Consider the following 288,358-nt stretch of genomic DNA (forward strand, 5'->3'; position numbering starts at 1 on the left):
GTGGTAGTGTAACATATTCTAGATGTTTTAAAATTCGTATAAAAGACTCAAAGCCTCTCGCAGACAAATGAGCTGTACATTCACCTCTTTAAAACTATTACCCCTATTACGAAACAACTTGTACATTTTCCGAATGTTATCTAACATACTAATATAAGTCAGTCAACCACGAAAATATTAAAAAAAATGTTTTAGTGACTTTCTTGAAAAAAATGTTGATTTGTATTTTATTATGGCTTACTTGTGAGCAATGGTGGTTACCATTCCTCTGTAGAAACTTGAGACCGTAGGTCGCAGGTTCGATCCTATATATATATATATATATACATATATATATATATATATATATATATATATATATATATATATACATATATATATATATATATATATATATATATATATATATATAAATATATATATATCACACACACATATATATATGTAGATTGTAGATTCAACGCGTTATCAATTTCCTTAACTAGAAATGATTCTCAGCAATCATTAATTTTTGTTTCTAGAGTCGGGTATACACGTCGAAAAGTTACAAAACGTTACGAACTTAGTTCGAATACTTCGGAACGTAATTATTTAATATTTATAATTAATTTTTAATCAGTGTATTCGAAATATCAATGTAATAGTGTATAAACCAACAGTATTACATTGCATACCTTCACTAGTACTCAAAACACTATTAGCTATTTTTATTTTGTTTATCCAGAATTCGCATTCGAAAATTTTTATCCGTGAAAATAAAGTTCTAAAACTTTTTTAAATAAATATAATAGTTAATTAAATATAATAGTTTAACAGGAGCCGTTGAAAAACTAACTTTTCTCATCTGTTTTATTATATAAGTTAAAAGAAAGTTACATAATTATTTATTATTAATTCGATATAAATATTTTTCTATAGAAATATATGTTAATGACATTGATAGCTTCCAAATGCTTGTAATTAAAATTCTTTAATTGATTGTTACCGCTAAGTCATAATTTGAACTTTAATACGTAAGGTTTAATTGTGCAATTGATTACGCTTAATCGACTAATTATTATAAAAATAATTATTAACAAAGAAAATGATTTTACACTCTAACGTGTATGATTCACAAATTATAGAATTATACAGAAAATTTGAAATGTCTAACTTTATAGGTATCCAGCTTTGGTGATATGTAAATGAGTGTAATTAAATAAAATTACATTGCAACCTTGTAGTTAATGTGAATGTGGGCTATAGGCACTCGTCGTTATATATTTATTTACAAAAAGCTCAAAAGCTTTTACACTGAATTCCAATAAGGCTATATAAAGTGATCACTCTGAAATATATTCAAACAACTTCTGAAAGTAGTAGTCTGCAGACTGTTCGTGTAATTCAGATGTTTGAATACTAGATATATAGTTATCGATGCAAAAGCTTTAAAGAAGTAAATATTTAGCTCATTTGTTAGAAAAAAGTTTATGATTTTATATCTATTTCCAATCATCCTGTATAGAGTAATCACTCTAAAATTCTTCTGGAATGTGACTAGTCAATAATATCTAGAAGTGTAAAATCTGCAGAAACAGATAAAAATAATTATTTTTTATATTCAAAATGTGTAATCCGCATTTATCGATCGCTTTTTTTACTATATCAATACACTATTTCATTTTTCTGACACCAACTGTATCTGGATATAGTGTTCCATATATTAACTGAAAGCATATGGCTATGCATTCATCATTTTACCGCTTTTATAATTATAACCAATCACCCTGTATTGGGGTTGGAGAGTACGAAGTTATAGAAATGTAATAAGTAAGTAGATCTTTGTTAATTCATTATAGGAGCGAATCATCGGTTGTCTAAGCCACCGGCAATGCCGGGCCGTGGCGGTCGGAAACGCAAGCCCGCGGCGAAATCTCGCGGACCATAAATCATAGAGCGGCGGAAACGTCCCCGCGTCTGTGCAACTCAAGGGGTTCATTTCACTGTTGCGATCTATTATTTTTTTACATCGTGCGTGTTTGAATTAACTGCCAGTAACATTTATATCATAACTATAAATCTTTTCATACAAATATTTACATTAACTAAATAATAATAATTATGATTTTTATTTTCGTAATATCAGAATTATAAAATATTACCTATTTTAAAAAAACAATTAAAAAAAGCATCTTTTCTCTTGGAGTTAATATTATAGTAATATTTTTAATCGTTTTGATTAAATAAACTACAATTAAATAAACATATGATGATTAATTATGAATATTTATAGCCCTTTACCTTTATTTGTTCCTATTAAACAGTTTTCAGGAATCCTTAGGCTTAGAAATACAAATATACAAATTTATGAATGACTTAATTATTGTTGTCTGTTACTTTTATAAAGTTATAATAAATATAGATTGACTGTAACGGTGAGCTATGAAGCTATTGCTTTTATGCCACAATTTTATCTCCGGTATATAACAACGAGTTCTTATTACACTTTTTTGGACAGTAAAGACAAAATTAACTTAAATTAAATAAAAAAATATACATTAATTATTTAGTTTAAAACAGTAAAACGCACTTAATGCACTATACATTAAAGTTATTAAATGTATTTTATATGACACTTGTATTTAAATATAATAACTACAATCTTCATTTACATAAACATTTAATGTTAGTTAACATTTCAAACGACATAATCATTTTTTCGGTGTAAATAACGATTTCTTAACAATAGATATATAGAACTTCTGTTCTTATTGGCCATAGTTATTTTTATGAGAGAGTAGTGGACAATGTTATTTACTGGGAATCTGTTTTTTTGTTCTGATAGTAAAAATATTTTATTTTTACTAATACTTTTTTATTACATTAGAAAGATAACATGTTTAAAAAAAAAAGATTTTTTTTGGTTTTCTTTTTGTCAAAAAAGGAAGTTATGTTAAATATATATGTTACGCTGTTCGCTATTCGGTACAATTTTGTGTATTGTGCATTTATTATCAACATTTTCAAATTTTATTCAGATGACAGTAACTGCTCACAGTAAAGTTATCCTTCTTCTCAATTGGCGGAAGATTCAGATAAACATCGCTTGGAGAAAGATTAACTGTAACATCAACGAAACATAATTTAGATAGAAATAAATCAAAAACAAATCGGAATTTTAAATAGTGAGGAAGGTTATATGAAGGATTTTGAATTTAAAAACATAATTGTTTTATGTTAGAAGAACGTCTTTCTGGTCCCATAAATTTGATGAAATAAATTTCCTTGATCAAAATTAAAATTAAATTATAATGACTATGTTACTTTTATTTATTTGTTAGTACAAATTTCCTTACGTCGAATCAAGGATTAGGAGATCCTTAGATGAACGAAAGTAACCGACATAACCCAAGAGATTAGCAAGTTGTAGTGGCAGTGGCAACGCCACATTACGCGCAGAACAGATGGCCGCCCAGGCTTTAAAGCTCTGGAGTGGAAACCATAGACCAACGAGAGCGGCGTAGGACGTGAGCTCTCCAGGTGTACAGACGACTTACGGCTAAAATTATGGTAAATATTATCAACATTATCGGACTTAGTAGTGTTGCTACACTACTACTACTATATATTAAGTGCTTTGTATAAAATGCGTCTACTGCATTTCGTTTAAAAATGAAAATAAATCAGTACTAACAGAAATAAAACAACATTTGTGTAACTTTATTGGTGTTATCATCTCTGTAGAGTTCCCGTATCGATGATTAGTATCCTTGTAAAACGTCGGGCGAAGAGAGCTCGTGATAAATAGTCGAACGCTGGCGATAGGCCAACCTCGCGGAATAATCAAATTTTGTACTCGACGGTGGCTCCAAGTTTCATGCAGCCACTGCCGTGTCTTTTATGGATTTTATTCCCCCCTAACAAGATGCACGAGGCCCTCCTCGCGGTTGAATTAAATTGTCGTTGATAAACTCCTCCGACGGTTTTGCTATTTCCTGTTTGAGCTTGAAAGATAACAAATGTTGAAAGCATATTTTCTATTATATTACATCTTATCAGATTTACGTAATGTAAAAATAGAACAGACATAAATATTGCACATTATGCTCGTAGTTTCGTGTAAAAATTATGGCTATAAAACAGTTATGGCAGTGCGTCGATGAAAGTTTATTTAAACAGTTTACTGCGCCAATGTTCGGCTAACAATCTTTATAAATACAGCAAGCCCATTGCCTATTCATGACCGGGCAGAATTTAACCCCCCCTGCCCGCCGTCTCGCCCCCGTATCAAACAAGCCCCTTCATGTCAAATACTCCGCGCCCCGCGTCTGTCAAACTCTTCGCCAGCGTTTGACAGGGATCCTCCCTAGCTCGCGGGGAGGTGGAGTGCCACCTTAAGTGGTGCCTGTTGATTGATTTTGTGCGTTATTCTGTAAGTAATAAAGATTAGTTTAGAAAGTATGAAAGGTGTACACCCCCGCGGGCCGCGCGGCTGTCACGAGTCTAGGTGCAGGCGCCATGTCGAATGATGGATGACGTCAGGGAAGGTCGGCAGCATCACGCGTCATTCATGTGAATACAGGCGTAAGGGATACGTTTTTCGCGCGACGATATAATATCGGTGATATGCAAATTTGCTGTCGGGCGCGTGTCGATCTGACGCGCGTATAGACAATGCCCGATAGGGAGTCGAATTATGGAGAACGGATTATTTCATTTACTTTACGGATGACCATTATCAATCTATAAACACAGCCGTATCTATTCTGTATTGGTCATAAATATATTTATGAAAGAAACGTACCCTTAATTTAATATTGCAAAGTTTTCAATTGTTTTTTTTTTTACCTAACACTTTCGTCTGTGTAAATTACTGTTAAATTCAGTTCTTAAAAAAAAAAGTAGTGAACCTTGATGACCTGTTAATAGATATTCTATTAACAGGTCATCAAGGTTCACTATTTATACAAGTTACAGACGAACTATATCGAATAATATCTAAAAAAAGTTTGCGACTATAAATAATATTTACCTTACTTCTCCATTAAAAAAATTAACATTTCAATTAAGCCATACGTTCATTAATCTTAAATTTGCGTCTGATATTAATAGTTGTAAGGGGTCCCCGGCATATAGACGTTACGAAAAACGTTTGTACAGTGGCTTAACTCCGCACTCCCCAGCCGCCGCGGCTTGTTCCTCTAATGTAAACTTTATGAAAATTAAATATTTCACTCGGAGCGGCTTCGAGATGTTCGCCGAGTGGGGATTACAACAAATTTGCATTATTTAATGGATACCGCGCGTGAGGATTTGTCACGAACTTCACTTGTTCAGTTCTCCGTTCTGTTCTCTAGATTTTGATTGATCGTTCGTCTTACATCCAATGTTTCGATCGAATTACTTCGACTCATGTTAATAATATTAAGTTTTTGTTTATTCAAACAAAAACTTACGAGATTTGCAAGTAGAATGTTACAACTTTAAAAGCGCACGTTTCGGCATACTTTATTTTCCCTTCTTTATATTTTTTTTTTCATGAATAAAACAGCAGAGTTTTGCTTCGGTCGGATAACTTCTCCCACCCACCTTCGATTTATTCGTCGGATAAAGGAAACTTTCTATAAAATGTAACTAAAGTTTTTATATTTTTGTCTGCTAGCTCGCGGCTCATGCGATTATTGCAAACGTTCAATTTATGTTTCTATTTTTTTCTGCGGTATAAAAATTGCTTTAGGAGAGGAACAGGCACACATCCTTTCTTATTATAAAAATAAATGTAATTACACAGTGAGAAGCATTCTAGACGGCCGGCCGTTCATATTGCATCTTATTCAATTTCCTTTCAAAGTATGTTTTTATAAGTATTTTACATTTCACCATACCAAAATTCGTAAATTATTAAAGAAATTAAATTTACGACATTAAAATAAAGCAATGCTCCTAATTTATTACAAAAATGCCATAGCTTGTAGCTAATAGTCAGTGATTACCGAAAACCAACTCGTAACCATTTTATAACAAAGTAATCAAATTGTCCGTTTGGTACTAAAGAGACTTTCTTAAGATCTGAATTCAGGCTCATTGGTTATAGGTGTAAAAGCTTCAAAAGGAGTGAATTTATAGCCCATTTGAATGCAAGAAGTTTTAAAGCATGCACCTATTTCAATCATTCTGTATAAATTGATCACTGTGAAGTATGTTACATTAATTTATTATTTCTATTCAAATGCGACAGGCAGAGTGAGGTGAGTTGACTTCGTTCGTAATCAATTTCGGGAGATTTAAAATAATTTACTTTTTTTATATGCTACCGGAGACATCCATAAGTTCATAATCAGTTGTCTCATTCGAACATGACGAAAAAAAGAAAATAGTTCAAATTGCAGCAAAAAACTTCTATTTTACGAAACGATATGGAAACGTTGATTCTTTACTGGGGTACTTTATATAATTTTCATTTTATTTTATATTAGTTAAGAAATCAGAACAATATACCCAAAATGATATAATTATACCGTAGCCTAACTCAATAAAATTCTCTTGACTTCTCTTAGTCTTTCTTTTTCTAATTCTATAAAAAGAAATTTTATCTCTTTAATGGCTTTTATATCAACTGGTCTTGTCGTTTTTTTTTTTTTATTTAAGGAAACGAACAGTTACCATTTTGATGCCGGTTTTTAATTTTAAATCATGTATATGATATTAATATGCTTTATTCAAATTGATTTATTTCTTCTTTATTTTTTCGTATGATTAATAAAATTAAGAACTTTCTCTGGCGTTAGCAACACTTCCTGGCACTTAATCCAACAATTTATTACAATAATCTTTACCTTGGTTAAATTTACTTCACTTACCCAGTACCATAAACAATCTCCTTACTTAGAGCGAAACTGATAAAGCGACTATTCAAAGGTGGATATAAAGATCAGAAATATTTGTAAAGCGAACATTCGATGACTGTTACATGGAAAGTTTAGACTATAACATTGATGAGTCCACTGCTGAAACTACCAGTCAAATATCAAATAAAAATTGAAAATACGTATATAAAGAGCGCCTAAGAATCATTGCATAGCAAGCTCGTTAAAATAAACTGTAAGAAAACTCAAAAAGTAACAGCAGACTACGACGAGATGAAAACTAAAATTGTGAAATTAAAAAAAATCCAAAAATCATAATTATTTTCCTCCAATGATATTTGCATAGCAAGTTCGATAAAAAGAACTCAAAAATTAGCCAAAGAATTATGATCAGACGAATAATAATATTAAAGTGTTAAAATGTGCATGATGATTGTTGTTAAGGTGTAAAGGCTTTAATATGGTACACCCTATCAAAAAATCAATAGTTTCAGTAATAATAAATAACATATATATGTCATAGTCTAAAAAAGCATTTCGAATATACAGATGTCTAAATATAAAAGTTAAATACTGGCTAGTCGCATTTCAATAGATTTTCAGAAAAATTTTTGGCGAGCGTGTGGGCTATATTAAAGAATTAAGTAAATGCAAATAAAAGTGGTAATTTAATTAAAATTCTACAAACTTTGTAACAGTAAAATAATTCGTAACAATAGACTGACAGAACAAACGAACAAGCAAAACTGCATATCGACACGAACTGTCAATATGAAAAGGTGTAAAAAATAGATTAAAAACATAAAGAGGTTTTAAATGACCCAGCCAAATAACTTTATACAGGTTAATTGGGAATAGATCTTTAAGAGAATCTTTAATTTTTTGCTAACAAGTGAGCCATTCACCGTTTTAAAGCTTTTAAATCTACAACTACACATCCTGTATACAAACATCTGAATTATTTGCATGTCAGCTGCATCGCAATTTTGATAGGAAAGCTGCAATAAAACCTGACACACTGTGAGCGAAACTATAATGAGGCAAAAATTAAAGTGTCAGAGTAAATATAAAGATGAGAATTATTTGCGTAGCGAACATCCAATGGCCGTTGCATTACAAGTTCGTGGCGATACAAAAGCTCGATCAAAGTGCGCCGGGGCCGCGGTTACGCCGAATCGAACGCTCTATTACGTTCAAGTCGGTATTATCCTTGACTCATCTGTTTAGCAACGCTCTCGCAACGCTCCCGTCACGCCGCGGCCTCCACCGTCAGGCCTCATTTGTAATTCTAATGCCTACAGTACTGCCGCGGTAAAATATTCACCGGTGTTTTATTTCAATAATATATATTATTATTATTTTTTCCCCGTTTCCGCCTCATCAACGCGTACACTGCAAAACAACTGAATCCTTTGTTATCCTGTTAATGTTTATCGTAGTCATGCAGCTCTACATTATTTTCTTACTTTTTTGAACATAATTTCAATATTTCTTTTTATTTTCGGTTCACAAACCGCGACACTTTATAAAATATAGTATTTTAGCTTTGTCGTATGCACAAATAAAATGTTCATTCTGATCGATGTGAACACAGTTTGTATTAAAATAATTAAACAAATATGTAGTGATAAAACTACAACAAAGAACTCTCTGACAATGAAAAAATGTATGTATGTATACAATAATATTGTTACAGATTAATTAGAAAATTAACATACTATAAAAAATCTATATAAATCCATGCTTGATTATTGAAATACTGATTGCGGTTATTGATTGTATCGGTGGATTTTTCAGGTTTTTATTATATGGGCACATTTTATCAGCAGGCATGTTATAATGAATATAAGTTATGTAGAAATTACGTGTCATTTTAGTTCATCTACCCAAAAACCGAATTATGAATTTTATTGGTAAGAAGGTTGGCTATTTTTAATAGTGTTCTATAAATATAAAAATATCCTACAAATACGGCAGTTTTAGCTTATCTTTTAAGGCCTTCATGGCCGCCACGTTCCGATGGTATATCGCCATCTTGTGATTGTATTACATTACATACTCTGTAGAAGCCGATATTGTGTAAATTTTCTTGTAACTGGTAGTGGTAGCTTAACGGTAAACGACTAACACTTGCGATCTTAGGTCGCTGGTTGAATTCCCAAATGCAAGCCTATATAAATCACACATCGTGCAAAAATTATATAGAAGTGTCACTGCTCACACACAAGCTTCAGGGGGATGAGCAGCAGCGTCTTCTGTACCATAATACCACACTGCGATCGCCAACACCCCCGCCAAGAGTCGTGATTATAGTATATACCCCATAGATATCTTTGAGGAATGCATATGTCTAACAGTGGTGGACGCCCACATGGGCTGAAAGTACGAATGGCGTAATGTAATCCACAAAAATAGCACGTACGTAGAAATTAAACCCCTGAGCAGTGATCGCACAGTTCTTAACCTTTTAATTTTAATTAAGACTAACATTTTATTACATAATTAAATGTATTTTAAAAAGAACCTTATTTTACAATTAAATAGTAAAAAAGTTACGTATAGTAAAGCAAAGCCAGTGTAAATAAATTATATGTTAGCCTATTATTCAAGAAGGCAATAATTTTTGCCCTGCAGGTGACGAACCAGCAAGATTCAAAACGTGGACAGCGGCGATCAATTCTGTAAACCCCTAAGGAAACAACTGAAGATTGTAATAAATGTCTATAATATTTTTAAGACCTTACATTATTAATGTTTATTAAACGTTTATAATCTTTGATCACTATTGCTTTTGCAATTGTTAATGCCGCTTCTATTTATATGCTATTAATCCACACTATATAGATGATTGTTTATAACTCTAAAAATTTTAAAGGCGTGAATGTAAAGCTTATTTGTCAACAAAAAACTTTGAAGCTTTTACGTCAATTTCTAATAACCCTGCATTAAGTGGTCACTCTGAAATATGTCACGTTAATTTAAAAAATAAATTTCTTTTGTTATGCTATAGTTATTGGTCTATTGCGTAACAAAAGAAATTTATTTTTTAAATTAACGTGACTTCTGGCAGTAAAATTCTGCAGGGATAGAAAGTTAATAATAAATATTTTTAAAATGTTGTAATGCGAATTTTCAAAAACGTTTTTTCCTATTATGTTATATTATCATTAAGTATTATTCAGTAATAACACTGAAATATTAATTTTTTGGATAGTGTGTACCATACGTACAAGAAATGACATACATTTTCCTCTTTAAAACTTTTACACCTGTATCAAATGTATTAATACCTGTATGGAATCATAACATTTGTGAAATTTTTTTCGATTCGTTTTATTTATTTTAAAGGTATAGTGACACGGTTACTGTCATCCATATTTGCCAGCCTACACATGATCAATATTTTAGCATCAAAAATCTATTTTTAAGTAATTCTGGATGAATATTTTGGCTTCGACCTTGTTGAGATTGTCGGAAGACGCTGGACGCAGGCTGTCTCCGGCCGGTTCTGTTGAAATTTTATTGAGGATGCTTATGTTCATCAGCGGACGTCGTACAGCTGAAAACATTTGATGATGATTGTAGATTATTCTTATAACATTACCCATATGTTTCGTATGCGATTTATATCCGCATTATCCACTTAGATACTTTAATACATTCATTAAATAATGTAAATATTAAAAAAAATATATTTGTATATTTGTATGTTGACAGAAAATTTAACGATTAATAAGCACCTAGATTAACGTGACTACGATAGTATTACCGTAGTCATATTTATTGTACTGTAGCATAAAAGAAATTGAGAGTTCTGTAACATAGATTTACAAAGAGCATAGAGATAAAGTAGAAAATGCACAAATAAGTACATCCTCAACAGCATAAAATTAAGACAAGGCTCTCCATAATACGCTAACTGAACTAAACAAACTAACAAAACTTCTAATTCTAAACTTTGACAAACGAGACAAAAGCAGAAGGTAAGATAGTGTAGAGAGATGTTTCTCATTGATTCCATCAAGGCGTTTTAAGACGAACACAATCTCAGATATGCAGAGACGACAGAAAAGAAAAAATAAGCATTGCTCATACTAAAAAAAAACCTTTTAAATTATTTAAAACTTTATAAAAGTAATACTACCAACGTTTAAATGTACGTATAGTGTGGAGAGTCGTACTAGGATAAAGCAATCGCAAGTTAATCAAGGCATAAGGCCGCGACCAAACAATACCCGTGCGCGTATCCGCACAATCGGCAATCTATCAAGCTCGAGACTGCCGTGACACTCCTGGGATAGAGACGATGCAATTTAAATTTAAATCCTTGACGATATCCACGCTGCTCCACGTTTCATTGTGTGTCGGCTCGCTTGTCCTCGGATTCCATCCTAACAAGTAAAATAAAATGTGTACAATGTAAATAACATTATATTTATACCGACATTTTTTTTTTCAATGATATAGAGTTATTAGCTGTAGTTGTAAAATTTGGGGTGTATTTACATTCACTTTAAACCTTTTACTCCTATTTTCAATCATTCTGTATAAAGTGATATCGCTGCAGTGTTACATTTACTTTTTTTGTCTATTGGACAGCGAAAGACCAATTACTTCTAGCAGTACAGTGTTGCACACAGGCAGATAGTAAATAATAAATGTTTTATACCTATAAGTACCCAGTATATGTGAAATGAAAGAATACAATTGCGATATAAATTTATCGGTAAAACTTTTTATTTAATCTTAAATATTACAGCCTACAATTGTTTATTTGTCAAAATTTTATTATTAAGGATAGACAGATACATCGATGCACCGGCGGCAAAAACAACTGTTTCTTTAACTGCCGAAGCATTCGGATCCTTTATGACATTTTATTGTTAATTTGTTGTAATCCCCAAAATTTGTATTGGTGATTTCGGCAAGGTGTTATCTGTAATTGGCATCGCTCGTTTTAATAGCGCCACTGAGGTTATTTGTCTGACATATATATTCCGATAACGTTAGGAAAGAAGATCTCACAGTAATATTATACTTTGAGACCAATACATGATTATTTCACTAATGTAATAATTGAACAAAAGTCTACCGCATGTATTTTCAATACGACCAGTTGTAAGCTACTTGCGCCGAGCGTATTTGACAATATTAATAAATTTGTCTGTGCACCTTGTGTGATAATAATTAAATTAAAATGAACAAACATACAAAAAGAAAATTTAAGACAATACACCAACGAAAGCCTTTTGATAGCTCGGTGATTTTTGAATTTTCTTCGCAGTAACTTTAAATAGCCGCCGATAACCACCGTCTATTAATAGACTTCGGTCAAATTTTGAGAAGGCATTTGTATGTAATTGATTAATTTACATTTAGTTTAATTAAGAATAGAATTAATTTACATTTAGTATAAATAAGAATAGAATTAATTTACATTTAGTATGTGTTTAACAGAGAGATTACAAAATTAAAAAAAACTCGTGAATTATAATATTTTTTTTTAGTAATTAAATTAAGTAATTGTAATTCGATTTGGCGATGTTACTTTTACTGTATGAATTGGTTGATTCGTAAGAAAAACTTATTTCATATAACTTAGTCCAGCGTATGACTAACGTACATAGTTATACATCTCTTTACTTTGTTCTCTACAACTTTCCTTGCACACCTGGCATCAAACGAACTTCAAATTCTACCGTTTCCCACAAAGAGAATTATTAAATTACGCCCTAAAATCTTGTTGGAATTAATAATTAATTTCTAATAATATTAACATTGGTTGTAAATTTAAGAATGATAAAAATATTAGTTTTTCATTGTTCATAAAATATATTTAATACATATTACAACAATAAATATTTTATCACAATAAATAAGTTATTTAATCAAAATGTACAATCGTTTTTATCTACTAAGATAAACATTACTTTGTTCTAAAGTATTTCTTAGTAGATAAAATGTTATTAAATTGTAATCTAATTCGACAGGCGGCTCGGCAGATGGAAATAATTATCAACATCTCAATTAGATGTCTGCTGAGTGGATTTCTTGAACGGAAACATCTTAATCATTTCCATCGCAATGTATTCAAATTAGTTGAAGATACAAGTTACTTTATGAACTAGTGTATACACGTATTATAATTAAATATATTTTTTTTTTATTTACGTAAAACTTGTTAATTGTACAAAATTTAACAGTTTTATTGTGGATTACTATTACAGACGACGAACATTAATTCGATTAGTGACAACCGAAGCTGAGGTCCCCACGAGAATGCACCAAAGCCTGGTCCCTCCATGGAGCATCCACCAAAACGATCTAAGAATACCTCTGCGCTCTGCCTCTCTAAACCCGCGAAATCTGCTAATGCCATTTTGGCAGCGGTGACAAAAAACATTTTACTTTATCAAACTACGACACGTAATTTCTTACTATTTCACGAATACACCGTGAGTTTGCCGAGCACATCGCGTTGTGGGAAGAGGTGCCGGGTACAGTACTAAGAGCTGACAACGCCCGTAGCAAGTTTAAGGAGACCTCCTTGTATTAACCTTCTTTTCAACTAGACTTCTCTACTTATTTTAATACTTGTAAATTAACCTACTAACGCTACTTCGGAAACCACTTCCAGTAATGAACTGATGTTCGCGCTTGACAGGCCTAAATTCTTCAGCATATTATAGAGAGATGTAAACCACTCGCTCCTACCTTAACCGCATACAATTTCACTATGAATTTATTGCTAGTTATTTCGGTAACTAGGTTGTAGTACTTGTTCACCATAGATGTGTGGGCTCTAGGTATATATGTTTCTGAAAAAAAAACAGTAAGTATTTTTTTACGAAATAACAATAATTTTCTTTTTTAAGCTTTTTAAGGAAAAAATTCTCAAGCATGTAATGCAAGTCTTTGTCATGCATATTGTCATACATTCCTAAATAATTATTTAGTAATTGTTTTTATAATATGAATAATATTAGGACCTTGAATAAGTTCTCGCTGTTTTTTGAAAGATGGCGTTGCGGCACTCTGTGCCTGGAATTTCGTACGGTAACAAATCACCAAAGTAGTGCTATATGTAACCTCAAATTATAGTAGAATAGAGTTTACCACAGTAGAGTTTACCACCAGATAACGAATTGGTTCAAACAATATACGTTAAAAATATAACTGTCGTTACCTATTATGTTTTCAAAAACAAAATCATTAAAAAGACGATAAAGAAAAACTTTGTCTTAGTACGAAAATATTCATTTCCGACCCCTTCTATCACTTGATGGCCGTCTATTCTATTTTTCCTAATAAATATTAAATACATAAATAAATTAAATGACCGATGTTGACAAAATAAGGGGTAAACTTTAAATCTTGTTAAATAACCTGGAAGAAACGCGAACCCTGGTTTATTAAAAACAAAAAACCATCAAAAATTATTCCAATGCTCATATGTACAACAGACAAATTATATCTTATACGTATCCACAATGAAATATCCCAGCGGTAATTGTTTTTTGTTCAGAAAGAGTTTCATAAATATTCATGGCAAGTATTAGCATGCAGGGAGGTAAATCCCAGAGCGTTGTGGCGGCCGTGTATGGCAGTCATTATTTCGCCATTTGGACACAAAAACGCCGCGCACCTCGCCGACGCAGCCGCTCCGATTAAAGATAATGTTTCCATGCTGGAAGGACTCGCCATGAAAATTCTACCATAGAATTGTTTAACACACAATCTGTTAACAATATTACTAGCGATGCTTCTGCGGTTAATTTGATTTATTAACGCATTTATGTCGCGACAATCATTTTTATTTAGAAAAGAGCAATTCGTGCTCTTTTTAATTTGAATCAAAGTTTCTGTTAGAAAAAGTATTAAAGAAATTAAAATGTTGACTATTGCTTCTCCGTACGCGTATAATAATGTTTTATGTGTCCACAAAAACATTTCCCATTTTCCCCGTACGATATTAAAAAACAAAAGCAGCAATAAATTTTATCTACTTAAAACTCGATTTTATCCAGCTGGCATATTTTTCTATGGACGATGTAAAATCTTTCACAATAAGTACCCAAATAATTCCAAATGCTAAATTTAAGAAAATTATCAAAGAACGTTTGTGTGCTCAGGTTTACTACACTGTAAACCACTTCATAAAAGATAGTACATCTTACAAATTATGTTTTCGTCTCTGGGCTATTTTAATGATTATGAAGTATAACTAATTATGTATTATTTAACATATACATATATGTATATATATACATATATATATATGTGTATATATATATAGTTGCGCTGCGTTTATTTCGAATGTTCTTCTCAAGTCTGAGGCGTTTATGATACAAACAACTTAACTTGATGTCGACAAACAATGTAATCCAATGTACGTAGAATATGAAATTTTGAATTTTAATTTGATAAATATTTATTCGTTCACGAATCCCACCGTGTCATAAGTTAATGTCGTGCCGGAATCGGGTGACAGGGCAGCAAGGTCAAAAAATAATGTTTTTTTATTAGGTTGGTTAAAACCGAACGTAATAATAATTATAGGTGGCCAATGCAGTATCAATTTTTGTCTGTTGTTTACAAAAGAGTAATTTAAATGAAAATAAATATGAAAATAAAGATATTATCATATTTATGCAGATATCATCGCAAAGATTCACTATAATCACTATTTTTAATGTTATGTTGAAATATTTACATAGATTTTCGTCATCCAGATTTCTGGCTGCGAAAGAGGAGCTATTTTATTCAATTTCTTTCGTTTCCGCAGCCTACTAAGTCAATGCACTATCACGCGGTTTCGGATTCACGTTTATTTATGAGAAATTCTGTATAATTATTATATATGTATATTATATATGTATAATTATTATATATAACATTTCTAATAATTGGGTACATACCTCCTCTCCGTGGGTAAGATCCGTTAACCAAGTTTACGGTTTAGATAAATAAGAGAATTTCACATAAGTTACAGATATTTGTTCCAAAAATAGGCCGTTCAGCTCTATATGTTTTCAGCGATTTTGTGTAATTCATATTTCTTTAGAATTAAGAATGCTGAATGAGACAAATAATTTTAAATAGTATAAAATATTGTATTAAAATATTATTAATTATTTTTAGCTGTAAGACAACCACTGCTGAAGTCCTATGTTCATAGATTTTCAATATCATGTGTTGGAAGCGGCCTGCACCCAGCATCTTCCGATAACTTTAACAGGGTCGTACCAGTCCGTGATCTTCGCTCCTGAATCTCGAAGCCCCAACGTCCATCCGTTCTGCTCGCTATTGGCCTGGCCAATGCTACTTAAATTTGCCAATCCACTGGGCTTTACTTTACTGATTTAGTTACTTTTATTCATCTTTGAGTTTCCTTATTCCTGATGCATTTCTAACTGTTATTGATAAGAATAAATTTCTAGATAACTCACCGGTTAAATATTACATTCATCTGGTAAATGATATGTATCTCTTACCACAAAAAAAATTGTCACCCTATCCAATTTGAATACCAAATTTTATAAGAAATACCTCACAATGTATTAAATATTATTTAACAGATTCTTCATCTTTATATTATAAGTTCTCAAGTGACGACCACGAGTCGGTGGACAGGGCGTAGGTAGACCCCAGCATGTGGAACGACAACATAGTAGTTAAAATCGCGTGAAGTCGCTGGATATGGGCTGCGCAAGACCAGTCATCGTGGCGGTCTTTGCGGAAGGTTAAGGCCCTGCAGTGGGGGTCTATCGGCTATCGTCTATCGAATAATGATCATTAATATTTCTGAGCCTCAAGTGCTATTTAAATCAGTGATGTCGGTATCATTTAGGAACGTATAAGGTAGATTAATCGAGCATATATCACGAGACCTCTGCAGCGAAAAACAAATAAATTAGCAGTTTTTTTTTAAATAAAAACTACGTGTAATAATGCATTTGCATATTTTCACAAGGTGTACATTCTATTATACCTGTTTACTTATTAACCACATATTACTTCAAGATAGGTATACAAATACCTGTGTAAACTACGTTTATATTTAGTTAACGAAATCTTTTTGTTTCCTTTGTACATACTTATTCGTAAACAAACAGTATTTACTTGAGCTTTGATTTCTTAAATACCTTTACCCACATAGTTAAAAACAAATATACATATATTAAATGACATACATGTTTGTACACCTCTATGCTTAATATTTAATATAAAGGATATTTCACCATAATTGTATGTAAAAATAAATGCTATTTAATACTTATGATTTCCTACTTAACTGTTTAAATCAGTATTACACAATACAACACTCATTCCTATGCACTTACATTCTAGCAGACCTTAGAATAACATTTACAAACCTCCGGGCAATCAGATAAGACATCAGCATGTCCTTGCACATATTTTTATAACATATCCAAACATAACTAACATTTTTGTGACCTGTAAACTCATTAGTAAATAGACAGTAAAACGTATTTTCAGTTACGGAAACAATTTTTATCCAGTTTTCAATGCATTATCAATAGATGGCGTTATATCCCAAGAATCGCAAGATCCTTATAAATAAAAACAAAACATCAAATGTGTTACTAAGTAGCAAACTTATCTCGATATTTTTGAGTTGGTTTCTGTAATGAAACGAGGATAGTTCTTGCGGAGCGAAAAATTGCATAAATTGTGAGATAAATAGTTATTACAAAACTTCTTTTCTGGTATTAATTAAAAGAAAAAAGGCACCATTGATTGTAATAAAACTAAAAAGAAAATATGTTAACCTAATGACTAGTTTTGCAGTGTTCAAATTAACAATTAATTTTGTGTGTAATCTGTGTATATTATTAGACATTAAATCGTTAAATGAATTAATTACTCTGAATTATGTTTCACTTATTTTATATTAGATTATAACTTCTATTAGACTGCGACATTCTAGTACTAATGGATTCTTATAAGTTTCATTGGCTTGACAAAATGATAATCTTTTTGAATAAATACTCATTACCAAATTACTAAAAATAATACATTTACTATTAACTCTATGTGGCCAGTACCCTTTACCAATGGTGAATGGTAAAAAACAAATTCTTATCAAAATTTTTTAAAAAAGGTTTATTAACTTGCTTTTAAATAAATCAAGTAAGACTTTGCAAAGCCTTGGGCGCTCAAGCGTCTCCCCGAATTAATAAAGAAAACCCACGCCCACTAAAGAAGGGTAAAAAGAAATTATAATCCTTTCTTTTAAAATGCAATGAGGTGGTTGTTAAAAACGTTTGCGGAGAAATCTAAAATGCGTCTTCCCCGGCAATTAGTGATCCGAGAGAAATTAAAACAATGAGTACGGAGCCGAGGCGAGCACGCGACGGGAATGGGGCACATTTTTATTGTTTTGCTTGTTCACGTGGAGAAGTAATTGTAATGTAGAATAAAATATTCACCTTTGTCTCTGTAACGGTCAGTTGCCGTCTGCATTTTATTACATTTCCAAAGATTTTCAATTGAACTTTCGTATCCAAATGACTTTGGCACATACAGTTTATAGTTATAAAACATTAAAAAATCCTATACAGCTGCTAAACCAATAACACGCCATATTTAATTATCTGTTTACGACACTTCCGATACACGTAAGCTAGAAAAGAGTTTAAATTGGAATGCGATAGACCAATAACCTCTTACAGTCTGCAGGGAGAGATAGTAAAAATTATTAATTCTTATTTGTAGTAATTCCAATTTGAATAAATTATTTATTCCTACATTATCATTACTTTAATCATTAATTCTAAAACTATTAATGTTTTTTGTACCATATGTTAATTAACAAATGAGCTGTACAATCACTTTAAAACTCTTATTTCCAAACAGCCAGTACATAGATTATTATTTGTTGAGGAGCTAAATGGCCTGCGATTTTTTGAAACTGAACTCCAAGATGCTAAAGTTATTATATCAACTTGTGTATATATAATTCAAATGTCCTATATTATTTGTAAACCAGGGAAGTTATCATCAATTTACATTCAAACCTTAAAATATATAAACACGTATATTTATATACTATTAAGTTATTAAAAGTTAGGTAAAGTTTCGTAGTTGATCTCACAAAATACAGTTGACAAAAGAGTTATTAAAATAATTATACATAATTGTGAAATATGATCGCGTAATTCACGTTATTATTTAAAATTACATTATTTGCGTTCTGAAATGGACACGATTTCAATATTTTATCAGCTAACCCATTTTTTTTACTCTCATAATAGAGGAACGTTACGTAAAAGGGACGGTGTATTTCAAATTGTAAATTAACCGAGTGTCGAGACGAATGCTGTGTTATTTCATTTAAACTAACATTGCAAATAATATTCCGCGCTTGTTACCCGATTGTCATCAGAGATATTTATCGCAAAAGCACAACATCATTGTGAGATAATAAAGGTGAATGACAATGTATTATTCGCGGTTATTCATACAACTTGAGCACGGCTCGAGCAATCTCAGTGGGAGTCCGAATTTTCGGGAAAGGGATCCAATACAATTGGATTTTTGGTTAGGTAACCGGAATAATACAATCGCGTATCGTCCTGAAATCTCCGATTTGAATCGCTTAAAGCTTCTGCGTGAATTGGAAGTGGAAGGCGGGGAAGCGTTATTTATCTCGTTTTTGGCCAAGTCACCTTGCCACCTCGTGGAAATCATTTCATTTTCAAATACGTCTAAACCATTTTTATCTAACAATTTTTTATATCTGAATATATAAGTAAAAAAACGTTAAGTTCGTTACTTCCGCAATAAGTGCTATGTCGTTATAGGCAATAATATTGACACGGGACAATCACCCACGAAGTGAAAAGAAGACTTCGTTAAAGTTCATGGATATTGGACGAGGTTGGATGCAGCCAACTGGTCCCATAGTAAAGATCTCTGGAAGAAGGCTATGTCCAGAATTCGAGGTCTCTAGGCTGAAATTTAGATGATTATGTCTTCTGTCGTCCTCATCTTCTTCTTTCATTTCGCTCCCGGCGTTCTGAGATCGTTGTAGTCTTTGGTTGAAAGACAAGTTTAGAGCAGTCTATCTGCATTTTAGTTTCACAATTGTATTACAATTCAAAAATATTTACTTCCACATTCCATGTTTATTTTCCGCAGAAAAGATAGCCGCTGGGGCCAATGGGGAAATCAGCGACAGGCAAGCGCAGCGTATCGTCTGAAGACATCGACAAATCAAGTTCCGAACCGGTTCTATTCGGCAGTGGATGTCTTATTTCTGAAATTATGACGATATTGATGTCCAATGTTTCTCATCCTCCCTCTCCCTGATTTAATTCCTAGCACTATAACATTTCGGTTGAGGGACAGCACTCTTTACTTCTTTTTTATGTTATCATATTCATCATATTCACTTATGAATTATGATAAAGCTATAAGCAACAAGCTTTTAAGACATTCTTTTAATAAATTGCAGAATAGTTCACCCTCACAATTCTTATTGGAAAATTATTAAATAAGAATAGACTTTAGTAGAGATAATTTTAGTAGCACCACATTCAACAATGAATTCGTGAAGGCAGATTTTGTACACTCTTATTTTTATATACTACCAACATATATTCTTTGGACTATAGCAATGTTTGTACTTTACTATTTAAAAAATATGCACCAAAGCCTTAACAGTTCAATAATTCTTTCAATAATTAAATGTTTTCATTTGAGATAAAGAAATCTATATAGACTCTCTTAGATAAGAGTTTAGTAAACACGGTGTATAGTCGAATTACATGATATATGACTATTTGCTGTATGTGCATAAGAACATCAATAAATTTAAGAAAAATAGGGATGTACATTAAATTAGTACTAGAAATAAGATAAGTTTATTGTACATTTTTTAAGCTTCATAAAGTTATTAAAAACTATTATTAAAAACTCCTGTGTAATAACTTCGAATTAATTTGTTAATAATTTTAGACCTTCAATAAAAAAAAAACTTAAAAAGAATTCTATTATAATGCGAAGGATTTTTTAAATGATTATAAAACCTGGGAAAGAATTTCTCTACTACTGAATTATATATGTTGTAAAGTGACCACAAAAAAACACTCGTCAATCAAATCAAAGCGCATGAGGTACCCTTTAAGAGGATACCATCATAGAAGAGCTCAATCTGATTCCAGTATATATCAAAATGGACCATTCTACAACTATTGTTGTGACGTACATAAATGGTAATTATAAATAATCTTTTATTATAATAATCTGAATAATTTAATTAAAAATTGCTATATCTTTTTCCCAATTTCCAAGATGTACTTGGAAAGTATTATTCTATAATTATGTTAGCATTTTAAATTTGAAACTAATAGTTCGTAAATAATATAAATTGCATCAAAATGAATTGTTGAGGATACTTTTGTTTTTAAAAGCTTCCTCACATAAAAAGACGACATCCAAGAGTTGAAAGGTATACTGATACATGGGCAGAAACAACTTTTACATAAAATATTATAATCGTTTAGACTAGGCATTTATAGAGCTTCTATAATATATATAAAATCCTTCTTGTCTATTAAAAAATGAGAAAATACCTGCGTAAAAACTTTTATACAGGATGATTGGTTATAGCTGTCAAAATCTTTGAAGAGATAAATGTATAGCTTATTTGCTATCAATTAACCTTTGATATACCCTATACAAAAATCGATGGTTTCGAAATAATACGTAATATATATATATAAATAAAGTAATATGTTTCAGAGTGTTCACTTGATACAGAGTGACCAGAAAGAGATAAGATTAGGCGAAAAATTCCAAAAAAAATAAAACTTGAAAATTTCTGACAAATGAGCTATACATTCACCCTTTTAGATCTTTTACACCTCATTCCAATCTTCTTGTATGTAAAAACGAGGTGATCATATTAAATATGAAAACAAAAATCTTAAAATTGTTATTAATAAGTCTAAAGAAAGTTATTATGGAAATATATCATGCTAATGTTAGGAGACTTTTTATAGTGACGTTATTTTAAGTTTTATTAAGTTTTATACAATAGAAATGCTTTACGAATTCTCCTCGTGACCCAAGCATGCTGTGCGGTCATTTAGGGGAGGTCTAGTGAGGGGAAATGGGGGAGGGGAGGAGGTAACGTACTAAACTCTCGGGCGGCGCAACGTTCCCACGCCTCGAGGTCACGCCTTGCTTTGACCACCGCCGGCCGACATTACCAATAGCCGTGCACACCGACGCCTGACTGATGAAACTAACCTAACGGCTTCAACTTATTGCTACATGTCCATTGGATTTTTAAAAATGGAATGGATAAAATAAAACGACAAACTCAAGACGAAGTTGGTTAGTGCAGATTGTTTAATATCTGTAATCCTTTGTTATGAAAATACATGACTATAGATACAAAATTAACAATGAACTGTTTGTACTTCAATAACTTCCGTGGCTACAGTAACCATGAAGTCAATGCGATTAACAATCTTACTGATTGAACGAAAACCTGATTTTTAAAATGACGGAAATATTTTTGAAGATCTTCCTCACGCTTCTATTTTTATTTAAAAACGAATCACAAAACACATGTAATAATCACAAACCATATAATGTATAATACTTGACGAAATAAATACACTTTATACAATCAACACCTGAATGTCGACTATCAACAAACATTCTTATATTATATTTATACTAGCTGATCCCGCAAACGTTGTTTTGCAAAAAAAAATATTTTTAATTTTCAATTTAAAAATAAGGGTTGATCGTAGAGGGGTGAAAATTTAGGGTTGTATGTATTTTTGTATGTTGTATCATAAAAAAATAAAAACAAGAAATTTCGTCAAAAAAATAAAAAAAAAATTTAAAGGTGAACAACCCTTATCACTTAGGGGTAACAAAAATAGATAGTAGCCGATTCTCAGACCTACTAAATACGCATAAAAATTTGGTAAAAATCGGTCAAGCCGTTTCGTCAAGGAGTTCAAGTTCACCGTGACACGAGAATTTTATATATTAGAATTACACATTATTGCATAAATATTTATATGCAACCTCCTTTGTACGTATACATGTACTTTGTACATTGAAACATAAATAGTTAGCATACGCTATCGATCTGATCTAAATCTATGAATTAAATACAATAACAAGAAATAAAAAAGCAATCTTAAATTAAGTCCAAAAGAAATGATTATTCAAACTTCAATAAGACAGAAAAAATGATAATTTTAAAAAGAAACGCCACCATTTTTCATAAAGTTTACTTAGTTTTAACTTTAATAACAATGAAAACTCAACTAATATAGTGTGTTTATTTTCGTCCTCGCGAATAACTTTTAGCGTATAAATTCTATGATATTCCATATTTTAACATTCTTATTGTTGTATATTCAATGAATATGGGGATTATTTGGCGAAGTGTAGAAAGAAATCAAAGACGCGAACACACAAAAGCCGCGTTATCCCGGTTGAGCGCGTCTTTGTGAAGCCCGCGGTTGTATGTATGATAAACGTAACGTAATGTTTGTACACATGCCATTTAAGTGTATCATTATTTTTTGGAAACTTGCCGATTTTTATCTTTATCCACCTGTATTTTCCAATACTATGAAAACTTTTAACAATACGACTGTAAGGTTTTATAATATATAAAAGATACGAAAGTTTTAAAGAATTTTGTGAAGATACGTAATTAACTGTTACATGTCATTTGCAATAAATACAGTTTCTATCTGTTATGCTTAAAAAATATTATTAGGATGATACCTACCTAACTTTAGAGCTCCTCCTCAGCAACTGATGACCCGCAAACCTCTCAGAGCCTCGGTAATAGTAAAATACGTGCGGCAGGTTAGAGTTACTTCGTGCACGCCCTGGCCCGATTCTAGTTAATTCTATAGTATTTATGATAACCAGTGAAGACTGCAGTTCTACTCTAAGATCTCTTCACATAGTTTTTTCAAAAGGGTTCAAAAAGTTCATGGACTTTTTTAGTCGATAGGAATCTAGTTTAACCCTTTCGTTGCCCCCACAACGGAAGGTTACCCAAGTAGTATTTCCTTACGAGACAAAAAAATAGTGACACCTTTCTAGATATCCTTCAGTTAAAGACAATAGCCACATAATAAAGTCACTACGAGTATTTAAATTTCAATAAATTTGTTAATAGCTTACAAAACTTGTAAAAATTGTGCTACGATTTAATCTGTTTAAGCGATGACCTTGAAGCCTCAAAAAGTATTTTTATGACGAAAACGTGTTGTAAAAAAATTAGAAGGCCATTTCATATTCGAGTGGCGAAACGTTTAATTTTATTAAATGCAGTCCGACCTCATTAGGACGGGGTTAATGCTCGCAGCCGCGACATGTATTGATGACAGCCATGCGTCATCGCCCCTCAACCCGATGCACGACCACGGGCTACGAAGGCCTAATATTTATAATAAAAATTCACATTAAACACCATCGCCTTACATGTCTTTCTTTTTTTCATAAGGCTCTCACGTCTACTATAATTAAGGTAAGCCTAGAGCAGGATGAAGTTCAAATTTAATGTTATTATTTAGAACATGAGAGAATTGTTCCGGTACTAATAATATACTCCGTTACCTGTGTATTCGATTTCGAAAATTAAATATAAGAAATTTTTTATCTTTGTCTTCTAAAGCATTTTGCAGTGTCATTTTATTATGCACGCCGATGCGCAATAAACGCTGGTTGCAGAACGCTTCCAAATGCTGCTATTAGATATGTGTTTTAAGGCTGGAATGATGGTGATGATTTAATTATATGATTTCATTCATTACATCCTCACAGAAAAACTTCACATAGTATTATGTTTCCTGTTTCAGCTTTAAGAGAACCGAGCATCTCTTTAGCTATTCTATAAAACATCTGTCGACTTTCAACATAGAGGCTGTTACAAATAACCAATACCCTATAAAATTAAAGGTAATTGATAAATATTTATGTTAATTAAATAAACATGAATAAAAAAAGTCTATTTAAACCAAAGTAAATTTTATAGATTCAGCGAGATGTCCTTCCAACCCGGTCACGATTTTCTTTTTCAAATCACAAGTCGTAGGATATGTATACAAATAAAGCAGCTATGGTCGATTATTTTTAATCGGTTATAAATCAATATTACAGCTTTTAACTTTTAAGATTAAAGCTTTTTATAGCACTTTTGCTGTCAATTAATTCGTAATAGACCCTTTCCAAATATCAACGACTTTAGAAATAATAACTAATGTAATACATCAAAAGTATTTTCATAATTCGGATATATTAAAACAAGTTATTCTTTACTATTTGTTCCTATAGACTCCCAAAAGTTATTGAACACGTTTTTTGAAAACATTGACATTGACACGCTTAAAAACATTTTTTTGTGATTCATAAACGAAAGATCTCTTTACTGATAAAATGCAATATGTGATAGTATGTACATAACGCAATAACACAGATTGTTTTGGTAAGATATAGTACAACTTTATCAATGTAACTACCTGAGCCACCCTTTCAATTGGAACACAATGCTTACCTCGTTGCTCCATCTCTTTTACAAGAAACTGTGCAGGCAGCCAAAGTTTGACAATAAGAAGGTCAGCATATGTTTCAAATTTGGAAGCGTGGTATACGTTACTATCTCAGAAGATAAACAAAGATTGTGTTCATAATAATCTTTTAGTTATGTACATCATCATTATCATCATTTTAATCAGAGGATGTTCAATGTTGGACATAGATCCCCATAAATTTCCAATAGGGCCACTTGTAAGTGGTAAGTATCTTAAATCCAGTATCTTCCGTCAACCTTAACCAGGTCGTCTGGCTACCAAAAAAACAAAAATAGGAATTCGTATCTGCTGAAAAGCTATATTCTAAAGATGCGAATTTGATAATACCAACATTGAATATAGATATTCTTTATTTGAAAAGATAGAATAGAGACAGTTGACCTACACTATTTCTATTCGCTTCACACTTCAACGCTATTTTCTTTAAAATCTAGTATATTGATATATGGCTTATTATAATATAAAATGATATAATAATAAAGTAACAAGTTTCAATAAACGAGCAGTAAATACTAATAGTTAAATTTATATAAACTTATATGTGTGTGAGTATGTTTTTTAAGCAAAAATAAAATTTTATTCGATCACTAACTGATCTAAGATGTATATTAACGGTATAAACACTACATGTCTATTCAGACATTTTTAAGACAACAAGTATTCTTTTTTATTTATAATAGTACTATTATAATACAGTGACCATATATTTTTAGTTATAAATCTGATGTTACTAGCTTAATTTTTGGTAGACAACATGTCTGCAGATATTTAAAAATTATTTTACATTTATTATATTGAAGAACTTCTACACTTAATTGTTTCATTCCGTTCTCGTGTAAAAGACACTGCACAGAATTTAAAAGTATAGTCTTATCGTGCCTTATATTCATAAATTAATATTTTATTAATCATTAATAAATGTAACTGTTTCTATTCTATTTTGCTATTATTATAACGCAGTAATAGTAAGACAATTAGCCTTGTTGGTGCAAGGTGATTAAGCAACCAACGTTCACCTGTCTATTATTGTAGTTTTTTTGCACACCCGACACCTTCGCTTTAACTATAATTTATGACAACAAGGAAATTAAAAAAAATAACTTATTATTTCTAAAAGTGAAGTAACAATCAAATATATTTTAATTTCGGGCCATGGTACGTAATGAAATAGATACATGTGTATTTTAGTTTTTTTTTTCTTTTTGATGTATTATTTTTATTCTTCGCTAATACAGAAAAGGGTGACAAAGCAATCTATGTTGAAGGTGGTTTCGAAGTTTCCCAGCGGCCATTAGTCGCGTTAGTGCCGGTCGCTAGATAAATTCCTTCGCTCGACAGCCCGTGTTTTCATTTTTATTATTTCATTTCATTTCATTCGGCTTTTTATAATCATATTCCGTGAAAGGTCTGCATACGTAAATACATTATATAGTAGGGTTAATACCCATTTTGTCAGTAAAGAGACATCATATATTAACATATTTCTTTCAGATTTCATTGATATATACGTAGTCGATCCTTCAATACTGTCACGCACGCATATATGCCTATATATAAAGCTAAAACTAAGACTATTTAAATACATTTTTAGTTAAATAAATATTACATTACTTTAATTTATTCAAAATTTCTGCCTATATTTTAGACAAATTCTTGTAGTCTCTGCGGCTACCCATCGGTCGTTGCACACACCTTATTCATATATACTTCAATGATGGATGATCAAGGATTACTTCTGGCTCTTCAGGTTTTTCTGAAGTCTAACACACACATTAGCCTCCCAAATCTGCGATATTTTGTAAGGATTAACATCTGAACTAGTAGTAGACCAATCTTTATGTCTAATAAAGTCAATGTTTTAGCTTTCAAACCACGCCTGGGCAATATTAGCCTCGTGTGATAGTATCTGCTGAAATACCCACAGTCACCCTCAAAAGAGGCTTCTCTTTTTCCAGTATCTACCTAAACCTTTCTCATAAAAAATTACGTGACATAAAATTTAAAAGTTGCATACTAAATCATGCGAAGATATCTTTATTTATATATCCTTACTTTACGATATTTCATTGAACAAATAACTTTAAAGCAATTATAATAAAAAACCTCAATTTGTTACATATTACCTATAAAAATGTATTTAGGAAATATCCTTAAAAATGGTAACACAAGGTCACACGAACAATATATGTCAATATTTTGTCACGAGCAGCATTTGCCCCGCGACGTGTATTAATGCTGTCATTAATTTGTTTCTAACAAAATTAACTAGCCGTCGGACACCTTTGATGTCCTGTAACCGGCGCGGGCGATGCTAACCGAGCGTGTGGCGTGTTAAAACAATATGTTACTCTCAACACTAATAACTGCATTAACACGTGAACATGTTCGTGATAATTTATATTGTATTACATTTATCACCTCTTCATGCATTACATCATCTTTATTAGCTATCCACTGTCGTATATATAACTTCCCTGTTGTTTTTAACTATAGACTCATGGCACGCTTTGCATGTCCGCTGATGCCTTAAGGTTCTGAAGTGGAGATCACGGTTGGGCATACGCTATGCATGACTTTCACCTAGGACAGACGACCCTGTTAAGGTGATCGAAGGCGGCTGAATGTAGGCCGCTTCCCACCGGTTCTATTCGAAATCTCTGGTAGAAAGAGCCTGTGGACGTCTTATGTTTGAAATTATGAAGATGTTGATGTCCTCCTCATGTCATCCTTATCATCCGCCTTCTCTTATTCAATTCCTAATACTTCTAGATCGTTCTAAGGTATTCCGATGAGTGAGAACACTCTTCATTTCTAAACTTACAACTTCATCGCAAGTAATAAGTGTAAACTTCTTAAGACATTTTTAAATTGACTGCTGGATATTTCGCCAAAAAGTTCCGACTCTTATTGGAAAATAATTAACTCCAGACAGAAAGTTCTGTTCGTTCTAAGCAAAAAGTACAATTTTTGTAGCACTATATCCAACAATGAAATCGTGAAGGCACATGTTTTATATTTACTTTATCTAAGTCAATCGTTTAAAATACCCAAATTTTTTAGATGATTATCCTTCGAAGCCGGCAATCAACAGAATTTTTTTTAACAAACTTTACAGGTGTCTTAATGTTTTTCACGTAAAAATATTCAAAATAATATAGTATTATTTGTTCAGGACATATCTTTTATTTAATAAGAAAGTATTTTTGATTCATTTCACTATTAAATATTTTTATCAAACTAATGTAAAGAAGCATGTTATTAATAAAACAGTGAACTCTTTTTGCACACGTTCATATGCATATAGTTCCGAGGAAAATTTTTTCTGACCTTACAAATTTTTCTCGGAAAATTAAACACTATGAAGGCTTTGATCGAACGCCGATTACGACACGCACTAAAGGTATTTCGCTTCGTGCGAGCGAACACAGCACAATATTTTAATTGTAAATATAAGCCACGCCTCCCGGTCACGCGAGATCGCGTTTGGGTATACAACCGAATTTACACGGCACGACAACACATTATTTACCAATAAATAACTCCAACTAAATCTATATATAGCATTCGATTAAACAACAAAACCGGCTTATCTTAAAAAACAATTTGACCTGTATGTAAACCAATCAGAACGATCGATAGGCGATACATATCGATTATATAACAGACAGCACCTGCTATAAATTTTATTCCATTAAAAAAAACCCTATAATTTCCTCACGCCCTACGGGAAAAAGTTTATTAAAGTTTTGATGAAAAAAAAGGAAGGTGAAGCTCATACAGCCGCTGTGGGCGGATCAATGCTCACAACGGCTCCGTTTCAACTATAACCTGTTTTTGTTTTAAACGCTCATGCGATTCCTTGCTCGGTATATTTACGTATGCACCTGCCAGAAACCATTTCGAACTAATATATCTAAAGACGTTGTTACTGCACATTAGATTTAACGGAGATAAAAAAAGTAAATAAATATTTCGACAATAATGTCGAAAATAAACTATATCTTATTTAAGTTTTCTTATAAATTTTATTAGTGTTTTTGCATTTGTACAAGCTTTAAAATTTATATTAATCATTATTATTATTTATGCCTCAGGACATTGACTGAAAATAGGCCTCCTCTTTAGATTTCCAATAGGACTGATTTCAAGCGGTTTTTATTCAGTGTCTTTCGATGATATTAACAAAGTTGCCTGACCATCTTGAGCGTGGACGTGCTACGCTGTGGTTGAAGCTCTGAGGTAGTCACTCCAGAACCTTACGGTCCAAGCGGCCATCTGTTCTGCGCGCTATATAGACAACCCACTGCCAACTAGGCTCCATCTCCTCATTCGTAATTGTTGTCCTGTTGTATTAAGTAAAATAATGATTACAATGTAAATAATTTTCAGTAAAATATTCTGTACTCCTTTAAAGAATATTGTGTAGATCGTTTGACAGAATATGCCTATTTGTTATACTGAACATATGTATTAATATTATAAATAATCTTCTGCAAGACTTCAAAATAAATAAATTAAACAACTCTTTCATGTAAATGCGACGTAATATATATATAAATGTTTTAAATGGAGGTATTTGTAAGTCAATCGATAACGTAAAGATTGCCACCAAATGGAAATAGCACAGCGTGTCTACCACCAAAAGGCTAAGTAAAGACTGATTGTGGAAAATTACAGATAATTGGACGATTACGGAGCCGCCTTGGGGCGGTACGACTCCGTACCTCCAGACAACGTAACGTACTGATTATAAATGGTACCAGACATGTAATAGCATCGATTTCGATCCAGGATTCAGCGAGGCTTATTATATTAAGTGGGGACCGAATGCGGGATCGGTGACGGCGTAATCGCCCGTAATCATAGTGGGGAGGTCCGTCGGTCCGCTTCGAGAGGAACGCGGACCGCCTTATTTAAAATATTTCGCTCCTTGTGTACATATCAAACCAATAAATATTTATCAGTAGAAATACAATCATACATAAATATTTTCTACATCTACCATGTCTCCGAGTATTGCCTAATAGATACTAAATTCCTTTTTATTACTCCTTCGTCAATGTAAGATAAAAATAAATAAAAACATCTATATATAATATAAACAGTAACACTTTTAAAATTGTGGATATGTTATAGAGAGTTTAACTCATAGCAATAAGTATTAATATATGTGTGATTAATAATAATTGCTATACGTTTCAAAAATTCGTACCTAATTAATAAATACATTAGTAATTATTATTAAAAGTAATATATTACTACTTTAAAATAGCTCTAATAAAAATTCTGAACATAACTTTTGAAAATTATCTACAGGAGTCTAATTTTGGACGCTAGTCAATATAACGACGACATTTTTTTTTCTCAAAATAAAGACGGTTCGCCCGCCTTAAAGTATCTTCTAATATGGTTTAGTAAAACCTCTCGAAGCCGGCGTTCCCTCAAGGGTCATCCCTTTATTTCTGCAACAATCGCTCGGAAATTGATATTGATGCGGAAAGGGCGAGTTTTCCATAAAAATAGGGTTTATTTGAATAAAGGATGACCGGCCCGTGCGGGTACTGACGTGAGATAGTCGGGATACTTAATAAGATTGTCCAGTCGACCCTGTGAGGCTTTTGGAGTGACGGATCGGGCGAAAAGTTTCTAAAATCATATATTAAGCAATATATTTTATTACATTTTTTTTTAAATAACATCACTTCTAACTAAGAACATTCACTGTTAACTTCAAAGACAATCTTCTCATGAAGTAAGATGGTAATAGACGAAGCTTACTAAGATTAATAAAGGGTTTTTTTTTAAATGGATCACCATACACCTGTATCCTAAAGAGGTTGTACCCTGTACTATCTTATTTAGTTTTTTTCCTTTCGTAATTTTCTATTTAAAATCACTCTAACTCTTATCACATTTTATTATAAATCTTAATTTTAAAGTCATAATAATTCATGCATGTCATATTATTCTTATAGATGGCATTTCGCATGATGATATAGCTAATTTCTATTTATATCTAATTAATATATTTCTTATTTATTTAAACTCTATTTTATATAAAACTACCTAAGCTTTCTACCGTATCTATTACTTTCTGATTTATCTATGATACTTGTTTAATATTTTCTACTTATATTATACAAACTTAATCAGAGTTTCCTAGCGATACATAATAAAGAGGTCGATTCGATCATAAATTTAGAATCTTATTCAACACTGCATTTACTTATAAACATTTAAGGGAGAAGGTATATATAGATTTATCTAGGTATAAATATACATAAATATGAAATTACTGATACGACATTTATTTTTATATGAAAAACTTTATTGTGCTTTTATTTCAAACAATATAGTTGCTAATGTCGAAAATGGACAAACAACATTAGTCCATGAGAAAAAATGACTAAGCTAGTACCAATTTGAAATTGATTATAAATCGTCTAATCCGGTGAAACTAGTAGCAGCCCGAGGTAAAGGTCCTTCATGAGCCCACCAGCTCGGCTACCTTAATAGGGATCTTGTGCTAGGCTCCATCTGCACTTTGCCACCACGAACTCGCGGAATCTACATATGCCACTTAGACAGCAGTGAAATTTCGATCCTGAAAAAATTATCAAACCAAAAAGGATAAAAAATATGTTCTACTGTGTGGTGCAAATATATATATTAATTATGGCTGGGCTCGTCGATCTGTGTTGTAGATGCCTCGTGATGATATCTACCAAAATGTCCTCTAGCAAAGGAGAACGCAGCGAGAAGTTTAGACAATCCAATAAAACAGAAAGCCTGTGATAACATTCTAGCAGAAATATAATTCAAAAATTGTTTATTCGACACACAATTGATTACTTCGCTCATAGAAGTAAAGTTGAATCTACCACTTGTGCGCAGTATAAATGCCTCTAACTTAAGAAGTTTTAGTTAAATAATATGAAATGTTATATGTTTAATAAGCATTGAATTGACCAGGAGACGAATATATCATTCAGAAGATGTGCTAGCTTCTATGAAGTCATAACAATATCATCATCATTTCCACTATAGCACGTCCACTACTGGACATTGGCCTTCATCATAGATTTCCAATAGGCCCTGTCATAGGAAGAATAGAAAGTCATTTATTGTGTACAATTTTTTTAATCTAGCAATGATAACTTTCTGTATATTAACTGAGATCCTTTTGTAAAAAAAAGCTTGCTATCTTCCGAGTCTTATGTACATATATCTACTATACTTTCACTATTCAAAAATACAAGTTTAATAAAAGATCTATTAATTGTTGAAATAAATCAAGCAGACAAATCAACGGAAATCCAGAAAGAATAAAATATTAACGTCAGCGGAAGATATATCGGCTAGTAATAGGCATAACATTAGAGACACGGCGGTGACCCTCCCGGGAATAGAACCGGAGACTGACACATGGCGAGCTCGCCCGTCCGCGGTGGAATTAGTTTTACCCCATTTCACGGAAGTTTGCTATGCCCCACGTTTTAGTTCGCCGACGTCGAAACAAAAGTTACTAATGGCGGTTGACGCATTACCAAAAATTTAATTTCGTTTCATTACATTTACTGATAGGAATACAAATTCGGCCATTAATAGCATAAATTTTATGTTGAATCCGACGTGTTATTTTACAGGTTAACACTAAAGTATAGCTGTATCCAAATATAACGTTGCTCAAAGTCTTTGAATTTATTATATTTTGCTATTAATTACAGTGTTTTGGTAACGATCTAGATAAATCAACGAATAATTAATTTAATTAGTAAATAAACAGATGATTATGTCATCTTTGACAGACGTATATAACCGTGAATTCCAACAATACCAAGGCTTAAGTGGCAAAAAATCTTGGGAAAGAATTACTTAACCTACAGGATCAAGGATATTAGAGAAATTGAGATCTTGTGGGCTCTTCTCAAATCAAGGCGCGCTTGGAATCCGCTTTGCACTATTTAACTTGAAGAATATCATCACATGAGAGCTTAATTTGATTTTAATTTCTATCAAATTGGGTTCTTCTGCTAATCCTCTCATGGCTTTTTTCATAATGGCCTCTCGTTCCCCCTATCATGGTTGGAACAGAGACGTTACAATCGGTAATTAATTTCTTCATTAGTTATTTATTTCGTATTCTCCTTACTTTATTCACAATTTCTTCTATACTTCCCTTCCCCCACAACATCTCACTTCTTTCTCGTGTATATCCTCTTTCATGAATCTCATTCTTTCCTTCATCATTCAAGTTCGCAGGTTGGGTTCAGACCCCAACATACTTTTCATAGAGAGAGACCCTGGGCCTTCCTGCTGATGATCTTATTGTGACTGTTAAACGTGAACCTGTCATCAACTGTGACGAATAATATCCGGACTTCCCTAGTCTTCGCTTTGTTGGACTAGGCCTCCATACCCAGTAATGCGTTATCATATTTTAACGTAATGATTAATCTTCTTATGGCTTTCATAACTGATCACTCTTAATAATCCTAAATTGATAACATTATGAATAAACAGATGTAGATAAATATCGGGAGAGGAGACGCAAAGCTTAGATTTAAAAATGTGTGAGTCACCAATCCTCTTCAAACCTGCTTAGTTAAATATAATCATGAACATCTTAATTAAAGTCTTAGAACGTCCACTGCTGAACATAGATTTCCACCAAGTTGAAGATGGTGCACAACAAATTGGGTACTTTTTACTTTCAACATTAATGTTCCTGTATACTAAAAAAACGAATAACTAGTTAGCGATAATGTGTGACGAAAGAACGAAAGACCGATGAGTAAGTGATATTCTGGGAGGATTCCATCAAATACTAACTTTCCATAAAAAAAAAAACACAATTTTATAATAATTATGAGTGAAATAAAATAGAACGCGAACTGTGATAGAAATTATTTCCACCTGCAATTGATCTTCAATTCTTTTTTGTGTTTCTTAATTATATATACACAATTAATACGTACTTTATTTAACATATTTGTTTATTAATAATTTATTTATTAATATGGATCACTAAACCTTTGTGATCTATATCAATATATTAACCGTAAACGGTTAAGAGTAATTTCAAGTTAACAACTAAGTAGGTAATAGTATCATTTCTATATATATTTAAGCCAAATAACCTCTTATACCAATTCCATTACATATCGATGTATACAAGGAATATTATCGATGCATTATTAATAACAGAGAATATTTTAAAATATCGTTCTGGAACTAGTACTTACTTACTTACTTTAAGTTAAATTTTGAAGTTAACAGTATAATTTTAAGAATAAAAAAAATCGTCATCGTTTCAGCCTATGGGCGCCCACTGCAAGGCATAAGCTTCCGCAAAAGACATCTATGAGCGAATATACCATAACCGCCACACTTGGTAGGCGGGGTAGCTATCGCTGTGTGGTATTGAAATTTTACATCACTAAGAAATAAAATAAAAATAATAATTTGCCATATCTATATTTCCAAATCAGCCAAAACTTACTTCCTCTTAAATTTCGGAAATTATTTTTGCAAACGTGTTCATAAGTTTTTATGTAAATTTTCTGTTGTGTAAGAAATAAAATTCGATCACTTAACACTTGCGACACGACCTGCTTCTTTTTTCTCTGAATAAAATATTCGTTACTTTATAAATTTTGCAGCATCATCAATAATTATTGGTGTAGTTTACATTAGATGCTTACACTCTTAAAATAAAAAAAAAAAATCTATTTGAAATTATTATTAATTTTATTTAAGGATCAAACAAGCACACGTTAAAATTATGAAATATGAATAAAAGACTTTAAATTAATAAAAATGCTTTACTCGCAACGAGTGCAAACATCGTGTTGTAAATAAGTCACACAATTAAATGTAATAAAATAAAAAGTAAAGCTAAACAAAACATGCTCTATATATATATATATATATATATATATAAATATGTGTGTGTGTATATATATATATATATATATATATATATATATACTGTATTGCTCAATAGACGTAACAAATAAAAATATCTTTAAATAAATATATATTCATTATTAAATAAAGATAATTATATCTTTATTTAATAATCAATATAAAATAACTCTATGTAATAATTTATATAATAGTAATAATAATAATAATAATAAGCTTAAAATATATGACAAAAAAAAGGAAAGTTTTTAACAAAAAAATCTTTTAATACATAACTTTCATATTTCCGCATAAACTTCGCTGAAAACTTATTAAGTCATCACTTCATCATACCACTTATGCAAAACAGAACAAAGTATGCTCCTTATGTTAATAACAAACGTAAAATCTGTACTCAAAAACGTACAAAGTAAAATTAAACTAAAACCAAAGCAGCAAGGTGGAAAGTTGTTTGCAAAAAAATTTTGTAGGTCTAAAGAATGACATGTACACCGCAGTTCAATTAGGCTAATGGGGTAGGGCTCAAAGGGATTAAATTAATTAGTAAGAAAGTTTCGCTCCATTTCGTTACGCCTTTGTTTGTCACTATCTTCGTATACTTCCACTTAGAACAGAGTATCAATATCAATTTCGTTAAGAAATTTTGTAAAGAAATTTCAAATAAGTTTCGATTGGACAAAGTGGAAAATTTAAACATTTATTATAGCTGTAATCAAACGAGAAATCTTTAGGCAGAAGTGTAATAATAAAGATCGTTTTAGTGTTATACTTCTGTCTAAAAACTATAAGAGATAAACATAAATACATAAAAACTACTTTTCAGCTATTTTTACATACTTTATAGAAATCTGTAAATAAATACTAAAGTCGTTAATTAAACAAGGATAGTTATGTACTAAGTTTTTAATTTAAATTTAAAATGTCGTCGTCGTTATCGTTTCAGTCCATAGGCTTCCATTGGAAGGCAGAGGCCTCCCTTAAAGCGGTCTATATGGGGATATACCATAATCGCCACGCTTGGTAGACGGGTTGGTGATCGCAGTGTGATATTACGATACGTAGAGTTCGCTGTTGCCCATACTATAGAAATTTGTTAGAGAGCCGTGATAATCCTATGTAATTAAAGCACAAAGTGTGAATTAAATTTATATGCCGGGAATCCAAACCGCGTCCTATAATCGCAAGTCTCAATTCCCTACCACTGGGCTACCACTGCTCGCAATTGCTCATTTTAAGTATGTATGTTGACAGATTTATGGTTGATACGATATTCAAATTGCATTATCCTGTACTTTTTATAACTTTCTATTTATATGAAATGTTGGCAATCCTTGATAAACAAAGTAAAATAAAAAATAAAAATGTTAGGTAATGAATGATTATAATCTATTACATATGTCCCCTACAGTTTTCGATATATGTAATGGGTATTTTAAATAATGAATTGCACACTTTAAAGATGATAAACTCGGCAATTTACAATATTTATAGCCACAGTCTTGAAATAACAGCAAACTGAACGGAGCGTTTAGTCGTGAAGCGAACACTCCCAAAGCGCTCGTAACACCTAATTAACGATATTAAAATACGTCGGCCACCGCAAAGCGACCGGGGCGCTGCATTCGCACGTTGTAAGCTATAAAACGCAAACGCTACCCTCCTTATTTATACGAATGAGAATTTTAAATTAACTGCGTAAAGCATCCCTAGCGGAGAATGGACGTTGTCCCGAACCCGCTGGAGGTGTTGAGCTATGCTCCACTTGTAACCGAGTTTTTATTTATTGATTTATTTTTATAACTAATTACATGCCAAAAACAAATTCACAATTATATAATATTATTACACAGCCCGGTGAATTGATAATAATAATTATTTCAGACATACGATCTCCACAGCTGGACATAGACATCTCCCATAGATTCGACCTTCATTCAGTGTCTTCTGAGGAATTAAACAATGTTGTCTGCCCATCTTATGGGTGTAAATTTTACACTGCGCTTGCTGGACCGGCTGCCTTCAGCGTACTACATGGCCTGCCAATTGCCATTCTATTAAGCTACGCCAGTTGGTTTTATTCTCCAAGAGAGCTTCTCGTTTCTCTTTTTATTTAAGTACATAATATAAAAGATGTCATTTTTTTTCGGGATTTTCTGAAAGTTAATATATAATCGATTTCAATATTTTCTATGTTTATTGACATAATTCGCTAAGCGTCTCCTTCAACGATTCCGAGGCGGACGATAGATCGACATCGTGAACCATTGTATAAGTAAAACTATTATATCAGGTTTAAAAGAACAGCGCTTGAAAATTTTCGCATTTTCCGAACTGAGTTATCAATCCTCTGCAGACGAACGCAGTGAATGACCAAAGAAGGAATTTTAGGGAAAGGCATACTTCGTTTCCATCTCTCCCTTCTAAAGCGTAGGGTATGTTATGAAGTATTGAATTCAGAAGATAGAAGAAACAAAAAAGGACAGAGAGTCTACACCTTAGTGAAGTGTGGAACGCATCAATCGTCTACGCTGGGAGCATAATGTCGCGTTCTTGTAAACAAGTCGCAGCCACTTGTCGCTGATATATCTCGGCGCGGTCAGCGAGCCCGCCATAAACCTGCCTCCCGCCTCCCGGACGACGCTTCCTTGTTTACAGAGCGACCTTTTTCATATTACAATTATTACATTTATATTGTTTTATTTATACATTTACGTAATCGTTTTTTAACAGTATTTTTGACGCCGATTCATTTCTTATTTAGAAAAATTATGTTATTTGTTTCTCAACGAGCAAGGGAGTTCTCAACGAGCAACGAATATCACCGACACAGTTCAGAGAATTAACAATTAGAATAACCTACAGAACAGATGGTGGTAGAGGCGTTGAGTTTGTGGAATGGATGGATGAAGGTGCTTCATGCCATTCGTATTGTAAATCTATACGAAGGTTCATGTGCAGCAGCAGTAGGCGTATGTGGCTAAAATGATAACAATAATGATATTATTATTATTATTAGAGACGATATTATTATTATATTATTTTGTTTAGTGAAAATTACTATAAACTGTTACATAATCTTGTTTGTTATTGTTATTATAATAATGTTTATACTTAACGCTTCCAAAAAAAATATATCTTTTTGTACGATATTTATGCAATATAAAGGTTTTTTCTATTGAAAATCTTCATGAATGGGGGTTAGAATGAAAGGTCCATATTATTGGATGGCAAGAGTTATGCAGTAAGAGGTAGCGCGTCCCGGCGTCTAGCTGCGACTCGAGGGCGCCCTCCTATCAATCATAGAAGGATTTTTTGAATTTAATAAAATAAAATTTGTATTTTGTCATCGGTGCTCCCTCTCGTTTTTACACAGGGATGGATTAAGTAGCGAGAATAATAAATATAAATCAGTTTTTGGTATACAAACAGAATGATTGGTTAAAAGTAAACTTTAAAGGAAGTAATTTAATAGCTCAATTTACAGTAAAAAGCTTTAAAGTGCTAGTTTCAATCACTCTGGATAAAGTGAAAATGATTACACTCTTAAATAGATTCCGATAGTTATTTTTTTCTAACGAAATGCGACAACCGAATAACTTCTTGTAGTACAAAGTTTGGTAGTAATTAAATAATTTTAATATCTAATTATACTGATTTTAAAAATGATTTTCTAACTATATCTTTATGTTATTTATTATTTCGGAAATAATCCAATAATTGACAGCAAATGTGCTATATATTTGCATCTATAAAGCTTTCGAATTTATGATTAATTATATTATATTTATACTTTCTATAAGGATACTATATAGCTAATAAATAAGCAGAACCAATCACATAATTATTACTATTATTAATGTACACAATAGCAAAACTATTGTAAACTAATTAAATTTGGTGCTTCTCCGTTATTCGGACTCAAATGTGACTAGTTATGAACCATAACAAATTAAATAGACAACTAAACGCCTGCCGACTTCGCTAACGTTTTGTTGATTCTAATGCTTCTGGTCGCTAATTGCATTATTTCACAATATATCTTTCTCTTGAGAAAAAACACTTGCCATTTTCAGCCATAGCTAAGACACAAATTTTCATCATTTTTACATAAATTAAGGCTTGAGAAAAAAAGAAAAATATTAAAAAACGACTTCCAAGTCCGTCCCTGTCCGTCGGTAGGAGTTGGCACGGCGGCAATGCGGCGCATCTGTTACCGCCGCCCCGCGCCTTGCGCGAACGACGCCGCTCCTGATACCGCGAATGTGCACAAACTTCTTCAAAAACGCTACAGAACACAGAATATAAAATGTTAAATTCTTTATCACGTCATGTCACATCCATTATGTATTCGGACTTTGCAAGAAATCGTGCCTGTTATTACTTGGCGACAATTCATAATAATCCATATTGCAAAAATCTATGACAGGTGATCGTCCGTTACCAACTATACCCTGGCCCGTTTGCCCACTTCATCATGTCAGATGATAGACGTGCACTGCCAGGCACGGGCCTCTCCAAGAGGTCATCACCATAACCAGTACTGCGCTGTCTGCATACAGCAAATCTCTCGACCTTCAATGTGTTGTCGGTTTACCTAGTGGAACGCTAACCACGCCGCGACCACTGGATTTTGGTCAACGCACGAAAACCTTACAGCCTCAACGGCTGTCAGTTATGTTCTCTACATTCCGACGAGCAATTCTTTAAGCTATATCGGTGTCCTTTACCTAGCTATCTAATAAAAACTATAATTTCCTTTCCTTTACGGAATCCTTTACGGAATTTCAACATTCGTCGTCATTGTTTCACCCCATAGACGTCTATTAAATAGCATAAGCCTTCCCCAAAGATATCTATGAGGAATATACCATAACCGCCACGTTTGTCAGGTAGCTTGGCGATCTCAGTGTGGTATTATAGTAGTAATCAGAGAACGTTGCTGCCCATCCTCTGGAAACTGGTTTGTTAGCTGTTTCAATCTCGTATAATTTATGCACAAATTGTGAATTATATAAGATTATATCCCGGTAATTGAATCCGCGGTGTACAATTGCAAGTCCTCTGCCGTTGCTCGTACCGTTTTTTTAACATTAAAGAGCAAATATAATCTTCATTGGTATATTTATTGAGGTTAGAAAAAAGTGTACATCTAATAAAACAAAAAATTATGCTATCTAGAGATTGAAGAGGATACAGGTTGTATTCTTCTCAAACCCCAGGTTGAATATAAATGCGTAATTTAATTGCTTCAACAGGGACAAGTACATACGCTATCATCATCTAACTTTACATTTTCATCTCAAAAGTATTACACTCTAACATAATAAATTATTTCCCTTTTCTTATAATGCATTGATATAATGTATAACATGTTATACAAAAATTATTTTCTCGTTATAGGATGTTAAATCAAATATTAAGGATGTCTACAAATTATTGGTATTTTGTTATAAACTGTACAAATCACTATAAATTTCAGAGCAGAAATATGACATGGGAAATATCAACGGTATAAAGGGGAAACACTTATTATAAGAGAGAAATAAAAACGCGTTATAAGTTAACGCATAAGACACACAATAATTCTGTGTTATACAGGGATATTAACGTGTTATAGAAGCAGTTCAAGGTGGACAGTTGAGTGTAATGTAAACAAACAGGGAATTCGCCGTAATATCGTCGTCAAGCAAGATGAACCTTGCTGCCTTATTAAGTTTGTCGGAAGACGCTGGATGCAGGCCGCTTTCTACCGGCCTTACTGTAAATCTATAGGAGTGGTCTATGTTCAGCAGTGGACACACTGCAGCAAAAACGATGATGACGATTAGGAGCCATTTATATAAATAATTCCAAAAAAAACATTTTATTAAAATTTTGTAGCATTTTTTTCCTTTTTATTGCATTTCTTGGTAAGGAAATACGAGTACTATTTATTAGTTTTACAGATGATAAATAACAGGTCCTATAATACCGGTTCACAGGCTGGACTTAAGAAATAAAATTAAATATGTCATAAACTCGGTATTTTATTCAAAAGAAGTTATCAACAACTGAAGTAAATTTGCAGAAAGGTAAGTTTGACAAAGAAACAGGACAGCCCTGTGACAAAGAAACTTTTAAAATTTAAAATTTTAAGATTAATTATCTTAGTAGTATAGATAATTTCAATAACTATAAATTAAACATAACGATAATTGTTTTATTTAAAAAATAACTTCAAACCACAAGCTATAATCATCGATAGACATGATATATTTATTAAATTACTTCTCCGAAACATTGGTATTGCCTATTTTTTTTTTCAAATAATAAAGTTCTTCAAAAACGAGTTTTCTGTATGTGATTAAAAGAACAAACAAAAGATGTAAAATCATTTGTCAAGACTGCAGGAAAAACTAAGTGAACGTTCGTGCTTGAAAGCACAACAGTTCTGCATCGAGCAAGCTCTTTATTGTCAGCGCGGGTCGGAGAATGATATCTGTCGAAATATACGGCCCGTAAAGATACGAGAAAGATGCTAGGAGGCGTTTTGTTAACCTGACTTGCTTTCAACTTACAAATTATTTGGCTACATTGTATTTACTTTTATTTTTAATATACTTCGTCGTGTGTTCGACAAAGATTGCTAAGTTCAAATAAGCAGTTTTATTCGTTGTTTTGGACATACCCAGTCTAAAAAAGAGAGTTTCTTCAAAATAATGCACGTTAAATCATTAGGCAACAATTTATTTACAAATATATAACCTCACTTTTTAAATTTATTATTCAAAATAACAATAATTAAACGACTATTTTTTTTTCAGAAAACATGTATAACAACAGTCAGCCATTTAAAAAAACAGTTAATAACGCTAAAGACTTAAAGATACTCCTTAACTATAAAAAATGCATTTATTTTATCAATTTTAAAACAAAAATCTAAACATACATTGAAATCCATTACACAATCAATTACTAAATAAAACTAAAATGTACTAACTTCACTAAAATGAAATAAGTAAATACTTTTTCAAATTATTATTTTTTTCTGGTTTTAGAAATCTCGGCTACTCGATGCTTATTTTAATGAAACACTATTCGCCAGACTAAACGATTTTAGATAACCCTGCCTTCAACTACACCATGTAATTACAATCCAAACGTTGGACAAGAGAGTAGTTAATGGTTGCAAGTGATAGAGAAATTGCCAACATTACCTGGTCACTATAAATTTTATCTTTCGTAATTATAGAATAAAAACCACCAGGAGTACAAGCCGACATAGTCGATACCAATCTTGTACTGCCTCAGACAAACATTTATTATGAAACACATAGATAACAAATAAATTAAGTTCATTTTGTATTATCTGTGTTATTAGTGATTTTTTATATATACAATCGTTCATCTTTCTTGTTAATGGATTTTTTGTTTTGAAATATAGAGTTTTAATTGGTTTTAAGTTTGTTTACAACAATTATGTTTACGTGTATAACTATTTTAAATAAACCATATACTATACGCTCAATGAAACATGAATCTCATTAGCATTCCTCACCATCTCTTCAATCGTAATACGAGTACGTTCACCACTAGACATAGGCCTCCCACATAGACCTCCAATAAGACCAATTGGAAGCGGCCGGCTTCCAATTTTTTTTGACCACCTCAACAATATCATATACAGATGTCGCATAGGATGTCCCATAGAACTTCCTACGCTGCACTTGCTTGTTCTTCGTCTTCACTCCAGAATCGAAAGATGATAGATGTAAATATTCGTCTTTAGGCGCCTTGAGCCTATTAGCATTATTTAATTTAATCTTAAAGAAATCAAATATCTTATTACATCGAGAATTAAATGTACGTTTAAAAATCAAATAATATTAGTGGCTTATGACTTTAAAATAATTTATTGCGAAATAACATCGTGGTTCTTTTCTTTAATCATACGTGATTATTGAAATCGATCCCGCGAACCAGTGAAGATGGTCAAAGTGTTAAAATATGAGAACATAATTCATAATAAGCGTAAACCGGCCGCGAGGATCCGTGGCGGTTGCAAACCGAGCGTATTACACGAAATACAAAAAAGGGTTATTTTCTCAAAACGCAAAGCGCGCGCCGTCCAACGCTGGGCCGAAATAATGATTAATGATCGCAAATAAGCGGGTGAGTGCTGCCCGAGCCGCCACAAAAAGTGGCCGAGTGCATCAACCGAGATGCAGTGAACCGGACCGCTCTGGAACGGAGCCTTTAAATGTAAACGAATTTATTGCGCATGTAAATTAAAAAGAGCATAGGTTAAAATTAAAGCATCTCAGCTAGTCAGCACTGTTAGTTTCATCATTTCAAAAGACATCATTTTGACTACATTATAATTGCATTCTTAACCAACATTATTTTCAAAGATAAACTAAATCTGAATATTTTTAACAATATAATAATTTACGGAAAATTAGGAATTGTCCTCTTTGTAGAATATGTAGCTAACATGCAGAAAACATCCACGGGAGATCAAAAGCGATGCTAGCCGCTTCCAACCAATCTTGTTCGAAATTTATGGAGGTGGTCGATGTCCAATAGTGGATGTCGTACGGCTGAAATAGTGATAGATGGTAATAATTCTTTTCAATAATAATTATGATCACGCATAAGACTGAATTGTGGTCTGTCCAAATTTATACTCTTAATCTGAGATGCCTTCAAACATGTTAATTATTGTGCTTATTTCGATCTATGCATATTGAGCTCACGGTAATTTAAATTCTTACAGCGTTTTGTTTGATTTAAAATTTATTTATATTATTAATACGAGCAAGCCACGATGTAATCTTTTAAACTTAGTTTTATTTTAATTATCGGATCAATTATACCTCAAATAACAATCGCGGAATTTTCCGAATTTAATTAAGTTTTTGCCGAGTCGAAGTGAGTCGATCAATTCGCGTAATTAATTGAGCCGAAGGTGCGGATAGAGGCGTCAACGGCAGGTACAGGGCAGGTGAACGAACAAATCTACAGGAAACGACGCCTAATTAACCCGGCAAAGGAATAAGAATCTAGCACATCCGTAGTACCGTATTTAAATCTACGGTGTATAGTAAAAAAATATCATTAAAACCGTCAAATCTTATTGTAAATTATTTTGATCATCCTTGTGGTAAAACTAAATTAAAAAAGGCAATAAAACACAAAAACCGAAAGATATGTAAGTTTTTGCTTATATTATTGTATTATAATCCTACTGTAAAAGGGTGCGGAGGTATACAGAGAACATCAGAGTCCATCCTAATACGCAGCTGTTATTTACTATCTTAACGTTCTATTATTTGTTGTTTGTTTATTATTTTAATTAAAAAAAAAACTAAATCATAATTTAAATAACAAAATCATTCGCCGCCTTAGGACTGGACGTCCTATACGACGCTTGCTATGATTGTTGAGGATGTCAGAAGATGCTTATGGCAAGCCCATTCCATCGGAAATCTTTCAGAGAGGACATTTGTTAAACAGTGTAAGTCCTGCGGCTGAAATTATGATTTTATGTACTCTCTATTCATTATTTTATGCAATAATTTTAAACCTCGCTATTACGTTTATCGTCGTTTGTATTTACATTTTTGATGTGCCTTCAAAAGTACCTTTTAAACACGCGGATTTCTTCAAATTGCAAAGTAAAAAAGTGATCATCGTAAAATGTATAGTTTAGTACTACTATAATCTTTATAAATAAATGAACGAATCAATGAATAATTGAGTGAAAGCATTCTCAGGTTTTTTTTAGATTGAAATCTAAAATTAAAAGTATATTATTAAATAAATCCTATTGTATCATTCAAGAATTTTTAGTTGATCTAAGTGTACAGAACTTGGTTAGTGAACTCATTTATATGGCGGATATTATAATCTCCTCATCAAAAATTGTTATTCTTTTAACTTCATTTAAAAATAACAACTGTTGAGTTTCTAGTCGACACTTCTCAGCAAATCAGCACAAGCCGATAGTAGCTAATTACGTATAATGTTAAAATAATTGACGATTGAAATTAGGTACAGAATTTGAGTTAAATAGTAGAGGTAATTCAAATTTATCCAAATCGAGGGTAAATAAACACATTTATTTAAATTGTAAACTCTAAAGGACAATATGCTTCCACAATATAACATGGTAGTTTACCAGAATTTATGCCAAAAAATATACAAACAAAAACTACCCATTCCGAACAAATAGGAGCGTTTGACATTAATGAGCCCAAACCCTTTGGTACACATGTCGCGTAATACGACGCCAAATTATACCTTATCACTCAACAGACGCCTGTAGCTGGAACTTTTTGAAATTTTATAAACAGACAGAGTTATCCGTTGACATGTCAATGAAAACGTGATAAAAAATGACATGCCTAATCTTTTCATCTTCAGCGTATGTTTTAATTTTTAGCCTCGTGTTCTATTTAACATAAATTAAATATATTGTTGCTTTTAATCCAAATTTAAAAAAATAAAATGAAAAAAAATATCATTGTCAATTTATATAAATTAATTAAGACACTAAATAAAAATGTAACCAAATTATGAAAACGACAAAGTTTAATATAATAGTTTAAAAATTACAGTTTTGTGAACAAGTTTTCTAGTCTACATGTGACCTAAATAACTTAAAAAAACAAATTATATACGGTCACGTTATGACTTAAGAACTACCTAAACTTGAGTGTTGCTGTTTACTTGAGTATTTGTGGCGACAATCTTGAAAATTCGTGTCTTTTTCACCACACTCCCACTGCTGCCTAAAAGGTATGCAGATTCGTGGTGACAGAACCCTTTTAAGATAGTAAAGCACGAAGGCTCCCGCGCAACGCTCGATTCGGGTCGGTGCGACTATATCCGCAGATTGGGAGACTTAGATCGCTTCGGCGGACGCTCCAAAGGGACAAGGAGACCTCGGCATAGGTTGACAGTCGTCGATAATACTCGACACAAGGGTCTCCAAAAGTGTCGAACCATGGTCGATTGCTGATGTTGTACCACTACTGCCTCTTTGGAAAGCGTTAAAACTGGGAGAAGTGGTGGAAGAGACTCGAGCAATGCTTCTGTGTAGTAAGATCGAATGCATGTCCGTGTTAGAAAAGCATCAATCTTATTCATTATATTTACACAACAAAAAATAACAATATCGTATATCAATAAACATAACAATTATTTTTAATTTAGATAAGAATCGATTTAAATGGTTAGCTATATTTTCATCCTTCTAAAGATTTTATATCTATAACCAAACACTGAATAAATGCTTAATTTCATTTCTTTTGCACATGTTACTCAAGTGAAAATAGAAATTTCGAGACCTACGGCGTCTTACGAACATCAAATACTGTAACACACTATGAAATAGACTCCCTGGTGTTGATCTGCAGTGTCGTCTGTAGAGAACCAGTACTGACTGGTAATAAACTGAAAAAACCGGTCAGTGTTAGTTTTTACGATCAGACTTCTAACTAGAATGTTGTATAACGTAATGCTTAATTGTATGCAAGCAACTTTAAACTGTGTTTTATATTTTATTTTTAAATAGCTAATGGCTAAAACGCTCTTTGAATAGCTGATGGCTAAGCACCGCCTCGCTGCAGAATACTTAAATAAGTTTTTAAGATCATTTAATTATTCCTTTAACTGTCTGATGAATATTTAACAAAATAGTAAGCTGCGGTATAAAAAATGGTACCAGGAAAAAAGAATATTTTTAAAAGCTGTATAACAAAGACGTAATTTACTGAAAGGGACTGCTGTATGTTTTTTTGTTCAGTGGTCAAGTTATCAAAAACCCTTCGTACTCTTTACTTATTAATTTTTAAAATTTCGTTGCTATTTAAGTCGAAGGAAGGTCCACAGATGGCCATAAGCCTCCCCCGTAACTTTTTAAAAGAACTTGTGGGAAACAGCCTACATCCAGCGTCTTCTGGAGATCTTAACTAAGTCTCCTGTCCAAGTGGGTAAAACGCTCACTGGAAGGCATAGGCCTTTTCCAGAGATCGCCACGATGATCTTGACTATGTCGTCGGTCCATCCAGTGTGAGATGCACAGGGAGATATAGATAGCTAGATTCATCAAAATCAAATATATTACATTCAGTAATCAAAAACACAATTCAGTAATAAAACCTTCGCTTGCCACTCTATGGTTTCCACTCCAGAACCTTGAAGCACTAGCAGCCATCTGCTCTCATCTTCACCCAATCTGCCGGACTCTTTCGGTTACTTTCGTTCGTCTATGGATCATTACCGAGTCAATTCTGTAATGAATCTATGTGAAATATCATCTCTATAACATTATGACCACCGTGTACGAATGTATGTAATACAACGTTGTGATTAAAAAACATTATTAGGTATCAAAACAATTTTATACGCAGAGATTTTGTTTCAAAGGTCAAGTGTAGATTATTACTTAAGATGCATAAGAGTTATCCGTTGTCGCACAAATTCCTCGAACAGGATGATGCCTTGACCCAGTCCCGGTGAGACCTCGTCCGACAGATCAACGTAGAATTTGATCAAGCTTATAAATTACCTTACAGATAGGTTTATTGTACAAACGTACCATTTATTAATAGAATTATTTATCTTAACTAGTTCCTATAACAAAGATATAGGGCTCAATAAATAGTTAAATGAAAAGGAATTTAAAAAAATAGCAAGAGAAAAAATGTCAACAAAAATATATCTATTTTATATCTATTTTTTTAACAGTGTGCCAAAAGCCATCTAATTTGGATATAGATAATATACATAATAGAAATAAAATAATAATAGAACAAATGAATAGTATTTTATAAAGATAGGTTAAATAGAATGAGATAAAGTAGTCATAAAAGCCGTAAGGTTTTTCACAATAGCGTAAAAGGCACGCAAAGAAAAAACAAATAAGAAATTAAAGTAGACTAGAATAGACTAAGATAATAGGGTAAAGGAATTAGGGCAGAGCCAAGAACACACAAGATTAGGAAAAATATAAACAAGAGTCAAACCGAATAAATTATTAACGCTGTATTATAAAATGTGGCTGCCACACAAGTCAGAAGGTGTGAAAAAAAACAAAAGATACAATACATTTATTAAGTATATATCCAATATATGTGTATTCATATCGTGCACATATTATGGAAAACGTAACTCGTAACGTAACTCTTCTATTGGCAACTGAGAGATTTTAATCCTGTATAGAGACTACGGAGTCATGATACACCGCGTAATAAATCTAACAAGTCTGTTAAACATAAACTCGCAATAAAATGCTTTTACAGCGTAAAGGATTTTTTAATGATAATATAGCTTCAAAAATAATCACTCTAACTGTTGTTTTAAGAATATTTGCGGGAGTCATCATGAACCAAAAATCAGCCAATGAACCAAAAAAGTTTGTTGTGGGTTCTTCTCGGATCATATCGAGTTAAGATCACTCTATTACTATATGTAGTAGTACACTCTAGTACTATAAGTATTATAAAAGACATATATAATATAAATGATCAAAGTAGATAAGAATATGAATAAACGTATGAATATTGTTAAAGTTCTTCTGTAACCATTTGAATTGCTCACATCTCGCGCTTCGCTGAATCGACATTCATTATAGACGTGTTTTTATTTTCATACTTCAATTGAGGAACACAAACTTATGAGCAGTAATATTTAAATCAAAAAGATACTGTCCTTCCTGGAAAGGACGGTGGAGAACGTATAGATAACTCACGATCATCCTAGACAGATGCGATGTTGTAATTACTTCCGACGCTTCTTCTAGCGCTTATGCATTTTGGGCTACAAATCTCTCGGGCATCCCTGAGTAGAATTGCGAAACAGGTCGGGAACGCTTGATTCAGATCAGTCCATGGAGCGCTATCCTAAGTAATCTAAAAGTCTTAGTGGCCTCTTATTCCGGTTTTACTGTATTTGAAGTAACCTGAAAGCCTGCCGCATCTATAAATACTAATAAGTCAACAGTGTAAGTCTAGAACGAAAAAAATCATATTAATGATATTTTTCATTATCATTCGATATTTTTATTTTGTCATTACCACAGTTTCAGAATTAGAATATCTGTTGGTATGTGAATAATAAATGCCGATTTTACTTTCACTTACTAGTAATAAATGATTTTAGCATATTTAGAAAAATCGGTTAATTATAGTTTATTTACATGTTACATACATTGCACCAAAATTATAAATAATAGATGTGTTTGTGATATGATGTGTTTACTGATTCTTACAATGCAATAATTCCTTTTATTGAATCGGACGCTTAATGCGTGACATTTGCAATTTCCGTGGTTCTGTGGATTTTAAAACCCTTGAAATAAAGGACGATTTGATTTCGAAAAAGTCTTCAAAACTTAAACACCCATTTCCTATCACCCTGCATGAAGTGATCACTCTAAAATTTGTTACATTGATTTGGAATACGAAGTGCGCAGATATAGATAGTAAACAATAATTGATTTTAACACGTAATCAAAATGATTCATAAATTTATTTAAAACTTTTGTTACTCTTGATTTTTGGATAAAGTATACCATAAAACGATTGACAGCAAACGAGATATACATTCACTCCTTTAAAGTTGTGTGTAAAACATATAACCGATAACACTGCATTTTAAAATTTATTACGATAAAAGTGAAACAATCATTTGTAATTGCAGTTGAAAACGTTGTCCAAGTCGTATACTATATAGAAGAAAAGAATGGCCGAACAGTCGTAGACTGTAATTAAATCGACCACCCACCATAGCGACCCCGAGGCCTTGACCGACAGCGCTAATGAGTTCACATCGGCGCTCAGACGTCGCCCGATAACCGTCGCATGTCACTGCCCAATGTCGCCACCGAGTAATTGTAAAAAAAAAAAACAAAAATTAAAAGTAATAACATCGTAACGATGACGTCACAGCAGAAGATAATCGCACTAATACGCAACTATCAAACATATTCCGTAGTAACTATAAAAATTCAAAAAATAAACCGCTACACACTAATATCATCAATTTTATATTAAATAAGTATAAGTTATAAGTATTATAGTATCCTGTCTTTACTGCATACTTTTTAGTTATTGTTGATAGTTTACATATTTCAATCTCTGTGATATTCTACATTTCATACTAGATCCTTGGATAAATATCGTTTTGCAGAATCGTAAATAACTTCAATACCTAAAGAGAAATACGCGACGCCATATTGTTGCATTTCTCATGCAATGTCCCGTTCACAAAACAAAAATCAAACAACAAAAGAAAAATACCGACAAGCCGGTTACTAAACTTTTTTCTTTATTTCGAAGAAACTAACGCGAGTTGTGCAAATGCAAAAGGCGCTATGTCGCTTCGGACGATAAACTTAAATCCATTGTACATAAAAGGCTTAACTTTCTTAAAACTGGTTTTCTTTAAAGACATTTCGTTTTTCAATATAAAAGCTTCAAGAGCTCCGCCTACGCTCGGTTTTAAAATTAGAACTCTTGCGTGACAAACGCCGGTAACTTCGCATTAAATGGTAAAGAGTTAAACTTTATTTACAGGTGATAGAGCATATTATTCCACTGGAGTTTATTCTGTGTGAGGTGGGTCGAGCCGTAAACGCCATTGGCCCAATCGCGCTACGTGCAACAAACAAGAAATATCGGTGGAAGCGAGACGCCGCTATTTGACGCACAATCCTTGTGTTTGTACAACAACCATGCATTGCATTATTTTAAGTTCTAATCAAATACTATTTTACCCCAAAATTTACAAAATCGCTGCATTGAAGTTTCTTTCAATAGTTTAAAATAATATATTTAATCAACAACGAATTTTATAACTACAAATTCAAACGTCAGAAAAGAAGAAAGCAAATTATGGAACACATCAAGCGAGAACGAGACGGAGAACTTTTGTAAAGATGTAGCGCTTCCAAAACTAGATCCTAAGTACATGTTCAGCGTAATATAATATATATCTTACGCCGTTGCGTTAAGACATTTTTTATGTTGCACAAAATTAATAATAATAATACCTTTTACTACGTACGGTTATATGGAAATGGGCATGGCGGCAAGCGAGCAGTGATGACTCGTTTAGTAGACAGTTGACAGTCGCCACGCTACACTGACATTCCGATAGAAGCACAGATAACAAATATTTGATGTATTTTTTGCTGCCCCTTCTGAATAGTGCACCGATTCGCGTTTGGACGAAACAGTGTAAATATTATTATAGCTATATTATAATTAATTAACATTCATGTTCTGTGTCCCTAGTGAAGTGTTGTGGTCGTTGATAATGACTAAAATAATGTTTTCATAGACTAATCGTGATTTAAGTGGACTTGTTGATTTTTGTCTGAATCGTCAGAATATTTGTTAAAGGAATTTTGTCTAATCATCACTCGTAAATAGGTAAGATATTGTTTGCTATATATAGGCCCATAAATATATATAGTGCAATTAGTTGAAAATTCTATAAAAAAATTTAAAATACTGCGTTCATTTTTATTTCAATTACAAAGTATCTATTTAATTTATAAAAATTAGCAGTACAAACAGAATTAAATTAAATAAATAATAAAAAAAAACTTTTGCTCATAAACTCTAAAATATTTAATCCAATATAGTAAAATGTATACGTATATTTTCTATATATAACAATAAAACATTTACAATCATATAAATACGTGTATATTACACGTATAGGTAAATTTTTCGGTCGGTCGATTTTTATAGGAACAACTAATAGATAATCTATGAAATTTGAAAGGATCCAATAAAGCATTAAAAATAATAGAGTATCAATCCCAAAAAGGAGTACTTATACAATACACTATCATTACACGGGGCAAGTTTAATTTTACATAAGTTTTAAATTTCGATTATATTCCGAACAACTTTAAATTATTGAAACGTATATAGTATAGCTAATGACCATACAACTAAGTTGAACACGTATAACCTAATCAACTAAATTACTAAGAAACAATTACATAATTCATTTATATACAGTGGAGGTGGGAGTGAGAGACATATTAGCAAAATCTTGTAACCTGCCTGAAGAAAAACCTGAAGGATTTAGGCCTGTTAAGAGCGAACACTAGTGCATTTGTGATACGGGAGAATAAAGCATAATTTGAAGTATCATTTTGTTAGATAGACAGAGGAGTTTGGTTGATGAAGGCGAATGTCAATGCTAGGAGACCTCCTTAAACCTGATACGAGGATCAACAGCCCCGAGCACCGTACCCATTGACCCGGTACCCGGTATGGTGGAAGAATGCTGAGAAATAACGTGTCTATCACTGTTTTAAACAATGTCTATATTAAGTAAATCACACAAACACTTTCTGTGCTACGAAATCGAATCCGCAATCTATCAATGATTCTTAATTCACTGTGTAAGCAAGAAACGGTTACAAAGGCGAGATAAGTATGATATACCAATATTTGATCAGTACAATTATATTTTAATCGAATTACTGCACAAACTAAAGTAAGTTAAACTTATCTCTATACTTGATAGAGATAGTTAAATAGTTAAAAACTCTGCCCAATTTCTATATTCATAAAATATTCTATTTTAACAAACCGATAATATTTATCAATAAGAATAAGATAAGCCCTTAAAAATATTTTTTGTTAAAGATTCAAAAAGTTTTTATTTATTAACAACGTTTCCACGTTGTATTTGATACTTAACCATTTGACGTATAACTTGATTAGGTTACTAAATAAGTAACTTAAGTTACTATCGTACAGATGGACAAATTTGATTTTTAGACCTGAATAATTAACAATAAGCAAAATTATTCAAATACGAATAGATTGAAAAGCTTATTAACGAAAAGAACAACATAAAAATAATGTTACTAGTTTATGAATTCAATTATTATGTTATAAGTATAATAAATTAAAAAATAGCGTGCTGAATATTTAATTATAGTTAATTATTTAAAAAACTAATGCTATATATTATAACGAAATAATAACGAAGCACCTACCGACTTAAATACAAATAATAATCGTATTTACTAAATACAAGCAAAGAAATCTTATAAATTCATTAGGTATTGAAACTTACGAATTTAATCATTTTTGAAATATTTTGATATTTTGCTACATGTATACTTAAATATACTTTTTTTTCGGAATTTAAAACAGTCATAAGGTAACGAAAGTTTCATATTCTTACTAGGTAGTTCCACTAGGCGGACCGCCTCCGTCGCTGGGCGGTTTAACCGATAGAGACACGCCCATCGTCGCCTCTCGCACATATATAAAACATACTATGTGAATAATTTACATACATACATCTATAACGATACACGAATATGTTCTTTTAAAGATAAATGTTGGCCTTGCTTTTTGAAACATCCGTCGAGTCTCTTTCATAGCTCTAATGTTATTTTTACGCGAAAAGCTTTTAACATGTACAATAAATAATAGTTATAATGACTTTTAAGTGCATAAAAAAGTTATTTTTCATGATATTTAGTAAATTACCTTTACAGTGTTCCAAAAATTGGGTCATCTTTTGATTTCGATTCATAAGTGTAATCATAAATAAGTGATTTGTTAAAATTTTTCTAACATACATTTTTAAACATTTTAATACATTAAAACGAACGAATACGTTGGCATTTATTAGTTTTATATTCACTATTTCTTCTGAATCTTCATATAAATATATAAATAGCTGTATATTTAATTAATCGACTTCTTATTAGTTATGAATACTATAAAAGATATATAAACTTAAATTAGACGTAGGTTAGGTTGTTCGCGAAGATTCAGAGACGAAGATTTACTGTAAACCTTTAAGAATCATGAGATGTGGACACAAAGATATTAGTCTTTAAAAATATAAGCAAATCCGAAGAAAACTCTACAACTATTACTATAATACATGACCATTAATCATAATAAAACGTTTTAATAAAGTATTTAGTTTATTTTAGTCATTTTTTTAATATTAAGTGTTTTATTGTTAATAATTAGAATGTACACTTTTTAAATAAAAAAGTAAATTCATTCTATTAATAGTATCAAAAATTGTGTTTTGAACAAAACAAATAATTCTGTGTTATTTTAACACGATGTTAAAACTCTTGTACCGGCTTAATACGGCTACGTTCATATTAATCCACAGTCCTCTACTCAGTCGTTACTTTATTTCTATATGTCGTGTCCGTCTCAAAATACTGTAACGGAATTGATGACAGCCTCTTACCAAGCCATCCTATTATCTAATTTCCCCAAGGCCGTAGTAATAAAATGTTTAATTATAGACTTGACTAGATTAAACCCATGTGGTCTTCTACCGTCTGTTTTCACTACAACCATTTGTTTGACGAAGTTACCTGATTGCATGCGGGCGATGTGGCAAAAATAAATTAAAACTCGTTGGAAACATATAGCGGAGATCATGATTTTAATTTTAAGTTGGTAAATGATTTACTTGTTATGAGGGTGTCCAATAATTATCATTTTAGCCATATGTTGTTCACCGCTGGACATAGTTCCCCATAATTCTATAAAAGGCGCGGTTGGTAGCGACCTGCTTTAAGGGTCTTTCGAATAGTCGTCTATCCACCTCGTAAGCGCCTACACTTCGCTTGCAAGTACGTGTTCTCCACACCAAAACCATAAGCAATGCTATCTTGCTTGATGTATTGCATCCATTGTAGAAATATAATAAAAACAGGAAAAGAATGGTTAATGTATATCTTCTTTGTTAAAAATTGTGTATTCGTAAGAGAAATATAAGGTAGCAAATTTATAGAAAATCCAAAGCCAACTCGTGATATATAAGGCAAACATACAGCGACCCCCAACCGCCGCACATGCTCTGAATTTATAGATACATTAACGTCCCAACTTCGTTGTAAGTGTTTTCACGGAATGCGCAAGAAATTGTTTGTGAAAAATTCTTGTAAAAGAAATCTATTTTGTCGAACTTGATTTAGTGTCACTTCAAACTGGTTGTAGATTTTTATTGGTGGAGTCAATCTATGATGAAAATTATTTTTTTATTATAACGCTAACAGTTTTCTTTTCTTGAATAGCGTTTATCTGTTGGCTTTTACGGTATGATGCTTGAAGATACAAAGTGTAAATTACGCTTAAACAAGACCATAGATTCTCTGTGTTTGGCACTAATCGGTGTAACATAACTCCTGAAGGTGCCCCGTGGACGGGTGAAACACGTGTTGAGTGATTTGGCGGTAGCAGTAGTGTGATTCGCATTGTTTGCCGCATACGCATTTATCAGCGGGCTGGCGGGCGGTGCATTTTGTTGCACGATTACTACTGCATGTGCGGAAATAGCTAAATATTGGTCCTTTTTTGGTTTGGTACTTAAGACCATAGATGATGAATGAAAGTAAACGGTTTAGCTCAAAGGATTATCAATTTAAATTGGCAGGCCACATAGCGCATAGAACCAATTTCCTTAAGGATATAGAATGGAGACCACGAACCTGCAATCGCAGCGTAAGTTGTCAGAAGATGCTGAATGTTAGCTGCTTTTGTTGGAAATCTATAAGAAAGAACAGTGGACGTCCTAAGGCTAAAATGATGATGATGATGAATTTACATATTGAGGAAAAGTGAACAAACCTAAAACTATACATGTCTTATTTATCAAATTTTAAGCTTAACCTTTTCTTATGAGACATCCCAAAAGATTTTCTGTTATTTTCGTTCTTCACTTCAAACTAACAATTACAGTTCCAACCCTTTCTTCATAAACATATTTAGAGTTTCAATACAATTTTGAGGCTTTTAAAATGTTTCTCTTTAATTCTTTTTAAGAAATATCAAAATACGAATCATTTTAGTTTCATTTGATTTAAATTGAACATGCTTTTTATATGATGGGCGATACGTTTGTCAACATTAAAAATTTACAGATATCGATTGAATAAAATTAATTGTGAGGAAAAGATAAACAAAGATTGTACTTATAAAAACTTTCAGCGTGGTGAAAGCGTGCTTGATATTTACAGTTATAATTTTTTAAGCACTTTTGGCAATTTGATACATAGAAATAACTTAAAATTTCTTACACTGTTTGCTGTATGAATATTAACCTTAAGACAGTGGGAGACAGATCCCAGGCCAGTATCCACTACGCAGGTTCAGGGTAGGAATGGATGTTTGTCTTCTCACGATGCGACCTTCTTTACTAATTTTTATATAACTTATGGGGTATGGACTGGTTCAGGATTAGATCCAGAACATACTAAGCTTTATCACTTAACTATTACGCATATTGCTGTTTATACTTCACCGCGTGACTCTCCCATTCAATCACCGTGCTAAAAGTATTACATTGATTCTCAAAAACGGATAGAAGACACTTCAAATAACATAGATGTCGCCCTCAGAGGCTTGCAATTCACTTTAGTCGCTAAGGTATCAAACACGCGCCCTTTGCAATCCATCACAAATCACGCCGCGACCTGATGTACCCCCGACGTTTACGAGCAGAATTATGACGTATACCTTCCGCTCGAAACGATCGCACTTTGTCACTACCACCGCCAATATTTGACTTATTTACGATATTTTTCATCAACATGATACATGAACGCGCTTTTTAATTTAGAATATATTGTGAATATTGCATACGCCTTTTAAAAGTAGGTTCATCACAATCTCCTATTTTTATAGCGCTTAGTTGTACAATTTATTTTAATGCATTTGCTTCTTATGTGATTTTCTTAATAAATCAATAAATGAGTAGTTTTTTATACACTCCGTACTTATACTGCCATAGTTAAGAAATTTGAACGTAATATACCTTTCTACTTACCTTTTATAGTTTTTTCGTTAATATTCTATTTATAACGAAACAGTGCGTCTTCTTATTGTTGTCCTAATGTAGAAAGACTTGTCGTCCAAGGTAGAATCAATAGTTTGAGATCCATATGCATTTGTATGGTTGAATATAGTAAAATCTCTAACGGTATAAATAAAGTGTGAAACGATTAAACAGGCCGTAGAATAATCCTAAAAATGACTGCCGTGGCTAGTTTTTAAAGCGCTAAGAAGTATCAGCGATGTAAAACCTTTATAATCACAACATTCCTTCGTCTGAATATTCTCAAAACTCTGCTGATCAGCTCTACTCTCAATCGAGACATAAAATATTTTAGACCAAATATAGTCTGGCGAGTCACATAAAATTAATATAATATTAAAACACCACTGCAGCATTTAAAGTTATTCTTCATAAAAATGTAATACATAAATTAATTAATATTCTACTTGGAAGGAAAATTGGAAAAAATTGCATGAAAATATTTATCGCTTAATATTGGTGTGACAACGTGACAAACTTATGTCCTTCAAAACAACTCTTCCAAATTTCTACCGTCGCTTTTTCTTCCACAGCTACCGTTTTCCAAAGTGATAATAGTGATATAAACCAAGCAATAGCGACTGAACAAGAAGAGGTTTGACCCTGTCGGGCGCCCTTGTATTCGAGTGATAAACTTATATCTTTGTCGAGTGGTAGCTCAAGCCGTAGACCCCTCGTTGGATCCCTTGAAGCTGGTATCTCCATGAAACGTCCACCGATACGCTTTAAGAACTTGGCGACCTCCTAACCCGGTAAAATAGTAATATATAGCGGCCCTGACCCAGGTTTCTCTGAAAGCCCTCAAGCTTCGTTACTTTAAAAGAGGTCTTAAATTACGCGCCTTCCGCGCCTTGCCACCTCAAACGCATAAGGTCTGCAAAGGCCATTTGAGCAGCAGTGGTAATCCGGTGCAATAAAAAAACAACTCTACGTAAGTTTTACCTGGCTTTATCTTTTTAAAAATACCAACCTCGTATGAAATAACTAAATACTTTCGTGCATTTACACTGATTTTACGTTCAACAGTTTTCTAGTCTTTTAACCAGCGAACATGTTAAAATCAAACTTTATCATATATAAAATATATCTTAATATGTCTTTATTTCCAAAAAAATATGTTTGTATTTTCATGTTTGGGTTGCCTTTTATTAAAACACGTTTCATACTAGGTAAATATCACATAAAAATTACATTAATCAAACATTTTTTTATTACATTTAATTTGAAAATGCAATAAAACAGTTTTTGCTACTTTCATTAAAACATGGGCCTTAATCTTACGGGTGAAATAACTTTATGTTACCGGACTCGACGTAGAAAGTTAATTGTGAGGCACATATACGGGTTCATAAGACGTGTGGGTACACTGTAGTTTCTAATGGTGTTGCCGCACCTTCGCAGATTTTCTCTTCAATCCTTTTTTGCTCCTGGTCTTGTCACTTCGCTTGCTTATTAGGCACAAGACATGAATGTGTGAGAAGCGTTCTTTACGAAACTGGTAGACACAGTCTATGCATATAACGACACATCTCTACATACAGGATGATAGGTTATAGGTGTAAAATCTTTTATTACCAATCACTAAACCTTACCGTATAACGTAGTCACTCTGAAATACGTTGCATTAATTTATATTTTCTACTGCAACGCGACGGGCCAATATCTTTTGGCAGCATAAAGTCTTCAGGGACAGAAAGAAAACTATGATTAATTTAATTATATAGCAATTCGAATTTTGACACCGCTTTATCATGCTGTTTTGATTACGTTATTCACTTGAAACTATAGATTTTAGTACCATAAAATAATGAACAACAAATGAGCTGTAGATTTATCCCTTTAAAGCCTTTACACTTATAAACGGTCATCCTGTATTGTATTTATTCAGGATATATATTTGTTTTATTTTCTATGTAGAATAGTGAATAGCCTATTTATAATCTAGCGCATCTATGAAAAGTGCACCACATAAATACAAAATGTGCAGTTTGTATTTTTAAGAATATAATGTTAGTTAAGAATATATATGTTATATATTACTTATTTAAGTAAAATTTCATCACTTGCAACACACATTGGTCGTAGACTATAAGTATTACCATCATTGATACGTGGGCTCACTACAAACCTCTTTAACAAGCTGACAGCCGCTCAACGAGCCATGGAGAAGGCTATGCTCAGGAGTTTCCTACGAGTTTGAATTATAAATGAGGAGATCCGTAGACGAACGAAATTAATCGACATAGGCAATCGAGAAGTGGCAGAAAGTAGACCAAATAGAGCGCAGGAAAATTAACCACGGGGGCCCTTAAAGCAAATGTAGCGTAGAACAACCACACACAAGGTATACAGAGATGACTTTATTGATTGACGGAAGGCGCTGGATGCAAGCCGCCTCCAACCAGTTTAATTGGTCATTTGTGGGGGAGGCTGCACATATCCAGTGAACATATTACTACTGCAATGATGAACATATTATATGGCGATGACAAACAATACACATTATTTTCGAAAAGTTTTTCCTTGTTCTATAGAGTGATTGTTTATAACATGGTTTAGATATTTAGGCTTCAAAATAGTGAATATGAAAAATAAGCTAATTATAAAATGGTACGAAAAAACCTTTACAAAATTCGTATTTCCACATATTAAAATTAATTATTATTTATTATCTATTCCTGCAACCGGAAATTCTTCATCTGTCGCATTCAAATAGAAAAAAAATAATATTGTGACATATTTACTTCACTCTTTCACTTTTTTATTCACTTTATATATGCTAATCTAAAATGAGTGTAAAAAGTTTTTAACTTTTTTTTGGCAAATGTGCTATGCATTCACCCCTTCAAGGTATACCTATAACCTACCTCGCTCAACAAAAAGTAATGATTTTTGAGTTTGAATCGTAAAATGTATGGATTCTATTTAAAGACGGGACAATAAACTTTATTAGCTACGTCAGTTTTGCGTGAGACCGGCTTAATAGCACAACGATCCGGATAGGTCGACACAAATTGTATCAACCTCCTCTGCAACAATTGCGCTCTTAACAATAATATATAGCTTAACCATGCAGTAGCCTAGTGGTTGCAAATAATGACTTGCAATCCTTAGACTCGATACGATTCCTGGGAACTCCACAAATGGTCTAGTGCCGGCAATTCAAATTAATCTGGCATATCAAGTACATATAATAATTAAAAGGAGACTCGATCGATACATGATTAAATTATGTGTAATTATTATATGAAGAAATAAACGGAAATTTAAAAAAAAATCCGAAAGAGCCATGCCTTCTCCCTAAAATAGGCTTCTATCCCGACAAAGAGATAGTATATGAACTAATCCAATATCGTCAAACGAAATAATTTCATCATTTACTCTTATTTCTGTACATGTACCACATTCCCTATTGCAACCATTACACCTTTGTCCCAGATTAACTGTAGTTGTATCTAGTAATTTTATAAATAATACAAAAAATATCTATTCTTGAGCATCACAAATACGGTACGACATAAGAAATTATTACATAGTTTATGGTAAGTACACGTAATTCAACATTTTTATGGGTAGTGCATATAAATTGTCAAGTAAGCTAGTTTTTAGAACGTGAATAGGCATGTAAATTAAATATGAAAAAGTGTTTCGTATTTAATTACGAAACTAATAATAAAGGAAAAAATAAATAACACAACACTTCTAGATTTAACATCTAATTTATAGATGTTATGAAATATTGTGAAGGAAAAATAATTGCTAGCCATTATCATAATTATAACTGTAGGATATTTTATCGTTACATTTTTAATAGGCTTTCATGGGCGCAAAAAGTATTATGTACTATCAACGTTTAATGCAGTAAGTAACAACTATATCGGAAACCTTACTATCAAACTTCAACTTTGTACTATCAAAATTAATTAACATTCTAATAGTTCGTTTTTAATTTTGAATAACGCCAGGTACAAATGTTTTTGCTTAAAATTTTTAATGTTTTCTCCTTGTGATTCTTTCTCGAGTTTCAGTGAAATTCACAAATTAATTAAAATACGTTGTTCTCCTTATTCTTTTTGCAGTCGATAGTTATCTACTGCAAGGCATGGGCTTGCCTGAAACATCGCCACGATGACCGGTCTTGTATTGTGTATGTAGATGTTTTCGCTGTTAGGCCGAAGGGTTTTGTACAGTTTCATCGGGACTGAGTTCACGGAACGGACAGGCCTGTGAACTTAAAAAAAATATTATTGGAGGATGACGTTAGCACGAAGACAACAGCTCTACACGTGTGTGTAGTGTTATGTATTTCAGCCGCACGGCTTAAGATGCCAGCTAGAACCACTCGGCAATCTAAGGTACGATATGTGTCCTACTCCGGTTCGCCCTTGCTATTCGCGGAGGTGGAGGTGCAAGGTCCCCCGAAAACAATCGGAGGTCTTGCGCTGCCCGCTTCCAATGTCATCCCGCAAAGTTTACTATATTGTTGGCCCACCTACTAAGAGTGGTCGCCACGCGAGAACGTTTCGGTCTCAACGATCACCGGTTGCACAAGCGATGGACCCTACCCATAGCCACTTCAGACAAGTAATTCTTGGGGCTACGTCGGTGACATAGTTCTTCGACGGATCCTCTCATTTCCGATTCGATCTCACTCACGTTACTCACAGGATGACCTTGAGTCTTCTTATAGGACCCACCGTAAGCCACCACGTCTTGAATCTGTAAGCAACACGTTATCCAATTATTTTATTTACATAGGTACATCAAACTCAAGTAAATATGATTTTTATATTTAAAAGTATTCACACCATACGTAATATATCTGCATAGTGTATAAATATGAAACGCGATAACGCGATTCAAGTACAGGAATTGTCGTGAAAGAAACAAATTAAAAAGTAACATGCATTATTATTTAAAAGAAAAACATCAACGACATTTCCAGTTTATTTTCCACACATATATGAAATATTACAAGTATAGTGTACATATTATAAGCCGTGTTCTTGTCACGAACACTCCAATTACACGATATAAATGTGGGCAGCGGTATAGAAGGCTCGCGTGTCGTCCGTCCCGCGCGACGCGGTGCTGTGGGCGGCATCCGGACGCACGCCATTCTATTCCCCGAAGAGGAAATCGTTATGGCCGGCAAATTGGACCCTAACCACTAGTTTCAGCCGCGGCCCACTCCCGCCACGCAGATGTTCCATTATATACATAAAGGCATACAAAAACCCATACACAAATATAACTCACACCTAGGTTCTAACTGGCTTGCTTATTATTAGTCTATTTTACTGAATAAAAATTACCATTTTTTTAATAATTGATGTACAAATACGCTGATAGTCGTTGGAACATTAAAGTTCAGGAGTGGAGACCACAGATCGACACAGACAGTATCGGCATCTCCGTTTCATCAGTCCGCTCATCACCGCGGTTTCCTAAGGCGCATAGCAAGTATATTAAGTGAATATAGAAAAATAAAGAATATTGTAATCGTACTATTACAGTACGTAATGTTCACTGTTATTAAACAACTGTATTTTAAAGTACATGTATGTGTAACTGACGATGACACTCTATCTTAACAGTTAAAAAAAATATTTATTTATTATTACACTTCGATTATATTACGCCAATGCCTATAATTAATGCCTTTACCTTATGTCTATTTTGTACATGTCTTTTTTTATTCTAAGATAACGGGGCATTAACAACATTAAGTTTTAAAAAAATAGTTAAGGTTTTTTTGTCCTCATTGTCAAGTGCGCAATCGCTCAGCAAGCTATGTACAGGCCTATCCTCGGAAATCCTCTACGTAATCAAATCAGGACTGAGGATAGCTGTAAATGAACGTAAGTCACGAATATAGCCCAGCAGGTAGGCAAGTTGTGGTAGCAATGTCTGCTGGTACCGTAAGGTTTTAGAGCAATGACGATGTTGGAGGTCTACCCGTAAGGTGGACAGTTGATCTTGTTAAAGTCGTCGAAAAACATGTTGTACTTTGAATAATCTTATTGGAAATCCCCGAGAAACATAGACGTAAAAACTTTTTGCCGACAAACGAGCTATACTTGCATCCCCTTAAATGCTTTTGCTACCTATTTACAATCATCATGTTTATCCTCTTTGGGTTTAGTAGTTAGTGCAAAAAAGATAATATTGCGTAAATTGAAATTGAATTTTTAGATTATATATCGATTAAACAAAATAAAAATTTCACTCTTAAAGATATGAAGTAAATTTCTTTAATACAAGGCTTTGACTGTTATGGAAAAATCAGAATGACAAAGTGACACTACATCCATACAAACCAGACGCTTGGTTTTTATTTGCCCTTCCCCTATTAAACAAGACTCGAGTTTCAGTAGTCGAAAAATCATTATCTCAATATTAAAGATCAATGTTAGTACTCATAAACACAAATGCAAATATCCAATTTACATCCCCAGGTTTTAAAGATTCTGAGAATTTTAAAACGTTCATATGAACTCGCTATTTCAATAAAACTTCGAGAACATTATATTAGGGAAATCGTTATTCGTAAGCTCCGCGCCTTGCCTGCAACGTCCTCGTTACTTCAAAATAGCGCCATAAACAAATTCATAAGTAGTCAACGCGCGAGATTTTATGCGTTTTTAAAACGGCGCTCCCTACTCGGATAAACGGCAAATGTGAAACGCACCGTAAAACCTATGACAGCCCGAGAAACAAGAGGGACAACGATGAATAGCAAATTCAAATACACAGGACTCTTATATTCAAGATGCTTAGTATAATATTTTAAAGCATTCACAATCTAAAATATTATTGTGTTTTTATACCGGAAGATTGGTAATAGATAACTTCTGTAAATGTCCAACTCATTTGTCAGTAAAAAGCTTTAATGCTTAAATACATATTTACAATAACCCTGTATAAGATAATCACTCTAAAATATGATACATTAATTATTATTTCTATTGATATGCTACAGACCAATAACTTCTGGCAGACTTTCTGCAGAGACAAACAGTGAACAATAATTTTAAAATGTAGTAATCCAAAATTTGAAAAAGCGTTTTCTTACTACAATTCCGTTACTTTCTTTATTACTTCTGGAATTATTTAATTTTTGATAAGGTGTACTTTATATTTTTTGACGCAAAATGACTTCAGTCCCTTAAATGTTTTACACCTATAACCAATCAAAATAAGGAAAAAACACTGAAATATTTTAGAGTAAATAAAAAAAAGTTATAGTCAATGACATACAAAAGATTTCTTGAAGAAAAACGATCAGGTGTGGTGGACAGGAGAAACACTCCGACAAGTCTATGGCAAAGCGGTAAATAACTGCGGAATCTCTTAAACCAAATTTCTTACAGATTTATCTATTTAAGGTTAAAATGATTAAAATATATTAATTATTCTCAGATATGCTTTACGTACATAAGCGTACTTCATTAATTACTGCTCGACATAGTTAAAAGCCAATATTTATCGAAACAATAAATAGTAACGAGATTTAAGCTTCTTTCAATCTTCAACGAAATTTGTAACAAACTCGTAACTAATTTACGGGTAGTAATTAAATTAAACTAATTATTCTCAGGTAAACTTTACGCACTATACAAAATAGCAAGCTGCAATGATAAACTGTGCATATGTATGTGGAAAAAATAACGGACTTGTAACAACACAAAAATCATACACGACAGTTGGCGACAGCATTAATTTATCAAAAGGAAATTACATTTCATTGTCCGTTCGCACTGGCGACGTACGGTAAATTTTAATTCAGAGCACACAGCAGCCCGCACGCATTAAAATAGGTTTAGCCGCCAGCCGTCCCGGGCTGAAAAAAAATAAAATAAAACAAAAAGGCGCGATCCCGCCATACCTCGGGGCGCGCCGCAAATACCTCAGGAAAAAATCGTATTTCGCACGCGGTTTGAATTTTAATTGACATTCAAGTAGAGTGGAAAGCCGGCATTCGTCCTGAACGGATATATTTTTGATCACGATGTTTGATGCTTTGTAAATACTAACCCAACTAGTTTAATTTCAATACAATTTTTTATTTGTTTTACATATTTAAATAAACCTACAAAATACATATTTATATAAACATAACATATTTATAGAAACCCACAAAACAAATACAAAGGCACTTTCCGGAAAATGACATAAAGATATTTATTGTTCTCGTTATTGAAGCTAATAAATAATATATTTTAAATATTTTTGCCTTGAGTAAAGCTAAAAGAAAATAAGTAAAAATCGAAGAGAAATTTAAATTACAGGCACTTCTGATTAGCTTGAATATGGCTAAGTAGCAATAGATACTTAATGATTCTTTCATTGTACACATTTTTTAAAAATTTTCGTAATACAGAAAAAAAAATGTGTAAAACCTGTTTCTGTTATAAAATATTAAAAATAAAATTATATTATTCTATCTATTGTTCACTCTCCGCTTAATTTCCTTTTTTTTAATTTACGCGCTGTTTTATTGCGCTTGTCTGTATAATGTTCAGTTGAGTTCATAACAATTTTAATAACTTTATTGTTGGGCGAGTATTACGTGGGACACACTTCATGATGGCCGCTAAATTATAATAAACAATTCAGAGCGCTCATTATTCGCGGCCTCATCACGGCTTCGGGCCCGAATTATTCGACACAAAACCGCGGTAATGTCGAATGTCCGCGAATAATTGCGAAATAACCACGGAACGGCCTCCTGTTACATTTAATTTGGCGTCTCACTCAATTTGGGGCAATATTTTGTACGGTTTCATTAAATATGCCTGGAATTACAACACACAAGTAAGTCTCAATGCCAGAGTTGTACAAATAAATTAAACTAAACTACTTTATTAAAAGTATCAAGACATCTGATATTTAACGAGTATTTACTGCATAATTGAAAAGAGCCAATTCAACACATTACCATTGATTACTATTTCCATTTATCAGGATTTAGAAATGCTTAAACTAATACTACTTTTTTTATTTACAGATGACATGGTCCAGTTTTGCATTGTGTGATAGAACAAAAAAGTAAAGCATATACCGTCTTCAAGTACAAGCCAAAATGGTAGCGCATGCAGGGAAGCGAAAATCAAAGCCAATACGTGAATGATCGCGGCGTGGACGGTGGCTGACAGTGACAGAGATGCAAGAAATATGCAACACCGCCGCTCTGCCGCTCGATAGTAACCCCTTAGTGCGAAAGATAAAATGCGAAGAGTTCCCCATCAGGGGAAAGCAGCCCAGAGTTGGTATGGGGGTACGTGATGAAATGGAAGAAGAGTTCGCGGTCAAAACACGGAATACGCCGCCGATGGGTCCGGCGCCTGGACCAGAACATGCGCGGATGGAACACGGTGGCAACGGATTCTGGCTTGCAGCGGTTACAGCTGCCGGGGCTCCTCACCCCATGCTTGACACCTGCACTGAAACCGGCTTCATTAACAGCCAACCGTCTATGGCAGAATTCATGACCGCGCTTCCACAATTAGGAGGTGGAGAACTTAGTCCTCAACATACACCCCCTGGTTACGGCCCAGATTTGCCATCCCCTGGAGGTGGCCTCAATGTTCCAGAGTATCCATGGATGAAAGAGAAAAAAACTACCAGAAAAAGCAGTCAACAAGGTTAGTCCAACAATTTTTATTTTACCACAGTTTCTTATTTTACAATAACTCGAGGAAACGTTCACTTCTGTGAAGGAACATTTAAGTAAGTATGCCATCACTTAACGGTGACCTGTAACAAAACAGCTAGACCCTCACGAAACGACTTCGTTTCGTAAGTGCGCCTAACTGCCGCGTGAAAAACAGCGGCGGAATTATTATTGTGCCTTTCAACGGCAACAACAAATGGCCATTCAACCATTGTGTTCTGGTTCACGGTCCCAGAGTTTCTTTAATGAACATCAAATTACTCCGAAATATATTGAATTGTGCACGGCGACGACGTCTCGTGTCTTTAACTGTGTTATGGGAGTGGTGGGAGTGGTGTGCCCGCGTGGTGATGGCATTACCAGAGCCACCGACCTGCCGCCAACGCTCCGTGTAACGGAACGAATATTTGTCATGCACTATAAGCACAAATTATAAGTGAGAATATTTAAGAACATGGATCTTTTATGCCAGGTTGCTCTAGCTTACGACTTTGTTTTTTATTAATTTCTGTTTAACCGAATATAGGATATTTTTTTATAATTCTTTGACAAAATCCTATTAGCCCTATACATGACTGAATAATGCATTACGACATACCCTAAACACAAATTCGTTTGTTAAATGAATAACTTGAACAATAAGGTTTGACATTGTGAGGCAATTTTTTCGCACAATCAAACGTCATAATATCGCATAAAAGATGGAGTGACCCCAAATTTGTCGACGGGACAAAACGCGGGATGGAGAACAAAGAACGGGTCGTATGATCCATCATCATCCGTCGACCGCCGGTGGGAATGTGACCTCACCTGGGTTGCCAACGCCAATACATCATGCTCTAGATTTTCTCCCATAAAATCGAAGAATATGTCAATGATGTATACACGAGTAAACGTTTAATGAATTAATAAGTATTTTTAGAGTTACAACAGAAGACTGTACGATTAAAATTTTAATCAATCATTACAATCCAAAAATAACTTAAAAAGGTCACGCAAAGAATTTAATTTATATGGATTTGAAATTAATCATACGGCACTAATATTTCAATCATTACTTTATATTATAAATATTATTTATACATATATATGTGTCATACTGCATTGGTTATCCGCGACTTTTTTTTGCCAAAAACGTCTCATATCGTTCCGCAACCTCCGTATTTGACTCCACCACTTCGCCGGATTTGACTCCACGCGGCTTCTACTTATCTAAAGGTCAATGCGAGCAGGCCACTTTGACACGAATAAGGAGATAAAAACCAAGTCGAAGTTAGTCTTGAAGACTATACCCCAAAAAGACTATTATTACGTTTTGAGGACTGGAAAAATCTTTGGCTAAGAGCTTTTTATCGGACGTAAATTACTTTGGGGAAGATTAAATTGATTTAGAATTAAATAAAGAATTTACATTTTATAAACAAATTCAACCTAATTTATGATCACAGTAGTATATTACAATAAAAGAATAAGAATGTCTACTAAACATTAACCCATCCAGCTCAACCATCTACAAAATTAATTAATTTTACATTTTTGTTTTAAATATTTTAATGTCTTTAAAGAAGGTCGAATACAAAATTAAGTTTGCCTCGCTTTATTTTATATATCTTAGAAACATTAGGTATGACCTTCTTATCTATTATTTAATTGTTTGCGTTCAAGTATATACATTCTAGTAATTTATTTTAATCGTGTAGATTAAATATTATATTTTTTATCTGCACTATACTAACTTTGTTGCTAGTGGTCGATCTCTGTTGCAAATCGTTTTGGCGACTATTACACCGGTAACTTCGTACCGTTAAGCAGTAATCTGGAAACATAATTGGTATGTCCCTGTCAGCGGGGCCTTGTGACTTGAAAATTACTGAGCTACTAGATCGCAGGATCAGATTTTATACACCAAAGGTCAACGCAAATTTTATCTCTTAACGACATAAAGAAATACTTTAACTTTTTTTTATTCATCTTCTTGTTTTCGGTCAATCATTACATTCTCAGCTACATTTATACCTTGTAATAAAAATTTACATTTTTAAGAACACTGTTTAGTTTTTTACTTCTATGTAGTATTTTTTTACAAAGTGGTCGAATGTTCACATTAAACGTGCTTTGAGTAAATGTTTAAGCTAAAGTCCCTTGTCAATACATGAGACATCCGTCAATGTGACTTTCTAACCCTCGGAAAGACAGTACAACTCAAGTGGGAGCCCTTGTACTTAGTTTAAAGAGATATTTTCCGTTTTATTTTGAGGAAATGCCTTTGCATATCTGCAATTTGTATCATGCTTGCTCCAACCCTATCATGTTTCTCCACTATCCGAGAACCACTTTGAGAAAGGCTGCGAAGACATCCCTTGCGCCTTAAAGCCAGTAAAGCTGTAAATTCCAACGAGCATACATCATTTATCACCGTTAGGTCAGCCGATAGACGCCTGCTGCAAGCCATTAGCCTTTCCAAAGATCACCACGGTGACTGGTTTTGTATTGCTCGCATCCAGCTACTTGTTGCGACCTTGACTATGTTGTCAATCCACCTAAACATACAACAGACAAAAAATATTTGATAAAACAACAGATAACTATTATCACTAGCCTCGTCTTTTAATCTCAGTCTTGGCGCACAGTTCAAGTTTACAAAGCGTGTTATAGAAAACATTTTGTTATTTAATAACAATTAGGAGGCGGCGTACGGGAGCGGCCCCCTGGAGTGCGCTCCGGGAGGTCGTTTCGACAGCGAACGCCGCAAGTCGTATTAACGCCACCCAATGTCCACTACGTACTTTATCTTTTACAAATTGAGAACATCAACAACTACAAGCGATTAAAGTTGCTACTGATCTTACGAACTTGGTTTTGAGAGACGATTGCAAGAAAGTAATGAGGTCATATTCTCAAATACAGAACGGCAAACAAAGCGTTGGACATGCACCAGCATGGTGGACAGACGGCCCTCTTAAAATCGTCGAAAGAAGCTGCAAGCAGGTCACTTCCAGATGGTCCTATTACAAATCTATATATATATAGACCGAGTATATATAGACCGAAGACGTACTATATTAAAAATGTTGATGATGATGATTCAATTACCTTAATTTCAAATATATTATTATTATTATTATCTCGGAAGGGAAGAGTCTGAACGTCCAGCCAGGATTGATTTCTTCAAATCTTGCCTATTTCTTATCCTGGAATATGTCCATCATAATAATATCGATAAATTTGTTTTTCTTATTCAATTTTATCTTAGAGAATATCTGTATAGATAAACTTGTGTCAATATGCGCTCAACTCAAAATCGAGTTCGACCAATTCGAATGTGTTTTTTCACACTTAGGGTAAAGTACAAGGAAAGTTATTATGTAGAATACATGATATAATAAAACAGTAATGGGAAAACCCCTTCGAAAATAATTTAACACTTTTCTGTCGTTATACAAATCACAGAATAAATTAAAACATTTGTCCATTACTAATAGATATTTGACCATAAACAAAACCAAAAAAGGCTTGTTAGGTGTTAAACAAGTTAAAAAAATTAGTAAAATTATCCCGTTTTCGTAAATATCGTTTAAAGCATTATAAAAAAAATATATATTCACATCATTACTAAAGTAAAGAAGTAATGAACTTGTTATTGTAATTAATCGTTGTTTATTATCAAGACATTAAATTGTTTAATAAAGTGATCACTGTGAAATAACCATTATTAATTTATTTTTAAAGTATGACAGGCCAATAACGTTTGACAGTAGGAAGTCTAACGGAGCAACCAATAACAAATAAAAATTAATTACAAACCTTCCAAGTGCTACTACCAATATTATACTATGTTCAGTAATTAAATCTGGTAAAATTAAACGTATGAAAATGTTGAAAATTTTGTTTTATATATATTTAGTAATAATAAAGAGCATTGCATACGTATATTCATCATCTCCATTATCATATAAGACGATAAACTCTCATTGCAAGACATAGGCTTTCCTCAAAAATCGCGACGATGATCAGTCTTGTGCTGCCCGCATCCAACTACTTCCTGGGACCTTTATTAATTCGTAGGTCCACCTTGTACGGAGTCTATAGATATGTATTAATTTATACTTTAAATTTTTAATTGTTTAGATACTTCTTTGTTTAATTTTAAATCACTCTTATGTTTAGCTAGTTATATATGTCAAGAGATTTTGTTATTTGCTGCAACGCATTTATCATTTGAACTATGAAACTATCTTAGCGGATTGTTCCGGTTCCGATATTGTTCTTTTTGCATGCCTTAGGCATGGTTAATTTATGCATCAACTTAAGGATTGTATTCTCGAACTTTTTCCGCCGGAAGTCAATATAGATCACCTTGGCTGGACTGACTTATAATAGGGCCCGTTAATTAGGAACATTTTAATTTTACTGTTACTATAAAAAATAAGATTTTATAAAATACATGTAGAAAGAGATTAAAAAATGTAGAAACAGATATGAAAGTTCAAACGCGTTGCGTCATATTCTTTCACGTTTATAAGCCTATATATTCGCGAACTGAATGGGAGGCTGGTTGGGCCACGCGGGCGTCGCTCGCGACGGCTGGTGCACGACCGTGAACCGCTACCGGGGGTAATCCGTCACTGTCAGCGCTATCGAGCCGCACGCCTCTATGCAGCCCCGGTACAGCGCTTTTGTGCCCGCTCTAAACTTAGATATTGGATTTACAAAGTTTTGACTGATTCCCTTAAGTGACAACGTATCTCTTACGCTACCGAACGAACTGAGTATTATTCCGTTGTTTTTTGTATTCTTTACTTTCTTATATTGACACGTACGAATGTCACATTTATATTAAGTAAAAAACATGTTGTATGATGCATCAAACCATAGCCGTCTATTCTGGAGCTAATAATAGTTTATAACAATATAAAAACATATCAATACGTACTTACTAAGTATAATCAACTACACTTTTATATAGAAAAGACAAGTAATTTAATACACAAATATTAGTTATAACATTTTTCATTAAATAAAATATTAATATTAAACTTGAGTGTGTATCGCCAGGCAATAATTGAAAATACACTAAAGTGCGATCGGGCTAGTCATGGAACTAAATTGTTTTTTTTTGTAGTAGCTTAATTTTGGTTACATTTTTAATATTAATTGTTTAAAGATTTCGCTAGAATTTTGATAGTAAAAAAAGTTGTTTCAATTTCTTTTCCTCGTATGTTCTAATATGCTCATAGCTATAATGTTTACATGTTTTTAATAGAAACGTTACAAACAATATTTTGTAAATTTTCTTCCTAATAGTACTAAATACGAGTACTATCTTTTGAACACAGTGATTAACATGAGCTAGAATTGTTTCAATAATAATATAGAGATTGTGTTATTATAGTAAATCTATTTGTCTACCACATACTGTTACTTAAAAACCTTAGTTGCTTTAGCACGAATACCAACAAACATTATAATTGTTCGGCCATCGTCCGAAGTTCCATTGCTATGTCTCAAAGACTGTCACCAGCGCGAGTTTAATCTTCTCACAAAAACTATTCGCGAGGAGCGAGGAGCGCCACACTAAAGGTAGGTATCTAGGGACATGAAATAAATTGTTCGCCCGACCACGCCTCCGGGCCCTATCTCGAGGAATCGAAATTAAAATGAACGCCCTGCCTCGATCGATCATTTCGATTCATCTTTAATACAATACCGTATTATTTTTACACTGTCTCAATTTGTTCGGGCGCGCTTGACTGACGTGTGATATGGACTCTCCATTTATAAAGTTCGTTATTGCTATTAAAATTGCGCACACCGTTACGAAATGATGAAAGTGTATTAACTTTTTTTTCATAAGTATTTTCTTTAACCCCCAGAACTGCAGACTGTCTGGCTATATATATTCTAATCAGTTTTCTGCACATATTAAAAATACCTTTTATATTGTGTAGCTCTAGTAAATCTGAATATTAATATAATTCGTAATATGCCGTACCTGCTTCAAGAGGAGGTCAACTCTGGACTTATTTACTCGTAGCTCTAGCAACTTCTAGCGATTTACTGTGATACATTCTATTAGTTTAGTAATTTCAGAAGCTACAGCCTATTTTAATTTGAAACCTAAAAAAATCGTCCGAAGTGTATAGGTTAAGTGACCATAGAGGAATAAATATATTTTTCTATGAATAAAAGAACGAATGTTTGAAATTTATTTAATGAAAATTCTATCGTCCACTCCAGATCTTCGGGAACATATTTTTAAACGACTATTGAAACTGCCGCCATTTCTCCTTGAATATTATGCTTTAATTTAGGAAGTGTTATTTGGGGAGTAATAATACTGTTCTTGTAATGTCCCCATGAAAAATCACAAAGCGATAAACCCAAGCTTCGTGGTGCCCACTTACTGTTTGTGACTTTCCATTGGAACATTCCACCCTGTAAGATGTTGAAACTAAATAAACTAGTTGTACTTATTGAGCTTTTAAAGCTTTGGTTGCGACAAGTTACTTAAAATACAATAGTGAAATTAGTTATGGCCTCTGTATTAGGTCTCTATATTCGCCTTTTTAAAATATAAACCAAATCACAGTGAAGTAATAAAACTTTCTTGGATAGAAATTACTAGAAAATATGTATGACTCTTTATTTTTTACTATGTCATCATAAACGTTCGTATTTATCGTAAAAAATACGTCCTCTTCTCTTTCTGTCTCCCATATTTAAAAAGGTTTGATAAAATAAAGAATTTTTTCGAACAAAATACTCGTTTCGCTGCTTTCAAAAAATTAATTTCACACAAAATAAAGTATTTACCGTGGAAATAATAGGAGAGGAAATCGCGTGAGCCATCATTTATATCGCGGTCTGTAACTAAACAACTGAAATATTTACTATAATTCGAAGCCATTACACGTAATGATGATGGCTTGGGAATTCTGTCATTCCATGCCTCTGTTTATGGACGATCCTTATTAAATATCGGCAATCAATTTAATCGCGTTACAACCAAATGTGTTGACATTTTGTTACATACATTCCATTCTCTTTTTTATTATTGTCTTGTTTTCTAACAGCCTGATAAAATTCTACGACTATGTTAAATTTATTTTTTAAGAATTAAAAAATTAAAGCCGAGTTGTAATTTCATCTGCTGTGATCATTCTAGAAAACTCTATACACTAAAAGACAAAATGTTTTCATCAGATAGGCTCTGAAATAATATATAATTTACTCTAGCTATATTTTACAAAATAATAATTTTTATTTCAATAAAATCAAATTTAAATCAAATATTAATACTTAACAAAACACTCATCAGCCTATGTCGAAAAGCGAATTAGGTTAAACAAAATTTTGGACAAAAATAGAAAAAAATTTGGTCGAAATTTAAAGGGCTATACTATTAGTTACTTAATGCTTTTGATAAAGTTTCTGGTGAGCAAGTAAAGCCAAGTTATCAGAGCCTTTGTGGTGACATTTTTAACTTTCTAATAGATAAGGTTGATTTTTTTTTATTCTTTTAATTTAATTATATGAGTAGAAATAGTTATACAAATTCTTGTACTTGTGAATATATTTATATTGTATTTACTTACATTCGTAGTTTCAACCATAGACGACTGCCGCAAGGCGTAGTCTAAGGATAAAGCATAATCGGGCAGACGGGTAGAAGATCGCATTGTGGTGTCAATGTACGCAGAAGACGCTGCTACTTATGCTCTGGAAACTTGCTTGTGGGCAACGGCTATATAATTAATACATACAGCGTGAATTACATAAAATTGTACTCCAGGAATCGAACCCGCGACTTGTGATCTCAAGTCTCAGTCCGCTACCGATAGGTTAATACAATTTATTTGCATTCATTTATATTGTATTAAAAAAACGTATTTACACTTTCACTATTCCACATAATTTTCGTAAAAGAATTAAGCGTGGCATCGACAAAAAATCGCAGTATAATAACTCAGGTAGTTCAATCTTTGTCTATACTAACTTGACCACTGATAGCAATAAATCTTTCGGCGGGTTCTCTTTGATTTATGTGAAAAATGACCGTAAATTTGAGGTTGAGTCGATGGTCCCGGGGCGGAATCTCTACGTGTCTCCTCACGAAGGATGTCGCTCACGAATTATGTGCTGTTAGTCTCGGGTCAGCAATTTCGTAAATTGTCTTCCTTGAAATAGAAAAAAAACTGATCTAATGCTTTAAATTATACACTGTTTAATGCGTAGTCAACAACCTATGATAAGGGGAAACTTAATGTTACATCAAATATATGTACAAAACATGCCACCTATGTATCCCAATAAAACGAACATTGCTATATACAGTTTGTTAAAAATCTGTATTAAAAACATTAAGTATTTTATCGATTAGGATTAGACCGATTCCGTAAATTAATAACTTTAAAAAAGTAAAATTAACTAAAATAATCCAAAAAAATTTAACATCAAAACAAGATATGAAATATATACCACGAGTATTTGTAAAGGTGAATTATGTGTCATTTTTGTTTTTAATCAAATATTTATACAGGGTGATTAGATATGATATGGATTTGGAAAACGCGTTTTTACTATGTTATTATTACATTATCTATAATTTCTGGATTTATTTTCTTTTGAATAAAATGTAGTATTCATTAATTGATATCTTATGCGATATACTTTAAAACTTTCACTCCTTTAAAGCTTTCCAGGTCTTTAACATAAGTATATAAAGTTTAAAATAAATATAAGATAACAGTAAAAGTTAAATGATTAATTTTTATAATTCACATGTAACTAAATAAATGTTACTAAAAACTTTAAAACCTTAGGTATTACCATGTACAAATGATAATCTATAATTTAATAATCTTTTGAGATCGCCTACCTGAAGCAAGGGCAATGCCAATGCCAGTAGCAAATCCGAAATTACAATATTTCCTCGTATAATGACGGTATTCATTGGCTGTCAATACATCGGCGGTTATGATTTACGTCGGCCCATGGCAACACTTTCGCCTTCACGCCGCTACATCATCCCCGGGGCATAAATCAATGACAACTGGCGTCCCGTGCCCCTATCGGTGATTCAAAACGCCCAACTTTGAAGGTTAATTTCGAACGTGTCGAGTCTCATTTGATTGTGATGCTCTGAGGTAATATTAAAAATAAAACGAATCAATATTAAGCATAAACACGGACCTAATTTGAAAAAAGAAGCTAATTCAGAAATACTAAAGTGTTTTTTTATTGGTTAACTTTAATAATAGCATTAAAACGATGTAAGTCATTGCAGACTTTGTACTGCCAGAATTTGTTAGCCTGTTGCATTGCTTTAAAAAAAATTAACTAATGCGACACACTCCATTGTGATCACTTCCTACAGAATTATTTAAAATTTGTGTAAAATGATTAAAGATTTTTGCTAAAAATTAGCTATAAATTTATCCCTATAAAGCTTCTACAGCTGTAATCAATCACCCACTGCTGCAGGCCAACTACCACCTAAATTATAACATGAGCGAACAAGAACAACAAAAAAAAATAATTGTAATTGTAAGAAATAAGTGACTTAAAAATCAATCACCGATTTATCTTACTGAGAAGCATAAATAATCCAAGTATCACTAGAAATAATCTCTTATCGCTTGTTTATACTTTACACGCGTAATAATATTCACATGATGACAATTAATATATAAATCGGCACATCTAACACATCTATTCATTGAAAGTGAACGGAAGCCGACGCAGCTAGCAAACAAACAAAACGTAATCCGGCTCAGCTTGAATAAAGAACAAGCCACCAATCAATAAATCACTTTCGGCGAGGGCGGCCGCTGGGCGCCGGTCTTTGTCCTCTTCATTGTCGGCGTGATTTTTACAGCAATTAGAGACAGTACCTGCGCTGCTCTCCGTAATCCTATTACAAGATCGCGGTGAGAAGGAGCCCCGTGGGCGGCCGCAAAGGCTATTGTGCTTACGGTTTTTTAAACCACTAATGGTTTAATGAATTTCAATAGACGGTGTGGCGTTGAACTAGTCATTACGTAACCGGTTCGCGTACACTTTTTTTTACTCTTTTATATTAATGTTTTTTTTTAAGTTCTTTAAAAGGATTTTCAAATATAATTAATTCAGAAAAATGTTTAAAATCGTATTCGAAACTTTAATGTTATTGAGACACTGAATGTAGGTCGCCTAAGTGACCCGGGTGACCTAAAGGGAAGCCTAAGGAGGCCTATGTCCAGCTGTGGACGTCCAACGGTGGATATGATAATAAGAATAAAACGAAACACACGAGTTTGATTGTTGGTTCTTTGAGCAACTTACTACATAAGCAATAAATTTTTAATTTACTTTAATATAATACTCTTTATTGCTAGGATACATTTAAATAGTTTCATAATAATAAACAAAAAAGATAGGCAATCCTCGTAATCAATAATATAGTTCTAAGTATTGCTATATGCGAGATTAATGTTAATTAACACACAAAATATTCCACGTTTTAATGTCATAATCAGAAACAATTATTGTCTATTTCACATTGCATTTGTTGGATGAAAAATGTATTATGATTTTTTAACTTAGTACAGCTTAAAGAAATTTGCTAAAAAATTGTAATCTAATGTAACAAAAACTTTTGATCTAATATAGAATTAAACCAGGAAAGCGAGTATATATGGCTTCTTTCCGCGACCTTGATTATATTTTCAGTCTACCTAGTGGGAGACTTACCCATACCGCGTCTACCAGATCGAGGTCGCTACTTGATAACCTTTCTGCACCACCGATGTACCCACTACCACTTCAGACAAAAAATTCTTCGTGTTGCGTCATTGACCTTGAGGTTTCTTCTTGTCTAAAATTTAAAAAAAAAAAACAATATACAAGTATCACGGTTAATTTCTGCCTTCATCCTTTTTAAAACATACATTATTTAAAATGTACAAAACCATTTATGTTACCGTCGAAAAAAGAGAAAAAACGTCTATTAATAATTTAAAAACTTTTCCTTATAATTTAATTCAAAATTCCGTATAAATTCTTAAATCTTTATTACATTTATAAAACCATTATGTTTTATATTACTCGTGTAGTGTATTTAATATTTATAAATGATTTAAAAGTAAGCGTAATGAGTCTCACACATCTTCGTAGATAAATTGAAAAGTCCTTGTCATATTTCCCGTAATAATCTTAGAATTATACAACCCTCCCACGAATCTCGAGTGGGCTGTTGAGTAGTTGTAAACTGATTTATCATATCAGTGAGCGTTCGCCAAACAAGCATCATCTTACACACATAAAACCCCCATAACGCAACACGACCGCAAGTATTGTCCCACAGTACACAATATTCTCAACAATATGGGCTTAAACTTGGGGTCCATATTTGGTTAACCCGATTATCTTCGAAAACTTACACGAAATCAAAATGTCGTAACTCAAGATTTAATGTAAAATAACGTAAGTCTTACATAGTAGGGGCTTACGATTATATTTGCGTGAACTGAATTGCTTGTTGACGCTTTAAACGGATAATACAAAGACGACATGGAGAAGATTGTACAGGACGAGGGTACGATTCGACAACGTATCGTGTTGCCCGGTTTCCGGACGTGATACTCCTCGACCATAATTAACTAAGTTTCTAGAGCCACTATAAACGTTTATTGATAAACTGAAACTATGTATATTCTACCCCAAAATGTACATAAGGCTCCGTATCGAGTTTGTTATAATATTTTTTTGTTCATTATATGTCAACCATTACCAATTAGCTCCAGTAGGATTAATAACCTTTAATTAAAGCTAACATTTGCCGCATATACCCTCTTCTTGTATAAAATAATCTTTATTAAAAACAAAGATAGACTGCTTTACATCATAAATATTCAGAATGCTTTAGATAAAACATTCTTTTTATTAATCACTTATTTATTTGTTTTATTAAATTAGGTTCGCCTTGTAGATGTTACAAATAACCAAACTATAAATATTAAAACCTAATTGAGAATAAGTTGCATAATCATAATTTTTTCCATGAGACTTCCAGTGGTGGGCATAGGCTTGCCCTAGAGACTTTCAATAAGATCGGATGGAATCGCCGTAAAAAGTTACCAGTAAAAACACAAATTAAAAATAAATTTAAGAGTTGATAAAACAAATATGTGGCAGAAGGATATCACAGTAATTTCCAGTGTTATAGTAGCCATTAGGATGAAATGCAGTCTGGTAGACATTTTAGAACATTACAAAAAAAAGTATGTGCAGAACTAGCGGATAATTCACTAATTTACATACCAATATGTTACTATATTGAACAAAATATTGAAGAGTTAAAATATGAGATAAATATTGAGATGGATGTATTCCCCAAACAATTATATACATATAAAAATGTTTTTTAAAAATAGTATTGGCATTTAATAGCTTGACCTGTAGTGCCAGTTGCCTGACAGGTCTTTCCATGACAGTACGATGCACCCTGTTCAATACTGTTTTTTTGGGTTTAATGACTTTATTATCATGAAACATATACTAAGTTGGTTATATGAGACAAGTAATATTACATTTTATTTACTATTTTTAAAACCGAACCGTCGAATGATGGATATATGAATTTATACATGTTTTTAGTTTGTTTTTTAAATATTACAATATTGTTATTTTTTTAATTCATTTGGTAGACTGTATAACAATTGTATTCCTTAATAATAAAGCTTTCCGTAATTTGTTCACACATAAATTAATTATAGTTTGTAAAATTTTTTAAAATAAAAATATGTTGTATTGATGTAAAATTTTTATTAGAATTATTGGATCTCCGGATCGTTTTTATTTGTTGTTGTATTTTGATGTTATAACGACCAAAATTTTTCTATAGTACGGTATGTTAATTTTAAATAAACGTCAGTGCATGTTTGCAGTTAAAACTAGACTTCGAAAACTAAGGACTTATTTCTTTACAAGAATTTAATCTGATTTTTAAATATGATTTCTATTACTGCATAGTTTTTATTTTTTATCTAATCTATAATGCTTCCTTAAAAGATACTCGTATGTCAGAAATTTCATGGAACAAAAATAAGAAAACCATTTGAGGTTAACGAAACTTTACACCACGCCTATCAAAATAATACTAACTTGTAAAAAAATCCTTTTATGGTGTATATAGTAGTAAAGCCTTAGAATGAATTATTTTATTGCTATTTTCAAGACATTATAAGAGTGACCACAAAAGAAAGACACATCTACGTTAAAATCATGCTCATGTCAAATGAAAGCCCGTTTAGAAACTTCTTTGCTTTATGTTTAAAAATGTCAATTTAGAGGAATCCAATTTGATTCTAATTTTTATCAAATTGACTTCTTCTGGTGTTCTTCTTGTTGCGTACATTTGAGGCCCTGGTGTCTCTAGATAAATTAGTCCAGTCAAACTGATATAAGTTTGTTACCGGTGATTACATTGTTAAAGTTCTATCATTAGTTAAGGCATCACGCAGCTGATGTTAAATAAACTTAAACAATCCATAGCCTTTACCACAACTACTTTACCACTACTTGTGTTGATTACGATCTTGACTATGTCCCCAGTCCATCTAGTGCAGTGCCCACGTATATGAATAAATTAACAAAATTAATAACGAGTTATAGTAGTTTAATCAGAATAATTTTGCTAAGTATCAGACTGAAATTAAGATTCTACGGTAGTAATAGTGAAATATAGCTATTTCACATCATTAAAGTTTCACAAATCTACACCGTCTGACGAAGCCACAAGAGCATATTAAGCCGTAGATTATAAATCAAATGCGAGCATCTTAAAGCCACGCCGCGAAATCCGTTTAATCATTTCGCACGTTATTAATAACTCCTTTGAAATTAAACAATAAATTTGGCGGGGCTAATCGCCCGGCGCGGTCGCAACCACTCGCTGAGTAAACATTTATAGAGACAAATTGTAGCACCACTAACACGGCCTCTACGATGTATTAATCTTGAGCCGTGGCGGTGCTACGACGTAGCGGTGGGGCGCCCCCCTACGCTTGCCGTTTTATCGTGTGACATTTAATGATAGAAGGTATTGAGACGTACGGAGAAATATCATGGACACGACTTAATTGAAAAAAACATTTCTTTTAAATAGTTGCCGATAAAATTTTAATTCGTAAAAGTAAATTTCAATAAGTTAGACAATTGAATAATTATTTTATATGTAATTTTTAATTTTTATTTACTAGTTATTTTATGCTTGGCATCTGTATCATTCGGTAGTCTATTGCAAAGAAAAAATATTCACATTAATGTTTTAAGTCTATAATGTGTTTCATATACAAAACAAGTACACGACAAAAAAATAAAAGCTATTAAACTTATATCTTTCATAAATAATTCATAATGATATTTTTTAATAATTTCCTACTGTACATTTTCAGTAACACATTATACAGAATGTTTGAAAATAAGCATAAAAACTTTACCGTTTTTCGCTAACAAATGAGCTGTACATTCACAACTTCAAAGCTTTTACACCTTTAGCTAATATCCCTGTATACTGTCATTGTCTAAAGTAAATATAAACTTAAAATTAGTAAACAAACATGAAAACAAATAAAACTTAAAATAACTTTATGAAAGCCTAGAAGTTCTTTGCTCATTAACCTATATTGTATATTTTAAACTAAGATTGTGACGTATTATTGTATATCTACAGGCACCTATACTGATTAGACAATAAGACGAAAACTGGTTACAAATCTTCTTATCGTCGGAGAGTGATGGTAAGGTTTCCTCCCCATTTCCCTCGCATGATATATGGCGGGGAGCGGTGGCGAACGCGACACAACTATTAGTGCATCCGTCATTAGTCACCGTCAACGCAGCGTTTAGCCACGACTGTCGGCCGTCGCTCGCCTGCATAAACAACTACATCTCTCTAGGGGCTCTTACACGTATCTCTACGCTTTGTCCGGAAAATGTACTCGGCCGCTCTTTGTTGCGCGATAATATTATTAACTATGATAATGTTACTGATAAACATTTCAAATTCCCTGAAGATTGGAACAATATAAACAAACAATAAATTAATTTATCAGCGTGAAGTAGCTGGATGCGTGTAGAGCAGGATCGGTCATCGTGGCGATCTTTGGGGGGCGGGGGGGCAATCAATGCCTCGCAGTAGACGTCCATCAGCTGAAAAGAAGAAGAAATTAATACTTCACCAAAATAAATGTCAATAGACACAAATATATTTCTCCACCTATGCCTTACTGTGGCAGATAGACACCCACTATAAGCCATAGGCGGAAGCCTAAAGACTGTTCATCAGCCACAGATCTCTACGATGGCCGATCTTTCGCTACCCACATACAGCGACTACTCGCGATATTGACTATTTCGTCAGTCAACCTAACAGACCTGGCCTGTGTAGACTTTCACACACGTCATTCGAGAAACTTTCGGCTCCAACAGTACACAATTTTACACAGAGGTAATATATATCATATTATTTAATTGTCATCGTCATTTTACCAGGAGGATATCCGGAAGGATACAGGTCTTCATAGATTTATAATGAGATTGGTTAGAAAAGCCTTTACCCAGCGTTTTTCAACGACCTTGACAAAATCATCCATCTTCCCAGCATAAGACGTTTTTCAATATTTTAAATTGAAAATCATTTATGATTTTACACAATATCGTTAAAAATAATTAAATATTTACCATAGCGTATTCTTATTACAGTTTGTTATATAAATTGAGTTTAGACATATTTCATTATAATGTAAGGCTGTGGGCAAAGTCCAAACTTCAAGTGCACAGTTAACAAATATACACGTCGAGAAGGGCTCGTTGGGATCGTCACGAGGGTGTTAATTTGCTAAGACTCCGTGCTAATGAAAGCCACGACTCACCGCCAACGTCCCCGATCCCCGGCCCGATAATCGTTCGCAAGAATTTCGCAGGAAATTGGCCCTTTCATACCAACACCGCCCGCTCCAACTGGCCATGATATAATCTCTATAACTAAAATCTTACACACACGCTCTTCAATACAAAAATAACATAAATTATCGCATTTAAGTAATAAGTTTAACTTACTATACGTTATCTTTAGAAATAATTGTAAAAAAAATTAACGATTAGGATATATTGACATGCGAAATTGTTGAAGTTGTCTCTCATATCTTTTGCATTGTCTGTTAATAACAATATATTATGTGACTGGTATTCTATTAAATACCACCGTAATTAGTGATAACAACATTTACCCGCATATCCAAAATAAGTCTAAGCAGAAAACCGATATTGACTTTAAAAGATAAATTATGATGACACTGAGCACATTCTTTATAACACTTTACGTAAATAAAATATACACAAACAAGTTTTACACACATTCATCCTAAAATACACATAAACATATAAATAAATGAATTCTTTGTTTACCTCGTTACTTGTATTTCTGCATGTGTGTGCGTGTGTGTTTAACTAGTACAACTGTCAAATACGTACAAGAAATAAAGAATGAATACATACAATTATTCTATCAATTTGTAAACCTAATCGCTGAAACTCTTTTGAGTATAGGCGCCTATGATAGATGCTTTAAAACCATATATCAATTATGCTATTCTTAATCTATGAAATATAATTAACATATTTTACGTACGTATGTTATATTTCGTATCGTGCTCACATTAAAACACTTTAAAACATACGCGGTCAAATTCAAACAAAACGACGTGGGGCGAGCGACGTAATATCGAGAGTGCGCGATCGATTGGAGCGAGGGAATCACTCCGTTTCGAAACTAATTTGATTTTAGCATATTAAGGGGGGTGTTACGTCTAGATATAAGGAGCGCGTCTTAAACCACCCCGCTCGTAATAACCGAAATGATGTAAGGTGCGCCCTTAATATCCATCACACGCGTCCCCGTATTTGCTTATCTATAGCAACACGGAAGTTTAAAAAACGTCTAAGGCCACGGAGGGTCTATCTACCGTCTACTGTTTATACCAAATACTCACTTAATATATTAGTTTTGGTAAACAAAATGTAGAAAAAATTGTAATATCTATTAGTATAGTGTAAAAAAAATTAAAAAAAACAAATCCTTGACGGATACGTGTGTACGCATATATAAAAAAGTTCCTCAACATACCTTAGACCTCTATTTTATTAGTTTTAAATCTAAAATAAAAACTGTTTTGTTAAATAAAACTCATTGCAGCATTGAATAATTTTTAGTTACTCGAAATATGTGGAATTTCGTATGATAACTTATTTACTGGTTAACCATTGGTTAAGTTTCATATAAAAAGAGCAACTACTGTGTTTCTAGCCGACTCTTCGCAGCAGATGAGCATTTCAAGCCGGTGGCAACTTACTACTTATATGTTGATATAAATGACGGTGCGCATAATCGCCGACTCGAATAAAGATATTTTGAATTTTGAATATTTTTTAATCAATTAGTATTAAAAAATCAACAAAACTATTAATAAGTGTATATTATAAGTGATTTTATAAAATCAATGCTAATTCGTATATTACACAAAACTATTTAATCTAAATAAGCACGCCAATAGCATTACATAGTGTAAGTTGACATTAGTTTCGTATAACCAAGTCTTTTGTAAGCGTACATAGTTCTGGTTATACTTTTATTATTTTATATTTGAACGTAATTAACAACAAAATGTACAATCCGATACTGCTTTTTGTCTATCTAAAACATTTGTTTTATTTATTACAATACACGTATTGAATAATCTTAAAGGTAAACCGATAAACGATCGCGTAATCTTATTCAGGGAACTTGCAAGTTTAAACCTATTCAGTATAATGTGGGGATACAGTGCAATCAAACGTCAGGAATGTCGTACGGAAATAAATGCTGGAAAGGAGGGTAGATACGAGTAAGTGAGTGCACGCAAATGTCGTCGGCCTCTTTTAGAAAGCTCTCAATCGGATGCGAGGCTACATAAATAAGACCGGAAGATGGTGGTCCTTATCAGCGGTTTGTTACCTTACTTTTGCAGGTACTCTACAATAAATTTAAATACCTGTATTTCACCTACAACAAAATTCACTGCCAAATATTTGGTTATTATCATTTGCGTTTTAGCACTGTGATGTTCACTGCTGGATATAGGATTCTTCCAAAGGTTACCGCTTCCAACCGGTAGTATTGGTGATGTGGTCGCGGAAGTAGTTATATATTAGTCCCTTTCTTAATTAACAAGCTCATCTGTCGTATCACCTATTGAGCGGACGTCGTACGCAACATTTGCCGTTAAATGATCTCTATTCCAAAAAATCAAGGTTAAAACAACCATTCGTTCTACGCGTCATATGTACGGCCCAATACCACTTCAAGCTTTGGAACCACTTCAGCTTGTTAATCCAACTATGCCGGCTACTTTCAAATGTCTGCGGTTCTCTTGATTCATAATTTAGTTATGTTTTTCATTGTCATTGTCATATATAAAAATAAAGTAATCATTTTATTATATTGTCGACATTAAATCAGCAAAAGAGATTGCAATCGTTGACTCCAATTCTCGGTATACAAATATCTAATTCATCTAAAACACCGGCTCACACTGCGGGCTGCTTATTGAACCGCGAAGCATTTGTAATCGTTTAATACCCTCAGTTCTTTATCAGCGCCGTTGGGGGGTATCTGTGTATTTACCCGGATTCACCCCCGGCCGCCGCAATAATGTATAACTTGACGAAATCTATCCGATTATCCTCTCCTACCCGATATTTGAATTGACTAAATAACTTTTTATAATATTTATTTTAAAGTATTCATTTTTTTTAATGTTTATAACACGAGTATATTTTTTCTTTTGAAAAATTGTCAATAAAAGCCTAGAGTATATACAGTGGATAGTTACAGGAGTAAAAGCTCTAAATAGCTCTTCTTCTAATCTATTAACAAACACCTTTTATAAGTGATGTCTATGAAATAAGATACATTAATTCGTGTTTGTACTGGAATTCTTGATGACGATAACTTCTAACATTACAAAGTCTGCAGGGATAGATAGTAAAAAATAATTAATTTTAATATATAATAATCTGAATTTTGAACACGCACCTACTATGTTATGTTATTTAAATTATCTAAAATCATTGATCTTTTAGATAGGTTGTACCAAACATTAATTGACCGCAAATGAGCTATACGATCATGCCTTGAAATGTTTCACACCTATAACCAATCAACCTGTATATCACAGTCATAATATACAACCAGGTCCGTAACAAAACAGACTAAACTTATTTTTTCAATATAATTTCAACGGAACGAAGCAAACTTTGCTCAATACAATAATGAGATCATTTGCTTATCAGTTGACCATTACCGAAAATCGAATTTACATTACAGAGTCCAAACCGTTCTAACTGCCCCAAGGACCGAAATAAAAACATCTTATCAAGGCTTCGAAGGCCAAACTGCCAGCAACGCATTTTAAAAAACTCATAAATTCTTTCCATTGCAAAAAAAAAATAAAAACACTCCGAATCTTATCGTCTTCGATTTTTAAATAACGGTGCGCCATCGGTAGCTTAGTTGAGTACACGGTTTTTGTCCTCGGTTCCCCTTTTTTCCGGAGGGGGGGGGGAGGTTTCTTTTCGACAATTTAGAGGCGAGCAGATAATAAAAGGGCTCTAACTGCTTCGATCGCACCCTAATGAAAACTTGAAATACCTCATTTCAGTATCAATAACTTCTATTTTGCTAGACACGTGATTCTAATCGATAAAGTTGCTTATTAAATTTATGGCCCATTTCTGTTGTTTTTTTTTCTTTTTATTAAAAAAAAGGCTGACAGAATAAATATTTATTATCATTCGATGTCTCCGTAGTGGTAAATAGTCCTTATGGTAAAACCATATTGATAAATTTTGGCATATATTATACTACTCGTATATCGTCGTCGTTGTTTCAACCCATAGACGCCCACTGCACTAGACAAATATATCTACGGAGATATACTGTGGTTATTGAGTAGTAGTACTGAGGTGATAATGTGGATATGACCACGTTTGGCAGGCGAGTTGACGATCGCAGTGTGGTATTATGGTACGTTGAGTACGATACTGCCCCTAGAAACTTGCTTGTAAACTGTGACAATCCTACATAATTAATGCACAAAGTGTGAATTATATAATATTGTATCCCGAGAAATGAATCCGCGATCTGCGCATCGCAAGTCTTAGTAGTGGACAATATATGTTTTTTTTTTGCATAATGTATATCAGCGATCTTTGTCAATATTATTATACACAAATAATTACCACTTATATATATGCAAGAAGAGACTGATTTAATAAAAAAATGGAATCAGATTGAACTTCCTTATTACACACCTCGTAATCTAAGTTAAATTTATAAAACCCACATCAAAACAAGCAGCTTTCGGTGATCTTGGTGACCAGCACTTGACCCACTTATGCTACGGGAGTAAATCGAAAATCGATATGGCAACGACCCTCGGCGCTGTCGCGTGAACTCCCGCGCTTTGTGCCCGTGTTCTCTTTTCCTTCCTTTACTTTATACATAAGTATTTTAATGCTATCCAATTCCTAAAACATTTAACTATATACACAAAAATAGACACTGATTTTATGACTAATTTTAAATTGTATTGCTTCAAGACTTCAAAGAACCGTTAAACTAATTTTATTCGAAGACCAACTAAAATTTGATGATTTGTTTTTTCTTAAAACGTTATATATTAAATGGTTATAATTTTCCCGTCAGAATATGTAAATAACGTAATGTAAAAACTCAATTTATTTTTAAAGTTCTGTAATATCAAAAATAGATGTAAATTTAAGATAAAAACGATGACAGTGTTTTCACAAAGCATGGATTTGTTAATTATTTTTTTTGGTCTTGCTCAAAACATTTACGCAATTATCTCCAAATATTAAGATGAATTTTAGTTTAGCAAAGACAATACACATGTTTAACATTAAAGTATGTCATGAATATCTGCGAATCCAATGTTATTAGCAAATATAGTAAGGTTTTTAACAGTACAAGTTTTGTTTAAACTAGTAAAAAAGCGTCACATAACAAATACGGTTGTAAATTTGAATTTCATACCTTGTATGTATATGTCAATTAATAAATACACACATAAATATTGATGATAATTTCGTCTGCCTCACGGACGTAGTTTTTGTGTCGACGGTTATTCCCCTCGTCCACTCTGTAGACCTTAATTGCTCAGCTGGGACGACGCACGTTGAGATAGTGTTTTCCTTTTAAACAAACTCTTTGATTCTTATTTACTCGTAATACTAATACAGTCCAATGAATATCATGCACACTAAATTGTATTCTTATATAAGAATATTCCGTGTTCTTCCTAAAAGCTTAACTAATTTTACATTTCTCTACCAAAAAACATAAGCATATGTTAAAACAAGATTTATAAAGAAAATACGTTATTGGATTAAAGATTATATAATGACTTATAGAAAATATAAAATTAGCGTTAAATGTCGATACAATCAACATTCCAAACTCAACAGTAATAGTATATGGAGAAAATTTGGGCTAACAATGCTATGTATAATATATTTAAATGTTCATCGTCAATGTCTTGACTTTTTAAATGTGCTTACCAAAGCCGAGTACTTGATTTAATGTGTATTTCCAAAAAAAAATAATAACGAAGATTATTATTTCAAATTTATGTAAACGTATATTATGTTAACAATGTTTAAAAAAAGATATGTATTATGACATTTGCCACAGCGCGGGAAAATGATTAAAGGGTTCTCAAACTTCGCGAACTGTCGAGGAGAAAATTAACGCACGCTCACCGTATTGAATTGTTTCAACTCGGAAATTATGTACAAGCACCACATGTCCTTTCTCGGAACCCGGCAAGTTCCATGCGTATTCGAATTCCAGTATGGAGTAGAAATACGGCTTTATAGGAGTAAAATCATACTTTCTCCGCAACGGGCGCAAGGGGGCCGCGGTACTAATGACCGCGCGGGGCGAGGCCGCCTATCTATACCTATCTACACACGCCACCACCACAACCACACTTTATATTGCGTTTAGCAGGCAGCCTACCCACACTCCTGCAACACACTCACACATACAACTCTCTTTAAGAGCGCTTCGTTGTTTTTTTTAGTCATTATTTCGACGTGCACTATTTTTTTGATGTGCGCTCTTGTCTGCCCTGCGGTTTATACAGGCGTTTTTATATCAAATATCTATTTTATGAAATATTATCTAAACACATTCAAAATAAAATTATTTTTTTAGATGTTTATATACTGGTTAAATAAGCATATACATAGAGTTTAATAAAATATACACTGTTATAAACAAACAGTAGTAATACTTCGTTTAGTGGTATTGAATTGTCTTCCGAACCAATTAGAAAGGGCTGTCAAGATTCCGCAAGTCACGTTCGGGTATGCATATGTTAAGAGCAAAAGTCGGCGGCCGTGTAAACCGCTGACTCACGCAACCTGTGTCAAATCTCAATGGACACGAGCCCGGCTAGTGTTCAGCACGTGTGTGCGAAAGAATTATTATTTAAAAATTGCAAAGAGTCAATGTTATTATTTAGAAACCAATTCACACAGAATATCGTAAGCATGAAGGGTCTCTAATAAGAATCCGTCTGCATTAAGTCCTAAATGGCGAATATTTTACAAAAAAAAATCGCGCATATTTAAGCGTACGGGTTAGTTGTGTGAATATAGACATGAATAAGGTTAGATTTTTTTAAAAAATATGGAAATAACATTTTGATTCAAAATTAGCATCACACAGAAATTGCCATGCGTTTATATTACACCACATTATCGATATTTTTTGTAGTATTTATTTTCTGTTTATATATTTCTAGGCTCTTATCGCGTTAATTACAATATGTTTCAATCAGTTTCATTATTTAAGTTGCTGCATCTTTCGTAGCGATCATGTAGTCCAAATATTTTTTTTTTAATCTTTTGTTAATTTTTAGCTAGAAATTTGTCGTAATAAATTACCGATAAATGGACGTATTTTCACTTATTTTTTATGTGTTTTTATTTTTTTTTAAATACCGACTGACAACTGTTTATTTATTTTATCAAAAAATATTTGATTATTATTGTATAGTATTTATTTAATAAAAGATTTGGATAAACCTACTTTTATGTTTAAGAAAAACCTTTGTTAGACTTTTAACGGCATAATGTTGTATTTAGTAGATGGCAATGTTTAATAATTAAATATTTTAGGAAGTTTGTTCATACAAAGCTAAATAATTATTTTTAACTTCGTTTAAACAATGGACGCATACTAGATTTGCTCTACACTAGACATGGTACTTCAAATGATAGTACATATCAACTTTAAAGAACATAATATTATTACTTACAGTCAGTTATTTTAACGAACTTTAAACAACACGTCTGAACAAAAGTAGACAAGTAGTATATCACTGTAGTTGCAGATTGTGTTTTAGAGGAGCAATGAGAATGTTAGAAATGTCATTAAGGTCTTTGTAATTTAAAAATATTGATAACAAGTTTATAAGATGATTTAAAAAAAAGATGATTGATCGTTAAACAATGTCGTTGTATATTTATTATATATTTTATATAATATTGTGAACGTACTACATAAAAATACATACGAAATTAAAAATATATATCGTGGGCACACGAACTCAGAAGAACAATTTAAAACATCAAATATGTTTCAAAATGTACATATCAAAGTGGAGCAGATCTTTCTGGCATGTGACTGGCAATGTGCCAGGGTTAAGTGCCAATAGTCGATGATTGAATTACACAACAAACACCGGTGTGAAAATTACAGAAAAAGTCTCCTTACGTATGATATAACAGTGTTTAGCAACGTTGTTATTAATAACTTTTTGCAGCATGCAATGCTAACGTTACCTTACGTCTGTGACGTATTTCTATAAATCTTACGCTTAACTCGAAAATTTTTTGTTTTTCTGCGTGAAACTACATGAAACGTTTTGTTCTTATATATAGAACTAAGTACCGATGAGCCAGATAAAATCTCCCCTCTACAACAACTGGATACAGAGTGCCATGATTTTATTATCAATCTATTGTTTTTAACTATTACAACGCACGATGAGAGCAGGCCTAGGTCCAGCTGTGGACCTCCGGCTGAAAGGATGATGATCATCATGATAACGCAGAGAGCAATGTTTTTTCCTAAGAGTATGAAAACATTTTAATTTTATTTGGTTTACTACTGGAATATACACCAATCTTACTTAATGCTAAAGTGAACATAACTTACATTATTGTAGTACTGATTATGTACATGATTTGAGTACCAGATATTTTTAAAATTCTGGCTGATTTAAAATTTTAACTAACTCTAAATTTACAGAGGCACGGAACCAAAGAATATATCAAATTTTAATCCTGTTCCGTTATTATATGAGCATAATCTAAAAATAACATAATGTCGGCCCACATTTCTTCCACAAAATAGCAATATTGATTCATATTATTTTTACGTTTTATTCATTTAACATTCAAATGTACAATAGGCAAATATATTTAATTTTGTTGAATGTTAAAATAAGTAAATTATAAATAGGTATTTATATACATTCTGAAGTAAGTCCATTTTATGTTAACCGTTACAAACAGCAAGTATATAATATCCGTTCACATGAACGTACAGTTACTACTGAGAACTTCTAGTACGGTAAAGATAAAGACTACTCGGAGCATTGCTATATAATAACACGACATAGTGGCTTATTAGCGACGTGATGGAATAATCTTTAGTTATTACATTCACACATGCGTAGATCTTAAATAATGACTTTTGTTTGCTATACCCGGAATCATAAACAAACATTATTTATACAATTGTTATTAATGTTTTATACCCCTGACCTTCAACTTTGTAAGCTTGAAGTACTTGTAGTTGGGTGCCAATAAAAAGATTTAACTAAAGTTTAGTGAATTTACTATTTATAAAGAGTGTTTTGTTATGTGTACAAATTGAAAAGGGTAAATGTATAGCTCAATTACTATCAATTAATATATGATACACTCCATCGCAAAAGTGAAAGGTTTAAAAAATTCTAATAGAGTAATAAAAATTAATTTTTGGAATTTTCCTTTTCCAAAAATCAAAAGTTTCAGAAATATTAAATAACGTAATGAAAATACAGTAAGTAAATACGATTCCAAAATTTGAAGTACTTACGGCTTAAAGGAGGTAATTTGGAATATGTATTAAAGCATTTTGCTGACAAAAGAGCTATATATTCATCTCTTTATTTATTTTTTTAATTTACACATAATCAATCACAATGTATTACATTTTTGCCTTTCGATGTTTATGCTACATTTGAAAAGCAAACCTATACACCATCACTATCACCGTTTCAGCGGTAGCACGTGTACTGCTGGACAAAAGCCTCCTTCATAGCTTTCCAATTTAAATGGCTTGGAATCCGCCTGTATCTGTTTGAATCAATATAACATTTACACAATGTCCTTGTCTAACACTTATTCAAATACCTAAAAATTTTATAACATTCTAGATTTATTTAACGTGGTTAAGATCTAGGATGATTTATTGAACTGCTCTGTATTTTGTCTGTCACTCAAAAATATTTTACAGGCTTAAATACTACGCATAACATGTTCACAAGTATCATATAATTATATTGGCGTTTAGTTTAGTTTAAGTTCGTGTAAATCGATGTTAACCTAACCACTATATTTATAACCACAAAATAAATATTACTATATTTTATTCAAAAAGTAAATGTTTACGGTTTAGTAATTAAAACCACGAATCACATATGACATTTTTAGCATGTTTTCACTACATTTTTGGCATATGACCAAAAATATCAATTTTCACTTATTCGATCAATCTGAAAAATGCTTCATTTATGATGCTTTATTCAAAAACGTTATTGGAATAACGCACCATCCATCAGTCGCGCGGTACCATAGGTAGGGTGAAAATATTGCACGGAACGAGAGGACATTATAGCGACTGTTACAAGTAGGAAGGAGAAAGAAATAGAACTTTAAAATTTACATAATCTGCTTGGGCACTTTATCATAGAACCACGTGGCGGTGACTAGTGCAGTGGCGGCTTACGCGGGTAGGATTAAATCGGCACTTCTCCGCCAAGCTCGTTTGCATCACGCGCACAACTTTTACGGAGCGTGTGCACAAATTATATAACATACATAAATATATTAGAAACATACTTAACCATCTACATGTCCTATCATCATCTATTGTATTGTAACTAGTAATTATGGAATAGTTTTTTTGACCGTGTTTAAAAATTTTGGACCGCAGTGATAACAAAAAGACCACAAAAACTTACGTCAGATTTAACGAAAGAAATAATAGAGCTAACAATTAGATTAAACGCCCCGAGAACGAAATCGAAGGAGCGTAATGATTCAAGTTTTATATGAAATGATAAATATCACACCGACAGTCAGACTCGTCCAAAAAACGCTTAACTTGTCCCGCTACAAAAGGAAAAAGCCAGCGTCTTCCGTTCGGCCGAAGCCGGAGAAAAAATCTTCGCGAGGGATGCCGGCCTTCCATTTATCATATTCCATATTCATTTATTCGTCAAGTTCTGGATTCATTTATTCGTCATGTCTTGATTTCGTCTCATTTATTATTAAAAATGAACTGTCTGAAGCAGACCGTGGATACGACATCGGAACCCGGCCACTGTTTCAATCTTAGAATAATTTCATGCCGAATTAGGTCATTGCATGGACGCGACGGGAGATTTTTACTACAAATTAAGAAACCCAAAAATTTCGATATAAAACTAAAACTATTATTATATATTTATATATATATATATATATATATATGTATATTATAAATAAATATATATTATAAATAAATATAAAATATAAATAAATAATGTAAAGTAATGTAATATAGGTTATATTGCAAATGTGTCCAAACTCCATGATAGTCCGTTCCATTTCTTAAAATTTGTTATATTATATTTTGCCAGCCGCAAATTGATATATGTATGTATTTATAAGGTATTCCAAAAATTTATTACAAATAAACAAAAATTAAATTTACTAAAACATTTAATTACATACGTACATACATACACATTTATTTCACTTCTTTTTAATAATAATTCTTTACAATTTTATGAATAATTCGTGATACTTAAAAATAGAATTATTTTTAAGTATCACGTCAGCTGATGGTTAATTAATACTGATCAGTGTTTAAATTTCTAGATAATATTTTTTTATAACATTATACCAAAAAAAACTAAAAAGGTCCGTGTTGCTTTTATATTGCTAGTGGCAATAAATAAATGAACAAACATTTAAAAACGCATTTTAACTTTTAAAAAGTGATATAAAATTGTGAAAGTAGGACTTTTTGAGTTATATCAAAGTTGATGAAGAGGTCAGTGGCTTATAGAGCACCTATCGGCGATCCCGTCGCCCGCGCGCTGACCCGGGGGTTTCCGGATGATGGATAGCGAGACGAGCGTCGACGTATCTCGAGCGCAGTATTTTAACTCGGGTCCTTTGAACACCCTTTCACCTGTTATATCGAAATTTACCATTACACAATTTATAAGATAAACTTAAATGTATGCAGGGTGATTGAATATAGGTGTACAGCTTTAATTTAGTGAATATTTAGCTCATTTGCTATAATTTCATATACTGTACAACTTATCTAAGCTACATGGCGACGCTAAGCGAGAGCACCTTCTGCTCTGACCACCAGAACCGACCGGAGCATAGCCACAACCCCTATGATAATAGTGTTCGAATGAAAAATATAAAACCTATTCAAAAATCAATGGTTTCAGAAATATTAAATAATAAAATGATAATATAGCAGTTTTTAATTCGCATTTTAAATAAAAAAAATATGTAATCTATTTCATAGTGATCACTTTCTACAGGGCGATTTGAAATATTTGTAAAAGCTTTAAAGATTTTGATGACAAATGAGCTATGCATTCGTTCCCTTTAACCTTTTACAGCTTTAATTAATCACCGTGTACTTGTGTTATTTACACAATAAAAACATGAAAAAATTTCTAGACTTTAAAACATCTTGTAGCACTTTAGTAATTGTAAATTAAGGAATTTTGGTTTATTATTAATTGTGTTGAAGTGATAGTGAAAAGGTCACAGGGCGCAGAACTGATGGATGCTTGGGCTTTGAGGTTTTGGAGTGAAGACCACGGACCAGCAAGCGTAGGACATTCACTCATAAGATGGACAGGTGACCTAGTTAAACACGTCGTGAAACACAGGATTAAAGCTGCTTCCAAACGGTGTTATTGAAAATTTATGGGGCAAGTCTATGTTCAGCTGTAGATGACCTGCGGGTGAAATGGTGACGATGACAATGATTACTCGGTGATAGATGAAGAGTATGCCATCAATTAATGTATGGTACACTTTATCCAAAAATCAATGGTTTCAGAAATATAAAATAACGTAAAGATAATGTAATAAGAAAAAGATTTTTTATAAATTCAGATTACAACTTATTAAAATTATACAATCTGCTCCTACAGACTTTGTACTGCACGAAATTGCTCGCATATCGCATTCTAACAGAAAAAATTAATTAATGTGATATATTTCAAAATGGTCCCTTCACACAGGGCTATTGGAAATAGGTGTAAAAGGTATCTATAATCACAAATCACTCTGTAAATAGATTTAAAATCTTTTAAATAAATAGGGAAAGACTTTTAATTATATTATACCGAAAGGTCGCAACGAAAATATGCGAACTTATGAGCCGGGGTAGAACGGAGCATACAAGATCCATTTGTAGGCAATCTCGACAATAAAACGTCGCTCTTTGTGTCCGCTGTCGGCGCGACGTAATACGGTCATTTCACGAACGTAACAAATGAGGCCACATTACCGATGGCCCGAACTACATACGTCATACGGACATAAAGCCCGTGCGATACCAGGACAGGTGCATCTGTGTAATAGTACAAAACTTTACGAGTACACTAAAGATCTACAGATATAGAAATTTTACTAAAATCAGCTACAATAGTTTAAACGGAATATATTACACCGCATTGCTTCTGACAGATTTATATCGTATGAAAATTTAGTTGCGTACAAAAAACAAAATCACTGAAGTTTTTTTTTATTAATTCTTATTCGTATCGCGTGTGTTTTTTTTATAATATTTTTTTTTTCACTTTTACTAAACGCAGACAGTTGGGAGAGAGTTGCCGCTATTTGATACTGATCTTTCTTCTTCCTCCTGCGAGGCACGACAGCGTTTTATAATTTTTTACAAGTTTTCTTAGACAATTTTCTCTTATGGGTAAATACAGCTAAAATTTATACATATTAACAACACAATTTGGAAGTTTTACTCAATTATATATTAGTTGGTACATTATTTTATTTCAAGTCGCTGCCCAAGCGCTACAGACCGTAATCACTGAAGTTAGCTCAAAGAATTGCTTATTTAAAGTTGCAGTGGGCCGGGCATATCGGTATCGAATGGCAACCACGATCTAGTAGACGCGGCGTAGATTCATTAGATGAACATAGTCAAGGTTGCGAGAAGTCGAAACGAAGAAAGCAAGACCGGTCACTTTTAGGAGAGACCTTGCAGTAGGCGTCTATTGGCTGACATGAAGATGGTGGCCAAATGCATAATATGGCCGCGAAAATTCTTTACTTATCCAAATATCAATAGTAATTAACTAAATAAATAATCATTATATTAAAAATACCAATAAACCAGTTCATTTGCATTACGATCGCTCCAAGGTCAACGCACAACGAAATTGCGTCACAGTCCGTCTCTAAAACATCAAACAGAGACGTAAAAAACTGGTATCGAGGGCAGAGCTTTTGATGGGCATCGCGGGGACCCGCCCCGGGCGCCGGCGCGACAGGAACAAATGACCTCCACGCATCATAATAAATAAAACAATTTGTTGTTAATTAGATTTCGTGAATTTAATTTTCATGCCGGTAATTGGTCGGTGGCCACAAAGAGCCGGCTCTCTATCGGTGATGGATGATCGAAAGGCGCCTTCTTACTATTTACCTTCAACCGATCCGATGTAATTAGACGCTTCGGAAGTTTGCTTTCGTTGTTGCGTACAGGGCTATTACTGCTTCTAATATAGATTTCATTTAGCTCGCACTATACCTTACCATATTCTGTTATGCTTTTTTTATAACCGTTTAAAAAAGTACTCTAATGATCTATCTTTTTTTTAATGATTACACGTTTTACATGGCTATTTTATTTTAATATGCACTTTAAATATTAATAATCACATTCAACCAGTCTTCAAATTAGGAATGAGGAGATCCATAGACGAACGAAAGCAAACGGCACAGGCCAGCGATTTAGCAAGTTCAAGTGGCAATAGGCGTACACATAGCGCGCAGAATAGATAGCTGGATACGGGCCATTTTTAATCGTTCCTATCGAATTCTACGGGAAAGGTGTAGTATGTCCAGCAGTAACGTCCTGCGGCTGAAAAAATGATAATGATAATAAATCACTGCAAATAATAATGTGTAAATGTCATTTATAACAAAGCTTAGTTATATTGTAGGTAAATAATGCTTATCTTAATATTAATTTCCCTTTGAAAGCGAAACAAATCGTTGAACTAAACAAAATGACAAATTAGAAAACGCTTTCTTTTATATAGTCGCTAGAGCACGACTCGGAGCGTAAAGTTTTAAAAAAAATAAACGCCGAAAAAATCTTGAAAAGTCACGGACGCTTAACTTTCTTCCCCCGGTTTATTTTCGTTCCCTCTTTGCAATCTGTTGTCTCCGCTGCCGCGTCTGATTTTATATAGCTCCTTCCTGCTTTATTTAACTGATAAGTTACTTTTTTAAACTGCAGGAAAATCGAAGTTGTTCACTGGCCGAAATTAAAAGCTGGCAGTCGCAGACACAGGTCATAAAAAGGAAATATGAACGACATTAATCGTATTATTTATTCTTGTTTTGTTGTTCCGAATTTAAAAACAAAATCGTAAGCAATACACCAGAGGGTGAGATATTCCGTAAATTTTAATCGTACATTAATCTAAGGTGCATACGAAAAACATCAAGGAACACATTTCTCATTTAAGCTATTTAACAACTGTCATTAAACATATTTTTATAATAATTAATTATTTAACATTATGAAACGAATTTAGAGTTTTTTGATATACTTGAATACACAAAAAGTTATCCGGGATTATATTTGTGTCAAGAAAGTGGATAATAAATAAAAATAAACATATAATTATTACCTTTAGTACAATTGACATCTTAGTCTTGTTTCTTTATTACTAGATTGTGTTTTAGAGGAATATTTAACTTAAAAAATTTAATTCTTAAATAAAAAAAATAACTTGAAAAACTTACGACTGTTTGTAATGTAGCAATATAAGTAAGCGAAACAGCGCTCCAACTTTTTATTTGCAAATAGAGAACTGTTTCATCGTTATATTGGGGTGATAGTTGCAAACTCACTGCGGTACATGTTTAGTAAGCAGAAAGAAATGGAACGCAGCTTTCTAGGTTGGAAGAATTCGTGAATATCGAAAATACCTGTTATATGCTCTGAATACAAAGTATAAATATAATAACATCAAATAAACATGGATTTAATTATGAAAATAACTGGAATACAACTTTTAAATACGACAAGAATGTTTTAAAGGAATGATACAAATTTGAGATTAGCTGTCTTTTTTCTTTTTATTCGGTTCAATTTCTGTACAGTTTCACGTCTTTATACAGGTCGATTAGAAATCGGTAATAAAATATTTAATGGGGTCAATCTGTAATGATATGAATGAAAATGTAGATTTACTATAGATATTACTCTAAAGTTTAAAAACCTATTTCCAATCAGGCTGCATATCAAAGTCTCCCATTCTTCTAATAGTTTTACATAAAGACGCCAAGAATAATTAAACTTGGTCTATACAACATATGTATCTCTGTCCTCATGATTTGTATTGATACATATCCAGTTCTTTTTCGTGCTAAACATTACATCAATATATTTTACTCATATGTACTCCCGTGTACAATTCTTTTTGACTCAATCTGCAGATTAAGTTAAAAAGAACTGTACATGGGTGAATAATAATTGTTTGGTGCGACTGTACCGCGAAGGCAATGTAACGGACCATCACCGCACGGGGCGGCACTGGCGCTTCTTTACGCAAATTGCACGTCGCCCGAACGACGCGATTCGCTTTTCCCGGGAAGCATTCTTCCTACAACTGCTATCATTTCACTCCGCACACCTGGATTTCCCGCTACTAACTACGACTCGACAAAAAACCTATAATGTCCAACAGTCGCTCGGCGTAGGCTTTCTTACGACAGATCATTACTCCACAAATATCGAGATCGCGGTGAAAGTCCGTATCTCTTCGAATCTTTTGCGTTTGTTCAACGGTAAATCTCATATCATACATATTATACAAAGCAAAAATAAATAACTGTTCTGAAGTCCCACACTAACATAAGCTTAAGTGTATAGACAGAACTTCATGTAAATGACTCATCTCACGACTCCAAAATTATATCTAAATTCACGTAAAATCTTACTGCGTGTAAAGAGTTATTATTATACAAAAACAAAATCATGTAATTGCCTAAAATAGATATTTCAAATAAAATATAGTAAACGGAAAATAATAAAAAAAAACAAATGCAATTCCTAGCTAATACAGCTATTTTTAATGTGTATAATGTGTTCCATTTTTGCATTTTATGTTCGTTATTTAAAAAATATGAACACGGACAAAAGTCATACTTTTTTTTCATTTGGCCCTTATAACTATTAATATTATATATTAAAATTTAAAAATATAAATGACATTTTTAAATTTGCTTAAACAGAGATGTGTCAAATAAAAATAAAATACATAAAGATACTTAGCTTTATGCACATTCCCATCATCGCTGATTATCTGTTTTTAATACAGAACGAGGATATTAATATACTACATAGAATTAAGTTTAAAACTATTAATATAACAACCGAGCTTCTCATAATTAGTAAATAAATATAAATATCAATTACCGCTTGGCATAAGAAGCAACAACTTCCAAGTTTAAACGTATGACAGCTATTCAAAGTTCGAGCTTACGCAAAAAGTGACAGAACAAAACCGAGGCCCCAATGAGTCGCGGCCGGTATCGATATGAGTGACTTGCAGTTAGCTCCCTTTTGTCAGAACAGGGACGATGTTATGGGCAACTAACGCCAGTTCGCTCCCCTCTAACCATGCACTTGAATTTACTTACAAAACGTTGTCCTTCCTATATAATATTTACACTTTCACCTCATTTAAAGATAAATTAATTTTTGAATAACTGAAAACAAAAGAAAGTTGGAAAAAAAAATTCTAACCTTAAAAAGTGCTATTTTTAACAGTCTGTTGACATAACAGCGTAAACATTTATATTTTATTAGCAATAGTTGTATCATAAGAACAGTTGTCTAGCACTCATGTCTATTATAGACAAGCACACCTTTCATGTGCCTATTATCAATAGCAAATTGTAACCTTAATTACAATTTCAATGTCGTTGTAATATAACAGTAATTAATTTTGTCCAAACTTCGCTATTGTATTTAAAAGCTACTACTAACTAATAAACTTTTTAAATAAACAAAAATAACGTAAATCTATGCAACATAATACAAAAATAAAATATTTACTACTAAATCTTGTTAGGTTCATGTAAAATAACATAAACAAAAATTTAACAATCTAATGGAGAGTAAAAAATTTCTTAATTTTACTCACTGAGTTTGCCAGTTTTAATAGATTATGTATTAATTTAAGATATACAGGACCGTGAAGCTAGAGTTATAAAGTAAACACTATAAAGTTTCACCATAAAATTTCCCTTCTTCACACCAAGGCGGTAAATCTTATCGGGCGACAGTAAACGGGACATGCGGACAAAAGTTGGCGAAGCCACAAAACCCGGGAAATTGCCGCGGGAATGTCCATAAACAAGTGAACGTAGCGCGAGCAGAATATTCAAGAGCAAAGTTGGCCACTTGGAGTCCACTGTGTAGGCAACACTTGCATGTAACGGCCGGAGTTCGGACGTACGTCAGCGTGCATTGTCCGCTTAATGAAGCCCGGCCCTAAGCAAGTTCGTGATGGCCTAACTTATTGTTATCTGAGCGCGTTATGATTGCCACTTTAAATGTTGTCCGGCTCCTGCTAGTTCGATAAGTTTGTCCATTATAAACTTATGCAGTCACATAATATACACGCCTATAAGTACGTATACGAAACATAATCTGCTACATTGTTTTAATTATCTGTGTATACAAGGTGGATGAATATAGATCTAAAAGCTTTAAAACGGTATTCGTATAGCTCATTTGTCAACAAAAAGCTTAACAAGTGATCACTCTGAAAATCTATTGAAATGCGACAGGCCAATAACTTCTGGCAATTATTTTAATATAGTATATACAATAACTTTAACTGTAGTAACGAGGAGTAGAATTTTGAAAATGCTTTTTATTATTATATTATCATTACGTTATTTATTATTTCTGAATCCATTGATTTTCGGATAAAGTGTTGCCATACATTAATTAACTGACAACGCATGATATGTGCCAAATCCAGAACGCACGAATTAAACTAATGAATAATAGATCTATTTATAATAAATAATTATAAGTAACTCTTTAAACAAGACCACTTAATGATAATAAAAAAAAACAATAAAATTCAAAATCTCAAAAAAATTGTTTTAGTGTATAAGTTTAGTTTATTATTGTTTAAGATTTAAATTAAGAAATAGTTTAATAATAGTCTTGGGTAACTTACTATTAATAAAAGAAAACTGTGATATCCAAGAACAAAAGCCAAAAAAGTAAAGATCTATGGTGATTGTAAAAACAAAGGTATGATCCCTCTGACAGATGAAAAAAAATTGTTCAATATTCAATACTTATAAGATGATTAGATGGGCACTGGTAAGCAGTGGTAGCCCAACAGCAGATGACTGAGACCTCCGATCGTAAGTCGGGGTTTAATACCCGGAATACAATTATATAGGTTCGCCACTGCTCAGAAACAAGGTTTCATAGGATGGGTAGCAGCGTCCTCTGTGCACCATAACAGTGTGATCGCCAACCCTTCTATCAGGCGCGAAAATAATAGTATATCCCCAAAAGATATCTTTGTCTATGCCTTGCAGCAGGCGTCGATGGGCTGAAACGACGACGACGATTAGGTCGGAACTTTAAACAACACTTGTTCATAGGGCCGCCCGCTTCCTAACCGCAAACAGCGTGGGTGAATCGACGTTGGATACGGATCCATCCTTGGCTCGCCTGTGGTCCACGCTGCCGTCCCAAGCCGCATACACAACATTAACACAGCTCTACTCGAGTAGAGCAGTTTACCACGTGCAGGCGACATCGTACAACTGGAATGCATCTGTCCAGCTTCTGTTTTTTTTTTTAAGTTCTCTGACCCTTCCGCTCCGTGAACTCAGTTCCGATGAAACTGTAAAAGCCCCCGGGCTAACAGCATCAACTTCAACCGAAACCAAGTAGTAGGAACTTTAAGGTGGTTCGTTTAACTAAAATAGTTTGTACATCAATTAACCCTATTCACAAATTATAAAAGAGAAAATTGAAAAAAAAATGGCATGTCTTTCTGTCATATATTAAAAAGATGTGTTCAATCCTCCTAAGTATCAGTTCTTCTAATGAGAAATAGTCCGAGCTAGTAGAAACTTTGCCAAAAACCGACATAGACGCGTTTAAAAAAATACTGTTTGGGTGTGACGATTGCTTAACCTATCTTCCCTTAAGAAGTATCTTTAGTAGTCGTTATTGAATAAAAATAATTAAAATACGCTGACACAATAAATTATTAATTAATTTTACTCATAATTATACATCAGTTACGTATAATTATCTGTAAATGACCAATTGTTTCTTTATATTAACTTGTAAGTGAGATGTGGATTTCCCAATAAATAAATCTACCGATTCACTGTGCCATCACTTAGTGGATCCAGTGGGAACATCACTAAACTGATGACGTGACTAAACCACATCACTAATAATTATTGTCGTTTATCACATTTCATTTGAATGATCCACAGATAAATTATGTGCAATACGCGTACTTACATGTAATTACTATTTTAACGTATTTAATACACATCAGATACATCGGAGGATTATATTTATTCTTATCTCCACTTGGAAGAACCTTGAATACTATCGATTTATTTCTAACAGTTCAGAGTCTTACATGTTGACTAACTTAAATTATTCGCTGCTAACGGTATCATACTTATGAATCGAGTATAATTTAAAGCTCCTCCGAAAACAGATAAAAAATATTGACGGTGTGAAACTATTAATTAATTTAGCTAGATTATTTTTAACAGTAATTATTTGTTAAACGTTCGATGTATAAGAACCGGCTTCTTATTCATATTGTGTGAGGAACGAAGGCGGGCGCTTTTGTCGCCCGCGTCTATCTTCGCCGCGTCCGACAACGTCACTTTGGCGGATACGTCTCTACATTCAGCGGTCTATCTTCGGCTCACGTCTACATAAATATAAACATGTCACAGTGTTGCCTATTGGCATCACGATTGTGTTTATATTTGTCACTCGTTTCCTATGCCAGTTCTTCCCTTTTCTATTCGTTTAGTTGAATTTGATTATTTATAAAAATTCGAATTCATAATGTCTTTATTCAAGCAGGCATTTACAAGCCATTTTATATTGTCTATTATGTTTAAATAGCAAGCTATCACTGGTTCAGAATGATCTGCTGAGAAGATCCGGTCAAAGACAATCGCATGAAGTTCGAAGAAGATTCTTAATTACAATGGCGTATACGGAATAATTATATATTTCGAAGACTTTTATCTTTTTATGTAGAAAAGTATTTTAAATTTTTTTCGTTTTTCTTTTACTTTTAAAATCAATCAGCAAGTAATTTACACTATTAACATTAACTGATAACTTATAACATTGATAAATATGTTATAATATCGATCATTATAATGGTAATAGATCGCATTTCAACAATTTTTATAACTAGTCTTTAGTTATGATATAAGGAAAACACGGAATGCACTGAACCTTACAGTTAAGATGACTGTGAGGATATAGATTTTCATCGCCATAACATCTGTAAATCTGATACTATTGGACATATATTTCCCCCACACATTTTCAAAAACACCGCATGAGGCCTATATCAAGTGCCTTCCGACGACATCAACAAGTAGGTAAATAAAAAGAAGTAATTTCAATTAAAAACCAAGTGTATTGTAAACAATAAAATCTATATTAAATCTAAGTAACAACTTCAAAATAAATATATCGCATAAAAGATAAAAGATGTAAGATCAAAGCGGATGTATCACAACTCTATTGAAACATAAAAACTCGGTTCAAAGGTTTTGTCCAGAATTTTGAAAAATAGATAAACCGTTGCATACAGAGGATACAAAACGGAAGTCTTTACAAGACTTCCATTTGGCCGTGTCGAGCTAATGAACAGGGTTACTATCAATTGATTCAATCTGGACATTCCTGTTGGCTGATTTTTAAACAAACTGAACTGGGTAACTATAAATTTACATTTTAAATATCCATTTACCAAATATTTCTGGATTGGAACTTATACAAGACCTAATAGTTTTTTTTTAACTAATTAATTGAATGTTTAATTTTTTTTTATTTTACTTAGACTATAATTTGCTAAAAATAACGATTTCTATGCATTCGAAACTTATAATACTTTTAGCGGAAAACAATTTCAAAATCAACATATATTTATTAAAATAGACGACGCACTTTTGAATTTTCAATTATTTTAACATAATAGTAGTAATGTACCACCGGTTCGAAATGCTTATCTGGTGAAAAGTGCCGAGGAAAATCTTTAAACAATTTCAAATTCAATCCAAATACAAAAATATGAAGGCACAATATGAACATATTAACTGTAATATTAAGGTCAATAACTGTAACATATTCTATTGAGCTAATTTGCATTTATAAATCCTTAAATTATTAAGTATGTAATCAGATTGCCTAAGCAAATCCTTAAACATTCTTAAATGAATCAACATGTTCAGTCTTACAATTGAAAGAACTTGATGCGATGCATGTACAATAAAATCTTAAACTGTGGTCACAGTATTCGTTGTATTCACTATTTTCACGACGCATTCTAACGATCACGAACATTCATCAAGGCTGTCAGCGACATCTATTGACAACTTTATTTAACTGTAAGCCGACAATCTAAAAATTCTATCGTTAAGCAATTGTCTCTTGAATTTATACAGTGTTTTTTATCTTATATTCATAATAATAAATTTATACATGTGACTTAAATGCATCTAATGTTCTACCTATAATGTTATAGTCGTTTGTAATTTAAAAAATAATAATATATAGTGTTACCACTTTAAAAGATATTTTTCTCAATTAATTATTTTTTTACTCTTTCTGGAATTGGTACAATACATCCTGTAATATGATTACTAGCCCCTTTAAGATTTTAAAACTAAGATATAAGACTTTCAAAAATTTTGGATAAATAATTTACATAAAAAATAACTGGTAACATTTATTATTGTCCGCTGCCAGCCTAGCTACAATAGTGATAAGAATGTTAAAGAAAAATAAACCATTATAATAACATTAGTCATTGTTGCAACCCCGCCGTGGGCAGGTCAGCGGCAGAAAAAAACGAATAGCCCTGAGCCGAATTCAAATGAAGAATGATCTCTATATGAAACCGAAATGACAGAATGAATGAATGAGGAGAAATAAGCACAATAGTGGTAGCGGCTTCTGACCACCGTTTTGAAACATGGAGCTTACGAATACAAGCCGTTGAACTGCCGCTGCTTAATTTTTTTTAACTGGTCTCTCACTCTTACTTAAACAGTGTTTGACCTGACACACTGAATCATTTACGCAGTTCAAAAAAATCAACGCTCATCTTTGTTAATTAAAAATGCTAATACGCTTACTTTCATCGGTAATTACGCATAACATTTGATTAAAATATAACCTCTAAATCATATTACAAAATAATAGAAGACAGAGAGTATTTTTTTCATTCTGATCATTAAATGGTGTACTGATTTGTTTACATGTTTCGAAGCCAAAAATATTTATTTGTCTATGGGCGGACACACCAGTAAATATAAAATATGTTCGACATTCAAAAATGTGACGTTATCTCGTAAAAGCGGCAATTACAAGTTACCCTTCCTATCGGACTGCAGCCGCGAGTTAGTGAACTCCGACAAATGCTTAGAAAGAAGGAATGGGCAATGAAATTAAAAATATGTCTTAAGGGCAATTAGCTTTAACTTTTACAGTAAGTGCCCTATCTTGGGCGTCGTTCCCTCGCGGTTTTCAATTGTGGGGAATGCCAGCTCTCCACTCTGAGGAAATTTTATTAACTTGCCACGCTGCACCATTTTAAAAAGTTTACTTGCCCTTTTTTCTTCGAAGTGTAAGTATTAAAATGTTTATTTATTGTTGTAACACGCCCTTCTTTTAAAACATGTTCAATTTCAATCGCAATGTGCATTTTTACATTAACACCATTCATGTTCAAATATGTGCATAATTTTCTGTTATATTAAAAATAAAATTATCTTGTTAATTATAATAAATAATTACTATTCAAATATCCATATACGATCATGTACATTATAGCTCCTTGTTTACATGAAATTTATATTTTAAAAATAGGAAAATTATATATAGCCATAAACTTAATTCTGTGATGTAGAGAAAGGTGAAAACGAGTAACCTTTGGTATCTTTATTTATACTGTAATGATTATTTATAAAATGTTTAGACAAAATCAATAGACTAGTAAATATATAACAGAAAATCAGGAACGAATTGATTAAATGTGGAAGCATTTGAAGGAGGCCTTCACTCAAACCGAGATTCATATCACGGAATATACATCAGGTAATACAACATTTAAAACGTAAAAATAAGAGACATAAAATGAAGTAGGCTTTGTTATTATGAATAGACAATTTAAAATGTTTTTATTTGAAATAAACATAAATATATCCCTAGTTACAATACAAGTGAAGTTCACCAAGGAAACAAAAGAATTAAGTGGTCGATCGTACCGCAGTAGATCGCACCGTAGGTAAAAATTTTTGAACGCGGTTCTTGGGAGCGAATTGACGGAGTGTTTTACAATAAATTTCCATTTAAAAAGCCACAAGCAGACAACGGGCGGGCGAGGGGAAGTGCGGGGCGGGGAGTACAGCTTCCGCCCGCTTTTTTCCTTCATTTCCTTAAGGCCGCGTGGCTAGGGTGCAACGCCCTACGGCCAAATTAAACGCTACTCTATACTTTATACATATTTATTTAAAAACATTAGTTGTTGTACGGAAATTATTACAATGACTATTAGTTTTTAGACAAAGACACGCACACAGTGAAAAAAATTAAATTATTTAAGAAAGTACAGTTTAACATTATTAATAGATAACAATCATTTCAATAATCGACAATGAAATAAACGGTTTTATATAAATATATATGTATTATTTTGGTAAAGTTATTGGCTGTTATTTTTTCTATAAAAAGTATCAGATGACTTTCATTTCATTCCAGTTTTTGCTGTTTAAAAGTGCAAAATGTCGAAAATAAAAACTTTTTAAAATCTTCAAAAACCACAATATTTGTGTTAAAATCAACAGCATTCTTAGAATAGTCACAAATTCCTCTGCCGAAAACTACCCAGTTTAATATATTATTTATATAATAAAAATCTAATATATAAATCCTTCGAAATACAAAAAATAAACTTTTTTTTTGTATTTCGAAGGATTTATATACAAGCGAAGTAATATATTCAGCAAGCAAAACCAGATGTAAAGCTATAGGCAGGAGGTGATAGTGAACGTCGTATAAAATATCGGCGGGATAATAATTAAAAGAAGCGATAATGTCCCCAACGCGGTGAAAAACGACCGCGCCATCCTTTTTATATGATAAATAAAATTTATTTCCCAACGCCATGCCTTCTTCGCTTCTTTGCGGGTTTTACCTACCTATTATCGTTATTTTTTTTGTTTTAGGCCTGTTATTTTCCACAAACACAATTTTAGGTTAATATCACTTTTCATCTTAAAAGTAATGCGCGATAAAAAGTTTTTTTTCTAAAAGTAATAAATTGTGTGATAATTTATCGCTGTATAATAAACGAATAATAATAATAACGAATCAAAAGAACTTAAATATCACCAACCGTTGTGAAACGTACTCACGATAGACCTTCTCAGTTAAAATAAATATGATATTATATATTTGTTTAATATGTAAATAAATAATGACTATTTAAAACTTATACGAGCAAAATTAACAGAAATATTTTTAAGAAGATCACAACAAATAAAATATAACTTCTCGCTTTTATACACATATTAATTCGTTATTACCTTTTTTTAAGATCTCTTAATTTGAAAAGAAACAGAATATGTCTAATATTCTGTTTTAATGGTAATTAAAGCCCTCTTTTTTAATATAGTATAGCTTATTACCTGTAGTACTTTGTAAACATTACTAATAGACGTAAATGTAATTGTGTTTAGGACAAATTGGCTATTTTTATCTCTATTACTAACACAAACAATGCACCGAAATATGTGACATCTCGTGCTAATTTACAAATGTTATAGGTATATTTTATTAAATATCATTTCATTTAATATATTACTCAAGGCAAACATTTTAAATACAAGGATAAAATAATAACCTAGAAACTTGTTTGCTTATCTAAATCAAACATTAAATTAAAATAATATTCCTAATGTATTAAGACGTAAAACAGTCCTATCATATTCTCTGTATAAATGTCGGTAAAGATATCACCTGTTACTAATGAAACATCCAGTAACTAATGAATAGGAGGTATCTCGTAAACAGCGAGTTTTCGACCAGACGTCTTCATGCCACGACCCCCCAACTATTAACCTTCCCCGCACTTCTGCTCTCCTGGGATCCCGCAATGACTAGGGGAACCATTTTTTAATGACAGTGATTTGCACAGAACTCTTAAAACATTTTCTATTGCACTTTTTATTTATCTGTTACGATAAAAGCAACAAAAAGGTTCCCTTTCTGTTATATTTATAACGTGATAAATAAATATTTGCTATGTTTTTTACTTTTTTTTTGGATTTTTTATAATGTGTGTATGTATATATATATATATATATGTATATATTATTATATATATATATATATACTTATTTATATATACACATTCATGTTAATCTAAACTATCCATTACCCGCCTAGCGTAACGTAATATTTAATTAGAATTTCGTAAAATCCGTTCCTACTTGACCTCTACTTTGAAAAAAGAAATCCAAAGATATCGTGGTGGGTCAGTATATACGTGGAAATCTCTTAGGTATACAAAGACATGGTCTTATAGACGTATTAAATATAGATATTTTAAATATACTTATATGTTAATAAATCATAATAAATTGACACGTGTATACTTAAATTTATAACAAAAAATATTTAACAACTTTTACGAACTTCAGATCTTCCTATTTGGCCTGTGATTTCATATTAATTTTCATTTTTACATTATTAATAAACCAATTAATGTCCTCTAAATTATACAATTATAAATGTACAATACGTTTTACGAGTAATGTAACAAATCCGGCGTAGTCCGCAAGTGTGGTTACTCTACACCTTACCGCTTTTACTGCGTACTAAATATTCTCCCGGCGACAATTGCGATTATGAAAAGTGCACCGTTATTTATATCCTACGCCGTTTATTTTTTGTCGCCCCTTTCAAGGGCAATTAAATACCGCCAGTCTTAAAGCGCTTTGCATATTCCAAGGAGTAGCTTTATTATCGACTCCCTAATAAAGATCGGAAAGGTCGTCGACGTAATTTTTAAAAGCATTTCCTAATGTCTCGTAACGAACTTGTGTATTATTCTTATAAAAATAACATATATTGTGGTAAAAAATTGTATGTATACAGAAAAAAAGTTAAATGGCGGCGCTATTTTGATTCTCAAATTTAAATTCTATATCTTTATTAAAATGGACATTTACACACATTTTTAATATTGAATTGTCATGTAGTCAATCCGTGAATAAGCTACCACGAACTCGGAATGCTGATCTGCTGCTAAGAGCGGAGCAGAAATTCAATATTAAAAAATAATTATTTGATATCATTGCGTCAATTAAATAGTAGTGTTGTTCATTAAAATTCATTTATTCAATTACTTTATTTTTGATGTAATAGATAATAACAGTAAATATGAGAACGTTCATGATCTGTGAAGCTGCATCTATACCTTCTTACTTTCTATGTTTAATCTATTCTAAGTAAAAACAAAAATCACCGTCAAAATTAATTAACTTATAACTTTGGCAAAATCGAACCTTAGTCCCCAGGGACAGGCTGTAGGGGCTCAGAACTCAGTTCTACAGCGTGACAACTTTTAATAACCTTCTGCGTCAGGCAAATGGATTTGGGGCCACCATCACATGCGCGACAAATTACCACAAATGTCCAATCTTATCTCAGTATAAATTCATTGCCATTGATTAATTTATCATAATAAAATAAGAATGAATTCGAGATCTCAATTAGGTATTAATTTAAGAATTTAGTTGGACGTTCTAACGAAAATTATCCATAATAAAACAAATAACCAATTAACAACTGGTATTGTATGTATCTGGTATGTAAATCTCTATAGCAAATGTTCGTTCATAATATGTAACTGAAACATTTATATAACATTTAAATTAACTATAGATTTTTATAATACTAGTGATTGGAAAAGGTGTAAAATCCTTAAAATGATAAATCTATAGCTGTCAATTAATGTATGATAAACCATAACCAAAAATCAATGGTTTCTGAAATAATAAACATCGTAAAAAGACAATATTTTTTTAGTTTTCGCTTATTTTTAAAATTCTGATAGCTATTAAAATTAATTATTGTTTACTATCTGTTCCTGTAGACTTTATATTACCATAATTTATTGGGCTGTCGCATTTCAATAGGAACCTTAAATTATTGTATCACGTTTCAGAGTGATCACTATATACAGGGTGATTGGGAAAAGGCATAAACGCTTTAAAGCTTTTTCCTGAAAAATGACCTATACCTTTAAACCCTCAATGTTTTTGCACCCATTTCCAATCAACCTGTATATTTTATAGTCCACTTTAACTGCAGGATATTTTACTTTAAATTAAAATAATTCTTTCATATCAACACATCCACTATTTTCAAAAATAAAAACAATTACGGAGTCATGGTGTTGTAAAATATGTTATGGAAAATTTTTACTTTAAATTTATTTTACTGGTTGTAGTTGCCGAACACGCTTACCATTTATTTCTAGTTGACTCGCAACTAAGCTATAAAATGTGTTTAATTACAATGAAATGTAAAATATAATACTGCGCTTTTAGTGATGAAGAAAAGAAGATACCGTGTCCCTTCCTGATAACGTCTCCCCTCCGACAAACGAACCACGCTGCTACCCGTTCCCAAATTGAACCGTCTCAGATCTGTCTTCAGTAATCCATGCTTATAATTGATGTGACAATGTCAAATAGGCCGCCGATATGGCTAATCGGAAAAATACAAATCTGTCTCGTTATGATCGATTGAAGGGTTTTCGAGGATCCTGTCTATTGCTACACCGATTTGCTTCCTCGTTATTTTATTAAACAGCGTATTTCTGTATTTACATTCATACTTAAGTAGAGAACTGAGACCTGTGATCGTAGGCTGCTGGTTTGATTTCTGGGAAACAATCTTATAATTCACATTTCATGCATTATTTACATAGAATTGCCTCCGCTCACAAACAAGTTTCCATGGATGGACAGCATCATCCTCTGCCTACCATAATACAACACAATGAGCATAGATATCTATGCCTTGCAGCGGGCGTCTATGGGCTGAAACGACGGCGACATGTTAAGTCTGGCTATTTATTTATCATTTTATGATCAGCCTACAACAGTTAACAAATATTGGAGAGTCCATAACGTATGCGGTATTTACATATGCGTGCATCTCTTACAGAGAAGTACCACATCCACAGAACAGAAATAAAAACCAATAATAGAACAACGCAATTCATAACATTAATAATAACGGAATTATAAAGAAAAATAAAAAGCAAAGCAATAGCAAATCTTATTTATTCAAAATCTTAATTACATCTTGAAAACCGCTACATAATCATTTCACATAATTTTTAAAAATTGGACCGAGGACAGAGAGCTTGATATTCTATTTCAAGACATAAATATCATTATAAAGAAAAATCCTTTCCTTTTTTTAAAAGTTATTATAAGTTTATACACAAATTTAATAACATTGAAAATATGTGAAGATTATTCGAAATTATCTCCATTGGGTATAAAACAGTCAGCCAAAGCTCTTTCTTCGTCGGAAAATTCTTCACTGCCTGTGTTTAATATCGGATACTTTTTAGTTATCTTGACATTTAGAGCATGTCATATTGTCTAAAATTGACATTAAATCATACACCAGCGGATTAAAAACGAGACTAGATGACGTCTTCAGTTATGACGAAGACCGAAATATTCGTTTTTCGACTTTTAACTTGGTTGTGCTCTGCTGAGAAGACCATTATCGGTTATGAAATAGGGTGTGGGCATGTCGCTCCATTTTAACATCACAAAAATACCACTAGCCCTCAAAATAGGAAGACAATAAATATTCACGATAACAATACATGAGAAATTTCATATAGAAACGTCATACCATGTATTTTTATCGTAAAATTAATATTACACAAATTATTCCCGTTTAATTGTTAAATATTTACATATATTTCTGTACATAATAAATATTCGACATTGTAAGAAAATGTAAAATCTTTTATTTTCATTATTCTTAGTGAAATCGACATATGTATCGAAATATGTGTCGAAACGACATACAACTTTGTTGGTTCTTTTTATCGTTATCAAGAAAAACGAAAAGATTAGTGCGAATATAAAAGAACGAGAAATAAGTTTTTAGTAATTATCAACACGATGTCAATAAAACCCTCATTTTATAGGGTAAATAAATTAAATTAAGTTTTAAGTTATTAAATTAAGTTATGGTAAGTAAATAAGCTAATTTATAAATATTTACTCTTATCTACAATCAATAATTATTTTTAGCTTCAGTTTTCATATACTTAAAAAAGGTAATAACAGAAACTATCACTATAGACCCCAACAGGATCTGACATTTAAATTTTATATTACAATCAGTGACTGTATTCTTTTTAATATTGATTTATAAATGCAGATATACATTTTTGAATAGAGAAATGCTCACAAACGCGCATATTATGATTAACTGTAGTGCAGTAGTAAATAAGAATTCTACAACCCCAAAGATTCCCTTTTGGATCAGTTGGAAGCGGCCTTGGAGTAGATTTTACGACGCTCTTTCTACTAAATAATAATATAAATATGTGCTGTAAAATAATCGACAATATTTTTTCAGAAATAAATTACGTACAATATGTATAAACAAAGTAAAGATATAACTATAACTATCACACATCATTACTTCTACAGCACCCTAAACGACATTGAAACTGACGAAAAATGGTGGAAAAATGTACTATGCTTGCTCTTGAAATATTGAATTTTTACATTTATGCCTTTCACACCTCATAACGTAATATTTCTTCCCAAAAATTTTCCCCTTTTGATAACTTTTCTGTTGCAGCGACAACTTTGAAAATAAATGTTTGGCAATTTATTTAACGTCAGTGTGTGGCGTTAGACATCGCCTGTACTTTTACGTTTTTCTGTCGAAATTCAAGTTAAATCAAAGAGCAGGAGGAAATTAATTAAACAGCTCTCGAAGCGCCCTGCGTTACCTCGGCAGCCCGACACAAATAATGTGACCGCAGCATTTAGTGAGGGGCATCGAACGTTCTCTAATGGCATCCAACCGCCAACTGGCCACCGCATTAATCCTTTACCGGCTGTTGATTAATTATTCAAACTTGCCCCGGGGGCTCATTCCGTACACGTCCTTCGCAAATTGTTTACAACTACGCCACTCGTATCGCTGCACAAATTTCTCTGCTCCAACCTTGATAACGTGTAAATTTAACCTCTGAAACATTTACAACGTTTTACTTACATCGAGATTGTAACGACTAATAAGTAACAAATTGAAATTATTTAAGTTTGATAACTTTAAATAAATTTGAATAGGTTAAAAATCTTTAATGATTTCAAAAACTTTAAATTAAAAATGATACGGAAGACGACTAAAAACAACATAAAACAAACAGTAATAAACTATTATCACAATTTTAGCCGTAGGACCTCAATTGCTAAATATAGATCTCCGCAATAGATTTCCAATAAGACCGACTGGAAGCAGCTTTCGAAAAGACTTAAAAAGATATAAATAATTATTCACCTCTTGGTAAAACTGTTAAGTATATAACACGGTAACAGGACTATGTTATCTTCATCATTTCAGCTGTAGGATGTTCATTACAGCACATAATGCTATTCCTTTACTTTCCAATAGGACCGGTTGGAAGCATTCTGCATTCAGCATCTCCCAACGACTTTAACATGGCTGTGGCACAAAGTACATTTTAAAATTTTGTTTATACTGTAACTCTTATATACATACAATACAAAACAATCTTACATACAATACACTCTTTTAAAATAACTACCATATAGTATTCAATTGAATACAAGAACGGATTACTGCGATATTATCAAATGAAGTGCAGACAAGGCGACTCTTGACTTGACCGATGTAAGTGACCCTAATCCGCAGTAAATCTTCAGCGATGCTTACCCTCGGCCCGAGAGTTGTCGGCCGGCCCGCTGGAGGGTTAAACAAGCACACACGACTCTACAGCCATTTATTACCCACTTGTTTTATATCTGAACAAGGGTTTATACTAATATTTTAAAGCCTACCGACCCTTTCGGGAAAACAAAGATATTATAGACTGTATAATTGTGCGAATTTATTAGAGCAAATATCGTTTTAAGTTCCAGATCCAACCGCCGATAATAAAAAGAAACGATTTCTATTATAAAAGTTTTGCGGGCATCTATTTGTTTTAACACACCGTTTGAAATTGTAAGTATCAAAAAAAAGCCTTTAATAATATATAAAATGGTAGATGCAGAACATCCGCAAGTAGATAGAAATCATCTCGGTTAACAAATATTAGTTGCAAATCTTCTAGAATCAAAAAGCAAACAAATAAAATTTATATAGCTACTAGTTTAAGACTATGACTTAAGATCGTAGGACATGGATATAAGGTCGCACAAATTATAAGTGAATATAATTTATCTCGTTTACATAAAGTGCAGTAAACATCGTAAGAACAAACCAGCGACTTCTTCGATCAAAAGATTTTTGACATCTACCAATCTAAACTGAACATCGCTCAAGCTATTGATAGCGGCCCCACATTTTGTCACTAAGTAAGAACAAATTTCATTTATCCATAATATTATTCACATATAATCATTTACACATGTTTACGTCATGAGAAGAATTCTAGAAGAGCCCAATTTGATAGAAATTAAAATCAGATTGAACTGCCCTATGATAGCATCCTTCTACGAGAGTTCCAAACGCGCTCTAATCTTAGAAGAGTCCACAACAAACTCAGACAGGTTTTCTTTGTAATCACTTTTATAATATCCATAATTCAGTTATTAAAGCAGTTCATTCTCATACTCTATTGTCACTTAAAAATTCTTCAAACTGTTATAGTATTTTATTACAAATTTTTACTATATAAATGTCTTAAAATTATTTCTCTTTAACTTCTTAATTTTCATTTATTAAAATAGTTATTATAATTCTTGGTACCTTTATTTGAATGTATGGCATGTTATAATAGTATAAAAACTGCTCAGCATCTGTAAAAAATCCTAATTTTTTTAAAAAACATTTCTATAATGCTAGCAACCCTAACAAAAGATAGTGTTGTTCAGTGATGCGTAAGGGCGGCATGTCGAGATAATGCGAACATTATACGCGGCACCTCTCAAGCTCGCATAATCGCCTCTTACTATACGCGAAAGCAAAAACATGGAACCAACTTGCATTTCCCAGATATTCATCATAGGTACAGTTCGGCACAAAGTTTTCACGTCGATTTATACTTTGGCTGTTACATAAATATCTTTGTCCTTTGATATAAAATACAATAAACTTGCTTTTACGCAACAATATAATATCATCAATGCGTGTGTATATGTATATGCCTCGTTGGCATGCTCACAGTCGCTCAAATAGACATTTAGAGGGCTATGCTCGGAATTTCTCTACAAGATCAAAACAGGAATGAAGAGTCAAAACACAAGCGATAGCAACGGATATATCCCAGCAGATTACAAAGTTGAAGTGGTAGTGGGGAGCTCACGAAGCGAGGAGAACAGATGGCCGCTGGATCCTCAGGGTTCTGGAGTGGAACCCGTGGACCGACAAACGCAGCGTTTGACGTCCACCCACAAGACCCGCAGAACTTCTTTGTTAAGGTTGTCAGAAGAGACACCATGCAGACTGCGGTCTTATTAGATCTGTGAACGCCTTTGTCCTACGGCTAAAATTATAATGATGATAATGACATATCCGATACTGAAAACATGATGGCGCTACAATAATTGCTAATGTTATGAAATTTACGTTGATCAACAGCTGTTTTTTTCTCTTAATAATACCCTAATACTACAAGTAAATACGAAGTAATATGTTTTTAATTCTAAACCTTAGTTTACTACATAAATAAACGTTCTGTACTATTAGGAATTTGAAATTTGTGTTGAAAAATAAATGTAGTAAGGAAGACATTTTTTATTTGCTATTTTGTTGCCAACTGTACCTCTCGAACTTATATGTCAAGTAGCTGACCAAGGACTTGACCGTAAACGAATAATTAGTACTTTTTTCTAAAACTATCACTATCACTTCAACGTTATGGAAAAATTTAGAATTAAAAATATAACAAGAACGAAAAACAAAATTACTTATAACATTTTGATCATTGATATTAATAACTTCAATAATGAATAATTACTTTATATTAAAATAATGTATAAATACTTTATAGTAACCTTATGGACAAGGATACGTTTACTATTCTTTAGGAATTTTTATTTAATTTAAATACACAAGTTTTTGTCATGTAATTTAGTCGATTAGTATTGAAATATATTTCTAGTTACGCACCAATTACATAAAAGAATGCAATAATAATGATTTTTTAGCATTATACAATAATAAAAAATAGAAGTTAGATTCAAACGTTAAGAAACGTGAAAGATGAATTTTACATAAATTACTACCTTTTAGGAGATCCGCTTTATGATATTGATTGATGTATGTGTAATGAGAAGAATTTCTGAAAAACCAAATTTGAAAAAAAAAATAAATTCAGGTTGAACTCCTCCATAAGGTAAAGCTATGATTCCAAATGCGCCTTTATCTGAGAAGATCCCATTACAAACTCAGTCGAGTTTTTTATGTTCACTTCAATAATATTCTTAAAACTTTTACAGCAGTTCACTCCCAAGCTCTATAATCGCATAAAAAATTCTTCACACTATAATGGAATTTTTTCTATAAGTTTTAGTTTTATATACTTATACAGTAGGTAACTTTAGAAAGAGAGGTTTTAGTGCAGGCAAGTGGAACTAAGTGCTGCGTTCAGTTTGATTGACAGCAGCCCCTGACCAATAGCGAATACGAGAATGTCGAATTACGTCAATCAACTGCAATCATCTACGAACGAACCAAGTTTTTCTTACCGCCGGGCCAAAGCAATACGTTCTTTAACGCATTGTAATACGACACAGAGTCACCGCACTAATTATGCGAATACACTCGAATTACATGTACCCGTCACGCGAACGCTAACCCCACTATTCGCCGCCCTATTGTAATTTGAATTTCGAATTCGAATTCTTATTTGTGGTAAAATAAAAAATACCGTTTCGACACAATGGCGTCAAAGGCGGTGCTCTGACATGCGATCAAGTTATTACATTAAAGGAAAGCGCACCGCGAGAACCGAACTGGCCTATTATTTAAATTTTCCAGGAATCGTCTAAAACATAATTGTGAAATACATTTATTATATACTCCGATATAAGCGACTATAAACATCTTCGCATCAAAAATACTGCAATGCCTGAAGAAGAAGTTCTTTGACCAGAGTGTGTTGCCGGTGATGACATACGGATCCGAAACGTGGCCACTTACGATGGGCCTTATAAGAAGGTCACCTAGAGAGCAGTGGAGAGGGCATTGCTCAGAGCTTCACTACGATCACTGAGATCGAATAAGAAATTAAAAGATGCTTAGTTCTTCCAAGGTGACCGACGTATCACGAGGAAATGACGGTGAGCGGGGCATTTCTCGTACACCCGACGCATTTTGGTCGCTGGACGGTTCTCGTCAAGAGGGCCAATCCCTCTAAATGAACCAACTAAATGGTTAAGGTCACGGGAAGTCGCTGGATGCGGGCCCCGAGCACCGCAAGACCGGTAATCGTGGCGACCTTTAGTGGAGGCATATGTCTTGCAGTGAACTTCTATCTTCTCATAATAATCTAATGATAATGCTTATGCACTAAATTTAAATTTAAGTAATAATTTCTTTAAGGAATGCAAATCAGGGAAAGTAACATTGGATTGTTATTTTACAGAAAACGGATTGCCGCGGAGACTGCGGACAGCGTACACGAATACACAACTGTTAGAATTAGAAAAAGAATTCCATTTTAATAAGTACCTCTGCCGACCGAGACGGATCGAAATAGCCGCTTCGCTTGACCTTACAGAGAGACAGGTAAGAATCAAAATTAATTACAAATAGGTTATATACAGACGGATTGGTCATAGAAGTAAAATCTTTAGTACACACTATCCAGAAATCAATGGTTTCAAAAGTAATAATTAACCCAGTATGTTTTAAGAATTCGGATTACAACATATTAAAATTAATAATTATTTACTATATGTGCCCGCAGTTTTTATACTGCCAGAAGTTTTTAGCCTGGCCGCATTCTATTAAAAACAGATTAATATATCATATTTCAAAGTAATTTGCTTCACTCTATAGAGGGCGATTGAAAATAAGCGTAAAAATAAGTACCATAAAACTTTGTGCTGACAAACGTTACGTTTAAAGATTACATTTACCCATTTAAGCTTTTACACCCATAGTCAATCGCCTTGTACAGTAAATTCTGTATGAATTTTTTTACTAAACAATTTATACTTCAAAACCAAATTAACAATGTCAATTGAAAATAGGACTGGCTATATGAGAACACTTCTATAAAAATTGCTTTAGTAACACTGACAAAAAACTGACTATCGCGCCTTTGCACATATACATTAAAATTTTAAAAAAATTAAGTTTATTGACTTTTTTGCTACTATTTTATTTTAAATTACAAAGGTTACACAAATATTATAAACATATGTTTCAATTTCGCGTCTGAAATCAAAGACAAGGTTCTGTATAATTTCGTTAAAATCAGTAATTAGAGATTTATTATTTATCTCTCTGTATAAGTAAAAGTAGTATATAAGTAAAAAGATTAAAAAAGAATATTTAATCTAATACAGAGGTTATAAATTATTCAATACTTATTGTAACTACTGTTCCAGGTAAAAGTTTGGTTCCAAAATAGACGAATGAAGCATAAACGACAAACTCTGAGCAAAAGTGAAGACGGAGACGACAAGGATTCAACGACGTCAGAAGGCGGAAAAAGCTCAAAAGCACGAGATAAGTTCCTCGATGATGACGGTCCACTTTCGGGGAAGAAAAGTTGTCAAGGTTGCGAGCTACCTCCGGGGGCTCTGTGCTCTCCTGCTGAAGATTTGCCCGAGCTCACGTCGCGGACAAGGAACAACAACACACCCAGTGCGACCAACAATAACAGCTTTGCTAGTGACGGCGCTTCAAGTGTGGCATCGTCATCGTCTCTTGATAAGCTAGCCGAAGACGATTCAAGAGATGCTCATCCGACAGTATCGCTGCCCACTGTACCGCGGAATTTGGCCAAACGAATCAAACAAGAATCGAGAAAACGCTCACCCTCATTAGACGCAACTGGCTGCAAAGTATCACCATCTTCTTCAAAAGATGGACTTGTAACTGTAGCTGGATTACCGGACAATGGGAAATTTTCGTCAGTTAGTTTGACGCCATCGTCAACACCCGGTACTCCTTCAAGCATGCATCAAAGCCCACTCGGACATTATCCGCGACCTTCGCCGCCTAACGTACCGCCTGGAGTCCCACACCCTCAAGCGGTACCTAATGCAATGCCCCCGTATGTGATACGAGGTAATGTACCGGCCGGACAGTTCGGACAGCATGCAGATTTTCGAATGGATTCCAAACAATTCGGAAAGATGGCTCAATACCCACAGAGCAACAGGACTTTCGACCCTTATGCACCTGGCGTCGAACAACATACATACACACGAACACAGCCGCACCCAAGATCTCAAGAGGGATCTCCGTCAACAAGAACCAGTAACGGGGTAAGACAATCATATCCCCATGAAATGTATCAAAACTACAGCTATACAACTTATGGCAAGGAACAAGTAGCCTATGGTCATCCCGGATATGAGCAACCACAGGGTTATCCTGGGGAGCACATGGCATATCCGAACAGCCACTACGGCTACCATTATCATGAAAGTGGACAACATGAACATGCGCATGCTTACTATGGAGGAGACAATCAGAAAAATACATCTAATGAATACGGCAGATGGAATGACACAAGTAACTACAGCCAACAGGCAGCTATGACTCCTGCGGGTTACGTAGCAGGAGGCAGTCAGCCATCTGCGCCAAATGAGACATACCCAGCAAGCGGCGAATGCGCTGATGGTTACGGCTCCTTTCAGCAATTCTACGAGGCAACGCACGGAACTCCTGCAGCAGGGGAAAACTCAAACTCCTCATCAGATTTCCATTTCTTGAGCAATCTTGCCAACGACTTTGCACCTGAATACTACACCATTTGAGACAAGGATTTCGCCGAACAGGCGAGCGATTTGTTTGTATAATTCGGAATATTATTAAACACGCGGTTTAATAATATGGGGTAATAGTTTTGAAGAATTGCTCGTCTGAAGTGGCAGTGAGTGAGGTACATCGCTCGTGCTACCGATAGCCGTTGGGGCCGAAAGTGTATCGAGTGGCGACTACAAGCCGATAGACGCTGCATGGATAAACCCCCCAGTAGGTGAACAGATGACATAGTTAAGGTTGTGGCAAGTCGCTGGAAGAGGGCAGCACAAGACTATTCATAGTTGCCACCTTAGGGGAGACTATACCTTGCTGTGAGAATCTATCGGTTGAAAAGAAACAGAAGAATGGTTTTGATAATACTTAGTGGAGCCAAAGGCAATACGAATATATCTGAAAATTCCTCAATATCTTTCAAATGGTTTACTTAAAACTATTATCATTTTTTATTAATATAAAATAAATATTGTAATAAAATGTAAATAGATATGAAATACTAGCATTTACTCTGTAATAGATTACGTTTAATACAAATATTTTTATTGATACTTACTCGATTATCACTAAGGTGCTGTTATGGAATAGACACCCACCTTTAAGTACAGGTTCTGGTTAATATTACAGTGTTGTAAATATAGAGCGAGAAGTTTATTATTATTTAATACGCAGTAAACGATTGCACGGCATTGCCTCGCCGCGATGTCTTCTCAAAAGCTTGTTATAATAGCTTAAACGGTTATTGCTAAACGTATCTAAAAATAGATACTCATGTTGTATATTTCGTATTATCTTCTATTAAAATATAAATTTTATTGTATCTTCCTCAGCCTCTCAAGTGTTCAATAAAAATTATGTAAAATTATAAATTAATTTTAAAGCATAAATAAAAATTGTTTACAAAATTATGAGATAGTCGTTGCCTTATTTAGTTTATATTGTTTTGTGACTATAAGACATATTGTAGATACATGATAATAAGATAGAATCATAAGCGACTGTAATGTAGATACCAGTGCATCATTTTTGCCTATTAAAAATAAATAATTTGGTGTCGCAAGTGCTTTTTTTTAATCTTAAATATTTTAGATCAAAGTTTATTTATTTTATGTAACATAGTAGTTCACCGACAGTCTTCCTATAAACTGTTCTTTGGCAGATCCTAATAAAAAAATTAAAGATATTTTATAAAAAAAATAATAACCCTATCCTTCCTTTTACTCTCCAATCAGATTTTAATTCGTTTACAGTTTCTGCTACACCCGGGATTTCTCTACTGGATCGAATCATACCGAACCGACGCACGAATGTAGCCTACCGCTAAAACCAACTTACGACTTTCCTCTTACAAGGTGGACAGAAAACCCTGTTAAGGTTTTTGGGAACCTCTAATTGTAGACTGTTACTGTCCAACCAAAACTATTAGAAGTTTAGGCGGCCGGCATATGTCCTTTCACGGCTGATATGATGATGATTATGAAATAAGTAATTATTATTGTAAGAGAATTATTAACGATTACCTGTATTTAAATTTATAAAAGAATAAAAAAGTAGTTATTTATTATCTCAAAACTAAATCTAAAAAACATAACAAGATTTGCTCTGTACGGGTGCACCTACTCACCTGCCAAAACCCTTCACATTTGCCAGAGCCGATTAAGACATACAAAACAAATAATATTTCATCTTATATTTAATTCCATCGGTCAAATTAGGTATACACCCAAGCCTATTAAATAAACCGTTACAGTTGCGGACATTCAATTTAGTGGAATAATTAAAAAATTACGAAATAATAAACAAAAAATATTAAAAAAAGACAAATGTTTTCCTTCTCATTGTTCTTCTATGAAAATTTTGTTTATTTTATAAAAGTGAGTTGTAATTCAGACTTCGGTCTGTCATCATATGGAGAGTAATTATATAATTATATGTTAAGAAATTTTTCTATATTAAATTATTATAATTATGTATAAATAGTTCATTAATTATAATTTAGTTTTTTATTGACACCTTTATTACTCTTTAGTTGAGTTTTGAAATTAGTATTGTACTTATAATTAACAACAACTTTTGGTTTTATTAATTTGAATCACTCACAATACTCCATATTATTTTCAATTAAAAATACCTCTATTTCCAAATTCGAATCGGTAATTTACATTCACATAAATATGTTACTCATCACCATCGATTTGGAACTATTATTTGACTTCCTGTCTAAATATAAAATTAAATATCGTAACTAAATTCGTCCGATCATGACGAGTAACTGTGGTAACACTACATAGAAGAGAGGCTTCTAGTTTAAATGCACTTTTTATAATCACTTGACCAATATTTTTATTTTTATTGTGCTAATAATGATTACAGGCATCTTTACTTTCAATGAGCTATTTTTATAAAAATAATTAAGAATTAAAATGAATTCGTCAAAGTTTACAGGTCAAAACCAATTCTTATATAATATAAATAAAATCATTTGTAATCATTAGCTCAAAACTATTTTTAGGTTAGTTAGTAATGCTCCACCTACTGAGAGGTAGTAAAAAGAAACTCAGTGACGTAATTTTGTTTATCAAAATTAGACCAATTCATTTCCAAACATCTTTTACGTGAATTTTACTGTCTTTTCTAAAAAAAAACGGTTGTTCTTACCCAACAACACAAAGGGATATTTACAAGACTTATATTGCTCTTTTAACGTAAATAACTTTCCAAATATTTTTTTTTGGCCTGGTCTAAATATTTTTAGGAAAAACTAGGCAAAAAAGTATGGCGAAATAAACCACATTTTTACTCATAATCTGTCATATCTAATACATTCAGGCATTTCCTTGCGGAAGTCCATCCTAAGAGACTAATTTATAGCAATCTTCATAGCTGGTGCATAACGAAAGTAGCTATATATTAGTCCCTTTCTTAGTCATAATCTGTCATCATCAGATCAACAAAAGTTGACAAAGAACCATTGTCATGTATGATAATTTCATAGCAATTTACTTCTTACTTAGCAATCCAAAGTCCATACACCAGTCATACCATTTCACATATAAACTGCTGTTACTATAGTCTTTTTGCATGAATATATTGTTAAAATTAAAACAGTTTAGGCATAATTATTTTTTTTAATTTAAAACAAATTTAGTTTACATATGCTTACTTATAATTTGTTCATAGAAATTATGAAAAGCAATTCAACATACACTATTAAAATAATAATTTAGTTATATAAGTTTTAAAAAGTCATTACTCTGTTTTTTTTAAATGTTATGTTATTTAACAAGACATTTAATTTCAATCATATAAATGCAAATATCTTAAAATGTATTACAATTGTGGGGAGTTAAATAGAAGCGAGTAGATTTAGTGGAGTCAAGCTGTTATGTGGTTGAAGCTTTCTGTGCCTGTGCTTGAGCCTGCATTTTCATTTCCATCATCATACAGATAGCATCTCTTACTTTAGATTTTTCAATTCCTAAAACTTGAATTTTTTCCATTTGTTCTGTTACAAACTGAACTTTTCGTTTAAAATAATCTTTTGCTCCATTGATATCCTATAAAACAAACATTTTAGTTTTAATAAAAAAGCAGTTTAGATGATATTTTATTTAAGACATCTACTTATTAATCAATGTTATGGTTTCACTGTAAACAATAATAAATGGATTTAAAATATTAATCATTCTTCAGTTCTTTAACCAATAGGCTGGAAGACTTGAAATTTGGTAGGAATATAACTTTTGCAAAGTATAGATCAGCTAACTAACAGTGAATTTAAAACATTTCATAAAAATCTGAAGGTTCAGTAAAAAACACATTTTTTCAAATTATAACTGTCTTAAGTAGTAGCAATTTTGCTTCGCTCATAAACTGTGAAAAAAAATTGAATGAAAACTGGACTCTCAGAATTAGAAGACCAAAACCTTGAAAGGTTATGTCACCTGCACTATAGCTGTATGGTAATCAATGATTCATACCCTCCTTTTAAAAGGAAACTTGCGGGCCTACATCAATATCCTAACACGTTTTTAAACACATATTTACATTTAAGTGTTAATATATAACACTAAGTGATCATATTAACAAAAGATGAATAAAATTTTTAAGAATTTAAATGAAAAAACTTAAGGGATCTGAGTAGCATACATAATTAATAATTTTCAATTGCCAAAAGTAATTTAATGAAATTTAATCTTTGCTACAAATATATCTGAGTTTTACACCAATGTAGGATTTTTCTTTATTTTTGTATGATTTTTTTGTGGAAGTAATAGAAACAAACATATAATAATCAATGAATTGGTTAATTTTGACTTTGTAAGCTTACTTAGAGAAAATACCAACCTTTTGTACATAATACCCAGTTCCAACATCAATTATAACATTGTCAGTGTCTGCGATTGTTCCTGGCACATACATAGACCCAGTTAAAGGAACGAGCACAGTTTTTCCTTTAGTGTCTGGTGTTATTTTTTCTACACTTTCACCAGATTCCACAAATTTGCTTTGAGCCATTTTAAGAGTTTGTAGCGAATCTTGAAACACGTTTAATTCCTATAATATCAAAACATAGTTATAATAATTTAACAAATATTTGATTTAAATATATGGTTTTGAATTTACTTGATCCATTTGTTGTTTAAGTTGGGCCAACTGGTGCAAGTTCAGTTTAGATAAATCTATCTGATGCATGCCCGGTGCTGGAGCCGTCGAAACAGATGCCATATTTATTAAATTTATTTGTTACAAAGATTCCAATGCAAAATAAATGATCTAATTGTACAACTCTATTTTTACTGCATAATTATAACCTCAATCGCCTCCTATAACATAACAATGCACACTTCTATAAATCTTGTGTTACCTCTTAAAAAAATATTTTATGAAAGTTCATTACGTTGTAGCAGCTATTTTTTTTAACTACTTTGTAAACCTAAAAATTAATAATTGTAATATTATGAAGTTTTATTTATTACTACAAGCTATGTTAAAGTAATTTACAATCTGGCTATGAATTAAGTTTATAATAAAAATTAGCATTAATTTGCTCGTCGAAATCACAGTCATACTTAAAATAACTCAAAAAGGATAATTTAAGATTCATTTAATATTATGTTAGTGTACAAACGTCGTTTCTTGGTGTCATCTGCGTTGCCTTATACCACCAGAAATTTTATTCTTAATACGCCAATAATTAATACGTAAATGAAAGTACTTTACTTTTATTAAATTCTAGTTTTGAAATTTCAATAAATTTGGAAACGGTCTATTAGTATTATTTTTATTCTTCATGTTGGTATCATTTTTATTCTTCATGCTGTCAATTTGACATAAATGTTAGTATAAGTGTTTGAGAAGTTATTACGAAGGTAAGCTTTAATTATTTTTGGTGTTGAAATATATGGTGAATATAGGACATTAAACAGAAACTACAAAAAAAGAAATTTTGTCTTGCAGGTACAGTTGAATTTATCAGAAAAACATTAAATTATCCTCATTACACAATGTCTGTGAGTAACTTGGAGACTGCTGAGAATTTTGCTAATTTCATAAGGTAAGTAGAAAATATCTGAATAAAATATCAACGTTATTATGAATATTCATTACATAACGTATGAATTACAAATCGGTATAACTAAAGTAAAATTTTTGTCCATGTTTAATTGTTTATATTAAGCGTGATAAGAAGTTTTTAAACATACGATATTTTTAAACAGATAGTAAAATCCCCATAGAGAGTACGAAAGTAGACTTAAATAATAATATTAATACTTTTAATACAACATTCATCATCGTCATTTTAGCTACAGAATATCCACTAGAGGATCAGCCTCTTTCTAGTACAAAATTATCATTTTTAAAATTGAAATTAGCATAAATGTAAAATCACGAATTGATTGTTGCTAGATTTGTTTTTCTTTTTTTTTAATTTGCTATATTTCCACTTATTAAGTGAAATATTCCAAACATTATTTTCACAGCTGTCCACAATTAACAGTAGTTCATTTCTCTACTGAATGGGCAGAACAGTGTCCTCATATAACTGCAGCTTTAGAAGAATTGGCAGTGCTACCTGAAATTAAATCAAGTGGTAGTAAATTTGGAGCTTGCAATGCTGAAAATCTTTCTGAATTATCACTCAAGTATAAGGTTTGTGACTTATTTATTATATTTAATATAGTAATTAAGTCCTTTGTATATAATAAATTAGTACACCCAACTTTTTTTTTACATGGTGGATAGAATAATATTAAAACTACTCTAAATGTTTTATGTAAAATAAGTAATAATAAAATCCACACCTTGCTTGTCCTTACACAAGTATTTATAAAATAAAACCTATTTATAATATTAAAAAATAATAAAATTAAATAGGTGGATATGACTAATATGTCTAGCCCAGTTATTGGGTGTGAAGAATTTTATTTGTTATTAATGGCTTCTGCTTTTTCTTTGGCCATAAAGTCAGTAGCAGCTATTTTATATGCAGTACACAAAACTTAAGATGAAAGTGTATTTTTTATTCTGCATACACCAAGTAGATTTAAAAATCTTGTAATAAAAATAGTATGTTAAATCCTATGTGTGGGCTGCATTATTTCATTATTATATTAAAAAAGAATTGGGTGTAGTTACATTACATTTAATATCTATTGAAAAAAATTATGACTATATATATTTACAGGTTGATTCAGTACCTACAATAATATTTTTCAAAAATGGAGCTCAAGTTGATAGAGTAGATGGTGCTGATGTTTCTCAAATTACATCAAAAGTTAAAAGTCTTAGTTTTGGCAAATCTGCTTTAACAACAACAACCCCTAAACAGTCACTGGAAGAGAGACTTAAAGCACTTATTAATAGACATAATGTAATGATATTTATGAAAGGTAACAGAGACACACCTAGATGTGGATTTAGCAGAACTCTTATACAAATTATTAATGATACTGGGTATGTATATGACAAAAAATAAATGATTACTTTATACTATAATAGTGTCATGCACAACAAGAGAATAAACAATCTTATTTGTTGAAAGATGCTGGATGCAGGCTAATTTCAAGTGGTCCTATTGGAAATCTGTTATTGGGGGAGGGTTATGTCCAATGGACTTCCTGGCCTGAAATGATGATGATGATAAAACTTTTTCAAAAAAAATAAAAATTATTAAATTTTTATATAGCATTGTCAATTATTTTGTGAATTAATGAACCTTTAATGGTAAATCAAAAAGATATATTTCATAAAACTTTTATCTTGTTAGATGCACAGTCATGTTGTGCATGAGTATCCAGTAGGTTTTATTTTTATTTTTATAAATATTTAATCTTTTCAAAACTACCACATGATAGTAATATATAAAAAAATGTTAGTTATTTTATGATAACAATGGAGAAAGTATGTCTTAAATAAACATTTCTTATGGTGATGAGAGCTAGAGCTATATAAATGATTACAAGATATTTATTACACATGCTACAATTACTTCCTCAAACAATTACTGGTTGGTATGGTACACATAGGCTACAAAACTACCCGCAGCCAAATGTCAATTTTCATTAATAACCATAGTATGTATGTGCACAGCCGAGCATTGACTATAACCTATCTCTGCAATTACAGTTTGTTATAATTACATTAGGAGAATGTAATGCATCACATATATAATTATAATCAAAATTACCAAAACATGCTCAATTACTTGCAACTATGGATACACTGAGGTTTGTGGGGCAGGTACAAGTACAGTACTGAAATGTGTAAGAGTATGAAAGGCTTTCTTGCCACAGTACCTTGTCCTCGACAAATGTTTGAAAAGGTATTGCAAGAACTCAATTTTTCATGTATAAAAATACGAAAAACATATTGAAACCCCGAAATAAAAACAAATGCTGTCTCAATTACTTTACAAGTAATACCCTCTCGTATATAATCACAAATGTGTTAAAAAGCGAGACAGACTCAGAGTCCCTGCGCGCGCATTTGTCTTTAACTGGCGAGCATTGTCAACGCTCGTACGGAAGTGGTAATGGTTTACAAATACAAAATATTGCCTAATTCTATATTTGCACTCATTACCTATAACCACTCATACCACTCAGGGGGATAAACTTTTGCGCTATTGGTTTGGCGCCAGAATTAGAAACTATGGTAGTACTTAGTTAAACAGATTCTTACAGAAGATATTTGGAGCTTCTATGCTGTTTCATTTTTTACTTTTTTTTTTTGTTTTCAGAGTTCAATATGATACTTTTGATATACTAACTGATGAAGAAGTTCGTCAAGGTCTTAAGGAATACTCTGATTGGCCTACTTATCCTCAACTCTATGTAAAAGGAGAACTTATTGGAGGATTAGATATAATCAAGGAATTGCAAGCTAGTGGTGAATTAGAGTCGACATTGAAAGCATAACATGTTCAATTATTTTATGAATAATTTGTCTATTTATTTGAATAAATAATTTGGGTACAGATTTTCATGTTGACTTATTTTCAAATGTATTTTTAGTAAACATGGTAGATCATACTAAAACCTTAAAATTGAAGTATTATTTGACATACAGTAAACTTGAAGCACTACGTAATAATTCTGTTTACTGTTTTTCTTTTTTAATTTACAAATCGAATATTATGTTTTTCTCTGAACTGGTTAGATAGTGTTACAATCTATAATAATCTTAAAGTTTCTCTGGAAGCTTAAATGCCTCTAAAAAGCTCTGCAAATAATATTCAATTGCATGTTTCATTATACTGGAGTGTATTGTAAAACTAAGAAGTTGAGCATTGAACTTTTTGCTGCATTGAGAAATTAAAGAAAACTATATTAAAAAAAGTATATAGAATACCTTCCATTGTTTAGTTTTACTTTGTTCTTCCATGGTTAGCTATTTCATTCATTCTTAGTATATCTTGCAATCATTTTAAAATGGGAAAGATACGCATATTAATTCGATAATTTAATTTAATAAATTTATTTCTTGTTCGAATTTTAAAATTTGCCTTGGTAACAGTTAGGGTTTCAGCAAATTTAATTCAAAAACAACTTCGAAAGCTTCGCCTCGGACCCCGCTAAGCGTTTGAGAATAAACCTCTTCAGACTGGCACTTAATACTTATTTAACATTTTAATTCGAGAATATTCGGGGGAACCGCAATTGGCTCGATTAATTGTTATAACCAAGATCAAGGCTATGTGCTTTATTCATCGTATTTATGCCCTATTTATATAATTTTGTTTGGCTGCAGAGGCTCTGATCATTTTCATTTCTCGTGAATGAAGAACTAAAAACTAACCGATAACTACAACAAAATACTTTGACGTTTATGTTAATGTCACTGTCACTTACGTACGAATTTCGTTAAGATGTTAAAACTTCAGATAATTGTGGTGTGATTGTAAATATCTTGTGACGTAAACAATTCACGTATAAGTTTTAAATTTTGACTATTCAACAATCTTTTTTTTTTTCAAGAAAATGGATAAATTAAACTCTTTTCGTGCAGGTATAGTTTGCTAAACATTTCATTTCTATAAAATTATAAATAGAACTTAGTAAAGTTAGCGAAGCATTAAGCTTCGGCTTCCTATTTTTACTACCTGTACATACTACTGCTTTATTCTTTCAGAAATGTTAAGCAAAGCTAGAACTGCTGGTGATGGAATGGAGTCTGTTGATAGTATTGCAGAAAATAAGTCGAAAGTTAATCTCAAATGTAACGAGGCATCTAACAGCACAGAATCACTACTCCCCGCTCGCTTAGTTCAATTATATCCCTCTAAAATAATTAAGTCAGAAAAGAAAAGTCCCCATGTTTTTTCAAAAAATCCAAAATTTGTTCCCTATGAACCCTATCCAGGTGCTGTTAAACCAATGGCCCCGCAAACAATTTCAAAAAACACAAAAAAGTCTAGGAATAACATGGATATTAATACTTTAATTTCACAAATGTCTCAAATGGATACTAATTTAAATGAGTTTAAGCCTAGGCAAAAGTTATCTTCTACTAGTGATAAGTCAACAACAGATGAAAAAGATGATTTACATGATGATCTAAAGAAAAAACTTGAAGAATCATTAAGAGAAAATGAAACTTTGAAAGAACAGTTAAAGCAACAAGTTCAGGTAAGTGTATATACAATAAATCATATGAAATTATGCATAGCAATTATATGTAGTTTTAGATTGATCAGTTCAAAATTATAAAACACAATTTTAGCCCTACATTCAAAGTTATTGTGTTGAATGTACAAAAATTTTTTTTTAATCATGATTGCTTTCTTAGGTACATTCTCAATGGTTCCTTTCTATCGTCTATTAAAAATTGAATAGAAAATCTGTTTGATGATAATTTCCAATTGGCTAACAAAAACATACATTGCCACCTTAAATTATCTATTCATGTTATACACAGTTAATTACTTCTAAATTTTATTTAAGTTAATAACATTTAAAATACACTTCTATTTCTTAGTATTATTATGCTTGTGAATTGCAAATTATTTAAGTATTTTATTGCTGCGTTAGGCAAAGCCATTAATGAATATATACTAAAAAAATGAACCAAATACAAAAAATTATTGAAAGGTGTAATGTGTTATAAATCTATGACTAGTAAACTGGTTTAGGTGTTTACCTCTATAACTTATAACTGTTAATATTGTTGGAAAACAGCTTGGCCAATGAATGGCCCTTGGAACCAAAAGGTGCTTAAAATGCGGTTTGGGTAGGTCTCCCACTAGGTGGATCACCGAAGAATAGTGAAGGTTGGAGAAAGCTGCTGGATACGGGCAAGACCAGTCATCATGATGCTCTTTGGGGGAGGCCCATGCCTTGTGGGAGTATCAACTGAGAAGAAGAACAAGAATTGTCAAATAAGAGTTAAATTAATAATATTTTTTTATTTTCTTTTATATTCATGTTCTTCATAAACATATTTAACAGACTTCATTATTAAATAGAAAATGTAAAACTGTAAAATGTGAATTTATAAAAAATCTACTATGTATTTTCAGGTGAATAAAGAACTCAAAACTATGCTGGTGGCGTCTATGGGAGAAGACCTTGAAATACAAGTGCAGTCACTTAATGAAGATAAGAAACATCTAGCAAATGCATTACTTAACTCGGCGCAACATCTTTCCACACATCAGGTGATTTCAAGACATATATAAATAATTGTTTCTAAAATACTTAGATAATTAGCATCTATTATTATTAACGATCACTGTAACCAAGGTAGTATGTCTGATGTTAGTTATTTTACATAAAATTTCAACAATTAATTATAAATATGTAAAGTTTGTATCCTCACTCCAGCATAAGATATTTGTCGGCAAGGTGAACAGACGCTCTTAGTATTCTGCCAATTCTAATCGACTGATACCGAATGCCAATTAGATAAACAGTTGTATTCCATCACTAAAAAAAAACTTTTTTTGGCTCGTCCTGTATATAAAACAACTTATTTTGAAAATATTTATGTTGAATGTTAAAAATTTCATTCAGTAAATAAAGTTTGTCTTTTCAGAGTATTACTTGTATTGTATGTGTGTTTTTTTTGCTTCCCTATATGTTAATAGCCAATATTGATCAAATTTATTTAAAAATGTTACATATGTAAATGAGGCAGCTAGCTAGATGTAATTGCTGAAGCATCAAGAGAATAATGTTTGGACTGAAAGCACTGATGTAGAAACATATATGAGCATATCTTTTTCATCATTTAAATCTAAAAACACCTGCATGGCAGAGGCCTTGCCATGCTTGGCAAGCGTTTATGACTGTAGTGTGGTGTTATTGTACTCAGAGAATGCTGCTGCCCATCCTTTGTAAAACTTGTTTGTAAGGACAGGCAATCCTATATAATTAATGTGCAATATGTGAATTAAATAACATTGTATAGCAGAAAACAACCCTGTGACCTACAGTTGCACAGCTTCAGTCCTGTACCGCTGGGCTACCACTGCTCTATATCTAAATGTGTATCAATTATGACTATTTGTTTCCAGGAACAAACTGAATGGCTTGCTGGACAATGTGAGGTATGGAGGAGTAAATTTCTTGCTAGCAGGTAGAGCTTAGTAGTAATACATAATTTATATTAATTAATTTAAACTAAAAATGATAATTTTTTTTTTCGTAGTTTAATGGTGGAAGAACTCGCTAATTGTAAGAAACTTTTTAATGAGAAAACAGTGAAGTTGACACAAGCAATAAAACAACTATTAGATGAAAGATATAGAGCACGAGATATGATGCTTTGTACATATCGTAATCTATACAGCCTCCATGAGAAATGGCTAGAAAATGTAGCGATTTCAGAATATATGGGAAATAATAAAATTTATGACAGACCAATAGGGAACATTAATTTTTCAGCTACTTTACCTCATTCAACAAATATCTTAGAAATGGCTTCAGTAAATTTGAAGTTATCTGAGAATGTCAGTAGTTCGGTAGAAAAGCAAGATATTAGCCATTTAAATATATTACCATCAACTAGTGAAGCAGAACTTTATGCCGAAAATGTAAGTCTTTATAGAGTATGTAAAAACATTTTATTGAAGATATCTGTAGACACGTGTATGGAGATTTATGTCAATGTGTTGTAATAATTGTGTGCATTCATTAGGAGTTAGTACTTGTCTATAGTTTTGTTCTTGCTTACATATTTCTTTGGGCTTGATGTAGTACATTAGTATAGTTTAGCTTTAGTATTAGTTTAGCTGTTGATCGCACCATGATAAACTATCGCCAATTTTAATCACCTATGTATACAGCAATTTTTTTAAACAGTAAATGCACTCCTAAGAGGATATGTTGCACAACTTAAAAAATCGTGCAAGATGAAAACACTAAACATTTTCACATAAAATGTGCAGAAGAAAAACCAATGAAATTCATGTTACTGTATTTCTAAAACAAAAACAATTCATTTTTATTCCAAAAAAATGTAATTAGTGAAAGTCCAAATATATAAAAATACAAATAGCTAGTTGATAACAAGCATGTACATTTATTGGACTGGACCAAAAATGCTATCAACAATAGATATATGTGAGATATGTCTAACACAACTATTGGGTAATGAAACTCTTTATTTAAATTAATGAGGAGATCCACAGACTATCTAAATAAACTAACAATTCACCGGATTGGCAAATTGGAATGGTAGGCGACATAGCTCACAAAATAGATGGGCGCTGTCTTTAGGTTCTGATGAAACGACGGCAAGTGAAGTGTATAACATCCATGGTCCTCGACAAACAATGAATGCAGGCTCTTCCAACGGTCCTGTTAGAATTCTTTGGTGGAGGGCTACGTCCGGCCATAGACTTCCTACAGATTTGGTGCAATTATGAGCTAGTTTGTCGTCAGTTATCATATATAACATTACAATTATTTTCAGGTAATGGCCATGCCACTGGAAGTCAAAAGAGGGAATGAGGAGCCAGTAAATGCACTTGTGAGCCATGCATACAATAATAGCACAAATGTTTCACTGCCAGTTGCCTCCTGTGTACATTGTAATGGAAAAGTTCAGCTATTATAATAGGTATTTCATAGTATTCTAGAAATGGGGCATAATTTTGTAATCAATTTGATAATGTATAGGTCAAGTATTGGAACAGATAGATTTCTGACCAATTCACACTTTAGGTAGAAATGAAAGCAAAGATTAACTTTAGTTACTTTGTTTTCAATGTCATGCTCAAAGGAGGTTTAATGTCATGTTGTTATATACTAGGGGTGGGGAAACTACAGCGCGCTAGCCACTCATTGAACGATTATTTTTGGCTGCAATTGACTGTCGAATTATTTCAATAATATAATTTATGTTACCTATGTCGGCTGCTGGAAAATCAAAACAAATTTCTGGTGTGAATAATATTATTATTATTTACCATAAAATTAGCGAAATCCAAATAACGATCCTAATTAAATAATCGGGAGTGCTGTCATATACTTGTGCGTGTCATTATATCTAACTTCAATACACATAATTTGTATTTTTGTTTAAAAAATTTCTGTTTTTTGTAAAAAAAACATTCCTTTGCGTGTTTTAAATGCGTATTCAATTGCGGCTCGCTAAAAATTTCAAATTTCGTAAAATGGCTTGCAGTATCAAAGAGCTTGGCCACCCCTGTTATATACAATTCTTTAATTAAATTAGTAATTTGAAATTATATTTCGGCCAATCTAAGCCTTTGTGATGTAATTTCTGATATTAATGTGAAATCTTCATTCTTTGTTTACTGTGTGTTAGATTAACTAAAGTTAAGCTCAATCGGCAGTGAGTTTTATTGTTTTATCTATGAATATTCTAACTTGATTTAAATTTTAATAATAAGTCAAGTAATATTTGTCAAACAATGTATTACAGTACCCGGGCGAAAAATATTGCACATTGACCTTTGGAAAGAGTCTATCTCTGTCGTACGAAATACAACGACTGACAAAACGCCACATAGGTAGTGTGGGACAGAGATAGTGCTCTACGAAGCCGAAATTAGCCGATTGTCTCTTTCCAAAGTTCGATGTGTAATGTGTATTTATCACCGGGTCCTGTACATTATTAAAACATTTAAAAAGTGCATGAGTTAGTGAATACGGAAAAGGCGTTGGTATTTTCTAGCTGAATAATGCTTAGGATCTCATCAAATCCTTCTTTAATTATTACAATGAATTATCCTAATCAACTGTCACAAATAAGTCCTACATTGTAGAGATGAGATTAGATTGATCAGTAACCATCAGTTCTATGGTATAAACACTGTTCCACACAACTGTTAATAAGATAATTATCAAAGGTAAAAAATATGGGTTTATAGTCTATACCAAAATAAATGTTTGGGGTCTTAGTGTAGTTAATTATTTATTTTATAGGGTATTATGGTAAATATACTAACATTTTGATGTACTTGAAGTAAACAAATTGTAAAAATAAATTAGTCAATTTAAATATTTTTGCGTATGGCAATTTTGTTCTGAAGCCCATTTAGACTGAAGAGCCTAATTCCATTTCAGAAATATTCAAGTATTGGTCTGTATTGATATAATAAGGTGTTTCTTTTTTTGTGAATACAAGGGAATTCTGAGCTGTTTTTTAAAACAATATACATAATAATGGACACGTATTTACTAAAACGCTTCCAAAACCGCTACATTTCGCATTAGGTATCCACGCGACTATACTTAGGTGGAGCATCGTACTCTCCTTTCCCTCTATGTCAGACGCACATGAGATAAACATAAAAAGATAGGTCATTTTTGAATTAACCCAAAATTTCAAGAAAAAAGAAGCAGACAAAAATCATGATTTTAAGTGATGCAAATATTACCAAAATTGACACGGAGGCACGGGTTAGCCTTAAATTGTAATAAAGGCAAAGGAACTGAAAATTTTAGCCTATTTTAATTTTATTTTGCAAAAAATAAAATTGAATCTGAATTATAGATTTGACTTTGATTAATTTCTCGTTGAGATTATTGTCGTACTATTTGATAATTAAATTTATACTATTGGCGTGTAAAGCCTGAAATTATTCCAAAGGCAGTTTTAATAAACTCTGCGTTTACACGCTAGTTGGACGTCAAAAATCTGTCCAACAGTATCTGTTTCATTTTCCTCGACCCCCCACCTCGCCGCGGTTTCTTAAGGCGCGGTACAGCGATTTCTGGAGCACCATATCATTAAGCTGTCATTATAATAATATTTAAATGGTTGTGAGCATCAAAAGTATTAAAATTTTATTTTAAAATGTAAAAAGAAAATTATCCTATCCCTTATATAAATATCGTAGTTTTATGCGGGTCATGTATATTAAACTTGCGAACCTTTAGCCTGTACACGTTTACATTATATGCAATGAAACGATATCTATTTAACAGCATTATCATGCAATAAACAATGTTGCAGATCCAATTCAGCAACTATTTATCTCGGGTTAATAATAGTGTTTATGTGCTTATGCACGTTTAAATTCCATTTACTCACAATTGTGTTTTTTTTTTGTATTTGCAACGAAAATTTGATAAATACGAGTTATAACGTATTAAGTGGTTCAATTTATCTATCAATATATGTAAAAAAATAGAATGTTTGTGAAATGCATATATTCTAGACTTTTTGTGCAGATAAAACAGATGTTTGGCCTCTTTTTTTCTTTACTTGTCTATTTAACTTAATTTCTTTTATTCAAGGTCAATTCTGATAGCAATACATACTCAGGTAGTGTCCAGTGTTATTCTCTGTTTAAAAATTCTCGTTTATAATCAAGTTAAATAAATTTAAAAAATGGTCATAATTTTCTAGAGATAGAGATTATTTTACTATTTGTCACTTGAACTAGAGCAGTTATTTCTTCTTTGGCTACTTTGGAGATATCGATATTTTTATTATAATGACCATAGATCAAATATTCGAATGCATATTTACTTATATGAAGTTATTTTTTGGCTAAGATATGAAAGCCGCTTTATTAAGTTACTAATATATAAATTAATAAAATGTACCATTCTCGGAGTCCATCTCTGCACAAACATGTTTCTGCTACTTTCCATTCGTATCCCGAGATTTTTAAAAAAAAATGGCTTCTGTAATAATTCAACACTAGGTCCAATATGCATCCAAAAGTCTCTCTTATTTTTATAAAAAAGACTTTCTTAACTGCTAAAAAAATATGTGCACAAGTCTTCAAACATTAAAATAATAGGTTTTTAATTAATATTTAAAAACTATTTTCTCATAAATATTGGTGCAACAATGTTTTGTAATTTTTCACTAAATATTTCTAAATACCTAACACTAAAAATTGTAGCAATAATTAATTTTTAAACAATAAAAGTGTAACTAGGAAATACATACCACGTAAAGGGAAATTAATAAAAATAATATAAAATTACTAAATGTTTTATTTAATAACAATTGATATGTTATGTTCATATGTTTGTGTATAAAATATAAAGTTTTCAGAATTTACTGCATCACAGTTATATTACTGGCGTAACATAGGTTTTTCTGATGGTACAAATATTTTAAAAATTTGTTTTTACACTTATACTCTAATATGTAAATAGCTTTACATTAAGACTGTCACAGATGTAAGCGGTTATAATAGTGCAGCATTTCCGTGCCCGTGTAATTGTAGGCGAGGTAATCCTTGACGGGAATGTATTTGGCGCCGCCGAACCAATCGACCATTGCGATCTGAGCAATCTTCATTTTCGCCACGAACCAGTCGTGATCTTGAAGAATAAAATGAAAGAAAAAATATGTATTTAAGACTATCATTAGAGGGATATTTAAAAATGAATAGAATAGTGCTACCGAAACCGCTGTGCAGTGTCTTAGCGCGGCGTGGTTGTGGCTAAGGAAAACAATGCAAGAGCGCCTCTGCCACCAGCGTTAACCGAAGACTGACGAAACGAAGCGACCGATACTCTCCCCCGACACGCCCAGCACGTACGCTTTGGTGCGGTACAGCGGTTTCGGTAGCAATGTTATAACAGTTGCAGGAAATCAATGAAAGTGGACCATCTACTTAATTTTTTCAAAACTTTGGAAACAATATTTTTAACCTGTATGAAAAGAATCTTTTACTCGTTTCTACAAGACAAATGTAGAGAATTACCGGGATTTTTTGTTTCAAATTAAAAAGAACAGAATCTGTAATTCATTCTTCCAATGCAGCAAGAACGTTGACACGTTGCTTTTTGTTTATCATCATCATTATTTCAGTAGTAAGACGGCCACTGTTAGGGATAGGTGTCTAGATTTCGAATAATACCGTTTTAAACTGTGTTAATCCAGATAATAAAATCGTCTGTACACGTTGTGGCGCCCTACACTGCGGTCCACGGCATCCAGAACCTTATGGTCTCAACAGCTATCTGTTCTGCGCGCTATACGGAGTACCCACTGCCACTCCAATTTGCCAATCCGCTTTGATATGTTGCTTACTTTCGTTCATCGGATTGAATTGAAAAATCGTTCGGATTGAATCTCGTAAAGAAAATCCTATCTTAGACCTGTGTGACTCGTTGAGCGACTATAAGCTTGCCAATGAGGCTAGAAGTGAGAGACTACTTTTTTTAATAAAATATAATTAATATACAAACCAGCAGGAAAATGTGCCATGGCTGGGTGTCTTTCAAATAATGCTGCCTTAGCGAACGTATACTCTGGTGTACCTTCCTTTACCTGTGAAGGATAAGATTTAATAATAAGAACAGTAACTGCATGTAAACTCTTTGAACGTTATGTGAATAATTTCCACACGGGCCACTGGCTCACCGGTAAGAACCATCTCACTCACTTAACCATTTGAGCCACTTGTGAGACACGTATAAGATTCATCGGAAACGTTTTATATGAAATCTGTCAAACAAAATGTACATATACATAGTTCTGCTATCAAATTGAACGGCGTTATTTTTAAATCTTATAAAAACTTTTTGAAACATGCTATAACTCAAAATGTAGACGGTTAAAGTCACACATTTTTATTTTATGTATAAATATTGTATTCTATAATTTAAATACAATTAATAAAAACAATTGCTTCTCCGATTTTTGGTTGTCTCACATGAACTAGTACGCTGGGTTAACTTGTGGGTCGTAAAAAATACATAGTTATAAAACATTTCGAGTGACAGACAATCGAGAAGTCATTGTCCAGGACCCTTAGCCCCTTATCCTATATAAGCTGCTAACCAACCCTATTTTGTAAACCGAATATATGGCAACATTTTAAAAATGGCTTTTTAAATTTCTCAAAATAACTGGATTTTATAGATTACTAGATGATCCCGCAAACGTTGTTTTGCATAATAAATTAAAGTTTTTAATTAACAAATAAAAAATAAGGGTTGATCGTAGAGGGGTGAAAATTTAGGGTTGTATGTATTTTTGTATGCTGTATCATAATAAAAGAAAAACCAAAAAATTTGTCAAAAAAAATTAGGGGTGGACCACCTTTATCACTTAGGGGTATTTAAAATAGATAGAAGCTTATTTTCAGACCTACTGAATACGCATATAAAATTTGGTAAAAATCGGTCAAGCTTTCGGAGGAGTACGGTAACTAAGATTGTGACATGGAAATTTTATATATTAGATTATGAGGCCGGATTTGATTGTAAACAAATGACCAGTTAAATGCACACTCGTCAAAACATATTTTTATTAACGTATAATCATGTAATCCGAACTTTGAAAACGCTTCTTGTTACGTTATGTACTATGCAATAATTGACAGCAAACTAGCTATACATTCACCTTTTTACACACAACTAATCAGCCTGCACATACACATATTGATTATGTACATGCGTGTGTACCATTTTCAATCGTTGCAAAAATAGCTCCGTTTTTGCTTATATTACATTTTTATCAGCACTGACTATAGTTAAATATTTTATGACCTTCATTGTTCATGTTATAAATTAATTCACTCTGTTATCTCTCGCAATAACATGATAGCTAATTAGATAAAAGAGACGTGAAATAACTCGTGTAGCGGTCGCGAAATGAAAATATTTTATCTGATAACTGTCTATTATCTTGCGTTGACCCGTAGTTTTAATGTCAATGCTGTTACTAATTCTTTCTTATAATTGACAGTTGCTGTTTGCCATTTTGAATATATAGGATGATTCGTAACAGGTGTAAATCTTAAAAAGAGGTGAAGGTATTGCTCTTTCTCTTTTCAGCCGATAAATGCTCTCATGATGTCTTGCGTTGCCAGTGACCAAGCACCGTCTACCAGCTAATGGTCGCCACCCGAGAAGCTATCGGCCTGTATAGCTCATTTATTGTCAATTAATGTATGGTACATCCTATATAAATACCAACAGTTTCAGAAATAATAAGTAACTTATTTATAATATTTATATCAACAGACACATATTATGGTACATTTATATATAATTGTATTAAGTAGTAGCCATTACTATATTTATGTAACGTGTTTTTATGCGATTGTTTTCCTTATTAATTGGATTTTACTTTTTTATTTTTCGTGTTTTATGATATTAACTTGTTTGACCTACCTTCATTAATTTATTTTTGCGCTGCCTAGCGGTTAACCGGCAGTTAGCCGTTATACATTAAATTTATAAAAAAAGTGTTTAAATAAACAAAAAGATAGTAAGAAAAGAAGTTTTCAAAATTCGGTCTAGGTTAACCACCACACTGATACTCTACACCTATATCCAGTCTCCACAATAACCACTTGTGCCGATTCATCTCGCGTCTGTATGGACTCTAGCTCTATCCTAATACATTGAAGGACAAGACCGACACTGTTGATACTACGATAATGTACGAAATCGTACCATGCATTCAAATAAAAAATATCTATATTCAAGTAGGCATTATAAGATCAGTGTAGTCAGTCCGTGAGTAAGATACCACCGGCTAAGAATTCTGATCAATGAGAGAAGAGAGAGTCAGCCAGAAACTCAACAGCTGCTGTTTTTAAAACAATAATGCTGGTTGTATACAATTATAATACCAACCCTACAAATGAGTCAACTAAGTTCCATATATTTCAATCAACTAAAAACTTGACTGCTATAAGATATAACAGTAGCAGTTTTAATAAAAGGCCTCAAAAAAGACCGTGGAGGTTTAGCCAGGAGTTCGGAATAATCCCTTCATTGCCCCCACAAGAGAAGAGAATTCTCATGTAAGATTTCTCTTAGACACATAAAAAGACAGTGGCTAACACGAGAGAATTAGTTAAAAAAAATTAATGACATATTTTAAAATTATTGTCATTCAAAAAAAAACATAACTTTACACGTCCTGTGAAGTTAACCTTTGCTTTATCACTCTATTTACACTTGACGTCTATTTATAGAACATCCTGTATATATGTCTCTTAAATTACATTATGTTGTTGATGCAAAAATGTATTCAATGACAAGTTATTTTTACGTTTTAAAACAGTTACATATTTCAATAGCACTGGTTTGGTACGTAAACATTTTGGAGGAAAATCATTACGTTAAATACGAGTATGATAAAGACGACATTGGAATTATTTGGTTTTCCCCAACAATATATTTCTCGATGATTAATTATTTTTTATTTGAGGGTACAAGTAAAAGGAAAAAAATGGCCAGGAAGTAAACCGATGTTTTGATCTCCGACAAACGTACACTTTATAAATTTTATATAACCCGGCAGCTACCGACATATTCTTAGAAATAAAGATCAAAGACTCTGAAGACATGTGATATCCACCAAACCGCAGTTAGCCTGTGTGGTAGGTTATCGCCTGTAGTGTCGTAGCGGGGATTTGTAAATTCGTGGTCATAAAGTACACATAGTGAGGGGCCTACCCATTAGGTGGGCCGAAGACATCGTTAAGGTAGCAGGTAGTCGCTGGATGCGGGCAGCGTGACATCGGTCATCGTGGCAACTTTTCGAAGAGGCCTATGTCTTGCAGCGAAGGTCCACCAGGAAAGAAGAAAATAAACCTTAACTTTTTACTGGAACTATTTGAATGTATTCCGATTATGAAATAAGTTAAAGAGAGATAATAAAGATGGCCCCTCAGAGACGTCAATATATATATATATATATATATGGTGTTCCTAAAAAAAACATTGTAGATATTACCTTCTTCATCTTTCCCGAAAGCATGAGTCTGGTGCAGCGAGGATCTTCTGGATCCCATTTCTGGCTCTCGCAATACCTGGTTTCTTCTAGAGAGACAAGGACTGTTGCTCGCGTGTTTTTCTAGCGAAATTAAAATAAATCCTACATTATAATTGGAAATATTCAATGTTAAAACAAGAAACTTCGACTTCATTCATCATAGTCATTTCAAACCCAGGACGTTCACTGTTTTACATAAGTTTCCATCATAGATTTCCACTCTAACGAATGCGAGTAAACAATAGATCTATTGCTACCGAAACCGCGGTACCTGCGCCTTAGGGCGCGGTGAGATGGTGGCTCAAGGTATAAAGAACATGAACACCGCCGCCACAAGCATTGACGGCGGACTGACGAAACGAAGCAGAAGATACACCCGCTGTATCTCCAGGTGATTCCCTAAGACGCGGTGCAACGGTTTCGATCGCTCTGTAGTAAAGAGTAAACGAATAAATTTTATGAAATGTCCAGTGAACTATTTATAGCAGTCATCAGTTGTCTAATTGTGTATATACATACAATAACTACAACCATCAGACATAAATACAATCCTTACAGACAAATCGCGTGCCGTGAAGTCTAATGGAGACATGTAGAAGTACGGCATGCCGGTGGAGTTGGCCAGAGAACCGTCGACTATAGACTTTACATTTGTAAATGGAAACCCTTGTATAGCCGGTTGTGTTGATAACGTGGCGATCGATGCCCAATCTGAAAACATAAGTCATTAGTGCTTGAATCGGCGTTTTAGCTGAACGATGTCCACTACTGGAAGTAGGCCTTTGACTGTAACAGATATTCTGCATAGGCTATAATACTGGTTTAATACAGCCTCCATCCAACTACTTTCTATGACCTTATCAAAGTCGTCTGTTCACCTTCTGGATGGACCTCCTACGCTGTGCATACCGGTTTGTGAAATACTAAAATTGTGAAGTTTTAAAATAAATTACAATAAATGTGGGTTAACCCCACTGATGTTTATTGGCATCAGGCCTTCAATACACAGTCTAACCGAGATTTAATGTGCGCGTGCGTTCGCGTGCGCGTTCGCGTGCGCGAATACCTAAGGCGCGGTGCAGCGGTTTCGGCTTCACTCTAGCAATAGATCGAAGAACCTTTCGGCCCCAACGACCGCTTTTCGGAGCAATGTGCCCATCCCATTGCTATTTCAGTCGAGAAATTCTTCGATCTACGTCAGTAATATTGGTTCTTATACAACAGCGAAGCTATAAATGGTGCTCCGAAAGATGTAAAATGTATATGTATTGTTACATGCTAACTGTATTACTTGCTATAATATAAACGCCTTGTTCATTCAGTTACTGACAGGTTTCTATCTAGAGACGTATAATTATGTATAACTTTTTATTAGTCTCTAAACGGGGAACCTCCTTTCAGAAGCGATTTTATGTATTTGTCAACAAAATTTAGGCATATTACCGCAGTTGTGCATGACATATCGCGCCATTTCAATCAATTTGTTGTGATCCGGTGGACCCGCCTTGTGGTGATTCGGCCTCCGTGTGAATACCTCATTGTCTTTATCCAGATGTTTCTGTAAATGTTCCTGTGGAGACCAGGTTTTGGACTCGGTATGCAAACAAAGAAGACATAACGCTGCCGTGAACAATGACCACTTCATTTTTATTTTATTTAATTTGTACTGCAACAATAACATAAGTAAACATAACTACAAAGTCAACTTGATCAAAACACGATATCAAGTTTCAAGGAAAATGATGTTAAAAAGTTGAACATATAAAAATAACTTAAAACGAAAATTTCATTTACAGGGGTCTTGGTTATAGGAAAAAGAATTTAAAGAGGTATATATAGCATATAGGTATGTATAGCATTTTGGCATCAAAAAGCTTCGTAGCTCTTACACCTAAATCCAGTCACCTCGTATATTGAAAAACAAAACATTTTTATTTAACTTATAATAAATTGCAACAAATAGCATAAATAAACTTGATCGCAGTGTCACCCGGAATCTTTACGATATCAAAACAACACCATTTCAAGTTTTTTTAAACTTAACTTTTAGACGATAATATTAAAGAAACTTTTTTGAACACAAACTACATTCTACCCAAAGTTATAGGTCTTTGAATTTAATTATTCTCTATTTATGTCTGTACCACAATACATATATGTATACCCCTGTTTATTTTAAAAACACCTAACGACCGCCCAAAATCATAATAAGTGAATTAATATTTTTTATATCAATGTTTTTGTTTACGTAGGAATGCTGACTGCGAAAACAAGTATCAAAATGCATAACCTTCATATGACTCAAAGAGTATTGTATTGACACTGTTAAACCCTAATGACAATTCGGTCACATACCTCCGTATAGCAATTTTTATTTAATTTATTTTCCTGTTTAAGCGAAATAAATTAGGTATTCAATATTTTTCACGATATATTTATCCACTTTGTGTTCATTCGTAAATGGTATCTTTATTTATATTATTATAACAATCGCATATCGTAATTTAAAAAAAATGTTAATTTGGAAACGATAAAAATACATCAAAGAATACAACAATAAAGCATTAAAATAGCAAGTAGAAACATATACATATGATAAACAACATGATACAAATAATAATGCACAAATTAATTTACCTAATAAAGATGGGATTATTTTCGTGTACCATATGAAACAATCTATACAGGGTGATTGGTTATCGGTGTATAAGCTGTAGAGGGGTGAATATAATAGGTGACGCTCTAGGTCAGGGTCAGGTGACATTTATAAATATTAAAACACATTCACATTATGACATTACTTTTGCACCACATTTTATAACTCATTTGTCAGCAAAATGCTTTAAGGTTTTTACACATATTTCCTAACAACCTGTATAATGTAATCACTTGGAAATATATTTTTTTGTTGGAATGTGACAAACTAATAACTTCTGACAGAACAATGTCTGTAGGAATAGATAGTGAACAATCATTACTTTTAATTTGTAATAATTCGAATTTTGAAACTTTTTTACGCATTACGTAACTTATTATTTTTGATATAGATCGATCATCTGATGTAGATCAAACAATATTTATTGTATGAAAATTTACATTATGTACTATCCAATGTATATAACGTAAAAAATCTGCTTGGTAGATTTATTATGTCGCAAAGTCCCATAGATACATTCAATAACCTCAAAGAACCGCATTATTTGGTACCAAATATTTATAACTATTCATTACTGCACAAATTTATAACAAGAAACAATTGTTTTACTTACACGTGTAAAACAAAAGTAACACTGTAGTTAAATAAAGCAAAAATATTTTATAACATCAGTAAAAAAATAGTATAAACAAACACTACATAAATAGGTACACTCAAATGTTTATACCGAACGAGAGATCGAACTCACAACAATTTATGCCTTTTGTACACACTACACCGGTTTACATACTTATGTACCAAATAAAAATTACAAACATTACACTAATAACCTCGTCGTATGAAAGAGATAAATGTAATAATTATATAAACTATATTTTTTATTATATATATTACATAAACTATATTTTTAATATTAAAGTTACGATTCAACTCATTTAACATTATTTACATTATTCAATTCACATAATTATTCACATTGTTCAATTCGCAATAATATTAATAACACAATTTTCGAAGGTACACGTCTTACATAATTCATAAAAATATAAGGTTGTCAAATATCTCCCTTCCGCTTTTTTGTCTTTTGAATTTCGCGGCTATGTACAAAGCGCTACAGAGCTCGTATCTGGCAATACTATACATAATTTGAAAGGTCTTGACATAACCTACAAAACGACGCTATGCATGATTAGTTTGGATATTGCGTTCAACAGTTATAGACGTGTAAACATGGAGTTCACTAACGCCGAAATTCGCGCTATTTTAAAGTTTTCCTTCGTTAAAGGCAAATCCGCTAGAGAAACGTTCCGTGAGATTAATGGTGTTTTGGGGGATGGTACTCTATCACTTCGAACCGCGGAGGAATGGTTTCGACGATTCAGAGCCGGCGAAAACGACACCATGGATAAGCCAGCCGGCGGAAGACCTGTGACGACAAATACCGATCAAATCATGGACTACATCGAGTTAGACCGGCATGTGGCATCTCGTGACATCGCCCAGGAGATGGGAGGTAGTCACCAAACCATTTTAAACCATCTGCAGAAGGCTGGATACAAAAAAAGCTTGATGTTTGGGTGCCGCATGATTTGACGCAAAAAAACCTTCTGGACCGAATCAACGCCTGCGATATGCTGCTGTAACGGAACGAACTCGACCCATTCTTGAAGCGGATGGTGACTGGCGACGAAAAATGGATCACATACGACAATATCAAGTGAAAACGGTCGTGGTCGAAGGCCGGTGAATCGTCCCAAACAGTGGCCAAGCCGGGATTTACGGCCAGGAAGGTTTTGTTGTGTGTTTGGTGGGATTGGAAGGGAATCATCCACTATGAGCTGCTCCCATATGGCCAGACGCTTAATTCTACCATCTACTGCGAACAACTGGACCGCTTGAAGCAGGCGATCGACCAGAAGCGTCCAGAATTGGCCAACGGGAAGGGTGTAGTGTTCCATCAGGACAACGCCAGATCACACACTTCGTTGATGACTCGTCAGAAGCTACGGGAGCTCGGGTGGGAGGTTTTATCACATCCACCATATAGCCCGGACATAGCGCCAAGTGATTACCACCTGTTCCTGTCCATGGCGAACGCCCTTGGTGGTGTAAAGTTGAGCTCAAAAGAGGTTTGTGAAAAGTGACTGTCCGAGTTCTTCGCAAATAAGGAGGGGGGCTTCTACGAGGGAGGTATTATAAAGTTGCCGTCTAGATGGAAACAGATTATCGAACAAAACGGCGCATATTTGAACTAAATCCGATCACTGTAACACTTTTTATAAAGCATTGAATAAAGAGCAAAAAAGCGGAAAGGAGATATTTGACAACCTGTTATGAACTCAAAATATGAAATGTTAGACCACAACAACATAGCGTCCTGATTGTGTTTACTACAGATTCTATTTTTGACGTGCCTAATTAAATGCCGGATACTATATAATAATATCCAAAACAGACCACACAACGAAAAGATGATTAATGGGTTCAATATATAAACTGTTTGTTTAATAATTAACCAGAAATTTGAACAGTAATTATTTTTTTTTTTCAATTTATTAACGCCTTAAAGATTAATTACTCTTAAGCATGGATACATTGACCGCGGCCCGCTGGTCGAATACTGGTGGCCCGCCGACAGCAAAAATAATACTCTCGCACATTCGAAAAATATTGAATTCTGTTCCAGAATAAAACCAAAAAAAAATTAATTACCTATACTTTTGGCGGCCGGCCCGCCATCAGTTCATGATTTGCCCGATTGGCCCCTAGTCTCAAGAAGTCTGTGCAACCAAACTCTAAAGAGACTTTTTGGAAATAAGATTTTTAACTAAAAAAAATGTTTTAATTTCGGTAAGCAGAGCGTAATTGAATAATATCGACCTAGCCAAAATCTGCATCTTGTAGTTATCAATTATATTACTATTAGTCATCATCATCAATAGTCAAATATATTATCGTCTTACGTACAAAGACGTATTCATTATTCACTCTGGTTTGAGCAACTGACGTATCCAATACGCCAGTGTTAAAGTCATAACATCCGTCAAAATAAGCTAACTGTCCCACGGGTAAATTATGTTACCTTGCAAACACGCAAATTAACGTCCTCGAAAACAGAGGTCTAGGAATAGAAGATAGGTCGGGAATTTCATATGACCATTAGACACATCGAAACGCACCGCCATATATTTAAGCTGACCTTGAATGCAGTTATTTTATTTACAGCAAATATATTTCTTCGAAACACCACGTGCATTTTAATACGTATTTTCGATGCAGGTATACGAGAAAATGCAAGTGACCCTTAAAAACTTGACATGTCGTGATTACATTCCGAAATTTATAAGTTGAAAAACCTGTTTATATTTTTACTTTAAAATAGCTTGCAATTATCATGTGGACTAATATATTCAATTATTGTTTACACAATATACTTTGACGTATTAATCTTGTCTTCTAGGAATTCTCGTGTCCATAGTGACAGACATAAATCATGTTTTCTTATTCCTCACTTATTCTACTTGTAAAAATGTCTGTTCTATTATTTTATTTTTTTACTATTATTTCAAAAACTTTTAAGAGTTAAGGTTAAGCTTATAGCTAAAAAGACAAATAGAAGTAGGATCAATGATACCCTAATATCTTTTTTTAAACCTGATTTAAACTTGCGAAGGAATGTTTAAAATTTTAATCAACAAGTGTAATTGTTGTCTGCAACAATGAACGTACTTGAAATTTCTTGATATGATCCTTATTGGTAAATACAAACAGACAATAGAATTTGTTTATTGGTACAAACGAATTATGTACACACATTATTAATTAATGTGTGTATCAGTATTAGTGTTATAAAAAAAGACATGTATAAATAAATTTTATAATTTAGGAATAAATTTTTTATAAAATAATTACATTTTAAATTTACCTTTTAACTACGTAGTTGAATTCAATAATCGTATAAGAGAAAACACAAGTCACTGCCAATATTATTTGGCAAAGTAACGTTCCGTAGCACACGTTAATGTGAAGTGCGGTGACAAGTCGCAATTGAACTAAACGCGCTTTTCTAGACGGAAGTTAAAATTAGATAGTGGGCAGCGTATGAAAACTATTCAATTCTGCCACTGTCAAAAATTTCTGTCACATAGATTAAAACTGAATTTTGCAGGTGTTGTTATAACATTAAAAACAAAAGTAATTGCATTCTGAGTTTTATTATTATATTTATCTTATAATGTCTTTACTTTAATTGTTTCCTGCTAACTCGTGAAAAAAAAAATTAAATATTGAACAGCCATTTTATAGGACTAACCATGTAAGACGTTGTTTATCATAGTATGGTATTATACGTACAAATATAGTAAATATATTTTGGAAACAAAATTTACGTTTACTTTAAGGTTAATTTATCACCTATTAGTACATTTGTAACGAAAGTGTCGTTGGGAACTAGTATTTTAGAATTGATAAATTTCTAATTTTAAAATAGAATATATATTTATTTACGCTTGGGTTTTGGTAAGGTATGGAATCCAATTTTGTATTTTAAATATCCCGGGATTTCGGGACCAATAAGTTTTGATATAAAATTATATTTATATTTACTATTTTCAGTGTTAGTAATTATGAAAGAGATTTTCGTGTGAAGTCCGATGGCGATTATTTTTAATCCACGATTGAATGTGTAAAAAAAATTTTGGGTTCTGATTATACGTAACATCAATGTATATTTTTTTTCAACAAATAACTCGTTACCATTAGTTTCGTAAAATTCTAGTTTTTAGTGTATAATTGAGATTTAAGATAAATTGCGAGTCTAAGACAGATAAACATATCAATTTTAATGGACTTTTATGTATACAACAAAATATTGCTTGTTATTGCTTTTTGTTAATTTATTTATTAGCACTTATTGAAGACGCTTCCATAATATATAACACATATGAATAAAATAAATTATTATTATAAAATCTGAAAAAATTAAACAATAAAAGTCATTAAAAATTAATTTATTTTTTATTACTGTTATTTTTTTTACGTTTCTTACTAACGTTGCTGAGTACTCTTCGCTATTTGTTCTTTTAGCATGAGGATACTTGCGCGTTGCTCAGACGGTAACAATGCGATTTGTTCGTCGGATAATTGCAACACTTGCATTATGAGAGCAGCCTGCAATCAAGGAAAAAGAGGAAATTGGTTACAACACTGAAAAAATAGTTAAACGTTGAAGGTCAAAAGTTTCCAGATTAATAATAATATATTTGACTATCACCTAATACAAAAATGAAGTATTAAATTTATCAAATAAATTAATTATAAATAAACAGAATTTTTTTGGAATAAAAATTTAATAAAATTAATAAAGTTATTAATAAAACGATTTCTTTTACCTTCTCCTGATCAGAAGCTCCTGACGGTATACCCTGGATAGTTCGAGCTTGCGCAACGCTGGGCATTCCGGGCGGCATTTGTTCTAAAAACCCATAGAAAAAATACATAAATTAGGGCGATTTTGGAAAAATTATATATTTATTTTACTTTTTGCAAGTTTGTCAAATAGGTTCGTCCAAAATTGTGTACATTATTGTTTTAATAGTGTTTCTTCCTGCTTTTTCTCTACAACCTTATGAAGTAGAATACATTCAAAAATAAAATAGATTAAAAATATTATCGATCAATAAGAGTGTTAAGTTCTAATGTCAATAAAATGAATTTTATCTTTTATGATTACATTTGTTAAGGTTAAAAGTTTTTTTTTATTTTAATATACTAGCTTAAAAATATTTAAATTAAAAGAAATAAAACAATACTTACGCGGTGGCATTTTAGATTGAGTACGAGGATCGTTTGGTCGCACCCGAGGGTCCGAGTTGAAACTTGGGGTGCTTACAAGACGAGGATCTCGTGGAAAAATACTGAAAGCATAATAGACAATAAACTACTTAATAAAATACATTTGAGGAAACTCAAATCCCATTAATCTCCCACACAGCTATAGCAAATAAAGAGTATCCTTAAGTTGTAGTGTTCCACAAAATCATATGAAATGAATTGCCAATCATTTACATTATACAATGGCGTGTTTGTCTATTATGAAATTGACCTTATTTCTTTTATCTTGCAATATTATTACGTTACACAATGTTTTATATTGATTTTTTTTAATAAATTGTATGTGTGTAAATTCTTGAATCTATTTTAATATATACAGTATACATACAGTATAAGTTTGCGGTTTAACTTATTTGTCTAGCGCATCTAATGTTTCTATTAAGAAAAACTTATAATAATGATAAATGTGATTACAATTATGTATTACATTAATGTTAAAAATTATGTTTGAAATTGAATTGTTAAAAATTATAAAATATGACAATTTGTATATAAAAATAGTAACAGTAAAAATGGAATTAAATTTACATAGCAATTTTTATTATGAGCAGCTACTATTAAATCGGTTGCCATGAAATAAAATTATCAAACGACAAAATTATGAATAAGATTTGGCAGTTGCTATTTAATTTATTTCATTCAAAAAATAAAACTTAAAATTAGAAACAAAGTACCTGTCTTTGTTTCTAAATAAAATAATTCTAAATAAAATAATAAAATATTAGCCAAATAAATCGCAGCAATGGAAACATACATATAATCATTACAATATAACTTACGTTTCACGGGATTCCGTTGTAACGGGTGGACTTGAAAAAATTTTTAGTATTTACTTTTTTACATATAACAATTTTTTATTTAATTTATAAATAATTTAAATTTATATAACAAATAAATAATTACATAAACTTAGAATTTAATGACTTAATTATGTCAGTACTCATCCTGGAATGATTGAGTTCTAATTTACCAGGAGTCAGTGAAATCATGACCGAAAATTTAAATATTTCTATATTTATTTATAAATGTATTGTCTACATGAACATGTATTTGTGGAATCTACCCACGCATGTATACGAACTGGCAGCAATGGGCGAAGGCTAGTAAACACGATATGGCGAACCCACTGATGTGACCCATATAGCAGACACAATCTTTTGTATGAGAGGATGCGCTGTAGCAGTGAGGAGACAAGACTACCGCGCTCACATTTGCCGTAACTACTTCTACTTAAGGATTTCACACATAAATGTGTAGAAGTTATCACTTTTCTAATATACAATCATTAGCAACGTGGACAATTTATTTTTTGATTATTTGCTGAGCTAATACTAGAAAATGCAAATGCTATTTCTTTAGTGAATAACGATATAAGGATGTATTTACACGCATGTTTTTATATAACTATCGTTTATTAACTATCGCCCAAGGAGCCATGCAGGCGGCTATTTTCGGGATTTCTCTATGAGATCCAATAAGGAATAATAGTAATAAATATAGTCCGGTGTATTGGCATGTTGAATTGTCAGGTTAGGCCACACAGCGCGAAGAACAAATTGTTTCCAGGCTTTAGAAGCAACGGATCAGCAAGTGCAGTGTAAGACTTCCACCTACAAGGTATTTTCAACCGGTCTTTTTTTCATATTTTAATAATTAAATTGTATACTTGTCCTGCGGCAACGGTGGTGGAACAGGATGCGGCACCGGCGGCAGACTGCGCATGTCCTGGTCCAGTAGTGGAGGAGGAACGGGAGCCCGAGCACTGCGTAAATCCACGTCCGCCATTGCAGCACGAGCTGAGGTTATAAAATTCTTTAAAATTAAAACACAGACAAAAAACAAAAATTATAAGTACATTAGTAACTCGAGCTATGGTAGCCCAGCTATAGAAGACTAAGGCTTGTGTTCGTAGGTAGCGGGTTCAATTCCCAGGATGCAAATTTATGTAATTCACACTTTGTGCATTATACCATTACCTCGTTTTACTTCGTTTTTTAGATGTTGCGTCGCTACTTAAATAGTACTAATTTTTACTGTGCGTCGTTAGATTTTCGAGATAGCGTTGTTTGGGTTCGAGTCTTTAACGTTTTTTTTTTCAAAATTTTCTTTTTTGCTAAAAAGATGGCAACACTTTTGTCACTACAAAAAATCAACGCAATTTTAATACAGTTTTATTTTCATTATTTTTTTGCTAATTTTAGAGTTCCAATTACATAATGTGTTGTGCTTTTTATTCAAATCACCACCATTTTTTTAGTGAAAGAAAGCCTACTTACTACAACAGTCACTATTAACTCATTACCAGTGATTCATTTTAATTTTGTTGTTCATAAATTAGTTGAATAATTTATGTTTAATTCATTTAATTATGTTTTAATTGTTATATATGTTATAATAGTAAAAGTTTTAAAATAAAAGTAGTGGTATGTGGTACTTACGGACATATTGCATGGGCGGTGGAACTGGGTTGCTCAACAATGGAGGTTGTACTAAAAAATATAAGCAAAAATTAACTTGTGTTTAAGATGCAATTAATATATAACTAAACAGAAGTAAGTGGGCTGTAATTATTTATATTTGTTACGTAATAAATAAGCAGTATTATATATCCCAATATAAAATGTACATATTGCATTGCTCCTTAATGTTGGATTTTAACGAATTAATAATCAGACATGTATATTGTGAACTGTCTTAAGAATATACAAATATCTCCATATTGCAGTTAAACTGAGAAGGTAATGTTTACAGTGAGCGGGCTGACAATCAAATATGGGTACAGGGCTTACTTTCTTTACACCCATAACAACACCTACATCTGACCCTTAAAGGATAGTCCCACATCTGTTAATTTTTAAAACACCAAGAGTCCAACCATACCTATTAAAACAGTTTTTTTTTTATTCATTCATTTAAAAAACGGTGACTAATATTTCCTGACAGCACTTAGTTTGAAATAACTGTTGTTATCACTGCAAATATTTTTAACCCTGTTCACATATATGTTAAATAGCAAATTTTCTCCATAATATTACATTAATCCTCTATAAAGATAAAAAAAAACTTTGAAACTGGAACCATGAAGTATTTCCCCACTTAAATACTACATAATAAAATAGTTTATTATACCAATTTCCGGTTAGTCTATTATCTATTAATAATCACATAATTAAAAATAATCCATGCAGACTACTCAAACTTTTAATAAGTTTTTTATAAAATGAACATTTAAGATAGCCAGACTAAATGTTTTTTCATGTATATAGAGATATTTTTTAACACTCGCCATTTGTCTTTGGACACATTGTTTTAGCTGCCACTATTGAAACTACGTACAATCGCCCAAATGCTAACACATGGACAAAACACATTAAGCAAAGAGAGAAGTTTTTTCGACAGATGATATACTTCCAGTAATACCTAAAGTATTTGAAGCAGCCACACATGTTAACCTATCAATCTTGACCAATGACACACTTTAAACTAAAAGTAAACAATCATCTTCTCGACAGAATATATACTTCAAGTAACATTTAAAATGCAATAAGATAGTGTTTTGACAAACAGACCAAGAAGATCAAGATCAGAACAAGCTGGTCCTGAGCCATGTGGCTGTGGAAACACTATCATATGTTTCCTATAAACTAAAACTAATATAACCATGTAATTTTGTTAATAGCATATGGAACAGTATGGTCTACTTCATGCAACCATTTGAGTTAGTATATAGAACCTCACAAGTCCTAAAGTTTTATATTCATAAAATTTAGTTATAACGTAATTATTCACCAAAACATCGAGAAAGTTTGGTTGAGATGATCCAACAATATATTTACCCCCTGTTAAATAAGTTCATAATGATATTTATGTATTTATTTAGGTTTTCAATACAATATATATAATCATCAATATACAATATATATATCATATGCAATAAGTGTACCTTGCTGCTGGTTTGTAGGAATATAATTATTGGGTATGGCAGGCTTGTCTCCAGGCTGCAAAACTGGTGGTACCGGATTACTTGGGTGGAGCATACTCTGGAATATCAAGTGATATGTATAAACTTGAATCATTTATTTAGTCTCATATTTACCTACAGTTTAAGTAAGGACTCATTGAGCAATATGCTTTTGTATCTAAAAAAAATTATGATGCAAAAAGGAGAGATGAATAACTATACCTTTTTGTGTAAATGAGGTGACAACTACCCTACAAGTAAATGTTCCTTTATATTACCCTATATATTAACAAAGAAATATCCAACCACTATGCAATGAAGCAAAAAAAATGTTATTATGTAAATAGCATTTACTTTTATGTGAAAAAAAAATGTTTGCAATGTTTTATAGGGAAGTATTTTCTAAATTTGAGAATCTTAAAAATTGACTTAAAGCTACTATATAATGTTGGTTGCATAATTTCTCTTTGTTTCATTAATTTAAGACCAAGGCAGTAACACTCCATTATAATAAAACTTCTTTAAAAAAAACTTACAACAGCTGTAGCAGGGTCGACAATTCTCATTATTACTTGTGCCTGAAGCAGAGCATAGGATAATTGTGGATTTTGAAGCAGCATGTTTCTGGCTTCGGAAGGGTTATTCTGAAAATATTAAACATGAAAATGTATCAGTTTGAAATTGAAACTTTTATTTAAATCTATTTTACTATTAAAAAAGTTATTATGATAAGTAGCTTATAAGCATTTTTGGTAAGAATAATGTTCTAATCCTACCAAAATACCTATAAAAGAATGTAATTTACCAAAATATAATATGTCATGACTAGATTTACTAATGATAATATAAAAATCTTTTGTTCATCATACACAAGTTAGATTCCTTGGGTTAGAGAAAAACTTTTCATTTCATCCATATTGAAAGAGTTTATCCAAGTCTGAATATTTATGAAGTTAAATTTAATTACATCAGTAAAAGTGAAATATTAAACTGATAATGAATTCAGGTTATAACTGAAATATTAATGAATATAAAAAATTAACTTTGTAATATTTACTTTACATATATTTTACATTTTGTTATTATAATTTATTCTAGCTGCAATTTATGAAAATCAAATTACTTAATAAATACCTGAACACATAGCTTCATTTGTTTCATTAGTTCAAACATTTGTTCCGGAGGCAAAGTAGCTACTGCTTTGCTGATGGCCTCTGGTGCCTTCTCTGGTTCTACTGGATCACCATATGGATTCTCTACCTGCAAGGATTTTAACAAATATTTTTAATTACATCCTTTTATAATTTGTAAGTTTATATAGCACAAGATTCCATGAGCAGCAGATATTCTTTATTTAGTATTTATATTATAAAACCTCAAAACTTTTAAGCACTTGCTCCAAAAATAGGCAAAAGTGATGGGTAACATTTTAATTTGACTCTTGTGACTTCAATGTGTAACAGAAACTGAACAAAAACTTGATTCTCTATAGCAATAGCAAATATGAACAATGTAAATTTTAAATTCAATTATAGCACTATATTAAAGACTGGCTTGACAATGATAATACTATACTCTCTATGTAATTTAATAATAATTTAAATCATTATATTGTCATTCAGTTATTAACATCTTATTGTATTGGAACATGCCATATACCACACATAGCCATAATTCTTGACAAAGTGCCACAAGACTGAGTTGTTCTTTCTCAGAAGATTAAATATCTATAAAATGATATACCTGTGGACCCTGCATCAGTGCCTGCATCTCCATTCTTGATTTTTCAGTACAAGCATTATCGACTCTAAGAGATCTACCTCCAATTTCATATCCGTTTAAATTTCTCATTGCGCTAAGAGCCGTCTCTTGATCTTTATATTCACAAAATCCATAACCTTTTGGCTTTCCAGTTTCTCTGTCAAATACCAATTTAAAAGATAAAACAGGTCCTACTTCACTGAAAATATCTTTAAGTTTTTCTTCTGTTGCCTCATAAGGGATGTTTCCAACTAAAAAGTTAAAAGTTTTAGTACATGTTAAAAATTAAGAGTACATTTATCCATAAAAACAAATCTGTTTACTATATTACCAAACACAGATCTCATGGATTTGTCCATTATACTTTGCTCTTCTTTTTCTTTGCTTTTATCCATGATTATAGCGTTTATATTTTCTTTCAACAATTTAAAACTGTATTTAGCAATATGCCGCCACAGCAAACCTGTAGATAAATTGAGTTATGTCAACCGACAACAACAGTCTATGTTGTGAAAGGAGCACACAGATTAATATATAAATAGTATTAATATTAATAATCTGTGAATCACAAAGGGTAAAAAGTAAAAACTGAAACAGTTTACTAAAACATTAACTTAACAAATAATGCTTGATATTCTCAAATACATATTAAAGCAATTTATAAGGAGGTAACAAAATCTAAATCCATTTTAATTTTTATAATTGGTAATATTATCTGTATCTCTGTCACATCTTTGTTGTAAAATTTAAAGCACAGTGGTATGCGTTGTAATTTTATTATTTTTAGAACAGTGTATTTTCTTGTTCAATTTTCCTTCTAGTCTGAGTGTTGATGTGATAAACTTAAAGACATTATATGCCCTTTAAAAATTGTGTTTTAATTGGATATTTCCCGTGACGAAGAATCTGAACACCAATACACTCCGTATTGGTATTGATTGTGTATATTGGAAAAAAATAATAAATGAATGCTTCGATAAATCTGAGACAATTATTTTGTAGTTAAAAAATAGAAGAGAAGGTTCAACAAATTTGATTACATTTTCGGAATGAATCTCGATAATTCATCGAGAGAAAATTCGGAAGCTTTAGACTCCATCGGTACTGTAAGTCAAAAAGATAAATATCATAACATGAGAGAAAAAAAGTTGTCCACCGCTTCTCTTACAAATACTGAAGGTGCACGACCAAAGGTAGTGACTGTGAAACATCCTGAGTCAAACAAACCTAAACCCACAACTAAGAAAAACAAACCCATCCAAGCAGATTTAGATGTCATCAAAGAGTTCATACGGTGTCGGGAAGAAGGAGTAAAGCGGCTTGATTTAAGTAAATCTAGTATCACCTCATTACCCCCAAATGTTAGAGACTTGACACACTTAGAAGAGTTTTATTTGTATGGAAATAAATTAGTAGCTCTTCCTTCAGAGTTTGGTTGCTTATCAAACTTGCAAACTTTAGCATTGAATGAAAATTCTTTAACAAGCTTACCTGATTCTCTTGCTAATTTGAAATGTTTGAAGGTGTTAGATTTAAGACATAACAAATTAAGTGATATACCTGAAGTTGTTTACAAATTGACATCTCTGACAACATTATTTCTTAGATTTAATAGAATCAGAGTAGTATGTGATGGAATTGCTAATCTCACTAACCTCACCATGCTCAGTTTAAGAGAAAATAAGATAAAAGAATTGTCATCTGGAATTGGTAAACTGGTAAATTTAGTAACATTTGATGTTTCCCATAATCACTTGGAACATCTGCCACAGGAAATTGGCTTTTGTGTGAATTTGTCTACTCTGGATTTGCAACACAATGATTTACTGGATATACCTGAGACTATTGGTAATTTACAGTCATTGACTAGATTAGGTCTACGGTACAATAGACTAACTGCTATTCCTGCAAGTTTAAGCAACTGTGTGCATATGGATGAATTTAATGTAGAAGGAAATTCTATATCACAGCTTCCCGAAGGCCTACTCGCAAGTCTTATTGAATTGACAAGTATTACACTCTCGAGGAACTCTTTTATGAGTTATCCTTCAGGTGGACCTGCTCAATTTACAAATACATTTTCATTGAATTTAGAACACAACCAAATTGATAAAATACCATATGGTATTTTTTCAAGAGCTAAAAATTTGACAAAACTTAACATGAAAGAAAATTTGCTTACCGCATTCCCGCTTGACTTGGGTACTTGGGTAAATATGGTTGAGCTTAATTTAGGTACAAATCAATTGGTTAAAATACCAGATGACATTCAATGCCTACAAAACTTAGAGGTGTTAATATTATCCAATAATTTATTAAAACGTATACCACCTTGTATCAGTAGCCTAAGAAAGCTCAGAGTTTTAGATGTTGAAGAAAATAAAATTGAAGTATTGCCAAATGAAATAGGATATTTGCATGAATTGCAAAAATTAGTTGTTCAATCTAACCAGTTAACTTCTTTACCTCGCTCCATTGGCCATTTGATCAACCTCAATTATTTAAGTGTTGGAGAAAATAATTTACAATATTTGCCTGAAGAAATAGGTACTCTTGAAAATTTGGTGACCCTTTATTTGAATGACAATCCTTATTTATGTAATTTACCTTTTGAACTGGCATTATGTGTAAGCTTACAAATAATGAGCATTGATAATTGTCCATTAACTGCTATCCCACCGGAGATAGTATCTTCAGGTCCTTCACTGGTCATCCAATATTTAAAGTCTCAAGGTCCATACAGAGCTATGTGATATCAGGAAGATGATAGCCTGCCAAGAAGTGAGGGCACTTAAGCATGTTTAAAATATTTCTTTATGAATTTTCTGCTTATCTTGAATATTGTAATGCATACAAAATAAGATCAAACACATTAAAGTACGCAGATTAACCTTGTTATATTTTGATGACATCTGTGAAAAGTTTTTACATTGAAATGTTCTTCATGTAATTATGAACCATTGCTTAAATGCATTCAAAATATCATGTGAACAATAATCAGTTATATCTATTATGCCAGTATTTTTTCATAGTTGATAATATTTATATCTTTTAATGCTAATTGATCATTTTATGTTTTAGATTAAGGGTGTCTTATGACCTTTATTTATGCCAAATAAATATTGCATAAGAAAAATGATTGAAAAAATACAAAAATATCAATTTAATGTTATTTGTATTAGTATCAGAGATCGGATGCATATTTGCCTAAATAAAGTTTTGCTAAGTAATTAGAGAGGCAACCTCAATAAGCATAATAAGGCAGCTACAACAAAATACATTAACATTTTTGGAGTCAATACCTTCACAAAAGTAAGCAAATATAGTTTTCTCGTCTCTGGTCTTGCCTTGTTTTAAGAGGCTTCTTTCGCCACCTAGCAACATTGTCCTCATTTTGCGTCGGAGTTGGCTTATGTCTAACAAACTCAACTCCTCGAGAAGTCCCTGCTGACCCACCCTTGTTGTCGCCGGAATCCCGGGTGCCTCTGGGTGAACCTTAGTGAACAGGATGGCCCAGTAGAATGGTACTCCTTATACTAGAGTAGTATGTGAGCAACTATTTCCTCACAGATGTTCATTAAGAAGAACGTGACCACTTAAGAGTCCTACAACCAGACAAAGTTGGGGTCACATCAACCAGAACAGGGTTTTGGAAAACCGGCAGTTTATGGTAGACCTCTTGGGCTCAAATGTTGTTTTCCTATATCACTTGTTTTTAATACAAAAGTAGTTTCCACCACAAACCAATCCTGCAATTTTTGGTAAATATGCATTGAAAATCTCCTGTTAGTCTATATGATGTATATTTTATGTATTATGTAATGCAAGAATTTGGTGTTAATTGTAAACTGATGCATTTCTTATAAGTATTTTGTCTGTTGTAATTGTTAGTGTTATTGTCATTAAAAATTGATGGCCAAATTATAAATATAGGTGCTTGAATTTACTTTACAATTTAATAACATACAATGTTTCACTGCAATCTGAAAATTTAATACATTTTAAATGTAATCATTTATTTTGTTATCTTTCTAAAACAGTGATTGATTTTACATTGATATACTTTATGATAAACAATTTCCTGCCTAAGAATCATCAATCAAAGTACTGATGTTCAAGCATGTTTTTAAAATATTGTTTGGCAATATAATCAAAATAACATGTTCTTTTTGTTTTAAAATTAGTGCAATTCATATGATGATAACATTTATTTAAAGTCTTATATTTCAATTTATTGTTAAGTGTAATATCATGACATAGTAATTGTAACTGTATTGTATTATTAAACAACATTTTATATTTTATGACAAGCCAGTTGAGTACTGGTAAACATAATTTTAGGTGCATTTATTATTTTTATTAAATTTGTTTTCTGTCTGTAAATTAATTGCCGTTAATAAATGTATTTCGTATACAAACATGTACGATATTTTATTTTTAAGCACAATTTTTTCTTACATCAAAGAAATTGTCTAGATTCACTTTTACTTAAATTTTCCAATAATTTACGTTCTGTATAATCATTATTATTTTCATGAATTATGCTTTTAAGAAGAGAAATCATGCCGGGTGTGTACCCGAAATACGTAAATGGTCACTTCAATTGTTACAAGTTTCACGTTGTTAATGTATATCAGTGTATTAGTAGAAAATGTTTATTAAATATAAATGTATTGTCATTATAAGACATGCTTAGCTTGGTTGTTCATATTTTAATCCAATTTGCTTGGCTATGTCCGTATTTTCGTCCGCATTTAACCAAGCACTTTGCACATAATGACAATTGTCCTGTTAACTTTAGGAGCTCTGAGACTATTTTGTATGTGGAAAACGTCTATTGGTAGCCAGTGTATGAGTCAACTGGTGTCTGTATTCATCGTATCTACTTGCTGTGTATTTACGGGCTGTAGTTTGGCTCAAGGCCATTAATTATTTGAAAACTTAATATTAAAATTTATTACTTTAATGAAAAACTGAATTGTCAAACTTTATGATTTTATGTTTAACCCATTACAATTTTTGAATATTGTCAATGTTTACTTTAACTGCAGTATCTGTAAAGATAATCAATGTTCACAATTTCATGTTCAGACGGCGTTTGTTTAAGGCTATTACAGTTGCTTTAAAGATAAGCTATTTAGTTTCATGTAAATGTATTATAAAAAATAAATAACCTACACGGAACGTGCATTGTTTTATTAAATATAAAAGGAATTATGTAATAAATAATACCAAAGTTTAAATTTAATAATTTATGAAGTGCAAGAAGAATTATTACACAAGTTTTATTCTTAAATTGCGCATTTTATATAAATAATTGAATAGTTATATACATGTTACACTGTAAATCAAAGCAGTCTATAAAATATTCACGAAAAATCGATGCGATGTAATCAGATCACACTAAATGCTTTGTTACCCTTAAGCTATGTTTTTCACATACAAAAATATTTTGACCTAATAAATCACTATAAAACACACGATTTCATCACATGCCTATCTAAAGACAATACCATATAACTGAAATCATTATTACCATTCAAGAACACTTTCATAAGTCAAGAAAATAATGTAAATATCTCTTACTAGTTGCTTGAGCTGTCACAGTTAGCTACGTCAAAATAACATGCACGGTTCATGAATTTCACTTAAATCTTAAACATACAATAAATACCGAACTAAAACTGTTGGCAACACATGCGATCCACAATTCCTCTGAATATACCGTTGTAATAACGATTTATTGTCTTTATAAAGGCCTTTGAACACATTTCACGTGTAGCCACTGCCTGATGAAGACAAACCTAATGAATTGAAAACGAGACATAATAAAGTCCTCACTTTTGTACATTTGCCTTGTGCATAAACCTTACAAAAAAAATTTAAAAGCAAAGTTTATAACCACAACTAGTCATTATATGTCTGCACTGGACACAATTAATTTTATAATAATAAGCAAGTTTCTATGAAACTATTATTTAGGTTCCTTGATAAGTAGATTTATTAACTATATTGGGCATATAAAAAAAACTCTAGACATTTTTGGAAATATGTAACAAAAAGCCAATATAAAATAAAAAAAATGTCAAATTTGCTGTTAATTTTTAAAGCTTTTCTGTAAACAATATTTCTGCTTATAAATAATTTATTATAGACAAATTCACGAGACACTTCTAGTTCTTTTCACTACCTTTGATTTTTATCAACTGTCACCAAACTAATACAAAAACACAAAACAAATCGGAGTAGAAAGAATTATACAAAAGTAAATAAAAATGAAAACAGTTTGCACATGAATAAAGAGAAATGCAAATACCAATAATATGTGATAAATGCATAAATATTATAAACCATTTTCATCATCATAAGAACATACAAATTATTTTTCACTTTATTTAAATAATTGTATAAAATAATATAATAACAATTTTTTTCAATCAGGGAATATAAATTAACAAATATTTTTAATTACAGTCTATCGTTATAAAATCCTATTTCTCGCAAATAATAAAAAATAATTTGAGTAAGTTAATACACAATAACTAGCTTCTACACTCAGTCCATATTCACAAGTTGCATAAGAATATTGCATATCAAAACGTCATGTTATTGAGGTTCATTTGCATATTATAAAAAATAATTTTAATTATCAGTTCTATTAAACAGTAACAATTTGTTTCCAACCGCGAGAAAATTTTACAACGCAAACTAAACATTGAAACTTACAACTATTCATAAATCTTTGGCATTTTCTATTCGCTTACGATATACTGAAGCATAAATAATAATCCTTGTGATGTAGACGTCGTCGTAAAACTAAAATGAAAACCGGGAACGAACATTATGGCACGCGATTATGTCATGAGATATAACTTGCACAGATGTGTGAAGAAACATGATTATGGTCAATTACTTACAAATTGAAACAGTTGAAAAGTATACTGGTATAGAAACATATTATTACTGTTGCTTTGAAATTCCTGCGCGTTAATGTCATTAATGATATTTTGGTCGCGGTAAGGATAATTACATGATCAAACACTTCCTCTGATGTCTCTTCTGAGGTTCCGGTCTTAAAACTGCACGCACTGCTTCGTCAAATACCTGTAACAATAGGACTTAATCAGTTTCATTATCATACGTTGCACTTCCACTGCTGGACATAGGCCTCGTCCAAAGATTTCCGTTATGATCAATTGGATGCGGTTTGCATGCAGCTTATTCCCATGATCTCAACATCTATCTGCCTTATGAGTGGACGTCCTGCGCTGCGGTTGCCGGTTCATGTCTATAACCTTAAGATATCTAATAAATTCAGACGTTACCTTGCGGAAGTCCATCTTAACTAAGAAAGGGACTAATATATAGCTACTTCCGCTATGCAGCAGTAGTCGTGCAATGAAGTGCACCGCCCGCCACCCTGCTGATAAATGCGCGTACAGCAAATAATGCGAAACACAACTACCACCGTTAATTCACTCAACACGTGTTTTTTTGGGGCACCCTCAGGAGATGATCAGGATTCGCGTTGTTTGGTCGGTACGCAAAGAAAGGTCACAGAAAATAGTTCTTTACGGATGAGAATGTATGATCCTTTCAGCAAAACTCGGTGCCTGGTCATAAAGCTCGATCCACCCAATCTTGGTTAGAAACGAACGTTCCGCACATCATCAGAACCGAAAACTGATCGTCATCTTGTCCTGATCTTAATCCTTTATGGCCAGTTTTAGAGATTGAAGCTTGCTCTAAACGCGATGATAATTTGTAGTCCCTAAAACAATTCATACGATTCGCAGTGAAATATTTTCATATAGAAAGAGTGCGTACTACTATTGATAACCAGCCTCAATGTTAAAAGAATTATCTCTGCTAATGAAAACCACTTCGAACAAGCTTTATGTTTTTTATAGTTTTATATTAATGTACTGAACTAACACAATAAAATAGTAGCCAATGAAACGTACTATAAAAAAAATTGTTTTTTTTTAACAATATTTATGGCAAGACTAAGTATATGAAATGTCAAACAATAATGGCAATAGTTGATTGCTTGTATTATATATTAAAATTTTAAAGGTCACGAGGTGGTATTTTTTGAAGAAGACCAATATATAATTAGATTTTTTAAAGAACTAATTTCTGTTTCAAAATATTTAAGGTTTTTTCGTTAATTTGAAGAGTAAAAAATAAATTTAGATAAACTTTTTATGTATACGTCATTAATTTCGTTTATGTTCGAAATATTAATATTTTTTAATTAATTTATATTTAAAGCCGTTCATTACTTCCTAATACTTAAAAAATTCGAGCCATGTCCTTCTGAGTCGTCTAATGGAATCAAAAATAAATATATCGGACGATCTACAAGATTAGAATCCGTTGCGAATATTATTATAGTGAATAGGTCTTATTGTTAAAATTTGCGCAGCCAAATAAACAATCGGTAGTCTATATTGGGCAAATCTTAGCACAATAAACTTTCATTCGTTAACTATCCTAATTTAGGCCAATTTTTTAAGAAAAATGAAGAATAAAATACTTGATTCTATTAAAGAAAACCTACTTCAAGCTTCGTAAATAAAAAGAATACTCAAAACACGGAAGATTAGAGTGTAATCATTTATTTGCTGTAACCAGGCCTAATTAATGACTACAAAGAATCTTTTTCCAAACTTTGCACAAATAACTTTTGGGCTATGTTTTTTACATTAATTAATTTTTATAGTTATTATTTCTAAAAGAAAATTGCTATAACCCATTTTGTTGCTCTTAATAAAGTTGCCTTAGATATTTCACCGGATTTAGACACTGTCAAATACTACCTAAGAACACGCTTGAGCCATCCATGGTGTGACTTGGTGCAAGAACTCTCGAGAGATGACTTTGGCTTATATTGTTTAATTCAACGATGTCCGAGAATGCTGAACCAGGGCTTGGTCTATTGCAACGATTGGACTGTTATTGCAACCATTGATAAGTGTATGAAGCAGCGGAAAACGAATTTAATGCTTCTATCATTAATCAAAGAATTTATTAAGTACGAACTGTCTCCACCTGCTACACTTTCTTAAAGAACGCTTCCTCCGGCTTTCTTGCCAGGAATGAAATACTTTTTGAAAGGAAAGGAGATGAGTTAGCACATAGGTGAAAATCTCTTGTTTATATATTATATAGACTAGCTGTTTGTCCTCCGCATGATTTGCGTAGAACGCAGTGACTTTTGTGCGTGTAATTTCATAGAATCCATTTAGGTAATTTTTAACATGTTAAAAAAATATTCTAGGCAACTTTTATAACCGTAGTTTGAAAACATGCCTTTTTTATAAACACTGTCTCAACTCTTCTTGGGGCCGCAATTTCGTAAAATACATAATATAACTTCTACTTCGGGGAGAGAATATTCCTACGAAATTGTAAGTCTCTTAACCTTACGGTTCCAGAGATATTGTGATGAGTATTTAGGTAGAAATTTCATATACAGCTGGAGGCTGATTTACGTATTTAAATAATAATAAAAATGTGATATTTGACACGTAGTTTTAACACATTCCATGCCATGTGAGGCGTATACGGCCCCCGCTGCACTTTTCGTTCAGGCCATTTGCAATTCTCATTGAAAGCAAATGATTCTTAAAAAATGAATTGTAGGATTGAATACAGACAAATTCACATAACGTATGCGTGTACGTAATACATTATAAATTTTTCTCACTAATTATAGCTTCGCAGTATTGAGAAAATTTTAAGCATACGTCTGTGGGTCTGTATACGCCCCACGCGACCTTAATGGTAAATATTCAAAAATTGCCGTGGCACGCAACGTGTTGATGTGTTAAAATTATTAAATCGATAGAACAGAAATGCGGCTTTAAAATTTTAAAGAGTATATCATCCAACTGACTTCCGTCAAGTTGGGCACACTGTTTAAAACGGCAATTTATGTTCTGCGCCACACACTGCATTAAACTTGGTTCAATTGAACTAATTTCTTGATGAACATTTTCTTTTACATTCACAAGGGTTCGGGGATTGTTATTGTAAACTCTAATTTAGAGGTAGCCTTATAAAAAAATTGTTGTACTTAAGTCGGATGATCTCGGTGGCCACGGGATATCCCCAGTGACTGATCAGTTTTTGGGGAATAGCTTCCGGAAGCAAATCCATTGAAGTCATGCCTTGTGCGCAGTCACACTACCCTGTTGGAACCCCTTCTGTGATGGTAGTTACAATGGAAAAGCTCGAAAGTGCAGCAAATTTTTTTTTGTGTCATGTGTCGAAGCATTTTCGAAAAAAAAATGGTCCAATTATCCCCTTCGAGGATAAGGCACGGTAAACAGTTACCATGGTGCACTGCGATGGTCTGATTTTACATTCTAGGGTTGCGGGTTCTTAAAGACCAGTAGCAGCATTTCTTGGCTGCTTGTTGACATTGGTCGTTTAAGTGAAAATAAGCCTCGTCGCTCCAAAAATGAGATTTACAATGCATAAACGCTCCAACATCGCTAGAGGAAAAAAAATTGCGCGAAAAAAAAATATTTTCTTACTCTATTTGAACATTCTGAATTCAAAAGGATGGAACTTCAGATCCTTTTGAAAATTCGCAAATAATCGCGCTTGGAATTCGTAAACTGCTTTCAATCAGTTAAATGGAGTCCTTGAAGATCAATTGGGCCCCTGCTTTCGGGGCCATGAATTTGCACCCAGGAACGTATTAAATGTATACTAAGTCCATCACTTATCCGTTGAATACCGAAGAGTGAACAAAATTTTCGACGAGTAGTTGCAAATGCGCGATGCTCACTCGATCATCGCAAGCAACATCGTGACAGAAATCCGCAGGGCCAGTGATTCCAAAGGCTACCCCACGCACTGTTTAATACTTCTTGAAATAATCGTATATTAAAACATATCTGCCACCAGACTACTACTAAAAGTAAGCATATTTTCTTCTTTTTTTATTATTTCACCTATGATGAAACTAGTGTCCAGTACAGCGGTGGACATCCTATAACATGATGATGTCATACTTTTTTTTTGTATTCTCTTTAGAAGAAATAAATATCAAATAATTTAAATGCGTGTAATATAAGCCTAGATTTAGATTGTAATCAAAAATACACTTCTAGAATAGATTACAAATACCAATGCCTTTGTGTACTATACTGTAGTTATTACTAGTTCAGAAGTCGGGCCTCACAAGTTTTGTACTGGTATTATTATAAAAGTAAAAAAATTGTAATTAGGTAGGCACCACAAGCAGGGGGGGCACCAAAGTTTAAAAATATATTTTTTTTAATTTTTTTTTTGAATGATGAATAATGAAATGTTAAAAGTAAAATGAAAACCATAATTTAAAGTTAATAACATAAAAAGAATATCGAATTTTACTATTTTTGTGCTAAAAAAGTTGTTAAATAATATGAACATTAAAAAAAGTAAACGGTTACAAAAATATAATATACACAGTGTTTAAGCCTTTCATTCGCAAAACACATAATAAAGTGTTTTTTAAAAGGGCCCTAAATGATAAAATAATAAATTATTACATTATTGCAAGATTATTTAATGATAAATAGATTAAATAATCTTGCAATAATATCAATAGAACATGAACTAGTCGACACTATTTATTTTGAAAATGTGATTAATGACTTTGCAGGCCAAAAAGCGAGGAATGTTCGTTTTTAATTTTCCCAATAAATTTTATTAAGATTTAATTTTATTTTATATATAATTATTATTATTTTAAACCAATAAATATATAACAGGTTGTCAAATATCTCCCTTCCGCTTTTTTGCTCTTTTTTCAATGCTTTATAAAAAATGTTACAGTGATCGGATTTAGTTCAAATATGCGCCGTTTTGTTCGATAATCTGTTTCCATCTAGACGGCAACTTCATAATACCTCCCTCGTAGAAGCCCCCCTCCTTATTTGTGAAGAACTCGGACAGCCACTTTTCACAAACCTCTTTTGAGTTTAACTTTACACCACCAAGGGCGTTCGCCATGGACAGGAACAGGTGGTAATCACTTGGCGCTATGTCCGGGCTATATGGTGGATGTGATAAAACCCCCCCATCCGAGCTCCCGTAGCTTCTGACGAGTCATCAACGAAGTGTGTGGTCTGGCGTTGTCCTGGTGGAACACTACACCCTTCCTGTTGGCCAATTCTGGACGCTTCTGGTCGATCGCCTGCTTCAAGCGGTCCAGTTGTTCGCAGTAGATGGTAGAATTAAGCGTCTGGCCATATGGGAGCAGCTCATAGTGGATGATTCCCTTCCAATCCCACCAAACACACAGCAAAACCTTCCTGGCCGTCAATCCCGGCTTGGCCACTGTTTGGGACGATTCACCGGCCTTCGACCACGACCGTTTTCGCTTGATATTGTCGTATGTGATCCATTTTTCGTCGCCAGTCACCATCCGCTTCAAGAATGGGTCGAGTTCGTTCCGTTTCAGCAGCATATCGCAGGCGTTGATTCGGTCCAGAAGGTTTTTTTGCGTCAAATCATGCGGCACCCAAATATCAAGCTTTTTTTTGTATCCAGCCTTCTGCAGATGGTTTAAAATGGTTTGGTGACTAACTCCCATCTCCTGGGCGATGTCACGAGATGCCACATGCCGGTCTAACTCGATGTAGTCCATGATTTGATCGGTATTTGTCGTCACAGGTCTTCCGCCGGCTGGCTTATCCATGGTGTCGTTTTCGCCGGCTCTGAATCGTCGAAACCATTCCTCCGCGGTTCGAAGTGATAGAGTACCATCCCCCAAAACACCATTAATCTCACGGAACGTTTCTCTAGCGGATTTGCCTTTAACGAAGGAAAACTTTAAAATAGCGCGAATTTCGGCGTTAGTGAACTCCATGTTTACACGTCTATAACTGTTGAACGCAATATCCAAACTAATCATGCATAGCGTCGTTTTGTAGGTTATGTCAAGACCTTTCAAATTATGTATAGTATTGCCAGATACGAGCTCTGTAGCGCTTTGTACATAGCCGCGAAATTCAAAAGACAAAAAGGCGGAAGGGAGATATTTGACAACCTTTTTTTAACTACATTCTGTTCTGAATTTTGAAATTATACTTTGGGGGGGGGGGGTCACCAAGCCCCAATCTGCCCCAGGCCCCAAATACCATAGCTACGCCACTGAATAGCACCACTAAATTAATGTTTTTTTAATTTAAAATATTACTGTTACAGCTTGTTTTAAGTCTTCCTTAAAATAAGAAACTAAATTCAAAAAGAATAGATAAGAATTGCAACCAGGTCTGTGGAAAGTTAAGAAAAGCCTCACAGTGAATAAGAGTATAAATTATTAGTATAAATAAACAAAAAATTACCAAAACATTAATGTGATTGATTGGCTCACCTGCTTTAATCCACGTTGTGTCAAAGCTGAACACTCCATGTATTTCACAGCTCTTATTTTGTTTGCCAACTTCTGACCCTGTTCTCGCTTTAATGGAGACATTCCTTGCTCTGAGAGCAAGCTCAGAGTCTCCCTGTCATCTCTTAAATCAATTTTTGTCCCTAGTAACAAAATAAAAATAACAACTTTAAATATAAATTAATCAAAGATTAAATATTAGAACAACTAAATCTAAAGTTGAAGTGTTTGTATATTATGAAAAGTATTTTGTATTGTAAAAATCTCTAGAGGTAAATGGATTAGTGAGATATATGAGTGTGTATTTCTTGTTGATTTTTATTCATTTTACACACTTTCTGCCATAGTTATCATCTATTTACATCATAAGATTAGTGTCAGAAGAGCTGAAGTTGATAAAAAACTAGAATCAAACTGCCTCCTCTTTAATATCATCCTGAATCTCAAATTTGTAGCTACAAGGGTTCCAATAATGCGTTCAAAATTTGAGAGCCCCTAACAAATTAAGGTAGATATTTTTGTATAGTGAAAACAATAAGCAAAAGCAGAGGAATTATTTCATTAACTGTATTATCACTTGTTCTTGTTCAATATATTGTAAAAGAGTTTTTAAAGTTTAATATTTCTACAATCCTAATTTTGCAAGAGAAATGACAAGTACACCTGCTGGCAGAGGAGACACTGAAAATATTTCCTAACTACAATTTGTCTAATAATAATTCAATGATACTGTATCCATAACATCTTAGACATAAGATATATTTAGATAAATATAATATATCCAAATATGGGAGCTTTGTTTACAATGTCTTGTAAAAGACACTATAGATATATTTTAAAAAAATAGTTATGACTTATTTTTTTTTGTTTTATATATCATGTATTGATAAAGAGATTTCTCAAGTAACTGTTAAAAAACTTATTGGATAAACAAAGCTTATTTGTTAGTTATAATGAATCATGCTTCCCATACACATAGCTAATTCCAAAACCTAAAATCCACTCAAGGATCACTTAATATTTAAATATGATACTTACCAACCAAAATGATGGGTGCATCAGGACAATGATGTTTAATTTCAGGATACCATTTTGACGTTACATTCTCATATGATGAAGGGCTGTAAAATTAATTCAAATTACAATTGTGAATAAATCTACATAATTGAAAAATTATTTAAATTGATGACCAAACAAATTAAGTTCTTCAATACAATCTTAATGTCAATATTACCTTGTTACACTAAAACATATAAGGAAGACATCTGTTTGTGGGTAGCTCAATGGTCTCAGTCTATCGTAGTCTTCTTGTCCCGCTGTATCCCAAAGACCTAACGACACAGCTACACCATCTACTACCATTGGAGCAGAATAATTATCAAATCTGAAAAAATTACATACTTAAGTACATACACAACATTTTATTCTACAATTTTTTACTTATACTTCTAGAGAAGTATTATTTATTTTTAACTCATTTCTTCTTATTGTAATTAGGATCTAATATGAATAAATCTTTGCTCACACTGTAGGCACGTATTCACCCGGAAAACTGTCCGTTGTGTACGAAATTAACATGCAGGTTTTTCCAACGGTCCCGTCGCCAACCACTACACACTTGATAGGTCTCCCTGAAGACATCTACGAGGAACAAAATATTGATAAATAAAGACCAACCTATGATGAGTCACAGAAAACCCTAAATGCACTCAACAAAAGTTCGCGTTACCTTGTAATTATATATAGTGTACTAAGTTTCGTAAACTGTGAACTAATTTTTCTGTTTAACTACTTTTTGTACGCACTTTTCTTAACAGGATTACAATTTATAAAACAAATTCAGATCACAATATTGAAAAAACGCATTGAATGATGGATGGTGTATTTTAACATCCATAGATAATTCACATTTTTGTTATAAATAGCCATAGAGTATAAGATTCAAAGAAACAGAGTGCTTAAAAATATTTAGAGATACCTATATGAAATGTTATAACCGAATACTTTTATAATAAAATAATAATATTTTTTATGTAATACTTACTTTATATACTCTGATATCAGAAGAAGCTTGTTATGTACATAAGATGTAGTTCGAGATGAGACTATTATTAAGGAAGCACTAACAACCCATCTTTAGTAGAAGGCGGCTATAAGAAGTTTAATTTGACGTGTATTTTAAATAAAAAAATAAAAATTACATCGCAGAAAACAGCTCTTTGGTTTAAACAGACAGGTTTAAGTGATTTTTAACCATTATTTCATTGAAATATTCGTAGAGAGAAGACTTGTTCAAATTTGATATAATTTTTTTTTCCATTAAACACTATTTTAAACGAAGTTTAATTAACGAAGAAAAAGTATTTGTCCTTGACATGATTTTTTTAAGAAAATAATATTCAATAATATAATAATATTTGTGGTGTAAAATATCTATGCCTATGAATCAGTCCAATTCAATTCATTCATTAATTTTGTGTTGGAGTTGGTTTATTTGTTTTTCGTCTTAATTTAAACAATTTATTTCTTTTACCAATCTTTTTATTATATTTAGATTTTAAGTGAAAAGTAGATTTTTTTCTTTATATTACAATAACGTGCATACTTGCTTCATTCGATTAAAACTAGGGTGAGAAACAAAGTTAATCATCACTGATAAGACAATTGTTACAAAAATTTAATTTTAATATTTGTCGTGTTTACTGGATTATATGATTTTTAGATGGGTGATTCTTGTGTGGAAACAACTGAGGCTCCTGCTTGGTTATCTAAACTTGAGAGCCAACGCGAAAAATTAAGTAAAGCCCGGCTCGGTCATGATAGTGGTGCTGGTGCTCCATGCAATTCATGCGGTAAGCAATGTACATATACAATATTTGGTATTGATGCATGACATTGTACCCAAAACTGTTTGTTAAATTCGACTGTGCAAGCGACGCTAATATGAAATATAAAATGTGCTAAATGAATTGTAGTTTATTTGGCAGTATATTCTATTTTAGAAAAAATTAAAGTTTGTGAATGAAACTAATTTCAGGCATTGATAGAAATACACTATTTTCCACAAAGTATTTGCTCCAACAAGGTAAAACACATGTTTATTAATTTCTTTAATTTCATAATATTACAGGTCCAGTTTGTCCTGGCTTAGATTTGCATTTTTGGCGTAAGGTATGTCGTGCCTGCCATTGCAGTAAGGATGTACATGATGTTCAAGATGATGATCTGTCTGGTTGGGCTCAGTTTGAACTTCTTGGTACTGCTAGACCTAAAAAAGCATCACGTAAGTTATACTTAATTAAATTTTTAATAATAAGTCCACAGTAATAATTTAATTTGTTTTTGAGAATATTGATCGTCTTCATCATTGTTCATGAGACATCTGCTGTTGGACAAAGGCTCCCTCCCCCTAAAGATTTCTAATAGAAGTGGTTGGAAGTGTTAGCATTGACAAATGCTGTATGTCAGTAAGTGTTTACAACATTACTTGGGCTTAAGGGAGCAAAGCATTAAATTGTCCAAAGGCTCGGCTAAGGCTGTTAGTATAGATATTTTACAGGATTTAAAGGTGTGGCCTTTGACTGTGGTGTAAAGTTCTTAAGATTTTAATATTTATTTCCAGTGCCCTTGATTAAGATAAGAGGTGTGACAGATAAGCCTGTAAAATTGGATTGGGTGCCACCAAATGCCTCTACAGATTTGGTAATTATGATAATGTTCTTGTTATTGCTTGTTATTGTAAAAGCTAATTACTTTTAGGCTAGTTGACAAGTTAAGAATTAATTCTTATGTTTATATACCTTACATAATTAATTGAGATTAAAAATGTTGCATTGTAAGTAACAACAGTGTAACATTTTTTAAAATACAGTTACAAAGAGTGAATACACAATCTATTTAAAATTTCGCAGTAATAAATTAAACTGTAGCAGTTTTTTCTATACTTTAGCATGCCATAAATATGCACAATTTATTAAATAAATGTAAATAATATCCAAAGCTTACACATATATAAACATTCTTCTCTCTTTTGACTATTCACATTTCTGCACTGTTTTATAATGGATTTGTCATGGTTGTTATTTCAGCACATAGATATCCACTACAAAACCTAGGCCTCTTCTAAAGATTTCTAGGGGAAGTAATTCATAATCACCATGCTTGGCAAATGGGTTGGTGATTACAGTGTAGTATTATGGTGTGTAGTATGCTACTGCCCATCCCCTAAAAACTTGTCTGTGAGCAGTGGCAATCTTATGTAATCAATGCACAGTGTCAATTACATAAATTTGTATCTTGGGAATGGAACTGGCAACCTATGATTGCGATTCTCAGTCGTCTACTGCTAGGTTAACACTGCTCATAGTAATGGGCATAGAACATAAATGAACAGAATAAGTTATCTTTTTATTGTAGTACTCTTACTTTGCACAAGCAGTGTAGACTGTCCTGTCACTCGCACAAAGTTTTTATTTATTATCCATCCCTCTAGTTTTGAGAGTTTTTCAATCTCTTGTAAAAATGGCAATATAAATCTACATTATTTTTCACTTCAATGGCTATGAGTGTGGGTGAGATTAAAAAGAACTTTTTTTAGAAAGTCTAGTCGTTTTGCTTTTGTCTAGCCTTGGCTGTTCATCAATTCAATATTTAAATATGTTTCCATATGTTATGAAGATCACCACAATAATGTTTGTCATTTTTGATTTACAACATTTATGTAAAATCTATAGATTCATAGAGAAGATAAAGAGGAAAATGTTTTTGTTATACACTGAATGGCAATAGGTTTAAAACTTTTAAAAGTCAGTGGGTCCTGAAAGTAATAATTAATGTAATGATAATTTAGTAACAAAACATTTTCAAAATTCGGATTTATATGTATTTTTATTAATTATTGTTTACTATCTGCCACTGTAGACTTGGTTCAGCCAGAAGTTATCACCCTGTAATCGATAACATCAAACTTCACTAGTTGATTGATCACTATAGATAATAAAGAAATTACTATTTTTATAATGAACTCAAATGACTGCAATTTAATAAATAATTATTTTTCAACTCAATATTATTTATGCAGGTGTCCGAGTACATGTCATGTTTGGGTCCTTTAGCACCGGTGTCAGGTTCAGCGGCCGCACGTAAACGACGTGCACAACTTCGAACTCAACTACCACCACATGATGTGGCTCCAGCTGCACGCCACCATGCCACCGACCAAGAAAAATCTGAACATACAGTTAGTTCATATTCCTCATGCATTTTACATTTATTTATTATATAGATCTATGAATAATCTAATCATTTGCAACTTAAACTTTACAGGAATACATCACGCGCATCAAAGATCATGTTGTGGGAATGGGTAATGTTGTTAGAGTGGGACCTTTACAAAATGGTGAAGTATACTCTGTCGAAAATAGCAAGTCACATGGTGCTACTAAATCATATGCATTGCCCTTAAAAATATCTAATATTTCAAGAGGAGTTAAATACAACATTGTTCCCAAGAATGCTTCTGACAAAAAGCTGGTTTTGGATTCACAAGGAAATGTAGTTAGCAGTACTGCTAACTTGCCAGATTACAAATCAAGTCCTATCCTCACCAGAGTTGTTAAAGACAAACTTAATCTTATGAGAATAGAGTCTGATAGAATTAAAAGTGCAGTTGAACATGGCCCAGTTTATGATAAACTTTTCAAAAACTTAAGCGATTTAAATATGCCAATCTCTAATGATGTTTATTTGCAACCTATCAAACAATTTCGTGATGAGTATAACAAGAACCCTCAATTTAGAGAAGAAACTAATGAATTTGTGAGTACAGTATTGGGGGCCCCTATAATGGCTGATTTATGGCCCACAAGTAATAATAATGTAATGGGCACTGCTAAGATGCTTGATAGCAGGATACAAAAGGGTACTATTTTCGCGCCTAATGGAGAGATTTGGAGTTGGAAACATGAGCCAGTCACTCCAGAATTAAGTGGAACTATTTGTTCTACAAAGATGCCTTCACAATTTTCAGCTTCATCTAAACCGATGAACCAAGTTGAACCTCAGCAAAGTGGTCCATTACGAGAATATGTAAGATCAGTTTCTGAAGAAGATCTTCCACCACCTCCTTTGCCTAACTACAATACCTATCCTGGTGCATTACAAAATAACACTATGGGTGTTGATTTTAATTCAGAAAACCAAAATAATTTGGCAGAAAATGAAGTCCATAACATCAATCCAATAATTAACTATGCTGAACAAATTGATCCAATACTAACTCAGTTTGCTGAGATGTCTTTAAGTCCCGCTGAGTTGGAATTTAATAGAAAGTTGTACAATGAAGGAGTGCCCTGCCAGCGCTGTAATAAACCTATGTTTGCTGGGGAAGTAGCTGTAAAAGCAGAAAGGGCTGGACAAGAAGCAATATGGCATCCACAATGCTTCACATGTTGTAAATGTGGAGAGTTATTGGCAGACCTTGTGTACTTTTTCTACAAAGGCGAAATTTATTGTGCAAGGGATTTGGCTAATGTCTTAGAAATTCCTCGTTGTGCTGGTTGCGATGAATTAATATTTACTAGACCTTATACAGCTGCCGAAGGTAGAGCGTTTCATGTCCAGCATTTTTGTTGCTATCACTGTGATGCACCACTGGGTGGGAAAAAGTATGTCCCAGATGATAAAACAGGGCTGCCAATTTGTTTATCATGCTATGACCAATATTATGCAGAACGTTGCCGCGCTTGCAGTGGGGTAATTGGTCCTGAACAGCAAGGAGTTTCTTGGAGTTCTATGCATTGGCATGCTGACTGCTTTATTTGTTCAGGAAGGATGTGTGGGAAAAGTCTTCTTAGTGGCAGATTTGTCGTTAAACAAGAAATGCCTTTTTGCAGTGTGCCTTGTGTACAGAGTAGAATTAAGTAAATTTTATTAACCTCTATTTATATGATTGTATTGCATGACTGTTTTTTTTAAAATATTTTATGTAGTTAGATATATTTCAACAAATTTTATGTACAAGTTTATTGACTGAAAAAATTTGAAAACAAATAAAATATTTTGCCATTGAATTAGACCAAGTATACATTCATTAAATGTTTGGTTATGCAAATTACATAATATTATATATACAAAATAGCTTAAAGTATTTTTATAGTTATTAATATAATGGGGCCAAAATTAGTATTACAGATAACTAATAATTAAGAAAAGTATTAGCATATCATTTGAAATTATGAGAAGAAATTATTATGATTCATAAGTCTCACTTCTTCAAATAAATATTTTAAGCCTCATCAGTTTATTGTCTTATAAATCTATTTAAATAAAAGCATTTATTAAAAAGAGGCCAGGGAGACTATACATTTAAATATATTGTATAATTTAAACTTAACTGATAAGCTTATAGTTGAAGATACAAATTGCATATTTATTTTTGACATTTTTTGCATTTACTCATACAAGTGTTAGTTTAGGATTAAGGTTATAAAAGACATATAAAGAAAATATACAATCAATATATATTCAAGGATAATACAAGTCTGTCAGTGATAAAAATAAGTGATACATTTATATCGGTACAAATTTTGTGCCATGTTCGAAAATTAGTTTGTATTTTTTATATTAAATATACAAAATCTAAGTGTGTTTTTTTATACCTTTTAATAAAGACATTTTATCAGAAGACTTGTAGATGAACTGTAAACCATTAGGCTTAAGTTCTATTTTTAATTAAGTATCCTTGTTCATATAAATTTATTTAACCTTCACCTATATTACTTTTAAGGTTTAGTAAAAATTTCAGGATTTCATATTAATAGATTTATATCTGTAATGATAGGTTACTGTTGAAACACTAGCTTTTCAGGCACATAATGCACAGGACTGGTGGGAATCGGGGCCTTAAGATCATAAACCAGCAAACTAAGCTCTTATTGAAAATCTAAGGGGGCGGCATAGGCCTCCAAAGAATGACTTGCAGTTAAAATGATAAATACATAAAAATATATATACCAAAAAAAGTATTTATGATACTAAATGTGATTGTAAGCATACAAAAAGTTTTTCATCTAGTACTTATTCTCAAAAACACAAGGATATTAATGGCGGTACTACAAAGGCCATGGAATAATGGTAATGACATCTTTCATAAAGAAGCATATGGGAGAAAAGATTAAGCAATGGTCTAACCATTTAGAATGCCAAAAAAGCTAAGAGGCAATACCTACCATAAGCTTTCGGCCCACTAATACCCTGCTCCTGGTGTCACAACCCCAACTGCATCTCTTGGCAGGGATCTTAACTAGTCATGGTCTTTTTTCCAACATCTGTTTACTTTAGCTGTTATGAACATACTTTGTGCAGAATATGCCTGGAAGAGGAGACTTCCTCATCTACTATTTGGTGTACAGGGGAACATGCTGAACAAGATGGAGGAAACCTATGTCCAATGATGACAATGCCACTTATTTTTATTATACTATTAAATTCATGTTTATAATATTAATTTTCTTTGATTACACTGAATAACATCTTGTTTGATGATTACATTTTCTAAAGCAGTTTTTTATGCTGATTACAAATCTGAAAACCGTTTTTCTCTATCACGCCAGGTTTCTAAGATATTAACATAAACATACATTTTTAATCCCTTATTGTTAAGTTTGAAGGCTGTATTATTACACAATGGAAACATGTATGCATCAGTATGGGTTGGTTATTCTACTCATCTAAAAGAGACGTACGAAACCATGTCGCTACTTCTTGAAAAAATTTGCTATCGTGATTACAATTGGAATATGTGTGGTGATTTAAAAGTGATCACTATTCTCATGGGAATGCAGACAGGGTACACCAAGTACTGCTGCTTTATCTGTGAGTGGGACAGCAGAGATAGGAAGCACCACTATATAAATAAGAATTGGCCCATTAGAGATAAAATGGAGCCAGGTAGTAAAAACGTCCTGCATGTGCCATTGGTTGAGCATGAAAAAGTTATTATGCCTCCACTTCATATAAAGCTGGGGCTCATGAAAAACTTTGTGAAGGCACTAGACAAAAACTCAGATGCTTTACGGTACCTATGCAACAAGTTTCCAGAGTTGAGTTATGCGAAAGTGAATGAAGGTGTATTCATAGGTCCACAAATAAGGAAGATCATAGCAGACAGTCACTACAAAGATTTACTCAGCAGAACTGAAAAAAAAGCATGTTTGGCATTTAAGTGTGTTGTAGCCAATTTCCTTGGAAATAATAAATCTCCTGACTATGTAAATATTGTGCAGAAGTGCATTAGTGCATACAAGTTAATGGGTTGTAACATGTCCTTCAAGTTTCATCTCTTCAACTCACATCTCAACTTCTTTCCAGAAAACCTAGGTTCTGTTAGTGATGAACATGGAGAACGTTTCCATCAGGACATCTCGGTGATGGAGTCACGCTATCAAGGCCGATGGAGTGCAGCAATGATAGCTGACTATTGCTGGATGCTTCAGCGCAACATGCCAAATTGTCAGCACAAATGCAAGTCTACAGCCAAGAAATTCAAACCAAACTAACTTTTAATTCAAGGAACTTTATGTTATACCTATGTATTTTACAAGTGTATTATATCTTAAACTATGTGTATTTATGTTAAGTAGTACTCTATTCAGCGATATACGCTCTACTGTAACTTGCCTGCGAGTTGTTTGCTTTGATACAATATTAAACATACATAAATGGTCAATGCCAAATATCTCAACAATGGTGGGTAATAGAGACAAACGGTTTCTATATTTGTAATCAGCATGTCTTACTTATCTTAAAACAAGTGTTGGTTTCCAAGATATTTTCCGAAAGTTTTTTTTTGTTGATCAGTGTTATAAAATACCCTCATGCTTAGATTAAACAATGACAATTGTTTTCTTTAAAGGTTTCTTTAATGATAAAATTAATTTTATTTAAGAATTTTGACAGAATGGCAAATTTATTACAAGCTACCTGAATTTGAGGAGCTACTAGTTCATGAATATACATATATAAATTTGGAAAGTACAGGATTTAATGCCAGGTAATCCTGTAGTTGTACAATAGGCAAGAATAAAAGTGGAGAAGAGCTGGAAATTATATTTGTAAACAATAAATATTGATTTTATATGAACAGCCATACACAAAGAATTTTGTACTTAGATTGATGTAATACAGTAGGTATTCAATAAAATAAATATGTATGCAATTAATTTATTTTAATCAATAGTTGAATTATTCTTTTAGGCTTTGACAATTATATTGTGAACATATTCTTAAACCAAAACAAAATCAATTATAACATACAGAAGTTTTGAAATAAGTTAATAAATTCAGCAGTAATGTGTCTTGCTTTTTTAATGAATTTAGCTTTAGATATGCTGCAAAAAACCTTATCATTGGATATGTTAAAATTACTTGCGTCAGAATATCAACTTCTTCATACAATGAATAAATGATTAAATTATATTAACGTGTACTGAAAAAGCAATTAGTAAAACGTAATCCTTATGGAAACAAATTAAGCAGCCATTTTTAAACTTGCCATTTCATTCCTAAGTTTATTGAGATTTGTTTGTATAGCTTCTTGTTTGTTTTCTAAGGCAGAAATATGGCCATCTGACCTTTTAATTTCTTTATTTATATAATCCATTCGTTTTGTAACATTTTGTCGCGCTTCCTCTAAATCTTGTTTTATTAATACTGGCCCTATAAGTTTATAAACTTCGGCATCTTTTTTAAGCAACATCAGCTCTTCTTTAACAGCTTTAGTTTCGTGTAACTGACTGTCTAGTTGTTGTTTTTGTGCTACTGCCTTATGATATTCTTTTTGTGCGCTGTTGAATGCCTCCAATTCCTTTTGCATTTTTCTTTGCAGTTCTTCAACCATTTTTGATGAAATTTCAATTTAATACGAACAATCAATGCGTAAGATTTACCTTATTAAAATTGAATTAAACTTGAATTGAGGTGACTAAATTAATAATATGCTTTGTAGGTTATGTTATATTTTTATCCACGGAAAACGGTGTTTGACTTTTGAAAGATAATGCCAATATGTTAAAAATTTCATTATGATTTTTTTCTGACTTTTGAGTCTGAAAAAAATATATTATTTGTTTTGTAATAATATATCCCAATATATCAGAAAGCGGAAAATGTAATGTTTTTTCTCTTTTTATTTAGTAATTATTACGATGATGATGCGGGTATACTAATATTAAGTTTAGCATTTATCAAGAGGGAGATAGTGTAATCAAGTAGTTTACAAATTTTCCGATGTGTACATGTTGAGGTAAATATAGGTAAAATATCCGCGTCCGTTACTTTTTACAAGTGCTGTTATATATAGATTCTTTGGATTTGAAATGCCTAAGTGCTAAAGGCGCTTATCCTCATTATACTATATCTTGCTTCGAGCCGTTACTTTATTTATTTCAGATTGAGAAGCACACATATCATCAGACGGTGCAATTGTTTGCTATTATCGAAAGTTAACATTACTAATACTTCGGAAAGTTGTTAGCGCTAGAACGTCTCAAGGCGTATCAAATGATGATGTATTATAGTCGTGTGTAGCTGCCATAGTATAAGCGTGGATCCAATCGACGGCACGCTTTGAGCGAAAAGAGAACAAACATTTTGTTTGGCATGCGATTTACCTTCAAGAACGCCACCACAAAGTACCGCGCTTCGAGAAACGCCGCCGAAACAGGAGACTGCGTTAAGAAAGGTAGCTGCAACGTACCATTCATACGTCGCACAACTGTCAGAGCTCTTAATGATATAATTCCCTGGTGCATGAATAGTTACATCATTTTGTCAATACAAGCATTTCGTATTGAACAGCCATGCAGTGTACTTCACACTACAGAGATTATTTTTTTATCTGATATCGAAATACAATAAGCGCTTGTTAACAATATTTATACATAAATAATAAAACTGGTTATTTCAGTTTTGACAGCTAACGTATAACTATTCCTAAAGTCGGTTTATTTTTTTAATGCTTTGATAAACTTTCTATTTTTAGTAAAGAATTTCTCAACACAAAGTATACATGTTTTGTTTTAATGTTCTGCCTTACTTACAACATCAACAGCAAACTTATACGTGTAAGATAAGTTCAAATGATCACTGAAAACGTCTAAAAGAGTTTTTGTTGTTTGGGTTCCTAGGTTGTTACACCCTTATAATGACAAATGATATGACAAAGTTTATATTAAAACAAGGTTCACGTAGCAAAATTTAGACACAGCTAGGTATGTATGACCTAAATATGAAAGGTATCAAAATATAGGTATGTAAATAATAACAAACATTATTTAATAATTTAATATATTATGTGTATAAATATCTGGTGTTTTATTATAATCTCTCACCGTATTCAAGTGTCCACATGTAATTTGGATTAGGATCTCCGCTATTTTCAGCTTCTTTCTTTATATTTTCAGTCTTTTTCAGAATATTCCGTAAAGTATTATGAAGTGGGGACTTGCCTGCATTATGTTTCTCTATTCGTATCTTTTCCGACTTTTTCTTATTATAATTTTTACCAAACCTTTCGCGGACAAATTTGTCATACAGATCTTCATTATCTTCTTCTTCGCTTTGAATATTGCTTTTTTGGGTTTTATACGCATAGACATTGTCATTATTGTAATACTTATCGAAGTCATCTTTTGGTTTTACTTCTTCGTCTTTTTCATCTGATGTGTAATCATCATTAGAATGGTAAAAGAATTTTTGCTTTTGGGCATCTTCATCTTTTTTAGATTTATAGTCAGGACTGTCATAAGCGAATGATAAAATATCTTCCGGTAGTTTTATTTCAGGAAGTTTTATAGTTAAATCATGGAATTTTATATCTAATTCATCATCATATTTAGGATTTGTTGGTACAAATGTATCCAAAGTACCCTCTATATCTTTTCTGTCTTCTGAATTTTTAGACTCTTTCTTAGGATCTTTCTCATTATTTACGTCATTTTTGGTAGTTATATGTTTACTTGCATGATTGTAATCCAGTGGAATCCTCTCAAACTGTTGCTTAACGTCAATTTTTTCCAAGTTTTCATTTTGTTCAAAAATTTTTTCTTTGTTCATTTTATCAACATCTTCTTCTGAAAAAGATTTTAATTTGCTTTGTTTTTTTAAATCAGAATAATTCATTTTTCCTATATTTTCTTCGCTTGATTCACTGCTGTCAAGATTAAGTTCTACCACGGGTTTGACTTCTTCATCATTAATATGTATTTGTTTGTCGTTTTGATTTTCTCTTATTTCTTCTGTGGAACGTGAATTAACATTTTCTTTACTTTCTTTACTCTCACTTTCAATACTTTCTCCTTCTTCACTTAGAGTTTCTAAAGAGCTTAAAGTTTTGTTTTGTGTGTAATTTTCGTGCGTTTTGTTTGGAAAATAAATATTCTCATCATTACCCGAATCATTAATATTTTTTTCATCGTACGCGGACAGCTTAAAAGGTTTTTTATTACTGCTTGATTCAATTTGATGTGAATTATGTATCTGATCTTCATCTTCTTCTGATTTAGATTCATTGCTGTTTTCTAAGGAAACTTCATTAGATCTACTATTAATTTCCTTTTCTTCACTAGAGTATTCTTTTTGTTGATCTTGATTTATATTTTCATCATCACCTTTTTCATTGTTTGCTTCATTGTATACAGGTGTGGTCGATAAGGAGACTTGTAAATTGCGTTCATCTTCTAAACTATTTGACTTATCTTCATTTTCTTGACTTTCCATACTTTCTTGAGGGTTCATGCTTTCCGTACTTTCAGGATCATTTTTTTTTAATTCAATGGGTTTTGATTTAGGGGAACTCTGATAACTTTCATCACTTATTACCTTATTATTTATTTGTATATTTGTAGGTCTTACAGCATCATTATGTAAAGTTTCAATATTGTAATCTGCCAAGTTCGAACTCTCAATTGATTTTCCAGAGAGTTTTATGGGTAATAATAATCCATCATTATTTTTTGCTTGATGTGAAGTTACGTAGTCAACAACAATAGGTAATATGTTTTTATTAACGACGGTATCAAAGTTGTTCGGTGACGTGTGCGATCTCTTTCTTCTCTTTAGTATATTTCTGTGGTGGCCACTAGATTTGTCGATTGCTTTTACTTTATCTTGTTTTTTGTTCACATATTTCAATAAAATGTCATTATGTTTACTTTTTTTTAAGTTATCAATATCCTGAATGCATGGTTCATCTTCATTATTTGTTAAAGTATGATTATTGTTATTTAAAGAATCTTGTTTAATGTTGTAATTATTATTTTGCAAGTTTTTATCATTTTGTTCCACGATAGAATAGATGCAGTCGTTGTTAGTGGTATTTTCTTTATCGCTCTTTTGCTTTCTTGTAATATCAGAAGAATTTTTCAGGAACGCATTATCTTGGTTTTCTCCAAAAGATACTAATGCGTCTGTTATCTGTAATTGTATTTGATGAAAAAATGAAACATATATTTTCTGAGAAATAAAACAATGTCATTTATTCTTATATTTATTTCTGAAATTTATAGTGTATTTACAAAAATAGTTACTGTTAGAGTTAATATTACATTATACAACGTTTTCTATAAAATAAATAAAAACCAACAAATGTCAACATATTAAAACTAAAGTTTGTGTGCCAACATAGCAGTGTACAACATTGTGAAGTTTGTGTACCCAATATAGCATTGTACGGTGTTTATCGTAAAATATACAAAATTATAAAATAAAGAAAAGGAGGGTAAATTATATGAATATGCAGGCAAGAATATCGATAATCCTTAAATATTAACTTCATACGTTTAACTTTTTATGAAAATGTATTAAAAAAAAATAATTATTGAAGACCTCGACGAGTTTGGAATAAATTTCTAGCCTTGCTCTGTATTAATTCTACATCACGACTATTAACTTGCTAAACGTTTGAATTCTATATTTTTAATTTTTATTAATTTTTAACCTTCATAAAATCGTGGGACATAAATCTACATATATAAAATAAAAACATAACTAAAAATTTGCTTTTTATACATAAATATGACAACTAAGCAGTGACTTACTAATTAATTTCTACTTACATTTTGTACACAATTATTAAAGATTTAACTTACAAATAATGCATTTAATGACTACGCAATAACGCTTGTACACAAATACATATGTACAAGTACCATTTAATTTATTTTTCATACATTATTGAGCAGTTATTAAGTATTTACCACATTCATCGAAAATAACTAAAAATACTCATGTAACTAAAAACATGCATACATGTATAAATTTCAACATTAAAAGTTTTGAAATATTGTAATAAAATATTGCTTGTTAGTTATAAGATATATAAATTTGTGTTTAAAATATTTTTAAATAAATTCGAGGTATGTGGAAAGTATTTAAATTAAATAGAGGTGTAGTAAGAAATATTTCAGAGTATAAAAATATATAATTTTCTCTATTTAATTTTAATACGTTAATCTACTTCTATAACTATTGACTACAGTTTTTAATAAATACTTGGTGCCGGTGCGACTACTTCTTGCCCAAAAAGGGGTTGTACGTGAAACTACTCACAAATTGCTTCGCTGCGCCGTGGAACGGAAGTGGATCCGCCCATTTGCTGAAGTCCATTTGCGGTATAATACCGCTTCTACACGGAACACGTGGGTTTCTGTAAACATAATACAAAAAGAGATTAATTTAATATAAATTTTTCCACTTAATTGTGCTTTAAAGCTCCTAAAACTAAAAAAGATTTATCCTCGTATTCCTATACGTAAATAAATAATTTAGGTTTTTTATCGATTGCTCCAAGTGTCCTGTGCTGAGTTTCGGCACGTACCGAAGCATATGGTAGACGAAAGGACTTAGTCACTAGTCTCCGGTAGCTCTACACTTCCTGGCGGGGGCAGCCATAGTAATGTTTAGCATGGGATATTAAGAATCATGTCCTACCAATGTATTTATTTCTTCAAATTGTGTATTTAAAATAACGAAAAACTGCTTAGCTATGTGATAGCTAATATAAACGAGTTTATTATAATTTTTATGGTTGCTACTCACAATTCGTGATCTGGTAAGACCATTGGATAGAGTTGCACGGTATCTATGATATCAGTATTGTCACAGATAATGCGAGCAAGGCGAGATTTTTTAATTTCTGTTAACTGTTCCGGAGTAAACGATGAAGGTTGATTAGGCAGCTCGAACCTAAAGAAACAAAAAAGGAAATAAAAGAATTAAAACCATATTATTAATATTTGTCTAAAGATTATTATTTGTTTATGTATTGCTATGATCTTACCAGAATCTATCGCCGCGTCTTGAATAAGAGAATTGAGTTGCAATAATGCAAGCAAAAGTTGGTCCTAACATTGAACCAGGTAGAGGGCGTTCTGATACACCGCCAGACCAAAGATCAACATCTATTGGGTGTTCAAATATAGTCTCATATTTCCGTACTGTTTCATTAGGCATGGAGCCGAATAATTCCTCAAAAGTGTCAGCGCCGGATAACCCACAGAACTTTCTGAATTCCATATAACCAGGTAGTCCGAACTCACGACCTCTTTGCATGTTAAGTGATACTAGATCCATTCCGAAGCGGGCTCCTACTTTCTTGAACAAGTGGTTTGTCACTTCTTGTGTGATAGAATCATCCATAGCCTGAGCTACTTGATTCATTAAGCCCATCACGTATTCATCAAGAACTCCAGCTCTGTACAAGTCGTATGGTCTTCGAATGAGATCAGATAATCGTTTTGATGCTGTAAAGAAATTTTGAAATTTATGTCTAATGTTTTAACTTTTTAAAATGTTATATACCCATTATGTAATATACTGCTACTATTTCTTTAACAGTTTTAAGACTTTTAGCTTAATAGTGTAATATTTACCAATGAATTTGTGAGCCTTTGACCATCTTTCAACTGCAGTTGGTAAAAGGGAGTGTCCGAAACGGTATGCGGCAGCCGCAAAAGAAGCGAGCACATCAGGGTTTACCTCTGGATCATATCCATTCCAATAGCCCTGTAACATTCATCCTATTATAACACGTATAACCTACTTTATAACAAATTAGTTGTCCTTTGCCTTGGCATAGCCCGCACTGTTTGTGGATGTAATTTAAAAAAAATATTCGGGACAAATGTTATACCTATAAGAGCTATAGTAAGTAAACTTGATATTGAAGGCCGAGTAAGTTCTCTTTTAGGATGGCAAGCGAGTTGGCAATCGTAGTGTATATTATGGTACGCAGATGACGCTGCTGCCCATCCCAGTGGCGATTATATATAATTAATGAACAAAATGAGAATTACAGGATTGTATTCCGGTGATCGAACCCGTGACTTACGAACTTAAGTCTCAATCCTCTACGGATGGGCTACCACTTTACATGGGTGTAGATAGATCATATTTATTTATATATCCGTTAAAGAAAGCAATGGATATTAACCTTATACTTAGTCTGGTTATAATTAAATATAAATAAAATATTACTTTCGAATTTGGAAACTTTCATAATAATTCGGAGTCCCTAAATCTACCCATACGATTGGCAGTGAAGAACTTTCCCGTAGAAAAAGTGCGTGTTGCAATTGATAACTGGCCTCAACGCGACTGCGAAAGGCTGCGATGCAAACAATCGAGACCACTTTGAACAATGTTCGAATAAGCTTTTTTTTCTAATGGTTTTATATTACTGTATTAAATTAACACACTGTAACGTTCATTAAAAAACGTATTTCTTTGCAACAATATTTATGGCAAGACTTGGTATTTAAAACTAAAATTAACAAAGAGTAGTATTAGTGAATAATTTTACCTGTTTTTCTAGTACCAAACCGAATTTTTCCATAACATCTTTTCCTAGCAAAATGGGCAAGAATTCATTATATGTTATGTGTTGTATTTCAGCGATATTAATCCTTCTCGCTTCTTGGAACAGAGTTTCGTCATCCCAGTGCGGATTGACTGCTGCAAGGCCTTCTGCCACTCTGTTGTGTTCACGTGCCATTAATGTGTGCATGACAGTCAACACCAGCTGTTCATTTACACGAATCTCACCTAAAGTATTGTTTTTGATTAGTTAAATGAAATATCTGTTGTTTAATATCAATTTACTTTAACTTAATTATTCTGTTTATTGATTTGACACAATTTCAGATAGAAAGTAGTCAAAATATTATTTATTCATATATATTTTTTCATCATTTTTCGTTGTTTAACGAATGAAAATCAAGGTTAACTGAGATCTTTATCTGTAAAATTAAGAAGGAAATTAATTAACCTACCTGCTTCAAAACAGTACATATTTTTGTTCGGTCTAGTGCAACCTTCATCAGGAATGTCAAGTTTCAGTGGAAGTAGATCTTTTAGACCATACTCTTTGAAGACCGGGTTCATACGTAATAAACCACCATATCCAGTACGCAGCTTTCTGTAATATAATACAACATTCGTATTGTATAATTAATCATATATATTCATAAATGTTTATTTGTTCGTGCGTTTTATTGATGCCTGCCAGAAGTATATACGAAAAGAAAAGTAATTTATAAATTTATTATTTCCTTAAAAATCGAGTTATTAAAACATGATTTTGAATATTATCCATGTAAATTAAATAATAATTACAAGTCACATAAGCTTTGTTTTAATCAACATTCACTAATTGAGGAAGCTATAAATTTTATTGCCATACGAAAGGTATAACGACTTGAATTAAACATATAATTTATTTGCAAATTACTGGATTGGACTAAAACTAAATTCAGATATCTAGTTAGTACCTGGAGAACTTGTCGGTCACGCCATATACAGTATTTCCGTCGATAACTCCAGTCAGCGTGTTGAACGGATTTCTTGAACCTTGGTGATGTAAAAAGTTTATTAGTATGTGATGAGAGAGAATATACATAAATCGTTTTTTTTATAATTTGTACAGGAAATATCGTATCTGTTTATGTATTGTTTTTTTACAGTATATTTTTCAAAACATTTCATTAGATAAAGCGTTTTTCTCTACCTTTTAATTTATTTCTGGCTCACAAACAATTTTCAAAACGAAGATGGTCGCAATAGCTTTAACAGAAGTTACTTAAAAATCTATTATAATTAAAGGTAAATATATTTTACGGTACAAATAATATTTACAATTAAAGAAGATAAGCCATTGAAAGACATAATTAAATCTTAACATATTAAGTAATTTGGGTCAAATGTCTGTGGTAAAATACTACAAAAGTTATTAGTTTCCGTTAAGAATGTCAAAGTTGTTTAAAACGTTTACAAGAGATTAGGATATCCGTATAATATTAATTTACTGTAGTTTGAATGGTGGCGTGATTTTGTTAAACTACTCAATTTAGCGCAAACGGTAAATTGGTATCCGTAAGCGATGCAATTAATTTTAAACAATTTTATGCTACTTTATTAATAGTGGGGCATGCCTTTTATTCGTACCGTTAACATTTATCTGAATGTAAAACAAATATGACCGTGAGGTACTTAAAGTCGAGGTCTAGAATCTCTCCCTTGACCGTAGTAGACAGAATTAGAGGTTTTTTTTGTAAGGTATTTGCAACTAATTGTAAATAAATATCGGGTTCATAGTTCAAATTCGAACAAGTAATTCAAATGAAATTAAATTGTCTACATTAAACGAAGGACTTCGGTCCGAATAGAAATATAAGCAACGGATTGGACCTCTTTTCAGCCGCAACTGCTCGATGTAGGCCCAGAGATTTCCAATAGGGCCAATAGGAAACGAAGCTTGGATTCAATGTCTCCTTACGACCTTAACAAGGTTGTTTATCCACCTTATGGGCGGACGTCTTACGCTGCGTTTGCCGGTCCGGAACCTAAAGATTTCTCTACGAGATCGAATCGGTAAAACATAGATCCGTAAACAAAAGAAAGTAAACGACATAGCTTAGCGGATTGGCACGTGGAAGTAGGCAGTGAGCAGGTATCATTGCGCGAACGGGTAGCCTTTGGGGCTTTAAAGTTTTGGAGTGAAGACCATGTACCGGCAAGTGCAGGTTACGACACCTACCCACAAGGTGAACAAACGACCGAAAAGCTGATGTCATCAGAAGACGCTAAATGCAGGCCGCTTTCATTCTATTGAAAATCTATAGAAGAGGCCGGGGACTGAGATGATGATGATGATCATTAAAATTCAGAGTTGCAGCTTATTAAAGCGTAAACTTTCTTAACAATCATAACGATTTAAGCAAGTAATACTATGTTCAGATTTCAACTTACATTACTACTGATTTTATATCCACATACACAATAACGATATCCATCAATACGTACTACGGGTATGTGTAAAATTTATATTTTCAATGATTACAGTGTTGAGCGTAATGTAATATTTTGCAACGGTACATGTTAACCTAATAGTCTTCATAGTAAATGGTTTCTTAACGTTGTTTGCACAAGATTTATTTATTGCCATTTGCATAAGTAAGTAATATGTTTTAGAAGTAAAATTACATTCTAATGATAGGTTGCTGTAAATATTTTAACTACAAGTATCAATCAATAAATCATTACACTGTATTATTAATTGACTGAAATAAATTAATAAATAAACGTAAAATTGATGTGGGTTAAGGAAATAATATTATATCCTTGTTATATTTTAAAGAGCCTTGTAAAGCCTTGTTTTGTTTTTGCATCATCTATATCTAATAACTATGTATATACATAGACGGTTCTTAAATGTTTTTACTGGCGTAAAAAATATTATTTCAAAATAAATATGGAATTTTTATGCCTTCGATTTTTAAAAATTTTTTTAACAGTATAACGTTTAAATTAGATTTACGATGTTCTACATCGCTGTGGTCACTCGCCAGCCACGATTTTCGACTTGGTCCAAAATTTAAATATCACGCAAAGATTTGTTTATAGCACGATTAAGAGATTTAATAAAGACCCAAGCGTCGATGACTAGAAGAGATATGACCAGCTTCGATTCGTTAGAACGCCAACTGTTACCAAAGCGTCTAGGACGCGAAGTGTTCACAAGCAGAAAATGTTGGCTCTTCTGACGGGTTTGAAAAGGAAAACCATGAAAAAGTTATTTAATAAGGACCTTACATACATGCACTGCGACATCCTGTTTTCAGATAAAAAAAATTGGATAGGGAAGAATTTTTACTATGGAATAGAAGAATATTTATAAAATAAAGTTTAAAATATGATTAAATAACAACAGAAGATCAATAATTTTCGCATAAATCGTAATAAATAGCATCGAAACTATATCGAAAAGGCCATAAAGAGAGAGGTACAAAGTGAAGTTGTTTACGAGTAGTCCGATTGCCCTGTAACAATATTCCGCACTATATTGCGCAACCTAGGATCACCGGCTGCACGTAACGGATTAACTTTCGCCTCTCACTGCGGCAGACGATGCTGGTCACTAGGGATGTCCATACTATGCGAACACGATCTTCGTATAAATTATAATCGGAAAGGGAAAATTTAAAAAAAAATCATACAAAATATACTGATGTTATAAGGAGTATACTTATAATTATCAAAAGTATGATTACGTTTTCATAAATCCTTATAACCAATATAAAAAAAATAAAAGATAATTATTAAAAATTCAAGTTACTGCCTTTATCTTTGTTAAACTTAAAATATCTATAAGCACTTTTATTAACTTTTAAATTTTTTGATTATGAAGTTATGCAGTTAATCTTTTTAATTTAGCAGGCACTTGTTTACTATCTCATTCGCACAACATTTTTCGTCTCAACCATATGGAGCTAAGAAAATTTTAAATTTCTATAAATAAGATGACACATTCATCAATCGGGGATTCCATATTAAATATAATTAGACAATTAAAATACAAAATTTAACACTATAAGACTACACGTAACCGTGAGTAAACTCTGCATAAATTGGACAAAATAAAATAATCAACAAAGGTATCTCATAATAACTATGAAATGCACGTTTAACACATCACTCCTATTCGTGATTATAGGTATAGGGCTAGAACTCGAAACTTTGGATACATAAAAATAAAATATTACGTAAATGTAAGTAATCTGTACCTTTTTAAAATATAGCTAGTTATGTATTTAACGTGTATTGACAGCCCTAGACGGATCTGTGACTGGTCTCACGCTTTTAATGTCTCGTCATGGTCCATAGCATAAACTTACATAAAAAATTGATGTCTCGCACTGATGTTAGTACAATTAACACGAAATAAATAGAAGATATATGTGGTCTTATATCGTACACATCATTAGTGCATTAAATTACTCAATCGTTAATTAATTATAATATCATTAATTCATCTTTAAAAATGATAACCCTACAACCGTATTTATAATTTAAGAAAAATTTTAAAACTGAATAGTTTAAAGATAATATTAAAAAAAAGTTATTTTAAAATTCGAAAAAAAAATACTGATTACTTTTTTTTCTCGTATTTTCAAAAATTAGCGGCAAGTTAAATATTAGATTATATCGTAGTAATGGATTAAACCCGTGTAAATTATCGTAGAGGTTTTTAATTCTTTTCAGGTCCCAATCAGCCACAAAGTTACGATAGACTTCGCTTATATCTTATTAGTTTTTGACAATGAAGCTCTATCTTGAGCTTGTATTTAAAACAGTGCGGCATAGGATAGAGCTTCTTTAGAGAATTACATACCCGCAAATTCAAGCAAGTTTGAGGATTGGTATGAATCAAATTCAAAATATATTGCCCGATCATTTTTGCGTTACGGCGCATTGTCCCAGATATGTACGTCCGTTTTGATCATGTTAAAAACATGTTCTTCTTTGTTATGTTGTAGTAAATTAAAAACAATATTTATCATGCAGTCGTAGGCGTTATTTAAGATTTGTGTTAACTTCGACGTCTATAATTTATGTATGTATTTATTATGCTTAGAAATGAAAGTAATATTCCACGTTCACCTCTGGTTGATGTTTGAGTGATATCTAAAATTTCGCAAATTGACCGCAAGCAACCGATTGTGGTCGAGACAAGGCACCGAACTCGACTTAAGGCAAGTTTGACAAGATGCCTGTATGACATGCCGTGCGAAACGATAATATAATCACACAATTGAATTGTCTTTACCATTTGCGGGGCCTTGGACGACATATTATAATGATGTTGAAATTGTAACAAATAAATCAATGTATAGATGGTAAATTTGACAATATAATTGTATCGTTTATTCTAGAGACGTCAATTATATGTAATTTATTTATATTTATTTTTGTGGTATTACTTACATTTTTGAGTATAATTACGGTTAAAATATAAATCTATAGAATTCATTACATATGATGCTAGTTATATACATAAATAAGCTATCACTCACGAAATGCTTGCGTTTCCCCTAATTTCTATTCTGTGAAAGTTGGTATTAGACTTTAAGTCTAAACTTTTTAGTTCCAGACATATAAGTGATAAGTGTATATAAAAGTTATTATTAATAAAATAATTTCCTTTGCATAAATTAAATTCTTTGAATCATTTACCCAGACGGCAGCCGGGCCGTGGCGAAGGGAAGCCACGCACGAAGTCCAAACACTTCACGCCGAATAGCCGGTAGAAGTAGTCGTCTTCTGGGATTCTAATTTCGTTGCAGTACGGATGCTTGAGATGCGGCGGGCGTTTACAGCATTCTTCGGGATCGTTGCGGTGTACAGGATCTATAAAGATAAAATTTACAATGAAATTTCAAATACGCATTACTTGTATATTACTTGTTGTTAAAATCAAATGAATGGTGGGTGGAATGAATGTAGGGGTTGAGTACATATAAAATTATTCAGTTAACTAAAATTTACCTTGTTTAATAGTGAAAAGACAGAACAAATATAATTAAGTCGATTGTAATTCAATTAAATAGCGTAAAAATATGTCGAATAAAAGCTTTTTAAGTCCATGCATATAATAGAAGTAAATCGATTTTAGTTTAAAACTAATCTTAAAGATAAAATTCTTCCATAATTGATCATAAATGACTGACAAAAATATTAACTTGTTTATATAGCGTTTTTATTGGCAAACATTGCTAAAACTGTTGTAGTATTTGACATTTTTCATTTATTTACTACTTTAATAACTTATAATAGCGGACTTAATGCCGTTTAAGTATTCTCTATCAGGCAACAAATTTCTCAAGAAAAGGCATATTTAAAAAGAAAAGATCATTAGAGATGCAGCCTACATTGTGTATCTTCCGACGGCCAGAACAAGGTTGTCTGTACTACGCTAAAATGATTATAAAAATCATTACTGGTCAAGACATGATGAAAAATTAAGCATTATTAAAATCTCACCAAGGGGTGTGCCGGTAAGAGTGTAATCGTGGTCCATGAACTGTCCCCATGCAATAACCATGACGGTTCCGGCGTGATCATGGAAACCGTCATCCGGGTGCATAGTACGCGACACGACTCGAGACAGCGGAAGATCGCGGCCGCTGTGGGAGATTCGAGGCGCGTTGATCCCGTCCGCGAATAATGGACCGATTAACCTGCAATATGTCTTTAGATTACTATCGTTGCACACAAAGAGCTGTGAGAAGAATATGTTTGAAAAAGAGTTAAATCAACAATCCAACTAAAGTTCCTGTTTCTTAAATGGGTACAGGATAATTAGTAATAGATGTAATAGTTTTAATGGGCTGAACATATAGCTCATCAGTCAGAAAAAGCTCTAAAACTTTTACAGGTACGTCCAATTGCCATCTATAAAATAATCTTTCTGTGTAACATTAATATATGTCTTCTTTTGAAATGCGACGGGCTAAATAATTCAGGTAGTACAAAGTCTGTAGGGACAGAAAATAAATAATTATTACTTTTTCTATGTTGTAATCTGAATCTTGAAAATTATTTTCCTTGTTATATAATCATAAATATACGATATACCATAGATTAATTGACAGCGATTGAGATATATAATAATAGTATTGTAGCGCGATTGAAGTCTGAGACTTGCGATCGTAGGTCACAGGTTTGATTTCCGGAATACAATCATAAATAATTTGTGAACACTTTGTGCATTATTTATGTAGGATTAGCACTGCTTACAAAGAAATTCCCCAAGGATGGGCAGCAGCTTCCTTTGCATACCATAATGCCACACTGCGATCGTCAACCCGCCTACCAAGCGTGGCGATTATGGTATATCCCTTCATAGATATGTTTGAAGGTGGCCTATATCTTGCAATGAACATGCCGATGAATATGGAAACGACGAGATGTACATTCACTCCTTTAAAGCTTTTACAAATTTTACCAATCCTTCTTTATAAAGTAACACTGTTTATAAATTTTTACCATACGCGTCTGTTAGAATATAATAATACCAAGATACAATGTATTTGTTATATCCTAATACGAATAAACAAAGAATCCATGTAATTGTTGATTGTAAACATTTTCTTTCACGCATTTAAATAATTTTCAGTAATAAAACATCGATTATACAGCAAAATATAATACATTTTTTTAAAATTATGGTGACTTTTGTCGCTTTATACTTAAGATTTATACTTAAGATAAGTGTAGAATAAAAAATTAAGATACCTTTGGAATGGAGCCATGGTAGCACCCCATGTAGGATGTTGGAGATTGTTGCAAAGACCGTCAAGTCGACGATATTTACCAGCACGACATTCCACGTGAGAGAACACTGGCGGACATACCTCACGAATAAGTGTACGTGATGTATCAATTAGAGGCAATCCTTTCTCTATCTCCTCATATGTTAGTCCGTATCTAGAAATATAAGTAAATATGTAGTAATGACAACACAAAACAAATGAGAGAAACCTAATAGTGATCATCTTTATAGGTACCATCTACAGATGAATAAAGAAAAACCAGAAACAAAGAAATGCTTGTTACACCTTTATTTAAACTTCATAGGATTGATAACTGTTTTGTAAGCAACTGTGTAACAATACACTCGCGTGTCTGTTAGCACATAAAAAAATCAAAAACAGTCATATTATAGTGTGAAGAATTTTAGGTGATAATAGAGCTTGGAAATGAATTGCTCAACTACTGTATAAAGAACATTGTGAAGGTGACAACAAAATGATCCGTTTGAGTTTGTTGTGGGCTCTTTTCAAATCGGGGTATGTTTGGAAACGTCGTTGTTTTAAGTTGAAGGATGCCTTATAGCTTTAATTTCATTCAAGTTTCTATCGATAGATTCGGATGAAATTCATGTTATTAGCCTCGTGGCTTATACGGCTGCGTCTAACAATCAGAAATAGCATCAGCGAGCTATGCTTTTATATTATATACGTTATATATACTATCAAGTTATTCATTATACAAAAATGATAGTCAGATACGCGGCTCATAAATAAGTGCAACCGTTTAGTGTGGTCGTTATGTGAATTAGAGTCGGTTAATTATTAAAGTGAGATTTACTCTTTCTTCCACCCATCTTCACTGATAGCTGATAAAGGTGATCGAGGCGTTATTTAAAGTTTTATCTAAAATTGTTAAAAGTAATTTTAAATTATAAAACAGTAACGTGGTTTATTTTTTCCGTCGCCATAAGGTCTTGACGTCTTTGTCTATAATTTATTATAAAAAAGAGTACTTCCTGTTTTGCAAATAAGGATAATCATAAAAGCATTCAAATGACCAAACATTAAACTGGCCGTGGCGAAAAGTTAACATCTCTGTTTATAGTTTCGTTTAAATAGGCAATTAGTCACAGAACAATTATTTTCAGTATAGTAACATTTTGGTACTTAACAATCGAGGTCAATATCAATTGGAATGTAGTTCAGGGTTACTGTATGCTATCGTAAGATATTTTATGGCAATTCTTAATTATGATATTACAGCGTTTGTGATTAAATTTATAAAGTTAATCAAATGTAAGAAGGTATTGTTAATTAAAACTTCAAATAATGTTTTTTTTAAATTGTTTAAATCTTAGTCGTAATACTTAATTTATTAGAATATTCATATACGTTCATGTTTATGTCATATTAACAAATTCTTTGAAATTTAATTATATCAGTAAATATTATATTATCATAAAAATTATCATATACATATGTTAATCTAAGATCTTTTGTAAAGACGAGTTTCGATCTTGATATAGACTGCAATAAAAATCTCATACATATTTATATATGAAATTTTTAATGTTTTGAGAACAAAAGTTGGCATTTACATTTTTAACGCAATTCGGTTGCAAATAAAAGGGGAGCGCACGTGTTGAGACATTAACATAATTACAACTGTTTGGTAACATTGACCGAATAAAAAAGTTTGTTCATATGGTCTTATGCATCGTAAATTGAAAATGAAAACAAAAGTCAGAGGCCCTTAAATATTAATTACTACTTGATTTTTAAATTTTACGTAAAACTATTAACCACTTAAATATAAAGAGACTCTTAAAAATCAGTTCAATCTTTTACCGACATGTAAAAGTATAAAATGTGAAATGAACCATTGATAAATAATACATACAGCGAGTGTAGGTAAATTACCACCCGGGCACGTAAAGGCGCGAACTTCGATGGAGGTTTGATCGAGGTGCTGTATTTACATGTATACAAAAGACTATTTACAATTACCAATTTTATCCATAGGGAAATGGCAGCGACCACATCACTAATAGTGTTCAAATTTAATTTGGCGTTCAAATTTAATTCTCGAATGCGCAAAAATGACAACACAAATGTATTGTGGCTGTAGTGGTGAACAATACAAGTGTATCGATTTTTCTAGAACGATTCCAAACAATGCCATTATCAACTTGATAATTTTGTTCTTATTCAATACTACTTTTACTGACATTTAAAGATACGAAGATTCTTATCGCGTAAACAAAACTTCTGTGAGTACTTACAAAAGTATTGTTTAACTTTTGAATTACACCGGTGTTCAAGTACTAATAAACAAAGGAGCAGATCAATCATAAATTTTGATACAATACAAACAACAGTATGACTCTAATTTAGAAAGTAGTAAATATGAATACCAAAAAGTCTATCATAACATGAGATTTCGTTAGTCTTAGATCTCTTAACGATACACTGTGATAAATTTGTTGTTATGAAAACATTACCTAACACAGTTAACACATATTTCGTTAACAAATATTATTTGGCCTTGAATCAAAGCTCATGTTTTATTAACGAGATGAAATAACAATGTGAAGCTATTTTTTAAATATGCGTTATTTTTAAGGGATTCCGGTGTTTCATAATGACGACGATCATTTCATAAGATTTTTATTTATGTGACCGATTAAAAAGTAGTCTGTACTTTGAAAATCTAACATTTATTGTTTATTTAATTTAAAAGTAATATTTCTTAAAACGGTGTGATAAATAGACTTTGTCACGTGTGCTATAATCATGAAAAGCGATCCGCGATAATTCCACAAGAAATGTTCCTCGACATTAAATCAGGAATGTGTAAAGGTTTATGTAACCTATCCGTTTGGCAGAAAAATTACGAATACCTGGTTGTATATAAAGACAAGAGAATCGCGAAAGAAAAGGAATCACGTTCAAGGAGTAGTTTACAAAAACAAAAGTAATTTTTCTTTTGATAATGTTTTCGTATATTGTATTACTTCAAAAAGCAAAATTAACGACGATTTGGTTAGTTGTATTCTAGCATGATCATTTGCTCATAAACATTATAATTTTTTTCATTAACCTTTGTTATTAATCAAGTATATTTTGTTTCCTTATTTTTAATATTGTTTGCAATAATTGAAAAAATATATATCTTAAATATAATATACTCTATAAATGGGTAAACAAAAATTATTTTGAAGTTAAGTCTATATTACAAAGTATTATTATAGCAAATCGAATTATGTCGTTCCTTTACTGTGGTAAACGTATTATGTAATTAGCTTTGATCTTATATTGTTACGGTTTAAATTGTCTATTCGAAGTGTTAGTCAAATCCGGTATTAATGTATATCAACTTCAGCTCCTGTTAAGCTCAAAGTTAAATGGGATGACATTTAAAAATCCTACCTCTCACTCTTTAAAGGTCGTTTTGCAACCGTCTGTCAGTGTAATGCTCCAAATTTAACAATTATTTTGTTTACTCATTCATGTTACGCAGTTGACGTAGAGATATTATTTTTTTGCAATTTTTATACATTTAAATTTGCAAAGTACCATTTTTCACAAATTTAAGTTTTTTACGATTATCAATTTAAATGTTATACTTTTTTTATTACATGGCTAATATGTAAAAAGAGTTATAGATACGGAGTATTTATAAACACTGAAATAGGTGTTTATATATATTGTAAGTTGCTTTAGCTTCCAATAAATCAATGATGATCCGTTTAATTTTGTTTTCTTTCTTATTCAGTTATTAACGTTTAGATATAAGCTAGCATAATTATAGCTAGGACTGTGTACACTTACAGTAGGCAAACATATTTAAATTTTCACTTAGATGAAAATGAATATAAACTTGTATTAACCGATTATTGTTAGATAAATTTGCACATTAACTTAACAAGAAATAGCTTATTTTTTTTATGGTGACCTTAAATTTAAAATCATGAATGAATTCCTTCCCTGTTCGTGGGTACACAAGACCCTGACTTGATCAATCGCTTAGACTTTAACTCTGCTAAACAAAAGAACGGATTCGTTTCGTGGTCATTATTTATGGCAACCTTGTAACTATACATAGTATATGTCATTAATCTAAACCAGGATAAAGAGAGTATGCGTCGAAGGTCAGCTTAGTAATGACCAGTCAAAACTTTGATACTCCATCATGAAGGTACTGTATCACGAATAAAGCATTGAATACATGCTGCTTTGTCGAGCTCCGGCGGTAATTATCAGAACGCGTTATCATCCTGAATTGTGATCTCGGAGTTGGTATTTCGGCCGTGATCTTTAAGTTTCATGCACTATATAAAGGTATCAATTAAAATTTGACCTTTAAATGCGTACTCAATTTTTGCAATGCACGTTTTCTTCTAGATTACTTAATAAATGTTTCAAAGTTGGTAAGCGGTCTGAACGTTTTTTTTGAACTTTCAACGTAAAACAACTTCTTTTTTTCAGACTTAATGAATTGTTAAATGTTGCATTACTCATAAGTATAAACAAAAAAATGCGTCATTTTGTTTTATCCGGGTTACTCAAAATCTCAGAACCAGAGCTTGAAAATATCTTTAAAGATACCTGGTCTGGAATATATTTTTGTGATTATGTTTTACTGAATATATACTTACGTTCGGGCTAACTGGATAGAGATGTCGAGAACCAATTCGCCGACACTCGCGAAGTCTTCTGCTTTCCAATCGCCTTTTGGTTGCGCTACGACTGGTGAATAAAATAAAATAATCATAATAATTGCCGAGTATTACAAAAGAATTGTGCATATCACATTGTAATGTAACATATAAATATAATAAATATAATATGAGAAATATTTTGAAAAATGTAATTGTTTAAGTAATCTTTCCGGAGACGGAGACATATCGGTGAGTTCCGGACGACGCAACGACAATAAGACAAGACGTACTGCACACCATCATCGTCACTATTCAATAACTCGTTGTCTCGTCGTAAAAAAGGCCGGATCGTATATCAAAGGTAAGGTAAAGGATCGTATAACGCCAATCCCTGATTAGGTAGAAGTGTCATCGTCACTTTTTCGCAGCTAACACTTTTTTTGGTATTAATAGTGTTATTAGCCAGGCAATAGCAACCGTCCAAGTTGATGTCCGGCCCTTGGGGTTCCTTTGTGTCGGAATGCTAATCAAATTTTATCAATGAGTAAGAACACAAGACGAGGTCATCCCACGGGAGCCCTTAAAGCTAATCACTTCATGTAGCATCTGCCGATGCGATCTAAGAGTTCGTCGGCATCCCAATCCAGTAAAAAAGTAGTATAGCGGCCCTAGTATAGAATCCTACACGAGCCAACGAGCTTCGTTAGTTTAAAAAGGGGTTTGGGCTAGGTGTCTGCGTCCTGCCACTTCAAACCCTTAGAATTTCAAATGCGACTAAAGCAGTAGTGAGAGTTCGGTCTATAGAAAGAAGTGACGTTGACTGACGGAAAACAGTGGCCGCCTATTTCGCCGCGCGCATACCTATGCCGCCGTACAGCGATTGCGGTAGCACTATAGTTAATTTGTCTTTTACGGTCTTATAAAAGTAGCATCAAACATGATGAGACTAATTAGTACAAAAAGACAATTCAGTTTTGTCTACTAAAAAAAGTATGTTGCCGCATTCGCATATTCACATACACTCGTTATTTTGACCAAGTTTATCTATTCTATTATCGTGAAACAGTTATAATTTACGTGTTAGTGTAAATATAATACTTCCAATGAAATCTAGCCTAGGTTATACTTAAGAGATGATTTTCACATATTTTGTTTATTACAAGTTGTATATTGTTACTTCGTTTAAATTGATTTTCATTTTTCCTGTCACTCATTTTAATCGCCCACATGGTCTTTTAACGTTTACTTTACGAACAGTAGTTTGTAAAGGTATCTGGTTGTCTGAGGTGTAGTGTAACAAATACCTCGTAGGTAGCAATTTGTAGAGAGCCTTGGTCTTAAACTGGCCGGGATGGACTTATTGATGGGTCTTGCTGTCCATGGTATTCGTAATATTTTAAGTAACTAATTTTTACAATTAATATGATTTGATAAGAAATATTTATAAAGGTAACTACGTGACATAGATTTTACGTGGATTTATTATTCAGTGACTCACGGATTCTGTTCCTCGCATCAAGGTACGCCTGGTTGATTGCTTCGTAAGTAATGCAAGTGTGTTGTCCGTCGTAACCGCTAAAACAAAAAAAAAATGAATATCTTCCAGTTAATGAAAAAAAAATCATGTTTAATAATTTCAAAATAGGTTACAATGTGTATTTACAAAGAATGTACGAATATACTAACAAGAATGTACGATTTTGAAAGTAACTTCGTAACATACATTTAAGCATTATAAAAAAATAGTCTATGGGGAGGCTTATGTCCAGCAGTTGATATTCTACGGCTGAAATGATAATGATAGTATTGAACATAAAAAATCTAAGTTAGCTGTCGTAATCTTTGTATAAAAGACATAGTAAAAAACTTTGAATGGAGTAAAAAATAAAATAGTAAAAACATTACTGGTATTACCTGATTGGTAAAAGTCAACGAACTCTGTTAAAAAAAGTTTAAGAGTTTACTTTTCAAATGGTCCAAAACTGTTTACGAGCTAATAAATATATTAATTTCGGAGCTTATTTTTGCTGTGTGTTTACAATTATAAAGTTTGAAATTATCATACGCGTATTTAAAACATAAAAACGGAAGAATCTGTGATACTAAATATAGGCTCTATCTTTAATTGCAATGTGTATAAGGGATAGTACGTTAATGGTACATTTGATGGTACATGTATTAAATTATGTTACATTCTTTATTTATTATTTTTTTTGGAATTATAGGTTAATAATTATGTTAAAAAATTGTAAGTAAAAATACAGAAAACGAACTACATTCTCCGATCATCTGTGTCAAAAAATATGTAAAAATCGAAGTAAATCGATATTTTTAAATAAATTTTTATCATTATACTATTAATGTTTTCAGTTAAAAAGACACCAAATAAGAGTAAAAATTTTCTGAACAAAGTTATCACGCGTAATTGTAATATCATTATGTTATATTAATATAGCAAATAATATGGCGCGAAAAGAATTTATGCAAACATGCAAATAAACATCAAAATGTTTATTTGCATGTTTGAATATGCGTATCGACGCATTTTACGCGACGGGTACATTATTAATTAATACGGGCTTATAAACATTCAGCTTCGAATTTACCCATCGAAAACATACAGGCGATAAATTACAATCATAAGTAGGTATTTTGTGAAAGTGTACTCGTTTACTGTCGAGGCAGAAGTTAAAGCAAGTTTATATCGAAAAATGGTGATAAATAAAACGGTAGGTATTGCCATCTTGAAAAAGTTAACAAATTCTTCATGGAACTGAGCGTACGCATATATAAAAAACGGTCCACATATCTCAGACATTCCTTCTATTAATTTTCAACTTTGCAAACTATATAATAAAAAAAAACTATAATGGCATTAAAAACTTTCTAGTGTAGTGAAACGTATGGAACTTGGTTCTGTTGACTCTTTTGCATGATTGACATTATAATGTAAATTTTATTTAAAAGAATAACAGTTGTATTTATGAACGGGTGGAAGGTTACTATTTACAAACTTAAAATAATTGACGATTTAAAAGTGCGTGTAAATGAAATTAAGATGTTACTTGCGTAAAGATTTTTTGGATTTTAATTAAAATTAGTATCGACAACTTTGCACTTACTTGAATTTGCATCTTAAATTATCAAAAATGCTGTTGTACCAGTAATTTGCAATACGGACTAAAACCAAAAGGTGCAAGTCAATAAGGAAGTAGTTGCAGAACATTTTTATTCCGTCACTTTAAACCAATTCTAATTTATCCTTTTCAGTGAATGAATTTAACAGCTTTCCTATTTATGGTGCGTCGGCATCTTGCAGCGCTTGGAGACAAGATTTTATATGCGCTTATTACTCTTTTTGCAAATATTCCATCTTATATGGTTAGAACGACTAGCTTTTCATAAAATAATTGTGTACAAATAAATTTGAGTATATCGTAATGATTTGGAATATTTTAAAGTAAAGAAATTTTTAAAATATTTGGATTTAGTTACTCTTTAGCCATTAGGTTTAGAACAATTAAACTTATGATGGTAGGTTGCGGATTTAGTCACTGACAAGGGCTTCACATCTTACCAAGCTATCCTCTGCTTCGTATAGATTTCGTTAGGGTAATCGGAAATCGCTAGATGCAAACCGATTTCAATCAATCCTTTTGGAAATGTGTGGACACGTCTGTGTTTAACATTGGACGTCTTACGGATGATAGAGATCTTTAAATAAGAAGTTGATAAACAAATAACACTTCACCAGTAAATAAAGAAAGTTAATGAATAGAAAACAGAAAAATAGCACTGTCGAAATTCCGGTATTTCAGGTAATGGATTAATTAGTATGGTAAAAGTGAAAAGAAGTAATAATCGTAGGTGTTAGTTATGTTACAAAAGTAAATATAATTATATCTATAATTGCGATCAGGAAGTGGCCATATATAAACCGGAATTGAACGTGTATAATACGAGCAGGGTGCGACCGTTGCGATAGAAAGTGGAAGAAACTCGAATGTTGTCTCGATTTGTTGTGTGAATTTCTACAATATGTCAACAAAAGTGGACGTACCCGTTAAGCTAAGTCCATAACGGTATTTCAGATTATGTTGGAGATGTATTATGAGTGACTACAACCGTACTGGGACTAATAATGGCTGTGTGCCGTGGACAAACGATATCAGAGGGGTCAGGCCGTTATCTAAGCACGGTACTAAATATCTCCGTCATATGAACACGTATGAGGCGCAGACAGTTATGACGACATGCTCAATAACCTTAAAAGGGCTCTTGTAATAAAAATGCAGTTATATCCATTAATTATGATTTATCGGTCTAGATAGGCTTGTAAAGATTTAGAAATTAGCACAACCGTTGTCTATTTAAATAGAAAAGAGGTTTTTAATTTTATTCTCCCAACTCTCATCGTCCCTTGTTTTAACAAACTCGTATTTACATTTAGTATTCTCTAAATTATAATAAGTTTAAAATTATATTATGTGTACCTCGAAATAGAAATCTAGATTAAAAATAGTTTTTAACCTTCTTAAAAATTATATTTATATTAAATATTTTCAACGAGTTTTTATCTACATTTCTGATATCACATAAACGTTACTTAATTATAAACTTAACATCTTTAAGGGAATTCTGAATGTATCCTTGAATTGATTCGCGAACTTTTAAATGGTTATGAGATTTTCAAAGTTTAACCGCAACCTTGCGTAATTGAACTCAATATCAATATATAATGTGATTTATGGTCACAGTCGTTGAACATATCAATCACGACCTGTAAGAAGTAATGATAGACAGTTCAAAAGGAATGTTACGGATGATCTTTGTATCAAGGTAAGAGGTTTATTAAGATTAAGCGAAAGGATTTGAAAGTGAACGCGGTGGAACCGCTCGGTTAGTTGCCTAATAGAATGCGTGATGGTAGCTTTGTTGATAGCTGGATGTTACCAGCATTACGTCATTGGGTCAGTTCGTGACCGGCGAAACGTGCAATTCGATGTAGCTAATGACTGTTACATTATAACAGTTAACTTTTACGTTTCTCCTTTTCGATGTTTCCTATCTATTCATTACTAGATGGGATAAATATGAATGTATATATATTATATAGTGTGTATATATAAATATATATATATATATATATATATTATTTGCCGTTATACTGCAAGAACAGAGTTAATACTAGGGCGACAGACTAAAATACTTTAAGCTTATATACCTATTTACTTTATTTTGTCAGTTAAATAATTAATTTTAATATGAAAATAGTAATAATAAATGTAACTATATCGTTACTTTCTTTATTATTTCCTAAAAGTTTTTACATTTGCGACCTATCACCTATTGTATTTTTCTATAGTTATACTTTTTTTTATTGATTTATATTAAGACTGACTTAAGATTCCAACTTTATTAACAAACAAATTTATAAATGAATTTTAATCAGTATATTCGATTATGAAATATAATATATGTGGGATATATATTAGATAATGAAATACTTAATAATGGATGCGATCACAATGTGTGTAAATATATTTTGTACAGGATGATTTGCAATAAATGTATGGCTTTTAAAGGGTAAATGTAATGGTCAATTTACATTTGACGTTAATTAATCTAAGGTACACCTTATCGAGCAGTGGCAGCTCAACGGTAGAGAACTGATACTTGCGATCTAAGGTTGCGGGTTCGGTACCCGAGATACAATCTTATAATTAAAATATTACTTTGTCCATTGATTACAAAGAATTGCCACTGCTCACAAACAAATCTCCAAGACGGTAGTAGCGTCCTTTACGTATCTAATACTACACTGCAATCTTTGGGGGAGGCACATGTCTTGCAGTAGGCGTCTATGGACTGAAACAACGACGACGAGTGCACCATATCCGGAAATAAACGGTTGTATAAATAATAAAAAAAGCGAATTGATAATATAGTAGGTAAAAACGAGTTAAAATTCAGACTATTACGGATTAAAATTAATTATTGTTCACTATCCCTGCAGAATTTATACTGCCAGAAGTTATTAGCCTCTCGCATGTGAGAATAAATTAATTATTGTAGTTTATTTGAGAGCGATCACTCTATAGTGGGTTACAGGAAGGTAGTTAAAGCCTTTAGGGGGTGAATGTATAGTTGACAGCTAATAAGCTATACATAGACTCTTTAAAACTATTACACCTATTTCCAATCATTCTGTATACACAACATATGCCGAAAAGTGAAGGGATAAGTTGATCGTTTTCGATGACACTTTAATAGTTGCACAAAAGTCATCGTTACTTACATTTAGAGAGGTACTCAGTGATGGTTTACGTAAATACGTACGTATGTACATTCACAAGTAAAACGTTATAGTGTTGCGTCATTTCGAAACGTTTTTGTGTTCACATGAGCGTATACAAAAACAAAATACTCGCTGACGTTATATAGCTATGCGAAGATTGAAGAGAACTGTGTCACGAGACTGTGCCAAGTTTGTCTACGTGTGTTGTAACAGAGACAGTGGCATTGTATGACAGCAGTAAAGAAATAATGTATGCGCTTTCTTAGACATTAACAGAGGAGCACGACAGCGCTGCGCGAACCTGAACTGCGTACTTTGTTTAGCTTTTTTTATTAATATACTTTATTTATACTTACTTTTATCTATTAATACTTTATTACTACTTTATTAATACTTAGTGTTATTTATTACTATTATTTTCCAAGTGCATTTATATCAGGCCTTATTTCCAATAAAATCGAATAATACTTCACCTAGGTCTATAAACTGTTTTGGTTAGGCAATATAAAAACCAAATGCAGTCATTTAATAAATAAACTATCAATTAAATTTAAAGTTAACGTAATAGATAATTTATGTTAACAAAAAAACTATTAAAGTTAATAGGACAATATACAGGTTGATTGCATATAAATGTTGATTGCTTTAAAGAGGTTAGTGTATAGTTCATCATGTCAATTAATGTATATACACTCTATCCATAAATGATTGGTTTCAGAAATAAATAACGTAATGGTAAAATAGTAGAAAAAAGTCTTCACAAAATTCGGAGTACTACTTGTTAAAATAAATTATTGTTTGCTATCTGTCTCTTTGGAATTTAAATTGCAAAAGTTTTTGGGCTGTTGCGTTTAATTAAAATAGTGTGATATATTTAGGAATGATCAATTTATTCAAAGTGACTGGAAATAGATGTATAATCTTTTAAAATTTTTGATAATTAGCGAGTTATACATACACCTTTTCAAAGCTTTTACAGGTTTAACTAATGACCCTGCGTAATAAATATTCATCTTAATTATTATTTAAATTTACTATGTTGATTTTAAACTATAAACACATAATTTAAATGAAGTTGAATTAATTACACTCGCTTCGTACAGCTGTGGTTTATTGAGGTTTACATCTGTTGTGATAAACATCTACGTTGTGCATAATGTGAATACTACACAAATTAAAAGTAAACTTTATAACATAATTTTATGGAGATAATGTTTAGAATTCTATTGCTAGATGTAAAATTGACAAAGATCGTTTGTGTGCTAAAGGAGATGATGTGCCCACCTCTAGACTGATTAGATTTTTAGTAAAAAAATATTTTTATATTACTTTAAAATGTATATAGTCACACTTAGTTTGTTTCATCGGAACAGGTGTCTGACTTGACGTTTGATAAAATATATTATTCGTTTTATGTTAAGCAAGGAATTTCTTTATGAAAAATATAAAGGAAAATCTACGAATTGGTATACTGCCTCCAAATATTGTATAAAAAGTTAATGATATTTCAAATTGTTTGAATTGCATAATAATTTTTGATCATTATAGTTTCAGCCACAGAATATTTATGTGAAATCCTGGTCTTTCCATCGGTCGTTGAGTGACTGTGAACTTGTCAATAAGAAACCATGTTTCTGAGTCATAAGCCATCACAGAAGATTTATATCATCATCATCTCTCAGCTACAAGTCTTCTTCTACTGATGGACATAGGTCTCCCTCAAAGATTTCCACGAGCAGCCGCCGTTCGGCATCGTCAAACAACGTTAACAAGGTCGTCTGTCCACCTTGTGGGTGGACTTGTAGATTTTATGTAGCAAGACTTACAAGTTTCCCTTGAGTAAGTTGAGGCTGTAGTCGTAGGCTGATGAGCGGCCTGGTCCAGTGAGGTACAACGCGCAGTCGTCATCGGCCGGGATGGCTAGAGGTGCTAACGCGGCAACATAGGCGCCCCATAGCGCTAGTAATAGCGCCCTGCAACATTAATAAAAATATTTTCATTAATTTCAATAGATAATAGAGCAGTTTATTTTACTTTCATATTGCCTACGTTTTGTTTGCTTTGCAACCATTAATGCTGCACTAGTAATCACGGGAAGGCTTGAATATACGTAGACAGGAACACGCCCGACCTTTTTAGCGCTAGTGCTAACGCATCATCATCTTGTCAGCCAATGGAGGCACCATTGGACGAACGCGGAATAGGCCTTCTTCAAATTTCGCCAGGGTGTCTCATGTGTTTTGCACGCATTCAGCGACTTGACTATGTCGGTGATCTACCCAGTGGGGGTTGAGAGTTGTACTGGTTTGTGGTCGACAATTGAGAACCCTTCGACCTTCTATTTATGTGTGTAGATATTTTGATAGTTTAAATTCCAACTATATATAACATCATATAACATCTCCATCTGTTCAAAAAATTTAAAGTTGTTCGACAACGTTTTAGTTCTTGCGCGCTTCATTTTGAGATCTTTATAATATTTTATTTTAGCCTGGTATATGACACTTTTCAAAAGATTTTTTTATTTATTCCATAAGATATAGAAGGAATGTAATAATTTTTAGAAGGAGAACAATACAGTGTATAAAAAATAAATGAAACCTAAAATAAATTTATTCATGATTAATAGTAGGTATTTATAGTAGTAAAGAACTCTAATAACAATGATGAGACATAGTAAAAGCGGACGGACAGGCATATATTTTACTTACCGTTACGTAATTTGGCCGTTATATTAATTCACACAAAAGTGTGTGCCTGCCGGGAATGGAACCCGGGACGTAAGGTAAGTCGCAGCTCTAGAACCATTACGCTACTGATCTTTGTTAACGGTACTGTAGCAGAGTTGTTGACATTTACTATGTTTGCTTTCGTTTTTCGGCTTTTAATCGCCAAGCAAGCCGGAAATCATGAATTAATATGCCGGTTTTTTAATGCTTTATATCACTTATTCAGAGGAGAAGCGATATTAATTAATTTATTTTGCTAAGATAATAAGAATGTAAAGAAACTATTTTATAACTGTTTAAAAATATTGATTTTTTTTTAGATAAATATTATACTATGTCTGTAGATTATAAAAAGATGAAAAATTCTTTAACATATTTTTTTCAAAAAAGGCATTGATAAATATTCACTAATGCCACGACCGACTTCGTTTAGAACGGTATATATTAGGAGTTGTACACTGAAACGACAAGTTGCGAAGAATATTGTCACGAATAAATATTAACATAGTACGAAACCGCGTAATTAGATACAGCGTGGCGTACAATCGCCAAATGTAGGCCGAATGAAGGAGTACATTTACGAAAATATTCGTAAATATATCTCTTAGGTCGTTGACTTGTAATATACTTTTATATTTGATAATAGAAGAAAACGTTATAACTGGCCTGGTCAATAACGACGAAATTTAAATTTTTTTAAATGTTTTATATACACGATTATATTAATATAGTGTAGTAATGTAAGTAGTAAGAATTGTATAAACAACAAAAAATTTTGGAGTCTAAATTTAGTAAATCTATTTTAACATTTATTCTTTTATTAACACATAAATTAATAAATATTTTACACCAGCATGTAAAATATATTTATAAGCTGTCTATGTATATACTCGTATTTATAGTCTATTCAAGAAGTGAAGGAATGAAGTTTTTACAATACTGTTAAAAATATTAATATTATGTACAACATTTTTATATACTGGATGATTAGTTATAGGTGTAAAGCATAAAAGTGGTGAATGCATAGTCCATTTGCTGTCAATTAATGTATGGTACACCTAATCCAAAAACCGATGCTTTCATAAATAATAAATAAAGTAATAATAATACCGTAACAAAACATTTTTTCAAATTTCGGATTATTACATATTAAAATTAATTATTATTACTATCCTTGTAGTCCATGCAGAATTTGTACTTCCAGAACTTATCAGCTTGTCGCATTTCAAAAGAGTTTTAAAGTAATCACTTTATAATGCGTGATTGAAAATAAGTGTAAAAGCTTTAAAGATTTTTGCAGACAAATGAGCTGTACATTCACTACTTTAAAGCTATTTTACAAACAACCAATCATACTGTATAGATATTTTTTACTTACTTATTATTTTTTTTGGCACAATCATATTACAGTTGTTTTCTTATAACAAATTTCAGTATAATGAGGTTATTGTTTTGTGTCAATGTACTTTTACGTGTTGTTAGCTTTGGATAATGGCTTTGTCGATAGTTTCAATTTGTCTACGACAAATGTTATCATTGCGCATATGCATGATTTGCAGTTAGCTTCCATCAGTTGATATGATAATAATGATGAGCCTATAAAATATATGAATGTGTAAATAAATTAATTGTTTTTACATTTATATGAATTCTTATTATGTTGCGACAGTTATATCACAATTTTGGCTGTTTGTATTTTTACATGTTTTGTAATAATTGTAATTAATATCGTTTAACACAAATATCTTTGATATATTTTAGTAAGATTTCAAGTTAGACTTTACATGGACTGAAAAGCCAATCATGTATCCATATTACCATTTATTACAATTATTATTTTTCTAAACTATATATTTTTATGATTACTACACGCAAATTTAAAACGTCTATTGAATTTCAATGAAAAAATCAAATATAAACCAATTATCTATCGTGAATAATTAAAAGTTGTCTTTTAACACGGCAATAACTAAATCTAATACATTTCCTTGAAAGGTTGTTCATAAATGCATTATTAATTAACAAAACGAGAGTAAGGCAAGCAAGTTACACGTTACATGCCGATTACAAAACTACTTTAAACTTTATTTTGTGGGTACATTTAAACAGTACATACAACAGGATGTATGTAATGAACACTCCGCCTTCATTTAATTTATTGATTTCCGTTAACAGAGACATGATTGAGTAATCGATGACCTCGGTAATATGTCATCGTGTAGTTTTGTTCCTTCACTTAAGTCATCAAGATATCACTTTAATTATGATAACACAAAGAGAATAGCAAACTTCATCATGACCGTTTCAGACGTAGGACGTTCACTAATGAACATAGACTTCCACCATAGATTTCTAATAAGTCTCGTTGGCTGCATGCATTCAGTCCACGATGACCTAAAAAATATCGGTTGTCCACCTTGCAGGTGGATGTTCTACGCTATGTTTGCTGTTCCATGGTCTCTACCTTATTTTATTTAATGGCCTTCGCTATTGAAGGCTTCTCGCTCTCTCCTGTCGTGTTTATGGGACAGAACATTATAATTTTATTTGTAACATATGTCCTTAATTAAAATATGCATATTTACATAAGTTTCTGTGTTGTTTATTTTAGCTTTATTTATTTCACATAAATGTTTTCCTTTTTCCCCTATTCCTTTTATTTTTTGCACGACCTGTTCTATTTTCGCCTTTATTCCTATTAATAACATCCTCAATTATCGTTCTGCAACATTTGAGAAACGCAGGCCAGTTCGAAAACAGTTCGTCACCGTTTAGCAGAGAAGCGAAGCTGCCCTCACTTATCTTTTACCCTAGCAGGAGCTCGGATTCCCGTCGGAGTTCTTCGATGGTCTCCAGAACCTTATCGACCTAGCGACCATTTGTTCTGCCAATTTTGCCTGCCCATTGCTATTTCAATTGCCAATTCACCGGCTTATATAACTTTCGTCCGTCTTCCTTCTCCTGATTATAGATTCGGCTTAATAGAGAGATTGCCTAGCATAGCCTTTTCCATATCAACTAAAAACGAAAGTGTCTACATTTATCCAATAACTTTTACATAGTTTTTTGTTTCAAAAATGTTGTCCTAATTATAAATAACGTATAATTCAGTGATACTGCCTTAACAAACATTATTTGTTGAAAGTTATAGCGAAGGCTCCGTAAATAAACCAAGTGACAAATGAAGAGATCAGATTTTAAAAGTAAAGCTATTATATACCATTATCTTAATTTATTAATAATAGTAAGCGATATATACTATATATAAGACGTTAAGGAGACAATGTGCATGTTGATCATTCTCGAAATTATTGCTGTAGTATTTATTACATAGCTAGTCAACTTTTTATGTCATATTAGTGTCGTAATTTTTGAGTCCTAGTAAAGCTGTTAGAACTAGATATCTATTATGCCATATAAAATACTTTTTGAACTAACCTACAGCGCTTAGTATTGACCGGCGTATGTCATTAAAATAACTTTACTTTTTGCTGTGGTACACCACGATTCAAACGGACCAGTTTTTGTGCAAACTTAACTTTGTGCTTGTACTTGGATTTTGATGTCGCATTATTGACACGAATACTAAAGACACAAAGTTAAGAACCTTATACTCTGTTACATCGTATTTAATCAATTCAGAAAAGAGAATTTGATTGTGATGAAAGTCTAAAATCATGGCTATGATCAATATATAGTCTGTTTGTGTCTTGTTTAATTATTATTTATAAAGGCCTTTATGTTTTATTAATTTATTAACATTTATACATAAGCCAGCATGATTATGACCGCGGCTATGTACGGCTTGAATTGGTAAACATATTTAATTTTGTACTAAGTTGTACTAAACCAATGTAAAATTAAGTTATACTTCGCACTTACCGTTCCTATTAAAAATAAATAAATTAACAGAAGAAATGTATGAAATTGTTTAATTAAGATAAATGTTACGTTTTAAATGGACGGCAATAATGTTTCGTCGGTACAATTATCGCAAAAATGATGGCAACTCTTTTAATTGGTTACTTGTCGATGTTGAAATTTTCTAAATTTAAGATTACGTCAAACATGATATTACTATTGAGTAATAAAAAATTGTTTTATTTGTTGACGCTTTCGTAATTCTTAATAACCGCGTCCATTGCTCTAATAACCAGACGCTATTCGTGCATCTTTGCAATTGCGTTATTAGATATCGCCGTGACTACTTTATTAATTGAGAAACAAGATCCACGACGAAGCCGTATATAATTGCAACCAATATTGACAAATGGATTATAAGCTATATCAAAGAGTTGAAAGCTAGAACTTACAAAGACGAATACAATCTCATAATATACAAGGTGATTGGTTTAAGACCTAAAAGATTTTAAAGGGAGTGGATGTACAGCTCATTTGTCTGAAAATTTGGTAAATTTTTTTAATGATTTAACACCTATTTCCAATCTCTATATATAAAATGATCAGTCTGAATTACCTAATATTGTTTTTTTTTTCTATTGAAAGGAAAACTTTAGACAGTAGAAGATAGTAAACAATAATTAATTTTAATATATATTTTCTTACTATAATATTATTACGTTATCTATTATATCTGATTCTATTGATCTTTGGATAGGGTGTACCATACATCAATTAATAAAAAATAAGCTAAATGTTCATCTTTAATGCTTTTACACCAATAACCAAAAACCATGTTTAAAAATAAATCAATCAACGTTCATGGGAATATACAAAAATTTCTTTTAAAATTTTAGAACAGTTGGATTCTTTGTTTTGTACGTTCGCGTTACATAACATATAAACGTGAAGAATACCAAAATTTCACACATTTAAAATTACTATTACGTAGCTGTTATAATTATTGTGTGTAGAATTTAAAAAGGGTTTACAGTATTGTTTTCGACCATTATTGCACAAGATAATTTACATTTGTATCCAAAAAAAAAAATATTTATAACGGACATAGAGTAGGCAAAACACATCTACTGAAGTTTATAATTTCATCATCACCATTTTAGCCGTAAGACTTTCAGCAATGGATATAGTTCTCCCCCATGGATTTTAATAGCACTGGCAGGAACTCTCGAATATCGAGGGTCTTCCGATGACCTTACCCAGATCGTCTGTTCAATTTGTTGGTAGGCGGCTTAAGTTGCATTTATTGGTCCGTGGTCTTCACTCCTGAACCTTAACGCCCCAGCGGCCATCTGTTTTGCGCGCTATGGGATCTGATACTGCCAATTTAACTTAATTTATTAAACTTACCAACTTAATTTAACTTACCAATCCCCTCATCTCCTCCCTCTAGGCTATATCTTTTACTTTCATATTCATAGAAACCATGAGCGTAGCTATCTTCATAGTCCATGGAGCGACCGTGAGTTTACCAATGGGGCCCAGAGTGAGAGGCCATGTTGAACACCGTAAGTTATCACTGATAACGCAAATTAAGCAGTGAGGGATATTTAACCTGAAGATAGTTACGTAGTTGCCCGAACACTGCACAACCAAGTTGAATTCCACGAATTACCTCTTTCTCAAACTCAATATTACAATAAAAATACAGTTAAACGGTTTAAAATGTTACCGCATAAACTGTAATAAAAAATATCGTCATAAAATAGTATTTCTAAATTTCATTGCGTTTAAAAAAATTATTTGAAAATTCTGTTACATAAGAGTAGGCAATGTATGCTAGCAGTTGGTTTACACAGTTCGCATCCATTAGCATAATGCATGTATCTATGGAGAGGCAACTACTTTTTATAAAACTGCGAAATATGGTACACTAAATTGAATATTTAGAAATCATGGCGATTTGTTGCGTAAGTTGCCTTTAATTATATATATTTTTATAGTTTAAAAATACTTTACATTTAAAATCATTCATTATAGCTATAATTCTTTTTATCATTAATATATTATCATTCTAAGCATTATGATCATTTTATTTATAATTTTTTATTTATTTAGTTCACAACTTGGAATAAACACTAGTTTCAGTAAGTAGAATAAATTACACAAAAAAAATTGTGTAATCCACAAACATCTATAACATTTATAAAGTGGTTCATAAATAAAAATACCATATATATAAGTATCTGAGTCAAATGAAATGAGACTTGGTAAGACTTGGCGATGGTACGTCGCGAGTTTGATTGCCAGGATACAATCTTATATTTCTCACACTTATTGCATTAACTATATAAGATTGCCACTGCTCATCAACAAGTTTCCAGAAGATAGGCTGCGTACTTTTACGTTACTCGTAATTGTCAACCCGCTTGCTTAGCGGGGCAATTATGGTATTTCTCCCTATAGATATCTTTGGCTGAGGCCTTGTAGTCTTTGGGTTGAAACAATAATCATCACTAATTTAACCTAAAAAACCTTACGTTCTAAATACTATTTATTATGAGATGTAAAACCAATAAACATCGCGGTGAAAACAATATTTCATAGCTACTGTGTTTATCAATGTTGTATATGTAAGACAACGCTTTTTAGTTTTACATGTAACAGTGAATTCATTTATAATTGACGATTGCTCAATTTCACTTCCACGTGTTTATTTTAGGCGCCAGTAATTATGCCTTTCGAACGCTTGATTGCTTACAAAATCTTACGAGTTATAAATATGGAATTTTTACAATGATAAATATGTAAATTTTTATAAAATTTGAGAGAAATAGAATAATTTTTCATAAACGTTCGTAAATCGAGTTGATAATTAATTCATTATCTCTAATTCTGTAATTTTTTGTCAGTATAGAATGCTTAGTGGTTAGGGATTGTAGTTTCCAAATGAGTTCGAGTCCGGAAGGTCATCATCGTCATCATTTCAGCCGTAAGACGTTCTCTGCCTGTGGCGTATGCCTCCATAGATTTAAAATAAAATCACCAGAAGCAACCTACATCTAGCGTTTTCCGACGAACTTAACAAAGGCATCTGTCCACCTCGTGGGTGAACGTCATATGCTGTGTTCGCAGATCCATGGTTTCTACTCCAGAAACGACCCCAGCGGCCTCCTGTTCTGACCACTATGTAACGCTGGACTGAGTAGATTATTTTAGTTCGTCTACGGAACTCCTCATTCCTAATTATATATCGTTGAAAAATCCCTAGCGTCATACTTATTGTCACTTATAACAACTGATTACACATGAGTAGAAAATATCATAAGGAAATATATATACTCAAAAGTATTGAAAGCACAGAGATAATATGTCAATAAAACTACTTATTCCTTTTATGAAAGAAGGCTTGCGTCCTAGTATTGAAAATATTACTCTGAGTATGTCCACCACCCAATGTACGATGTAATTTATTTTTAAAATAAATAATTATACTTTAAAAATAAGTTTCATAAATGTAATCATTTCTTTCGTCAGGATGCGTGGAATCGTGCTTCGAAAGCGATATTGTTGTGCACAGGTTTTGCTGAATGTAATAGTGAAAGTAATTTAAAGATAGCTCCGATAACAATGGAGTCTCATATAAGTGTATATTATAATCTCATGAAATAAGGATTACTTAAAAGTTTTTACAATGGTCGTGAAATTAGGTTATTTTTTAATTATTACGAAATTTTAATTATTGTGAAGATACTCTTAATATAATTTAATTATTTTTGGCAGATTTTACTTTTCGGTTTTTAAGAATAAATCATGGCAAATATTACAAAAAGTTATCATTTAACTTTGAAGAGAGTTGTGATTAAGAAGGAATAGGCAATTGTGTTTCATTTAAGGCTGCATTAGAGCTAGTTTGTATTCATTAAAAAATAAATGTGGCTTTTCTTACATCACATTACCTATTTATCTATGGCTTTCTCAGCTAAGTATACAATCGCAAACGATAATAAATCATAAATTCTGTCTAAAGTCGTAAATAAACTAAATCAAAATTGTTCACAGCGTTAAGTACAGTTACGATATTTTTTATTTTTAAATTTACATGTATAGTATCTAGTTTCTGCGAAAACAATAGAAAGAAAAAAAAAACTTTCTTTTGTCATCCCTAAATAGAATACTTTACATTAGATTTTATTTTTATTAGGTGAATTACTGTGTAAAACTGCACCGACTGTTGTTAGTGTATATTTTTTCAGACAGAGTAAAATTTTCATTATGAAATAAAAGACGTGATGGATAATAATGTAGCTCATAATTATTCCATATAATATTCTTTGAAAGAAAATCTTCACATATTTTTACATGTCGTAGCTACGAATTAGATTGTAGACATTCGTAGCACTTTGCATTTCAGTGTCGCTACAAAAGACATCAACGAGTTAGAAACTTTTGATTATTCAACAGTTATTTACTTACTAATATTAATTTAATTAAAAATAACATTGATTATTTTATGATGTTTTGAAATAAAAAATTATTACCTTGCAATCATCTTATAACAGGCACCAGCTCACAGATCACTTGCTGACCACTAATTCACAAAGAGCACTTCTCACAATATTCAATTCGGTAAGGTTTGAATTAAAGTCATCATTTATTTAAAAATTGTTTCTAGAGAAGTACGCGTGCTGACCGTAGTGCGTCGACACTTGTACTGCGCCAGATCAGACCGACGAGCGCATCGAAGCCTCCACCATGAAAGTCAAACCACGTGACGCGCCCTCTTCTACCAGTGCATATTAGACTTTAGTTGAACATTGAATTAAGCTCATGAACTATCCTTTCGTGTTAGGATTGTTTTAGTAACGTGCGTACATTTCACAGAAACCATTTTACATATAATAATAAACGTCTTGGTAACTTTAGCTAGATATAATTTATGTATTTATTAAACCCATATAATAATTATATGTTATGTCAGAAAAAATATAAACCCTTGATAGATTACAATATATTGAAGTCACTATTGGAACGAGTGTTTTAAATAGATAAGATGTCAATATCTTTTATAGATACTTTTATTAATAATATCACAAGAATTTGAACGGAAGGAAAGGGTTGGCATGAGCATAATAATTATTTATACAAATAATAAATCTATATTCGTCTATGTTTTGTTATTGATGTTTTGGGATAGCTACACTAAACTTGCTATAAATTTCTTTCGTACATTTCTAAAAATGTAATTAATTTTAATTTTTAATTCTTTTCCTGATTGCTATCTACTTTTACCAATTGAGTTTATCATGATTCGGAGTTGAAAATCAATTTAATTATTTGTGAAACTTGTAAAAAAAGCTAATACAATTTAATTTATTGATATTGGTATCCTTCTTTGCTAAGCACTTAATGGGCACTTACAATTACAATTAATTTCCGCTATTTTATCAGCTGAGTGCTATATAATTTAAAGTGAACATCCGGCTTTAGAGTTCACATTGCTTCGCTTATTCAATTTAATAAAATGTTATCCATTAATTGCATTTACAAAACGTAATACGGAAATTAAATGCAATCATTATAATTACCCTAAAAATAGTAATGATATGTGTAGCGGTGTTCTGTATACCAAGAACTAGCAATCTCAACTTGCTATTCAAGATAAGTAATAGGTTTCAGTTCAAGGTTAGTTATAGATGTTTTCACACCTGCTTTAAAGATGCGAGTGAAAAATCTTTAACATCTGTTTGATATCACGCCGTCATTCTGAAATATTTTCCTCGTTAATTAATTTTTTTTATATAAGAATATGACAAGCCAAAATTTGATAGTACAAAGTCTGCAGTGACAGACAGCAAACAATTTAAAAAGAAAATAAAATAATTTTTAAATGTAGCGATCCGAATTTTGAAAACGCGTTTTCTGAATTATTTATTCTTGGATAGGTTCATACGTTATTTTACAGCAAATAAGTTAAATGTTACATTCACCGTTTGAAGCTTTTTCATTTATATCTAATCATCCTGTATAAAAATATTGATACTGCATGTGCAAATATTGTGTTATATATTATAATATATAATATTAAGTCTTGAAATATATTAAGTCGTGTGATATATATTCTAGAATATATATTTATAAACAACTAAAATTATCCTTTTTGAATTTTCGTATATCTAAAAGTATAGTCAAGTGAACCAGTCATCTTATACCCATGTTATGCAAGCGTTGACGCGAAGCAAATCACAATTTATTTTGTTTAAATAAAAAATGCGGCATGCAACGCTCGTTTTTCGCAACTGCAGATGCAACATTGGAGGTTTTTTTATGTACGTTACATCTCGAGCGACTGCCGAGCGTTCTAAATAAAGCAGTGAAGCGTTCATCAGACGGTTGCCAAATTTGATGCGCGAAGTAAAAATTTTGTTATCGAATACGAATATTGGTCATTTCCTTGTTAATAATTGGCATGGTGGCAAAATTACGTAATTATTAACAATAACATGATTATGATTTTGTAAACGTAAACATTTACGCAATTTGTACGTTTTATTAGTATAAAGGAAACCGGCTATATTTTATGGCTTTGGAATACTTTGGAATGTGCACATGCAAAAATAAACTCTATGGCTTATCGATATGGAAAGAAAATTTTAACTATCATTATCATGTCAGCCGGTAGACACTCACTGCAATGTGTAAGCTTCCCCCAAATATCGACCAGGTATTTTTTTCGTAAAAATACTAAAATGGAAAAATTAGCTATATATATCTTTGTTCCATAAAAATAATGTATTTTTTAGCGACAAACTGTTGCCTTTATCATTAAGAAGCTATAACTGACTTGAAATATTCATCTTTCTTACATACTTTTATGTTATGTTATAAGTGATGTAAAATTATTGATTTTTTTTTCATTTTTATTATTATAGCTTTGCCTTGATGCACCTTATAATTATTACTGGCATGTGAAACGTAATAAATATTGATTTATTAAGCAATTTTTATCACATATGGCCATATGTTATTAAATAGTGTGTATCAAAGATTTCTCTGTTATGTATGCGAAATATTCCTTTCACAAGCTCATCACGTGCTTTGCCCTCTCTAATCCACTATCGTTGGGGTCACGTCCAAATCGTGGGGCTTTATTAGTGTCTGTAACATTATCTGCATGCACGTACAACTGAGCTATTCTTACGGCGCGTAAACAATTATTTAATGCAGCCTTTCTTTGAAAATACAAAAATCATTGATATTATTAAACTCACTTCATTAAGAGCAAGGTAAACGTTAATAAGATTTTTTTATTACGGATAAATAATTATTAGTAGTTTTATTATAATTAATTGGAGCGTGAATGTGCATACTTTTTGTGTTTTAATTAATGATTGTTATTTTTTTCAATCTAGATTAAGAAATTAATGTGAAATGTAGATCATATTTAAATAGATCAAACTTTTTGAATAAATCGAAGCGTTAATAAAATAAAACAACGTGAATTGTAAGGATGATGTAAGAAAAATAGCTTCACAATTGTGTTTGGTCATTTCAGAAACCAAGCGTTTAGATAAGCTTATTTGCAAATGTTTGTAGTGGAGCGTGAAACATTGTTTTGCGGTTATGAATTTATTTAAATGATTTTTTGATGATTTTTATTGCATGCAATTTTTATAGAGGTAAAATTTTTTATGCGCAATTAGCTTTGTATTGATACAATTACAGAATAGATTATGTTATAAATCCACCGAACGCAATACCGAATTTTTTTTTTTGATAAATATTTCGTTTTTGCAATAAGACTATCTCATTTTTGTCTATTTCAGTTGACTTGTTTTTTTTTTCCTTTATCTCCTGAATAAGACGGAGTAAATAAATATAGACCGTCTGTATATTTAAACGTAAAAAAGTTGAAGAGTTTATTGATTTACTGTACATTGACATATAGCCGACGTATGAAATAATTTGGGAACATACTTTTTTATATAAATATATATTCAATATTTTAAATAAGGGTTATTGTTCTTTTAGATTCCTATTTTTTTCTATCAATTTTACCAACAATAGCATTGCAGATTATTTGGACTGCTTATATTTTGTAACGTTTAATACACGCTTTCTCTATAATAACTAAAATAGGTTGGGGTTTTTTAATTTAAAAATCGATTGAGAGGTGAGGAATATTAATTAATAAAATGGATAAACAATTAATTAGTAAAACGGGCTTTCAGGTAATAGCCCATCACAATTAACAGGAGCAACTCAGATATATAAAAATTTAAAACATAGCTATACTTTAGTTTGAAACCTTTAAGGGGATTCCTTGAATTAAAATATAGCGATTTTGTTTACAGTCCACTATATCTTATAAATCTAGGTTCACTATTTACATTATGGGGATCGTATTAAAGAACAAAATTTTTAATGAATAAATGTCGCACGCTGTTCATTTTATTTGATGAATGATAAGACCATTTTTAATGCCATTTTTGGGTAATATCTCTATTGCGTTGGATCATGCAGAACATGAATCTATATCTAATGTACTGTTTCACTTTATTATTTCGATGTATAAAATAATAAAGCGAAAAGAAATAAAATAATAGTAAAGTGACTAGCTATAAAAAGTAATTAAATTTTTGTTGTAAATTTGATGTATTACTTTACACAAAAACTTCAAAGAAACATGGAATTAAAATGTAACTCGAAAATTAATCTAGCAAGTTAAAATTCTAAAATGACACGATGAATCTGGCATGTAAACACAGGATGTTAAGAAATACTCTACATTTCAAAGCGCTATAACATGAAAGTATTTCATTTACTGCAACGTGAACTCCATTTATATTATAATTATATCGTGGCAAAAAAGGTAAGTAGTTACAATTTATGAAACAAGATATTTTTAAGAATTATGTATGGATTAAATGTGTTCGGTGAATTACTAATTTTAGAAATTACCATATCAAGATGCATATTTTAAATTACATTCAGTTGGATTTAAAATATTGCTATTGTGAATGTATTTATTAATGTAAATATCTAAGGATATATTAAATTACTGTAATACATAATTGATTTTAATAAAACGTTTTAAATTAGAGTTGATTTATTTTTGAAACAAAAATGTCAACACCTAATTTAGTATAAAATAATAAATTATTGATTATTAATTGTTTACATTAATTGTTGTTTGATTTATTCGTAAATACAATATAAGCATTGACCTTCCATAGCTTTTGATTAACACATTTAGCGCTTCTCAGACGACCGCAAGAATGTAAGAATGTGTCGTCTGCATGTACACAAATCGCTTAAATTCTTTTGCGAGCCGTACAAGGCGTTACGAAAGAGCGCGTGGGAACTGTCTATCATTGTCAAGACAGCGAAAAATGCTTGATCCGTGCATACATATGTCGAACAATGTCGGAAAAAGTTTTTCAATAGATGAGGGCAAATCACTGTTCATTATTTATCATTGTCGATTTGTGTAACCCTGTTCTGGTGACACGATTTTATTGTAATGCTTGCTAGAGTCAAAATAGTGTTACGAAAAAATCTATGATCATAATTTATTATATATTAATTTACATATATGTACATAATTCATAAGCAGTATTATAAATTCTGTTCAATATTTTATTTAATAATTATAAAAGTTTAGAGTTTATGTCTCATTTATAATTAAAATACAGTAAAATCGGAGTAAAAACTATGCCTTTCGGTGTTTTAAATTCTTTTTAGTTTTTGTCACGATTGATGGTAGTGGCCTTTCGCACATGTCAGACTCGGCTACCAATTTTGCCCAGGCTTTCCTGTTTTGTGAAAGTTTCATTGAGCCGTGTATGGTGGTGTTGCTCGCTTCTGTTAATGCGTCTAGCGAATAAGTGAACGTCCTTCGGCCCTTTTACTTTCTACACATTGCTCACAACTATAAGCCTCTCCAGATTCTATGAGCTCCTCTTTGTTTAAAATATTACGGTTAAATTAAAGGATTATGAGATAAACACTCTTCTTTAGATTTTAAATTAAATTAGAAAATATGTACGACTTTTTTACGTTATAAAGTACATGCAGTACTTTTAAATACTCTTTATAAAACATTTTATTTTATTTCTCTATGAGATCGTATTAGTAATAAGGAGATTTATAGAATTACGGAAGTAACCAACATACCCCAGTGGAAGTTAAAGTAGCAGTAGGCAGGCCACATAGTGCACAGAACTGTTAATCGCCCGGACCTTGAGGTTTTTGAATAGGCACCGCAGAGTGGCAAACGCGGCGTGGAATGTCCGCCCACAGGGTGAGCGGATGACTATGTTAACATCATTTGAAGACGCTGTATGTAAGCCGCTCCCGACCGGTCTTGTTGGCAGTTTATGGGGAAATCCTATGTTCAACAGTGGACGTCTTACATGCAACCATTAATTAGCATTGTAACAGATAGGTACAGAACTTAATAATAGTTAATTATGATATCTATTTAAGAAACAAAGAAAGAAAAATCTTTGCTTCGCATTGTATGTTTTTTAAGTCATATTAACAACATTTCCTAATTAAAGATGATACAAACAAAACTATAGTTAAGATGAAGCCTATTTATTCTCTTTTATGTTGTTGCTCTGCTTCAAATACAGTGCCATACACGCATCAGTCGAATCCAAGATTTCTAATAATATAGACTTGTATAAAGCAAATGGAGAGGTTAGACATAGAAAAGAACTGCGACACTTGTACTTTTTAATACCCTTTATGTTTTACAGGAAACGTAGTTACATAATTTTACGAAAAGGTCTGAAATTAATCAGAAAAAACCTTTTATTAGACTAGTTTAATAGATACAAAAAAGAAGTGTCAATTTTTATGTTTTAAGAAAACAATACGTAATTAAGTCCTTGGTTATTTAAAAAGTTCTGCATTGCAGATTTAATAAAATTAAAAATGAATAAGAAAATATTGACATATGGGTGTCAATTTAATGTAAATAATATAAAGTAACAACTACTTATTATAGCAAATAAATTCTTCTGCTGTAAATTTAGTCAAAAAGTTAAAAAGGTACTTTTCATTGCAGACTTTTATAATATCAATTATATACCAAAAATTTGTATGTCATATGGTAAAGGCTCACGATATGCGAATTAGTTTATGAGGCCGTGATTTGAATTATTGGTTGGCGCACATAGGACCAGCCTTCATTGAGAGCCTGTGTACAATCTCATTTCAAACAGCTCGCACGAACAAGCCACCAATGTAGTTCGAGGTCGAATCACATTAGGTTGTTAAGCTTCGATTTGTCTTATCTGTGTCGTAATAAGCCTCAGGATATTGGGCATGTAACGTCTATCAATACTTAAATCAGACCGACAAATTAGCTGAACTCGCAGTGCAATAAATAATTAAAGATAATATTCTGCTTATTTAGTATTATTTATTGATTAAAATAATAAATAAAAGTAGACATTCCAAATTCAAACATTGAAGGATGTCTACAGAGATACCATTGTGATCGTAAAGTATAAATTGGTTATGCTCCTATGGGAAATCCATGGGAGAGGGCTATGTCCATAAATGGTCGTCCCATAGCTGAAATGATGATTACATGTTTTATTTTGTTCTCGTGCGAAAGTGTCATGTCTTGCTGTATCAAGTCTAAAGAAAGATTCTCGGAATTTTATGGTATTTAAAATTACCAGATGATGATGATATGAATTTGAGTTTATATATCTATACGCATGTTCTTTATTCTCGATTTTTTTTAAATTTAGTATCATATATGTTATGTTGATTATATTACGCGAATAATCAAAGGTGATTTAATCTTTCCATTAATAATTAATTACTTGTTAATATTTCGAGACACATCTAAATGCGTTTTATTTTTGGGTGTGGCTGGCCTAGTTTTTAAAGCTTAACATGTCTGCGGGCGATGCGGCTGAGCTCGTGGGCATGTGCGGACCTCAGCTGCCGGCATTGACCTTGTTTGGGAAAGGAAAGTAAATAGTTTAGTGACGATTAACATTCCCACATATTCGAGGCAATCCGTAGATATAAACATAGAACACATGTTTCTGATAGAAAAATGGCTTCGGAATTTAGTATAAATAGTGACATTTCATTAATCAAAATAAATTGATCATTAAGTGTCAAAATAAAGAATCATATTTTTTATCATTTTTATTTTTAATATTTCTTTTAAATTATCAAGAAAAAAATATTCCGTCCGGGTTTTATCCTTCTTTTTTCGGTTATACTTGAATACATAATCAAACATTAGTCTTTTTTTATTTTATTTTTTGGATTAGTGTCTAAGACATGATATCCTTCGTCGAAGAAACTTTTAAATATCGTACAGAATAACGCTTGGTTTTAGTGCAAAAGTATTTAATGTATTGTACTTGAATATAAAACCAAAAAATATAACAAAATAATTGGTAAACGTAGATAGTGATCAGTACTTGTGCATTAATTATATAGGCTTGCCATTTCTCGCAAACAAGTTTCTACAATATGGGTACCGGCGTTTTCTGCGTATCATAATATCAGACTGTGATCGCCAACCTTCCTTCCAAGCGTGGTGATTATGGTATATCACCTGCTAGATATCCTTCGGGAAAGCTTATGCTTTGTACTGGGCGTCTATGGACTGATAGAATGATCTTTGCACATCATAACGAAAATTACCGCGTATGCAGCTTAAGCGACCTAAAACATAGTTAAGGTAATATAAATGCAGTGAAATAGTCCTTTAATAGCTTTCAAGCTATGTTATAGCTAAAAGATTTAGACTAAAACTCTTAGTGCTTAGCCAGAACAAATCCAGTGAAGCTCTAAGATCTTTCGATCTAAAATAAGCGAACAGCTCTGTTTAGAAAATTCGTCATTTCCCCACTTATGATATACAATTAATCGATAGATCGATTTTCCAAAAAATATTCTATGTACCATCATATTCTGATCATCAACATAAGAAAGTAGCTTTTATTTGTTAGTGTATAACGAAATAAAATACTTATTCTCGGTTGACGTTGTTGTGTTGAGAGCTTTTACAGCTTCAACGAAGCTGAATTCACGGAGAGGAAAGGTCCGTGAAGTTAAAAAAATAGACATAGTATTTTTCAATTAGCATTCGATAATACGAGAGTTTAGAATGACAGTTTTTACAATACTAAGAATGCAATCTATGCGTCTTAGCATACTTTAAAACCATTGTGTGAAGCTATGAGACCACTTGGCTACTTTATCAAGCGGTTTCAAAACGGAACGGGATGATTTTCGAATTTGATGTTTATTAATATTATTTTGAATCTGGCCAGTTAAAAAAGTTAAAAACTTTTGGAGTGAATTTGACCCATTCCAGTCCAACAGAAATAATAATATTAAACATTTCAAAATAACCACTTTATTTATTGATTGGTAATAATTACTTACGAAAAACAAGAATCCGATTTTATGACTGCAAGAGTTCAGTAATAATGTGATTATATTTTTATAAGACTTTATCCGACTTTCTGGTTTCGATTCGCGTCAGATATTTTCAGCTAAAGATGAATTTCTTCCATGTGCTTTGACAAAAACATTTAATAATATTGCGAAATTAGTCGAATCATTCTGGAATTTTATAAACAGCATATTTAGCTGTTCATTTTTATCATTATAGATGTGTCAACAAAACTGTAACAAAACAATTTAATGATACAATATTGTAATTATTTGTGATGAACGTTAGGTAATCACTGCTCGTATCTTATTAAAGTTTATGAGTCAATCTGCAGTAGCTGTCAGCGTCATTTAATCTTACGTTGTTGAGTAAAAGATTACGGTTATTTGCTTTACATGTATTATTATTTCGACGTATTATAACATCGTATTATAACTCACTGCTAATAGCAATTGATTTAACTTTTTATAAATATTATTATTTCTAACGTGGAGCAATTTATAAATAACAATGTATTCTTTTTATTAGAAAAACGACCACATGATGATTGTTGTTAATTCATCTTTGTCTAAATTGTGTAATTAATAATATGAAAAATATTTCGTGTTTCTAATCGAGCATTGTTTTCTATTTGATGCCGCGGTTAAACAGTACATTGCTGTGGTTACACAAACAAGTGTTTATGTGATTAGTCCAATGTGTTTACAGTCAAGAACAATTTTATGTCTGTAAATCTAGGTAAAAAAAAAACTTTAATAGATAAAACATCGTCTGCGTGTAATTACGTACATTGTAACGATTGATTTAATGTTAACTCGTAAGTTTCGCGCATGTTTTATAAGATACGACTAATAGATAGACAAAAAATATGTAGAGTATTTTTAAACGTATATCATTTGCGGTCACGAACAATAAGGCTTTTGTTTATTAATTTTAATATTACATCATCAACAAGCTTATACAACTAAGATTGTTAAATTGTATTTAAAAACCACAACGGTTGAGTTTCTAGCCAGCTCTTTTAAGCAGAGAGCTTTTCAGGGTCGATGGTGGCTTATTTCTTTTAATCTTAATATAATCGTCGATTCAAAAGTGCATTTAAATGATTACCTGAATAAAATATTCTTAATTTGAATTTAAAATCTTTTACCTCAGTAGTAGCATTACACATATGTATGCATGTGTGTTTAGGAATATAAACTTTTTTGCGGTGAACATTTCGACTGCAGTGTGGGAGAGCAGATGTTCTAGGTATATCAACGACAATACAAAATGGAAACCAACAAAAGAATCGGTACGGACGATAGCGCATCTTGCATAACTGCGTTGGAGGTTTCTCGAGCTGATTTGTACATTGCGCCATTTCACAATTCAGATATGCTCTTACCCAAACTGATTGCGGTAAATCGTCCGATAAAAGAACTACGAATCCGTAATCTCTGGCCTATTTATCAAGTAATCGATTTTAACATTTTATTTGAAATCGATTATTTAATAATTTTTAACACAATTTTATACAGCAGTCGCAATACAATTTTTCTGAACATACGGGTCCGTCTGCCGATGATTAAAAATTATTAAAATCGATATCATATCTACCCGATTGTGAGAATCGGTAGTTATGTATAAAAATTATTAAAAAATCTCCGTCGAGTAATAATTAATTAAAGTGCATATGGGCAAATTCGGAACAAATTAAAAACATCTATACTGAAAAACAGTTTAAAATAACAAAGTTAAAAATATTTAGTAACAATAGTAAAATAATAACTCCGATAAACAGGATTTTAACAATTATTATATAATGCAGTTTAAACCGCCTTACCTAAAGGTTGACGAATAATTTTTGCTTCTCTCTTTGAGCTTAAGTACATAAACAAGTTATTTTTAATTACTATTTATCACATTAAATATGAAAAGACAATTCATTTGCAAGAATCGCAGGTGCTTTCTATAAAGAAATTGAAAATAATCATCTGATTAAATTATTATTTGAATATTGTCGAAAAATATTTTTATTTGATTCAGAGATTCTTTCAATTAAATCTGTGGCATTCGGTGGTCAGAACATTTAAATAAATTAAACATATATAAATGTACCAGTCCAATAATCTTAGTTTCGTTTGATTAAGGGTTCATTTAAAAATTCAGCCGTAATAATAACTGAACAAATATTTTGGTAATACCTGTGAGATAATAAACTGACAAAAATTGCTCCGATAACTAATTCATATTTTAATACGGCTGATATCTTTACAATTTCCTTACAGACAACGTAAATATAGCGACACTAATAACTGCTGTAAAAGGAAATGGTTAAAAATTCATCTTAGGCGAAAAACTCAATTGCTTTGAATTCAAATGTTCTCGGTTTAAAGGTAGGGCTACTTGATCGTGATATCGGATTTCGTAAGTGAGTACAGATACTTACTGTCAGTGGTCAATAATATAGCTGTGATTGCGTCGATTCAACCGAGCATTCCCGTCTAAGTATGTCGCAGGAATTTTTTTAATACCAAGAAGTTGTGGAGAATTTTTATCTGTACCAAAAATAACATAGATTAAAAGTTAAAATATAGATCAAACATATATCAATTAAAATTGGCCATAGCATTTGAGTATCATGTTTTTTATCGTTAAAAATTTTATATTTTCTTAAACACCCAAAAGGATAACCTTTCTTTAGATATTAAGGAGAAAATCTTCTCAATAAACAAAAGAAACCGTGGCCGTGGCCGTGGACAGGGTTAAGTAGGATATAGAGGATAACCCCTCAGTGGTCGTCTTCTGTAACTTTGAAGGGTCTGTTGGACCTCCTATGGAACTATCAACTTCTCAGTACTTTGCCAATATACATCTCGGGGGAAAGCTGCGCCACCCCTGGTTACTTCGCTGTACCGCAGCAACACCAGATCACTTCCAGAAGCTGCCCTTCTTGGGATCACCTGGAGTGGCCGATGAAGGTCCTAACCCTCAACGCCCGCGAACCCGACCCATTTTGTTGCTTCTTACGACAGGACTATTAAAGTGAACTCGGGCTTAAGGGTTGACTTTTAAGGATAATCTAACCTAACCTAACTCAACAATATGTCAGAAAAATCATTTAGGTAATAGCTCAAAGCAATTTTTCGATAAAATAATCTGTTAATAATAGTATTAAAAATTGATTATTGCCATTCTTTAAAATTAATATCATAACCCTGTGTCGTAGCTTCCGTGATAAAAAATATTAAACACAATTTTCATATGCTACCACGGAAATAACTATTGACACTCAACCTCGTTTGTATAGTATTTAAACATTGAATTAATATCTGTACCATATTAGTATTTCACAAAACAAGTTTTCTATTGATTAGATCAATATATTTATGGTCTGCCTAAAAGTAGGTTGCCCTTAAATATACTTGCAACTTTAACAAACACCTTTACGATCAGTATAAATTACATGAGACATTTAACAATAAATATTCAAGGCACATAAAGTTACAAAATATACATCATGTATTTAGACACGAATATTAAAATAATTAAGATGCAATATGTATAAAACGAAACCCTGGGTCCCTTGATCACGCTATAACTTGAGAATGATTTTATAACATTCATTGGAAAATTAAAAAGGTAATATATAAACTATTAATTTGATAGTTCGCTTTGGATTTCGTAACTTGATAGTTAACTTTGAAGTTAGAATTGATCATTCATAGCAAAAAAACAACATCTATCGATTCAACTGAGTAATATATATAAGAGATTTCCACCTATGTTATTCATCATGATATCTCTGGAACCGTTAGATTTAGAGACTTAGTAGGAATATTTTTTTTACCAAGTAATAGTAAACTAAGAATGGTTTCAAGAAATACCATCCGAAATGTGTGTTAACGAGGCATGGAGTTTGACTCGAAGACTCTTATTTTGTCCTCCTGTATTTAAGTCTGTTATAGTTCACTTAACCTAGAGGATATAGACACTTACATAATGTTAAATAACACGTTAGATATCAGGATGTATATTCATTAAAAGTTAAATTTTGGCTTTGATAAAGCGGCGTATCAGATGGATAACTATACTTGCTTGTGTATGTAACATGAGAAACTATTCGTGCTTATCCGCAAGTAGTGACTCCGAAAATAAATCCTTTTGTTAATATAGGTAAATTAACAAAAGTACTCGTAACTCATTAAAGCCTTCATTTTCATTATCCAATCGTTGAATAATTGCAAATTCTACTTCTCACTTCCTAGTGTCTAAAATATTAGTTTACACAATTTTACACCCACCCACCGCACTAGGTAACCACAAAGTATTTCATTAGCAACACGGCTTGTACTGTTTCACAATGTGAATAAAATATCAGATTCGTTGGGAAATATTTGTGAAGCCTTATAGTTAAACCTACTCGCTATCCACTTTCCTATATTATTATGATTTATTTTCATCTATTCTATATTAATTGAGATAAATCAATATAATAACAATACATCGTCATTTTTTTTATTATACATTTAAACTACGTTTAGAAAATCAACTAACTAAAAAGAATTGAGTCGCTTACCGTTCATCAACTATGCGATGGACGTGTTTTCGAAATGGAATAATTTCATATCTAATGTGCTAACTATGAATTTTTGAAAAAGACAAAAATAGCTGGAAAGAATATAGTTTTTGAATCACCAATCATTGTGAAAGTATTCTGTAAACTTCCTTATATATTCAGACGCTAACATTTTGAGACTAACTTAATGTACCTTTATCTGCCATAACAAAATAAACAGATATGGACCATTGCTATATAGGGTGATTAGTAGTACGTGCAAAGGCAATAGTATAGTTAGCAGAAAAAGCGTTTCCGAAATTCGGACTAGTATATAATAAAATTAATTTTTGTTCACTATATGTCCCTGCAAACTGCACTGCCAGAAGTTACAGCTATTGTATCGCAATCCTACAGAAAAAATATCATATCTTATTTCAGGATGATCACTTTATATACGTGATTAGAAACATATATAAAAGCTTTAATGCTTTTTGTTGGCAAATGAGATATGCACATCCCTTGCTCATTTGCCAGCAAAAGCTTTTTCACCTATAAACCATAATTCTGCTTATTTAATCTACGTTTTAATTTTACTATTATTATTCATATTATTATTAAAATATTGAAGCGTTATAAAAAAATTAAATCATACACTATAACAAGTGATGTTATGTTTAAATAGGCGGTTACAAATTAATGAATACGTTGTAAACATGTAATTTAACAATGCGTGAAGAAGCCATTAAATATCTAACAACCTCACGTAAGCGGTGGATACGAAAAGTGGATCACCGAAGCTTCAGTCATGTGACTGTGAAGGTCGGTTTCGTAGCGTAAGCGACGGTGCACTGTGTAACCTTTCTGATGAGAATTATAAACTGTGTCGTATAGATTATCCGCTCGACATAACGTTTGAATTTTTGCCAATTATTGTCACATAATATATTTGTTATATTCAAACCAAAAAGACAAAATATCCTCTCGTAAAAATTCCAATGCTTAAAGATGAAAGTGAATTTTGACTTCATTAGCAAGCTCAAATTTACTCAACATGCTATGGAGAGGATTATGCTTTACATCTCTAATGGTTGCATAAGTAATGAGAAGATCGTATACGTATACGAACGAAAGTAATTGATATAATCCAGCGGATTGGGTAATTGGCAGTGGACACGGCACATAGCGAACAGAACAGATATCTGCAGAAGTCTTAAGGTGGACTGGAGACCAGAGATCAGCGCTCGTCGCAAAACGCTCGATGCAAGCTGTTTACAACCGATGATTCAAAATCTATGACGGAGTGTGCCAACTCCAGCAGTGTGCCAACTGCCACACATCCTACGACTAAAATAATGATGATGATGTAATGCATTTTTTTGAAATGAAAGGTGTTTTTTTTTGTTTATTCTTAAATAAAACTTTTTTTAAATATCATGTTAATTTTCTATTATTTTGGGACATGAAATGTTAAGTATAATTAGCAATATAATTACACTGGATGTGAGGCCTTTTAACAGACACAATAATACTACTGACAAAGGGTTATAAAAATTGCGATGTAGAAGTTCGCAAACACAGCTCGACGTCGGCGACATAGGACCAACTCCTTGATGTAGAACACAAAGGATGATATCTTATTGTTTAGGAAATATAATTCGATATTTGGAAGCTATAAAATTTAAAACTTATCGTATAAATAGTTTATAATTTCCAATATATTCACTACTTTTTATTAATATTTATTTGTATTGATAACTCGATGGTTCTACCTATACGGTATATTGAAAAAGAATATTAGTATAGATAGACTAAATATATTGGTAAATTTTATTTGAAAACATTAAGATAAAAAATAAATCGTGGCATAATAAAATATAAATTCATTAAGTATTATTTTATAAATTATTCACCTGTTATTAAAAGAATAAACTATTAAACAATTAAAAATACATTGGAATAAAATGCAGTCATCTGCTGCAGAGAAAGACGATCATATCACTAGGACAGATGTCGATTAAAATCATTTTGCATATACTGCTCATATATGTTTTGGCGTTGTTCGTGTAACAAAGTTATAACAACATATAATTAAATGATAGAAATGTATGTGCGTTTAAGATCGAAGATATCATCAGTACCTAGCCTTGTTCCAGTTACGAGATTCAGCCGTTGTTAGTTCCCAATCGAAAGTATGTACTCTTACGCGCTCAATTCGAGAACAAGTTTATTTAAATATTATATCGACCTTATGCTTGTCGAGACATTACGCGCTTAATATCCTTCTATTAAAAAAATATTGACGTGTATTGTGTAAGTTTACGGCGCGACGACTGATTGACAGATAATTGTTAGCAATGAGATCTTACTTTTTATTTTGCAGCAAGTATAAATTAAAGATAATATAACGTAAATAAACAATGGAACAGTGGTAACCCAGCGGTAGAGGACTGAGACTCGCAATCGTAGGTCGCGGGTTTGATTCTTTAAATACAGTCTTACATAGTTCACATTTTGTACCTTAATTATATAGGATAAGATAGGATTACCACTGCTGACAAATTAGTTTCTAGAACGTGGGCTGCACCGTCCTCTGTGTACCATAATACCAAACTGCGATCCTCAACCCACTTGCCTAGCGTGGCGAATATGGTATACCTCCTTAGATATCTTTAGGGGAGAGCTATGGCTTGTAGAGGGCGTCTCTAGGTTGAAACAATGAATAAACACTAGTTAAAAACACCGCAGTTTCGTTAATAAAAACATGACTGAATTCAATCCTCATATAAATATATGTTTAAACAAATGAAGCTTTATTTTTCCTTGAAATTTTATTCGTGTGATCTTTTTACTTTTTCATTTTTTAAATATTTGATACGTAAGTAAATGAGATATATAAGTGTGTTTTCAAACTTTGAGTAATACGAATTATATATATTAGATATATAATATTTTATTTGTGCATGCCTGAAATAGCAACCGATTATCTTTCTTTTTAAGAGAATTCTAACCTAATGTTTTACAGAGAATATTTCTATGAAATTTGATGAATGCTCCGCATTCATCATTACGTGAACTAATTTGTCATTAAAGTTCAAAAATCGACAGTGCATTCACATACCACTGCTGCATTTTCAAATACTAAGTAATAAATATATTACTATAATTACTTTTAATACACTAATACAAATTATTAAGGAAATTAAACACTTATATATTATATAGCGCAGCCATGTTGACATAAAATTATATGATTATAGTTAATGCTATTTTGATAACGATTTTCGAGTCAAATAGAAAACATATTTAGATATAGACATTAATAAACATAATACACAAATTACACTTAATTAATTCATATTTTAAACTTTAAAACTATATACTTACTGTCAATAACCTGTATAAATTGATAACATTGAAATATGTTTCAATAATTTAATTTTTTCTATTGGAATCGGGCTTATTACTTCTGGCAGTAAAAAGTCAGCATAGAGATAGTAAACAATGATTAATTTTAATACGTAGTATCCCGAATTTAAAACACTTCTTATTACTATATTATTATTACGTTATTTATTGTTTCTGAAATTATTGATATTTGTATAGAATGTACGTAAGTTAATAGATAGCAGACGAGGTACACATAGACTTCTTTAAAGCGTCTACACCTATAATTAATCACCATGTGTAATACAATACACTCATTAGAAATGAGAAACGTGTGTTGGACGGTATGGTCGAACATGTGTTGGAATGTAGCGTGTGCGTACGTGGGCGCACCTAAAGATTTGGTGCACCTTTCATAATACGCGGGTCACGATCGACCGACGTGGCGCAAACCAACCGACGCCGAAGGCGACCTGGCCAGCTCTGGCTAATTGGTCAAAGCATGCCTTAATATTAATGATAACGGCTACATAAATGAAGTTCTATTAAACGATTATTGAGCTATTTTATTCAGTTACAAATAATTAGCTACATTTTAGATCACTGCCAACGAGTATGTGGACTTTTAAACAGATTTTTTATTATGATTATCGTACTTTTTTAAACCATTGACATCTGTTTTTTTTTAAATAGCATAAATCGTTTGAACAAATGTACAGGTTTAATTTCGCTTTTTTGTTTCTACTAAGTCTCATTATAATATACATACTATTAACATGTAACACGACAGTAACTTCCGAAGAAAATTGTAGCCATTAAAACATATTGAAATTAAATTTAACATCGCATTTAAATTTATTACCTAACGATGTTTTCACAAACTTGTTATGCATTATGCTTTGTAATTTAGATATGTAAATTTCGAGAAACATCCAAATATTAGGGACCGGAAAGTATTGTCGCATTCTTAAGTTAAATTCACACGACTACATTTTTAACAAGTTTTTATTTCTAACTAACAGTACATTCACATTCGTTATCAACAACCTTTTTTCATCTAATATACAAACTTTTAATGCCGGAGCCGTAAAAATCAATCGGTTTTTCTGTAAAATATGTCGCCAGAAACGACATTACTTTCCGGTCCCTCTAATACATGAGTACCAAAACAACAGTTGAAGAAGATACGTCGCCAACGTCACGCCCACCTATCACATCCGATTTTAATTTTACGATTGCACATGAAAGAAAAAAAAATACAGTTTTTCCCAGATATTAATAGGGTACTTGACCGTACTTTTCCTAATTTATAAACGTAGGATTCCCAGACGAGTAAATTTTCTAAATTTCTATGTTACTGATAATATATTTCTCTTGTGTTGCTGATGAAGGTATGTAACCGAGGTGTCATATTTACTGCCAACGTAAGTGAGAAAGAGGAAGCTGGATAAATACAGACTCGAGAGAAATCCATGTCTACAATGGATCTATGACAAATGCAGGCGTGAGTAACAACATAGAACTTTTAATTTATAATGTCACTGTCACAGTCGAACCATATCACATAACAAGATGATCTATCAGCTGAAAGGTCTTTGTTGTTTGTTTGTTGAAAAAATTGATTAATATGCTTTGTCGCAAGAGTTCATTTTTAAGAAAAAATAAATGCGGGTAATTCCGCATCGGACCATCGAAACATCGCCCACGATATATTTTACATAACATTGGTAATGTAAAATAGATTCCAAAGAATGTGTAAACGATACGTTGATTTACACACTTACGTAAAAATATACATAAAATAATAATTGATAGGTGTAAATTTTATGAATAAAATATTGTAAAATGTTATATCATTGTTATTATTCCAGTCGCAGGACATCAACAGCAGAACATCTGTTTCTGCCATTAATTTTCAACAAGACCGGTTCGAAGGTTTTTACATTCAGCGTCTCCAAAAGGTCGTCTGTCCACTTGAGTAGGGGATGTCCCGACTTGTGCTTGCCGGTCTGTGGTCTTCAGTCCAGAAACTTACAACGGCCATTCTGCGTGCTATGACTCGCCCTCTACCACTTTCACTTGGTCATCCGCTGGTCTACATCAGTTACTTCTGTTCTGTTTTCATTCCTGATTCAATCTTGTAAAGACATCGAAAATAGTCCCCTCCATGGCCCGAAATGTATAGATAAAAAAATATTTTTTATAAAAGTTCCAAAATTTCTTTGTTAATCAGACCAATGTAGGTAGTAACTCGATATTATTGAGAATTACGTAAACAACTTCAAGTAATGTTTATAAAAGTTTCTACTAGCTACAAATCTAATCTAATCTTTTTGATATATAATATGTAATTACTTAGCAAATATTAAATCGTTTATTAGATTAAAGAAATAGTTTGTAACGAATTTGAAATAAAACAGTAACCCCTAATTCCTTTTTCATACAATTACTTCATAATGCCATACAAGTTCATTACGCCACATAAACCTTAAAAGGAATTATGTTAACAATGGATAATTATCATAAAGATCTACTTCTTTCTTAACAAATCTTGTCAACCTAAAACCGCAAGATCATTTACTGACTGACAAATGGTTCGATCGTTTGCAGTGATATACAGAAAACGTAAATTTATACATTGCTCTAAGTCACGTATTAGGCATTGAGACATAGAGAAAATTATTAATAATTTACATTTTTTCATTGAACTTTCGAGTGGATTATCGATAAAAAATATTTTCAAAAGGGTTAAATACACTTTGATAAATTTTCACGTACTGAATAAAGGAATAAAAAGACAAGGTATTTTTTCTGATTAATACATGGGAACTATTCAACCGTTTTTAGCTACAAGAAATAAATTCCTATGCATCATGGAGTTAAAGTAATGAGCAGTGGTAGCCCATCAGTACAGTACGGGGATTTGTGATCGTACAATCTTGTATAATTCACATTTCGTGTATATTTGTCATAGGATTGTCATTGTACACAAAGTTTCAAAAGATTGAAAGCTATTTTATAATATTATTTTCAGAACCATGGCGTGTCTTCGTGCAACTGTATTGCTAACGGTTAAAATAATTTCATGCCTAATCGATCGATTGTTGCATTAAAAAAGTTGCGAATATTGCAGAGACGGGTCAACGACTTCAGTGAAATATTCGTTACACCCTAAGTTAGGTTACTCAAATGTTTGTTATCTCATAAAATCATTAAGGAAGATAAATGTTATTAAACATTTTCAATGATAAATTACAGAAAACAATATTGGAATACAAACGTTAAAAACCGCTACATTCGTGTAAAGTTACAGTATGAATCTTGGCAGTTTATTCACTTAATCATCTTCATTATCATACAATCCCCAATGTACTTCCAATAGGACCGGTTGGAAGCGGTCACCATCCAACTTCTTTGGAGGACTTTCACATGGTCATCTATCCATTTTGTAGGTGGTCCGACGTTACGATTGTCAATCTGTAATCTCCACTCCAGAATCTTAAGGCCCCAGCGGCCATCTGTTTTGCGTATTAGCCTGCCCACTAATACTTTAACTTGCTAGTCGGCTAATGCTAAGAATAGCTCAATCCGTACCTTGTTGAGCGACTACAAACTTGCCTATGATATTAGAATTATTGATTCGCCATAATATTCTTGCAGAGACCATGCTGGGTCCCCTCCAGAAATATGGTCTCACTTTATTCCCAAGAGCGAGCCTACCGGTTAACATAAACCAGCGCTTTTCTGATTTATGTACAGGTGGTAAACTTAACAAATATGCACTCTTTTTAGGTCATCCCACTACTAATCAACCAACGGTTTGTGCTTTTACTTATGAGAAAATTGATATGTCAAATAAATAGTTATTCATTCACTAATATGCGCAAGCATTATTGTATATACGATTCATATTATATGTGAATGAAATTACTGGACCTATGAAAGTTACCTACTCTTATTAAATTTTTTTAAAGCATGGGTTTTGTAATGTAATGTTTGAATAGCATAGAAGTAGAATGTATATTAAAATTAAAAGTTGTAACGTAATTTCAGCCCAAAGACGCCCACTGTAAGCCTCCTCAAATATCATAGGCCTCTTCTCCTCAAAGATATCTATGGATGAATATATCATAAACGCCACGCTTGGCACGCCGAGGACGGTGCTGTGCATATCCTAGAAACTTGTTTATAAGTAGTGACAATCCTATATAATTAATGCAGTGTGTGAATTATGTAAGATATTTGATTGATCCCGGGAATTGAACCCGCCACCTATGATCGCCAGTCAGTTCTCTACCACTGGGCTACCACTACTCAGAGAAATAATATGGTTTTGTGAGTAAGATTATATAATTGAATAACATAATAAGATTAAAAAAGATTCGTTTTAATTAGATAGTGTTATGAGTATGCCAAGTGCCATCAGTACCATCAAGTGCTTATATAGTTGTAATAACAAGACATAAAATTCCGTAGGCGTAAGTGCTAGTAACTAATTAAATAGTGTATTTTAACCTAAAAATTTATATAGTCTTTGCACCTCTTCGTCATTTACTGCAGAGGAAGAAAGGTGTGATAACAAAAACGTAAAGTGTAGGAGCTCGAGACGGGTTTCATGAGAGCCTCCGAACTTTATTTCATTAAACTTGAAATTTGCTCCGTCGAACCCGCGGAAACTACATATGCCATTTGGGCGTCAATTGTTTGTCTGGCATGTTTCGTCACTTCACGATGTAGCAAAAAGGATTACGCTTGTTTATAAAAAGATTTAAAAAATTAAAACGTAAAAAGTTATTATTCTTTATGCCCTGTATTGCCCAACATCGTATAAATTACAAACGTAATTACGATTACTATCTATAAAAAGACTTTTGAACTGGTTTTTACGACCGCATGGGCCCTTGATCAGATTTGAGAAGGATTTGTTGCTTATGAGTGAAAAAATTTATGACGGCATTACTGGTAACATTGCAGCATACGAGTTTTATTAATGTTGCCATAATCAGTTCGAAGTCATTAACTTCCAATATTTCAAAACTTGCAACTATTAATAAGGTTCAATACTTACATACTATGTACTTTATGTTAATGTTTTTTTTATAGTTCGGTCAACTTGTAATTTGATTAAATATAAGATAAGACTATATTTTTACAAGGCTTCGGGAGACGCTGGATGCGGATCGCTTCCTCCAGTTGGTAGTTGTATATCCAGCTGTGAACGTAATATGACTAAATTTGACGATTGTGACAATATTATTAATAAAGCTAATACTTAGCTTATTATTATAAGTTTAGTGTTAGCTTTATTACAAAAACAAACAGGAAAGACCTGGATGTTATATCTATCGAAATCGTTAAATCGAAACAATTAAAATAATTTACGTTTTTCTATCACCTGCAAAAACTCAAATATTTCCGCACTGCATTTAATATAAAATTGTGTATTTAGTATGTTTTTTAGTTATGTATTCACCTTCAATGAATAAGCCCATAGAAAATCCATATTAAAAACTTACGCCCCTCACGTTAAAAATGTATATTTGAAAGTGATTTTAATTGTTTTTGCCCCTTATCTCTTTTTCAGCAGGAAGACGACCACTGTAACACACAGCCCCCCCTCCCAAAGATTACCACAATGACCTTTAATCCTGTCTTTATTTTATTTATTATATAATTATATAATAATCAAAACATTTATTACTAAATTTTATTGTAATCTCACTACTTCATTTTAATAAAATGTTAATTGTATAAATCTAGACATTAATTATTATTACACTACGTAAAATATGTGAACGAACCAGAAGTAAATAAATTATTTGTTTTCGGACGAAAACAATTAACATAATTTTTACGTTTACAATGAATTTCACTAAGATGGAGGCATTGTTAAAACAAATGAGAATGTTCATAAGAAACAAAGGCACTTACGCGTCTACACCTTGTGTTATCTGATGCAGCTTTCACGATATAAATCGAAAAGGTTTCGTTGACATGTTAATTCTAAAAATGTACTCAATTAAAATAAAATTATACGAGATAGAAACATACTTTCGGAATCGCAAATGCATCTCAGTGATTACACAACGGATGCAGTGCTTTCACAAACGGCGCAACATCATCATTAGCTGTTCGAAAACCAACCAGCCTTTTTTGAAATCAAGTTAGGCGCATGTATCACAGGTGATGCTAGCCCCCGATTATTCTAGATTGAAGGGTTGCTAGTTTTCTTCATCACTTCTTAACTCAGCGTTAACGCTATCTGAAATATATTAGCCAGGTAATAGTAATTGATAAAATTTAGGTTTGACCCATACGGGCGACCTTAAGTCGGAATGCTGAACAGGTAACCGTTAATGATAACATCAACAAGTGAAAGTCCAAGCACAAGTACAAGTGAAAGTTCACGGGAGGGCCTTTGAGTTTAGTCAGTTCATGGAGTGTCCGTGTAAGCGTCGCGCAACTCGGTGGCCTCCTAATCCTGTGAGAACCTAGTACATAGCGGCCCGAGAGGAATTTCTAGGAAGCGCTTGAGCTTCGCTACTTATAATTATTGTGTTAGGTGCCCTGTGTGAAATCTATAAATGCCACGTGTAAGCCAGATAAAAAAGACAACTGTCAAAGTGCCTGCTTAACACATTGATGCAACTGTCGGAACTCTTTGTTATTATTCTCGAGGATGATAAATAGCATAAAAAATTAAATAAAACAAATGCTAATAATTTTACTTCAATTAAGATAGATATCTCTTCTAGTAATTATTGCAATGCATACGGCAAAGCAAAGTGAAATCATATTGCGAATCTTTATATAGAGTTAACAAAGGCGCCAAATTTGGATTGACATTCAAGGGCTGGAGGCAAAAATGACAGTTCTCCAGATGTTAATCTGTTTACCGCAGCGAAGGTCGAGACACAATGAATGTGACAGTATTACGATATCCTATATCCTCCACAAATAAGCAGAATGCCTCAATTATCTTCTGAATTATGTACAGTGGCAGAAGACTACATTCATTGCAAAAAGATCTGGCCAAGACTGGCGAGAATTCGCTGTTAATACTCCTGACCTCTGGGTGATTTAATTAATTCAAAGCGTGAAAAGATTTAAAAGTCCTAGCATCCTACTGCGCCATGTGTACCGATGCACTTGCCGAAGCAATATATACAAAATATTAGCAAAGTAAGCGTGGTAGCCCAACGGTAGGAGACTTGCGATCGAACGTCGCAGATTCGATTTTATAAAATACACACATTGTGCATTAATAATATAGGATTGCCACTGGTCACTTACAAGTTTTCTGAGGATTGGCAGCGGTATGCTCTTCGTACGCTTGAACTTTAAAATAAGCAAAATAATTCATTAACAAAAGAAATATGGATATTTCGCAGTATTTTCCCAGAATATTTTAATCAAATATCCAATAAATAATTTAAAAACGTAGTGATTTTAATGGGGAAGCTAAAAACTCCCGCATGTAATTTTATAAAATTAGTAACATATAGAGAAAAACACGAGGCGATTAAAGTTCCGTTGAAAATGCACGGCTCTTGCGCCACAAAACAACGTACGCCTGCGTAATTACGTACATGTATATGTTATTAGTATCTTTGGCCCTCCACTAAGCGCACATGTAATAAATTTAGAATAATCTTATTACTTTTCTTTTAATTTTTTCTATGATATAACTACATATTCTAACTTTTTAGGGCGTTATATGTATGTACAAAGAAGATAATTGTAGACGTGTTCAAACTTCGCGCAGTGCTGTGGCCGAGACACACTCTCGACTATCCTTACGACGCCACGATAATGAGTCATATAGCTAACAAATTAATTTGCAGCCATTCAAAAACAAGTCGTTCTGACTGAAAAAGATGGTTAATAGCGTAAAGGAGAGGAGATAACTTCGGTCAGCCTAAATAGAAGCATTGTTGAAGTTTTTTCTGCCACTTAGCCATGCAATAGCAAACGACTAAATCCAGGTCCGGATCTTTAGGCGCCCAGTGAGTCGGAATGCTAAAGGCGTTTAAATGATTTTGCTAGATACAATGCAAATATTTTTTTGACAGGCGCTTTAAATAACTGTACACATTTACAATTTTTAACCTAATATTATTACGTATTTTAGTTTCAATTTATGTAAAGCAAACGAAATAAATAATAAAGAAATATAGTAGTTTTTTGTCTGTGTTTTTGTAATTATCTTGTATCACTACACCAGTGGCGTAGCTAGGGGGTGGCAAGCGGGGCGGCCGCACCAGGCACCACAAGCAGGGGGGGCACCAAAGTTGAAAATATTTTTTTTGAATTTCTTTTTTTGAATGATGAATAATGAAATGTTAAAAGAAAAATGAAAACCATTATTTAAAGTAAATAACATAAAAAGAATATCGAATTTTACTATTTTTGTGCTAAAAAAGTTGTTAAATAATATGAACATTAAAAAAAGTAAACGGTTACAAATTATATTATACACAATGTTTAAGTCTTTCATTCGCAAAACACATAGTTTTTTTTTAAAGGGCCCTAAATCACAAAAACACATAGCTGTGTTCATGAAATGTCCAAGAAGATATATATGTGTTCAATATTTAAGGACATGATCCTCTACCTTAGACTCTCTAGACAAAGCAGAATTTTTAATTGAAAGAAAGAGACTACAGAATTTTGTGGAAGCTTCACCTTATAAAGATACTTTGAAAACCGAAGGACCACTAGAACTCTTGAATTTCATACATTAACATCAGCTGTCAGATTTTGTGCCTGATATTGTAATACTGCTAAGGATTTTTTTAACTCTCGGAGTAAGAGTAGCCATATGGGAAAGAACTTTCTCAAAACTTATATTAATTAAAAACTACTTAAGATAAACAATGTCACATAATAGATTAAATAATCTTGCAATAATGTCAATAGAACATGAACTAGTCGACACTATTGATTTTGAAAATGTGATTAATGACTTTGCAGGCCAAAAAGCGAGGAATGTTCGTTTTTAAATTTTCCCAATAATTTTTTTTAAGATCTAATGTTTATTTATATATGTTTATTATTATTTTGAACAAAAATATATATATATTTTAACTACATTCTGTTCTGAATTTTGAAATTATTTACTCTTTAGGGGGGGGGGGGGGGGGCACCAAGCCCCAATCTGCCCCGGGCCCCAAATACCATAGCTACGCCACTGCACTACACCCATTTCCATAAATTATTTTCTACCAAATCTACCAGTTTGTATGACGATATGTTACATTAATTACATACTGTTCGTAAAAAAAATATGGTAATTTATTATAACACACTAGAAATGACCTCATAGTTGACCTCCATTTTTTCTATAAAATTTACCTCAATAAAAAATAACCTTATAAGACTAATATTATTTACGACGTCCGGATATTTGATACTAATATCACGGATCGCTGTTTCCATGAACTCAATTTAAATGAAACTGCGCAAAGCCCTAATCGGCTGCCAGAGTAACTTCATACTAATGTTATGATAATGTGGAACTACAAAGCTCGTCTCTTTCGCCCGATGTATATAAAGAATTATATTTTCGTGGAATTCCCCTTTGCGATACGCCGCTGACGATGATGTAGCTCCTACAATACTGACGTTATTACATTTGTAATAAGTGTTTAACACATTTTCAGAATAATAATTCGTAAAACATTAATTTTAATCACATAATTGAAAGAGGTACGAGGTTTTAATATTATGAAGGTGCTTGTTGCAGACCATAACACAACTATGAAAATCATTTTTACTAACTTTGTCTTATAATTAATATAATCACACAGGTGAAACGCTTAGAAATATTGGTGTTCGTGACTATACGTTGTCCGTTGTCCTCTTAAGAAAAGTCGTATTAGCTATTGCGTTGTGACGGGAGATAAAGCTCCTGTAACGTTGCCATTTATTTTGACGTGTTTAAATTAGGGTCCTGCAATTGGTTCGATTTGCGTCATGATATTTTAACCAATCCGAGAGCGGCGCGATACCAGTACTTTGACTAATCCGTTTATCTACTGCTCCAACTATTTGCAATACATTATTATATTATGCATTATATTATAATAATGTAGATGCAGTGTTTAATCTAATGCAGAACAGTTATATTTGTTTTTTAATTTAAAAGCGACACGTAGGTTCCTCTAATAATTATATTTAACTCTGATAGCGCAACAGTACCCAAAGTTTATTATACAAAACCCATAGCAAAATAGAATATTTACACAGATATGTTACTAGAGTTTCTTACTCCACTTCTTAACGCTTTTCGCGTATCGGTAACTACGTCGACTTTTAAAACAGTCTCATTGATAACAACCCATTGAACCCTGCTTAGGTCTTCTCAAGCACTCACTAAACGAAATTCTAATGTAAGCCAAACCCGAAAACCACTTTTGGAGACCATCTAATCCTGTGGGCATGGAGTGTACATTTGTCCGAATGGGCTTAACACCTTAATGTTACGACCCCAGCAAAGGCTTCCAAGTAAGCTCTTGCGATTGGTTATTGTAATGAAGTCTAAGGTAAGCGCAACTTAACTATGTCATCGACCCACCTGGTGAGGAACCTATACACGCTGCTTCTCACACATTAATTATTCATTCATTATTATCATTCCTGTCGTCAGACGTCCATTGTTGAACATAGGCCTTCTCATATATTTCTGAAAAGATCTGAACAAACTCGTCTTTCCGACTTGTGAGAGGTCATCCTACGCTGCGGATACCGCTCCGTGATGACCCCTTCAGAAATTAAAGGCCTTAGCGGCCACAATCAGTTTAGAATATTAAAGAAGTAATGAAATTCATGTTCGGAAATAAAATTTTAATATTATAATAATAGGAACTAACCTTATAACACATTTATAATACTCATCAACATTAACTACAATGGTATGGTATGTAGTATATTTTACATTAAATAATATAAAACAAACAATATGTGAAGAATAATAATGCATTACAGGAATTAGTGGGATAATTCAGCAAGAAAAGAATATATAATATTAACTAAGAAAAAGCCTACATATGAAAAAAAAATTCAAAAATGAATTATAAAAACTTGTTAATGTGTAAAACGAATGTTCTTATTAATGAGAAAATAATATTATATCTTATACAAATAGCTTATTAACTATAAAATTCTACATTCCATTAAATTAAAACGTTAAAAATTCGCATATTTTTCAATTTATAACAATGATTAAAAGTAGACTTTGTAAAATTTAAATTGACCTTTCAGATAAAATCGTTCAAATGTAATAAACATATATTTTTAACGGCACATATTAGCAAAAACTTTGATGCAGGGTAAAAATAATGTTGTTAACTTTTAGCGCAAATTAATCACTTTATTTTTAAAAGTAACTTTAACTCAAAGTAAATGATCAAATCTTTAAATTTTATCAAATTCAATCTTTATAAATTTGAATTTATAATAATTTCGTTATTATTTGGATGACACTGATTTTTATATCACAAATCTGTATTTATAACATTATATTTTAAAATGTGACACGAACTTTGGCGTTTAGCCTACAGATAGAAATTTTTTGGTCTTCATATATAATGTATAAGAATAAACTTAATCTGTTTAATTGGACAATGTCAGATTTACAATTTAATTTTTAAAAGACTAACATTTTGTGAAACATCATAATTTAACATATTTTTTTAAGAAAAAATTACAGAACAAAATTTTAAAATTTTGTTTTTAATCTACAGGTGATTTGTTGTCGGTCTAAAAGCTTTGAAGAGGTAAACATATAGCTCATTTACTGTCAATATATGTGCGGTACATTCTATTCAAAAATCAATGGTTTGAGAAATAATAAGTAACATAATGATGTTGTTTACAAAGGCGTTAGCAAAATTCAGATTACGATATATTAAAATTTATGATTATCTGTTCCTGCAGATTGTACTCGCACAATTATTGGCCTGTCGTATTTCAAAACAAAAATTATTGTCCCACATTTAAGAGCGATAATTTTAAACAAAGCTTTAAAGCAATCAAATAAATATGATTATAAAGGTATTTTTTAATATATTCATACATAAGAGGCCATTCATAAAATATGATTCATTACATCACACAACTATATTTTCTGTTAATCAGGACTACTCCATTAAAAATAATATATAATAATAAAAAATTAGGATTTTTAATATGGACGAAATTTAAATAAATTTATAAATATCTGACGACTATGCGTCTTAAAACTTTTATTGTCATTTTTAGCATTCTCTCCACCCATTTTCAGAGTGAACATACCTTACCTTATGAATGGCCCCCTTATATACTTAATCTTAAATAATGATCATACATTGCAAATTGCTTGATAGGCTTCTAAATGACTCCCTGATGGTGTAATATTCAACTGACGACTGGCCTTCAAGAACAATACTGTACCGGGTCTGACTCTCGTTGGTTCTGTATCGCATGCCTCTCCTTCACCAGAAATGAAAATAATTATGCTGGGACTTGCTCGTATTCTTGTATTATATGAGTTGCCAATTTCCACCTGTTAAAGAAATAATAATACAAACTTTCTATTACACATTTCGATTTATTATCCACTACTAGAATACACGGCTACTTCCAGAAAGTCAGGGTTAAAGTCTGGCTCAATTAGCCAGACTGACATTGGTATATATCATGTACATACAAAATGATTAGTTACAGATATAAGACCTTTAGTTTGTTGTCAATTCATGTATGGTACACTTTCAAAACCCCAAGGTTTCAGAAATAAAAAATACCATAATGATAATACAGTAAAAAAAAAACATTTATATAATTTGAATTACTACATATTAAAATTAATAACTGTCTTATCTGTCCCTGTAGATTTTGTACTGACAGGAGATATTGGTTTCGTTTTTTTTCCAATGCAGACCATGCAAGATTGGTTATTGTGGCGATCTTTAGAGAAGGCGTAAGACTTGTATGTGTATCGGCTGACATAGCGATGAAAAAAAAATTTAAGAAATTATCAATTGATAAACTTACCTTTATTTTAACAACTGCAAAGTCGGGAACTGGTGGTCGCCAAATACAGCTATTCTCGTCTTCAATACTTGGATAAAATAACAAATCCTCTGGTGTATAGCTTTTATAATCCAACATATCGATAAGGGTCGGTAGATCAATGTGCTTTGGGGTAAGGCCAGCTCGAACCACATTATCGGAACATGCCATACACTCAACACAATCTAACACAAACAGAGATTATAATTATTATCCGAAAACAACTGAATCTTAAGCAGTTCGTAAATTTAAATGGTTTTTCTACAACCTCTACAACAGATACAAAATATTCTAATCATCATTATTTATACCTCAGTTCATTCACACCTGAACATTGGCATATCCCATAAATTTTCAATAAGACCAGTTTGAAGCAGTGTCTATCTTGTGGATAGACGTCCCACACCACCACAATAACTGACAATTTTGTAAATACTTTATAACTATTACCATAGTTATATTAAAATAAAAATTCTGTTCGCTTACCTCCACTTAAATATGCATGTGGCAAGTTAGGTTTCAGGAAAATAGCTTGACCTGGATGAAGTTGCATATAGTTCATAAAATATAACGAAAAGCATCCTACATCTCCTGGAAATTCAGTATGGAGCTTTTGAAGTGTTTCATACAGTAATGCACGCTTAATATCCTCATCTGCAAAATGACATAAAGAGTAATTGCATAAATTAAAGGTGATCAATTTTGTATAATATCAAAATGTCATTGATCATATCAGGATATGTCTATTTGCATATTTGAAATTAAAAAAAATCATTTTTAGAATAATCAATGGCCCTACTTGTAATTAAAAAAATATATAATTTTAAGAACATTGTCCTGCAGGATAGTGTTTATATTATTTAGAAGATTAATGTATTTTCATTATGGTATAAGGAATTCCTTTCTTTTCCCAATGCCATGCTATATAACACATAATGCTGTTTTTTGTCACCAAATTAAGATATATTAAGGTATATTTTATTATTCAATCAATTCCATATCTGAAAAGCCCTACGAAATATAAGACACTAATGCTTACATAATACATTTGGTTGATAATAAAGAAATAGATATGGAGCAATACTAGTCTAAACTACAACATAAAAAGTTACCAAGGTTTCTTTACTCAATATACATATCATAACATATATATATAAACATTGGTGTGTATATACAGAGTAAATAAAATTGATTTTTGTTCATCATTATCATATCAGTCTATAGAAAGCTACTACTAGGCATAGGTCTCCCCCAAGAATAGCCACAATGGCAGATCTTTTGCTGCTAGCATCCATTGACCACAAGTGACCCATCCATCCTGCAAACTTAACTGTGTTATTGATCCACCTAGTATGCTGTCTACCAGCTCTAGGTTGCAACTCAAAAACTATTTGTCTCCAAAATCAATTGCACGAGTGATCTCACAAACAGCCAATTCTGACAAGCACATTCACTCATAAAATATTAATATTTCCAAGGAGCCTATTTAAATTAAATACTAGACCTTTATTCAGATGAATAGATATATCTATATAAGTGAACGATTACTAGGGTGTGTTTCATGTATATTAGTAATACAAATATTTAGATTTAAGCTATAAATAGGGATAGTTAACAATGTAAATAGAAATATGGGTTTATGACCTGATGAATTCAATCTTGTTATATATTTTTCTAGACTCTTAGCCACAACATCTTTATCACAAGTCATCAATGATTCAAAAATTTGTTTTAAGACAATAGTAGAATCTCCTTCCTTGTAATTCAATAAGTCATTAACACTGTCTTTTGTTAGAATTTCACTAAGTTCTGGTATTTCTGTAAATAAAAATATACACTATTGAAAAGATTATTCATAATAACATTTAAATATAACTGGTTTAATTATAGAATGACATTACATTTTATAGCATTTATCATTAATTATATGGTATTCATGATTGAAATAAAAAATAAAAAATGTGTTATGCAGTACATTTAAAATAAAAAAAATCTTAGCTTAAGTTATGTACAAATAACACTTACTATGAAGAAATTCTTTAATTTCTGCAATGGGCCTAAAACCACAAAGTGCTTCAAAGGGTGTCAGTGCAATTGCAAGCTCCGGTTTATGATTCGGGTCTTTGTACATGTCAGGGAATTTTGCATGTAGTTGTTCTGCATGTTCCTTAAAAAATGAAGTGTATGTAAATTTAGATAAGTGAGTTTAAGATTACAATATATGCAAAAAAAACTATAAATCTTTTCTGGTCTATCTAATCTGCATAAGATTACCTTATTTGGATGAGCCTGAATTGACAAGGCTTTTTGGATAGATAGTATTTTAAGCAAGAATGGAACAGAAACTCCAAAACTCTTTTTCACCACTGGTCCAACGGCATCAACATTATCTTTTAAATACTCTGAGAGTAGTTTTTTCCTTTCTATGATAATAGATGGACCATTTGGATGTGTTCCCATCCATAATTCTGCATATGGTTTATTTAAATCTATCTGAACATCTGGGTCACTGCTGGATAATAATTTAGCAACTTTGCTATCTTTTCCTAATTTGCCCCAATCATAATTCTGGACTTTGCACTGTAATTCCATGATATATAAGCTAAAACAAATTATATTAAATTAGTTTCAAACTAGATTGACAACTAATATTACGTTTACAACACAAAATCAAAATAGATGTGTTATAAAGTATATAAATATAGTGATCAAACAATTTAAACATAAAGCAGTTCAAATAAGTTACACTACTCCGAGTCTTAATAAGTTACACAACTCCTTGTGTTTAAACTTACTTGTAACAAAATTACGAATTTATTCTATTGGGATATTTCAAATTTTATAGCAATTTTTTTTTGAGCGAGTAGCTTCTTATATTCTTAACAACTTATCACTGTAATATCAATACAATTGATTACAATTATATTTTTATTGGAAACATAATGACAATATCTGTCAAAACAATATGATAGAATGCAAAAGAACCTGATCCATACAGCCATAACCTGCGAGTCTACTTCTAATTCAAAGCGAAGAAAATTAATACCTAACGAATATAATGGCTGATTTCAAAAGTATCGATGGTATACTTTTTTCTTCAATGACGTTAATTTAAAATTTATTAAAGATATGCTTATCTTTAAAACAGTACAAAGATTTTACGCGTCTCGTAAGAAATCTTGTTTTTACAGGATTAAATTAAAGTTATTATCATTATTTAATATTCTATGGATAATAGACAATAATAAATAATTATAATGATGAAACAAGTAGGGTGTTCATATAATTATGTAAAGTACGCGATATATATCAGAGTATTTTAAAGTATCTTAAAAATTTAAATGCAATGCCTAATAATTTTGCTTTATTAAAATAGAATACAGATATTTTCATGATTTTTGTTTTCACTTAATACGTATTAAGTCTTTCAATAAAAACCCAAGGGTGTCGGAGGAGGCCAACACTCATGACAAATTTCTGCTACAGTAAGATTATCTAGAGGATTTCTATGACTAACATTTCAATAAGGTTTATACAAAGGATTGAAGAAATTCTGACAAGTACCTAATGGTATTTCATAAATACGGTTCATTCTTACAAGCAACAATGACTTGAGGTCCAGTCGCGTCGTGTTTAATTTCCTTGGGTTGTAAAACGACGCAAGGACTATATTTGTGCAATAAATTAATTAATTTATATAATAGATAAAAAAACGAATCACGGACGGGAGATATAGGTGCCAATAATAACCTTGCATTAAGGATCTAACATGAAACGTCCATCTAAATCATTTTGAATAAACGTTTATTTTAATAATCGTACGATTTTAAATCAATTTTATCAAAAATTTTAATTACATTTTCTTTGCACCTAAGCTTCAAAATATTTTACAAAATTTACAAATATTTAGATTGGCATATGCTACTGCAGTTTTTTACTAAAATCAAACTATTCAAATCGTTAATTGCATGTTACATCTACATACTGAAATTTTCTTTTTAAAAATTTAAAAATTTAATAAAATTCAACTTTTACTTGTTATTTGCATGTGCAAAGATGTAATACAGAAACAAAGCTATACAGTACAATACCATGGTATGATTAGGTTTTCTTAATGGATTTGTAACGTAATTTGATTTTGCGAACGTCATTGTTTCAATTTTAAAAATGAATTATTTATTTCGCTATATCATTTTACAATGTCACCATTCCATCCACCCATTTACACAAAATGATAAACATATGACACATGTATTGGTAATTACAGGACATGAAAATACTATATAATTCGTAATGGATAGTATTTTGGATGTGGCAAAACTGTATTACAAATAACTTAATGGTTCACTGGTGGTAATTTTTGTGGGGACAAGACGCCTAGTATTGTATTAAACAACAAAGTTTATAGCACTCGCGATAATAAAATTTGTGTTTAAGTTTAAGTAAACTTGTTATTTTGGTTCTCTATTATCTTTGAAATCTTTATACGTTTTAAATTTTTATACTAAAGAAAAATAACACATTGGCGAAAATCAATGTTTTAGCCATAATACATCCACCGTGGGACATAAGCATAGATTTGCAATAGGATCGAATTGGTAGTAGCCTGTATTCAGCGTTTTCCTATTATCTAAACAAGGTCATCATGTCAGCGGAGACACTGCGCCGCGCTTGTCCATCCATGGTCAACACTCCAGAACCTTAAGGCCCCAGCGGCTATCTGTTCTGCGGACTATATTGCCTGACCACTGCCACTTCAACTTGCAAATCTACTGGGCTATGTTTTTTACTTTCGCTCAACTACTAATCTATTCATTTTTGCATCAATCTCGTAGAGAAATCCCGAACACTTTCCTCTCCATGGCTTCTTGAACTACTATGAGCTTTTTTAATTTATTTTATTTGTTTAAGAACAAACATATTAATAATAAAGAAAGATTGCAAATGATGTATTATTCTATTTTTCTTTTATCAATGAACATACTTATATCATTCTTCAATTTTCTTAAAATCATTTGATCGGTAGGTTTATTTATAATAATATTCGACTTGTCTGAATTCGGTTTCTTAGTTTCTAAATCACCTTTTAACTTGTTATCTACGGTACCCATGTGTTTAATTACTTGTGTCGGTATAGCGAACCCGGATAATCCTCTATTGAATATTTCCACATTGATAGCGTCTTCAACAGGTTCACATATACTAGGTTCAGGCACAATGTTCACTCTAGACAGAAGTTTAACACTTTGTCTCGTGTCTTTTTGCGATGTTGGACTATATTTCATTTCTAATTCCTTGATATCTAAAAATGGGTATTTTTTCATAATAACCAACTGCTCATAATGGCGAAGGTCTTCCTCGTTGAGAAAGTTTTTATTGGAGAAACCCATAAACGTGTTATTTTCATTTTGTGCGTCGTTTTTTATCTTAATGATAAAGTCATCTAAATCATCAGGCATGCCTATAGTTTTATCTATAAATATTTCAGGATCCAGTGCTCCACGGCATTTGACTGTTTCTGAGGAATTTGAAACATCATGAATAAATTGTTAAAAAAAACCTAACTATATTTTTGTATACTAAGTATATGTTGCATCCACATTTTATATAATTATAGGAATAGGAATTTAATACGGCATTTCACGTCACGGCTTTTTAATATGCATCATTAAGGAAAAATCACCGCGGTATGCATAATGGATATAAATTCCGATTTACCCATCAGATATCAAATTCACTAATAAGTATGAACAATAGTGACTATTGGTCCAATAGATTAAAGTATGCCAAAACTTACCCAAAATATCAAACCCCTAAATTTTTATTTGGGAGTTGGAAAATATCTCATATTTTATATAGATTTCACAAATTAATTGCGGAATTAAGCGCTCTTAACTTAGTACGTACTTCACTGCTAAAGACATATGATATTAACTTACGGTTTTTGTGCTTAATTTTTGTTGGTGTAGATGTTAACCTTTTTAGCGGGAAAGTACAATTAAATGTAAGAAACAATAAAATGCAAACTGCTGTTAATAATGCACCATTCTTTAGCATTTTAGGGCAATAAATAAAATATTTAAAATCTAAATGATCGATTTACAATGTCATTATGTATTGTTGTCAAAACAAATTTAAAATTGTCAAAAATTTTACCTAAAACTGTTTTGATAAATTTGATGTCAGAAGAAACTAAATATATATGTATATATCTATATTGTGAAATAAATGTTATTAAAATAGTATGAAATACAGATAATAAATATACGAAAAAGTTTATTACTCATTCTCAGATAAAAAAAAAAATAATAATAAATACAATGCTCACGGATTCTTAATATGATGTACATAGAGTCTTTAACTGAACGATATCTTATTGAAAAGCGAAAATCAATTTCAGAATATTAGTTAGAAAATTTTGAATTATTTTCAATATTGTTTTTTGCTTTGGGAATCAAAATTATACTCACAACAATTATCATTTAGATAAATCTGAACAACTTAACGCTTAAACCCGCCTCCGGGTTTTGGATAGGCTTGTATTAAACGTTCCGATTGGCTAAGTACGCCCCTTTCTACTATTCCAGATTCCACAAGGGGTGACAAACATCCGATGGGCGTGGCGGAAGTTCCCGAGGGATGTCGGACTCACTTGACGCGTCGACCGCAATCCACGTGTTTATAGGATCAGGACAACACGTGTTAAAGGCTTTGATTTATAATTTATTATTTATAATTTCGAAAATTTCTATTTGTTTCTTAAATTGTAATAAATTCTTACGCTGTTATAATTATTTACAGTGAAATATGGGATTGCCTTAGAATGTTTCAAAGTTTTTTTTTTAATCGTATAGTGCAAAATAAAGTAATTTAGTTTTAAAGTCCGTATACTTGTGAAAATCAGTATTTGTTTTATAAATTCGTAACAATGAACGAAGAGATAAATAAACATGCAACGGAGAAAAATACTTCGGTGCGAACGCCCAGACCGTCGTCGCCGAGGAAATTTTTCGCGCGTATCTACGGCCATCTGGAAGATCCACAGCAATCCTCTATTGAAAAAAATACAGAACAAAATCGGAAAGAGTCAGATAGTGAGTCATCTTCGGACGTAGAGATAGGAGATAATGAGACAGTTAGAAATAGAATTCCGCACGTTTGGACTCCACCACCACCTCTGCCGCTGTGTCCTCGGCCGATGTTGCTGCCACATCAGCAATTGGCATTTGGTGCTGGTTTAGCCGCATTCTGTAAGTAGTAATAAATAATTTTTGAAATAAAAAACAATTCTTTAAATATCTCCTCAAGAAAACAATTTCATATTAAACAGGCTGATTGTTAAAAATTGTAAAATATTCAAAGGGGTGATGTTATAGCTCATTTTACCAGTTACTTAACGATATACCATATCCAAAAATAATAGTTGCATAAATAATAAGTCTCCTAATGATAATATAGTAAGAGAAAGCGTTATCAGTCTCTGCAGACATTTGACTACTAGAATATATGCGCTTCTATCGTTTCAAAAAATCATAGTGATAACTTTATACGGGTGATTGCAAATTGGTATATATTTTTAAGCTTTTTTTGAAAAATTTTAACCTTGTTCATAGGTACAAATTAATGTTTTAACAATGTACTTGCTTATAACCAATCACCTAAACCTGTAAACAATTTTTTTATTCTTTAACTATAACAGTACTAAAAATTCTTAGTAAAAATATTTTGAACGTTGTTCAAATGTTACACATCTTCATTAAATAGATACAACAACTTTTAATACATTTGTAAAACGCATAACTGTAATTATTTGTATGCGCTTCTAACTAAATTAAATGAAATATATAAGAAAAATACTCTCGGCATTTATTACGGACATTGTTAAAAATTTACAGTTGCGTATAAATTTTTACTAGTATGCTTATGAGAGTTTAGCCAAAGATTCGAAATGTGTACCTACAGTTTAAATAATTACTTCTAATACAAACTATATTTATTACCATGTACACAACCATATTTATTTTTAAGTCAAGACAGTTACTAAGAATTATTAATGTCTGAATGTTCAGTACATGATAATCATTAAAATTGGAAAAACTTGGAAAAATTAATAAATCAATTTAATCCATAAATACTTAGCTTAAAATGATTTGTCTAACTATATATTTTTCCTAATTATATTCTTAACTAGGTATACCTGTTCACGCGTTATGCATCTAATTAAAAATGGACAAAAAGTCTGTTTTGATACCACATATATTAAGTGAAAAAAAAACAATTTTTCAAAATCCTTCTCGGAGATATACGAAATTTACACGGACATTGAATGTATGGTTTTTCAATCTAACGGGTACAAACAAACAGACACACATTCATTTTAATATATATGGATAAATCAATTAAAAAAATCAAACCATTGTACAATTTATTGACATTTAAACGCTGTTCAATATAGTCAAGATCACAATAATTCCAACACTTTTTATACTGCACTTACTATAAGTATTTTATACTTAAAATGTACTTATCCTGAAGGGACAAAATATGAAAAAGCTTTAAAATGATGAACGTATAGCTCATTTTCTGTCAAATAATTTATGGTATACCTTATGCAAAAATGAATGATTATAAAAATAATAAATGAAGTAAAGATAATATAATATAAATAAGCGTTTTCAAAATTCGAATTACTTCAAATAAACATTTATAATAATTTATTATCTGTGCTTGAATACTGTACTACCAGAATGGCCTCTCGCACTCCAATGGAGTTACAAAGTGACAGGTCGAATTGGTAAGAAAGTGGTCGAATTGGTAGAAAAGTACAGGATGATTGGAAATGGGTGTAAAATCTTTTAAAGTTTTTACTGACAATTGTTCTAACCGTTCATCCTTTAAAAGCTTTTACATCTATAAACAGCTATCCCGCACAATTCAAACGTTGTTATGGTCCAACCGGAACCACGGTACCGTGCGTTATGTACAGCTGATCACCTAACACGTGGTACAAAAGTTCCGGTTAGACTAGTAAAGTGTAAAATAATAATATTTTACCGTTATTATTATTATACATTACCGTATATATAAGTATATTGTCATATTAACTATGTCATACAGCAATTATCTGCTACTTGACCTTCTTCTGTTTTCAAGCTATTCAAGCTTTTCCGTAAGAAATTTCCTCAAGCGCTCGAGAAATATCGCTTTGCTTTTTATTTTTTATGTTTTTATTTCTGATGTTACGTATACAATTATCATTATAGGTGCGACTGGTCTAGTCACCTCACTATAGATTTTTAAAAGTTGTTTTCAGTTTGGAAACTATAAAGAGTAGTAAATAAATATTTATATTCTTTTTAAAAATTAATATAGTGCGAATTATTCTTTATACCTAAAATTAATAAAGGTTACTTGATATATAAAATTAGAATATTGTTATCATAAAAACTTAAACAAAAAGTTAAATTAGATGTTTCTATAACCTCAAATTTATAAATAATGCTTCAAGGCACAAATAAGATACAGCTAAAGCCACAGATTCATACAAATAATCAATTCGAATTAAGTGTTTGCTATATAGCGTGGTGGTAAAATAACAGACCAATAGTACTTGCTGGTCTTCTGTAATGGAAACATCTGAGACTGAGGGATAACTTATGCTATAGCACTGTGTAGTTGTCTTTAATTATTATTATTTGAAAAGAACAACTGTTGAGTTTCTGGCCAGGGTTTCTCAGCAGAACTGCCTTCCGAGCCGTTGGTAACTTCCTGTAGGACTAACAATATATATTGATTGACGATTCGTAAGTGCTTGTAAAGGCCTATTTAAATAAACAATATTTTGATTTGATTAGAAAAGATAAAAGAAAAATTATACTTTAGTGATTAATCACTACTTGTACATCGTCTACATAAATTAGTCGAAATAAAAAAAACAATAATCATACTAAAAAAATATTTCACTATTTACAATGCTGAGAACGTATCTTAAGACTTTTAGGAATAATTGGATTTTACAATAAGTAAAACGAGCCTACAATAATAATATGTACAGGTTGGTTGATTATATGCGTAAAGGCTTTGAAAGGGGGAATACAAAGCTCGAAAATCTTTAAAGTTTTTTTTTAATTTATATCCAATCAGTATTGATTAATGACTCTGACATATTTTTTATTCATTTTTTTCTATTGAAAAGCGAGAGAATATAATTTCTGGCATATAGAAAAAAATATTTATTTTATTTTGTAGTAATCCGGATTATAAAAACCTTATTTTCCATATTATCATTACGTTATTTAAAACTTTAGATTTTCTGGATAGGATATACGTTAACTGTCAGAAAGTGAGTTGTACATTTACCATTTTAAAGTATTATATCTATAACCAACTACCCCGTATAGCAAAATATTGTACATTTTATTTAAAGGGCGAGTTCACAAATTTAAGTCTTAAACTTAATTTACTTTATCAATGAGACATTTTTTGGGTCATGTGCTAGATATACAAACGTTACTATTTCAAATAACATGAGCTATTTGTTTCAAGAATTTTAGTTCATTTCATGAAAAAAAAAATACAAATTGTCTTGTCATTTTAGAAAATTAAAAAAGAAATGAACATTTTTACAGAAATACATTTTTCGATAGAAATTGTATAAAATTGAATAAACAACTTTGATATCACTAACATCTCTTATAAACACCACATCAAAGAGAAACGGACAGAAAATATATAAAACGCATAAAATATCACTAGAAAAATATTTGAATATAATAGGACGATGGTTCCGATAAGCTTGAGCGGGCGGGCGGGCGGTGGCAACTTAATCCCCGCTCAACTGTTTGCCGGACGTTCCTTTATGAAAATTCTATACAAACCTCGATACATCTTTTATCTGTATTTTTATAAGAAATTCTACTTTTACTGTATTTGTATTAAGAAACGGGGCTAGAATATACCTCTTTTCCTTCTAATATGATAAACATAATAATCAATACTCTTAAAAATAAAGTATGTGCTTTATTTACATACATGCGTTTACATAAATTCTTTTCTAAATATATCAAATTCTGTGTTTTATAAAAATCAAAAGTATATTTTTAAAATATTGTAATGTGAAGTACCAGAAACAAAAAAATTGCATACTTATGAATTGACCACAGAAAATGTTCAAAAAGCTACGATTGTTAGATTTAAAAAATCAAAATGTCACTGAATTCATAGAAGATGCAGAGAAGCACATCTTGGTAATGATGTGTGTTCGCTTCCAGGCAATTTCAATGTTTTTTAAATATGTGAAAATCACTGGGTACATACACTGGACTTTTTATTTAAAAATATCGAAAGAAGTATAAAAAGTAATCAAATGATAAACCACGTCTTTAAGTTCTAGTATATAATTTATAGTGTTATAGATCTAATGTACATAGCTGTTAAGTTTAATTTAAAAATTATTTCAACTAAGAAGTAACCTAACCATTGGTTATAAAAGGTATGATAAATACAAGAAATAAAAATAAACTCGTATCGCGTAAATTTCTTCTTCAAAAAGTTAACAAGTCCTTCATAGGTCAGAGTAATACATAATATATATAACACAAGATATCTTAAACATTCCTTTTATTACGTTAAGCAAAATTATTGAGTGCTATAATAAAATTAAACAGACCTTATTACAGCACTTAAGAGTTTTTAGATGATCGAAATGTGAGGAACTTGGTTTGTTCGCTCATTCACATGGTTGATATTATAATGTATACGTGAAAAATTGTTAAATTTTATTTAAAAGAGCATCTGTTGAGTTTCTGGCCGGCCCTCAGCAGGTAAGCGTTCTGTGCTATTTAATCACTGGTAGCTTACTACTTATATTGTTAAAATTTAAAATCGAATCTAAAGAAAGGCTTATTTTTATTTTATATTATATTAGGCTACTTTTATTGCAAACGTTCAGTACATCACTTAAGGTTTACTTTTTCTCTAATTATACTGGAAACTGATTATTTAAAGCTCATATTTTCACTTGAATCATCATCTTTGTTTAACTAAATTGTATCGTAATCTGACGACTTCATAACTAATTAAATTTGGCTATGTTCTGTTATTATTAAGTTCCTATTTCGGTTATATATAAATTTCCATTAAAACGATTAACATAAAATCGCTCTTCCAATGTTTGTAGGCAGAAAAATAGAATGATAATGGTTTGTCGCGTCGTTTGAAAGTGATGTTTCGTGTTTTAACATGCGGAAGGTAGAAGCGATGCCGGGAGAGGCAGAGGAGCTGTGATGATGCGATTAAGACACCACGACTCAGCGCCCAGCTATGGCGGCGTGCCGTGGTCCATTCAAAGCCGCTCTCTCGCGAAAATTGCGCTCACTGTTCTCGCAAACTCTGCAATAAAATATCTCCATTGTTCAACTCTTATAACTATTACGAAACAACAGACCGTGAAACGGAATCGCGAAAATTATGATTTAGATATGGAATGACTGAATTCAACGCTGTTCCTAATTACATAAAAACAACTTATTATCATGGCTACTTCGATTTTTATGTTATAATTCCATAACATTTTAATTTTATTCATTTATATAAAAACAAATGCTATATAAATTATTGTAAAACAGGTTTCATAATTAAAAATTAGAAGAATTTTTACACCATTCGATCATTAAACTGTATCAACTAGGTAAGTATAGAGCAAATCCGTGTTTAAGAATACGACCTATTATTACAAAATATTTCGAAAACCACTAACTCTTATTCTCTTCAATATAAGTGCATCTATTAACAAAAGATTTTTTTTTAAAAAAAAACTCCTGCTTACTTTATCTCAACAAACGTAGACTATTATCAGAAGTATTCACATTACGTAAAATACTCGCTCGTGTATTACTTTAATTGGATTTTATTGTCGATATTTTGCTAGGTGTGGATAAAATCCGTTGTTTTTAATGTTTTAAATTTCATGTTTGGAATATTTCTATGGACTTAACGAGTCGAACGGATTGCAGTATATGGTTTCAGTGTTATTTGCTCTGATGGCACACGCATTAATATGTCTGTTGAAAGAAAAGACGGTTAACACTCCCTATGACAAGGATGGAACACATAAAATGATTAAAGCACAACTTAACCACATTTGTTCGGGAAGTCCGTAGCTATTTCGTAAGCCAGCACTAGCAAGTATCTGATCTAGCTCATTGCCAACTATTGATATCGGGCGAAAATAATGAGGCGAATATGAAAGCGAACATTAGGATATAGATGATAATCGAAAAAAGTTATTAAAAAAAAAAATTGAACTCCTATTTTCAGTCATCAACTTTATTTCGATAATACTTACATGTCAATGCTATAATTTTATACAACAATATTTATTGCTACGATAATATACAATCGAACGAATTATACGACATGGACTTTTCATACTTAAAAGATTAGTAGCCTTTAATATCATTTAAAGTTTTTTATATTAAAACTTTCGCACATATTGCTTTAAGACTTAAAATGATTAATCGGGCCTTTTGTACATTTAATTCGACGTGAAACAAAGACACTGCGTTATATGTATATAAGTAATTACATTAAATTGATCCACTTCATTCTACACGCAATGTACAAAAGCGTATTATTACGCATTATTTTAATTTAAAGCTCGAAAAATCACGCGAGTACAATTCAAACATGACTAATTGTATTGAAAATAATAAATTCGAGAGCGGATTTTGTAGTCTGTGGGAACGCACACGTGCGTCGCGTCCGATCCGCGGGCATTCTTCTGGAAACAACATTTCGATCTACATTAGCCGCAATTTACGATGTGCTCGTTTCACAACGTATTTGGGCCCTATCGAACCAATTAATAATCATTTAATTTAAAGAATTTGTTTTAAATATTCTCTAGCGTAGACACTTATTTTGTAATCGAAACAAATAAAACACCCCATATTACGATTTTTTTTAGATGAGAAAAATTAAGATGTTATTAGTAGTTTATTTATTGTGTCTGTGTCTGTAATGTCATTTCTGTCGACATATTTTACTGAAAAACCGATTAATTTTTACGGCTCCGGCATTGAAAATTTGTAAACTAGATGGCAAAAGGTTGTTGATAACGATTAGAAATAAAAACTTATTAAAATTGTAGTCGTATAAATTTATCTTAAGAAAGCGACGTTACTTTCCGGTCCCCCTAATATTTAATTTTTTGCGTCACTATACTCCGCAACATATTTAAAGGAGTCGTTTACATATGTCTGCATTTTAATAAAATATGCAAAAAAGTATTTATTTTTTAAAATATGCAATGAAATATCCCATTAATTTAACCATTGGTTCACTGAAAGTTTTTTCAATGAACCAAAAAAATTTCAAACATTATTACACTTACATTATTAGTTTTTGGTACTTGTTCCTTTTACACAGTTAAACACGTTGCTATCATCCTTGTTACATTAGCTTAAATACGTATATTAATTTTTGTTTATACAAAACCAATATCCGCGCAGAGCTATGTTAAAGAATGTCACCCATCTTTCTAACCTAACCTACCTATTGCTTACAGATCTTTTAAGTTTATTTTATACTTGTCGCTTGTATGATAAATTTAGGCTACATTCGACCGAACTACAACTACATCAAACACGGGAATCCCACACTACAGCGCTCTCGTCATTGTAGATCCTACAAATTATTGGCTGTCCTCAGCTCGCTTTGCGTGGTTTGTACTGCCTTCTGTGAGTGAAGTTTCATAAAATGCATTCGTGGTTATTTTTAACATGCCAAAAAATATGTTGGCCATGTTTTATACCTATAAAAATTATAGTTTGAAAAGCATTTTTTTAATGAGCGCTCTCTCAAAACTTGCAGGAATTTCGTAAAATTCGTTCTAAGGTGACCTATAGTCTATAAAAGAAATATTATTTCTCTTAGATTTACAAGAACCCGCCGGGTCAAACTTATATTTATACTTTTACAAATACTCGCAAAACGCGCCGTGTCCCGTAAGCAAAGTATGTAACTTTAGCTTTCTGACCGCGGCGTAGGCAGCGGTTGCGTCCGTAAAGAACACCCCGTTGTTTGTAGACGCGTATCCCTCTATTACATACCGTTCCATCCTTGAAGAGACTTCGAACGATTTAGTCGACCAAAGAACAAACGAAATTGGACTCATATCATCCTTATCCGTTTTTAATTTTACGCAGCTTCCTCACCGTACTTGTCATATAAATTAGCTAACCTAAACAATGGATGGAAAATATATTTGCAGTTCCGCCCGATCTTATTGGTCTAAATATGTGATTCCTAAGTAAAGGTGAATCCAGATTCGATTTCACAGTTTCCTAGTACTTGCCGGGAGTATCGTTTCCTTATTTCATAAAACAAAGATGCTTCCTAGATCCTCAGGTCAAGCGGAAATTATCTAGCCAGTAGAGCCGAATTAAAAGACACCGTCCTATGATCTATGTCATTAATTTTTATTTCTGCAAACACCACATTTTTCAATCGCTTAAATAGAAAATCAACAAGAAAAACTAACATAAGAACAAAAGAATGCATCGGCACCGTGCAAACACCAAATATAGACTGACTTTTGACTTCTGTGTAAATACATCTTTACCTCTTTATTACCAACCTATTAGAAAAGTATCCAGTGAATACAAAACAATATCAGAAATAATTTATTCTATCCGCAGACTACCAAAAAAAGTTTTAATGCATGTGAAGTAAGTCAAGGAAATGGAAAAATTTGGACAAATTGAGGTGGTGTTGGACGAGAAGTAATATAGAAACGTCCATTGACTGCTACAGTCACATACAGGGTGATTGGTCATAAGGTTGGAAAGCTTTAAAGAGTGATGCTCATATACTATGCGTTAACGTACGGTACACCGTGTCCAAAAATCAATGGTTACATAAATGTTAAAGTAATGACATAATATGAAAAAGCGTTTTCAAAATTCATTTTAAAGTTAATTATTGTAAAATGAATATTTAAGTCAGAAGGGAGACTTTGTGCAGTCAAAAGTTATTGATCTGTCGCATTTTGATAGAATCGATAAATTAATGTAACATTAGATTCAGAGTGATCACTCGTTGATTAGAATTATGAGTAAAAACTTTTCGCTGACAAATGAGCTATGCATTCACCCCTTCAAAGATTTTACACTTTTAACCAATCACCCTGAATTACCACAAAAATGTATTCTGTACTGTACACTTAGATATTAAGATATTATGTCTAAATAAATATGTATAGTCCATATTTTCTAAAATGTACTATGGTATTTGGTTTAATAACAAATAAAGGTTCTTGGGAATTTCATAAACGCGAGACTTGAAAACGCATAACATAAAATATATTCTGCATATGTTTACAAGTCTCCTATGTTTATTTAATCAACTTTAATAGAGAATGGAAGCAAGAATAATTTATATTTTCATTCAGAGCGTCTACATTTAATACGAATTTTTATATCGCTTAGATTATTGGTTTCAATTGAAATCCGTTGAAGCAAGCTTTCGACACAATATCAATTTCGGTTCGCATCCTATTGAAAACAAAACACAAACGCAAACAAGTCTGGTGTAGATGTCTAATCTCGGTTTCAACTGGACAGACGCTTCACTGGACTTGTAATTAGGGGATCTTTGCTAATGAATATTAAGGGGTAGCAGCCCCAATATCTCTGTAGCTCTATCACGGTATTGTTGGCATTGATGATTAAACACAATCGCCTTTTTTCAATCTGAAATAACAAAACAAATAATAGGAGGGTAATAGAAAAAAAAATGTTTATGATTTAAACTGCACTACTTTAAAACACTATCCCAAAATTTGAAAAATCTTTTAAAAAATTGTACTTTAGTTTGTAATTACATATTATAATTTTACAAAAGTAAATCATATCTTTCATCATGTCATGGACTCACCAAAAGACATATTTTGTTTATTTTTATATTTTATACTGACGTTATGATACTTTTAAAAAGTCTTAAAATTCATTAACAGTTATTCAAATATATAATTCATATCAACACAAAAGTCAGCAGCCATAATAGTTGAAATAAAGAAGTAGTCGTTTCTAAATTTAAAAAAGGACAAACATAATTGGATGTATTAGTTTCGAGTGTAAATCCTTTTAAATCTCCACGTATGTAACACTCACTTTCGAACCTATCGAGCGCATGACGATTTAATGTGACAACACTCAGTCAGATAATACCCTTATTGTGGACCAATTACATATTCAGCGGGGTGAGCCCAGCTGACGTCTCCCACCGCAACGCCATGTCCACCTTGCTAAATAAGCTAATAGATTAAATAGCTTTAATACCTTTTGCAGAATGTTACTTAAATAATGTTATATCATACTGTGTCTCTTTAAATGCGAACGTGTTAGGATTATTATATTATTAACATAACTATTTGAAAAAAGAATTACATAATTGTCTAATTTTGATAAGATAATGGTATATACGCGTGATGACCTCAATCATCTTTCGCAACAAGTGAATTTTAAAAAGTAACAGGGATAAGACAAACCATTTCGTACCCTATATCGTGGGGAATGGCAGTTGCAGGCGTGATTCTTGAAGTTGTTGACTAATAGTGAGGCTAAACGAAACTAGGTAAGTCCAACTTTTTGAAAAGAGGTCAATCGTCGAATTCAACTCGGCTGGCCGGCGTTCGGGAAACCACAAAACCTTTTCGCGACCAATATTTCTCAGTGCCTCAAGAAAAACGTCTGCTTGACGACTTACAGTACTGAAACGTTGTCTCTTCGGGCCTCGTTTGTAAGCTCACATTCGCTCAATTTCCCATGATGAGGGCCTGTGGTTTTGTGAAGACTACGGATCATAAAGCGCACCATAAGATATTAACCTACAAGGTGAACAGACGACCTCATTAAGCTCTTCCGAAGACGCTGTATGCACGCTTTCAACCAGTCCTATTGGAAATCTATACGGGAGGCCCAAGCGCAGTGTGCGTTCTACTAAATTAAAGATAGACAGACATTTTGTACAGGTACTATAAAAAATCATCAATCTATTTGTCGATATAGATTCGAAGAAAACAACATAGTATTATAAATATCAAAATTTAACAATTTTTCCAGTACATTGCGCAAAATATATAACTAAGCAGTTTGCGTAGCAGTAAACTAAAATTTAAATCACTATCATTGTATCGTAGTCGCAAACTCGTTCCCGCTATCACTTATTTACATAAGACATACGTTACTATTAGAAATAGAATGAGCCAAAACAGCATGTATAGTTGATTTTTAAAATAAAACATCGATTATATTTTTCTTTATATTGAACAGGTAAGAAACATTTTTATTGTACAACACAGATTGCCTCTTCCCTCTATTCGTTTCTATTGAGTCTTTACAGCACTCGTTAGTGGAATGAAAATATACTTACAATAAACCATCGCACGCAGCAACGAATATGAGAACAATCTTCCTCACGTTCATCATTTCTAATGATATGAATCATGCGAGCTGTTCATAAAATGTAATTCTATTATATTGTATGAAAAAATGAAACTAGTCTCTTTTGTTATCATAAAGAAGGATGTACCTTCTTGTTATAATGAGTCAATTAATGTGTTGTAGAATGTATTAAATAATTAATACATATTTCGGAAAGTCCCTGAATGAAAACTTTATATTATTTTTACAATAAAATGTCACTGTCTTAATTATTATTAGTAACATTAATTTTTATTCTGTGGTACTATTATCATAACATAGTATATTAAGAGTGTTTTCTAGGGCTTAAGATAATAAGACTGTATCAGAAGGCGACACTTTCGATTCCAAAGTGAAAAGAATTGTTTCGCTTAAATATATTATGTCATAAACGCATATAGGTTACTTTAATCGTTTTAGTTTTTTTCCGCAGATTTTATTTCTTCGACAAAATAGATTTACTTATCGAAATTTATTTACGATAAAAGTCAATTTATTGCACATAATTATAATACACATGAGAATATTATATACCAAAAATAATTTCTTGAAGCGTCTTAATATAATTGTATTATACTTACAAATTAACAGCGACTTAAGACATTATTTAGACGTAAAAGTTAAACATTCCACAATTTATAGAAATATTGTAGTTCACTTGTTAATGATTAATTAGGTTCGAAGCCTTGATAGAAAATATAGAGTTTAGTGATAATTGATAGTTTTTGTGACATAATAAAACGATAATAGCCTAGGATTTTTCTAGTATAGAATCCAGGGCAGTACAGTAATTACAAACGAAATGTTAGAAAGTGCCAAGAGTTGTTAGTTCATTATTTTCGGATGCCATTACGCTTAGATTCCTAATAAAAACAATAGCATTTGCTGTTTGCTGTTGTCATTCCAATAAATACTTAAATTTCCAAAGATCATCACGGGTGACAGCACAAATGGCTACTAGGGCTTCAATGTTCTGGAATGGAGACGACCACTTACAAAGTGGTCCGCTAGATGCAGGCCGCTTCCAAATGATCCCATTAGTAATTTATGGAAGAGGTCCATGTCCAGTAGTGCTTGCTGCTTGTCTTTTTGCAAAATTACCAGAATGGCATGAGATCAAGAAACTTGAAGAAAACCAATGTAAAAGATGCATCTTGAATGCAGAACAGATGGTCGCTGCTGTTTAAGACCCTGGAGGACCATAACCTGGCAAGCGAAGGACCTTAACATAACCGCCTTCTGGTGACACTGAATGCGATATTTAACTGAGCCTATTGGAAATCTACGGGAGAGGCTAATGTCCAATAACGGTCGTACTACGGCTAAAAATAAAGATTATGATGAGATAACTAATGAAAATGATGCAATCGATCTACAATGACAGTTATAAAAAGGGGAAAATATATAAACCGTGAAATAGCAATGCACTGGTATTACTGATATTTAACCGCTGCTTCGGCATTATAGGACCGCAGATTATAAAATCATCTGGCTAATCAATGCAGCACATTCAGGTATTGCATTAGACTTGAAGAAACTGTAATCGACGGAGCATATCTCACATTGACTTTTTTTTGTATCATAAACGACTGAGGTGAAGATACAGCTGCACTATAGTGTTACCGGAACCACTTTACCGCGCCTTAGGTATTTGCGCGACGAAACAGGGAGCACCAGCCGCTTCTTTCCGTCAGCCCGCCATCGCTTATGCTCTTTTTTCTAGGCCCCACTTATCCGCGCTTTGCTAAGTTAAGGTACAGCAGTTTAATAGCACAATACTGATTTCATTACTTCGCTACGTATCCAAAATTCAAGAGGATCGAAATCTATGTTAATCGCCAAAGTGAAGACTCATTGATATACTTAATTAATGTCAGGAAATTTAAAACCTGTTATAGCCTTCGTACTTCATACATTGCAATACCCACAAACCGCAAATTCGTCCAACTTTTTGTTCAGAAATCGTATCCGCGTCGATTATGCCCATATCACGGAAGAGTTATTTTTATTCAAATAATCAATGAACCGCGAGGAGATTGCAAATTGACAGGACATCAGTTTAGATATGGTGCTTCAAACTTGTCGTATCAATTTTTAAATATTGCTATTAATTAAATCGGATTCTATGTACGTATCAACAAGCGAATCGCTCATATTTATGCGGTAAAAAGAGATTTAACATACAGTGATATAAAAAGCCATTTATTATTATTTTTTTAATTTATTTTTGTAGTTTGACAGTTTTAACACTTTTGTTTTGACTGTGATGGATAATTTAAATTACTTGTATTCATATTTTTATGAGTACTTTATAAAATATTATTCATAATATTGAAATATAATATGCAATATATAATATGTTCCGGTAAACGACAGGTTTACAGTTGCTAGCAATTTCTATTTAAAAATTACTACACTAAGCAATTTTTAGTGAAGATTTATATTTTTTATAGCTTTTATTAAGTGTGTATTATAGGTTTTTCAGTTTATTTACAAATTAAATATTTTTTCTTTTAGGATAGTTTTATGAATAAAATTAATAACTTTTCCATTTCCTATATCTATATATAACATACTTTATATACCTTATAAACACCTATCTTACACTTGTCTCAATCTTTTGTCATTTATTATAGTATTTATGAAAAAAGTAATAATTCAAGAAACCTACTGTAGTAACTTAAATAAATACATGATACATGAATAATCATTAAAGCAGCAGAAAACATTTAACCATATACTTAAGTAATACCAACAAAACATATTTATTCAAAATAAATATTGCGTACGGGGCTTAGACGAAATAAATCGGAAGTGATCTTCCCTTTCACCATAATTCATAACAGATGGCGCATAATAAAACTTGTATAATAGCGGCAGGCAATATCCAGGTATCGGATGGCGAAGTTATGAACGATTAAAATGAACGTGATTCACCCTCGTTCGGCACAAGGTTTCCTTACTTCCGTAGCAATATGGCGCGGAATCGGAGCTCTTACAAGCACACTTTTCTCATGCCTCAATCACTAATCGGCGCCTACATTACCGACAAGAATCCTTATGAGATTCTACTTCCGATCAATTATAAGAAAAATAAAATTAATCACGATGTAAATATTGTTTTTTTAATAGTATTATTGTTAACTGCATAAACGGATTAAATAAATAAAAATGATGGTGGTAATTTAATTATAATTTTACAAAACTACACACACAACTACTGTTAAATAATATGTAACAAAAGACTAACAAACATTCAAAACTATATAGCTACACAAATTGTCAAAATAAAAAGTATAAAAAGCAAGTAAAAATATAAAGAGGTTTTAAATGACCAAGTCAGTCGCCAACGATTATTATTTAGTATAAACTAATGGCTATCATAAAGTTCCTATTGTTTATTATCTGTATATTTTACCTACATCTTTGTCTTTGTGTTAATTTTCCCGCGAGATCGAATCAGAAATAAAGAGATCTGCAGAACCAAGGTTACTAATGTCGCTCGAAGTGCAATCGACTGCATTGGAGCAGAAAGATTCACAATTGCAGGAGACGTAATCATTTCAAATCGCCAATCACCATCATCACCATTTCAGCCATAGGATGTAGATTACCAACGGGACTGGTTGAAAGCAGCCTGTTAATCACATAACGATATTAAGCATCATTTTTTTTGTTAATACCTTTAGAGAATAGCAAAGCGTTTCTTGGTATCAAATAATATTAGGAACTACGTTAATTTCCTTTATACAATTAAATTTTTCAATTTATGTGTTATCTCGTTTTTGATAAGGAATAACTAGTAAGCTACATTGCTTTTGTTAAAACTCTTCTGAATATTAGCAACGTACTTTAATAGAATGGTGTTACAAAGTTACAAACTATAAAGTTTAAATAAAGGTAATTTACATTAGAATCGAAAGTAAGCTTCTATGGTGAACATTAAATTAATTTAAAGATTTATAAACCAAATTTTATTTTAGATAGATTAATTATAATTAAGTTTCATAATATTATAACAAATACTTTGATTATGAATCACATTTGTTAATACGTGATCATTAAGCAATCTCGTTTTTATTGATCATAATGACACTCAACAGTAAACTATTACTGCGTTTATTATTTCTTCAAATAAGCTGCCTAATAGACTCATAAGCAAATTTATTATAAAATTGTGCCTTCCTTGTAATATTCCTAAAATGGTGATATTAAATTGATATCATTAACATCATTTTTTTGTGCATAATGAACGAAATTTGTAGATTCTGGACGCACAAGATACGCCTACAGCCAGAGTTTCTTCTACCTTGAAATAGAATGTTTCAAGGTAGAAGAAACATATGCATAATATGAATCCAAAAAACCCCTACGTTTTATAATTGTGTCATGTTTGTTAACTAGTTTTTTATTCATCGTTTTTAATGCATTCTCGTATGATTCTGTACGTCTACATATTTAAAATCCTTCCGGTCATCCAAATCCCAAATGATTCTAGGTGTTAACGAGTAATATCAGTGACGGAATCGCACCGTCTAATACGTTCTTCCTACCTCAATTGCTCACGTTTCGTAGGGTCACGAAAACCTTTTTGCACAAAATTGCAGTCCTGCCAGCGAGGTACCATGCAGCCCCGTCTCGAGGGAAGAAAATTCATCTCTTCCCATGAAAAAGTGCGTCAGAAATTTTCACTTAACATTAGCAACAGAGAGATCCTACACTTTAGAACTACCTATATATTCCCATTTTTGGCTACGTACGGTGCTGCGTACGGCCCGCCGCTAAATATTTGTAGATATTTAAACATTTATTAAGTTTATTTATATGTATAAGTTTATTTATATTTATATATATTTTATTAAGTTTTTTTATATGTAAACATAAGTAACTTTTATTAAAATTTTTATTATGATATATTTAGTTTTTTATATGATAGATTTTGTTTTATGATATTAACTTGTTTCACCTACCTTCATTAATTTATCTCTGCTCCACCTAGTATTAGCTGGTCGAGAAAGCCTTCGGCATTTGGTTCGTATAAAATATGTGTAAAAGTATTTTGAATAAATATGATGCGATGATAGAGCACAAATATCTCTTGGGCTCTACCTGAATACTTTACTAATTCTAAAAAACTTTTTCCTCTGGTATTAAATTACGCATAACTAGCGCATATACACTATTACCATTATATACCTTTATTTTGGCAACGCTGTCTTGTCAGGCTATTGCATTATACTCTATATTTATTACGCCTTTTGGTCTTCTTCCTTTCCTGAGCGTCTTTTGAGTTTCCCCGCCAAATATTAATACTATGTTTCCACTCTGGAAATGTTTGTTTTATTTGGGGTTGAATTGTTTTCTTATTCTTTATTTCATCATGATCCACATTCAGATTATGAAAATAGTGATACCAGAAAATTCGTAAGAAAAGCACGACACTGTCACCATGCTCTTTAATTTTCATAACAATGGTCTCGGCGGTATACCTTTCAGACGCAGGGAATAACCCCTTTTGGCGGCGCATCAGGTAGTTCTGTGCGCATTTTATTGTAAAGAGTGGAGAAATACAGCTCTAATCTAAGTTTAGGAATAATGTTGTGATTTACAATCTCAGGAGTGTGCGGAAGCGTTCCAATAGATTTTATTATAAACATCTAAACAAAAAATCGTAGCTGTTTAGATCTGCAAGAGTTCAGCATTATTTGTTCTTTGCTCACGCAATACTTTGTGAGAAATTTTCACAAAAAATTACTTTTTTTCCTAGAGACGGATTTGGAAAATAATACAGCAGCACCGAAATCTATCTATACTAAATAGTACTGCGTAATTCTTACTGTTAATATACAAATACGCCGTAGCTAATAAAAGTTATTGGTCAATTAAATCTATCTCTGATATCTTGAATCCAGATGTATTGTTGCGGAAAGATTACAACACAAAATTTCGGCGAAGAGAACTCGTGTTGCTTTATTAGCGGGTGTTTTTACTTAACATGAATACCTCGCTTCACTTAAATTATGAATACGTTCGTAAGCATTTTGTATATAGGTATGATCATTATCATTGCAACCGTAAAACGTTCACTACCGGACAAAACGTTCCTCAAAGATTTTCAAAAAGAACGGTTAGAAGTTATTTGTAACTAGCGTCTCCCGATGACCTAAAGGAGTTCGTTTGGTCGACCTTACAGGTGAAGACCATTCGCCCCGCTTACCGGTCAATGGTTTCCACTCCAGAACCTTACGGCCTCAGTGGCCAACTGCATGCAGAGCTTGTGCGCTAATTTTGCATATCGATGGAATGTCCTGAATAAATCGATATTTATTGAACTTAAACATCATTATTTAGACCGTAGATCATTTACTACTTGACGTAGGCTTTCCTGGTTGATTCCTTGTAGGAATGGTTGGAAACAGCCAGCACCCCGCGTCTTCAAACTAATTTAACTAAGTCGTCTATACACTTTGTGTGCACGTACTACGCTGCGATTGTCAATTCATGGTCTTCACTCAGAATTTTACATCTAAGTTTAAGTGTTATAATTTATATATCACTAAAACTATTAATAAACTATATCCTTTATTTCTTTTACTTAAATTTATTAAGGTAAATGTTTGGAAAATGATTCGCCAAACCGTAGTCTAATCTACGTTACATAACATATTCCTTAATATGAAGCAAATTGACAGTAGTATTCTTTATTAATTTGCTTAAATGATCTTATTGAAGCTATTTATTGTTTAACTGAAAATAAAACTCAAAACCGTTACACTAATCTGTAGCAAGCTTCTTAAGATTGTTAATAAATTTTCTTTGTTAATGTTTATCTAGTGGCTCGCAGAAGGCGTAAAGAGAGTCGACCTCGTCGACAAAGGACAACTTTCTCAGCACACCAGACATTACGACTTGAATTGGAATATGCAAGAGGCGAATACGTTGCGAGAGCCCGAAGGTATCGTTTCCTAAAACTGTTTATAACATTTATTATGTTCGTTTCTTTCATTGCTGTCATTAAATTACCAAAAATATAAACTTAAAAAAATATAAAATAAGTTATTCACTAACATCAAGCTTTGGAAATAATTATATTCTCATTTAAGTAAAAAATATTACATGTTATCGCTTGCAAAAACGACTGGATACGAGAAAAAATGTTTCAAAACTATTTATTTTATGTGTTCTCAGTTATTGCGTAGAAAATAAAATTTACACATGTGTAAGTTGGCGATTTATCTCTTATCTAAATTATAGATGTGAGCTGGCATCTGCGTTATCTCTGAGCGAAACACAAGTAAAAATTTGGTTCCAAAATCGAAGAGCAAAAGATAAAAGAATAGAGAAAGCGCAGCTAGACCAGCAATACAGGTAACACATTTTTAATAACATCTCTTTACACTATTTAATAAAGCGATTAACCATTGATATTTCTGTACGAGATTGAATTGGCAATGAAGAGATCCGTAAAAATGAATCAACACTAAAAAGTATTGATGACTGGTGGTCATTAAGATGGAGCGTTCCCGGTTGAAGGCTACATCTTTGTTGGTTTCGGTCAAATAATAATATAATATCTCGAACTGAGTTTTTCACCTCAAGCGCGGTGAAGTTACTGTTAGACAGCATTGTCAATGTTTTTTTTTTATTTCAGGCAACTAGCCGCAGCATCGGGTTTTTTTCCAACTATACTCACCACCCCCTACGGTCAACCGCCACCATGCCCTTGTCTGCCGATACATTCCCAGCAAACAATCGAAAAGTAATATAGTTTAGATTGCAATACGGATTAATAAATGTGGTTTTAAGACATCAGGAAATTAGTAGTTTTTAGCGAATAAAGGTAGAATTCCAACATATACAAAGTATATATCTACTTCATACAAACCATGTGACATTATGAGATTAATACTTGGGCGTTGTAAATATAATTACTTTATCATCTTCAGTATTATTACTATTGTTATTTTCAACATCATCAAATGAATCGTTCTGGAAATTCTGGTGTGGAGATCACTGACCAGCAAGCGCAGACCGCAGATCTAGTTAAGCTTGTCGGAAGAACTTTGGTTGAGGTTTTATACATGTTTGGACAAGTTAACCCCATTTTGAACATCATAAATATTAGTCAATAAAACATTCAAAAATCATTGTGAAGACAAGACGCCAAATTAAGAATTCGTTTAGCCGCTTCGTACATTTCGTAGTTCCGACCAGTGATTCTGTCTTACATCGATTCTACACGACACATAATGATGCACGCCTACAAAAATGAAATTCAATTTTGCATCAAATTAAAATTTTTTTTTGATGGTATTTATTATTTATCTAAGCCTCAATAAATGTTACAAATGTATATACCCTAGAGGCTCTGGTTTTAATGTCTTATACCAAATCCTCTTGTCATGTCTCATGTAATCGGAAGATGAAGTATGCAGGCTGATTCCAACCGGTCCTATTGGAAGTAAATAGGGACGGCCCATGTTCAGCAGGTGACGACATACAGCTGAAATTATATTATATTTGAAAAATTTCAGACAAATACATTGTTAATATGACAGACACGAGTGAAAAAGAAATTGTTTAATAGGACATTTATTATTGGAGAAATTTCTTATAAAATATTTAGTCATTCCTAGGAAATTATACTTTGTATTACAACCATCGGCCGGATATTCGGATACTTGCCAACATTTTTCGTAAAGAAACTTACGGGGTACGAGGCGGCTTTAAAACTATTGAAATACAAAGAACCCACACATCTTTAACATTAGCGGTGTTATGTATTTATAATATATCTACCCGGATTCTGGGAGCATTAATATTTGTATCTTGACTTTGAATATCAGAAAGTTTTTAAGAATTATTGATACCGAAATCTAGGGTATTATTCGATCGCTCTCCTGATTAACCTACCGCTTTATGTAAATATGTATTGGCATATCCGATATCCGTTATAATGTTTTAATATGGACTAGTCAACTTGCATAAAATAATGTACATATTGAAATAAGAAACAAATACATTTCCAATTTTTTTTTATTTACCAAATTTAACTTACCATGGCCTTTTCCACGAACAGAGACTTGTCCACCGCGTAGAAGAGTCCATGGAAAACAGTGTTTATTTAATTTATTATTGCACACAAAAGACAGGAACTCTCAAGTTCTATACATTAAACAATGGTTAAATGAAACTAAAAGTACTATAATACCGCTTAATATTACTTATAAATTAAAAATATTGCACTTTGTTTTTAATAAAACAAGATAAAATAACATTTTTGTATTGTATATAATATTAAAACAAAATAGTCATTCGTTTAAAAAGAAAATAAACACCTTTCATGTGTTAGTAAATAATTTCAGTTATAATGGAATGTTTTAAGCCCATTTAAAAAATAGCAATAGGTTAACCTAGAAATGTTAACTAAAACATTATCTCTATATATATTTAAAAACACAAATACCTTAAATTAAAACGTTATCATCTTCTCTAATAAAGCCTAATAAAAAATTTGGCAGTGAGTAAGTGAAACCAAATTAATACCACATGTTAAAATTGTGAAACAAGTGCTAAGTGTAATTTTAGAACATTGCATTTGACACCTGCACAGTACCTTTTTTGCAGAAACCGTTTGCATAGTTTAGTCACACATGAAACAATTGTTTTAGTTATATTATGTTGTCCGTTCCTAAGTCCGCTTGTGCCTCAATATCTAGATGTTCGCTGCCTACTCAGGAGTAGTCTACAAAACCATCTGCCTGCCTAGCTTCACCTATGGGCAACTTCATACCTATGCATTAAAAATATGTAAGTTTTAAAAAAACAATGTCACATGAATTAAAATCTTCGTTTTAATTAGTTTAATAAACAACTGAACAAATTAAAACGTTGAAACAACATGTAAGGCTGTGATGACCCATGATTCACGTAATACCTTGTTTCAATTCATTGCATATTTTGACAAACTCCCATAGCTTTCCGTAATTCATTACAAATATAAACAACAATTATTCTAAAATTTTTTAAAGATTTTTTTTTCCATCATTTGTATGTTTGTTTGTTTTCCATCATTAATATTAAAATTAAATGCTGAACCTTATATTTATCAAATTTAACTGAAATAATTTAGTGAACATAGATAATAAAACTTGGTACTCACAAGATAATATAAAATGGGTTTAGTACCGACGCTGATTGCCTCCAGACGATGGCCCCATAGTATTGTAGTTCTGGCCTATTAAAAATCATTATTTAGATTAATTATTTACATAAACATCAAATATTTGTGATTGTGCTATAAAAAAGGTCACAATTTTACTTTGGTATTCAAAATTTCAGACTAAAAATATAAAGAAGGAACAGATTTGTTTTGTTGACTTGTGTAGATTACATGTGATATTTAAAAAAGAAACGGACACAGAAAAGAACGTGTGGTGGACTTTATAAGATCAATATTGTATTTGTATATAGTAGCATAAATATTAACGTCTGTATAGGATACATGGATACTCCTGCACACAAAATAAAAATAAACACATGCACTATCCATGCAGGACTTCTAAAATGTTCAAACTTGATGTGGGTAAACAAATTAATATAATAACTACAGTTAGTAATTCAATGAAATATATTATTTACCTGTGTTGTAAGGCTGTTGTCTCTTTGTATTGTAATTGGATCTCACAGGACCACCACTATAGTTCTGTTGATATCCATCACCAAAATTATCCTGTGACCATGCTTGGTCACCATAACCTTGGTTGTCCCAATCTTCTTGAGAATTATTTGATTCCCAAGGACTTTGATTATCCCAACCACTTCCTTCTCCATACCCTGAATTATAACCACCACAAGCAAAAGTCAACATTAAAGTGTCCTTGGAAGGTTTTAAGATAATAATGTTATTATTGTATTTGTACTGATTGACATGTAGCACACTTAGAAGGCTTACTGTGTTGTAAATGTCTAATATAATAATCAAATCATTTTAATTTTATAGATCTATCAAGTTGACTTAGGTGCTACTAATGAGCACCATTGGAAATCTGTGAGGAAGGGCTTGTCCAACAATGTACATCCAATGGTTGAAAGGATGATGATAATAAAATTAACTTAAGGAAACTCTGCTAACATGTTCAGACTTTCCTGTTGACTAATATGAAAAAAAAAAACTAGGCTTACATCCTAAATAAGATCATCTGATCACTTAGTCTGAATTCTTTAAATTTTAATGCTTTAATTGGTTCAGACAAAACTTATTAATTAACTTCATTCACAAACAAAATTTAAACATTATTACCCCAGTCTTGACGATTATTCCAGTTGTTATTACGATTAGAGTTATTACGGCCTCCGCCTCTGCGACCGCCACCACGCCGATTACCTCCGTCACCAGCATTTGATCCAGCTGACATTTCAGATTTTGACAATGCTTTTTTAACATCAATATGACGACCATTTACTTCATGATTTGGTTGCACTATTGTCGAAAAATTAATGACAGGTTTAATAATTAAATACCATACCTCTCTCTCTTTATATATATATACACACACACACATATATATATATATTATTTATGCCAGGTTTCCAACTATATACTGATTGAGCACAATATCTCTAAAACCAGAAGGCCTTGTAGAGGTCAGCTAACAGCAGATTTTGGGATTTTCTACAAAGGGGATTGAGGTGTTCATTAATTCATGAAGCGAGCAGGGGACAGCTTGTATAAATATAAAGGGATTTCTTCATATGTACTGACAGATCACAATATCTGTGGCCATAACCATAAAGCTTGAAGACTTGAAAATTGGTAAGTACATTACTTTTGCAATGTAAAGGTCAGCTAAGAACAGATTTTAAGAAATTTCACTCCCAAGGGTGTTATGGGTTATGTTTATTAATTTGTGCAACGGACACGCGACATGTAGTATAAATTCAAGGAATTTTCTGTACTAAGTACTGACTCATCACAATATCTCAGAAACAATGAGACTTAGATAAGAAAAGGACCAATATTTAGCCTCTTCCGCACATGCAGTGGTAATTGTAGTAATTGTACACTGTATATTGACATATATTAATACACAATTTGAAAAATTAAAAATTAAGCAAAAAAATACCACCTCTTACACAATGGTATGACTAATAGCCATTTTTTGATTTAAGTCAAAAACAGAAGAAACATTTATATTCTATGACTAAATTCTCCTAAGTTTACTTTTACACTAGCCATATTCATGAAATAATATTGACTATTATTTTGTGAATATGGCTAGGTATAGAATAATAATATTCTATATATGAATTACTAATACTTAAAATAAAAAATTAATAAGATAAATAAAGTACTTACAGCATATTCTATCTACCGGATCATAATCATCAAATTCAACAAAACCAAACCCTCTCTTCTTTCCTGTGTCTTTTTCAGTAACTACACTAACAGAAACAATGTTTCCATAAGATGAAAAGTAATCCCTCAAATCTGCCTCCTCTATATTATGTTTTATATTACCAACAAACAACTTTTTTACAGTTGCACTAGCATCAGGTCTTTTAATTTCTTCCCTAGGAACAGCTCTCTTGGGTTCAACAACTCTATGAAATAATTTTAACAACTGTATTAAATATTCAAAGTTTTTTTTAACTTACCAGGTTATGACTATAACCTCATTACATATACAATGCAAATATACTAATGGTGTTATTTTAACAAGTAAAAAAAACCTTAGAATTGTACCAATGTTTATATACTTTAAATATAATATTATGACCCAAAATAAAATTCATTTGACATAAGGTTAAAGTTATCAATTATATGGGTATTATAAAACTAATATTATATTAATATTTAATGTTACGCGATAATAAATATTTAAAACATAACAAAAATAACAATGTTTTGAAGTTTAAGGCGCATTTGTCCTACACAATTTTTTAACTAACCTTCCGTCAATTTTGTGAGGTCGATTATTTTGGGCATCATCTACCATGTGTGCCCGAGAATAGGTAATAAACCCAAATCCTCTGGATCGTTTGGTTTGAGGATCCTTCATAACAACAACGTCCACTATTTCCCCCCATTGCTCATAGAATTCCTTCAAAGAGTTATCCGTGGTACGGTAATCTAGACCTCCAATAAATAACTTTCGCAAATGCTCCGGTTCCTCCTAAAATAGTAATAAATATGATCAAAAATAAATATAACTGTATAACAGGTATGCTGTAGATATTTAAGTCCAAATTTTAATGAACGTGGCAGTCAGTAAGTATGGTTTATGCATAAATCGATTGGCTAAAATGTACACAAATAACACCACGTACCAAAACAACGAAATAAATTTTAGACAACAATAATCGTTGCCAATATTTACAAGCACTTTTCTCATTAAACTTACATATTCATCACCGCCACCACTATGTTTCATATTGGTTTTAATCAATCAAAATATATTACTTTTTTAAAAAATACAATCAAATCAACTTTGGTAATAAACTAATTAAGGCTTTTAAGACAACAAAAGTTATTGATAACAGGAATAACAATCACATAATTAATTTATATTAAGCACTATTTTTTATTATGTCCTTGCTTTTACACCACAGACAAAGAGCTAAAACATTTTTTAAATTTATCATTTTTCTTTTATTTTTAATTATAGAGTATTATCTTCAGTAAATAATAATAATGAAATTTGATTTTAAAAATCGAAATATCTATATTATTGCGTGAATATTATCACTACACATTACAAACATTAACATGACACATTTATAATTTTTAATTGTTATAACTATGATATTTAAAGAAATTTTAATGTAACACTTATTTCATACTATTATGTAGAATAAAGTAAAAGAATTAGCAAATCCTATATTTGATAATATATTTATGTTTAAACTGTAACAAAACGATACGGTTGTTTTTTTTTTTTATATTTTAGGCTATACGTAATTTATTGCAAAAATTTTCCTTCATACCTGGACTGTAAAAAATAAAAAAAGAGTGAGAATCAAGTTTTAATAGGTAATTGTCTTATAAAGTGTAAATTGCAAAATGAACTTATTTACATATAAATAATTTGTGGTTCAAAAAAATTATTACTCATATAACCAAGTATTTACATATAATTACACCATTATTTGAATATTCATATAAAAATTTGTTGCAACAAATCTAAAAGGTATCAAAAATATGTTTTAACATGCTACAGTAACTTTGGCATCTTTTATCTATTATCTATGCTTTTCACTTGTGTAGCTCTAACCGGCATCGGCGTTCTTGAATTCTTTTTGGCGTGGCGTCGGTCGGCAGCGGTTGTGTGGTAGTCTTAAAACTAAGTGACCGTTTCCTGTACGCGTTAAAAAGTTCATTAATTGTTAATATCGTTCTCTTTCCTTAATAATTAATTCGTTTGTTAAAATGAGGCCGCAACAAAATGGTGATGATGGTTTTGTAAGTATAAAATATTTATATTTTTCTAGAAGTTACTTAATAGTGCGGATATGTAAAATATTTTAGAATTTTAAGTTTTAATTTAAATTTGATAGTAATTATGGTATATTTCTAGATTATGTGAGTTCTTTGTTATATAGCGGTATAAGAATGAATCATGTAAATGCCACGCCACCAGCCGCCATTTTGTTGTCGCTTGTCATGTACGCCCTACTTTTCAGGAGGAGCCTGAGGTCCATCGTAAAATCTTCATCGGAGGGCTGAACTATAGGACTACAGATGAGTCTTTAAAAGCTCATTTTGAGAAATGGGGAGAAATTGTGGATGTAGTTGTTATGAAGGACCCGAAGACCAAGAGATCTCGTGGCTTCGGTTTTATTACTTATTCAAAGGCCCACATGGTTGACGATGCACAAAACAATAGGCCTCATACTATCGATACCAGGTAAATTTAATACTTTTGCACTGAAACAATATTTAATATTTATGCAGTCCAGCTATATGAAAGTGTAATAATTACTTTCATATCGTTTCAAACTGCAAAAATTAATGACACTGCTTGGTGAATGTCTCTTGAACTTTACACGTGGCATTTTCTGTGGCGTCAACATTTTTAAACTATTATTTTTTAAATATTTTGTTTTCATTTCATTATCTTTATTGACTATTTTCAAACTCTTCAGGGTTGTTGAAACCAAGCGAGCCGTCGCTAGACAAGATATAAAGAACCCTGAAGCGGGTGCGACGGTCCGCAAACTTTTCATCGGTGGAATTAAAGATGATCACACTGAGGACCAATTAAGAGAATATTTCTCTAATTATGGCAATGTACAAAACGTAAGCATCGTCACTGACAAAGCTACCGGCAAAAAGCGCGGCTTTGGATTCGTCGAATTCGATGACTATGACCCAGTTGACAAGGTTTGCTGTAAGTATATATGTTTTATAAATAATTCACAGTTTTGCCCCAAAATGGAATCATTATGTCCAGGTTTGGCTTCTCTAACTGTGGAAATTAAATTATTGATTAAAGCTATACCTGACAACCATTCCATAGGTTTGATCTGGTACGCAAGTCAATATACATTTAGATTTTAAACTTTGACTTATTGCAAAGTTAAATGTTCAAGGAAAGATTTTAATTTTAAGTTATTTTTATTACAGTGAATGCTCCCCACAAAATCAATGGAAAACAATTGGATGTTAAAAAAGCTCTTCCTAAAGATGGATCTGATCAAAGAGGTGGAGGTGGTAGACAGGGCCAGAGAAGGAATGATAACTGGGGCAATTCTGGTAAGAGTCCTAGTGTTGTACTTTTTTGATATTTGTTACTTACCTCAAACAAATATTAATTTCATTTTATGATATAGGAGGTGGCTATGGTAACAACCAAGGAGGTGGTTGGAGCAATTCCAATCCCTGGGACAATAACCAAGGTGGTTGGGGAGGTAGTCAAGGAAGTGGAGGATATGGAGGTGGAAACCAAAGAGGTGGTGGTGGAGGATGGGGAGGCAACCAAGATTTTGGCAACTATGGACAACAAAGTTACAGTGGTGGACCCACCAGAAACCAGCAATACAGTAACAATAGAGCCGCTCCATACAACATGAACCAAGGTGGTGGAGGAGGTGGTGGCTATGGAAGTGGAAATTATGGCGGTGGACAAGGACGAGGCGGGCGTTTCTAATCCATGTATGTATTCAGATGATTATTTTTTAAAATTTAAAATCCATGAACTACTTCATACATAATTCAGAACTCACCACATCCTTTTCATAGGACTTAATTTGGATTCTATTACATAGGTTGACTACTACATAGCATTAATTGAGATTAGGAAGTGATAGCAGTTTATCAATTGATAGAATTAGATTAATGCTATGAAGGATGCCTCTTTTATGTTTATTTTGTATATGACTGATAAGATTTTTTCAATCTCTAGGTTTCGTGCTATGTACACTAGTAGAGCAGAGTATACCGTGCTAGTGTAGGCAGTACGCTCCGGAGCACTAGTTACACCTGGTCTTCTTGAGACCACCTAGGAGAAGCCGTCAGGAAACAAATTTAATGTAGTTTGGAGCTCTTGTCTTATAGAGAAAAATAGAATACTTTTAATATACTATAAAATGTACTGATATGTAAGTTGGTCTTCTATTTATTGTAGTACTTTAGGTACTTACCGTGACATATTTTTAAGGATCTACATAGTTTGTGAAGTGAACATTTTATACGGATAATTAAGTACAACTTAGGATAAATATGTAACAAGTCCCATGATATAGACGCTAGGTGTATGAAATCTGATTTATCAAGATCATGATAATTTTAACTTTCCTGACATTTACTCAGTATTAAGTTCTCAAATAGATGTTATTTCGAAAGATTAAGCTATAGTATAATGGAAATCTAGGATAATTAAATGTATAAATAAAATTTAATACAAAAGTTGTAGGGTTGTTTCTTTAGATCTGTACATATTCCTTTTGTTTTTTTTTACCTGCATATTTCATCAAAGTGCAATTTTCATTCTGTGGGAAGTATGGCACAGACAAATTATATTTTGTGGTGTGTATGTACTTCATGATGATACCATGATTAAATAAAAACCTGATACCTGTTTCAAATTTGTGTCTGTTTTAATGTTTGCTATATTAAGAGAAATGCACAGTAATCTCATTTTTACCTATGTATTCAGTTATTTTGATGATTTTTACTGTAGTTACATCTGTATTAAACCAATTATAAAGTTGCATTCTTAGCACTATTATTAGCATCTAGTTTATTAAGAATCCCGTAAGCGGTAGTGTATTAACCACGTGTTTGCAAATGTTTAACACATTTTTTTCAATTGTTGCTATGGATACATATCCAAAGTAAAAAATAATATTTCAACTACTGTCATCAACTTCCAATTTTTAAATCAATGCAATATGCATCATTATCAGCAATTTTATGAATCTTCATAAACCTTGTTTTATTAGGTACATACGTTATTAGACTTAAAATATAGGTAGTCTACCCAATCTAAAAGATGTAAATAAAGTTGTATATATATTTACGATTGAATCTGTAAGTTCAGTCGTTTGACAACTGTTCAGCGCTATCGCGCTTCTAGATTTCAGGTACAAACAAGCTTAGCGGCGCCATCGCCCTGTCATTTCAGTGCAGTCTGTAGCTCTGCGTGTAAGAAAATATTTAACCGCCCTTGCGCTTCCCGAAACGCTAGTGTCTAAAAAGTATAAATTGCGTTTTTAATTAGTTTTCATCCCAAAAAATACTTACATTTTATATCAAAAAACTGCCAAATTAAAAACTATATATGGCATTTTATTTTATTATTTTTTTTTATTTTGGGGTTCATAACTTCAAAACAAATATGCGTAAATGTATATGGATTGTATGAGGGTTTTTGATCAATAGCTGTCAAACTTTAATAAATGACAAGTGCTCTTCAGAGTTTGAATAATTATTTATTTAGTGCTTATCGAAATAGTGTTTTCATTTGCGGTCGGTTTGTTCATAAAGCATTGCTTTAATAATCCAACAATTCAAACCGATACGAAGATCGCCCATTTATTTCTTTTGGAACCGTACCTTTGATTCAATAAATTCAAACTAGTTCATCATTTCTTCGCTTAGATACAAAGTACATATTATTGAAGGATTTCCAAGGTAAGGTAGTTAATACAGCTCAACAGTTTTCTTCGTTTTAAGGGCAGGTAAAAATATTTAAATATAAGTTCACGCAAATTACTTAACCTACGGCGGCGGACAGAATCTTGAATTTCGCTTCCCTTTACCTACAGTTTACTCACGGGTAAACATGATATCACAGCTCAGAAATTTTCAAGCAAAATGTATAGCACTGACTATTTAGTGCTTATTAATCGCCAGCCAAAAATCAACCTACTTTGATTTGCATTTGTTGTAGAAATTTAAAAACTCATGTTTACAGGCTGTCATATTAAAAAGTAGGTACGAAAGGCGCTAAGCTTTTAGAATAACAATCCTGTAAATAAATTGTTTTATTAAGTGACAATCTGCATCGATGCATCCGGTAAAACTATTGTGAAGCAGTAGGACCATCTCTTTAGGGTTCTCAATAGCGTTTTCGAAATAACTACACCACTTCTACCGCAAATCTTAATTTGGTGGGACCAAGTACGCAGACGCGCGGCGTTGGTAAGATTACTGCGTAGATCGATTTAGAATCCTTACCCATTATAGACACGCAAACTAATACTAGTGAGCTTTTTTAATCAAATTTTTTATGGAATGTTTTAATTTTGTTCTGGCACACAACTCCCAGTGCAGAGTCAACACCTACAGTTTTCGAGAACAATTGTTGCATTATTATGCGATCGTTACTTTCGCTTTAATTTTAAAAGCTATTACAAAAGTAATGCTAAGAATTAAATACAGCGTTTATGACAGTACCACAGTCTCAATATCATTGCTTGAAATCGATCGGTACAATGGAGTTTTTGCGTTTACTAGAATCGAGGCCAGTTTCAAAACTCTTAATTGATTTTGATAACATCAGAATCAGGTGCTCTGGTCTCGCTCTATATGTGGAATGACTTGTGAGTTTTAAGTAGTTTCGCTGACGTTCTCCACGCGGGATCATCACTGAGATTAGTACTACCATTTTTGAACTAGATCAACCAATTATAAATATACAGTCCGAGATAGGCCTCCTCTGCATCACCAAAATCAAAGTATCGTGTTGCTGAGTGAAACCGATAGGAAAATTTTCACGTTAAATCCATGATATTTAAACGTGATTTTTAAGTTTCAAACAAATTGCGATTTATATAAGTGAAAGGATCAGTAGTTCTATGTTTTGAACATCCAATTACTTTGGCCTCTGTTAATAACGTAGCACTTGAGATTTCACACAAACTTATTATGTTATTGCCATATGTTTTGTTTAACCAATATAGAATGTAGGAATGTCATACTTTCTTCATTTTGCCAGCGTATTCGATTTTGTTCTAAAAATTTAAATTTGAGGTAAAATTAATAATGTGGTAAAATAAATTTGAGGTAAAATATCGACATACAGGTGACTAATTTTTAACGTCAAATATAAACTGCATCTGTCATTAAATGTTGAAACCTTTGTTTTGATTCAATGTTTTTTAATTTTGTAACTTATCCAATAATACCAAAGTAGTTTGTCTTAAAAGTAAGCAGTCTGATTTTTATGCATTTAAGTAATAACATTCGGAATTAAATTTCTAAACCTTAATGTAAGTCCTTCGTGTTCGCGGTAAATAATTTTCTCAATTTGATAATTTCGTCTTCTCTGATAGCTTATAAAAAATATCAGCCACGAAGGCTGATATTTTTTCTTGTAAAAATGCCAGAATATAAAGATAGCCTTATAGAAAGAGGTCAAATTAGGGCAATTCTCTTTGAGACCAAATTGACAAAATTGGCGTGAATTTGCCTTTTTTGACGCGTGACGTCCTGTCTTGCAGTAACCCTGACACCAAGAAGTTGTCAAAAGCATAATTTCATCCGAAACCTTATATATTTTAGAGGTATATCAAACTGTACAACCAGTTGAACATACTTAGGAAACAAAAGCTAGAAATCTTGTCCAGTTTTATCATTCGTTTAGTAAGTTCTGTTGGCAGTCTTTACGGTAAGTGCATACTAATTTCACTAGTTTTATCAAAAAAGCGTTTTTGCTCTGACTTAGTGGTCAATGTTGTATTTTTCGCTTTATTTTTAATGAAAACGTATTTTCATACATATATGGCGTAACTGCCTAAGTTTATTCCTTTTGAAAGATTAATTGCTGACTTTCGGGTGCTCGTTTATAAAGGTTATTAAAGTTAATAAAAATGAGCAACAAAAGTAGTAATAGCTGAGCTATAATACTATATTTCTGAATCCGGATAGGATGCTCATAGACTTGTATATGGTGTAAATCGGTAGAGGCTAAAATTTACCTAAAATTTGCTGTTTCAAAACATTCGCAGGCACTTTATTAATTCTCTATCGTACTTAAGTCGATGACGGTCAAACTGTTAGTCTATATTCAGAATCTCTTTATACTTCAAAATATTTGATTAGGTAGTACTTTTTTAAAAAATCATTTTTTTATCTACATGCCTTTGTTGATGGTCAAAGTTAACTAAAATTTGCCTCGAGAAATAAATTTTTCTGTCCTCAAAAATGTAAGCAATAAATAATGTACAATTAATTTATAACACCAGATTCCTTTTTATAATTTTTCACGTTTAAACGTTTTTTATTTTGTAATAAATCTTTTTCTATTTTATTTATGCACAATATATTGAATCGATTTATCGTTTAGGGTTACCTGCATCTAGTTTTATAATATGAATGGTTTTAGTAAGGTAATATGAATAGGTACAAATATGAGAGTAATTTAGTACACGTACCCTGGTTTTGAAAGCTCGTGTTCAATGAAGCTGCAAGAGTCAAGGCCAACAGCATCGACTTCAGAACCATCTATATCTCTTTCAGAAGCCTCTGAATGAACCGCTATTAGACATTACCACTGTTTAGGCAGCCGCCAAGCTCTTTTAAATTGATGCTTTAGTGACGTGGCGATTGGGCCGTGCAAAAGCAGCCATTCCAGAGTTGTTGGTTGCTCTGGTTGATTCAATACGTGTTTAGCATTTCGTTTTGAGTAAAGCTCGGGGCACCTCGGATCCGACTGGATGCAATTAGATTATATGTACATATAGGCTGACAGGTTTATGCTCCTTCTTTATAATGAAATTTTACTTTCTTTCGTTTAACAGATTACTTTAGATCATTGTGCTTTTATAACCAGTATTTTTTTGTTTCTAATGTATCTTAATTTTATTTTCATGGCGATTATGCGGCGACTGGAGTCTCAAAGTTTCGTTTTGATGCAGGTAAGGTTTTGTTTGTAAATTTTAATGCAGGTAAGGTTTTATTTGTTAATATTTATACTAATTTCATTAACAATAAAGGATTTATTAATAAAGATTAGTGTTTTATTTTTACGCCTGCCGTTCAACACTAGCAGTAACTATTCTCATAATGATTTATGTATAAAGCTAATCAAGCTGGGGTAATCATCTGCAAAAAAATTCATACGTAAATTATAGTGCTACAAAGGTGCCATTGCGCCTCAGAGACGTAAGGTTAGGTGACGGCCGAGAAAGAGTTGCCGTTTGCGCTCTGTCGTTACGACCTCGCAGAATTTACAAGTGCCATTTGGGCAGCAATGAGTGGTCCAAAAAAAGATGTTATGTACTGTTATTAAAGATGGAAATATTTATTCGTTTATTGGGGAACGTGTAATTCTTTTATA

General features: G+C 32.2%; 16 protein-coding genes and 1 non-coding gene across 17 annotated transcripts; 8 read left to right on the forward strand and 9 right to left on the reverse strand.

Annotated features, from left to right (window-relative positions):
• The first annotated feature begins 66,311 nt into the window (after window positions 1–66,311).
• On the forward strand, window positions 66,312–122,065 carry pb (proboscipedia). The gene is made up of 3 exons (XM_068766136.1): window positions 66,312–66,897; window positions 118,799–118,941; window positions 119,769–122,065. The coding sequence occupies exons 1-3, from the start codon at window positions 66,417–66,419 to the stop codon at window positions 121,146–121,148; spliced, it is 2,004 nt and encodes a 667-aa protein (XP_068622237.1). The 5' UTR covers window positions 66,312–66,416; the 3' UTR covers window positions 121,149–122,065.
• A 2,232-nt stretch (window positions 122,066–124,297) lies between these two features.
• On the reverse strand, window positions 124,298–126,003 carry Pfdn5 (prefoldin 5). The gene is made up of 3 exons (XM_068768493.1): window positions 125,776–126,003; window positions 125,497–125,706; window positions 124,298–124,706 (listed from the first exon to the last, which is right to left on the reverse strand). Exons 1-3 carry the CDS (start codon window positions 125,875–125,877, stop codon window positions 124,533–124,535), a joined length of 486 nt encoding a protein of 161 aa, XP_068624594.1. The 5' UTR covers window positions 125,878–126,003; the 3' UTR covers window positions 124,298–124,532.
• A 490-nt stretch (window positions 126,004–126,493) lies between these two features.
• On the forward strand, window positions 126,494–129,621 carry Grx3 (Glutaredoxin 3). Its single transcript, XM_068768414.1, has 5 exons — window positions 126,494–126,521; window positions 126,610–126,706; window positions 127,134–127,302; window positions 127,838–128,106; window positions 129,392–129,621. The coding sequence occupies exons 2-5, from the start codon at window positions 126,657–126,659 to the stop codon at window positions 129,567–129,569; spliced, it is 666 nt and encodes a 221-aa protein (XP_068624515.1). The 5' UTR covers window positions 126,494–126,521; window positions 126,610–126,656; the 3' UTR covers window positions 129,570–129,621.
• An 897-nt stretch (window positions 129,622–130,518) lies between these two features.
• Window positions 130,519–134,894, forward strand: LOC137925028 (golgin-45). Its single transcript, XM_068768461.1, has 6 exons — window positions 130,519–130,659; window positions 130,783–131,279; window positions 132,170–132,307; window positions 133,166–133,227; window positions 133,300–133,684; window positions 134,566–134,894. The coding sequence occupies exons 1-6, from the start codon at window positions 130,632–130,634 to the stop codon at window positions 134,707–134,709; spliced, it is 1,254 nt and encodes a 417-aa protein (XP_068624562.1). The 5' UTR covers window positions 130,519–130,631; the 3' UTR covers window positions 134,710–134,894.
• A 3,180-nt stretch (window positions 134,895–138,074) lies between these two features.
• CREG (Cellular Repressor of E1A-stimulated Genes) lies at window positions 138,075–149,557 on the reverse strand. Its single transcript, XM_068767357.1, has 6 exons — window positions 149,406–149,557; window positions 144,268–144,490; window positions 143,381–143,535; window positions 142,786–142,905; window positions 139,278–139,359; window positions 138,075–138,404 (listed from the first exon to the last, which is right to left on the reverse strand). The coding sequence occupies exons 2-6, from the start codon at window positions 144,467–144,469 to the stop codon at window positions 138,253–138,255; spliced, it is 711 nt and encodes a 236-aa protein (XP_068623458.1). The 5' UTR covers window positions 144,470–144,490; window positions 149,406–149,557; the 3' UTR covers window positions 138,075–138,252.
• A 957-nt stretch (window positions 149,558–150,514) lies between these two features.
• On the reverse strand, window positions 150,515–157,567 carry CstF64 (cleavage stimulation factor subunit 2 CstF64). Its single transcript, XM_068768167.1, has 10 exons — window positions 157,426–157,567; window positions 157,077–157,345; window positions 156,468–156,593; window positions 155,870–155,977; window positions 155,316–155,412; window positions 153,811–153,861; window positions 153,039–153,168; window positions 151,295–151,395; window positions 150,871–150,953; window positions 150,515–150,649 (listed from the first exon to the last, which is right to left on the reverse strand). The coding sequence occupies exons 1-10, from the start codon at window positions 157,487–157,489 to the stop codon at window positions 150,527–150,529; spliced, it is 1,152 nt and encodes a 383-aa protein (XP_068624268.1). The 5' UTR covers window positions 157,490–157,567; the 3' UTR covers window positions 150,515–150,526.
• A 283-nt stretch (window positions 157,568–157,850) lies between these two features.
• Sur-8 (leucine-rich repeat protein shoc-2) lies at window positions 157,851–162,255 on the forward strand. The gene has a single exon (XM_068766448.1). The coding sequence runs from the start codon at window positions 158,144–158,146 to the stop codon at window positions 159,845–159,847; it is 1,704 nt and encodes a 567-aa protein (XP_068622549.1). The 5' UTR covers window positions 157,851–158,143; the 3' UTR covers window positions 159,848–162,255.
• Window positions 162,256–162,376: 121 nt separating this feature from the next.
• Window positions 162,377–172,367, reverse strand: Mtl (Rac family small GTPase Mtl). Its single transcript, XM_068771262.1, has 6 exons — window positions 172,217–172,367; window positions 172,013–172,128; window positions 171,722–171,871; window positions 171,526–171,608; window positions 170,470–170,630; window positions 162,377–164,198 (listed from the first exon to the last, which is right to left on the reverse strand). The coding sequence occupies exons 2-6, from the start codon at window positions 172,126–172,128 to the stop codon at window positions 164,121–164,123; spliced, it is 588 nt and encodes a 195-aa protein (XP_068627363.1). The 5' UTR covers window positions 172,217–172,367; the 3' UTR covers window positions 162,377–164,120.
• A 580-nt stretch (window positions 172,368–172,947) lies between these two features.
• Window positions 172,948–178,045, forward strand: Tes (Testin). Its single transcript, XM_068765961.1, has 6 exons — window positions 172,948–173,116; window positions 173,210–173,339; window positions 173,618–173,770; window positions 174,110–174,189; window positions 175,568–175,726; window positions 175,813–178,045. Exons 2-6 carry the CDS (start codon window positions 173,210–173,212, stop codon window positions 177,409–177,411), a joined length of 2,121 nt encoding a protein of 706 aa, XP_068622062.1. The 5' UTR covers window positions 172,948–173,116; the 3' UTR covers window positions 177,412–178,045.
• A 2,878-nt stretch (window positions 178,046–180,923) lies between these two features.
• Window positions 180,924–181,531, reverse strand: Pfdn6 (prefoldin 6). Its single transcript, XM_068768491.1, has one exon. It carries the CDS (start codon window positions 181,382–181,384, stop codon window positions 181,016–181,018), a length of 369 nt encoding a protein of 122 aa, XP_068624592.1. The 5' UTR covers window positions 181,385–181,531; the 3' UTR covers window positions 180,924–181,015.
• A 1,331-nt stretch (window positions 181,532–182,862) lies between these two features.
• On the reverse strand, window positions 182,863–184,281 carry LOC137927063 (myb-like protein X). The gene has a single exon (XM_068770854.1). The coding sequence runs from the start codon at window positions 184,279–184,281 to the stop codon at window positions 182,863–182,865; it is 1,419 nt and encodes a 472-aa protein (XP_068626955.1).
• A 1,705-nt stretch (window positions 184,282–185,986) lies between these two features.
• On the reverse strand, window positions 185,987–212,697 carry cysu (Curly Su). The gene is made up of 14 exons (XM_068768611.1): window positions 212,687–212,697; window positions 208,916–209,062; window positions 202,290–202,366; window positions 200,789–200,879; window positions 196,114–196,305; window positions 194,860–195,056; window positions 194,053–194,226; window positions 189,312–189,390; window positions 188,814–188,959; window positions 188,345–188,586; window positions 187,416–187,548; window positions 186,824–187,286; window positions 186,583–186,729; window positions 185,987–186,190 (listed from the first exon to the last, which is right to left on the reverse strand). Exons 1-14 carry the CDS (start codon window positions 212,695–212,697, stop codon window positions 186,052–186,054), a joined length of 2,238 nt encoding a protein of 745 aa, XP_068624712.1. The 3' UTR covers window positions 185,987–186,051.
• A 34,206-nt stretch (window positions 212,698–246,903) lies between these two features.
• Mpi (mannose phosphate isomerase) lies at window positions 246,904–250,992 on the reverse strand. Its single transcript, XM_068766570.1, has 7 exons — window positions 250,890–250,992; window positions 250,369–250,696; window positions 250,120–250,261; window positions 249,739–249,912; window positions 248,581–248,748; window positions 248,077–248,279; window positions 246,904–247,588 (listed from the first exon to the last, which is right to left on the reverse strand). The coding sequence occupies exons 2-7, from the start codon at window positions 250,684–250,686 to the stop codon at window positions 247,385–247,387; spliced, it is 1,209 nt and encodes a 402-aa protein (XP_068622671.1). The 5' UTR covers window positions 250,687–250,696; window positions 250,890–250,992; the 3' UTR covers window positions 246,904–247,384.
• A 3,950-nt stretch (window positions 250,993–254,942) lies between these two features.
• On the forward strand, window positions 254,943–274,855 carry LOC137925357 (homeobox protein rough-like). The gene is made up of 4 exons (XM_068768789.1): window positions 254,943–255,344; window positions 273,411–273,531; window positions 273,831–273,944; window positions 274,228–274,855. Exons 1-4 carry the CDS (start codon window positions 255,023–255,025, stop codon window positions 274,337–274,339), a joined length of 669 nt encoding a protein of 222 aa, XP_068624890.1. The 5' UTR covers window positions 254,943–255,022; the 3' UTR covers window positions 274,340–274,855.
• Window positions 261,152–261,241, forward strand: LOC137927543 (U6atac minor spliceosomal RNA). Its single transcript, XR_011107772.1, has one exon. It is a non-coding gene; the product is annotated as a U6atac minor spliceosomal RNA (small nuclear RNA).
• A 706-nt stretch (window positions 274,856–275,561) lies between the features above and the next one.
• Window positions 275,562–280,155, reverse strand: LOC137922812 (heterogeneous nuclear ribonucleoprotein A1, A2/B1 homolog). Its single transcript, XM_068765893.1, has 7 exons — window positions 279,980–280,155; window positions 279,528–279,751; window positions 278,935–279,179; window positions 277,879–278,058; window positions 277,218–277,412; window positions 276,739–276,813; window positions 275,562–276,369 (listed from the first exon to the last, which is right to left on the reverse strand). The coding sequence occupies exons 1-6, from the start codon at window positions 280,007–280,009 to the stop codon at window positions 276,758–276,760; spliced, it is 930 nt and encodes a 309-aa protein (XP_068621994.1). The 5' UTR covers window positions 280,010–280,155; the 3' UTR covers window positions 275,562–276,369; window positions 276,739–276,757.
• A 697-nt stretch (window positions 280,156–280,852) lies between these two features.
• Window positions 280,853–283,789, forward strand: LOC137926296 (heterogeneous nuclear ribonucleoprotein 87F-like). The gene is made up of 6 exons (XM_068769899.1): window positions 280,853–281,037; window positions 281,259–281,482; window positions 281,721–281,965; window positions 282,202–282,330; window positions 282,408–282,729; window positions 282,980–283,789. The coding sequence occupies exons 1-5, from the start codon at window positions 281,005–281,007 to the stop codon at window positions 282,722–282,724; spliced, it is 948 nt and encodes a 315-aa protein (XP_068626000.1). The 5' UTR covers window positions 280,853–281,004; the 3' UTR covers window positions 282,725–282,729; window positions 282,980–283,789.
• The last annotated feature ends 4,569 nt before the right edge of the window (window positions 283,790–288,358 follow it).

The sequence above is a fragment of the Battus philenor genome, unplaced genomic scaffold (assembly GCF_028537555.1).
Source record: "Battus philenor isolate CCGP_79_NKW_IND1 unplaced genomic scaffold, ilBatPhil1.0.hap1 SCAF_10, whole genome shotgun sequence".
NCBI lineage: Eukaryota > Metazoa > Arthropoda > Insecta > Lepidoptera > Papilionidae > Battus > Battus philenor.

What these genes read in the sequence shown, in the direction of transcription:
- pb (XM_068766136.1), top strand. Translation starts at nt 66,417, where the DNA reads ATGCAAGAAATATGCAACACCGCCGCTCTGCCGCTCGATAGTAACCCC. An exon ending in CAGAAAAAGCAGTCAACAAG is followed by an intron (nt 66,898 to 118,798) that starts GTTAGTCCAACA and finishes GTTATTTTACAG; the next exon opens with AAAACGGATTGCCGCGGAGA. An exon ending in TTGACCTTACAGAGAGACAG is followed by an intron (nt 118,942 to 119,768) that starts GTAAGAATCAAA and finishes CTACTGTTCCAG; the next exon opens with GTAAAAGTTTGGTTCCAAAA.
- Pfdn5 (XM_068768493.1), bottom strand. Translation starts at nt 125,877, where the DNA reads ATGGCATCTGTTTCGACGGCTCCAGCACCGGGCATGCATCAGATAGAT. An exon ending in TTAAACAACAAATGGATCAA is followed by an intron (nt 125,707 to 125,775) that starts GTAAATTCAAAA and finishes TTGATATTATAG; the next exon opens with GAATTAAACGTGTTTCAAGA. An exon ending in CTGGGTATTATGTACAAAAG is followed by an intron (nt 124,707 to 125,496) that starts GTTGGTATTTTC and finishes TTTGTTTTATAG; the next exon opens with GATATCAATGGAGCAAAAGA.
- Grx3 (XM_068768414.1), top strand. Translation starts at nt 126,657, where the DNA reads ATGTCTGTGAGTAACTTGGAGACTGCTGAGAATTTTGCTAATTTCATA. An exon ending in AATTTTGCTAATTTCATAAG is followed by an intron (nt 126,707 to 127,133) that starts GTAAGTAGAAAA and finishes TTATTTTCACAG; the next exon opens with CTGTCCACAATTAACAGTAG. An exon ending in CAAATTATTAATGATACTGG is followed by an intron (nt 128,107 to 129,391) that starts GTATGTATATGA and finishes TTTTGTTTTCAG; the next exon opens with AGTTCAATATGATACTTTTG.
- LOC137925028 (XM_068768461.1), top strand. Translation starts at nt 130,632, where the DNA reads ATGGATAAATTAAACTCTTTTCGTGCAG. An exon ending in ATTAAACTCTTTTCGTGCAG is followed by an intron (nt 130,660 to 130,782) that starts GTATAGTTTGCT and finishes TTATTCTTTCAG; the next exon opens with AAATGTTAAGCAAAGCTAGA. An exon ending in AGTAAATTTCTTGCTAGCAG is followed by an intron (nt 133,228 to 133,299) that starts GTAGAGCTTAGT and finishes TTTTTTTCGTAG; the next exon opens with TTTAATGGTGGAAGAACTCG.
- CREG (XM_068767357.1), bottom strand. Translation starts at nt 144,469, where the DNA reads ATGAAGTGGTCATTGTTCACGGCAGCGTTATGTCTTCTTTGTTTGCAT. An exon ending in ATATGTCATGCACAACTGCG is followed by an intron (nt 143,536 to 144,267) that starts GTAATATGCCTA and finishes TTATGTTTTCAG; the next exon opens with ATTGGGCATCGATCGCCACG. An exon ending in TCACGGCACGCGATTTGTCT is followed by an intron (nt 142,906 to 143,380) that starts GTAAGGATTGTA and finishes TAATTTCGCTAG; the next exon opens with AAAAACACGCGAGCAACAGT.
- CstF64 (XM_068768167.1), bottom strand. Translation starts at nt 157,489, where the DNA reads ATGGATAAAAGCAAAGAAAAAGAAGAGCAAAGTATAATGGACAAATCC. An exon ending in ACCGCCCATGCAATATGTCC is followed by an intron (nt 153,169 to 153,810) that starts GTAAGTACCACA and finishes TTATAACCTCAG; the next exon opens with CTCGTGCTGCAATGGCGGAC. An exon ending in TCAATCTAAAATGCCACCGC is followed by an intron (nt 150,954 to 151,294) that starts GTAAGTATTGTT and finishes ATGGGTTTTTAG; the next exon opens with AACAAATGCCGCCCGGAATG.
- Sur-8 (XM_068766448.1), top strand. Translation starts at nt 158,144, where the DNA reads ATGAATCTCGATAATTCATCGAGAGAAAATTCGGAAGCTTTAGACTCC.
- Mtl (XM_068771262.1), bottom strand. Translation starts at nt 172,128, where the DNA reads ATGTCTTCAGGGAGACCTATCAAGTGTGTAGTGGTTGGCGACGGGACC. An exon ending in GGTGAATACGTGCCTACAGT is followed by an intron (nt 171,872 to 172,012) that starts GTGAGCAAAGAT and finishes TAATTTTTTCAG; the next exon opens with ATTTGATAATTATTCTGCTC. An exon ending in CACAACGTGGATTAAAGCAG is followed by an intron (nt 164,199 to 170,469) that starts GTGAGCCAATCA and finishes CTATTGTTACAG; the next exon opens with GTATTTGACGAAGCAGTGCG.
- Tes (XM_068765961.1), top strand. Translation starts at nt 173,210, where the DNA reads ATGGGTGATTCTTGTGTGGAAACAACTGAGGCTCCTGCTTGGTTATCT. An exon ending in TGCTCCATGCAATTCATGCG is followed by an intron (nt 173,340 to 173,617) that starts GTAAGCAATGTA and finishes ATAATATTACAG; the next exon opens with GTCCAGTTTGTCCTGGCTTA. An exon ending in TAGACCTAAAAAAGCATCAC is followed by an intron (nt 173,771 to 174,109) that starts GTAAGTTATACT and finishes ATTTATTTCCAG; the next exon opens with TGCCCTTGATTAAGATAAGA.
- Pfdn6 (XM_068768491.1), bottom strand. Translation starts at nt 181,384, where the DNA reads ATGGTTGAAGAACTGCAAAGAAAAATGCAAAAGGAATTGGAGGCATTC.
- LOC137927063 (XM_068770854.1), bottom strand. Translation starts at nt 184,281, where the DNA reads ATGAACCCTCAAGAAAGTATGGAAAGTCAAGAAAATGAAGATAAGTCA.
- cysu (XM_068768611.1), bottom strand. An exon ending in TCTTACCGGCACACCCCTTG is followed by an intron (nt 194,227 to 194,859) that starts GTGAGATTTTAA and finishes TTATCTTTATAG; the next exon opens with ATCCTGTACACCGCAACGAT. An exon ending in AAAGGCTCACAAATTCATTG is followed by an intron (nt 187,287 to 187,415) that starts GTAAATATTACA and finishes ATTTCTTTACAG; the next exon opens with CATCAAAACGATTATCTGAT.
- Mpi (XM_068766570.1), bottom strand. Translation starts at nt 250,686, where the DNA reads ATGGAATTACAGTGCAAAGTCCAGAATTATGATTGGGGCAAATTAGGA. An exon ending in TTCAGGCTCATCCAAATAAG is followed by an intron (nt 250,262 to 250,368) that starts GTAATCTTATGC and finishes TCATTTTTTAAG; the next exon opens with GAACATGCAGAACAACTACA. An exon ending in TTGCAGTTGTTAAAATAAAG is followed by an intron (nt 247,589 to 248,076) that starts GTAAGTTTATCA and finishes TTTCTTTAACAG; the next exon opens with GTGGAAATTGGCAACTCATA.
- LOC137925357 (XM_068768789.1), top strand. Translation starts at nt 255,023, where the DNA reads ATGAACGAAGAGATAAATAAACATGCAACGGAGAAAAATACTTCGGTG. An exon ending in TGCTGGTTTAGCCGCATTCT is followed by an intron (nt 255,345 to 273,410) that starts GTAAGTAGTAAT and finishes ATGTTTATCTAG; the next exon opens with TGGCTCGCAGAAGGCGTAAA. An exon ending in TACGTTGCGAGAGCCCGAAG is followed by an intron (nt 273,532 to 273,830) that starts GTATCGTTTCCT and finishes TCTAAATTATAG; the next exon opens with ATGTGAGCTGGCATCTGCGT.
- LOC137922812 (XM_068765893.1), bottom strand. Translation starts at nt 280,009, where the DNA reads ATGAAACATAGTGGTGGCGGTGATGAATAT. An exon ending in GTGGTGGCGGTGATGAATAT is followed by an intron (nt 279,752 to 279,979) that starts GTAAGTTTAATG and finishes TTACTATTTTAG; the next exon opens with GAGGAACCGGAGCATTTGCG. An exon ending in GAATAATCGTCAAGACTGGG is followed by an intron (nt 277,413 to 277,878) that starts GTAATAATGTTT and finishes GTTATAATTCAG; the next exon opens with GGTATGGAGAAGGAAGTGGT.
- LOC137926296 (XM_068769899.1), top strand. Translation starts at nt 281,005, where the DNA reads ATGAGGCCGCAACAAAATGGTGATGATGGTTTT. An exon ending in AAAATGGTGATGATGGTTTT is followed by an intron (nt 281,038 to 281,258) that starts GTAAGTATAAAA and finishes CCTACTTTTCAG; the next exon opens with GAGGAGCCTGAGGTCCATCG. An exon ending in CCCAGTTGACAAGGTTTGCT is followed by an intron (nt 281,966 to 282,201) that starts GTAAGTATATAT and finishes TTTTTATTACAG; the next exon opens with TGAATGCTCCCCACAAAATC.